Source organism: Hyperolius riggenbachi, chromosome 10, assembly GCF_040937935.1.
Source record: "Hyperolius riggenbachi isolate aHypRig1 chromosome 10, aHypRig1.pri, whole genome shotgun sequence".
NCBI classification, from domain to species: domain Eukaryota; kingdom Metazoa; phylum Chordata; class Amphibia; order Anura; family Hyperoliidae; genus Hyperolius; species Hyperolius riggenbachi.
In genome coordinates this window covers 157934029-158222386 of record NC_090655.1, presented here as the reverse complement: position 1 = coordinate 158222386, position 288358 = coordinate 157934029, and the positions used below count along the sequence as shown (strand labels likewise).

The window sequence follows — 288358 nt, the reverse complement described above, 5'->3', positions numbered from 1 at the left end:
ACGTTCAGGTTGAAGGTGTACCAAGACAATACGCAGAATTTGCTGATGTCTTTTGCCCAAAGTCAGCAGACAAACTCCCCCCCCCCCCATCGTGCCTTTGATTGTCCTATCGATCTGAGATCTGGTTGTATGCTGCCCAGAGGTCATCTTTATAATCTATCTGGGCCAGAGAAACTAGCTATGCAGGAATACATCAGGGAAAACTTGGCAAAAGGGTTCATACGTCCCTCTCGGTCACCAGCAGGAGCAGGGTTGTTTTGTTTTTTTTTTGTGAAGAAAAAAGACTGAGGTCTTCGCCCCTGTATCGATTACAGAGGACTGAATAAGATCACTGTGAAAAATCGCTACCCTTTACCATTGATTGACGATTTATTCACACAGGTGACCAACGCCAAGATTTTTTCTAAGCTAGATCTCAGGGGTGCATACAATCTGGTTCGCATCAGAGATGGAGACGAATGGAAGACGGCCTTTAACACACCCGATGGGCATTACGAATACCTGGTGATGCCCTTCGGGTTGTGTAATGCTCCAGCCGTCTTCCAGGAGTTAATCAATGAAGTTTTCAGGGAAGTGTTGGGGAAGTTTGTTCTGGTTTATTTGGACGATATACTAATCTTTTTGTTCAACCTCGCTGAACATTGCAAACATGTCAGATGGGTATTGGAGAGGTCACAACATAATCAGCTGTATGCCAAACTAGAGAAATGCCTCTTTGAGGTAGAGTCGGTAGCCTTCCTAGGTTACATCATCTCCACACTTGGTCTCTCGATGGACCCAGGTAAGGTTTCTGCTGTCCTGGACTGGCCTCAGCCCGTGGGGCTGAAGACACTCCAGAGGTTCCTGGGGTTTGCCAATTACTACAGAAGATTTATTAAAGGGTACTCTACCATCATCTCTCCTCTCACCAGTCTCACTAAGAAAGGGACTGATACTCATCATTGGTCACCTGAGGATCATACGGCCTTCTCGACTCTAAAGAAGCTGTTCTGTTCTGCCCCAATACTGAGGCATGTTGACGTCGCCTTTCCCTTCATTGTGGAGGTTGATGCCTCAGAGGTGGGGGTAGGAGCGGAGTTTATTTATAGCTTTAGAAGAGGACTATATAGACTGATGCAATCTCAAAAACGGCAGAAATATTCTGAAAAATATTTATTGACACATATAGAAAAATATCAAAAGCACATGATTCTTCAGTATCACAATGATTGGTCTTGGGAATACATGAAAAAGATTTAAATTTGACAAGTGGTTGCAGCTTGGCAGGTATTAAACTTCAAGGCAACGACACATGTTCGTTTCGGGCTTTTATGTAAAATTGTATGTGCCCTTCATCAGGCCGTAATACCAAATTCTAAAAAATAAAAATATATAACAACGTATTAAAAACACAAAATACAATTCATAAAGTGCAACAAGAAAATTGTCGCACAGGAGAGACCACCACCAAGAGAGATAGTTTGTACCCCAGACTTAGTTCCAAACCTACATGCGTAGATCAGACCAGAAATTAATGAAGAAGATAATAAAAAGAAATGTGTGGAGATGAGGATAAGATAGACAAAAAAAATCAGAACCTAGGAATAAAAACCTAGGGAGAAAAGGGGCCGCAGTAAACCCACTTCCTGGGGACTAGTAAATATCAGTCCCCCTGTGGGAAAACTAGAGCCCAGAAACGAAGTAAACCACAGTGAACCAACTTCCTGGGGGCTAGTAAATATCAGTCCCCCTATTTATAAGTCGGTCACCAAAGAAATATAAAGTATATAGTACATCACCAAGGAAATATGAAATACATGATATATAGTGCATAGATAATAGCCAGACCAGGAATTTTAGTATGAACAAGAATTTTAGTATGAACATGGAGAAGATCAACAAACCTGTGTAGCTCAACCAGAGGGGGGACCAATCAGGCAACAAAAGGCCAATTGCTGGGGGGTGTCTGAGCTCACCAGACACACAACATCTAAGAATAAACATATAAAAGAGTATAAAAACTCAACAAGGCTCATCCCAATATGGTGAGATGCCCAAGCACATAACACACAGCCAAGCCTCCTAAATATCAAAAGAAAAGAGGAAAGAGCCCTATAATGTATGGAGTCAGACCTGGGCCGCCTCCATGTGATACTCGCCACGTAAACACATACCAAGGCTCACACAGAGACATGTCCCAAGGTCAAGCAAACCAGAGTCAAACAGCCATAGATATACACAAGCCGACTGTGTCTTGACATAAATGCTTACTTCCACACAGTATATCTCTACACATCCCACCTAAGACAACACAGACATGTTGTGTGTCAAGTACAAGATCCAAAACATAAGCACAAACATAGCTATACACACAGAGTTAAACTAGGATGCATATGAATAATATACACAGGGCTACATGTATCTGCCACCTACAACATAAGGCAGACCGTCAGTGATAAGAATCCATAGCGGGAGGAGCAACTAATCAACAAACTGAATGAAAAATGAAAAGTGTATAAATAAGTTTACCTTCCCAACGGCTGGATACAAGCGCTGTAAGGTGGGAACCCAAGTAAAGACAGCGTAACGTGCCATTTAAATATCCCACCAGGCACCGCTGTCCATTGGGGGTCAGCCAATCCAGGGCTGGAGAAAACGGAACCACCCTGGAGCGCATCTCAGACCCGGATGCAGAATCTGCACGCACGGGGCAGCCAATAGAGAACAGTGGAGAAGAGGCACCGCCCCATTCCGCCGAAGGCGACGTCAGACTCTCCAGGCACCAATGGGAGGAAGGCAAATGGCCATACTAAAACATGCAAAGCAGTAAGTATGTCTGACTCCAATGGGGATACGGCTAATAACCACGCTGAAGCGCAGGAGGAAGTGAGTATAACAAAATCCACAGGCACCAATAGAGAGTCATCTCGTATCCACGCTGGAGCGCAGGAGGAAGTAAGTATGTATTAAAGGTGCCAGTAGGGATATGTTGCACAGTGGACAGGCACGCAGGGGAGATTATATATATATATATATAAAGAAAAAAGCTCCCATGTATCCTCCAATCATAACAGAGTATACCAACAAAATGAGTATATCCCTAATATTATATACATAAGGTGAAAACAAAAAGATTTGAAGAGCATTACTGAGGATATTCTTTTAAAAGGGGCATATCAACTATTTCACTGTCACAATGGGTCACCCCATTATGAATGGAGGTCCCCCCCATATGGAACGTTAGAGAGAGTCAAGAGTGAAGGCTATACAGTGTGTCACATACCCAGGCATTCAAACCACATCAAAGATAGAAAGCCAAGGACCCCAAGCCATTGGATGAGCCCACAGTGGAAATGTTGACCAATAATCCATAGTCCAAGTAGATTCTAAGAGAGAATACAGAGAAGAGAGACACAAGACATATTAACACAGAACGTTCGCATAGGCAGTTTGTTTCAGAAAAATAGATATATAAAACAAAGTTGTATCCTATATTGGTCTATATTCAACATTGAGTCCATCTGGCGTTAGTGTCTGTAGAAATCTAATCCAGCGGGCCTCTTTGTGTAATAGCATTAATTCTCTATTTCCACCCCTTCTAGGGGGGAGGACTATGTCTAAGATGCAAAATCTCAACTGATTCGCCGAATGGCCCATAAGAACAAAATGCTGGGCCACCGGGGAGTCAATCTGGGATGGATCTAGATTGCGTCTCAGAGCCACATTAATTCTGGACCTGTGTTCAATGATGCGCTCCTTAACTGATCGGGTGGTTTCCCCTACATACATCTTGCCACATGGGCATTTGATACCATATACCACATATTTAGTATCACATGTGGCATAATGAGAAAATTTAATTGGAAACCCTTTCATGGGGTGATTAATACTTTTCCCCTTAAGGACCAATTGGCAACACGAGCAATGTAGACACGGAAACGTGCCCTTGCGCGTAGGTGCCAAAGTTCTCTGGGTCCCGACCTTACAGGATCCCATATCCGCCCTAATTAAATGATCCCTTATAGACTGTGCCCTCTTGTAGGCCACCATGGGTTTCTGCTTAAATGCCGGTATTTCAGTGCTAACAGAGCGCAGGATGGGCCAGTGCCGCTTGACTATATCCGCAACCCTCGAGGACAATGTGCTAAATGACGTAACTAAAATCATACGTTCCTGTTTGTCGTTGCCCATGTTCTTCCGGGATTTTTTTAGCAATTCAATTCGTTCACTTTTCATTACATTTCTTTTAATACGTTCAACCAATTTTTTAGGGTAATGTCTATCAATAAATTTAGATGTCATCCCAGACATACGTCTCTCTATTTGGTCTTCATCACTAACAATTCGACGCACCCGCATAAGCTGTGACTTGGGCAATGACTCTCTTAAAGATTTGGGATGGAAACTATGAAAATCTAGGAGGGTATTGCGATCTGTAGGTTTAGAGAATATCGGGGAAGGAGTTGGATCTCTCACCAGTGATCAATATCTCTACTTATCAGTTGTCCCTTGATGAATTGTCTGTATTATCAAAGGGACTCTCGTTCAGTCCAACAGCCACCCCCGACTTTTTTTCTTTGGATATCGAATTTGAAAAATTCTTTAATCAACTTAGATGGAAAAGTTTTTTCTCTAGACAATCCACTGTCCCTAGCACTCCTAACTTAGCTTTATATGATGCAAAGGAACTTAATCTCTTTCTTCCCACAGGTAATAGAGCACCTGAAGGTAATGAACAAGTGGAGGCATATATTAAAGTGGTGAAACGAGATATTGCTAAACTAGAGTTAGATTTTAAAAGAGGGCGTACTCCCTATATGAAACACAACCTTAGTCGAGCAGAGAAGGAGGCGCTGTTCAATCTTAAGAAAAATCGGTCTATTGTTGTAAAACCAGCGGATAAGGGTGGGGCTGTTGTAGTGATGAATAGAGATGACTATGCGTCAGAAATTTTAAGACAGCTCAATGATGAGAATGTATATCGAAAGTTAGACGTGGACCCAACATGTGTGTTTCTGGAGGAGCTTAAAGTTATCTTGTGTGATGCATTGGACAGCAATATTATTGACCAGAAATTATTTGAATATCTTTATAATGACAAACCTGTCACACCGGTCATCTATTGTCTGCCCAAAATCCACAAGAGACTTGATCAACCACCTGGGAGACCCATTGTTGCTGGATGTGACTCAGTGTTCAGTCATACTGCTATCTTTCTAGACAAGGTTCTTAGAAAGTATATGCTCAACCAGAGATCTTACATTAGGGACACGTCAGACTTTATCAATCAAATGAGTGAGCTAGTCCTGCCACATGAGAACTGCTTACTCGTTACGCTTGACATTGAGTCACTCTATACATGTATTCCACACACTGAAGGCAAGGCAGCCATACGACAGTCCCTTTTAGGTGACCTCACAGTTGGCGGACTTCAGGTTGAATTCATTATGTCCCTCCTAGAGTTGGTACTTGAGAGGAATTTTTTCCTCTTTCAAGACACATTCTATCTCCAACAAAGAGGATCCTCGATGGGTTCGAATGTGGCCCCTGTGTATGCCAACCTATTCGTGGAGAGGTTCGAGGAGGACTGGGTATACCGCAATGATCTTTTTATTAAATACGCCTGTACTTGGCGCAGATATATTGATGATATATTTCTGATCTGGGCGGGGCCCCGGTCCTCCTTTGACCTCTTCTACAATGAGCTCCAGGGAGCTTCTTCTGCCCTGAAGTTTACCTTCAGTGTGGATACGTCACAGATTTCGTTTCTTGATGTGAATGTATGTAAACGGGGTCGGCTACTGTCGTTTGACTTATTCTCTAAACCTACAGATCGCAATACCCTCCTAGATTTTCATAGTTTCCATCCCAAATCTTTAAGAGAGTCATTGCCCAAGTCACAGCTTATGCGGGTGCGTCGAATTGTTAGTGATGAAGACCAAATAGAGAGACGTATGTCTGGGATGACATCTAAATTTATTGATAGACATTACCCTAAAAAATTGGTTGAACGTATTAAAAGAAATGTAATGAAAAGTGAACGAATTGAATTGCTAAAAAAATCCCGGAAGAACATGGGCAACGACAAACAGGAACGTATGATTTTAGTTACGTCATTTAGCACATTGTCCTCGAGGGTTGCGGATATAGTCAAGCGGCACTGGCCCATCCTGCGCTCTGTTAGCACTGAAATACCGGCATTTAAGCAGAAACCCATGGTGGCCTACAAGAGGGCACAGTCTATAAGGGATCATTTAATTAGGGCGGATATGGGATCCTGTAAGGTCGGGACCCAGAGAACTTTGGCACCTACGCGCAAGGGCACGTTTCCGTGTCTACATTGCTCGTGTTGCCAATTGGTCCTTAAGGGGAAAAGTATTAATCACCCCATGAAAGGGTTTCCAATTAAATTTTCTCATTATGCCACATGTGATACTAAATATGTGGTATATGGTATCAAATGCCCATGTGGCAAGATGTATGTAGGGGAAACCACCCGATCAGTTAAGGAGCGCATCATTGAACACAGGTCCAGAATTAATGTGGCTCTGAGACGCAATCTAGATCCATCCCAGATTGACTCCCCGGTGGCCCAGCATTTTGTTCTTATGGGCCATTCGGCGAATCAGTTGAGATTTTGCATCTTAGACATAGTCCTCCCCCCTAGAAGGGGTGGAAATAGAGAATTAATGCTATTACACAAAGAGGCCCGCTGGATTAGATTTCTACAGACACTAACGCCAGATGGACTCAATGTTGAATATAGACCAATATAGGATACAACTTTGTTTTATATATCTATTTTTCTGAAACAAACTGCCTATGCGAACGTTCTGTGTTAATATGTCTTGTGTCTCTCTTCTCTGTATTCTCTCTTAGAATCTACTTGGACTATGGATTATTGGTCAACATTTCCACTGTGGGCTCATCCAATGGCTTGGGGTCCTTGGCTTTCTATCTTTGATGTGGTTTGAATGCCTGGGTATGTGACACACTGTATAGCCTTCACTCTTGACTCTCTCTAACGTTCCATATGGGGGGGACCTCCATTCATAATGGGGTGACCCATTGTGACAGTGAAATAGTTGATATGCCCCTTTTAAAAGAATATCCTCAGTAATGCTCTTCAAATCTTTTTGTTTTCACCTTATGTATATAATATTAGGGATATACTCATTTTGTTGGTATACTCTGTTATGATTGGAGGATACATGGGAGCTTTTTTCTTTATATATATATATATAATCTCCCCTGCGTGCCTGTCCACTGTGCAACATATCCCTACTGGCACCTTTAATACATACTTACTTCCTCCTGCGCTCCAGCGTGGATACGAGATGACTCTCTATTGGTGCCTGTGGATTTTGTTATACTCACTTCCTCCTGCGCTTCAGCGTGGTTATTAGCCGTATCCCCATTGGAGTCAGACATACTTACTGCTTTGCATGTTTTAGTATGGCCATTTGCCTTCCTCCCATTGGTGCCTGGAGAGTCTGACGTCGCCTTCGGCGGAATGGGGCGGTGCCTCTTCTCCACTGTTCTCTATTGGCTGCCCCGTGCGTGCAGATTCTGCATCCGGGTCTGAGATGCGCTCCAGGGTGGTTCCGTTTTCTCCAGCCCTGGATTGGCTGACCCCCAATGGACAGCGGTGCCTGGTGGGATATTTAAATGGCACGTTACGCTGTCTTTACTTGGGTTCCCACCTTACAGCGCTTGTATCCAGCCGTTGGGAAGGTAAACTTATTTATACACTTTTCATTTTTCATTCAGTTTGTTGATTAGTTGCTCCTCCCGCTATGGATTCTTATCACTGACGGTCTGCCTTATGTTGTAGGTGGCAGATACATGTAGCCCTGTGTATATTATTCATATGCATCCTAGTTTAACTCTGTGTGTATAGCTATGTTTGTGCTTATGTTTTGGATCTTGTACTTGACACACAACATGTCTATGTAGTCTTAGGTGGGATGTGTAGAGATATACTGTGTGGAAGTAAGCATTTATGTCAAGACACAGTCGGCTTGTGTATATCTATGGCTGTTTGACTCTGGTTTGCTTGACCTTGGGACATGTCTCTGTGTGAGCCTTGGTATGTGTTTACGTGGCGAGTATCACATGGAGGCGGCCCAGGTCTGACTCCATACATTATAGGGCTCTTTCCTCTTTTCTTTTGATATTTAGGAGGCTTGGCTGTGTGTTATGTGCTTGGGCATCTCACCATATTGGGATGAGCCTTGTTGAGTTTTTATACTCTTTTATATGTTTATTCTTAGATGTTGTGTGTCTGGTGAGCTCAGACACCCCCCAGCAATTGGCCTTTTGTTGCCTGATTGGTCCCCCCTCTGGTTGAGCTACACAGGTTTGTTGATCTTCTCCATGTTCATACTAAAATTCTTGTTCATACTAAAATTCCTGGTCTGGCTATTATCTATGCACTATATATCATGTATTTCATATTTCCTTGGTGATGTACTATATACTTTATATTTCTTTGGTGACCGACTTATAAATAGGGGGACTGATATTTACTAGCCCCCAGGAAGTTGGTTCACTGTGGTTTACTTCGTTTCTGGGCTCTAGTTTTCCCACAGGGGGACTGATATTTACTAGTCCCCAGGAAGTGGGTTTACTGCGGCCCCTTTTCTCCCTAGGTTTTTATTCCTAGGTTCTGATTTTTTTTGTCTATCTTATCCTCATCTCCACACATTTCTTTTTATTATCTTCTTCATTTATTTCTGGTCTGATCTACGCATGTAGGTTTGGAACTAAGTCTGGGGTACAAACTATCTCTCTTGGTGGTGGTCTCTCCTGTGCGACAATTTTCTTGTTGCACTTTATGAATTGTATTTTGTGTTTTTAATACGTTGTTATATATTTTTATTTTTTAGAATTTGGTATTACGGCCTGATGAAGGGCACATACAATTTTACATAAAAGCCCGAAACGAACATGTGTCGTTGCCTTGAAGTTTAATACCTGCCAAGCTGCAACCACTTGTCAAATTTAAATCTTTTTCATGTATTCCCAAGACCAATCATTGTGATACTGAAGAATCATGTGCTTTTGATATTTTTCTATATGTGTCAATAAATATTTTTCAGAATATTTCTGCCGTTTTTGAGATTGCATCAGTCTATATAGTCCTCTTCTAAAGCTATAAATAAATGTCGGTGGGTAAGGTGGATTACCCTGAAAAAGGACTGTGTTTTTTATCCTTCACAACATAAAGGATCGTACCTCCAGATTATTCGAAAAAGACGGTAGGAGCGGAGTTGTCACAGAGGTCAGGATTGCAGGGCAAGCTACATCCATGCGCTTACTTTTCTTGCAGATTTTCAACTGCCGAGAAAAATTATGACATCGGCAAAAAGGAGCTCCTAGCCATCAAATTAGCTATTGAGGAATGGCGACACTGGCTGGAGGGTGCAGAACATGTTATCACGGTTTACACAGACCATAAGAATTTGGAGTATATTGAGGGAGCTAAGAAACTTAGCCCCCGTCAGGCCCGGTGGTCCCTGTTTTTTGCTAGATTTAGATTTATAATCACGTATACTTCCGGAAGTAAGAATATCAAGGCCGATGCGCTCTCTAGGTGTTTTGAGCCCGAGTCAGTGCAGTCTGTCGATCCGGAGACTATCCTGCCCCCAAAGGTAGTCCTGGCAGCCACTGAGACTTGGAGAGATTGGTCAACCACTTTGAGTCCCTATCAACAGGATGTTCCAGAGGGGAAGCCAGAGGGGGTCATGTTTGTGCCACTGCCCTTTCGGTTACAAATTCTACAGGTTTTTCATTCTCACAAGAATGGTGGTCATTCTGGAGCCACCAGAACTCAGGATCTCCTGGCTAGATGTGTCTGGTGGCCTAGTTTAGTGTCTGATTGTAAGTAATTTGTAAGGGAGTGCATGATCTGTGCGAGGAGTAAGCCCTCTCGTCAAGCCCCCGTAGGCACGTTACAGTCTTTGCCAGTCCCCAATGAACCTTGGACTCATATTTCCATGGATTTTGTGGGTGAACTCCCTCGGCCTGAAGGGAAGTCGGTCATTTAGGTGGTAGTGGATCGTTTCAGTAAGATGGCGCACTCTGTCCCTCTGAAAGGACTCCCCTCGGCCCAGGAACTGGCTTATCTCTTTATCCAGCACATCTTCCGGCTGCATGGCATTCCGGAGAATGTAGTGTCAGATCGGGGAGTCCAATTTGTTTCGAAATTTTGGAGGTCCTTTTGCCATCAATTAGACATGGAACTCGCATTCTCATCAGGCTACCACCCTCAGACCAACGGCCAGACCGAGAGAGTTAACCAATCCCTGGAACAATTTCAGGTGCTATGTTGCTGATGCGCAAACTGATTGGGTAAAGTTTTTGCTGTTTACAGAGTTTGCGCACAACAATCTGAAAAGCTCTTCTTCTGGGTATTCCCCTTTTCAAGTGGTGTCAGGTAGATCACCTAAGTTTGCTCCTTTGCCAGTCGCATCAACTCCTTTTCCAGCTCTGGAGGACTGGCAGAAGGCCTTGAAAGATTTGGGGAATGGTTAAGAGGAACCTAGGGAAAGCTTTCCAAACCCAGAAGAAGCAGGCAGATAGACATCGGTCTGTAGAGTGGAGATTCTCCCCTAGAGAACTGGTGTGGGTGTCCACTCGTCATTTGGCCTTGAAACAATTGTCACCCAAGCTAGGTCCTAAACTTATAGGACTATTTCCAGTGGCCAAGAAGATTAATAATGTCACATATGCTGTTGATCTCCCACCCAGCATGAAAGGTGTGAGATCGTTCCATGTGTCCCTGATGAAACCAGCTGTACAGGTGGACTCCTCTTCCCCCCCCCCCCCTCTCTGTGTTGGTGGATGACCAACCAGAGTATGAGATTGAAAAGATTCTGGATTCTCGCCTGGTGCAGAATTTCTTGCAGTATCTGGACCACTGGAAAGGATATTGCATAGAGGAGAGATCTTGGGTGCCAGATTGCCGCATGCATGCGGAGGATTTGAAGAAAGAGTTCCATGATTTACATCCTGGAAAACCTGGTGGAAAGTGTCCGGAGTCCACTCCTCGGGGGGGGGGTGTACTGTGATGAATAGCGGAAAAGCCGCCACGTGTTCTGACAGTAAGGCGGCTGATTCCGCGTCTGATGCGGCGGTTTGTCCGCGTCAGCATGCGTCTGGGTTATCTGGAACTAATGGTGCACATGGGAAGAATGGCGTGGGGGCCGCCGCATGTTCTGACGGTGAGGCGGCGGATTCCATGTCCAGTGTGGCGGTTTCCCCGCAGCAACATGTGTCTGGGTTGTCTGGAACTAGTAGTGAACACAGATGGAGAGCTACGCGCGCGCGCTGCAAGACAAGCTCTTTATACCAATAGGAGGAAGATCAGCTGATCTGGGCGGTCAGCTGATTCCTGCTCAGTCAGTGATTGGTTGATGGGAGCTGGGCGGCGCTGTGGGGCGCTTTACTATATATATCTCCTACTGTTCAGTTGCTGGTTGTCTGGCGTTGCGAATGCCTTTGTGTTAGCACTCAGACCTTAGTCAGATCCTTCAGTGTGGTGGAACCAGGAGGACTTGGGAATCCACACTTAGACAGTTACTGTATATCATCTGTGTTATTCTTTAGCATAGTTCCAGGGTGTTGAGATCACGGCCCTCACACCCCAGACTAGGAATATTGTATATCATCTGTGTTATTCTCTAGCATAGTTCCAGGGTGTTGAGATCACGGCCCTCACACCCCAGACTAGGAATACTGTATATCATCTGTGTTATTTTCTAGCATAGTTCCAGGGTGTTGAGATCACGGCCCTCACACCCCAGACTAGGAATACTGTATATCATCTGTGTTATTCTCTACCATAGTTCCAGAGTGTTGAGATCACGGACCTCACACCTCAGACTAGATCTTGTTCTGATACCTGTTATGACCTGTAGTTTTCCTGACTATTCTTCTGTTCTCTGATTTGGTACCTTGCATATCTGAAACACTGTTGCCGACCCGGTCTGTCTGACCTTCTGGCTGTCACCCTCCCTCAGGGTGTTCAGCCTTCCCACAGGGGTCCCCTGCTCTACAGAGGGGACACTGCTCCTTGTCAGTCTGGGACTCCCTCCTAGGTGTCCTTGACTGCAGTAGAGTCTTCTCTACTTATTGGACCACCTGCTACCCCGGTGGTCCAAAGGTTACTGTTGCACCAAAACACTTACTCACTCAGGTGTCTAGAGGTTAGTCATATTTGATTATTGGCGATTCTGCAGATCCCCAATAATCAGGTATATCTGTATTCTTGGGGATACTGCAGATCGCCAAGAATCAGATTCTCTCTCTGGTTTCTGACACCTATCGTTACAATATATATGTACTGTGGGCAGCAAATTGGTCAGAGCAGATTGGTCTTTTTCTCCTAAAGATACCACTTCACTCACTGGCATCAAACGTGTGGGTTGTTATCCTTGCTTATCTTGCAGTGAATGTACCCATCTCATTAAAGGCACCACCTTTGGTGGAGACTATAGGATAAGACACTTTATGACCTGCCAGAGCTCCTATGTTGTGTATCTATTGACTTGCCCATGTGGCCTTTTATATGTGGGTGAAACCACACAGAAGGTGCGAGATCGCATCTCACAACATAGGAGCTCTGTGCGGAGTAAGACCTCTGAGCTGCCAGTAGCCAAACATTGGCGCAATGCAGGCCACAGAGACACTGAGTTAAAATTTATGGTCATTGACCATCAACCCAAACCGAGACGTGGGGGAGACAGAGTTCTCCTCCTACAGAAAAGGGAGGTTATGTGGATTCATAAATTGAGATGTTTACACCCTGAGGGTCTTAATAAAGATTTTGACCTCCATCTGTTTTTGTAAATTTCAGATTGTATGATGCTACTATATTCTTGGATCAGGAACGATGGGATACTGATGCTGGATTGGACTTGATTACTTTTAAGCTAAGTGTGGAATTAAACACTGTTTGCTTAATACTGGGCATGATCCCACATTAACATATGTTACTTCCTTGTTACTGGGCGTTGTCCCACATTAACATGTCATTTCCTGCCTGTCAGGTATATATTGAATTGATTCATTTCATTTTGTGTTGGCATTGAGAAAGGTCGGGGACGACCGAAACTGTTTGCCTGTACTTTGTGCTTTTTGCTCTAAATAAAGAAGAGCTGTGTGCTGCAACCCTACGTCTCTTTTTTCTCTCTCTCTCTCTCTCTCTCTCTCTCTCTCTCTCTCTCTCTCTCTCTCTCTCTCTCTCTCTCTCTCTCTCTCTCTCTCTCTCTCTCTCTCTCTCTCTCTCTCTCTCTCTCTCTCTCTCTCTCTCTCTCTCTCTCTCTCTCTCTCTCTCTATATCTATATATATATATATATCTATATATATCTATATATATATATATATATATATATATATATACAGGAATGGGCTCACGAGTAGAGATGGCCCAAACAGTTCGCCGGTGAATGGTTCCCGGTGAACTTCCGTGGTTCGCGACCAGGGAGAACCGCAAACTTTTCCGGAACTTCGGGTCGCCCCCATAGTGCATCATGAGGGTCAACTTTGACCCTCTACATCACAGTCAGCAGGCACATTGTAGCCAATTAGATTACACTACCTCCTGGAGCCCCCCACCTTATCAAAGACAGGCAGCATCAGGCATTGGACTCACTCGTGTGCCTGCATTAATTAGTGAAAGGAAAGCTGCTGAAGACTCTCATAGGGAAAGCTTAGTTAGGCTCTTGAAGGCTTCTTAGCTTGCTCCTTGCTGATTCTTATTGCTAAAAAAGCACCCCTCAACAGCTCTTTTGAGAGCTAATCTTGTTCTTGTGATCTATTTTTTTTTTTTTTTTTTTTGTGTGTGTGTTCCATTGACACTTGTGTTTCATAGACAGCCTTGGTAATTCCTACGGTGTGTGCCACTGCCCGGCCCAGCACATTCAGTGACTACCTGTTTGTGTGACAGTTGCACATTGTAATACTTATTACTGCATATACCTACCTGTTCACTTCAGTCAGTGCACCCACCTACCTATGTGAGTGAACGCAGTGTCACTGTGCCTGTCCGGTACCTGTGTGTGTGTGTGTGACAGGTGCAAATTGTAATACCCATCACTGCATATACCTACTACCTGTTGTTCACTTCAGTGCACCCACCTACCTACGTGAACACACGCAGTGTCACTGTGCCTGTCCGTTACCTGTCTGTGTGTGACAGGTGCACATTGTAATACCCATCACTGCATATACCTACCTGTTGTTCAATTCAGTAGAGATGGCCCGAACCTCCGATTTTCATGTTCGCGAACTTAAGCAAAAAGTTTAGTTTGCACAAACTTCCGCGAACCGCAATAGACTGCAATGGGGAGGCAAGCTTGGTAAACTAGAAAAAATTATGCTGGCCACAAAAGTGATGGAAAAGATGTTTCAAGGGGTCTAACACCTGGAGGGGAGCATGGCGGAGTGGGATAGATGCCAAAAGTCCAGGGAAAAAATCTGGATTTGACACAAAGCAGCGTTTTAAGGGCCAAAATCACATTGAATGCTAAATTGCAGGCCTAAAGTGCTTTAAAACATCTTGCATGTGTATACATCAATCAGGGAGTGTAATTAGAGTACTGCTTCACACTGACACTCCAAATTCACTGTGTAACACACCGCAAACAACTGTTTGTGTTGTGATGGCCGTGCTGGACTGGTGCGCTCCATGGCCAGAGTGGAGGCGATACCTGGCCTGCTTCAGGACATTCAGGAGCACATGTGCCATGCAGGGTACGTATGTCAGCTTTCCCAAATTCAATGCAGAAAGGAGATTGCTGCCATTGTCACACACCACGTTGCTGATCTCCAGCTGGTGCGGGGTCAGCCACTGGAGAGCTGGTCCAGCGTGACTCTCAGCTTTGAGGCAAGAAATGTCTAAGATGGCGTGACACCGTCGTACCTGGCATGCAGCATAGGCCCTGGGGAGCTGGGGCTGTGTAGCTGGAGAGGAGATCACAGCACCAGTAGAGTTGAACTGCCACTCAGCCAAGGAGGAGGACAACAGCGAAGAGGATGTAGCAGGAGGAGAGGAGGTGGCAGGAGGCCTGCCTGCAAGCCATGGAGGTGTCACAAGTTGGTATGCTGCACAGCCACATACTCCCTGCTTGCCATCGGTCACCAGGTTGACCCAATGGGCTGTGTAAGTTATGTACCTGCCCTGACCGTTCTTGGCAAACCAGGCATCCGTGGTCAGGTGGACCCTTGACCCAACGCTGTGTGCCAGAGATGACACCACTTGCCTCTCAACTTCACTGTACAGTTTGGGTATCGCCTTTTTAGAGAAATAATTGTGGCCTGGTATCTTCCACTGCGGTGTCCCAATGGCCACAAATTTACAGAAGGCCTCAGAGTCCATGAGCTGGTATGGTAACAGCTGGTGAGCTAACAGTTCCGCCATGCAGGGCAAGGGGGTGACTGGCAGAAATTGGCTTCTTCCGCTCAAAGATTTCCTTCACGTACACCTGGCTGCTGTGGGCAGAGGAGCAGGAACCGCTCAAGGGTAGAGGCGGAGTGGAGGAGGGTGGCTGTGAAGGTGCAAGGGAGAAAGCGGCTGAAGATGCTGCACCTGAAGGAGGAAGAGAAGGAAGGTGGCTTTTCTTCTGTGTGCTCTTCCCATTGCAGTTTGTGCCTTTACTCCATGTGCTTTCGTAAGGCACTTGTACCTACGTAAGTGTTGGCCTTTCCACGGCTCAATTTTTGGAGGCAGAGACAACAGATGGCATTGCTCTGATCTGAGGCAGACACATTAAAACATATCCAAACCACTGAGCCCCCCTGGGGTGATGGCACTATGGTGGCATTAGCAGCTGACGTTGAAGGGCATGTTGGCTGGCTGTACATAGGTGGCGATACATGGTGCTGGACACTGCCACCAGCTGTTTCTGACAACGAGCTCCCCCTGCTTCTTTCAGGAACTCATATCCTCCTACTCATCTCTGACTCCCCCTCTGAACTGTCCCCTTGGTCATCTTGTCTCTTAGAAACCCATGTAGGATCCGTATCATCATAATCATCATAATCATCCTGCCCAGCTTCACTTACCTTAGACACCTCCAAAAATGCACCAACAGCAGGTACTTCATCATCCTCCTCCTCACACGTTACATCCATAGTGTTGCCGCCTAACTCAGACATATGAGGTGGTGTAACTTGCTTAGCACCTTCATCTGGTTGTAACAATCAACTCCTGCGAAGTGTCAAATGCAGTAGATGTGGTGCTTGTAGTAGCACTATTGGCTGCAGAAGATGAGGTGTTCTGTGTTAAATAGTCAACCACGTCCTGACAATCTTGGGAGTTGAAGGGACGTGCCTTCTTCTGAGCACTGTACTTTGGCATGAAATCACATCAACACGATCTCGCACAGGCCTGCCGGGTGGCCTTCCTCTGGGTCTGCCTCTGCCTCTACCTGTTTTGTCCGTTGTGTCCTTATCAGGGTGGGATGAAGTGAAAGGTATGCACTGACTTGACTAATACGATGTGCAGTCACACAGGTGCAGTTAACAGGTATGCACGGAGTGCACTCACGTAGGTAGGTGGGAGCACTGAACACAACAGGTAGGTATATGCAGTGATGGGTATTACAATGTGCACCTGTCACACACAGACAGGTAGCGGACAGGCACAGTGGCACTGCGTGCGCTCACTTAGGTAGGTGGGTGCACTGAAGTTAACAACAGGTAGGTATATGCAGTTATGGGTATTACAATGTAATGACCTTAAAGTTAATGATTCAATAGTCATTAAAAGTGCAGATAAGGGAGGAGCAGTAGTCGTTATGAACAAGTCAGATTATGTTCAAGAAACTCAGTGATGCTTCTGTTTACTGCCAACTGGATTATGACCCCACTCATAATTTTTTGAAAGATTTTAAGATTGTGTTAGATGATGCACTTGCTGGTGATATTATTCATTAGAAACTGTATGAATATTTGTACAATGACCATTCTGTAGTGCCTGTAATTTATTGTCTGCCAAAACTGCATAAAAATCCATGTCAACCTCCAGATCGACCCATAGTCGCCGGCATTGACTTTTAGTAGAGTAGCTATTGTCCTTGATCGTGTTTTACGCAAATACATGATTAATCAGAAGTTATACCTCAGGGATAATTCTGAATGTATTATGGTTGCTCAGAGTATTGTATTGCCTCATGAAAATTGTTCTCATTACTTTAGACATTGAGTCCTTATATACCTGCATCCCTCATATTGAAGGGATTCAGGCTATTAAGGATGCGGTATTGGCAGACTCTACAGTGAATTCTTTACAATTGGATTTTATATTGACATTGCTTGAAATGGTTCTTACACGGAACTATTTTCTTTTTCAGGATTCTTTTTACTTACAACTATGTGGTTCGGCCATGGAAAGTAATGTAGCTCCGGTGTATGCAAACATCTTTGTGGAGGATTTTGAAGAAAAGTGGGTATACCATTTGTTGTCATTATATTGACAACATCTTTATGATCTGGTCAGGTCCCATTGATTCATTTAATTAATTTTTCCAACAATTACATGGTGCTTCCCCTTTTTTTAAATTCACAGCTCATGTGGGGGGTAAAGCAGTGCCTTTTCTTGATGTCAATGTGTCAGTTTATGGGCGGTTTCTCAGTTTCTACCTGTATACTAAGCCCACAGATAGGAATACTTTATAGAACTTTCAGAGTTTTCACCCCAAGAGATTATGAAAATCATTACCTAAGTCTCAGTTGATGCCTGTCAAGAGAATTGTGAGTGACCCGGACACCAGCTACTCTAGATTACAATGTCCCAAAAATGTCTTGATAGGGGTTATCCTGGGGGCTTGGTCTACAGGTTGAGGGATGAAGTCTCAGCAATTAGTAGGAATGACCTGTTGACATCGAGAAACAGGAATAGCAGCTCAGATTCTAACAATAGGATGGTCTGTGTGACCACTTAAAACACCTTATCCAACAACATTTCTTCATCTATTAGAATTAACTGGCATGTGCTGGCATCGTTAAGCACAGACATTCCAGCTTTTGCGAATCCTCCCATGATGGCATTTGAACGTGCAAGATCTATTAAGGACCATTTGGTCAGGGACAACCCTAGACGCCTGGCCCCAATACGTTGTGGCACCTTCGCTTGCTTACAGTGCGTGAATTGTAAATATATAATGAAGGGAAGACAATTCAATCACCCATGCGAGGCACTCCGATTAAATTGCGACATTATGCCACTTGTGATTCTAAATACGTGATCTATGGTATTAAATTCCATATTAAGTGGCAAGTTCTATGTTGCAGAGACCATCCGTCCTGTAAAGGAACGGATAGGTGAACATCGTTGCAACATTAACAGAGCCTACAAAAAGAATGGCTCGCCTGAATCTTTGGTGTCTCCTGTTTCCCAACACTTTAGGGAGGCCAAACATGCTGTGAATCAACTTACATTTCTAGTCCTGGAAGTTATTGAGATGTCTCGTAGGGGAGGTGAGAGACGGGCATATCTTTAAAAATGTGAGGCATCCTGGATCAGACGTTTGCATACACTGGTGCCCCACGGCATGAATTTGGACTATAGTCCATAAGGTATTCCGTGTTGGTTCCTTTCAATGTTATTTTTGAATTGTCACCTGTGTTTTTTCTATCTCCATTTTACTATCTTTACTTTCTATTTTTACTTTTGGTATTCTTTATTCATTTGGACAGCATTGGCACAATTTTGGTTCACTTACTTTAGAGTTTTTCATTTCCATATTCTTGCAAGAGACCAGTTGTTTGGATCTTTCAGGCAGGAAATTATGTGAATTCTAGTCAGGAAATGACATATGTATTCCACTATGGGTTCCAGTTTGTTTGGATCTTGCAGTCAGGAAACAATGTGAATTTTAGTCAGGAAATGACATACAGTTGTGTTCAAAATTATTCAACCCCCAATGCTGTAAAGGGTTTTAGGGAATTTAGTGTACATTTGTAATTGTGTTCAAAATGAAATCTTACAAGGACTTTTTAAAGAACCAAATGCAACTAAAATGACAGCGATTGTTTTTGTAATACAGTATTAAATGTTTTTTGTTGTGATTTCTTCATTGACACAATTATTCAACCCCTTAAAGACTACCACTCTTAAGAACAGAGGTTCATTCAAGTGTTTTCGATCAGGTATTGAAAACACTTGTGGATGTTAAGAGCAACAATCAAGCATAATAAGCACCAATTAGGCAGATTTAAAATCACTATGATATTCAGCTCCTTTTAGACATTTACTTGTGTGTTTACAAACATGGTGAAGTCAAGAGAATGGTCCAGGAAGACAAGCGAAGAGGTGATTTCTTTTCACAGGAAGGGCAATGGCTATAAGAAGATTGCAAAGATGTTAAACATACCAAGAGACACCATAGGAAGCATCATTCACAAATTCAAGGCAAAGGGCACTGTTGAAACGCTACCTGGTCGTGGCAGAAAGACTATGCTGACTTTGACTGCTGTGAGCGCAAAGTGGAGAAAAGTCCCCATGTGACTGCTGAGGAACTGAAAAAAGATTTTTCAGATGCAGGTACTGAATTTTCGGCTCAGACAAGGCGCACATTGCGTAATAAAGGCCTCTATGCCAGAACTCCCTGGTGCACCCCCTTGCTGTCTCCAAAGAATAAGAAGAGTCGACTGCACTATGCCAAAAGTCATGTGGACAAACCACTAAAGTTTGGGGATAGTGTTCCGTGGAATGATGAAACAAAATTAGAACTGTTTGGGCCAATGGATCAACGCTATGTTTGGAGGAGGAAGAACAAGGCCTATGAAGAAAAGAACACCTTGCCTACTGTGAAGCATGGCGGGGGGTCAACCATGCTTTGGGGCCAGGGGCATACCTAGAAAGCCCCGGGCCCCCCTGCAAAAAAATTTTTTTGCCCTCCCCCCCCCCCCCCCCCCAGGGCCCGCTCGGGGACTTTTTGGGGGCAGGAGGGGTCGCAGCATAAGAGGAGAGCTGTGGCCGCAGATCGGTGGGGAGAAATCCCCCCTCCCTCACCTCGGGCTCTCCTCTTAGCGCTCCCCTCCTGCAATCAATCATTGGTGGTGCTCATGGCAGCCGCGGCGGCGGAGGCAGGCAAGCTGAGCACAGCACATACCTCCTTCTGGCCGGTCTCCCATCACAGTGCTTTATGGAACTTCCTGTGTAAACAGGAAGTTCTATGAAGCTCTTAGTAATCAGAGGCCAGAAGGAGGTATGTGCTCAGCTTGCCTGCCGCCGCGGCTGCCACTAGCACCACCAATGATTGATTGCAGGAGGGGAGCGCTAAGAGGAGAGCCCGAGGTGAGGGAGGGGGGGGGATTTCCCCCCTCCCCACCGATCTGCGGCCACAGCTCTCCTCTTATGCTGTGACCCCTCCTGCCCCCAAAAAGTCCCCGAGCGGGCCCTAGGGGGACCCGGGCCCCCCGCGATGGCAGGGGTCGCATCCCCTATTGGTACTCCAGTGTTTGGGGCTGTTTTGCTTCTGCAGGTACAGGGAAGCTTCAGTGTGTGCAAGGTACCATGAATTCTCTTCAGTACCAGGAGATATTGGATGAAAATGTGATGCAGTCCATCACAAACCTGAGGCTTGGGAGACGTTGAACCTTTCAACAGGACAATGATCCCAAGCATACCTCAAAGTCCACTAGAGCATGGTTGCAGATTAAAGGCTGGAATATTTTGGAGTGGTCATCGCAGTCACCAGACTTCAATCCAATTTAGAACCTCTGGAGGGACTTAAAGTAAGCAGTTGCAGCACGCAAGCCTAAGAATGTGACTGAATTGGAGGCTTTTGCCCAATGCCCATGAAGAATAGGCTAAGATACCCATAGATCGCTGCAAGACACTTGTGTCAAGCTATACTTCACGTTTAAAAGCTGTTATAACTGGAAAAGGATGTTGTACTAAGTACTAAGAATCAATGTCACTTGGGGGTTGAATAAAACTGATAATGATATTAGCACAGAAAAGACATTTGTGGTTAATTCAGTATAAATGTTATGTTATATTTGTCTGACTTACAAGTGCCTCTTTGATTTAATTGTAAATAAGATGACTGAAATGATCAAAATCAATGTCAAACTGGCCAAAACATTCAATTTCAGTGGGGATTGAATAATTTTAAACACAACTGTATGTGTTCCAGGCCTCTTTCCTGTGATCTTACATGTGTTTTCTATTATTCTGGAGTGAGCTAGGGGTGTGGTTACTCCCTATATATTGTCAGCTCAGTCATCACTTGTTACCACTCTCTCCTGGTGCACCTTGCCTATGTGCTGTGTCCAGAGGTAGTCTGTGAGTATTTCTGGTTGTTCATTAGTTTTATATGTTAACATTCTGATTTTTTGATTGATAAATGGCCATGGACTTTACTATTTTGACTGTTTCCTTGCTTTTAGCTCTTAGTAAATAATCATTAATTTACAAATAATGAACCATACTAACTATTTGGTCGCTGTAATATGGCTATATATTGCTCATGAATACATTATTTTCTAGCTACCTGATTGCTGAAGTATCCTTATGTTGGGGCATTTTTTTTACATTGAATCGCGTATATTATTATCTTTTATATATTATATATAGTGTAATTATTTTAGGTGGTGTTTCCTGGCTTGATTTTGTCCAGATGGTACACGTCACAATTTTTGTCCTGTATATTACAGGTATTTATTCTGGTTTTCACCTGTATCTCCTCCTTTTCCTTCATTCAATGGTGAGGTGAATTTGTTTGCTTTCTATTCCTTCCAATTTTCTATAGGATCTATGATTCCTACACAGTTTGGTTATATATTTTTTTTCAGGTGGCTTACGTTTATTTATTTTTATTTTTTTCTGGTTTATTTTTCTTGGGTCTATTTATTTTTTCTGGTCTGCTCTCATCTTGGTATTTTTGATAATGTTACCATTGTTGTAATTTAATGTTAATATTCATTTTTATGTATTTGGTGCAGTTTGCTTGCTTTATTGTTAATTACTGTAATTTAATGTTGTATTTTCTATATATCACATTTTAGATTACAATTGTTTGTGAAGGCCTGAAGAAGGTTATTCAAAAACAAGTCGACATTGTCGCCATTTTAAACAATTGCATATTTCAATATATGTCTTTTGTACTTGATAATGGGATGATGTTTGCAAAGATTTTTAAAAAATAATTTTTTGATACATTAAAATGTAAGATAATCTTGAAACTTCTTTGTCTCTTCAAAAATATTTTTTTTACTATATATCCTCGTACTTATACTTATATGGTTAACCCTAAGATCCCCCCTGGTGATGCCTAACCCTAAGACCCCCCAGTGGTGCCTAAACTGAAAACCCTCCCTGGTGGTGCCTAACCCTAAGAACCTCCCTGGTGGTGCCTAACCCTAAGGCCCCCTCTGGTGGTGCCTAACCCTAACACTCACCCCCTGATAGTGCCTAACCTGCTGATTACTATGACCTAACTTTACCCTACTCTTACACAGAACCCTCCACTGGTGGTGTCTAACCCTAAGAGCCCCCTTTGGTGGTGTATAACCCTAAGATTAGGCTTGTGGTGCCTTATCCTAACCCCCCCCCCCCCAGTGATTCCTAACCTTAAACCACCGTGGTGGTGCCTAGTCTTTGCCACATATCATGTCAAACATATATGTTATTTTGAACTGAAATAACGGAATTAACTGCTATAACCAAGATAACTTAGTACTTAATTTAGTCACCTACCGATATAACCGATGTTGTAGTCGTATTTATATAGCTTAAAAAAAATCTATGCTATATCCAGCACCCTTTTATAGCTGAAAAAATATTAGCTATAAAATGGCACCCTTTTGTAGCCGAATCAAAAACCTTGTAGCCCAAAAAAAAATGCAGCTATAAAAGGGCACCCTTTTGTAGCCGAATCAAAAACCTTGTAGCCAAACAGGTACCTTTTTTGTAGCTGAATCCAAAATTTTAACTATAAAAGGGCACCCTTTTGTAGCTGAATCAAAAACCTTGTAGCTGAATAAAAAATCTTGGTTATGGAAAGGTACCCTTTTGTAGCCAAATCAAAAATCTTGGCTAGAAAAGGTGCCCTTTTGTAGTCGAATAAAAAATCTCACCTGTAAAAGGGAGCCCTTTTGTAGCCGAATCAAAAACTCGGGCGCCCTTTTCACCATCTTGTAGCCGAGATTTGCAAAAAATAACATTGAAGTCTTTGGAGGCGCCCTTTTTACACAGATGGCTCTGGTGCCCTTTTCAACTGATCCCGGCAGTTTGGTATGAAGGTTTGTAAAGGCAGTGCACAATCTCTCTGTGAATTTACCTGCAGGCTACACTGTAAACCTAAGGAGGCAGGGCAGAGCACACTGAAGGAAAGAAACACTCACAATAGCCACCATAAGGGCATACAATGCAAGCCCCTCATCCTCCCCAGTCTGCAGACAAGTGCTTATGCTGCATTGACTTTAATCAAGCTCCAAATCAGGTGGTGGTGGTGGTTTCGGTTTCTATAATCTCCATAATGTCCAACCCATTTTAGTTTACTTGTACACATTTCCTGTATTTTGACCCTCTGGTAGACAGACGTGCTTCAAATGCTCTAAGAATGATAAGTTGATGCTTTTCAGGAAATTGGAGGGTGCTCTCATTTACTTCAGCTGTGATCTCCGAGCCAACAAACCATTGACAAACATTTCAAGCAATGTTTTCATAACATCCAATCTGCAATCTCACTAATGTCTATCTAAACAAGGGCCAGGTAGAGGCAACAATAGAAAAGGCATAAGCATTGTGTGTAGTGGTGAAGATGGGGCATTGGAGTCAGTGCAGCCCACCCTGCTGTCATCCCCTGCTTTCTGTATGCTGACCAGAACTAGCAGTAGGGTCTGGCCTATCCCTATCTACTATCTTCTATCTGTAACACAAGTGGCACCATCAGAAGGGCTGGTGAGGATGTATGGATAAATATCCCTCTGTATGTTTGATCAGGGAATTAAAGTGGACCCAAATTAAAAATACAAGATTTCAGAAATAAAATCTATTTTCTAAATTATAATAATAAATAGCAGCCTTTTTTCAGCTGCATGATGACACATATACAATATTTTACATTTACTGGAGGAACCCCTCCCTTCCTTTCATATTGTCGGGACAGAATCCGGCAAGCTGGTGGAGTAGGTGGTGCCCGGCAAAGGAGGAATTGCTAATGGCTGCCTCCTGTATAACTCTAGTTATGAAAAGAGAAGGGTGAAAAGTATGCACTGAAATGCTCATAGGCTTGAAGGAGTGTTTATTTATCTTTGTACGTGTCAGAGTGGTGCAACTAAATATTTTGAATTAAAAAAATGTTTGGTTTGGGTCCGCTTTAAGGAAAGTTGTATGAGCAGCACTGGTCTAAGTTACTATGACTGAGGAAGTGAGCAAGCTGCAAGTAGGGACTGAAACCTCTTCAAATATTAGCTTAAAGGAATACTATCGATACCCAAGTGTTCTAAAATGACAATGTACAAATAATGTCTAAGTAGTCGTGTGAACATTTTCCTACTTTTCATGTTAAATATCAGAGGCAAAAGCTGTAATTTATTGAGGGTAGGATTTAGCTATATTGGGACAAATCAATTGCAGAAGGGGTGTCTGCTTCAATGCACAGCCAGAGTTGCATAGCAGACTACAGAAAGAATATATCAAACATATCAAACTCTGAAAGCAAAAACAGTATGAATAAGCTGTGAGAATTTGTTACATTTCCTCTGCTCTCTTCAGACACTTCAGTCAGAAACAGAGCTCTCAACAGCTGCAGCTCCTGTGTCCTGTCTCTCTCTGTCACACACAGTTACACATAGAGTTAACTGATCAAGTGTGAGGGGAATTTCCCCTCTGCTCATGGCTCAGTCAGCCATCAGTTTTGGCGTCAGTAAACTTTGAAAGTATTTTGCTAACAGTAAACAAAGAAGTTGCTACTAAAATGTATACACCAGTACTTAGCAGCACTTCCCAAACAATTCCTGTGTCAATTGAAAAAAATATGTGAATCGATAGTATTCCTTTAAGCAAGGGATTGATGGGAGAAGGGGGGTGCATGACTCCTGAGTAAGCAATCAATATCTGATTAAGTGGCAGAAAAAGGATGTGGAAGCAGCATGAGAAATTCTGAGCTTGCTCTATGCTTGCTCCTTTTCATGCAGATGGAACATTGTTTTGTGTATTTATGATAGCAGAGTGGGTTGAAAATCAGTATTGCACTATAAACTAAATGTGTATTATTAATTTTTCTTCCTGACCTTCCATATAACGATATAACTATATCATTATTGGTATTTAGCATATCTGCACCCTGGAGGCAGGGAATGTTTGATGGAATGTGACATCTTTAAGTGGTTTTATTGTAATATTTCTGGAACTTGTAGTATAACATTATAGACTTTTGGAACCAGCTTCCTTGGTCTGTACATATTGAACGGTGCAGCCATTGCTTAATGTACCTGAATTGGTATGTGACATAATTAGGTGATTTTTGGTAAATATAGAGCCAAACCTGCTTAGAGCTTGCCTGTTTTTCTTTTTTGTGTTTCTTTGATTCTAAGGCCTAGTGCACACCAAAACCCGCTAGCAGATCCGCAAAATGCTAGCAGATTTTGAAACGCTTTTTCTTATTTTTCTGTAGCGTTTCACCTAGCATTTTGCGGTTTTGTGAAGCATTTTTGGTGTAGTAGATTTCATATATTGTTACAGTAAAGCTGTTACTGAACAGCGTCTGTAACAAAAACGCCTGCAAAACCGCTCTGAACTGCCATTTTTCAAAGCAGTTTTTCCTATACTTTACATTGGAGGCAGAAACGCCTTCGCAATCCAAAAAATGCCTCACCCCGGGAGTATGCGTTTCAGCAAAACGCCTCCCGCTCTGGTGAGAACCACCCCTCTGGTGAGAACCACCCCATTGAGATACATTGACCAAGCGTATCCGCAGCCGCAAGCGGTGGCAAAAACGCCCAAAAACCCGCTCGGTGTGCCCCTGCCAAGTGTTAAAAATTCATTGCTTTACGTATACAAAGGAGACAGTCATACCACAGTCACAGCAGTCAAATTCACCTCTCCGAGACTAGTGTACAAGGGACAGTGTGGATGGAGCTAGCAGCATGGAGTACCGGGTTGTTCTGCATAGCGGTAGGCAGGGATGCCTAGCGGTAGGCGGCCATTGTCCTTGCCTACCACTGCTACTGAAGAGAAGCGTGCTGCCAGGACCCATGGGGAGAGGATTGCATAGGATACAAAAAAACCCCACAGCAAGCAGGACCCAGAGCCAGGGAGTGAGGATCGCGGCAGCAAGAACCGGTATAGTATACCGGTAGCTTCCCTGTGCACTCTTCATAGATTTTTATATATCTTTGGAATATAAAACGCAACCCATTTTTCTCCAAAGTTTTTGGGAGAGAAAAGGTGCATCTTATATTCTGAAAATTACAGTATTTACCATAACATGGTCCTAAAGTGGTTTAATTAATGTTGTTCAAATATTAAGTAGCCTTTAATAAACAAATAAAATAGCATGTATTGATCCAGCAAATCAGGTTAAATATGTATCTTTACCTACTTTATTAATGTATAACCTTGATGTATTAAATATTGTGTAGCTGGTGAGAACAGTGGGTAAATCACTTTTCAGCTGTAGAGCATAAAGCAATCCTAATTAACAGTCTACCTGAAAACTGAGCTTGCTGATGTAAAACAGTTAAACAAACTGCAAAGAAGCAATTTGCCCAATCTATATCAGAGAAGATATAATCACAGGTTTCTTGGAAGTTCATTACAGTGTCTGATTTACTTCGCAGCACTTGTCTCCACTGGAAGTCACACTTCAGTATTTAGTATACAAGAGTAATGCTGCCGTTTGCACATTGACTTTTGTTGTTTAAGACAGTAAGAAATTCAAAACCATATATGAACAATGCATAAATCTCTTACTGCTGTTTAACAGCAGGTTCTTTTTCATTCTTTGACTTGAACTAAAAATCTGGCCTCTAACAAGAAATGTAGCCAGTACCATGAATTAGTGTTGGGCGAACAGTGTTCGCCACTGTTCGGGTTCTGCAGAACATCACCCTGTTCGAGTGATGTTCGAGTTCGGCCGAACACCTAATGGTGCTCGGCCAAACCGTTCGGCCACATGGCCGAACTAAGAGCGCATGGCCGAACGTTCCCCGAACGTTCGGCTAGCGCTGTGATTGGCCGAACGGGTCACTTGGTTCGGACCCCGAACGCGCTCTGATTGGCCGAACGGGTCACGTGGTTCGGCCCGAACGCGCTCTGATTGGCCGAACGGTCACGTTGTTCGGGTAAATAAATACCCGATCCACGTCATATCTCCGCCATTTGTCTGTGGGTTTAGCTTTTGGTAGGCAGGCAGGGTAGTTCGCGCTCCAGCCACGCTAGCCAGGGTCCCCCCAGTCATTGTGTGTCGCTGCTGGGAACAGTAGTACACCGCTCGCTCAGCCACACTATATAGCATTGTGTGTACTGCCACTGTGTACCTCGCTCAGCCACGCTATATATAGCATTGTTTACTGCCACTGTGTGTACACGGCTCAGCCAGACTATATAGCATTGTGTGTACTGCCACTCTGTGTACACCGCTCAGCCAGACTATATAGCATTGTGTACACCGCTCAGCCAGACTATATAGCATTGTTTACTGCCACTCTGTGTACACCGCTCAGCCAGACTATATAGCATTGTGTGTACTGCCACTCTGTGTACACGGCTCAGCCAGACTATATAGCATTGTGTGTACTGCCACTCTGTGTACACCGCTCAGCCAGACTATATAGCATTGTTTACTGCCACTCTGTGTACACCGCTCAGCCAGACTATATAGCATTGTGTGTACTGCCACTCTGTGTACACGGCTCAGCCAGACTATATAGCATTGTGTGTACTGCCACTCTGTGTACACCGCTCAGCCAGACTATATAGCATTGTGTGTACTGCCACTGTGTGTACACCGCTCAGCCAGACTATATAGCATTGTGTGTACTGCCACTCTGTGTACATGGCTCAGCCAGACTATATAGCATTGTGTGTACTGCCACTCTGTGTCCACGGCTCAGCCAGACTATATAGCATTGTGTGTACTGCCACTCTGTGTACACCGCTCAGCCAGACTATATAGCATTGTTTACTGCCACTCTGTGTACACCGCTCAGCCAGACTATATAGCATTGTGTGTACTGCCACTCTGTGTACACCGCTCAGCCAGACTATATAGCATTGTGTGTACTGCCACTGTGTGTACACCGCTCAGCCAGACTATATAGCATTGTGTGTACTGTCTGCCACTCTGTGTACACCGCTCAGCCAGACTATATAGCATTGTGTGTACTGCCACTCTGTGTACACCGCTCAGCCAGACTATATAGCATTGTGTGTACTGCCACTGTGTGTACACCGCTCAGCCAGACTATATAGCATTGTGTGTACTGCCACTCTGTGTACACCGCTCAGCCAGACTATATAGCATTGTGTGTACTGCCACTCTGTGTACACCGCTCAGCCAGACTATATAGCATTGTGTACACCGCTCAGCCAGACTATATAGCATTGTTTACTGCCACTCTGTGTACACGGCTCAGCCAGACTATATAGCATTGTGTGTACTGCCACTCTGTGTACACGGCTCAGCCAGACTATATAGCATTGTGTGTACTGCCACTCTGTGTACACCGCTCAGCCAGACTATATAGCATTGTTTACTGCCACTCTGTGTACACCGCTCAGCCAGACTATATAGCATTGTGTGTACTGCCACTCTGTGTACACGGCTCAGCCAGACTATATAGCATTGTGTGTACTGCCACTCTGTGTACACCGCTCAGCCAGGCTATATAGCATTGTGTGTACTGCCACTGTGTGTACACCGCTCAGCCAGACTATATAGCATTGTGTGTACTGCCACTCTGTGTACACGGCTCAGCCAGACTATATAGCATTGTGTGTACTGCCACTCTGTGTACACCGCTCAGCCAGACTATATAGCATTGTTTACTGCCACTCTGTGTACACCACTCAGCCAGACTATATAGCATTGTGTGTACTGCCACTCTGTGTACACGGCTCAGCCAGACTATATAGCATTGTGTGTACTGCCACTCTGTGTACACGGCTCAGCCAGACTATATAGCATTGTGTGTACTGCCACTGTGTGTACACCGCTCAGCCAGACTATATAGCATTGTGTGTACTGCCACTCTGTGTACACGGCTCAGCCAGACTATATAGCATTGTGTGTACTGCCACTCTGTGTCCATGGCTCAGCCAGACTATATAGCATTGTGTGTACTGCCACTCTGTGTACACCGCTCAGCCAGACTATATAGCATTGTGTGTACTGCCACTCTGTGTACACCGCTCAGCCAGACTATATAGCATTGTGTGTACTGCCACTGTGTATACACCGCTCAGCCAGACTATATAGCATTGTGTGTACTGCCACTCTGTGTACACCGCTCAGCCAGACTATATAGCATTGTGTGTACTGCCACTGTGTGTACACCGCTCAGCCAGACTATATAGCATTGTGTGTACTGCCACTCTGTGTACACGGCTCAGCCAGACTATATAGCATTGTGTGTACTGCCACTCTGTGTACACCGCTCAGCCAGACTATATAGCATTGTTTACTGCCACTCTGTGTACACCACTCAGCCAGACTATATAGCATTGTGTGTACTGCCACTCTGTGTACACGGCTCAGCCAGACTATATAGCATTGTGTGTACTGCCACTCTGTGTACACCGCTCAGCCAGGCTATATAGCATTGTGTGTACTGCCACTGTGTGTACACCGCTCAGCCAGACTATATAGTATTGTGTGTACTGCCACTCTGTGTACACGGCTCAGCCAGACTATATAGCATTGTGTGTACTGCCACTCTGTGTACACGGCTCAGCCAGACTATATAGCATTGTTTACTGCCACTCTGTGTACACCACTCAGCCAGACTATATAGCATTGTGTGTACTGCCACTCTGTGTACACCGCTCAGCCAGACTATATAGCATTGTGTGTACTGCCACTGTGTGTACACCGCTCAGCCAGACTATATAGCATTGTGTGTACTGCCACTCTGTGATCACCGCTCAGCCAGACTATATAGCATTGTGTGTACTGCCACTGTGTGTACACCGCTCAGCCAGACTATATAGCATTGTGTGTACTGCCACTCTGTGTACACGGCTCAGCCAGACTATATAGCATTGTGTGTACTGCCACTCTGTGTACACCGCTCAGCCAGACTATATAGCATTGTTTACTGCCACTCTGTGTACACCGCTCAGCCAGACTATATAGCATTGTGTGTACTGCCACTCTGTGTACACCGCTCAGCCAGACTATATAGCATTGTGTGTACTGCCACTCTGTGTACATGGCTCAGCCAGACTATATAGCATTGTGTGTACTGCCACTCTGTGTCCACGGCTCAGCCAGACTATATAGCATTGTGTGTACTGCCACTCTGTGTACACCGCTCAGCCAGACTATATAGCATTGTGTGTACTGCCACTCTGTGTACACCGCTCAGCCAGACTATATAGCATTGTGTGTACTGCCACTGTGTGTACACCGCTCAGCCAGACTATATAGCATTGTGTGTACTGCCACTCTGTGTACACCGCTCAGCCAGACTATATAGCATTGTGTGTACTGCCACTGTGTGTACACCGCTCAGCCAGACTATATAGCATTGTGTGTACTGCCACTCTGTGTACACGGCTCAGCCAGACTATATAGCATTGTGTGTACTGCCACTCTGTGTACACCGCTCAGCCAGACTATATAGCATTGTTTACTGCCACTCTGTGTACACCGCTCAGCCAGACTATATAGCATTGTGTGTACTGCCACTCTGTGTACACGGCTCAGCCAGGCTATATAGCATTGTGTGTACTGCCACTGTGTGTACACCGCTCAGCCAGACTATATAGCATTGTGTGTACTGCCACTCTGTGTACACGGCTCAGCCAGACTATATAGCATTGTGTGTACTGCCACTCTGTGTACACCGCTCAGCCAGACTATATAGCATTGTTTACTGCCACTCTGTGTACACCACTCAGCCAGACTATATAGCATTGTGTGTACTGCCACTGTGTGTACACCGCTCAGCCAGACTATATAGCATTGTGTGTACTGCCACTCTGTGTACACCGCTCAGCCAGGCTATATAGCATTGTGTGTACTGCCACTGTGTGTACACCGCTCAGCCAGACTATATAGCATTGTGTGTACTGCCACTCTGTGTACACGGCTCAGCCAGACTATATAGCATTGTGTGTACTGCCACTCTGTGTACACCGCTCAGCCAGACTATATAGCATTGTTTACTGCCACTCTGTGTACACCACTCAGCCAGACTATATAGCATTGTGTGTACTGCCACTGTGTGTACACCGCTCAGCCAGACTATATAGCATTGTGTGTACTGCCACTCTGTGTACACCGCTCAGCCAGACTATATAGCATTGTGTGTACTGCCACTGTGTGTACACCGCTCAGCCAGACTATATAGCATTGTGTGTACTGCCACTGTGTGTACACCGCTCAGCCAGACTATATAGCATTGTGTGTACTGCCACTCTGTGTACACGGCTCAGCCAGACTATATAGCATTGTGTGTACTGCCACTCTGTGTACACCGCTCAGCCAGACTATATAGCATTGTTTACTGCCACTCTGTGTACACCACTCAGCCAGACTATATAGCATTGTGTGTACTGCCACTCTGTGTACACGGCTCAGCCAGACTATATAGCATTGTGTGTACTGCCACTCTGTGTACACCGCTCAGCCAGACTAAATAGCATTGTGTGTACTGCCACTGTGTGTACACCGCTCAGCCAGACTATATAGCATTGTTTGTACTGCCACTCTGTGTACACCGCTCAGCCAGACTATATAGCATTGTGTGTACTGCCACTGTGTGTACACCGCTCAGCCAGACTATATAGCATTGTGTGTACTGCCACTCTGTGTACACGGCTCAGCCAGACTATATAGCATTGTGTGTACTGCCACTCTGTGTACACGGCTCAGCCAGACTATATAGCATTGTGTGTACTGCCACTCTGTGTACACCGCTCAGCCAGACTATATAGCATTGTTTACTGCCACTCTGTGTACACCGCTCAGCCAGACTATATAGCATTGTTTACTGCCACTCTGTGTACACCGCTCAGCCAGACTATATAGCATTGTGTGTACTGCCACTCTGTGTACACCGCTCAGCCAGACTATATAGCATTGTGTGTACTGCCACTCTGTGTACACCGCTCAGCCACACTGTATAGCATTGCGTACTCTGCCAGTCAGTGTGTATATTGCTGGGATCAGTAATACTCCACTCACCGCCAACCACTATATGAGCTCACCATGAGTTCCTCAGAGACCTCCGCTGTGAGCAGCACTCCCAACAACAGCAACAGCCAACGCCCCACGCAAGCTATAACATCCACCCCAGCAGCCAGTGGTCAGCAGCAGCCCTCCCCGGAGGAGAACGTTGTGTCCATCGGTCCGTCGCCAGAGCGATTAATGAGGGCTGCCATTGAGGAGATGATGGGGCCTGATGTGGAGGAGGAGGTCTGGCTCAGGCCAGCATCCCAAGTTAATGTTGAGGACGATGAGGGGTCTGTGTCTGGGGATGTTGGGGTGGCAGAGGTGGTGGGTGGGTCAGACTCAGGAGAAGAGTTGTATGATGAGGATGATGATCGGGACCATCTGTATGTGCCTCAGAGTCCGACCCCGGAAAACATGTTGTATCGTGTGTTTAGGTACTAAAATCTGCATTCCCACTTCCCAGTACTGCCCGGGTCCACGGATCCATATAATTTTTTGGGCAGCACTATCAAACTGTGGTACTATGAGTGAGTTGCCATGGTCCTTCTGTGCTGTCACACTCACCGTCTGTCTGCAGATGGATTGTTCAACACAGCTACGCCATCTGACATGTAGACCTTGACCATCTTCTCCAGGCGATTGGTGTTGGAGGACGGGGAACTGCCCGATTGCTGTTCTGTGGGCTGCTGCATGGGTATCAGAAAATGTTCCCACTCCAAGGACACTGCCAATACCATTCCCTTTTGGGCACTAGCAGCAGCTTGTGTTCTTTGCTGCCCTCCTGGTCCTCCTGGGTTTGCTGAAGTCAGTCTGTCGGCGTACAACTGGCTAGAGAAGGAGGAGGATGTCAATCTCCTCTCTAAAGTCTCCATCCTCAAGGGCCTGCTGGAATTGTTCCATTTTTGACCTGTCTGACACTTTCTTCAATCAGTTTTTTAACATTGTGTTTGTATAAACTGGATATAAACCCAGTAATTGGTGTTGTCCAGAATAATGAATAATAATGAATAGTGAATAATGCACGGGCCGCGTTCAATGCAGTCTAGCATGAATTGAGCCATGTGTGCCAGAGAATCCTGCCAGACTCCTCTGTCTTCATGTTCTTGTGAGCGTTGTGATTGTTGTGATGCACCATATTCGTCACCAGCATCACTTTCTTCCTCTTCTGCTGTCCATTCCCGATAAATTGTGGAAGTCCAACGTGCACCGCTCTGTCCCTCGGCAGTGGGGGCATCCAATTCCTGCTCCAACTCCAGCTGTTCCTCGTCCTGTTCTTTGTCATAGCTGGGACCAGCGTTTCCTGAGGCAGGTTGCCTGATGTTGGTATCATCACGCTGATCGTTTTCATCTTCAGATTCCCCCACTTGCATCATGCCAGCGGTTTCCATCTTCAACATTGATTTCTTCAGTAAACACAGCAGTGGTATTGTAATGCTGACTGTAGAGTTGTCACTGCTCAGTCACAAGCAACGTGGATTGCTCAAAATTTTGGAGGACTTGGCAGAGATCCAACATGGTGGCCCAATCAGATCCACAGAAGCTTGGTAGCTAGCTGCTGGAATGCGCCTCGGCACTGCGCAAAAGCGTGCTAGCATGTGCAGCGTAGAATTCCAGCGCGTAGGGAGGGACATCACCCAGTGAGCGATGGTGCGCTAGATTGAAGCGCTCCTGCATCTCTTGGTGAGTCCTTCAGAAGCGGTACTGGACTTTTAAAAATGTTTTTTTTTCCCTTCAACAGAAGATCTGCCACGTTGGAGTAAGGAGGACGCCGCCGACCCCGACACCAAGCTGAACCCCGGCGAACTCCAAGCAGAGGATCTTCAGGAACCCTCAAGGCTTTGAGCAAGCTGAGGAGGATCAGCAGTCCCGACGAGACCTCTCCTCATATGTGACTGTGTGCAGTGGAGTAGAGCTCCCCAGAACAACCTCTCACTTGTCACTTTGTCACTTGCCACTTTGTCATTTTGTCACTTGTCACTTTGTCACATGTCACTTTGTCACTGGTCACTTTGTCACTTTGTCACTTTGTCACTTGTCACTTTTCACTTTGTCACTTGTCACTTTGTCACTTGCCACTTTGTCATTTTGTCACTTGTCACTTTGTCACATGTCACTTTGTCACTGGTCACTTTGTCACTTTGTCACTTTGTCACTTGTCACTTGTCACTTTGTCACTTGTCACTTTGTCATTTTGTCACTTTGTCATTTTGTCACTTTGTCAGTCACTTTGTCACTTGGTCACTTGGTCACTTGTCCAGATGATCTCGGTACACCTCCTGCGATTCAAATTCCTGCACACATTGCTCTGGGATTTGGGTGTGATGAATGATGCATCTAACTGGCCACCGGAGGCAATTAAGGCCTTCAAAACATTGAAAGCAGCTTTCTGTTCAGCCCCCATTTTGCGTCATGTTGAGTTGTTGACGTCATGTTCATCCTCGGCCTCGCCTTGCATTTCAGTGCGAGGTGCATTTTCCACAGAAAAAGGTTGTGAATCCGGGCACAACCTTTGTGGCTGTTCCATTGACCTTTCACAGGTAGAAGATTGTGGGGGTGGGAATAGCTCCTCCGAATAGCCCATTGTGTCCTGAAAACTACTCATTGCATTGCTTTGCGCACGCATTTTTTTGTCCTCATGCAAGGCCTGAGTTGCGCCTGAAAGCGTGGCCTTCTCCTCCTGCGCCTCCTCCTGTTCCATCACGTCTGCTGCTGCTGGGTTAGCGTTGCCGCGTGGTCCCTGTTTATTGAACCACTTATCTTTATTACATTTATGACTGCATGGCGGTACAAAGCATGCTATCCGCATGCTTCTTGTCCTCATGCAAGGCCTGGGTTGTTGTGTCTCACAAAGCCTGGCCTTCTCCTCCTGTGCCTCCTCCTCCTGTTCCATCACGTGTGCTGCTGCTGGTGCTGGGTTAGTGTTACCGGTCCCTTTTCCTGGAACCTCTTCTCTGTATTACATTTATGACTGCATGGCGAAAAAAAGCATGTTACCTGTGCAAAGAAACATGACATTTTCCACATTTAAAAGACTTTCTCAAAAACGATAAGCTCTTTTTCAAATATTTTTTTTCCTCTTGTATCCACTCCCAAGGTGCACATACCCTGCTAATTTGGGGTATGTAGCATGTAAGGAAGCTTTACAAAGCACGAAAGTTCGGGTCCCCATTGACTTCTATTATGTTCGGAGTTCGGCGCGAACACCCGAACATCGCGGCGATGTTCGGCGAACGTTCGCAAACCCGAACATCTAGGTGTTCGCCCAACACTACCATGAATAAGCAAAGATGTAGTGACAACAGCAAGGACAAAACCCCTGCAGCAAACAATATGCAACTCCCGACTTCTCAGCAGGTGATATAACCAGATGGGTATGCTTTATACCACAAACATCACTAGTCTATGTATAAATGGAACAGATACAAGGTCTCTGCACATCCTTCAATGGTGCAAAAAATAATAGCATGCAGCACCCTCTGTGCACTTACTGAGAGTCCTGCTAGAGAGTACCACAGAGAGTTATTCAGTGGATTATGCCATAATCTGAGGTCTAGACTGTCACTATTCTAATTATAGTTTAAATGCATTTGCAAGGGTCTTCAGTCCAAAAAACACAGAAATATACCTTGCAAATGGTGAGCCTCTCATCAGTTTACTAATTTTGACTATTTCCTGTTCATAATGGCAAATAATACAAGGTTGGAGAAAGAAGACAGTAGTGGCAGGGTGTCTATGAAGGCTCTAAAGGCCCAGTCCTTGGGTGGTTACTGCCAAGGGGGTGATTGAACTTGGAAAAGGGGTTGCTGAATATGAAAGCACAACCTACAAATTTAAAAGGCAGACTCCAAATGGGGGAGGAGCAGAGATGCTTCTCAGGGGAGCTGTACATGAGAGAGGGGTGGCTTCATGTAGATGTTGGGCACAGAAGAGAGGGCTGCACATGGAATGGGAGGGTCACTGTAGTACATGGATACGGAGCAACAAGAAAGCTGTCCTATGGGTGGAAAAAATATATAAATTGACTCATAGTTTTGTAAATTGCATGGAAATATATTGGCAGATATGGACCACTGCTGCCTGAAAATCACGAGATGCACTTTTGTCAGGGAGTTCTTGGGCTCAGCATGACTCCCAACATTTAGGGATAGAAAATGGGGACACACTTATGTAGGATAGGAAGAGTTCTCAATTTCAACATATGTGTTTTTAGTTGTCTAGGATGATTCACACCAAGGTAAAAACATAATAGAGACACATTATGTTTTTTTTTTTTTTTTTTTTTTTTACAGTCAGTAATAAAATAATTTAGATCATCCACACAAAGCTTTGAGGCCCCTTACTTAGTGTGTTACTGCATACACCAAACTCTGCATCCCATTGCAGAAGCAATGATAGCCCTAAGGGGCTATCCAGTGGCATAACAATATGGGTTGCAAGGGATGCAGCCGTGGGGAGGTCCGGGGCACAACTGGGGGCCACTCAGTGCCATTTTGGTGGCAGGAGGGGTGGCAGCACATGAGGGGCTAGCATTGGCCTCCCACAGCAGCAGGAAGAGGGGCGACTCCCCCCTCCCTCACCTCTGGCTTTCCCCGAGGCTATTCTCTACAAGCGTCTGACGTTACTTCCTGTTTATCAGGAACTAGCGTAAGACGCTTACAGAGACCGGACCTCCAGCGTGTGGAATGCATGGAAGAGATATTTCCACGTTCCTTGTTCCTGCCCACTGCTGCCGCCGATTAATGCTGGAGGGGGGAGCGCTGCGGGGAGAGCTCAAAGTGTGGGAGGAGGTGGTGGCCCCCTCCCCTCTGCTGTGGGTGGCCAATGCTCTCCCTCACATGCCCTGGGGCACCCATGCCATACTGTGGGCATCTATGCCTGGCAATACTAGGGGCACCAAAACCTTGCTATACTGTGGGCACCTATACCTGGTTAAAATGGGGGTGGCTATATTGGGAGCACCTATACCTCACTATACTGGGGGCACCTATACATAGCTATACTGGTGGCACTTATACCTAGCTATACTGAAGGCACCTATTCCTGGCTATACTGGGGGCTCCTATAACCAGGGCAGCTTCTAGGATAATTTCACCCAAGATAAGGGTGTAAAAATCGCCTCCCATGGAGCCAGGCATAGGTGCCTGCAGTATAGGTTAGCTACGTAGGTGCCTTTAGTATAGGGTAGCATATAGTTGCCACCAGTATAGGTTAGATAGGTAGTAGAGATGTCGCGAACAGTTCCCGAACTGTTCGCCGGCGAACATCTCTGCATCACTGGGCCTTGTACTACTTCCGGGTTGCTATGACCCGGTGTAGTATGCCTGCGCTGCCCGGCGGAGCGCGTCCTAGATCGCGCTCCTGTTGCTGGGCACTTTCTGCGCATGTGTGTGCTGTCATAAACGACGTCACGCTCATGCACAGAGAGTGCCCGGCAACAGGAGCGCGATCTAGGACGTGCTCCACCAAGCAGCGCAGGCGTACTACTCCGGGTCATAGCGACCCGGAAGTAGTAGAAGGCTCAGAGATGTTCACCCGGCGACCGGTTCGGGCCATCGCTGATAGGTAGGCGCCACCAGTATAGGTTAGATCGGTAGGTGCCTGCAGTATAGGTTAACTACGTAGGTGCCTCCAGTATAGGGTAGCCCGTATAGTTGCCACCAGTATGGGTTAGATAGGTAGGTGCCCCCAGTATAGGTTAGATAGGTAGGTGTCTGTAGTAAAGGTTAGATAGGTAGGTGCCTGCAGTGTAGGTTAAATAGGTAGGTGCCTGCAGTATAGGTTAGATAGGTATGTGTCTGCAGTATGGGTTAGATAGGTAGGTGCATGCAGTATAGGTTAGATAGGTAAGTTCTCCCAGTATAGGTTAGATAGGTAGGTTCCCGCAGTATAGGTTAGATAGGTAGGTTCCCGCAGTATAGGTTAGATAGATACAGTATGTGCAGCGGAGAGCGGACATAGAAGTTATAACCCACCTTCCGCAGCCGATCTTGTGCAGGTTCAATGTCTTTCCTTTCCCGACATCTGTCTCAATAGTAACAGCGCTCCCTGTGATGACATGCGGTGCATCATCACAGGGGGCGCTGTTACCATGCAATGGATGCCGGGAAAGGAAGGACATTGAAGCTGCGGGGGATTGGCTGAAGAAGGTGAGTTGTAACTATTATGTCCGCTCCCCCCGCTACTGCGCCCCCCTGCTGCCACACAATCCGGCGCCACGGGCGTTTGCATATATCGCACGCCCATAGAAATGGGGCTGCCAATAACTAGCTATACTGAGGGCACCTATACCTGGCTATACTGGGGACGGGCACCTATACCTGACTTTCTGTACTGGTGGCACCCTCTGCTGTAGGTGGCCAATGCTTTCCCCTCATGGACATGTCCTGGGCACCCATGCCTGGCTATACTAGGGGAACCCATGCCTGGAAATACTGTGGGCACACACGCTTGGCAATAATGGGGGCACCAAAACCTAGCTATACTGTGGGCATCTATCCCTGGTTATACTGGGGGTAGCTATATTGAGGATACCTATACCTGGCTATACTGGGGGCACCTATACCTGGCTATACTGGGGGCACTTATACCTAGCTATACTGAGAGCACCTATACCTGGCTATACTGGGGGCACCTATACCTAGCTATACTGAGGGCACCTATACCTGGCTATACTGGGGACAGGCGCCTATACCTGGCTATCTGTACTGGGGGCACGCGGCGGTGAGCTCCATATGCCAAAACCACCTGCTTCAGCACCTATACCTGGGAGGCATCCACATTTTCCCTGGGGGGCCCAGTGATTTCTAGTTCAGCCCCTGGGGCTATCACTAGAGATGGCCCGAACCTGCGATTTTCGGTTCACGAACTGCGTACGCGAACTTCCGCAAAAGTTCGGTTCGCGCGAACTTCCACGAACCGCAATAGACTTCAATGGGGAGGTGAACTTTGAAAACTAGAAACACTTATGCTGGCCACAAAAGGGATGGAAAAGATGTTTCAAGGGGTCTAACATCTGAGTTTTTGCATGGATGTGTGGGATAGATGCCAAAAGTCCCGGGGAAAAATCTGGATTTCATGCAAAACAGTGTTTTAAGGGCAGAAATCACATTGAATGCTAAATTGCAGGCCTGAAGTGCTTTAAAACATCTTGCATGTGTATACGTTATGGCCAGAACCCAAAGTTTGGCCACTTCTAGTTCTGGCCGGCCACTTCGGGTTCTGGCAGGCCAATGTGCGAAGTGGCCGCTGCCCTGCGGCCAATGTGAGAAATGGAATGATTCCTGTAACATTAATGTATCTTCTGGCCGCAGCTCAGTATCCAAATGAATCGCAACTGAGTTAATTTCATGAAATGAAGCCGGCGGCAATGTAACAGATGAAGCCGCCGGCTTTTTCTCTGCCTCTGTCTCCTCCCCCCGCCTCTCTCTCCTTCTCTTATGGGCAGCCGACAGGGACACGCGTGTCCCCTCCAGAGTCGTTTGTTGCGGCAGGGAATCCTGCCGTTCTTGCAGAGTTGGTGCTGGCAGAAGCAATGTCTGCAGCCTCCCCGCTCTGCTTTCCTGGCGCGACAAACGACTCTGGGGGACACGCGTGTCCCCGCCGGCTGCCCATAAGAGAAGGAGAGAGAGGCGGGGGGAGGAGAGAGAGGCAGAGCAAAAGCTGGCAGCTTCATCTGTTACATTGCCGCCGGCTTAATAATATTAGATTAACTAAGTTGCGATACATTTGGATACTGAGCTGCAGCCAGAAGATACATTAATGTTACAGGAATCATTCCATTTCTCACATTAGCCGCAGCGCAGCGGCCACTTCGCACATTGGCCGGCCAGAATCCGAAGTGGCCGGCCAGAACTACAAGTGGCCAAACTTCAGGTTCTGGCCATAACATATACATAAATCAGGGAGTGCAATTAGAGTACTGCTTCACACTGACACACCAAACTCACTTTGTAATGCACCACACACAGCTGTTTGTGTAGTTTTGGCTGTGCTGGACTGGTGCGCACCATGGCGAGAGTGCCGGCCGTGGTGGTTTTTAAACCCATATGGTTGCCGGGCTGCGGTAGCTCAATGATAGAACAACAGTGACTGTCCAGCTGATCAAATTTGGTCTGTCCACAATGAAGCAACAACCTTATTATCTTGGGTGTGCTCCCACCCCCCCCCCCTCCCCGCCGAGACACTCAAATAGCCATCAGTCATTGCTTCATTGTGATTCGCAAGCCCCTTCACCGCGGCAAGGTAATGATCATGAAAGGGGAATGGGCACATATACATGCCTTTTGTTTTGCTGTTGCAGCTGCAGTGCAGGCAGAAACATTAGGCACGCATGTACACGCAACAGAAAGATCATTATAGCGGCCTTAAAAATTCAGGAATCCGCCTGGTGTCCTGGACCCTGTTGGTGGTGGCGGAGAAGGCAGTCAAGCGGCCTGCAGACAGAGATGCTGTGTGGGGAGCAACTTAGTCTTGGGGCAGGCAGTCACACGGCATGCAGGCAGAAATGCAGTGTGTGGGGCCTAACTTATTCATCGGGCTAGCAGTAGCCCTCCGGGATCCATGCCTCATTCATTTTGATAAAGGTGAGGTACTGAACACTTTTGTGACTTAGGCAACTTCTCTTCTCAGTGACAAAGCCTCCAGCTGCGCTGAAGGTCCTTTCTGACAGGACGCTTTAGGCAGGGCAAGACAGAAGTTGGATGGCAAATTGTGACAGCTCTGGCCACAGGTCAAGCCTGCACACCCTGTAGTCCAAGGGTTCATCGCTGCTCACAGTATCTACATCCACATTTAAGGCCAGGTAGTTGGCTACCTGCCGGTCCAGGCATTGGTGGAGGGTAGATCCAGAAGGGCTAAGGCGAGGCATTGGACTAAAGAATGTCCGCATGTCTGACATCACCATGAGCTTGCTGGAGCGTCCTGTCCTTGCCTGCGTGGACATGGGAGAAGGATTACTGGCAGTGGTACCTTTATTGCGTTGTGCTGTGACATCACCCTTAAATGCATTGTAAAGCATAGTTGCCAGCTTGTTTCTACCTTCTAGTTATTTTCCGCCACTTTGTGCCTAAACCGAGGATCTAGTAGCGTGGCCACCCAGTACAGCTCATTCCCCTTGAGTTTTTTTTATATGGGGGTCCCTCAACAGGCTGGACAGCATGAAAGACGCCATCTGCGCAAAGTTGGATGCAAACGTACTATCCATCTCCTCTTGCTCTTACTCAGTGACGTCAGGTAAGTCATCCTCCTACCCCCAGCCACGAACAATACCACGGGAACGTTGAGCAGCACAAGCCCCCTGCGACGCCTGCTGCGGTTGTTCTTCTGCCGCCGCATTCTCCTCCTCCTCCAAAGAAACACCTTCCTCATCATCCGAGTCTGACTCTTCCTCCCCACACGACTCTTCCTCCTCCTCCCCCCTCTGTGCTGCCGCAGGTGTTGAGGAAACATCTGGTTCTGATGAGAATTGATCCCACAACACTTCCTCCTGTAACTGTTCCTGTTCACGCTCCTCTACAGCTTGATTCACTACTCTACGCACAGCACGCTCCAGGAAGTAAGCGTACGGGATCAAGTCGCTGATGGTGCCTTCAGTGCGACTCACCAGGTTGGTCACCTCCTCAAACGGCCGCATGAGCCTGCTTGCATTTTGCAGGAGTGTCCAATTGTTGAGCCAGAACATCCCCATCTGTCACGCTCAGTTCATGGGCAGGCTTGGCAGCTGCTAATCACGGATGTCCGCGGGTCCTGGGGCATGCTGTCGGACTCCTGGAGTTCCGGTTCCGGTGGTGTGCATCTGCGTGTGGTGTGCGCGTCTGGCCTCTGCACCAGAAGATGTGGTGGCGGATGTGTTCGTGCATGCACGCGGAGGTATTTTCGCGTGCACATGAAGTTCCGCTTGAAAGTATGCATGCGCGGGCACATGTGTACGTCATTTCCGCATGACGGTAATTTCGCACCAAACGGCCTATTTAAGCCTGCTGAGATCAGTGCTCGGTGCTGTAGTCTTGCAGCAAGTTCCCTGTGCCTTCTGTGATGTGACTTAGATCTGCCTATCTGATTTGTTCCTGTTTCAATGCTGACTCTGGCCCGTCTGACTACCCGCTTTGTTACCGACCCTGGCTTTGTACGACTACCAGCTCTGTTACCGACCTTGGCTTGTCTGAGAACCCGCTTTGTTGCTGAACTTCCGCCCGTCCGAGAACCTGCCTTGTTGCCAGTATCCTGTTGCCTGTCTAATTACCTGTCTACCGGATTGCTCCAGAACCAAGTTCCTGCTGGTTGGTCAAGTCCCTGCACTACCAGACTTGACCCGTGGGGGCACTCCAGAGCTACTTTGGTCACACGCTTTGGCGTCATGCCAGCGGTCCTGTTAGCGCTTCTGCCCTTTGTCAACTGCTTGTCTCTGTACCCATTTCAGGGCCTCCAGTTGATAACTTGCAAGGGTTGCTGTCCTCATCGCATCGGTCTCCATCGGAAGAGGTATGTTACAAAAGACTACAGCCATAGAATAGAGACCGCTGAGGCAGCAAATATCTTAAGTACCCTGTGCAAGCAGGTCTCAACACTGACCGAAGCAATTAAGGAGCTCCAGTCTAGTCACATTCAGCTGGAAGGCCGGGTCAACACCTTTGTCAATATTATCCCTCAAGCGTCTCCTCCTCCCGCCACAGTTCCCACCAGCACCAGTAATCCGGTTCCTGTCGAGGCAGTTCCTGCTATCCCATTCCTACCTGAGCCTCGTGTTCCAGTACCAGAACGATTTAATGGAGATCGTACAAAGTTTCAAGCATTTAAACATGCCTGTGAACTATTCTTGTTGCAGCCTCGTACCTTTGTTGATGAAGTCACCAAGGTGGGATTTGTGATCTCTCTGCTTCAAGGGGAACCCCAGACCTGGGCTCATCAACTTATGGACCAAAAACATGCGTCTCTAGCCAATCTGGAAGCCCTCTTCAAGGCAATGGCTGTACTTTTCGAAGATCCCCAGCGCAGTACTACCGCAGAGCTCTCTCTTCATTACTTACGCCAAGGACGGCGACCTGTGGAAGAATATACATCAGAATTCCATAGGTGGGCCACAGATACCGATGGGGGACAATTTGCTTTGAAGTTTCAGTATCGTATGGGACTTTCTAATTACATCAAGGATGAGTTGGCCCGTCCTGGAGTTCCTGCTACTTTGGACGAATTAATATTATCAGCCATTCAAATAGATCGTCGTCATAGAGAAAGACAGATGGAAAAAGTAGGAGTTAACACAAGTTGATCTCTATTTCCTACCATTCCTCCTGCTACATTGTCGGCTCAGCAACCTGTAGATGATCAACTCGAACCTATGCAACTTGGAGTTATCCCTTTCGGCATTGACTAGTGAGGAGAGGATTAGACAACGCCAATATAACTTGTGTTTCAACTGTGGAGCTTCTGGTCACTTCATAGGAGTCTGCCCTACCAGTCCACCTGGTAAGAAGGTTTCTGCTGAGGTTCAACTGCTAGATCCCATTGAGATATCCTCTAACCATTTCTTTATTCCTGTTTATTTTCAGCTACCCTGAAGAACCATTAAGACATCTGCCATAATTGATTCTGGAGCCAGTAGTTGCTTTATGGACATTACCTATGCTACCACTCATCAAATCCCAATCCAAAACCGTAAGGAACCTCTCTTAATTCACCTGGCTGGCTGATGGAACTTCGATTAGTTCTGGACCTGTTGCACTGGAAACCCAGCCAATCAACACTTCAGTCTGCAATAATCATCAATAAATCCTCAAGCTGGACTTAGTCTCTTCTCCTCTTTATCCAGCAATATTGGGGTTACCCTGGTTACGTGCCCATAATCCTGCTATTGATTGGTCATTAGGGCTCATCTCCTTTGACTCTGTCTACTGTAATAACTGCTGCAATATATCTAGCTCTGCATCATCTGGACCTCTGCTCTGTTCTTCTGCCTTACAGGAAATTATTCCGGAACAGTACCACACATTTCTGGATGTATTTGATAAAAAGAGAGCTGACTAATTACCACCTCATCGTCCCTACGACTGCCCTATTAATTTACAAATCGGGGCGAAGATTCCCTTTGGGCCTATGTTTCCTTTGTCTGATCCAGAGCAAAAAGTTTTGAAACAATATATTGAAGAAAATCTGAAGAAAGGATTTATTTGTCCTTCTTCCTCCCCTGCAGGTGCAGGCATCTTCTTTGCGGAAAAAAAGGATAAAACTCTAAGACCCTGTATTGATTATCGTGAATTGAACAAAATCACCATCAAAAACAGGTATCCTTTGCCCTTGGTACCAGAACTTTTCCAGAAATTACGTGAAGCGAACATCTTTACTAAACTCAAGCTTAGGGGAGCTTATAATTTGATCCGAATCCGAGAAGGGGAACGAATGGAAGACCGCCTTCAGATCTCGCTATGGCCATTTTGAATACCTTATAATGCCTTTCGGACTTTGTAACGCTCCTGCAACCTTTCAATACTTTATTAATGATGTTCTCAGGGAATTTATTGACCACTTCATCATAGTCTAATTAGATGACATCCTGGTGTTCTCCCCTTCATTGGAAGTTCATCGAAGTCAAGTCTGTCAGGTTCTCTCACAATTAAAAATCCACCAACTCTATGTCAAAGCTGAGAAATGTGAATTTGAGAAACAGTCAATCCAGTTCCTTGATCTTATCATTTCAGCGGATGGATTTACCATGGATCCCCAAAAGATTCTGTCTATTCTTGATTGGCCACCCCCTACTAGAGTGGGGCCGAACCTCCGATTTTCGGTTCACGAACCGGGTTTGCGAACTTCCGCGGAAGGTTCGGTTCGCGTAAAAGTTCGCGAACCGCAATAGACTTCAATGGGGATGCGAACTTTGAAAAAAAAAAATTATGCTGGCCACAAAAGTGATGGAAAAGATGTTTCAAGGGGTCTAACACCTGGACCCCCAGGTGGAGGAGTGGGATACATGCCAAAAGTCCCCGGGAAAAATCTGGATTTGACGCAAAGCAGCGTTTTAAGGGCAGAAATCACATTGAATGCTAAATGACAGGCCTAAAGTGCTTTCAAACATCTTGCATGTGTATACATCAATCAGGTAGTGTAATTAAGGTACTGCTTCACACTGACACACCAAACTCACCGTGTAACGCACCGCAAACAGCTGTTTGTGTAGTGACGGCCGTGCTGGACTGGTGCGCACCATGGCGAGAGTGCAGGTTTTGGTGGCTTTACAGCCCATATGGTCACCTGGCTGATGTAGGTGAATGACAGAACAGTGACTGTCCAGCTGATCAAATTTGGTCTGACCACAATGAGGCAACGACCTTATTATCGTGGGTGTGCCCCCCGAGACACTCATCTAGGCGCCGGTCATTGCTTCATTGTGATACGCAAGCCCCTTCACCACGGCAAGGTAATGATCACAAAGGGGAATGGGCGCATGTACACGCCTTTTCTTTTGTTGTTGCAGCTGCCCGCAGTGCAGCCAGAAAAATAAGGCAGTCATGTACACGCACCAGAAAAATTGTTACAGCGGCCGCTGCTAGCAGCGGCCTAAAAAATTCAGCAATCCGCCTGGAGTCCCGGACCCTGTTGGTGGTGGCGGAGAAGGTAGTCAAGCGGCCTGCAGGCAGACATGCTGTGTGGAGGGACTGGGAGCGACTTAGTCTTCTTGGGGCAGGCCAGGCAGCCAGTCACACGGCGTGCAGGCAGAGATGCTGTGTGTGCGGGGACTGACTTAGTCTTGGGGCGGGCAGCAGCCCTCCGGGATCCATGCCTCATTCATTTTGATAAAGGTGAGGTACTTAACAGTTTTGTGACTTAGGCGACTTCTCTTCTCAGTGACAATGCCTCCAGCTGCGCTGAAGGTCCTTTCTGACAGGACGCTTGCGGCAGGGCAGGAGAGAAGTCGGATGGCAAATTGGGACAGCTCTGGCCACAGGTCAAGCCTGCGCACCCAGTAGTTCAAGGGTTCCTCATCGCTGTTCACAGCAGTGTCTACATCCACACTTAAGGCCAGGTAGTCGGCAGAACATCCCCATCTTCCCAGACTGTTTCATTCTACTGTAGTTGTAGAGGTACTGGGTGACGGCTTTCTTCTGTTCTAGCAGGCGGGAGAACATGAGCAGTGTCGAATTCCAGCGAGTTGGGCTATCGCAAATCAGGCGTCTCACCGGCAAGTTGTTTTCCGCTGAATTTCCGCAAAGCGTGCCATGGCTGTGTAAGACCGCCTCAAATGCCCACAGAACTTCCTGGCCTGCTTCGGGACATCCGCTAAGCCAGGGTACTTTGACACAAATCTTTGAACAACTAGATTCATGACATGTGCCATGCAGGGTATGTGTGTCAGCTTCCCCATATGCAAAGCGGCAAGCAGATTGCTGCCGTTGTCGCACACCACGTTGCCTATCTCCAGGTGGTGCGGGGTCAGCCACTCATTCACCTGTTTCTTAAGAGCAGCCAGGAGAGCTGCTCCAGTGTGACTCTCCGCTTTGAGGCAAGACATGTCTAAGATGGCGTGACACCGTCGTACCTGGCATGCAGCATAGGCCCTGCGGAGCTGGGGCTGTGTAGCTGGAGAGGAGAACTGCCACTCAGCCAAGGAGGAGGAGGACAGCGAAGAGCATGTAGCAGGAGGAGAGGAGGTGGCAGGAGGCCTGCCTGCAAGCCGTGGAGGTGTCACAATTTGGTCTGCTGCGCCCTGCTTGCCATCGTTCACCAGGTTGACCCAATGGGCTGTGTACGTAATGTAGCGGCCCTGCCCGTGCTTGGCAGACCAGGCATCCGTGGTCAGGTGTACCCTTGACCCAACGCTCTTCGCAAGAGATGACACCACTTGCCTCTCAACTTCACGGTGCAGTTGGGGTATGGCCTTTCTAGAAAAATAAGTGCGGCCTGGCATCTTCCACTGCGGTGTCCCGATGGCCACAAATTTACGGAAGGCCTCAGAGACAGTCCACCAGCCGGTATGGTAACAGCTGTCGAGCTAACAGTTCCGCCACGCCAGCTGTCAGATGCCGGGCAAGGGGGTGACTGGCCAAAATTGGCTTCTTCCGCTCAAACATTTCCTTCACGGACACCTGACTGCTGCTGTGGGCAGAGGAGCAGGAAGCGCTCAAGGGCAGAGGCGGAGTGGAGGAGGGTGCCCCATGAAGGTGCAAGGGAGAAAGCGGCAGAAGCAGATGATGCACCTGAAGGAGGAAGAGGAGAAGGAGGGTGACTTTTCTTTTGTGTGCTGCTGCTGCTTTTGCGCAGGTGGCCATCCCATTGCTGTTTGTGCCTTTTCTCCAGGTGCCTTCATAAGGCACTTGTCCCTACGTGAGTGTTGGCCTTTCCACGGCTCAATTTTTGTTGGCAGAGCGAACAGATGGCTTTGCTCCGATCTGAGGCACACACATTAAAAAATTTCCACACCGCTGAGCCACCCTGGGATGTGGGCACTATGGGGACCTCAGCAGCTGATGCTGAAGGGCAAGTTGGCTGGCTGTACATAGGAGGCGATACATGGTGCCGGACACTGCCACCAGCTGTTTCTGATGAAGAGCTGCCCCAGCATCTTTCAGCAACTTCTCTCCTCCTACTACTCTCTGACTCCCCCTCTGAACTGTCCCCCTCTTCATCTCCTCTATTGGGAACATACAGAGGATCCGTATCATCGTCATCATCGTAATCATCCTGCCCAGCTTCGCTAGCCTCAGAAAAATCCAAACATGCACCATCAGTAGGTCCTTCATCCTCCTTACACGTTACATCCATAGTGTTGCTGCGTAACTCAGACATATGAGCTGGTGAAAATTCATCTGGCTGTAACAACAATGGCTGTGCATCAGTGATTTCACCACTAAATAATTCTTGCGAAGTGTCAAATGCAGCGGAAGTGGTGCTAGTAGTAGCGCTGGTGGCTGAGCAAGATGAGGTGTTCTGTGTCGCTAAATACTCAACCACGTCCTGACAATCTTGGGAGGTGATGGGACGTGCCTTCTTCCGAGCACTGTACTGTGGGCCAGGTCCACACGAAATTACATTTACACGACCTCGCACAGACCTGCCGGCTGGCCTTCCTCTGGCTCTGGCACTACCTCTTCCTCTACCTGTTTTGTCCATATCGGGTATGCACGGAGTGGTATATCACACTGCGTGCACTCACGTAGGTAGGTGGGTTCACTTAACTGCACAGGTATGCGCACTGATGCGGTGGGTTCACTGAACAGAACAGGTATGCAGTGGCGGGTTCACTGAACAGAACAGGTATACAGTGGCAGGTTCACTGAACAGAACAGGTATGCAGTGGTGGGTTCACTGAACACAACAGGTATGCAGTGGTGGGTTAACAGAACAGGTATACAGTGGCGGGTTCACTGAACAGAACAGGTATGCAGTGGCGGGTTCACTGAACAGAACAGGTATACAGTGGCAGGTTCACTGAACAGGTATACAGTGGCGGGTTCACTGAACAGAACAGGTATGCAGTGGCAGGTTCACTGAACAGGTATACAGTGGCGGGTTCACTGAACAGAACAGGTATACAGTGGCAGGTTCACTGAACAGTACAGGTATGCAGTGGCGGGTTCACTGAACAGAACAGGTATACAGTGGCGGGTTCACTGAACACAACAGGTATGCAGTGGCGGGTTCACTGAACAGGTATACAGTGGCGGGTTCTCTGAACAGAACAGGTATACAGTGGCAGGTTCACTGAACAGAACAGGTATGCAGTGGCGGGTTCACTGAACAGAACAGGTATACAGTGGCAGGTTCACTGAACAGGTATACAGTGGCGGGTTCACTGAACAGAACAGGTATGCAGTGGCAGGTTCACTGAACAGGTATACAGTGGCGGGTTCACTGAACAGAACAGGTATACAGTGGCAGGTTCACTGAACAGAACAGGTATACAGTGGCGGGTTCACTGAACAGAACAGGTATGCAGTGGCGGGTTCACTGAACAGTACAGGTATGCAGTGGCAGGTTCACTGAACAGGTATGCAGTGGTGGGTTCACTGAACAGGTATGCAGTGGTGGGTTCACAGAACAGGTATGCAGTGGTGGGTTCACAGAACAGGTATGCAGTGGCAGGTTCACTGAACAGGTATGCAGTGGTGGGTTCACTGAACAGGTATGCAGTGGTGGGTTTACTGAACAGGTATGCAGTGGTGGGTTCACTGAACAGGTATACAGTGGCAGGTTCACTGAACACAACAGGTATGCAGTGGCGGGTTCACTGAACAGAACAGGTATACAGTGGCAGGTTCACTGAACAGGTATACAGTGGCGGGTTCACTGAACAGAACAGGTATGCAGTGGCAGGTTCACTGAACAGGTATACAGTGGCGGGTTCACTGAACAGAACAGGTATACAGTGGCAGGTTCACTGAACAGAACAGGTATACAGTGGCGGGTTCACTGAACAGAACAGGTATACAGTGGCGGGTTCACTGAACAGAACAGGTATACAGTGGCAGGTTCACTGAACAGAACAGGTATGCAGTGGTGGGTTCACTGAACCCAACAGGTATGCAGTGGCGGGTTAACTGAACAGGTATACAGTGGCGGGTTCACTGAACAGAACAGGTATGCAGTGGCAGGTTCACTGAACAGTACAGGTATGCAGTGGCGGGTTCACTGAACAGAACAGGTATACAGTTGCGGGTTCACTGAACACAACAGGTATGCAGTGGCGGATTCACTGAACAGAACAGGTATACAGTGGCAGGTTCACTGAACAGAACAGGTATGCAGTGGCGGGTTCACTGAACAGAACAGGTATACAGTGGCAGGTTCACTGAACAGGTATACAGTGGCGGGTTCACTGAACAGAACAGGTATGCAGTGGCATGTTCACTGAACAGGTATACAGTGGCGGGTTCACTGAACAGAACAGGTATACAGTGGCAGGTTCACTGAACAGAACAGGTATACAGTGGCGGGTTCACTGAACAGAACAGGTATGCAGTGGCGGGTTCACTGAACAGTACAGGTATGCAGTGGCAGGTTCACTGAACAGGTATGCAGTGGTGGGTTCACTGAACAGGTATGCAGTGGTGGGTTTACTGAACAGGTATGCAGTGGTGGGTTCACAGTACAGGTATGCACTGGTGGGTTCACTGAACAGGTATGCACTGGTGGGTTCACTGAACAGGTATGCAGTGGTGGGTTCACAGTACAGGTATGCAGTGGTGGGTTCACAGAACAGGTATGCAGCCAGGAACAAGCTAAGCCTAACTAATCTTTCCCTATGAGAGACAGTCTGCAGCAGCTCGCCCTACTCTCACTAACGCAGGCACACGAGTAAGCGTAATGGTCGCCGGTGCCTGCCTTTTATTAGGGGGGGGGAGTGGCTCCAGGGGCTAGTGTAGCCTAATTGGCTACACTGGGCCTGCTGACTGTGATGTAGAGGGTCAAAGTTGACCCTCATGGTGCATCATGGGGCGAACCGAACTTCTGCAAAACTTGGCCTGCGGGACGCGAACGCGAACCACTGAAGTTCGCATGGAACCGTTCGCAGGCGAACCGTTCGGCCCAACTCTACCCCCTACTAACAAAAAGGCAGTTCAAAGATTTATCGGATTTGCGAATTTTTACCGGAGATTTATCAAGAACTTTTCTGCTATAATCCTTCCAATCACTCAACTCACCTGCAAACAGGTTCATTTCTGCTGGTCCCCGGAAGCCCAGGTTGCTTTTTGCCAAATTGAAGAAACGCTTCACTTCTGCTCCAATCTTAACCTTCTTGGCAGTAACCCTGAGCTGAGCTCGAGGTAAGCCGCCGTGGAGGATTTTTCAGACCCTGCTGGGCCGATTTTCATATTTTTTTTAAAACACGCAGCAAGCACTTTGCTTGCTGCATGTTCGGGTCGGTCACCGCCGATGCGCCGCTACCCGCCGCAATACAGCCCTAGCGCCAATCAGTGCCAGGCTGCGCTATGGGGTGGATTGGGACTCTCTGTGACGTCACGACGTCGATGACGGTGGTGACGTCACTCCATTTGTCGCCATGGCGACGGGGGAAGCCCTGAAGCCGGCAGCGATCGGAGGGGTGGGAGGAAGGCCGCAGGGAGGGGGAAATCATGTAGCTAGCGCTAGGCTAGCTACATGATAAAAAAAATTAGGTTCAAAAAACCTCCCACGGCCGTGCAGCCGCAGAACAATAGACCGCCAGGAGGGTTAAAATATCCTGACCCAAAACTACCGTATTTCTTGGAAGTTGATGCATCTGAATCTGCAATTGGAGCAGTTTTATCACAAAGACATGGCTTAAAATCTCTTCTTCATCCAGTAGCTTGTTTCTCAAGGAAACTCTCGGATGCCGAAAGGAACTATGATGTGGGAGATATGGAACTTCTGGCAATCAAAGTGGCGTTGGAGGAGTGGCGATACTTGCTAGAGGGCGCTGCACATGATATTCTCATTTTTACTGACCACAGGAATCTGGAGTATCTCAAATCAGCTAAGAGACTTAACCCTAGGCAAGCTAGATGGGCATTATTTTTTTCGAGATTCTCCTTCCACATCACCTATCGACCAGGATCAAAGAATATAAAGCCTGATGCATTATCTCGTATGTTTCCGGAAGATGAAGATATTCAGTCTCCACCTGATACAATCCTCTCGAGTCATAATTTCCTATTGGTTCAACTGGAATTAGTTAAACAGATTCGTCAGTCAACTGTTACACTTCCTGATAAATTCCGCTCCGAAATGATACAAAAAGATGGTCTCTGGTTTTTCAAAGATAACATTTTTGTTTCTGAAAAATTCCGGCCCATGGTCCTTAAGCTTTGCCATGATGACCCACTTGCTGTTCATTTTGGAAGTTTTAAAACAAGGGATCTTGTTCAAAGAAATTTTTGGTGGTCTGATCTTACAAAGGACTGCAAGAGGTTTGGGAATTCCTGTCAGGTCTGCAATAGCTGTAAGGGATCAAGACTTAAGCCATGGGGTTTGCTGGATCCACTAACTGTTCCATCTAGACCTTGGCTCTCTATATTTATGGATTTTATTGTTGAACTACCTCCTTCTGAGGACTTTAATATGATCTTTGTGGTGGTAGATCGGTTAACAAAGATGGCTCATTTTGTGGCTCTGCAGGGAACACCCTCAGCTAAAACTACTGCATCTGCCTGCCTTCCTTGTGAAGGAAATTGTTAGACTCCATGGAATTCCAGATGATATCATATCTGACAGATGCTCTCAGTTCACATCCAAATTTTGGAAAGCTTTATGTAAGATTCTTAAGATCCAGTTTAATTACTCATCTACATACCATCCTCAATCCAATGGTCAAACGGAACGAACCAATCAGACACTGGAACAATATCTAGGATGCTTTGTTTCCTTTTCTCAAGATGATTGGTACCAACTACTTCCATTAGCAGAATTCTTATACAATAACTCTATCCATGCATCCACTCAACAATCTCCTTTCTTTGCAAACTATGGTTATCACCCATCATTTCTGCCTAATTCAGTGGTTCAGTCTTCAGTTCCTGCTGCACAAGAAATGGTTACATTCTGGTCCACCAACAATAAGTTCCTTCAAGATAATGTCTCGCGCTCAAGATGCTTTCAAGATGTATGCTGATTGTCATAGAAGAGGGGACCTAGAATTTAAGGAAGGTGATCTGGTCTGGCTTTCTACTGATAATCTTAGACTGGCTTGCACTTCTCGGAAATTGGGTCCCAAGTTCATGGGTCCATTCCCTGTCAAAAAAAAATTGGGTGTGTAGCCTATGAACTTGTACTTCCAAGTAATTTTAAAGTGCACCCTGTTTTTCATGTATCTTTTCTTAAACCTGTATCAACTGAACCGTTATCTAATCAATTACAAGATCCGGTACCTCCTGTTATGGTGAATGGAGAAGAGGAATTTGAGGTCGAGGCAATCCTTGACTCTCGAAAAAGAGGCAGGGCTCTTTAATACCTGATTAAATAGAAAGGGGACGGGCCTGAAGAGAATTCCTGGCAATTAGAAAAGGATGTACATGCACCCAGGTTGGTCAGAGACTTTTATCAGAAATTTCCAAGCAAACCAGGTCCCAGAGAGCATCCGGAGGCTGCCCATTGGGGGGCGGGAGGGGGGGGGCATTGTCATGGTCAATTCATGGGTAGGCTTGGCAGCTGCTACTCACGGATGTCCGTGGGTCCTGGGGTATGCTGTCGGCCCCCTGGAGACAGGTTCCAGCGATGTGCGTCTGCGTGTGTTGCGCGCGCGTCTGGCCTCTGCACCGGAACTTGTGTTGTGGTGGCGGATGTGTTCATGCACACACGCCGAGGGATTTCCGTGTGTACATGAAGTTCCGCTTGAAAGTATGCATGCACGGGCATATGCGTACATCATTTCCGCATGATGGTGATTTCGCACCAAACGGACTATTTAAGCCTGCTGAGATCAGTGCTCAGTGCTGTAGTCTTGCAGAAAGTTCCCTGTGTCTCGTGTGATGTGACTTAGGTCTGCCTATCTGATTTGTTCCTGTTTCAAAGCTGACGCAGGCCCGTCTAACTACCCGCTCTTTTACTGACCCTGGCTTTGTACGACTACCAGCTCTGTTACCAATCTTGGCTTGTCTGAGAACCCGCTTTGTTGCTGAACTTCCGCCCGTCCGAGAATCTGCCTTGTTGCCAGTATCCTGTTGCCTGTCTAATTACCTGTCTACTGAATTGCTCCAGAACCAAGTTCCTGCTGGTTGGTCAAGTCCCTGCACTACCAGACTTGACCCGTGGGGGAGCTCCAGAGCTACTTTGGTCACACGCTTCGGTGTCTCGCCAGTGGTCCTGTTAGCGCTCCTGCCCTTTGTCAACTGCTTGTCTCTGTACCCATTTCAGGGCCTCCAGTTGATAACTTGCAAGGGTTGCTGTCCTCATCGCATCGGTCTCCATCGGAAGAGGTACGTTACACCATCTCCCCAGACTGTGTCCTTCTACTGTAGTTGTAGAGGTACTAGGTGACAGTTTTCTCCTGTTCTAGCAGCTGAAAGAACATAAGGAGGGTCGAATTCCAGAGAGTCGGGCTATTGTAAATCAGGCGCCTCACCGGCAACTTGTTTCTCTGCTGAATATCGGCAAAGTGTGCCATGACCGTGTAAGACTGCCTGAAATGCCCACACACCTTCCTGGCCTGCTTCAGGACATCCTCTAAGCCTGGGTACTTTGACACAAATCTTTGAATGACTAGATTCAGCACATGTGCCATGCAGCTTTCCCAAATTCAAAGCGGAAATGAGATTGCTGCCGTTGTCACACACCACGTTGCCGATCTCCAGCTGGTGCAGGGTCAGCCACTGATTCACCTGTTTGTTAAGAGCAGCCAGGAGAGCTGCTCCAGTGTGACTCTCCACTTTGAAGCAAGACATGTTTAAGATGGCGTGACACCATCGTACCTGGCATGCAGAATAGGCCCTGGGGAGCTGGGGCTGTGTGGCTGGAGAGGAGATTGCAGTTGAACTGCCACTCAGCCAAGGAGGAGGAGGAGGATAACGACAGCGAAGTGGATGTAGCAGGAGGAGAGGAGGTAGCAGGAGGCCTGCCTGCAAGCTGTGGAGGTGACACAAGTTGGTCCGCTGCACAGCCACATACTCCCTGCTTGCCATCGGCCACCAGGTTGACCCAATGGGTTGTGTAAGTAATGTACCTGCCCTGACCGTGCTTGGCAGACCAAGCATCCATGGTCAGATGGACCCTTGACCCAAAGCTGTGTGCCAGAGATGACACCACTTGCCTCTCAGCTTCATGGTACAGTTTGGGTATCGCCTTTTTAGAGAAATAATTTGGGCCTGGTATCTTCCACTGCAGTGTCCCAATGGCCACAAATTTACGGAATGCCTCAGAGTCCACCAGCTGGTATGGTAACAGCTGTCGAGCTAACAGTTCCACCAAGCCAGCTGTCAGACGCTGGGCAAGGGGGTGACTGGCAGACATTGGCTTCTTCCGCTCAAAGATTTCCCTCACGGACACCTGACTGCTGCTGTGGGCAGAGGAGCAGGAACCGCACAAGGTCAGAGGCGGAGTGGAGGAGGGTGGCTGTGAAGGTGCAAGGGAGAAAGCGGCTGAAGATGCTGCACCTGAAGGAGGAAGAGGAGAAAGAGGGTGGCTTTTCTTTTGTGTGCTGCTTTTCCTCTGATGCTCCTCCCATTGCAGTTTGTGCCTTTTCTGCATGTGCCTTCGTAAGGCAGTTGTCCCTATGTGGGTGTTGGCCTTTCCACGGCTCAATTTTTGGAGGCAGAGAGAACAGTTGGCATTGCTCTGATCTAAGGCAGACACATAAAAAAATGTCTAAACCGCTGGGCCCCCCTGGGGTGATGGCACTATGGTGGCATCAGTAGCTGACGTTGAAGGGCATGTTGGATGGCTGTCCATAGGTGGCGATACATGGCACTGGACACTGCCACCAGCTGTTTCTGATGACGAGCTCCTCCTGCTTCTTTCAGCAACTCGTCTCCTCCTACTCCTCTCTAAATCCCCCTCTGAACTGTCCCCTTGGTCATCTTGTCTCTTAGGATCCCACGTGGCATCCGTATCATCGTCATCATCATAAACATTCTGCCCAGCTTCGCTTGCCTCAGACACCTCCAAAACTGCACCAACAGCAGGTACTTCATCATCCTGCTCCTCACACGTTACGTCCATAGTGTCGCCTAACTCAGACATATGAGGTGGTGTAACTTGCTTAGCGCCTTCATCTTGTTGTAACAATAATGGCTGTGCATCAGTGATTTCCCCACCAAATAACTCCTGCGAAGTGTCAAATGCAGCGGATGTGGTGCTTGTAGTAGTGCTGGTGGCTGCGGAAGATGAGTTGTTCTGTGTTAAATAGTCAACCACGTCCTGACAATCTTTGGAGGTTATGGGACGTGCCTTCTTCTGAGCACTGTACTTTGGTCCAGGGCCGCATGAAATCACATCAGCATGACCTCGCACAGACCTGCCGGGTGGCCTTCCTCTGGGTCTGCCTCTACCTCTTCCTCTACCTGTTTTGTCCGTTTTTTCCATATCAGGGAGATGAAGTTAAAGGTATGCACTGACTGTTGGTTATGTATTAGAGAAGACACTAGAAGCTTGTGATGAGACAGAACTTGGTTTACTTCGCTAGATTAAGTTGCAAGCATACAGAGCATTTCAGTAAACTGTAACAGCAGACATCTTACTTGTGAAGAGAGAGGTAGAGATAAAGAAAACAAGTTTTTCAGACAGACACACATAACTGTTAACCATAGTATTTGCTACAGTGCCATCTACTGGTCTAGTGGTGTTAATACTCAGTACTATATAAAGTACATGCAGTTGTATCTCCAACACTGACTTCACTAATACAATGTGCAGTCACACAGGTGCAGTTAACAGGTATGCACGGAGTGGTATATCACACTGCGTGCACTCACGCAGGTAGGTGGGTGCACTGAAGTGAACAACAGGTAGGTATATGCAGTGATGGGTATTCAATGTTCAGCTGTCACACACACAAACACACACACATGTACCTTGAACAGGTGCAGTGACTGGTGGTATTAAATATCACACTGCGTGCACTCACGTCAGTAGGTGGGTGCACTGAACAACAGGTAGGTATATGCAGTGATGGGTATTACAAATGTTCACCTGTCACACACACGTACCGTGAACAGGTACAGTGACTGGTGGTATTAAATATCAAACTGCATGCGCTCACGTAGGTAGGTGGGTGCACTATGAACAACAGGTAGGTATATGCAGTGATGGGTATTACAATGTGCACCTGTCACACACAGACAGGTACCGGACAGGCACAGTGACACTGCATGCACTCACGTAGGTAGGTGGGTGCACTGTGAACAATAGGTAGGTATATGCAGTGATAGGTATTACAAATGTGCACTTGTCACACACACGTACCGTGAACTGGTACAGTGACTGGTGGTATTAAATATCACACTGCATGCGCTCATGTAGTTAGGTGGGTGCACTGAAGTGAACAACAGGTAGGTATATGCAGTGATGGGTATTACAATGTGCACCTGTCACACACAGACAGGTACCGGACAGGCACAGTGACACTGCATGCACTCACGTAGGTAGGTGGGTGCACTGTGAACAATAGGTAGGTATATGCAGTGATAGGTATTACAAATGTGCACTTGTCACACACACGTACCGTGAACTGGTACAGTGACTGGTGGTATTAAATATCACACTGCATGCGCTCATGTAGTTAGGTGGGTGCACTGAAGTGAACAACAGGTAGGTATATGCAGTGATGGGTATTACAATGTGCACCTGTCACACACAGACAGGTACCGGACAGGCACAGTGACACTGCATGCACTCACGTAGGTAGGTGGGTGCACTGTGAACAATAGGTAGGTATATGCAGTGATGGGTATTACAAATGTGCACTTGTCACACACACGTACCGTAAACTGGTACAGTGACTGGTGGTATTAAATATCACACTGCATGCGCTCATGTAGTTAGGTGGGTGCACTGAAGTGAACAACAGGTAGGTATATGCAGTGATGGGTATTATAATGTGCACCTGTCAAACACAGACAGGTACCGGAAAGGCACAGTGACACTGCATGCGCTCATGTAGGTAGGTGGGTGCACTGAAGTGAACAACAGGTAGGTATATGCAGTGATGGGTATTACAATGTGCACCTGTCACACACACAGGTAGTCACTGAATGTGCTGGGTCTGGCAGTGGCACACACAGTAGGAATTACCAAGGCTGTCTATGCAACACAAGTGTCAGTGGGACACACACAAAAAAAATCACAAGAACAAGATTCGCTCTCAAAAGAGCTGTTGAGGGGTGCTTTTTTAGCAATAAGAATCAGCAAGGAACAAGCTAAGAAGCCTACAAGAGCCTAACTAAGCTTTCCCTATCAGTGGTGTATTTTGAGGGGTGCAGGCATGGCTAGTGCTATGGGCGCCATAGCACCCATGGGCACCATGCCTGCCCCGTTCTTTGCTGCCCGCTGTCTCCTAATTGCTGCCTCAGATCAGTGCTGCCGCTGTCCCCGCTGCCTTCCTGTAAGACGCATCATTGGCGTGCGTTGGGTGCAGGGGACGCACCACTTTTACCAGCGGGGAGGGGGGAAGTTGCAACAAGCTGCTACTTTGTAAAATTAAATATACTCTTTTAGATCAGGCTGGAACCTGATCTACATTTCCTCCAGCCCGGAATAACAGCTTCAGCTCTGCGCACTGCTGAGCTGTTAACAAAGACAGAGGAACTGGAGGAATGTGAGCCCGTCCAGCTCCAGAGAGAAACAGATGCACGTGCACTGGAGACAGCGTGCTGTGTGAGATGAAGGTGCTTATTTTATGTATGCATAGTGTGTGGAAAAGGCTGCTTGCAGGGGGATACAGTATGGCTGTGCTGATATATGGATCGTGTGTGAATGGCTGCTTGTATGTGTGTGCTGCTGCATGGATCTGTGTGTGGAAATGGCGGCTTGTATGTGTGTGCTGATGCATGGATCCGTGTGCGAATGGCTGCTTGTATGTGTGTTCTGCTGCATGGATCTGTGTGTGGAAATGGCTGCTTGTATGTGCGTGCTGATTTATGGACCCTTGTGCGAATTTGCTGCTTGTATGTGTGTGCTGCTGCATGGATCCGTGTGGGGAAATGGGTGCTTGTATGTGTGTGCTGATGCATGGATCCGTGTGCGAATGGCTGCTTGTATGTGTGTGCTGCTGCATGGATCTGTGTGTGGAAATGGCTGCTTGTATGTGTGTGCTGATGCATAGATCCGTGTGCGAATGGCTGCTTGTATGTGTGTGCTGATGCATGGATCCGTGTGGGGAAATGGCTGCTTGTATGTGTGTGCTGATGCATGGATCCGTGTGCGAATGGCTGCTTGTATGTGTGTGCTGATGCATGGATCCGTGTGCGAATGGCTGCTTGTATGTGTGTGCTGATGCATGGATCTGTGTGTGGAAATGGCTGCTTGTATGTGTGTGCTGATGCATGGATCCTTGTGCGAATGGCTGCTTGTATGTGTGTGCTGATGCATGGATCCATGTACGAATGGCTGCTTGTATGTGTGTGCTGATGCATGGATCCGTGTGCGAATGGCTGCTTGTATGTGTGTGCTGATGTATGGATCCGTGTGGGGCAATGGCTGCTTGTATGTGTGTGGTGATGCATGGATCCGTGTGTGAATGGCTACTTGTATGTGTGTGCTGATGCATGGATCCGTGTGGGGAAATGGCTGCTGGTATGTGTGTGCTGATGCATGGATCCATGTGCGAATGGCTGCTTGTATGTGTGTGCTGATGCATGGATCCGTGTGCGAATGGCTGCTTGTATGTGTGTGGTGATGCATGGATCCGTGTGGGGAAATGGCTACTTGTATGTGTGTGCTGATGCATGGCTCCGTGTGTGAATGGCTGCTTGTATGTGTGTGCTGATGCATGGATCCGTGTGGGGAAACGGCTGCTTGTATGTGTGTGCTGATGTATGGATCCGTGTGGGGAAATGGCTGCTTGTATGTGTGTGCTGATGCATGGATCCGTGTGGGGAAACGGCTGCTTGTATGTGTGTGCTGATGCATGGATCCATGTGGGGAAATGACTGCTTGTATGTGTGTGGTGATGCACGGACCCTTGTGCGAATGGCTGCTTGTATGTGTGTGCTGATGCATGGATCCGTGTGCGAATGGCTGCTTGTATGTGTGTGCTGATGCATGGATCCGTGTGCGAATGGCTGCTTGTATGTGTGTGCTGATGTATGGATCTGTGTGCGAATGGCTGCTTGTATGTGTGTGCTGATGCATGGATCCGTTTGCGAATGGCTGTTTGTATGTGTGTGCTGATGTATGGATCCGTGTAGGGAAATGGCTGCTTGTATGTGTGTGCTGATGCATGGATCCATGTGGGGAAACGGCTGCTTGTATGTGTGTGCTGATGCATGGATCCGTGTGGGGAAACGGCTGCTTGTATGTGTGTGCTGATGCACGGACCCTTGTGCAAAGGGCTGCTTGTATGTCTGTGCTGCTGCATGGATCTGTGTGGGGAAATGGCTGCTTGTATGTGTGTGCTGATGCATGGATCCGTGTGCGAATGGCTGCTTGTATGTGTGTGCTGATGCATGGATCCGTGTGCGAATGGCTGCTTGTATGTGTGTGCTGATGCATGGATCCGTGTGCGAATGGCTTCTTGTATGTGTGTGCTGATGCATGGATCCGTGTGCGAATGGCTGCTTGTATGTGTGTGCTGATGCATGGATCCGTGTGCGAATGGCTGCTTGTATGTGTGTGCTGATGCATGGATCCGTGTGTGAATGGCTGCTTGTATGTGTGTGCTGATGCATGGATCCGTGTGTGAATGGCTGCTTGTATGTGTGTGCTGATGCATGGATCCGTGTGCGAATGGCTGCTTGTATGTGTGTGCTGATGCATGGATCCGTGTGGGGAAACGGCTGCTTGTATGTGTGTGCTGATGCACGGACCCTTGTGCAAAGGGCTGCTTGTATGTCTGTGCTGCTGCATGGATCTGTGTGGGGAAATGGCTGCTTGTATGTGTGTGCTGATGCATGGATCCGTGTGCGAATGGCTGCTTGTATGTGTGTGCTGATGCATGGATCCGTGTGCGAATGGCTGCTTGTATGTGTGTGCTGATGCATGGATCCGTGTGCGAATGGCTTCTTGTATGTGTGTGCTGATGCATGGATCCATGTGCGAATGGCTGCTTGTATGTGTGTGCTGATGCATGGATCCGTGTGCGAATGGCTGCTTGTATGTGTGTGCTGATGCATGGATCCGTGTGCGAATGGCTGCTTGTATGTGTGTGCTGATGCATGGATCCGTGTGTGAATGGCTGCTTGTATGTGTGTGCTGATGCATGGATCCGTGTGCGAATGGCTGCTTGTATGTGTGTGCTGATGCATGGATCCGTGTGCGAATGGCTGCTTGTATGTGTGTGCTGATGCATGGATCCGTGTGCGAATGGCTGCTTGTATGTGTGTGCTGATGCATGGATCCGTGTGCGAATGGCTGCTTGTACGTGTGTGCTGATGCATGGATCCGTGTGCGAATGGCTGCTTGTATGTGTGTGGTGATGCATGGATCCGTGTGGGGAAATGGCTGCTTGTATGTGTGTGCTGATGCATGGATCCGTGTGCGAATGGCTGCTTGTATGTGTGTGCTGATGCATGGATCCGTGTGCGAATGGCCGCTTGTATGTGTGTGCTGATGCATGGATCCGTGTGGGGAAATGGCTGCTGGTATGTGTGTGCTGATGCATGGATCTGTGTGTGGAAATGGCTGCTGGTATGTGTGTGCTGATGCATGGATCTGGCTGCTTGTATGTGTGTGCTGATGCATGGATCCGTGTGCGAATGGCTGCTTGTATGTGTGTGCTGATGCATGGATCCGTGTGCGAATGGCTGCTTGTACGTGTGTGCTGATGCATGGATCCGTGTGCGAATGGCTGCTTGTATGTGTGTGGTGATGCATGGATCCGTGTGGGGAAATGGCTGCTTGTATGTGTGTGCTGATGCATGGATCCGTGTGCGAATGGCTGCTTGTATGTGTGTGCTGATGCATGGATCCGTGTGCGAATGGCCGCTTGTATGTGTGTGCTGATGCATGGATCCGTGTGGGGAAATGGCTGCTGGTATGTGTGTGCTGATGCATGGATCTGTGTGTGGAAATGGCTGCTGGTATGTGTGTGCTGATGCATGGATCTGGCTGCTTGTATGTGTGTGCTGATGCATGGATCCGTGTGTGGAAATGGCTGCTTGTATGTGTGTGGTGATGCATGGATCCGTGTGTGGAAATGGCTGCGTGTATGTGTGTGCTTCAGCATGGATCTGTGTATGCATATGTATGGATCAGTGTGGAAATGGCTTGTTGTATGATTGTATTTGTATGTGTGGTATATCTGACTATGCGTAGTATAAATGTATGGTGTGTGCGTAAATGTATGTGTATATATTATATTATACATGCACATCACAAAGACATATATAGAGATGTTTTCCCCCTCTATGGGGCCCCTCCCTCGTGTCCAGTTTTGCACCCCTCCTTTACCCTCATATATCATTGCCAATAAACCCCTATCCTCCCCTTCATTAGCAAAGTGTGCTTAATATAATCACGGAAGTGGGCTCCCATCTACCTGCACTGTACTGATAGCAAGCTGGCTATAGTGTGTGCTGATCTCTGCTACCTCCAGTATGTACAGTATAAGCTGCTATTCTGTGCCTGTACTGATAGTAAACCAGTTGCAGTGTATACCTATCTCTGCAACCCCCAGTATGTACTGTATAAGCTGTTACTCTGTGCCTGTATTGATTGTAAACCAGCTGCAGTGTGTGCTGATCTCTGCTACCCCCAGTGTATAAAGTATAAGCAATAAACTTAACCAGACAGCCATGAATGTGAGAAAGAAATGTGTGTGTGTGTGTGTGTGTGGGGGGGGGGGGGGGGCGCAATTTCAGTGTTTGCCATAGGCGCTATTTTGTCCAGATACGCCTCTGTTCCCTATAGGTCTCTGCACAGCAGCTCTCCCTTCTCTAATTACTGCAGGCACACGAGTGAGTGAAAAGCTTGACACTACCTGCCTTTTATAAGGTGGGGTGGGGCTCCAGGAGGGAGTGTAGCCTGATTGGCTACTATGTTCCTGCTGACTGTGATGTAAAGGGTTCAAAATTGACCCTAATGATGCAAATTAAACTTCCAGAAAAGTTTGCGCTTCTCTGCGAATGTGAACCACCGAAGTTTGCCGGCAACCGTTCGCTGGCGAACCGTGCGGGCCATCTCTACAACTAATATGGGTCTGTCTCTCCTCTCTCCAACACCAGACTGAAACCCACAAGCTTTCGTGACTGTCACACCTCTCTTATATACAAAATGGGTGGGATAGCTGATGATAGGTAGCTAGGAGCTGGCTGCTAATGTAGGATTGGTTGTTTTTTGTTAAGACTCTAATTGGTGCAGCAATTCTGTTTTTAATGCAGAAATCATCATGTTTTAAGCTTCTGTGATGGGTCTATCCCCTTCCAATCCTTCTGATTAGCTAATGCAGCTTTTACACACTTCTGTTTTAAATTCCGATGGAATTCTGCATAGAAATTCTGCTATTTCCGATTAGCGCTATAGCTTTTCCATTCCGGATTGCCAATTTCCGACCGGAATCGCGGAAATCTCCATTCCGTGGAATCCGATGAGCATCCCTAGTGTGCATAACCGTAGTCCAGCACAAGCCATCATTTATATAATAAGTGCCATTCTTTCAGTATTTTTATTGTGTAATATCACAGCTCTCTGCATCCAGTGCAGTGTATTTTGAGCTGTAAGTCACAGTAATTTGTGAATTCACTGCGTGTGCAGAAGCGCAGTCCAGCACAAGTCATCATTCATATCATAAGTGCCATTCTTGCTGTATTTTGATTGTGTTATATCACAGACCTTTGCAAAGTGCTCCAGTTCTTCCTCACTGGCAGGGTTTTTTCTTTGTATTGGAAAAAAGAAAATTACACCACAGGGGTCATGCTGGTATGATTTCCTGTGGTCCTAGTCCTAAAATGATGCCCAGTGTTCAGGGGCCACGTACCATTTCCTGTGGTCCTGGAATAATGCCCAGTGTTCAGGGTCCATGTACCCTGAACTCCCAAAATGCTAAGGAAGTAGTTGACAGGCTTACACAGCAAACCCTATCTTCCGCTTTCTCTTGGAACCTTGACGCACCATCCTGCTCTTGCTCTGATTCGGGCACCTCAGCAGTCAGAGGAGTTATTCACACATCAGTTTGAGAAAATTAGTGATGCACAAGCATTATTGCCAGAAGATGAAGGAGATAAGGATGTTACACCACCTGATATGTCTCAGTCAGGCGTCAGTACACACATGGTCATAAGGTGTCATGATTATGATGTAGTACCCACTGCTGGTGCCTTTTTAAAGGTGTCAGAAACAAGTGAAGCAGCTGATGATGATGACAGTGTATCCATGGACGTGATGTGGGTGCCTGCAAGAAGAGATTTAGAAGAGGGGGAGAGTTCAGATGGGGAGACAGGGAGGAGGAGCAGACAAGATGTTGTAACTCGCAGGGGGAGATCATCAAAAGGAGCTAGTGGCACTGCCACACAGCATGCATCAGCACCTGGGGTGAGCCAGCCAACATGCTGCACAACTTCTGCTGTTACTAACATCGCCACCATCAAAATGCCGTCAACCCAAAGCTTACCAGTGTGGCAATTTTTTTGTGTGTCTGCCTCTGACAACAACAAAGCCATTTGCAACCTGTGCCACAACACTCTGAGTCATGGGAAGTCCAACACCTACCTAGCTACAACTGTTTTAATAAGGCACCTGGGGCTTGATTCACAAAGCCGTGCTAACTGTTTAGCACGGGTGTGCTAAACAGTTAGCACGTGAAGTGCCGTTCACGGACTTTTGCGCGTGCAAAGTGCCGCGATTCGCGCGATCGCAGACATTTGCACGCGCAAAAGTCCGCGATCGCGCAAATGGCGGCACTTTCCGCGCGCAAAAGTCTGCGAACGGCACTTCATGTGCTAACTGTTTAGCACGGCTTTGTGAATCAAGCCCCTGAGCTCCAAACAACAACGCCAATGGGAGCAACACATGAGGAGAATCAGCACCTGAAGTCTAAGCCACCTTCCTCCTGGTCTAGCTTCTTCAGCCAAGTCACCATCCCTGTCCTTGTCCCTTTGCAGGCACCCTCCACTCCCACCTCTCACCTTGAGCAGTTTCTGCCCATCTGCCCACAGTCAGGTTTCTGTCAAGGAAATTTGGGAGCGTAAGAAGCCGTTGTCTCTGAGTCAACCCCTTGGGCGGATCCTGGAGCTTGGTGATAGGATGGCATGAGGGGAGCTGTGCGCACGCCAGCCCTGATCAGCTAGACAGGTCGCCTGGTTGGGATCCTGCTAAGCAAGCCGTGGCCACCAAGACGAGTGAGAGCCCACATAAAATTCTCTATGCCTGGATTATTCTGTGATGCAATATGTTTTATATATATTAAAGTTTTACCAGTTATGCTGTGGGAGGTTCTTTATTTGAAGTTATATACTGTATAGAGGAAGAAGTGATATCTAACAGTGAGTGGTTGTATGATATGGGATATCTGAAAAGAAGCATTATGAAGAGGATAATTGCTATTTGAAAGATATTTGGTCATGAGAGATCGGCATGTGAAGATCCTGGTAGTCTCATATATTTGGTAAGTGTCATCATATCTGGTGTAGTGGAAGTGATTACAACTTTTTATCAAGACAATGCAACGTGAGAGTGCCGCTTGGACTGAGAGGAACATGGAGTCACCCCCTTGCCCGGTGTTTGACAGCTGGCTTGTCGGAACTGTTAGCCCGCCAGCTGTTACTATACAAACTGGTGGAATCTGAGATCTTTTTAAAAATGTGTTGCGATTGGGACACTGCAGTGGAAGGCAGAACTTATTTTTCCAGAAAGGCAATCTCCAACTCCAACCTGTACCGTAATGTGGAAAGCCAAGTCAAGGCATGTCTGGCACATAGTGTTGCGGCAAGGGTACATCTAACCTCTGATACCTGGTCTGCAAAGCAAAAATTTGGGGCGGTAACATTTTTTCTTATTAAATTTGTATGTAAACCTGCACCATCATGTGCAGAACCAAGTCAACACCTCTCTTGTCAGGACCCTTTTCCACCAGCGCAAGCTGGCTGAATCGCAAAACCGCAAACCGCTAGCGATTTTACAATCGCTACGGTTTGCTTTTTAACATAGGAATCGCGGTAGGTCATTTCCACTACCGCGATTCGCTTTTGTCGGGAACGCGAACGTGCGGCGGAGCGATAATTGCCGCGATTTTGCTATGCATTGCATAGCATAGCAAAATCGCGGCCGCAAACGTCGGGGGAATCGCCGGTTTTGCGATTCAGCAATCGCTAGCGTTCAGCATGAACGCTAGCGATTGCAGGTGGAAAAGGGCCCTCAGTGTCACTCACCAGGAATGCAAGATACATTGATTTTCTTTAAAAAAAAAAAAATGAGGGGTAAAATGTGTAGGCCATGACATTGTGTGGCCTCTGCTACACTGACTTAAATTAAATTTGTATGTGTAAACCTGCACCATCATGCGCAGAGCCAAGTCACCGCATCTCTGGCACACAGTGTTGGGGCAAGGGTCCATCTGACATTGATACCTGGTCTGCAAAGCACAGTCAGGGCAGGTATAGTACCTATGCCACACATAAACTTGCTGACAGTTGGCAAGCCTCCACTGCATGGCTCTACATTGGAGTTGGTGACACTGCCACGAATGGCAGGCATACCTGCTGCCACCTCCTCTTCTTCTCCTCCTACTCCTCCTCCATCATTCTCTTCACTATCACTATTGGCTGAGTCCTCCTCTGCTGCTGCTGCGCCCTCCTCTACTACAAGAGCACTCCCACAGCTCCTCAGGGCCTATTCCACATCCCGGTGGAGCTACAGTGCTGCAACAATAGCATTTTTTTCTAAAAAAATTGGCATTTTTTTTCTAAATAACAGTTTTTTTCTCATATTAAATTTGTATGTATAAACCTGCATATACATGAGCAAAGCCAAGTCACCGCCTCTCTTGTTAGTGACACTCACCAGGGATGCAAAACTTAAAATTTTTTTGTGTAAAATATGTACGACATAACATAGTCTGGCCTCTGCTACAGCATTTCCAAAACATTTTTTCATTGTTTTTGTCAAATTACAAAACATGTGCAGAGCTAAATCACAGCATCTCCTGTCTAGACGTGTTAGCGCTCAATTGCACATGACTGTATGGTCGCATAACTAGTTAGCATGGTGGAGTTCACAAATAGGCTAAACAAAAAAATAAATAAAATAGGCTGTACAATGAGCCAGTCTACTTGGTACCATCATAAAGTTCCATCAATAGCTTCCCATCCTGGCCTCTGCTACACGCTGGTCCATTTAGTTGAGTGCACATGCAACACCACACACATCTAAGGGCCTTACAGACCAGTTAGCACTCAATCTCGGTAAACACGACGTTTGGTTTGTCAGTGTGAAGTGGGCATAACCCTTACACTACCTGATCCACGTGTACACACTCTGCACAAATTAAAGCAGCACTTTATTCCACAAATGTAGGAATATAATGTGATTTCTGCTCTTTAGCAATTAAAACACGACTCTACGCGCCAACTACGTAATTTTTTGTCAGACTTTGGCATGGATCCCCCCCCCCCGGCATGCCACAGTCCAGAGGTTAGGCCCCTTGAAACAACTTTTCTATCACTTTTGAGGCCAGAAACAGTCCCTGTAGGTTTTAGAATTTGCCTGCCCATTGAAGTCTACAGAGGCTTGCACTGTTCGCCAGTTCACAAGCTTTTGCGGAGATTCGGATTTGAAATTCGAACCCAAAATTTGATATTCGGACCATCTCTAATGACAGTCAGATAAAATCCCTGGATTAACTCTGCCAGGAATTAACAAATAATTGTAGCCATGGATTTCCTTCCATGCAAGAAAAGCATCCACGCCATCTTTAAATGCAGATATAGAATTTGCCAAAACTACTTCCAGTGGTACGATTTTCATATTTTAACCATTCTTAGGCCTCATTCACACCTAAAATCGAAAACACAAACGCTAACGTTTTGCATTTTTGTGCACTTTTTCCCCCTTTTGGCGTTCCACTGCACGCTGCGTTTCTGGTAAAAGCGCTTTTCTTTCCAGAGCAATTTTGTAATTCACTCCCTGATGCAAGTCAGGAAGTGAACTCTTTGACCCGGAAAATAATAAATACAATATGTTCATTCTAAAAAAATGCAAACGCAATTGTCGCATGAAGCGGTTTTGTGAGCCTTTAGCGCTTTTTTTTTATAAATGCATTTTAACATGAATATTAAGAAAAAAATGGAAAAAATGTATTATTTCTCAGTTTTTGGCTATTATTTTTTTTAAATATTACATGCTACCATAATTAAAACCCATGGGTGTGGGAGGTAAAGAGTTAATTTTAATTGTAATTTATTGTGTCTTTTTGTAATATAAGTGCATATGCATGTAGTTATACTATTTGGCTACAAGATGGCCACAGTGATTTTTTTGTTTTTCTATCCTGTGAGAGAGCACACTCGCTTACAGGAACTACAAGAAGGACATGATTTTATGTTACTTTTTTTCAGACAGACCACCGCCTCTGAAAAGAAACAATGTTCCCATTCATTGATCTCCGGGCACCCGGGGTGGGTAGCGGCACCTGAAAGCCACATCCAAAAAGCTAAAATGGTTAATGTGTCCCTGTGCAGTAAGCAATGCGCATGATAGCAGATCTCAACAATGGCCTCAAATAAATTATTTGTGCAAGGAGACAGAAAGGGAGCAACGTTCAGCACCTGAGGAATTATCTTGTTTGAGAAGTGTGTATCTTATTTGGTATCTTAACCACTTGCCGACCACCCCCAGCCGATGGGCGGCGGCAAAGACTGGGCCTAAACGACCGCAAGGCGGCAGGCGTGGTTATGCAGCGATCGCGTCATTCGTGACGCGATCAGCCGCCGGCGACTGGCTCCGCCCCCCTCGCACTGTAACCCGCCGGCCGTTCGGAAGCGCCGGCGGGTTACTAGCACCCAGATCGCCGCATGGATTAGGTATAATAGGCTTTGTAATGTATACAAAGCCTATTATACAGGCTGCCTCCTACCCTGGTGGTCCCAGTGTCCGAGGGACCACCAGGGCAAGCTGCAGCCACCCTAGTCTGCACCCAAGCACACTGATTTCCCCCCCGCCCACTGATCACCCACAGCACCCCTCAGACCCCCACCCCTGCCCACCCCCCAGACCACTGTTAGCACCCAATCACCCTCCTAATCACCCATCAATCACTCCCTGTCACTTTCTGTCAACACTATTTTTTTTTTAACTATAAACTGCCCCCTGATCCCTCCTGATCACCCCTCACCCCTCAGATTCCCCCCAGACCCCTCCCCCCCATGTACTGTATGCCACTATCCCCCCTGTAATAACCCACTGATCACCTGTCAATCACCTGTCAATCACCTGTCAATCACCCATCAATCAGCCCCTGTCACTGCCACCCATCAATCAGCCCCTAACCTGCCCCTTGCGGGCAATCTGATCACCCACCCACACCAATAGATCGCCCGCAGATACAACATCAGATCACCTCCCAAGTGCAGTGTTTACATCTGTTCTCTACTCTAAACACCCACTAATTACCCATCAATCACCCATCAATCACCCCCTATCACCACCTGTCACTGTTACCCATCAGATTAGACCCTAATCTGCCCCTTGCGGGCCGCCAATCACCCGCTCACATGCTCAGATTGCCCTCAGATCCCCCCTTATCAATTAGCCAGTGCATTATTTACATTACATCTGTTCTCTCCTGTAATAACCCACTGATCACCTGTCAATCACCCCCTGTCACTGCCACCCATCAATCACCCCCTGTCACTGCCACCCATCAAACAGCCCCTAACCTGCCCCTTGCGGGCAGTCTGATCACACACCCACACCAATAGATCGCCCGCAGATCCGACGTCAGATCACCTCCCAAGTGCAGTGTTTACATCTGTTCTCTACCCTAAACACCCACTAATTACCCATCAATCACCCCCTATCACCACCTGTCACTGTTACCCATCAGACTAGACCCTAATCTGCCCCGTGCGGGCACCCAATCACCCGCCCACACGCTCAGATTGCCCTCAGACCCCCCCTTATCAATTCGACAGTGCATTATTTACATCTGTTCTTCCCTGTAATAACCCACTGATCACCTGTCAATCACCTGTCAATCACCCCCTGTCACTGCCACCCATCAATCACCCCGTCACTGCCAGCCATCAATCAGCCCCTAACCTGCCCCTTGCGGGCAATCTGATCACCCACCCACACCAATAGATCGCTCGCAGATCTGACGTCAGATCACCTCCCAAGTGCAGTGTTTACATCTGTTCTCTACCCTAAACACCCACTAATTACCCATCAATCACCCCCTATCACCACCTGTCACTGTTACCCATCAGATTAGACCCTAATCTGCCCCTTGCGGGCACCCAATCACCCACCCCACACGCTCAGATTGCCCTCAGACCCCCCCCCCCCTTATCAATTCGCCAGTGCATTATTTACATCTGTTCTTCCCTGTAATAACCCACTGATCACCTGTCAATCACCTATCAATCACCCATCAATCACCCCCTGTCACTGCCACCCATCAATCACCTCCTGTCACTGCCACCCATCAATCAGCCCCTAACCTGCCCCTTGCGGGCAATCTGATCACCCACCCACACCATCAGATTGCCCCAGACCTACCCTCAGATCACCTCCAAAGTGCATTGTTTACATCTGTTCTGCCATCTAATCACCCACTGATCACCCATCAATCAGCCCCTGTCACTGATACCCATCAGATTAGACCCCTATCTGCCCCTAGGGCACCCAATCACCCGCCCACACCCTCAGAACGCTCTCAGAGCCCAGCCCTGATCACCTCACCAGTGCATTGCTTGCATCTATTTCCCCCCTCTAATCACACTTTGAGACACCCATCAATCACCTCCTGTCACCACCTGTCACCCCCTAGCACACCTACCCATCAGATCAGGCCCTAATTTGCCCCGTGTGGGCTCTTGATCACTCAGCCAAACCCTCAGACCCCCCTCAGACCCCCTTCCAATCACCTCCCCAGTGCATTGATTGCATCTATTTTCCCCTCTAACCACCCCCTGAGACACCCATCAATCACCTCCTGTCACCCCCTAGCACTCCTATCCATCAGATCAGGCCCAATACAACCTGTCATCTAAGAGGCCACCCTGCTTATGACTGGTTCCACAAAATTTGCCCCCTCATAGACCACCTGTCATCAAAATTTGCAGATGCTTATACCCCTGAACAGTCATTTTGAGAAATTTGGTTTCCAGACTACTCACGGTTTTGGGCCCGTAAAATGCCAGGGCAGTATAGGAACCCCACAAGTGACCCCATTTTAGAAAAAAGACACCCCAAGGTATTCTGTTAGGTGTATGATGAGTTCATAGAAGATTTTATTTTTTGTCAACAGTTAGCGGAAATTGATTTTTATTGTTTTTTTCACAAAGTGTCATTTTTCACTAACTTGTGACAGAAAATAAAATCTTCTATGAACTCACCATACACCTAACGGAATACCTTGGGGTGTCTTCTTTCTAAAATGGGGTCACTTGTGGGGTTCCTATGCTGCCCTGTCATTTTAGGGGCCCTAAACCGTGAGGAGTAGTCTAGAAAATAAATGCCTCAAAATGACCTGTGAATAGGACGTTGGGCCCCTTAGCGCACCTAGGCTGCAAAAAAGTGTCACACATGTGGTATTGCCGTACTCAGGAGAAGTAGTATAATGTGTTTTGGGGTGTATTTTTACACATACCCATGCTGGGTGGGAGAAATCTCTCTGTAAATGGACAATTGTGTGTAAAAAAAAAATCAAAAATGTGTCATTTACAGAGATATTTCACCCACCCAGCATGGTTTTATGTAAAAATACACCACAAAACACATTATAGTACTTCTCCTGAGTATGGCGATACCACATGTGTGACACTTTTTTGCACCCTAACTGCGCTAAGGGGCCCAAAGTCCTTTAGGATTTCAAGGGTCATTTTGCGGCATTTGGTTTCCAGACTACTCCTCACGGTTTAGGGCCCCTAAAATGCCAGGGCAGTATAGGTACCCCACAAGTGACCCCATTTTAGAAAGAAGACACCCCAAGGTATTCTGTTAGGTGTATGATGAGTTCATAGAAGAATTTATTTTTTGTCACACATTAGCGGAAATTGATTTATATTGTTTTTTTTTTCACAAAGTGTCATTTTACGCGAACTTTTGACAAAAAAAAATCTTCTATGAACTCACCATACTCCTAACAGAATACCTTGGGGTGTCCTCTTTCTAAAATGGAGTCACTTGTAGCGTTCCTATACTGCCCTGTCATTTTAGGGGCCCTAAACCGTGAGGAGTAGTCTAGAATCCAAATGCCTCAAAATGACCTGTGAATAGGACGTTAGGCCCCTTAGCGCACCTAGGTTGCAAAAAAGTGTCACACATGTGGTATCGCCGAAGTAGTATAATGTGTTTTGGGGTGTATTTTTATACATACCCATGCTGGGTGGGAGAAATCTCTCTGTAAATGACAATTGTGTGTAAAAAAAATCAAACAATTGTCATTTACAGAGATATTTCTCCCACCCAGCATCTGTATGTGTAAAAATACACCACAAAATATATATATATATATATATATATATATATATATATATATATATATATATATATATATATTTATATATATAGATTGACTAGGAGTGTGTCAGGGGGTGTGGTTGGGGGTGTGTCGGGGGTGTGGCTTAAGTGTCCCGCTGTCTCATCTCAAAAAGTTGGGAGGTATGAGTAACCCTCATCCACAATCTTCATTTGTATCTTAATTTTGGCACTGATGTTACTCTAACTTGTTTATATTACCGTAATTTGCTGATCTGCTTTATATATATAACCAGCGAGTTTGGTTATGGATGAGTGGGCTGTTGAGTGATGGTGCCGCTGTCCAATGACATAGTTTGCCCCTTCGATTTAGGCCCCATTCACATTGGCGTGTTGCGTTGGACTATTTTGCTGCAGGCCAATGCTATGCCATTGCAAGTCTATGAGGCATTTAACACCTCAATTTGTCATCTGGGTAAAGCTGGCGCAACAGCGCATTGTAGGCCGGCTTGTGTGGCGATGTGTGGTGAACCAGAAGTTATTTAAGTCTATGGCGCTGCACATATTTTAAAACTGTTCATCGCATATATTTGCATCGCTTATGCGCGGAAGCGTATGTTGACAAAACACTTCCGCGCAGTTCTACTGCCGGCCACAGGAAGTAAGTGCTTGAGAGCCTCACTTCCTGCTTGGATTGCAGCTAGATGGGAAACTACTGTGCATTGCCGCGGTAATCCCTGAAGCTATTTTTAGCATGGTGTGATGCGATCATTGCACCGCAACGCTGGTTAGCAGTGTGAAACCGGCCTTACCATTTGGAACCTCCCATCTACTCTTGTATACAGCCATGATTATATGGATTGATTACACTTGACGACACTTCAATGTCTTATTATTCCCACTCTTTTTTTCATCTTACCTTTAAAGGAAACAGTAGGGAAAATAATGTAAACCAGATTTACTTGCCTGGGACTTCCTCCAGCCCCTGAAAGCTTATGTGTCCCTCGCAGCAGCTCCACTCTCAGTGGGTCGCCTGGGGACCCCAGCAAGGTCGGCGGCTACTGCATGAGCAAGCCACTCACGTCCACGCTCACATCACCAGGAGCATTCTGCACCTTCACAGAATGCTTCCATAGACAGGAGCGCGACTGTGAGCGGCATAGCCGCAAGTTAGCACATGCGCAGTAGACACCGACTTGGTGAGGTGCTATGGAGGAGACCCTGCTATAGAGGGGACCCCGGGCGACCCGCTGAGAGTGGAGCTGCGGTGGGAGACACATAAGCTTCCAGGGGCTGGAGGAAGCCCTACGTAAGTAAACTTGGTTTACATTATTTTCCCTGATATTTCCTTTAAGGCAAGTCTTGCAAACTGCACTATTTTCAATCTGCCTGTTTTCATATGTGTCCTTTTGCTTTGTTTAGTTGATGTGTGGGGACAAAAAAGCCTTCATGGAAGGTGGCTGGGTGGGAATATGATAACCACAGGGTGTATGAGCAGTGCAATATAGATGCCAAGATCGTGTCACTCAACAATTGTTTCACCTCATAAAAAGAGGCGTCGTCAGGAGTTTGTGATAACACAACATTCATATGTACAATATATTACAATATATACAGCCCTCCACCCGACCAACAAAGATTCCCCCAGCACCACGCTCAAGTCAGAGCTGAGTGTGTGTTTAGGCAGAGCTCTTAAATACCGATGTATCCCACACACACCCCTAGATTGACTCCTCCCCCATGTATACACCTATGCTAGCTCACCTGCCGCTCTGCAGGGCGCTGATGTCGGCGCCCTGTATATCTCAAGATACCCCTCCGTATTGTATCCATCACTCTCATGTCGGTCCGGCGTGTGACGTTATTTCCTGTGACGTCACATCCGCCGGCTGCATCGTGCATACTGATTGGCCAGGTCTGCTTGGCTGTTCGCGTTGTCCTGGTAACCATACGCTGTGTACGGAAACTTACTATTGCAGCCAACTCGTGTGTGCTGATAGGCTGTGCCGGCTGGCTGATTTCTTGTTGTCATGGTGACCATCTACAACATCTAGAGATTGTTTGTCTCTAGTGCGTACACTCTATTGCGCCAATCTAATGTTAGCTCTCCACTGTACGCTATGCCTGTCGTATGTGCCCAAATGTTGCGATCCTAGTCTTCATGCCATCCACCGCACTGTGTATGGATCTGGCCCTCGAGGCCTGGAGTTCAACACCTGTGGACTATGTGGACACAGTATAAAAATATACTATGATTTATAATATTTTTTATGCAATGTTCACAGTGGGGCTGATGCGTTGCAGTGTAACAGCATGCTAACATACTGCATGGAACAGTAAAAGTGAAGCATACTTTTAATTGGCTGTATGCTTTACTGTGTCCGACACAATACATGGGTAATGTGCGGCACCCGGTTCCTACAATGTGAACATAAGCCTAATGCCAGTTCTCTAATTACTTTTCAAAAGTAAAAATACATCTTTAGTCACATATTCAATTTTGCAAATCCAGCATAATACCCTCCCCCAATAAAATGCAGGCAACACTGTGCAATGACATTAAAGGGACTCTGGGGAGTGCCCGAATTTAAAAGAATACACTTACCTGGGGCTTCTTCCAGCTCACTGTAGGCGGCGAGGTCCCGTGGCGTCCTCCTGGCTCTTTTTGTTCAGCCTCCGCCGGCCCCCCGTTATCGGCATCACCAGGCGACACCCGGGCCTGGTGTCGGCCGGCTCTTCCTGGTTATTGACGCAATGCGTCATCACGCCGGCCGCTTCGCGTCATCACAGTGGCCGGCGTGACAGGTCTGCGCATGCGCGGGTTTTCGATGACTGTGAAACAATTGTACTTGCGACTTTCAATTACACCACAAACATGTGGGATCATAAACACTAGGGATGTTCACCGCGCTCTGTGGAATTCATTTTTCCACGATTCCAGACGGAAATTGGTGATTCCGTTCCGTCGCATCGGAACACAATTGACTTAGCGCTATAGCGGAAATTCCGCGGAACGATGCGTAATTCTGGCGGAATGTGGAATTTTGTTAGCCAATCACAAGGAAGCCCCTAGAAGTTTAAAGTGAAAACAACAGGATCTTCATGAACATCAACATTAACATCTTCATGAAAATCGGAATTTCTGCACCAATCAGAGGCTGACAAAAACCACCCAAATGGATTTCTGCATGAAAATCGGAATTATTTCAGCACCAATTACAGTGTTAACAAAAAACAATCAATCCTATGTGAGCAACCAGCTCCCTAGCTATCTCACATATCCCAAACATTTTGTATAGGTCCCAAAGCTTACACAACACCTCCTGCGGTGCAAAAACCACCGCCATGGAACCACCGCCAGGTCCCAAAGCTTACGCGACACCTCCTGTGGCGCTAAAGCCACCACCATGGGACCACCGCCAGGTCCCATAGCTTACGCGACACCTCCTGCGGCGCCAAAATGACCGCCATGGAACCACCGCCAGGTCCCATAGCTTACGCGACATCTCCTGTGGTGCCAAAACAACCGCCATGGGACCACCGCTAGGTCCCATGGCTTAAGCAACACCTCCTGCGGTGCCAAAATGACTGCCATGGGACCACTGCTAGGTCCCCTGGCTTAAGCGACACCTCCTCCTGCAAAAAAAATTAATAACATTTTTTTTTTAAATTACCGGGGGAACAGCCACTAGGTCCCATGGGCTACCATTTGGCATAAACAAGGTTTCATTTGCGAATACTTTTAATCTTTCTGGCGGAATTCCGCGGAATTCTGCGGATATTCGCAAAATTCTGCGGAAATGTAATGGCGACGGAATTTAGCGCTGGCAGAATTCCGCAATTGCGGCGGAACGGAAGGTCATTCCGATCATCCCTACCAACACACACATTCGCTTCTTCCTTTAAAGGGGTGCTTTTGCGAAAAAAGTAGGCAGTTAAAAAATGTGACAGATGACAGATTTTGGGCCAGTCCATCTTTTTAAGGGGGATTCTCAGGGCCTTCTTTGTTTTCAACAGCATTTCCTGAACAACAGTTGCAAAATCTAACTGACATAATAGTGTGCAAGTGATTAGGGAGGCCGGCTGGTATCTTGCTATTTTGGCAGTTAAACTGTTGTTCAGGAAATGCTGTTGAAAACAAAGAAAGCCCTGAGAATCCCCCTTAAAAAGATAGACTGGCCCAAAACCTGTCATCTGTCACATTTTTTAACTGCCTACTTTTTTCGCGAAAGAACCCCTTTAAGGTAACACAGAATCCTTTGTGATTCAAAACTTGGTGCATACTTAGAGTGACCAGACGTCCCGGATTGCCCGGGACACGTCCCGGATTCGGGGTCCGCTGTCCCAGGCTTAATGAGGTCCCGGGAAACGTCCCGCTTTCAGCAGCGGGACGTCCCGGCCTCGGGACTCTGGCCACTCTCTCCTCAATGAACTGGCAGCGGCGTCTATAGACGCCGTGCCAGTTCATTGCCCGCAGCCCCGCTCCAGCCTCCTCTTCCGGTGTCTGTTTCCGACACCGGCAGGCGAGCAGGGCTACGGCAAGATGGCTGCCGAAGCCCTGTACTGGAGACCTATTTGTGTCACTAGTACAGGGCTTCGGGCGCCATCTTGCCGTAGCCCTGTCAGCGCGGGAGAGAAGAGCAGGAGGAGGAAGACGGTCCCGGGACGGAGCAGCGCGCCAGAGGCCGGACACTTCTGCCAGGTGAGTAAATGCTTTCTTTTCCAGGTGAAATGTTTGCCCGCATTGTTTCTTTTCCAGGTGAAATGTTTGCCCGCATTGTTTCTTTTCCAGGTGAAATGTTTGCCCGCATTGTTTCTTTTCCAGGTGAAATGTTTGCCCGCATTGTTTCTTTTCCAGGTGAAATGTTTGCCCGCATTGTTTCTTTTCCAGGTGAAATGTTTGCCCGCATTGTTTCTTTTCCAGGTGAAATGTTTGCCCGCATTGTTTCTTTTCCAGGTGAAATGTTTGCCCGCATTGTTTCTTTTCTGGTGAAATGTTTGCCCGCATTGTTTCTTTTCCAGGTGAAATGTTTGCCCGCATTGTTTCTTTTCTGGTGAAATGTTTGCCCGCATTGTTTCTTTTCCAGGTGAAATGTTTGCCCGCATTGTTTCTTTTCTGGTGAAATGTTTGCCCGCATTGTTTCTTTTCCAGGTGAAATGTTTGCCCGCATTGTTTCTTTTCTGGTGAAATGTTTGCCCGCATTGTTTCTTTTCTGGTGAAATGTTTGCCCGCATTGTTTCTTTTCTAGTGAAATGTTATTGTTTGCCCGCATTGTTTCTTTTCTGGCGAAATGTTTGCCTGCAGTGCGTTTCTTTTCTGGCGAAATGTTTGCCCGCAGTGCGTTTCTTTTCTGGCGAAATGTTTGCCGCATTGCGTTTCTTTTCTGGTGAAATGTTTGGCCGCAGTGCGTTTCTTTTCTGGTGAAATGTTTGCCCGCAGTGCGTTTCTTTTCTGGCGAAATGTTTGCCCGCATTGCGTTTCTTTTCTGGCGAAATGTTTGCCCGCAGTGCGTTTCTTTTCTGGTGAAATGTTTGCCCGCATTGCGTTTCTTTTCTGGTGAAATGTTTGGCCGCAGTGCGTTTCTTTTCTGGTGAAATGTTTGCCCGCAGTGCGTTTCTTTTCTGGTGAAATGTTTGGCCGCAGTGCGTTTCTTTTCTGGTGAAATGTTTGCCCGCAGTGCGTTTATTTTGTACTGACATGTTGCCCGCATTGCGTTTATTTTGTACTGACATGTTTGCCCGCATTGCATTTATTTTATACTGACATGTTGCCTATTGCGTTTATTTTCTGGTGTCCGGGGTAACTGTTACTGCATTTATTATTTAATGGTCATAGATGGCTATGTTTGCTGCTTTGTGGTTACGGTATACTATTAGCATCACACAGTTTCTGCACACCCATGATACAAAGTCTCGTTTGTCCACATCATGGCGTAAACACTGCTTTCTTATGCCTCGCTGTTACATCATTACGTTAGCTCCGCCCATACAATGTCATGGCCACGCCCATTTTTTTGGCGCGGCGCAGCCCCCTCCCCCAGTCTTCGCCGCTGCGTGCTCCTCACTCCTTCCCACTTTTTGCCGCGGCGCCCCCCCCCCGTCCCAGGTTGGACCCACAAAAATATGGTCACTCTATGCATACTTCATATGCATAAACAAATCAGGGATAGAATCAAAGCAAGCTCCATCTCAAACAATGGTTAAGCAAGCCAAGTGTTAATGCAGTGTGTGAGGGTAGTCACTGTCAGCATATGAGGGAATTTAAATTGCATTTACATTGGTAGCATCAGGGAGAAAAGCCCAGTTGGAACAAATAGAGTTTAGCTGAGCTGTTTGCTCAAGGTTTAGCTCAGAGACTCTCACCACACACTCTGCAACTTGTCACTTCTGCAATGTCCACTGCAAAGGTCCCTGAACTCTCTTCACTCTCCCTCCCTATAGAGTTGCGAGACTAAAGCAGGCCCTGCGTCAGCTGGCTGAATAAAGACAAGAAAAATAGCATTTATTTATATTGTGCTTTTCTCCTGGCAATCTCAATGCACTTGAGCTACAGCCATTCAGTAGTCAGTAGCAGTGTTAGGGAATCTAGCCCAAGGAGTGGACTCCTTACTGATTAGGTGCTGGCTTACTGAACAGTAGAGTTGGGCCGAACCTCCGATTTTAGGTTCGCGAACCTGGTTCGCGAACTTCCGCGGAAGGTTCGGTTCGCGTTAAAGTTCGCGAACCGCAATAGACTTCAATGGGGATGCGAACTTTGAAAAAAAAATAATTATGCTGGCCACAAAAGTGATGGAAAAGATGTTTCAAGGGGTCTAACACCTGGAGGGGGGCATGGCGGAGTGGGATACATGCCAAAAGTCCCCGGGAAAAATCTGGATTTGACGCAAAGCAGCGTTTTAACGGCAGAAATCACATTGAATGCTAAATGACAGGCCTAAAGTGATTTCAAACATCTTGCATGTGTATACATCAATCAGGTAGTGTAATTAAGGTACTGCTTCACACTGACACACCAAACTCACCGTGTAACGCAGCGCAAACAGCTGTTTGTGTAGTGACGGCCGTGCTGGACTGGTGCGCACCATGGCGAGAGTGCAGGTTTTGGTGGCTTTACAGCCCATATGGTCGCCTGGCTAATGTAGCTGAATGACAGAACAGTGACTGTCCAGCTGATCAAATTTGGTCTGACCACAATGAGGCAACGACCTTATTATCGTGGGTGTGCCCCCCGAGACACTCATCTAGGCGCCGGTCATTGCTTCATTGTGATACGCAAGCCCCTTCACCACGGCAAGGTAATGATCACAAAGGGGAATGGGCGCATGTACATGCCTTTTCTTTTGTTGTTGCAGCTGCCCGCAGTGCAGCCAGAAAAATTAGGCAGTCATGTACACACACCAGAAAAATTATTACAGCGGCCGCTGCTAGCAGCGGCCTAAAAAATTCAGCAATCCGCCTGGAGTCCCGGACCCTGTTGGTGGTGGCGGAGAAGGTAGTCAAGCGGCCTGCAGGCAGACATGCTGTGTGGAGGGACTGGGAGCGACTTAGTCTTCTTGGGGCAGGCCAGGCAGCCAGTCACACGGCGTGCAGGCAGAGATGCTGTGTGTGCGGGGACTGACTTAGTCTTGGGGCGGGCAGCAGCCCTCCGGGATCCATGCCTCATTCATTTTGATAAAGGTGAGGTACTTAACACTTTTGTGACTTAGGTGACTTCTCTTCTCTGTGACAATGCCTCCAGCTGCGCTGAAGGTCCTTTCTGACAGGACGCTTGCGGCAGGGCAGGAGAGAAGTTGGATGGCAAATTGGGACAGCTCTGGCCACAGGTCAAGCCTGCGCACCCAGTAGTTCAAGGGTTCCTCATCGCTGTTCACAGCAGTGTCTACATCCACACTTAAGGCCAGGTAGTCGGCTACCTGCCGTTCCAGGCGTTGGTGGAGGGTGGATCCGGAAGGGCTACGGCGAGGCGTTGGACTAAAGAACGTCCGCATGTCCGACATCACCATGAGATCGCTGGAGCGTCCTGTCTTTGACTGCGTGGACACGGGAGGAGGATTAGTGGCAGTGGTACCTTGCTGGCGTTGTGCCGTCACATCACCCTTAAAGGCATTGTAAAGCATAGTTGACAGCTGGTTCTGCATGTGCTGCATCCTTTCCACCTTCCGGTGAGTTGGTAACAGGTCCGCCACTTTGTGCCTGTACCGAGGGTCTAGTAGTGTGGCCACCCAGTACAGCTCATTCCCCTTGAGGTTTTTTATACGGGGGTCCCTCAACAGGCAGGACAGCATAAAAGACGACATCTGCACAAAGTCGGATCCAGTACCCTCCATCTCCTCTTGCTCTTCCTCAGTGACGTCAGGTAAGTCAACCTCCTCCCCCCAGCCGCGAACAATACCACGGGAAGGTTGAGCAGCACAAGCCCCTTGCGATGCCTGCTGAGGTTGTTCTCCTGCCGCTGTCCCCTCCTCCTCCTCCCCCAAAGAAACACCTTGCTCATCATCCTCTGAGTCTGACTCGTCTTCTGCACACGACTTCTCTTCTTCCTCCTCCTCCCCCCTCTGTGCTGCCGCAGGTGTTGAGGAAACAGCTGGGTCTGATGAAAATTGGTCCCATGCCTGTTCCTGCCGTAACGGTTCCTGGTCACGCTCATTCACAGCTTCATCCGCCACTCTACGCACAGCACGCTCCAAGAAGTAAGCGTAGGGAATTAAGTCGCTGATGGTGCCCTCACTGCGGCTCACCAGGTTGGTCACCTCCTCAAACGGCCGTATGAGCCTGCATGCATTTTCCATCAGTGTCCAGTTGTCGGGCCAGAACATCCCCATCTTCCCAGACTGTTTCATTCTACTGTAGTTGTAGAGGTAGTGGGCCACGGCTTTCTTCTGTTCTAGCAGGCGGGAGAACATGAGCAGGGTCGAGTTCCAGCGAGTCGGGCTATCGCAAATGAGGCGTCTCACCGGCATGTTGTTTTTGCGCTGAATTTCCGCAAAGCGTGCCATGGCTGTGTAAGACCGCCTCAAATGCCCACAGAACTTCCTGGCCTGCTTCAGGACATTCGCTAAGCCAGGGTACTTTGCCACAAATCTTTGAACCACTAGATTCATGACATGTGCCATGCAGGGTATGTGTGTCAGCTTCCCCATATGCAAAGCGGCAAGCAGATTGCTGCCGTTGTCGCACACCACGTTGCCTATCTCCAGGTGGTGCGGGGTCAGCCACTCATCCACCTGTTTCTTAAGAGCAGCCAGGAGAGCTGCTCCAGTGTGACTCTCCGCTTTGAGACAAGACATGTCTAAGATGGCGTGACAGCGTCGTACCTGGCATGCAGCATAGGCCCTGCGGAGCTGGGGCTGTGTAGCTGGAGAGGAGAACTGCCACTCAGCCAAGGAGGAGGAGGACAGCGAAGAGCATGTAGCAGGAGGAGAGGAGGTGGCAGGAGGCCTGCCTGCAAGCCGTGGAGGTGTCACAATTTGGTCCGCTGCGCCCTGCTTGCCATCGTTCACCACCAGGTTCACCCAATGGGCTGTGTAGGTAATGTAGCGGCCCTGCCCGTGCTTGGCAGACCAGGCATCCGTGGTCAGGTGTACCCTTGACCCAACGCTCTTCGCAAGAGATGACACCACTTGCCTCTCAACTTCACGGTGCAGTTGGAGTATGGCCTTTCTCGAAAAATAAGTGCGGCCTGGCATCTTCCACTGCGGTGTTCCGATGGCCACAAATTTACGGAAGGCCTCAGAGTCCACCAGCCAGTATGGTAACAGCTGCCGAGCTAACAGTTCCGCCACGCCAGCTGTCAGACGCCGGGCAAGGGGGTGACTGGCCGAAATTGGCTTCTTCCGCTCAAACATTTCCTTCACGGACACCTGACTGCTGCTGTGGGCAGAGGAGCAGGAACCGCTCAAGGGCAGAGGCGGAGTGGAGGAGGGTGCCTGTGAAGGTGGAAGGGAGAAAGCGGCAGAAGCAGATAATGCACCTGATGGAGGAGGAAGAGGAGAAGGAGGGTGGCTTTGCTTTTGTGTGCTGCTGCTGCTTTTGCTCAGGTGGCCATCCCATTGCTGTTTGTGCCTTTTCTCCAGGTGCCTTCGTAAGGCACTTGTCCCTACGTGAGTGTTGGCCTTTCCACGGCTCAATTTTTGTTGGCAGAGCGAACAGATGGCTTTGGTCCGATCTGAGGCACACACATTAAAAAATTTCCACACCGCTGAGCCACCCTGGGATGTGGGCACTATGGGGACCTCAGCAGCTGATGCTGAAGGGCAAGTTGGCTGGCTGTACATAGGTGGCGATACATGGTGCCGAACTCTGCCACCAGCTGTTTCTGACGAAGAGCTGCCCCAGCTTCTTTCAGCAACTTCTCTTCTCCTACTACTCTCTGACTCCCCCTCTGAACTGTCCCCCTCTTCATCTCCTCTATTGGGAACATACAGAGGATCCCTATTACCGTCATCATCGTAGTCATCCTGCCCAGCTTCGCTTGCCTCAGACAAATCCAAACTTGCACCATCAGTAGGTCCTTCATCCTCCTGACACGTTACATCCATAGTTTTGCCGCGTAACTCAGACATATTAGCTGGTGAAAATTCATCTGGCTGTAACAACAATGGCTGTGCATCAGTGATTTCAACACTAAATAATTCTTGCGAAGTGTCAAATGCAGCGGAAGTGGTGCTAGTAGTAGTGCTGGTGGCTGAGCAAGATGAGGTGTTCTGTGTCGCTAAATACTCAACCACGTCCTGACAATCTTGGGAGGTGATGGGACGTGCCTTCTTCCGAGCACTGTACTGTGGGCCAGGTCCACACGAAATTACATTTACATGACCTCGCGCAGACCTGCCGGGTGGCCTTCCTCTGGCTCTGGCACTACCTCTTCCTCTACCTGTTTTGTCCATATCGGGTATGCACGGAGTGGTATATCACACTGCGTGCACTCACGTAGGTAGGTGGGCTCACTTAACTGCACAGGTATGCGCACTAATGCGGTGGGTTCACTAAACAGAACAGGTATACAGTGGCGGGTTCACAGAACAGGTATGCAGTGGCAGGTTCACTGAACACAACAGGTATGCAGTGGCGGGTTCACTGAACAGGTATACAGTGGCGGGTCCACTGAACAGAACAGGTATGCAGTGGCGGGTTCACTAAACAGAACAGGTATACAGTGGCGGGTTCACTAAACAGAACAGGTATACAGTGGCGGGTTCACAGAACAGGTATGCAGTGGCAGGTTCACTGAACACAACAGGTATACAGTGGCGGGTTCACTGAACAGGTATACAGTGGCGGGTCCACTGAACAGAACAGGTATGCAGTGGCGGGTTCACTAAACAGAACAGGTATACAGTGGCGGGTTCACTGAACAGGTATACAGTGGCGGGTCCACTGAACAGAACAGGTATGCAGTGGCGGGTTCACTAAACAGAACAGGTATACAGTGGCGGGTTCACTGAACAGGTATACAGTGGCGGGTCCACTGAACAGAACAGGTATGCAGTGGCGGGTTCACTAAACAGAACAGGTATACAGTGGCGGGTTCACTAAACAGAACAGGTATGCAGTGGCGGGTTCACTGAACAGGTATACAGTGGCGGGTCCACTGAACAGAACAGGTATGCAGTGGCGGGTTCACTAAACAGAACAGGTATACAGTGGCGGGTTCACTAAACAGAACAGGTATACAGTGGCGGGTTCACAGAACAGGTATGCAGTGGCAGGTTCACTGAACACAACAGGTATGCAGTGGCGGGTTCACTGAACAGGTATACAGTGGCGGGTCCACTGAACAGAACAGGTATGCAGTGGCGGGTTCACTAAACAGAACAGGTATACAGTGGCGGGTTCACTAAACAGAACAGGTATGCAGTGGCAGGTTCACTGAACACAACAGGTATGCAGTGGCGGGTTCACTGAACAGGTATACAGTGGCGGGTCCACTGAACAGAACAGGTATGCAGTGGCGGGTTCACTAAACAGAACAGGTATACAGTGGCGGGTTCACTAAACAGAACAGGTATACAGTGGCGGGTTCACTAAACAGAACAGGTATACAGTGGCGGGTTCACAGAACAGGTATGCAGTGGCAGGTTCACTGAACACAACAGGTATGCAGTGGCGGGTTCACTGAACAGGTATACAGTGGCGGGTCCACTGAACAGAACAGGTATGCAGTGGCGGGTTCACTAAACAGAACAGGTATACAGTGGCGGGTTCACTAAACAGAACAGGTATACAGTGGCGGGTTCACAGAACAGGTATGCAGTGGCAGGTTCACTGAACACAACAGGTATGCAGTGGCGGGTTCACTGAACAGGTATACAGTGGCGGGTCCACTGAACAGAACAGGTATGCAGTGGCAGGTTCACTGAACAGGTATACAGTGGCGGGTCCACTGAACAGAACAGGTATGTAGTGGCGGGTTCACTGAACAGGTATGCAGTGGTGGGTTCACAGAACAGGTATGCAGTGGTGGGTTCACAGCACAGGTATGCAGTGGTGGGTTCAATGAACAGGTATACAGTGGCGGGTCCACTGAACAGAACAGGTATGCAGTGGCAGGTTCACTGAACAGGTATGCAGTGGTGGGTTCACAGCACAGGTATGCAGTGGTGGGTTCACAGCACAGGTATGCAGTGGTGGGTTCACAGCACAGGTATGCAGTGGTGGGTTCACAGCACATGTATGCAGTGGTGGGTTCACAGCACAGGTATGCAGTGGTGGGTTCACAGAACAGGTATGCAGCCAGACAGGAACAAGTTAAGCCTAACTAATCTTTCCCTGAGAGACAGTCTGCAGCAGCTCGCCCTACTCTCACTAACGCAGGCAGCACACGAGTGACCGTAATGGCCGCCGCTGCCTGCCTTATATAAGGGGGGGTGGGGCTCCAGGGGCTAGTGTAGCCTAATTGGCTACACTGGGCCTGCTGACTGTGATGTAGAGGGTCAAAGTTAACCCTCCATGTGCATTATGGGGCGAACCGAACTTCTGCAAAGGTTCGCCTGCGGGACGCGAACGCGAACCACTGAAGTTCGCATGGAACCGTTCGCAGGCGAACCGTTCGGCCCAACTCTACTGAACAGGAAGAGCTGATATTTGAATCCAGGTTGCCTTTGTCAGAGGAGCTGAGTGGCACTTTTTTCGCATCTCTGACCACAGCAGCACCAGCATTGGCCAAGGGAAGCTGGTGCTGCTACTATTGGCCAGATTCTCCTCTCAATGCTGCTTGTGACCACCAGTTGTGATTATCAGTACATTCATGTAGTGCCCTGTGACGCTGGGACAGATCCCCCACATCAGGACTGTCCTGGGGAAAGTGGGACAATTGGGGGACATAGTATTACTTTCAATCACACATTCACTTTTGTATATATTGCACGTTTACTTTAGTAGTTTCTTTAGACTTTTGTATTTTATCTTTGGTATTGTAATGATCGCTGCTGCAGCAGCTATTACTGGAAGTAGTAGTGCTGCAGCTCAGGCAGTTCTGATCTATTTCCATGCAAGCTGCATAGCTTTGTCTGTCTTTCCCTGCTGTCAGCTTGTGACTGATTATCATTCACCTGTGTGGGAATCTGCATGTCTGCTCCCATTGGATGACCTCAGTATAAAGATCTGCTTCCTGCAGGGTTTCCTTGGGTTTTCATAGCTTCAGCCTAAACCTGCCTTGCTGTCGCTTTAGCCCCCGATCGTGTTTCTTGTTATAAGATACTTTGCTGGTCTTTGCATCATATATTGGTTCATTGCCAATATATATGCATACCAGCACGTTTATTATTTTCCTTGTATTTGTGTTACGTTGATACACCAGTGTCGCTGATGTATACGTACACGAACTGTTTATATCCTGTGTGCAGTTAGTCAGCTTTCCAGCACGTTTTGGTAGGTTGCGCGTACCGTGACCACCCGTGCTGAGGTAGTTACCCTGCTCCTGGTACTGTTTGTGGATTGCGTTCATCAGGGCCGTGCCGACACAGAGGCTCACGAGGCTGGAGCCTCGGGGCGGAGCTAAATGCAGTGTGGGTGGGCGCAAGGAGCAGGGCTGTGTTATGCCTGGCTTGCCGTCCACCACCTCCACTGTGTTCATGCTGGGCTTACTTTGCTTTGGTGGAGACAGGAGAGCTAGGGAGGGTGTCGCACGCTAGCTGCAGACCAGCTGTTGTTGGGTAATCAGCTGTCTGCTGCTGCGCTGTCCCTAGTCTCCCCTGCGTATGTGCATGATATAGACTTACAGCAGAGTGCCCCTCCCCTCCTCCTTCTCTCCTCTGTAATACTGAGGGGCGGGGCTGAGCACTAGAGACGAGAGGACCCGGGAACTGGAAGCTTAATCTCCACAGGACAGGTAGCTGTGCTGGGAAAAGGGGGTGAGGAAGGGAGAGAAGTCAGAGCAGATCATGCGGTGATTCTGCTGGATCAGTTTCCCTAATGCTGCTGCAGCTACTACATGTGTGTGCAGGATACTCTCACAAGTTCTGGAATGAGTGTGCAGCTGGGAGCTCTCTCTCTCCTTCCTGAAAACATGAAGCTGCTGCATGATTTTGTGGGGGTTGTTAGATAACTGCAGCCTTTTATGTCAGAACTGGGCTTCCTGGGTGAGAGGAGAGCACACAGGGAAAGTGACTATGAGCTGTGTGTCAGGCTTCTGTTCTGTCACCCATACCCATGCCGCTCTCCATTCCTCCCTTCTCATGCTGTATCTCCCCCCCTCCTGTCTCTGAATTTTGTACCCCTCTGCCTTTCTACCTTATCTTTCCTTCCCTCAAATATCTCTCTCTTTAAAAGCATCCCATCAATGTTTCGCTTTTAAAGTGGACCTGAACTCTTGCACAGGTCGAAAAGAAAACAGAAAAAATACACCCTGTATGTATTTAGAGAGTTTAGCCTGTCTAATTCCCCCTCATCTGTGTTAAATCTACGGTGACCAGACGTCCCGCTTTAGCCGGGACATGTCCCTGGTTCAGGGTCCCAGGTTGCAAAATGTCCCAGGAATTGTCTCGCTTTTACCCGCGGGACGTCCCGGCCGCAGGTCTCTGGCCACCATGGCCGCATCACCCTCAGCCCTAGCTTGCCTCCCTGCCCACCCACCAATAGAGTGGGCGCTTTAGTTCCGCCCCCCCACCAGTTCTGCCCACCCTCCCTGAAGCTACTTTTACCCCCCTCCCTGCATCCTGGCTACCTATATCCCATTCCCTCCCTGTCTGCCTGGCTACTTATACGCCTGGCTACCTATATCTACTATAATGGCCTGGGAAACACCTACTTATGCATAGTTACCTACAGGGGCACCTACCTACTATGCGTAGCTTCCTATACTGGGACACTTACCTATGCCTAGCTATCTAATGGGGCACCTACTTATGCCTAGCTACCTACTGGGGCACCTACCTATGCCTAGCTACCTACTGGGGCACCTACCTATGCCTAGCTACTTACTGGGGCACCTACCTATGCTATGTCTAGCTACCTTTACTGGGCCACCTACCTATGCCTAGCTACCTACTGGGGCACCTACCTATGCAATGCCTAGCTAGTAGCTACCTATGCTGGGACACCTACCTATACCTAGCTAGCTACCTACTGGGGCATCTACCTATGCTATGCCTAGCTACCTTTACTTGGGCACCTACCTATCACTAGCTATCTACTGGGGCACCTACCTATGCTATGCGTAGCTTCCTATACTGGGACACTTACCTATGCCTAGCTATCTAATGGGGCACCTACTTATGCCTAGCTACCTACTGGGGCACCTACCTATGCCTAGCTACCTACTGGGGCACCTACCTATGCCTAGCTACTTACTGGGGCACCTACCTATGCTATGTCTAGCTACCTTTACTGGGCCACCTACCTATGCCTAGCTACCTACTGGGGCACCTACCTATGCAATGCCTAGCTAGTAGCTACCTATGCTGGGACACCTACCTATACCTAGCTAGCTACCTACTGGGGCATCTACCTATGCTATGCCTAGCTACCTTTACTTGGGCACCTACCTATCACTAGCTATCTACTGGGGCACCTACCTATGCTATGCCTAGCTAGTAGCTACCTATACTGCGACACCTACCTATGCCTAGCTACCTATTGGGACATCTACCTATGCGGCTACCTATACTGGGACACCTACCTATGCATAGCTACCTATACTAGGACACAGGGCCGGGCCGAGGCATAGGCTGGAGAGGCTCCAGCCTCAGGGCGCAGTGCAGGAGGGGGCGCAGAATTCATTCAGCTGTCATTCCTAATTGTGTTTGAAGCAGAAATAAATAAGAAAAGGGGATACATGGCAGTGACTGCAAGCCATATAACTAGATATTAAGGTGTTGGGGAGGTTGTGGGCCCTGTGGCCCCACTTAGTCTAATAGCAATCAGTGTGTGATGATGGCTGGGGGGGGGGGGGGGAGGAGGGATGGAGGGGCGCACTTTGGTGTCTCAGCCTTGGGTGCTGGAGGACCTTGTTCCGGCTCTGCTAGGACACCTACCTATGCTATGCCTAGCTACCTTTACTGGGACGCCTACCTATTACCCTCCTCCCCACTTACTGTCACCCTCCTTTACACCCCATTAGTGTCGTCCACCTCCCGACCCAGTCAGTGTCACCCTCTCCCCACCTAGTGTCATCCTCCTCCCCATCCAGTGTCAACCTCCTCCCATTCCAGTCAATGTCACCCTCCTTCCGTCCAGTGTTACCCTTTCAGCCGCATCCAGTGTCACTCTCCCACCCTACTCTGCAGCTCCATCCTGCCAGCACCCAGTGGGCCGCACATTTAATTAAATTATGTCTAAGGTAACATTTCATGCATTTTTATATGTGTATGCATTTTTCATGTGTGGGGGGTAATGTTTACTACATTTTAACATGTGTGGGAGGTAATATTTGACTAATTTCCCATTTGCTGCATTTCATATGTCAAAAGTAACGTTTGCCTCATTCCATGTGTTGGGGAAATAATTTGCTGGACTTCATTTGTCGGAAATAGGGGTTGTTGCATATCATGTGTCAGAGGTATGGTTCTTGCATTTCATGTATTGGAGGTAATACAGTAGTTCTTGCATATCATGTGTCGGAAGTAGGGGTTGTTGCATATAATGTGTCGGAAATAGAGGTTGTTGCTTATCATGTGTCGGAAGTAGGGGTTTTTGAATATAATGTGTGAGAAGTAGGGGTTGTTGCATATCATGTGTCAGAGGTAACGGTCGTTGCAGTTTATGTGTCAGAGGTAACGGTTGCTGCATTTATTACTTGATGGTCATAGTTGGCTACATTTGCTGCTTTGGGATTATTGTTGCCGCATTTGACATTTTGTCGTTTCATGATTACTAAATGGTTTGCTAATAAATCGCATCAGTTTCTGCTGATTTATCACCTGCACATCCATGATGCAAATCTTCTGTCTCACCACATCATGGCAGAAACCAGGGCTGTGAAGTCGGAGTTGGTGTCGGAGTCGAGGCAATTTTGGGAACTTGGAGTCGGAGTCGTTGATTTCATAAACTGAGGAGTCGGATGATTTTTTTACAAAATCCACAACCCTGTTAAGTATTAGACTAAGAAGTCGGAGTCGAGGAGTCGGAACCATTTTGGGTACCGGAGTCGGAGCTTCATAAACCGAGGAGTTGGGAGTCGGAGTTGGAGTCGGAAGATTTTTGTACCGACTCCACAGCCCTGGCAGAAACACTGCTTCCTTATGTGTTTGTGGAATGTCTAATTACCCTTAGGCTCCCTGCACACTGCATGCGATTCCGATTGTTAATCGTTTTTTACATGCGATTCTGATTTTTAGTCGTTACTGCATGCTGCATTTCTTTCTGCGTTTTTCTGTTGATAGCATTCAGGGAAAATCGGAATCACAAATTGGATTTGCAGTGTGCAGGGAGCCTTAGAGTCACTTTGCCTAACTGTTGTGGAAACTCTGACCTGCCGCCTCACTGTTATGCGTTACATTACCGCCCACATGATGCCATGACCACGCCCATTTTTTTGTCACCGCGGGGGGGGGGGGGGCGGCGCATTTGGGCAACTCAGCCTCTGTTGATTGTGGACCTTGTCCCGGCTCTGGCGTTCATCTCTGCGAAGAGATAACGAATCCTTCTGAATCCTGTTCTGTTACCGTTTGTGGATTGCGTTCATCTCTGCGAAGAGATAGCGAATCCTTCTGAGTCCTGTTCCCTGTGTTACTCCATTCCTAGTCAGCGTTCCTGCTTATGTCATATATCGGTTCATTGCCGATATATACATATGTTAGTCAGACGTTACAAATAGTTTCATTGATAGCTGTAATTGTAATACGCTAGGAAAACATACTTATTGTATATTTATCTGTGTTACGTTCATCTATTTTAATCCTGCTATTTTCTGACTATCCTGTCCTGTCTTTGTGAGGCACGCCATCGCCGCATCGCATTGGCTGCCTCATTCCAGTCTGTCTGGTTTTGGACGCTTGCTGTCGCTAAGTAGCCGCTAGCTAGCAAGCGTTCATTCTGTCTACCTGTCCTGATCTCCTCAGTTCTGGTTTGTGCGCTCAGCGCTACTTTGCGCTGAGACGTTATAACGAAAGCATTGTTTGTGGCTGTCAGATCTGCACCGGCTCTGTGCGCCACAATCTCCTATTGGAGTCAGTCCTCCCCTCCACTATACTAGGGATAGCCTGTTTCCTGGTGCTAGTGTGTGTACCTCCTCCACGCCAGCTCATGCGTTGCATGCTGACTGTGGAGAATACACCACCAAGCCTTACAGGTATATGCTGCATAAAGTGATCATCAGCTATTGTGCTGTGATGCTCATAACAGTGACAAATGTGTTTTAAGCCAGTTGTATGTGGTGCAACAAAAGTTGCTTAGGTAATTTATTTAATAAGTAAGTGTAGAAGATTTCTTTGTAAGCTTTTAAAACGTTAAGTTCTGCATAATACCTGAATAAGAAACTTAAAGTTGTGAAAACTTGCAAAAAAAAAATCTTGTACAGTAAGTGATTAAAGGTACCTGTATTACCTAATCAACTTTTAGGGCCTGAGCCCACTGATGCAGTCGTGCCCACTTTTCAGTTACACATCAATGTTACAGATGCTGAAAAAAAGCGGACAGATGTGGACTCAACTGCATTAGTGGGCCCAGGCCATTATTATTATGTCTTTGACATATGTTTTAAGACCATGTCCAGTAAAATTTAAAGGTTCTGCCATGCTTCATACCTGCCATTTATTTGAACTGCCATGTACCTTACATCTCATGTACCTTACATAACATGCAATTTATCTGTCATGCACCTTACCTGCCAAGCATCTAACTGGTACCTCCTTGTGCAAATCATGAGCTGCATCTAAAATGTTTGCTTTTAATTGGACGGTCCTGCATGCTTCAGTGTGTCTGCACTGCTCCTTCAGCCCCTGCCATACATCTATCTATACCACATAACCTTTATTTCAAAGTACCTCTCTCAGCTAACTACTAGAGCAGTGGTCCTCAAACTAAGGCCCGAGGGCCGAATCTGGCACCCTAAGGCTTTTTTACCGCCCCCCCCCCCCCCCACAGTCAAAATGTATTAATTTTAAATATTGGTGGTCCACATACAGTATAGAGTAGCAGTGCTGGCACCACCCATCCACATGGAACTCAGAAAGCAGTAATTCGCTGGTGAGGTCAGGTGACACTGCTGTCCAATTGGACTGCAGCTTGTCACCTGGGTATGCTACACTGTCTGGCCCACATAAGACCTCTACATTTTATGTATACACCGGCCCCCCAGCAGTTTGAAGTATGTTGACCCGGCCCTCGACCCAAAATGTTTGGGGACCCCTGTACTAGAGACTTGATTGTTGCTGCTTGTCACAGCCCCTACAATGCTAAGTGGCTTCTAGTAATGTTAACCATGACAGCAACTAGTTACTGCTACTCTGTTGTGTAATATTTCTGAGCAACAGCTTAGGACATCAGCAGTATCTGCAAAGCATCTTAGAAGCTTCAACTAACAACAGCAACTAGTTTTTTGTGGGCCATGGCCCCTAGTTCACACACTAACAAAAATGCAAGAAAGTATGCAATTACCTACAAACTATTTACAATCCAATTTAATCGGCAGTGATCACTGTAAAATGTATTAAAGTAGAAAAAACTGAGTGCTGTAATTAAAAAACCCCTAGACTCTATTTTCTTGTATGGTTTTTTTGGTACTATCCATTAGAGTGTGTCTCATTAACTGAATCGGTGATATATTTACTACTTCTAGTTTAGCAATGCACTGCAAGACTCTGTACCTGAAAAAGCATCACATCCCTCAGAGAGTTTTTGCTCATCTTATTTCTTAACTTCTGCATGACATGATTAACTGTGTAAAGGCTGCTGTCAGCACTTTGAAAAATTGCTCTGCCCTGCATCTGAAATACAATTCTCTCACGCTTACCTTCACCATATCCAGCCCACAGTAAAACTGATTAACAATTTCATCATACTTTGCCAATCAAATTTTGGCTGGTCATGTTGATAATGTAATCAGCTGCATATGATTCTCTACTCTGGATAAATTAAGTCAGCCCTCTCTTTTCTATTACTGGCACTATTTTCTTACCCAAAATATTTAACTTCCACTAACCCATTTCTTCACCGGAATTCCATTTACAGTGGATCCCAGTGAACTAACATGATAAATGGAAAATCTAGCTGCACATCTAATAACAATAATCCTTCCTTTTCCTTGTTCAAGAGAACCCTGCTGTCACAATGATTAGTTAGGGGTGATTTGCCACTAAGGGTCTTTTCACAGAAAAATTATTTTCTGCTGTGTTCATAAATGTGAAAAGTGCAGCGCAGCGAAGGCCACTTCCAATTATACTGCCTGTATTTGATGCCTGAAGAAAATCGGCCAGAAGAAGCTTGACGTGGCTTCTTCTTATGTTCCTCTATCTATCTATCTATCTATCTATCTATCTATCTATCTATCTATCTATCTATCTATCTATCTATCTATCTATCTATCTGTCTAAATGGCGCCAGTTATCGTAGTTAAAAAACGGCGCTCCATAGAGAACCACTATCGCTAATTATTTTTCGTTTTTGACAGCTAAAAAATGGCGCCGGCTTTAAAAACGAAATTTATCGTTTATATTTATATTTGTATTGCTCCCAACGATATTTTTCGTTTTAACCCTTGCTTTGCTGCCGTTTGGAAAATATCTGCCCGCCGGCTTTAATGTTTAATAGCAAAGCCCCCTTAAAAGCTAAAAACACCAAATTTGCAGGGAATGTTAAGAAGAAAATTGTGAACAAGAGGAAAACATTTTTTTCAAAAAGGCCTTATAGTTTTTGAGAAAATCGATTTTGAATATTCTTCTTCTGACCGTGGGAAAATTAAACGCCCGCCGACTTTAGCGGTTAATAGCAAAGCCCCTTTAAATGCCAGAAACACCAAATGTGTAGGGAATGTTAAGAAGAAAAATGTGAACAAGAGGAAAACATTTTTTTTTTCAAAAAATCAGAAAATCGATTTTAAATCTTCAAAGAGGAACATGTATCTATTTACATCGCGTACTGACATTTCCGCAGCGGAAACAATTCCCACCGACTTTAGCAGTTAATAGCAAAGTCCCCTTAAATCCTAGCAACACCAAATTTGCAGGATATGTTAAAAAGTTACTGAGAAACAATATTTAAAAAAAACTTGAAAAATTGTATTTATTTTTTTTTTAAATTCAAATTTTTGGGTTATGTTCAGAGTGTGGGAAATTTTTTTTAAAAAATGACGTGGGGTCCCCCCTCCCGAGCCTCTGTAACCCCTTGTCCCCCATGCAGGCTGGGATAGCCAGAATGCGGAGCCCCGGCCGACTGGGGCTTTGCACCCTGAGCTATACCAGCCCGCATGGTCCATGGTATGGGGGGGCTTTGGGGGGGAGGGGCGGCCAAGCCTTCCCCTCCTCCCCGGAACCCTTGTTCAATCCATGGACAAGGGGCTCTTCCCCACCTCCGGTGCCCCAGGAGGAGGTGGGGGCGACGACTCCCTGGGGGGGGGGGCGGGGGATTCATGGTGGCATCTGGGAGTCCCCTTTAAGAAGAGGAAACCTGATGCCTGCCCCCCTCCCAGGAGAAATGAGTATAGGGGTGCACCCCTTACCCATTTCCATAAAGGGTTAAATGAAATAAAAACACAACAACGAGAAAAGTCCTTTAATGTTTTAAATTAACCAGAAATACTTACCTGTACCTTTAAGAAAAAAATCCCAAGCCAATTAGGTCCCACGACAGTATCCTCTATCTTGCGATCTTCAGAAATACTTACCTGTACCTTTAAGAAAAAATTCCCACGCCATTATCCTCGGAAAAGGTCCCGCGCTATAATCTGTTATGTCCCACGACGACAGTATCCTCTGTCTTGCGATCTTCAGAAATACTTACCTGTACCTTTAAGAAAAAAATCCCACGCCAATTAGGTCCCACGACAGTATCCTCTATCTTGCGACCTTCTGATACATGTTGATTGAAGATCTCCGCCGCCCCGACGCCACACACGCCGCCTCCGCAGAACTGCTCTCAGCTATACTTAGTATAGCTTAGAGCAAAAAGCATCTTTAAATTTTAGCTCCAATGGTCCCCATTGGTTCCATGTATCAGAAGATCGCAAGCCCCCCCGGAGCCCCCAATACCATGGACCATGCGGGCTGGTATAGCTCAGGGTGCGAAGCCCCAGTCGGCCGGGGCTCCGCATTCTGGCTATCCCAGCCTGCATGGGGGACAAGCGGTTACAGAGGCTCGGGAGGGGGGACCCCACGTCGTTTTTTTTTTTAAACTTGTTTCCCACACTCAGAACATTAAAAAAATAAAAATTGATACCAAATTTAAAAAAAAAAAACGACGTGGGGTCCCCCCTCCCGAGTCTCTGTAACCCCTTGTCCCCCATGCAGGCTGGGATAGCCAGAATGCGGAGCCCCGGCCGACTGGGGCTTCGCACCCTGAGCTATACCAGCCCGCATGGTCCATGGTATGGGGGGGCTCCGGGGGGGAGGGGCGGCCAAGCCTCCCCCTCCCCCCGGAGCCCCTTGTCCAATCCATGGACAAGGGGCTCTTCCCCGCCTCCCTTGCCCCAGGTGGAGGCGGGGGCGACAACTCCTTGGGGGGGGTTCATGGTGGCATCTGGGAGTCCGCTTTAAGAAGGGGACCCCCAGATGCCCACCCCCCCTCCCAGGAGAAATGAGTATAGGGGTACAAAGTATCCCTTACCCATTTCCACAAAGGGTTAAATGAAATAAAAACACAACCACGAGAAAAGTCCTTTAATGTTCTAAATTAACCACAAATACTTACCTGTACCTTTAAGAAAAACATCCCACGCCAATCAGGTCCCAAGGCAGTATCCTCTATCTTGCGATCTTCTGATACATCTTGATTGAAGATCTCCGCCGCCCCGACGCCACACACGACGCCTCCGCCGCACTGCTCTCAGCTATACTAAGTATAGCTGAGAGTGCGTCTATTACAGATGCATTACCGCTAGCTGCCGCTGCCCTCCCTGCCTCCCCCCACCTGTCACCCTCACCCATGCTGGCACCCAATGCACCCATGGGTGCCAGCATGGGTGAGGGTGACAGGTGTGAGAGAGGCAGGGAGGGCAGCGGCAGCCAGCAGTAATGCGTCTGTAGAGATGCACTCTCAGCTATACTTAGTATAGCTGAGAACAAAAAGCATCTTTCAATTTTGGCTCCAAGGCTTCCCATTGGTTCCTTATCGACCAATGGGGATCCTCCTGATCCTCATTGGTCTGTTAAGGAACCAATGGGGACCATTGGAGCTAAAATTTAAAGATTCTTTTTGCTCTAAGCTATACTAAGTATAGCTGAGAGCAGTTCGGCGGAGGTGGCGTGTGTGGCGTCGGGGCGGCGGAGATCTTCAATCAACATGTATCAGAAGGTCGCAAGATAGAGGATACTGTCGTGGGACCTAATTGGCGTGGGATTTTTTTCTTAAAGGTACAGGTAAGCATTTCTGAAGATCGCAAGACAGAGGATACTGTCGTCGTGGGACATAACAGATTATAGCGCGGGACCTTTTCCGAGGATAATGGAGTGGGAATTTTTTCTTAAAGGTACAGGTTAGTATTTCTGAAGATCGCAAGATAGAGGATACTGTCGTGGGACCTAATTGGCTTGGGATTTTTTTCTTAAAGGTACAGGTAAATATTTCTGGTTAATTTAGAACATTAAGGGACTTTTCTCGTTGTTGCATTTTTATTTCATTTAACCCTTTATGGAAATGGGTATGGGGTGCACCCCTATACTCATTTCTCCTGGGAGGGGGGCAGGCATCTGGGTTCCCCTTCTTAAAGGGGACTCCCAGATGCCACCATGAACCCCCCCAGGGAGTCGTCGCCCCCACCTCCTCCTGGGGCACCGTAGGTGGGGAAGAGCCCCTTGTCCATGGATTGGACAAGGGCTCCGGGGGGAGGGGAAGGCTTGGCCGCTCCTCCCCCCCGAAGCCCCCCCATACCATGGACCATGCAGGCTGGTATAGCTCAGGGTACGAAGCCCCAGTCGGCCGGGGCTCCGCATTCTGGCTATCCCAGCCTGCATGGGGGACAAGGGGTTACAGAGGCTCGGGAGGGGGGACCCCACGTCATTTTTTTTCAAAAAATTTCCCACACTCTGAACATAACCCAAAAATTTTAATTTAAAAAAAAAATTCAATTTTTTTTAAATATTGTTTCTCAGTAACTTTTTAACATATCCTGCAAATTTGGTGTTGCTAGGATTTAAGGGGACTTTGCTATTAACTGCTAAAGTCGGCGGGAATTGTTTCCGCCGCGGAAATGTCAGTACGCGATTTAAATAGATACATTTTCCTCTTTGAAGATTTAAAATCGATTTTCTCAAAAACTATAAGGTCTTTTTGAAAAAAAATGTTTTCCTCTTGTTCACAATTTTCTTCTTAACATTCCCTACACATTTGGTGTTTCTGGCATTTAAAGGGGCTTTGCTATTAACCGCTAAAGTCGGCGGGCGTTTAATTTTCCCACGGTCAGAAGAAGAATATTCAAAATCGATTTTCTCAAAAACTATAAGGTCTTTTTGAAAAAAATGTTTTCCTCTTGTTCACAATTTCCTTCTTAACATTCCTTGCAAATTTGGTGTTTTTAGCTTTTAAGGGGGCTTTGCTATTAAACATTAAAGCCGGCGGGCAGATATTTTCCAAGCGGCAGCAAAGCAGGGGTTATCGTTCAGGCAGGACAAAAAAAAAGTTTTAAAACGATACATTTCGTTCAAAAGGTCTGCACTATTTTAACTTTTAAAACGATAAATATCATTTTAAACATATATCGGGCAGAAGGGGGCGCCATTATTTTGCCGGCGTCATTTTTCACTAGACACGTCTGTCTGTCTGTCTGTCTGTCTGTCTGTCTGTCTCTCTCTCTCTCTCTCTATCTATTTATCTATCTATCTATCTATCTATCTATCTATCTCTCTATCTATCTGAAGGTTTTGCAGCTACATGGGAACAAATAGAAAACTGACAGTTTACAGCGCACTGGCTGTAAAAACTAACAGTTTTTACCTGATCCTGATGGCCAGATCCATATGGCTGGCTCCGAAAAATCCCAGTTGTGAACCGGGCATTAGTGTGTTATCTTTATGCACTATATGCAAAGAAAAATGTTTTTAAATCTGTCTTTTTTTTTTAGTTTAAAAACCACTTTTTCTTTGAATTTTTAAAATCGATTTTCTCAAAAACTACAAGGTCTTTTTGAAAAATAATTTTTTTGACTTGTACCCACTATTCTCCTTAACCTATGTAGCAATTTTGGTGTCACTATCATGTATGGGGGCTTCACTATTCACTGCCAATTCGGCACAAAATTACGTGAAAATTAAGTGAAATTTTAGGCAAAATTACAAATTACGATACGAAATCAATTGGATTTACAAACCATATGTCAGGACGGGAAATGTTACCTCTGTGGTGGAAAGCAGAGCAGCTGCTTTCGCACCTGATGTCACCTCCGCGGCCACGCCATCCCGGGTGTCGCTTCCCGACTCAGGTGGGACAGGTGTCTCTGTTGCACAGCAGCTTAGGTCCACACGCCTGCGCATGGAGCAAAAGGACCTTTATGGGCGTAGGAGACAGGTCAGCTGACATTGTGGTCAGCTGACTTCCACTTGTCAATCTACTTTGCTGGTTGGTTCAGCCTCTTGGGCGAGGCTGCTTGAATCTGCCTTCAGTATTTAAACCTGGAGTTGTTACTCCAGCCTTGTCTGCTGTCGTGAATACTAGTGTGTTAGCGCTCAGACCTTAGACTAGTTCCGGTGTGTTTTGATCTGGGAGGAAACCAGGGATTTCACACAAGACTAGGACTATTGTTATATTGTATATTGTAGTGAGGTTCCTGTTGATGATAGATGTATATGCAGTGTTTGCGATATACATCTATCTATAGTTAGTTCATTATTGTATCATTCTGTTATTGATTACCTGTGTATGACTCTGGTTAAACTCTGACTCTGATCTCACTTACTGATTATGTACTTCTGCCTATCTGCCTTAAAGTTGCTGAACCTCAACCTGATTACCGATTACTCTTCTGCCTTACAATTTCTGTACTGTTGCTGACCTCTTTGTTGTCGAACCTTGCTTGTCTGACCATTCTGATCACCAGTGGGCCCTCGCCACTGGTGAGGTGTGCTATATACCCACCAGCTCCTCTGGTGTGGTATCGCTACTCTTCCTTAAAGTGACTAATAGTACCTTACCAGCTCCACTGGTAAGGTCTAGCTAAACTATACAGTCACGAGCTCTGTTAATTAGATTGTCACTTAAACTGATAGTACCTTACCAAACTATACAGTTGCCGTTTAGGACAAGAACCAGAGGCGCCAAAAAGAGTAAAAACAATAGTAGGTTAAAAACTTGGGGGGAGACGTGCTCACCACCCTTTCAACGGACCAAGAGCCAATGGAGACCACAATACTTGGTCGAAAAACAACAATTTATTAGTACTCCCAGGTGCTACGCGTTTCACGGGATTATCCCGCTTCCTCAGGCAATCAAACAGGAGTACAAGCTACAAGAGATACAGAACAATAACATACATAAATAAAGGCCCCAAATGCTTGTAATAATTTAAATAATTAAACTCAAGAGTCAATGCTCCAAAGAAATAAAGTGCAAATATATAGCTTAGATACATGATCAATAAGAATTATTTAAATACAGACAAATGTTCCAATACTGTACCCTAAACACATATGTGTATACTGTGTGTCCTATAGGCTATTGTTAGTGGCTATTTTTGCCTACTATCAAGCGGTTTATAATAGCTAAGGCTAATGGTGATAGTCTAATGCCTGATACAGGTAACCAGGGGAAGAAAACAGAAAACAGTAATCCCCAGGTATATACTAAAATACAGTGCTATGTATCCCTCTTAAGGATTATGTCTAGTGTGGATAAAGAGAGAAGGCTTACCAATTGGGGGTCCGGAACAAGCTACAGCGCCTCAGTGGGAGAGCGCGGCATACTAGGTGCTATAAATAGCACCAATGCACGGAGAACGCCGTCTCCGCAATGTCCTGTTCAACTTCCGCTACGCTGAGCGGAAGTGATGTATGTCGCGCATGCGCCAGAAGGTGTCGTGTCATTTATATATTTATTTGTTTATGTATCTCTATACTTTTGTAATTTTGTGTTTTATGCCTTTTTGTTCATCTGTAGATTTGTGTCTCTCCATCTTTTGTGATGAATGCGAGAAACAGGTTCTGAATGTCAAATTTCAGCAAATAGAATGTCTCTGGCTTTACATTATATTACATTAAACTACATGATACTACATCTAGACTAGGATCCAGGCACCTGCCTATATCCCTTTGGTGAGAGCCCCCACGATCTGGCCAATCCGCATGATTACATATATATAAAAACGTTGTGGCAGTCGTTTAGGCGCATGCAGCGCCGAGATTTTGTATATGTACGCGTCACTTTGGACGCCTATGAGCGCTGTATGGCCGCATACGAGCGGCGTACATGATGCCCACAGCTTCCCTATTCCAAAATGGCGCCGACACCTTCTGGCGCATGCGCGACATACATCACTTCCGCTCAGTGTAGCGGAAGTTGAACAGGACATTGCGGAGACGGCGTTCTCCGTGCATTGGTGCTATTTATAGCACCTAGTATGCCGCGCTCTCCCACTGAGGCGCTGTAGCTTGTTCCGGACCCCCAATTGGTAAGCCTTCTCTCTTTATCCACGCTAGACATAATCCTTAAGAGGGATACATAGCACTGTATTTTAGTATATACCTGGGGATTACTGTTTTCTGTTTTCTTCCCCTGGTTACCTGTATCAGGCATTAGACTATCACCATTAGCCTTAGCTATTATAAACCGCTTGATAGTAGGCAAAAATAGCCACTAACAATAGCCTATAGGACACACAGTATACACATATGTGTTTAGGGTACAGTATTGGAACATTTGTCTGTATTTAAATAATTCTTATTGATCATGTATCTAAGCTATATATTTGCACTGTGATTTGCACTTTATTTCTTTGGAGTATTGACTCTTGAGTTTAATTATTTAAATTATTACAAGCATTTGGGGCCTTTATTTATGTATGTTATTGTTCTGTATCTCTTGTAGCTTGTACTCCTGTTTGATTGCCTGAGGAAGCGGGATAATCCCGTGAAACGCGTAGCACCTGGGAGTACTAATAAATTGTTGTTTTTCGACCAAGTATTGTGGTCTCCATTGGCTCTTGGTCCGTTGAAAGGGTGGTGAGCATGTCTCCCCCTAAGTTTTTAACCTACTATTGTTTTTACTCTTTTTGGCGCCTCTGGTTCTTGTCCTAAACACAATGCAGTCCACCTGGGGTGGCAAGGATTTTTCCTAACTTCTTCTACAGAGAGCGACATCTTATACCTGAGTGGGGTCAGGTCCTAATTCTCCCCACCTGCATATGGAGTGGTTGCCTAGGGGCAACCCATGTTTGTGAGTATAAATCTGTTTTTATTAACTATATCCATAATTCCTAGATATACTACACCATTTGGGCTCTCGGTCTTTTTTGTCTTTTAAGTGTATACAGTTGCCGTGACTGACGGTACCTTACCAGCTCCTCTGGTAAGGTCTGACCTATTTATATGGTTTCTGTAACTGATAGTACCATGCCAGTTCTACTGGTCTAGCCAAACTATACAGTTACCGTATCTGTTAGTATGTTCCCAGAACCCCCGGAGGTCTGGCCGTATTTAGCAGTGCCTTGTAGCTAGTGCCAGCCAGCACCTCTGAAGGGGCCTAGCCTTTATTAGTTTCAGCTAGTGCCAGCCAGCACCACTGAAGGGGCCTAGCCTTATTGGTTTCTGAGGCTCATCAGCTCCACTGATGAGCACTCATTAATTACTCTTTATTCCCACCAGCTCCACTGGTGAGGTGTTCACTAGGCTGCAGTACATTCTGAATCACCCGCTCCTCGGGAGATTCTATCTCCTCAGTATCAGTATCTCCAGCTTGCTGGGGCTTGTACGCTATTATACAGTCAGTGTACTGATTACACCTCACCAGCCCCTCTGGTGAAGTCTCACAAAACTATTAAAGTTACGGTTGCACCGAGCACTACACTCATAGCATCCTTGTGGCTATACTAGTATTATTGGTGATTCTGCAGATCACCACATAATCGCGTATAGCGTCTGCATTATTGGTGATTCTGCAGATCACCATATAATCAGAAATCTGAGTTGCGGCACCCCACCGTTACACCATAATTCCGTATAAGGATAAATGTGAAAATGTATGTGAAATTTCACTTAATCATAATTAGCTGATTATGATCATCAATGGTTACCCCAGAGTCTGTGTAACTCAGTGGACCACATGTGGTCTTCCTCCAGTTGCTGCATTAGCTGTCTTCTAGTTATACAGTAGCAATGATCACCTCTCTATATGTGTTTTGACTACTGGCGACCATCTTTTCCCTCTACTTATACCTCTCTTACATAGTTGATGACACCTTTCTTAAAGAGTTGATGTCACCTCTCTCCCACAGTTGATGTCCTTGAAAACCTTGGTTTGAGTGGTTTGTGTCTCAGAATCATTACACAGCTATGGGCAGGGGCATAGCAATAGCAGATGTCACCTCTCTCCCACAGTTGATGTCCTTGAAAACCTTGGTTTGAGTGGTTTGTGTCTCAGAATTATTACACAGCTATGGGCAGGGGCATAGCAATAGCAGTTGCAGAGGTTGCAACCACATCAGGGCCCTTGGGCCAGAGGGGCCCTGAGGGGGCCCTCCCTCAACTTCAGTATTAGCTCTCTATTGGTCCTGTGCTCATAATAATTACTTCTATAGATACTTTGAATAGTGGTAATCATTAACAAATTGCTTGCCATTCCCTTCTTCCACCTCTGACACTGTAGTTGCCATTGGCAGGATTTGGTGTGCCATATCAATTGTTACGTATAGAGTGTTTGGGGGTCCCCAATGTAAAACTTGCATCGGGGCCCCCAGCTCCTTAGCTACACCACTGTCTTTGGGACAGGGGAAAGGAGATGACCATGTAAGATATGGTCTAGGTCCCATGGCTCTGTTGCAATGCTACTGGTTGCATGATGCCTACATGTATGATGCCTACATACCTCTTGGTAGGCATCAGGCATCTAGATGATATTAACTTGTTCCTCAGTTCTGCTGCTTGGAGTCTGCTCCAGCACGATAGCAATGTCATGTCGTTTTCATTCCTCAAGGCTTCTAAAGAGAAATACCTTCTGATGTGATACCTCTGCCCTCTTTTAGCTCTGTACTGTTTTTCTTTTTTTCAATGGTCTGCAGCAAGAGCATAACTAGAATGTATGGGGGTCCTCTTGCATGTATGAGGGTCCCCTCAACAGGGTCCAGGTTTCTGGGAGGGCCACAAAGGTCATGGCCTTGGGCGATAAAAAGCAGAAAGTTGCAGGACTTGAAGAGATAAGTTCATACATGTGATGATTTGCTCAGCTGCCTGTGCAGACAGGCAGCCCTTTGACCATTGTGTAAGTTTGCATGCTGCAGGACTCTGGAAAGAAGAGTTTCTGTCAGTTTTGCAGCTTGTGCTTGCAGAGGAATTTGCATACGTTGTCATGCAAATTGCCTGGCCACATTCATTGGAGGCGTGTACTATAAGTACTATGTCTTTCCCACAATGCTTGGCTGGTCATTTCCCTTCCTTGCTCAGTTCCTGATGGACACTGCTGGAGTGTCAGCCATTGCTATCTAGTATAGTTAATTCCTGGGGGTTGCTTTTGGCTCCCTTTCTAGCCCAGTCAGGTTGTATTATCTGTATTGCCTGTTCTGTCTTGTCTTGCCTGTTTGCCATTGTCCTGTCCCTATGGTGGTTGACAGGAAATGGTTCTGATCTATGTTCTTGGAGTATAGCTGGTGCAGCGGTTGCTACCAGCTATCTCTTCTGTTCTGTTTCCTGGGATCGCGCTAGCTACTTTGTGCTAGCGCTGGGGATCCTTCTGTTCTGTTTCCTGGGATCGCGCTAGCTAATTGGTGCGAGCGCTGGGGATCCTTCTGTTCTGTCTTGTCGGTCGCGATTGCGCTGTCACCAACGGCGGTTGATAGCGAATCGTTCTGTCTTGCTGAGATCGCACTAGCCGCTAGCGTTAGCGGCTGTGGATCTTTCTGATCTATGTTCCTGCTTGGATCACACTTGCTCTGGCGGAAGAGCGGTGGATCCTTCCTGCCTAGTTCTTGTTTTTCGTATGTCTGTCTTGTCCGCTGCGCTTGCTACAGGCTCGGTGAGGTAACCGTTAAGCAAGCGCTCGCGTCCCCTGTTTCATGTTTGTCTGTTTATGGTTAGTTAGGCGTGCTTGTCTCTATTGTGCTTATCACGTGGAGATCGCGCATAACCGCGTGCACTGTTGCGAATGAGTGCGGTGTTCGCGGTTAGCTAGCGGTTTTTATTTTCCGTATCTCCTTATTGTATTTGCTGTGCCTTTGCTACCCTTGTATTCTATTCTGTTCTGCCTTGTGTCACGTCTCGCGATCGCACCTCTCGCGATCGCGTTCCTATTTCGTATCTGCTGTTGTGTGTGCGCGGTCGCGGAGTGGCGACTGGATTGGCGCACACACATACAACCTATCCCTTTTGCTCAATCTCATTCACAATCGCCTCTCTTGCGATTGCATTCTGCGCTTCGTACAATTCCTGTCTGGCACTTGTGGAGGTACAGAGGATTGGTTCCTCTGCACTCCCCAGCGCCATCTGCCGACAGGAATTTCCCTCTACAGGTGCGTAGCACCTTTTGCTGGGTTCCTGCAAATTATACGCTTGTGGAGGATCTCCGCCGTGTCAGCGCACGCGTTGTGCGCTGATCACGGGGAAAGTTCCACAATCGTGACAGAATGACCAGCCCAACCCAAAACCCCAGTGTAGGCGGAATTTCCGATTTGTACGATTTTGTCGAATATGGCTCTTGTACCTTTAAGAGATTTAAAAAACTTGAACCTGAATCAGCAGACGAATTTTTGTCTGAGTGTACGAAACTGTTAGCGAACCCTGAATTCCAATGCACCCCAGTGTCTACCTGGGCCCCCCAAATGGTCTACATTCTGTTGGGGGGCGAAATGTCAATGTGGGGTTATGATGTGTTAGATCATACCACCCTGAGTCAAAGACCCCTGGAATTCTTGGCCTTTTTAATTCACAATTGGCTGAGATTACCTCAATTACCATACCCCCTTAATGAGTTGTTGTCAGCAGCTCAATCAGCTGTTCCATCTACTCTTTCATCCATAAAGCAGCCATCCAAAGCCTCTAAGTCTACACGTAAAAGATCTAGGAAGGCTTCCCAGCGGAAAGATCCGTTGCCCATGGCAACCACAGATAGAGAGGTTATTTCGGTCAAGTCTGAAATGGGCAAAACCATGCAGTATGATAATGATGTTTATAATGCATCTGCTGATCAGTTTCCAGGTTTTCTGCCCCAATCCAAAGCTTATGTGGATCCTGCTATAGGTAGGATCGCACACTACATTAAAGCAGTTAAAAAATCTGTTCTTGTTCCTGAACTCCACCCCTATGGAGATTATTTGGATACTGGCCTGTTTGAACCCCCATTTGCTTCCTGGGATGTTGGGGCCTTGCTGGAGGAATTCGATTTTGATTGGAAAGCCTTTTGCGATTTTTACATCGCAAAAAGCGAAGATGTCTTGAATGTTTGTCTTGACTCTATGTACCTTCTGATTGATTCCGATGAATGTGACAAGGATGTTGTGGATCTGGTGATCTATGTATGGCAAACGATTTTGGATGAGTTGCACACACACCAACCAATTGATTCCAATAAAGAGACATCGTTGTCGGATGATTGTTCCTGCCTTTCTGGGGTAAAGCATGTGAGTCTTGACTTTGTGCAATCTGAAATGAATGAGTGTGCCGCTGTGGTTGATTCCTGTGCGAATCCTGAAGGATTCGCTCCTGACAGTGTGCAGTTTGAATCTGTGCGATCTGATGCCTGTTTCTCGGATGTTCCTGCAGATTGTGATCGGCATGAGTCTGCCGGTTTCCTCAAGGATGTGTGGGATCCTTTGTCATTTAGAAACAGATCTTTGAGATCTTCCGTCTGTGACCCTGGTATGGGGAAAGTTTCTCGACTGTGCAGCGTCAAAAGTAAAATTAATATGCCTAATAAAGCTTGTCCTGTTGATGTCACTATTTCTTCTGCAGATGAGTCTCTGTCTCACCCTGTTCACACCTGTAAGGGCCCGTTGCCTGGGGACAGTTGCTCCAGCGTTTCGGTCCTAGATGCCTTGCAGTCTGCTCCGCAGATCGCGGAGGTTTGCGCTATAGAAGCGTCAGTTTCACAACCTAAAGTGAATTTTGATTCGCAGGTTTTGCGTTCTGATTCCTCGGATTCGACATTGTTAGCCGAATCTAAGAGTGAGACAGCGCTTCGGTTTTGCGAATCTGATGCTGAACCCTCTTTGCCTTATTCAGAGACGCTTTCTCTGAACCTGCCCTGTACCATGAATAACAATATGATGTCCAATCACACTGACATTTGTGAGTCCCTTTCTTGCTCTGAGGGAAGTTTGGACTCTCCACCCTGTACTCTGGATGAGTCAACATTGCCTTGTACAATATCTCCTGCCCTGCCCCTAGAGGCTCGTCTAGGTATTGCTGCTATTTTTACTTGTTTTTCTGCGGTTTTGGAGTTCCAAGCTAGTTTGACTGCCACACAGAATTCTGGGTACAGTGAGAATGAAGTTAGGGAGTCAGTGTGTGTTCCAGTAAATATACCTGTACATTCCCCTCATGATGATGAGATCCAGTCTCAGGTTATGGTGGAACCATTCCTGGGACATCTGCCCTGTCCACAAAATAAAGTTCCAGTTTTGCCCTGTAACATGGATAGTTCAGAATCCTTTTTAGAAAACTTGAAAAATGATGCTCCTGAGGTCTTGTTGGATGTTCTGGAGGTCTCCGAGTTCCTCCCAAAGGGTGCAGAACTTGTAGGAGATGTCTCCTGCCCCCCAAGTTCTTCTGAGGGGTTACCCTCTTCCGTAGGCATTGCTGCCTTGCTGGCTACCTTTTCAGCTCTGATGGAGCTTCACTCATATGTAGTCAAAGATGATATTATTGTCACAGAAATTTCTGAATTTGTATCCGAGTCTTCTTTTGGAAGTCCAGTGCCTGTGACCTCCACTCATGATGATTCTCTGTCCGGTACTGGTTTTGGTCTTGTCGTGCTGGACTCTGAGGTTGGCAGTTCCCCGACATGTCCTGAGGGTTCTCCTGTGCTGGTGTACCCCAGTGTGCTCTGTGACCCAGAAAGCCCAAGTGTGTCTCGGTTACCAGCGTACTCAGATGCTTCCTCGGTGGAGACATGCTCTGATATGGCCTGCCTGCTTGCATGCCCAGAAGTGGTCCCTGAAAGTCTTGATCTTGATGGGTGTCCTAGTAATTCTGAATCCGGAATTGTCATTGGCTCCATGGGGGTTCTTGGTAATTCTCCATGTGAGCCTGGTGATTGTTCTGCCCTCTTGGGATCTCTGTGGAGCTTCAAAAGGTTCTGGGAGATTCCGGGAGAAATTTTGCTTGGTACACTGGATAAGATCAACGGTGGCTTTTGTGTTGTAAGGGACACTTCGAACAGGTATTGTGGCAGGTTTGGTATTTTCGGACGCTCCGTGGAAGGTGGTGGGTATTGTCTGGAGGGTGTCGATGGCTTCTTCTCTGGCGTTCACAGTCCTGATGGGTGTTATACTGAGACTGGTAGTACTGATGGGCATGTTTCGGTGGCTTCTGTTTCCGATGAGGTCGGTTTAGGGTGGACTGACTCTGGAATTGGACCTTGTCGGGCTGCCCCGACCTTCATGAGTCTTCAGTTTGAGTCTGTTGCTAATAGCAGTTTTGGGGGTCGTCTGGAATTCGACCCTGGAGGGGGGGGGGTACTGTGATGATTTGCTCAGCTGCCTGTGCAGACAGGCAGCCCTTTGACCATTGTGTAAGTTTGCATGCTGCAGGACTCTGGAAAGAAGAGTTTCTGTCAGTTTTGCAGCTTGTGCTTGCAGAGGAATTTGCATACGTTGTCATGCAAATTGCCTGGCCACATTCATTGGAGGCGTGTACTATAAGTACTATGTCTTTCCCACAATGCTTGGCTGGTCATTTCCCTTCCTTGCTCAGTTCCTGATGGACACTGCTGGAGTGTCAGCCATTGCTATCTAGTATAGTTAATTCCTGGGGGTTGCTTTTGGCTCCCTTTCTAGCCCAGTCAGGTTGTATTATCTGTATTGCCTGTTCTGTCTTGTCTTGCCTGTTTGCCATTGTCCTGTCCCTATGGTGGTTGACAGGAAATGGTTCTGATCTATGTTCTTGGAGTATAGCTGGTGCAGCGGTTGCTACCAGCTATCTCTTCTGTTCTGTTTCCTGGGATCGCGCTAGCTACTTTGTGCTAGCGCTGGGGATCCTTCTGTTCTGTTTCCTGGGATCGCGCTAGCTACTTTGTGCGAGCGCTGGGGATCCTTCTGTTCTGTCTTGTCGGTCGCGATTGCGCTGTCACCAACGGCGGTTGATAGCGAATCGTTCTGTCTTGCTGAGATTGCACTAGCCGCTAGCGTTAGCGGCTGTGGATCTTTCTGATCTATGTTCCTGCTTGGATCACACTTGCTCTGGCGGAAGAGTGGTGGATCCTTCCTGCCTAGTTCTTGTTTTTCGTATGTCTGTCTTGTCCGCTGCGCTTGCTACAGGCTCGGTGAGGTAACCGTTAAGCAAGCGCTCGCGTCCCCTGTTTCATGTTTGTCTGTTTATGGTTAGTTAGGCGTGCTTGTCTCTATTGTGCTTATCACGTGGAGATCGCGCATAACCGCGTGCACTGTTGCGAATGAGTGCGGTGTTCGCGGTTAGCTAGCGGTTTTTATTTTCCGTATCTCCTTATTGTATTTGCTGTGCCTTTGCTACCCTTGTATTCTATTCTGTTCTGCCTTGTGTCACGTCTCGCGATCGCACCTCTCGCGATCGCGTTCCTATTTCGTATCTGCTGTTGTGTGTGCGCGGTCGCGGAGTGGCGACTGGATTGGCGCACACACATACAACCTATCCCTTTTGCTCAATCTCATTCACAATCGCCTCTCTTGCGATTGCATTCTGCGCTTCGTACAATTCCTGTCTGGCACTTGTGGAGGTACAGAGGATTGGTTCCTCTGCACTCCCCAGCGCCATCTGCCGACAGGAATTTCCCTCTACAGGTGCGTAGCACCTTTTGCTGGGTTCCTGCAAATTATACGCTTGTGGAGGATCTCCGCCGTGTCAGCGCACGCGTTGTGCGCTGATCAAGGGGAAAGTTCCACAATCGTGACAATACATAAGCGTAATTTACAAAGTATGCATTTCCAGAACGCTATCCACTGCTGTGCATCCAGACAGGAGCGCAAAATTAAATGGAGTGCACAGAGCATGCACTGCTTCTTTGTCGAATGGGCAGAGCAGCAAAATAGAAGGGAGCCCATTCAAACCAGTGATCTCTAATCAGGATGTTAGAGGGGAGGAAGGGGGGTGACAGAGGGCCTTTGGTGCTGGAAAGTACAACTCTAGCCCTGACCCTTAAACCCCCACCCTGGAAGTGCAGCCAGCCAATATAGAGGAATATGTATATATATATGTACATACACACAAACACAAACTATCCCCTGCCACCTCCCACCAAGCAGAAGGAATGGATGGGTCGGCACCACCAAATAGTATAAATAGCTCTTTATTTGGTCACATAACAGCAGTGACAGACGCTGTTTCGGGCTAACCAGCCCTTTATCAAACTGCTCACAAAGTGAATCACACCCCAAACACCATATTTATACACCCACATAATGGGAGGGGACACCGACGGACACGATGGGGGACTCAGGTCAAAAATAACAAAGACATAACTCACTCACAGCGGAAAACCGCCGAACGCCAAGCCTCTGCCTCCCTCAGCGCTGTCTCATGGTGTCAGGCCAATCAGAGCGGTACTAAGCCGCCGGCCAATCCAGTGCGAGACCAGGCGCCGCCCCTACTGACGTCACGGCTATACGCCGTGCATATCAATAGAGGGCCGTCATTGGCCACGCTTGGCAACAGGGGGAGTGTACGGCGTCATAACAACGCCGCACCAGCCTAACTCCTAGGCATGTGCCATAATAGAAAAATTATAAACACAAAAACGAATAGATAAAAAGACACATGTTAAGGAAAACATTTTTATATAACAAAAGACTTACGAATTCCCCATCAGATCAGTCCAGTGCACCATATAAAAACATGATAAGAGCATCTAGAAAAACAGAAAATAAATGAACAAGATATATGAGACCCTCAGCAACAGACACCTCCCATCACTAAAGACAAAACCTGAGATCATATTCCTTGTTTAGTCCCCCTGATCCCATGGTGCCCAGTCTCCTTATCCAATATGCCTCTTTGCGAAGCAAAGCCTTATCACGATTCCCTCCCCTATAGTTAGCAAGAATCCCATCAATAACCGTAACCCTTAACTGAGAAACCGTGTGGCGACAACTATGAAAATGCTCAGCCACAGTCAGGTTGCATAGAGGGTTACGTATATTCGATTTATGCGATGCAATGCGGTCCTTAAGTCGTTGAGTCGTTTTACCGACATAGGATAGACCGCAAGGACATTTAAGCATATACACCACATAAGTGGAATCACAATTGTACAGACCATTAATGCGCATAGGAGCACAAAGGGAGGGATGCGAAAAAGTCTTGCCTCTAATCACATTGTTGCACATGTGGCAACACAAACAGGGATACATACCACGACGACCCTCACCAGGACGCGTCGTAGTAACCGCCGTGATCTTATCGCGTACTGTCGGGGCACGTTTAAACGACATGAGAGGAGGGTACCTAAATTCAGGAATTGCAGGCAACCCATCTCTCAAAATGTGCCAATGTCTGCGGATACTGCGAGTCACAGCCTCACTGCACACATTGAATGTAGAGACAAAAGGCAGTCTGGCACCAGCACCCTCTGTGCGCCTCCTTACTCTGGAATTAAAACATCGGTCCGGATAGCCACGAGATCTAAATTTATCCACCATCTCCTGTCCACGTGCAACACGTGTAACACGTGTATCTCCATCACTGACAATCCTAGCCACTCTTGAGAGCTGGCTCTGGGGAATACTCACCTTGGTGCTCATGGGGTGAAAACTATCAAAATGCAGAACCGAATTACGGTCCGTACTCTTTACATACAAATCCGTCTTCACCCCAGTGTCACCAAGGGAGACCAACACATCCAGAAACGGGACGCTGTTGGATGCGAAGATTGATCTGTTGACCACTCAGGTGAAAAACAACATGACGTCAGGTGAATTTATACAGCATGAGGAACTGTTGAATAAAAAAATGGAGGAATTCATCAAATCAGTGCAGAATGAAAAGAGAGGTAAATTTGCACGTGATTCAACTGACTACGCCTCCGGCTATGTCTACGCCTGGCAGAAACAACTGGCACCCAGGCGCCCAGGGCCTAAGGGAGGTAAGCCTCCACAAGGACGTAAACCTAGGATTCCTGGCTCATGCTCAGGTGCAGATCCTGTATCTGATGCCTCTAGCGCTGGCTCAAGAGACCCATCCCCAAACGTGGGAGCCGGGGGAGGGTCAGGAGGGGCGGACGGAGACGCAGGAGGCGCCGGGAGAGGCAAACATCCAGTGAGCCCTCGAATACTGAGGCCCAGGAAATAGGGACATCCCTGGTCGTGAACATTTCCTCTTACTCCCTTACTGTGGAAGAAACTGAGGTTCTGGAATTGGGTTTGTCATATTGCCCCACGTATTTTCCAAATTTCTTTGATCTCGATCAGGAGTTATATCGTTTTTTCAGCTCTCTGAAACTTAAACAATTTTTTTCTACAATACCGCAGTTTGCTGATAGAGCTGCGCCAGTTGATGGACGGTTTGAATTAAGGACTATAGGTCTGAGGAATCGAAGTGACTTTGTACCACCTAGTCATCCAATTATCGATACCTACATTAATAGGGTACAGGAAGATCTTCGTAAGCTTGAGACGGATTTCCAACATGGTTCTTTTAAGGTCCAATGCAATTTGACCCCAGTTCAACGTAAAGCCTTGGGGACATTGCAAAAGAACACTGCCATTACGGTCTGTCCAGCAGATAAGGGCGGGGCCGTGGTGGTGATGGACACCACTATGTATGAGGCCGAAGTGTTACGCCAATTGGTGGACACCGAGGTTTATGAACCTATTAGCTTTGATCCTGTTCTGACTATACATTCTAAAATTGATGAGTTATTAAATTCGGCATTACAATCTGGTGTTATTGATGCAGGCTTATTTAGGTACCTGAGAGCAGAGTCCCCTAGGACTCCTCATTTATATATATTGCCTAAGATTCATAAGCGACCACCGGGGAGGCCTATTGTGGTGGGGGTTGGTTCTATTTTTGTCCCCTTGGCCAAATTCCTCGATGATCTTCTCCAACCGCTGGTGCAGGCTTTGCCCTCGTATCCGCGGGATACATCCATGTTTTTAGATAAACTCAAGGGTTTGCACATTGATGGTGATGCATTCTTGGTTACCATGGATGTTGAAAGCCTCTACACCTCCATCCCACATGATGGAGGTGTGGAGGCTGTAGATTGGTATCTCATGACATGCACTGATCTTACTTTAGAACAGCGAAAGTTTGCTATCATGTTGTTAGAGATCGTTTTGAAATTTAACTATTTTTCTTTTGCAGGGGCGTTTTATATTCAGAAATGGGGCACTGCTATGGGCTCGAATGTGGCCCCCTCCTATGCAAATTTATACTGTTATAATTTAAGTAGGCCTCAGTTACTTGGCCTGAGTTTTATGTAAAAGGCTTGTCCACAGTGTATGCCTTTAAAATAAATAGAGGTTTTGTGATGCAGGCAGAGGCATCTCAGGGTCTGCGTGTAGCAGAGGATACACGCAGATACTGAGAACATGTTCCTAAAAGAAGGCCATCGGACTACTCTGACCTCAACCACAGGAACAGAAAACATTGGCCATATTTAATAAACATCCACGGTCCTGCATATAGGCCAAATGCCTCATTGATTATTAATCAAGTAGGTGTGTATGATGACACCACAAGTGGGTCCACCAATAGACTAATCTAGGGGGTGGCGAAGATGATGTCATATTTAACTCTTTCCTAGTCGGTATTAAAGGCTGAGGGAGCTATGAGAGCTCACTTCTGCTTCTTCCTTCCGCACTAGCTCGCAAGGCCGACTGGGACCTCTAAGCATGTTCTTCCTTTCTGTAATCTGATATAATGTATGTTGTACATAGGTAGTTTAGTGTAACGTAGTTAGGAAGAAGGTACCTGATAGACTTCAGCAGGGAGTCTCATCACGAGCTTGTAACGCAACATGAAGATTGGCATAGCTAGGATATGATGACTGTATCTATCTGTCTTTCTGTGACTTGAATAAATAACGTAAACATTGAAGAAGCCTGAGAAAGTCTATCTCCTGTTTGCTGTGTGGAGAGTCAAGTGATCTCACAGTCTGTGAGACGATGGTGTCGAAGCAAGGTGATAAGAACAGTTTATAACAGTGGTACTGAAACCCTTCCCTGCCTAGAAAAACAGGCAGACAGGGGCCGGGGCCGAAGAAGGTGTTTTCAAGATATTCCACAGCAAAACAAGCGGGATAGACGGACGCGGACGGTAAAGCTTATCAAGCTGATACTGATAAGCTGGTGTGGGGAGTGTGCATTGCGGGAGCCAAGCAAGCACACGGGCTGCAATTCGAGGATCAGCGGCGAAACTCTTGGACGTTACACTGTAACTGCATGTGCACACAGTTACAAGCCTAAAAACCTGGGTCAGAAGGAACTCTCCGAGGCTACGGCTGCTCGCAACTGCCGCTGGAGATTGATCCGCTGTGGGGGAAGGTGGATGCCCCCACTGACGTTCCGGAGTCCACAGAAGTTTCGTGGGAGGAAAAGTTGCGGAATGCTGATGAATTGCGAAGAATCTGCAGCTCAGGCAAGTTTGATTTACGTTGTTAGATGGCGTTATCTGTGTTGTATTTTATAACAAGGAGAGGATAATGTGTTAATGTGTACATTCTGTGTTAATTGCAGCGTGGTGGCTGCAGGCTTCTCATCTCTCCCGTGCGTGGTGGGAGGGGTGAGGCTGTTTTCAGAGTTTATGTGCTTGGTTTTTTTTCTTCGGATTCAAGCTTCCTGTGTTGTATATTTAGGTAGTGGTTATCTCTGCATTTGTCTCAGGCATGTTTTTGCTGGAAAGAAGTCGATTGGTTTTTTTTTTTCCTCTCTCTTCTCTTCTCTCCCCGTCTCTACAGAGGTTGGGAAAAATGTCCAGATAGAGCAGGGGGGGGGGGGTCCCCCGCAGCAGGAGATAAGCCGGTAGTAATGGATGAGGGGAGAGAAGAAAGGAAGGAGAGTGAGTGACAGGGGTAAGCTGGGTTTTTTTTTCCTCTTCTTCTTTTCCTTTTTTTTTCCCGGTGAGCTGGTTAGACAGGAAGGCACAACCCTTGTCTCTGGGTAGCTGTGTGAGTAAGATTATAGTTACAGCTGAGATAATGGGTGAGGTGCGACTGTACTCGGGCGTGTTTTTTTCGGGCAGCATGTTTGGTTCCCTGTCCGTAGTGGATAGCGTAGTGAGAGGTGCAAGCTTATCTAGTTCCAGTCAGGGCCGCTAAAATTTCTAAATGTATATATAGGTTTAATGTTGTTTAGTCACGTCAGAGTGATAAATGTGCGTCTCAAAAGTACTAGCTGTTAATGTGGTTTAGAGTTACGCTGAGCGCTTGAGTAGTTTTGAGGTATGGCGGAGATAAGCTGCAGATGATTTGTGGAAAGAGGGAGTTTTCCACGTCCCAAGGATTTCTCCTTAGGTTTTTACGGACATCCAGGAATGTATGTGGCGCAATGCTTTTTTTTTTACTCTGCATTGTGGATAGATGCTGAGTAACTATACATAAAAAATGTTTGTTCTGTTTGTATTTTGTTTTCTCTCCTAAGATATAGGAACGAGAGGCTGCTATGGGAGCAGCCATCTTAGCTGGCAGTCCAGGACTCAAAATGGCGGCAGTGGAGAGAGCCCGCCCCCGAGAGTCATGGCCCCCACACGTCATGGCGGGGGGAGGAGGGGCTGGGGGATCCACGGCACGTCAGGCTGTGCTCGCGGCTCCGGGCAGAGCAGCTGAAAGGGAGGGGGGTAGAAATACAGAGACATGCTACTGTGTGTCTCGGGTCTCAAAGTATTTCCCCAGAGTTTTTCCCTGAGTCCATGGAAAGGAATGCCAGGATACGTGCACCAAGCTATTACTGTCAGATTAGCAGGAGCACAGATAGGAAGTGTGTCCCAGCTAGGTGCAGGGACACACGTAGCAGTGCAGGTCAGGAAAGTGTCTGTACTGAGTTGCTTACGGGATTATTCCTGTAAGTGGGGCACCTTAATGGGTGGTGCAGCATGAATTCCCAATAGAGTATAGGGGGGGGGGGGGACAGTGCATCAGGGGGGTGCCGGAGGTGGAAAAAAGGGAGTTGACCAATCCGGGTTTCCGTCGCCGCTGCTGCAGAGCGGTAACGTTTTTTCCGGTTTTTGTCGTGGACAGGGCCAGAGCCTGACTGAGAGATCTATGCTGGGCTGGGGCTGTTTTTTTGTGCGTTTTTTTCGGCCACTGATTGGTCAAATATGTTTTTTCCAGCTCCTATCAATTGTAGCACTAAGAACAAGAACTGACAGCAGTTCAGGGGGCAATTATACAGATGATAGAATTGCCGTTTACAGAGTGACAGTGTATCAGTACGGTGTTTGCCATGTGACTGCCTACCAAGTGGGCATTCAGGGATCTGCATACAGGCATGTGACGCTGGTATGCTTAGCCCTGCACCCTGTGTAGTTTAAGTGTAAAGTGCTCCTTCCTACAGGGAGGCAGCCATTTTTTTTTGGTAGTCTAGGTAGTGGCACGGCAAACATTGATCAGAGGACACAACACACAGAACTTCTAGCAGAGCTGGTATCGCGATGAAGTTCTAGATAAGTAAATGCGATAATGAGTAAGAGCATTGCAGGCTCACCTGCAAAGCAGCATCAGGTGTGGCATCCGTAATCTGTGCATGCGACGGCCGCGCATGGACAGATGAGGGGGGATGTGGAGTGAGCTGCAATGGGGTGAGAGCTTCCAAAGGTGAAGCGAGCTTCCAAAGGTGAAGTCCGCGGGAGCATATTTTAAACAGGTAAGTACTGAGGATAGTACTGAGGTAGGGGGGTGAAGTTTAACTCCAATCTACCAAAAAGAGTAAACAGAGTTCATGAGAACCATAAAACAACGAGATCAATTACGGTATATATTGATCATTTTAAAGGGTAAAGAGTACAAGCCGCAGGGCGAATCCCAAATCATTAATAAGAATTGATTTGTTTGTATTTCGATTTCAGGTGTTTGGCAATATGGAATTGAGACAGCTGCAGTGCTGGCAGCAAAGCTGGAGATGTCAGTCGGATAAGCGAAAGGTTCCAGATGCCAATCTAAGCTTGGAGAAACACGAGATTCCTGAAATGGGAAAGAGACTAAAACACGAGATTCCTGAAATTGGAAAGAGACTAAAACACGAGATTCCTGAGATCGGAAAACGTCTAAAAAAACTGTCTGAGCAAAGCATAGTGCAAATTGCTAATGTTTTTCTTTCCCAAGGTGGTGCTTTTATAATGAAGAGTACCGTGCTGATGGTGAACCTAGGTTGCCATTCCGTCCTAGGAGAACGAAGAGAGGACATTCTCATGTATAATAAGGGGTTAATGAGAATGCAAGGCCCAAGCATGTTAATGTTTGGTGACAAAGGTACTGATCCTTTCACACCTCCCTCTGATTGGCACAGATGGACCAAGCAGGGATGGAGGAAAAGAGCACTTGTGCCAGGAGAAAACAAATTTCATGGCACAATGTGGGTGAAAGGTCTGAAAGGTCAGGTGTGCTGGCAGGGTGACTGGAAAGGCAGTGGAAATCTGCTATTGAAGGTCACACTCCCAGAATCGATGCACCGATCCAAAGGTTTGTTAAAAGGTACATTGCAGTACAATGGGTACATGCAAAAGGTGGAGTGTGTGATTCAGGGGTACCTTGTCTTGGTTATGCAGAGTGAGATGGTTCCAGATTGGAGAGGAACGAGCAGGAGGTGTCAATTCTCTTACCAGAGAGACGCAGGGGACAACATCACACTCTGGAGCTACCAACAGAGAGTGCCTCTGAAACAACTATACACACGTAAAGGCTGGAAAGCCGAGGGTTGGTGGTTCTCGAAACAAGAAGTAAAAATCGAGATCAAGCCACATTTCCAGGTGACAAAGAGGGTGGGGAGAGCGGTCCCGGGGGAGGGAACGCCAACACAGGGAACCCCATTCACACTACACGGGTCACAACAGGGGACGATATTACACAGTCCATATGCAGCAGCTTATCCTCATGATAGTTGGGTAAGTGAAGAGGTACTCTTAATCGAACGATTGCAGAGAGTACAGTCTTCCCGACCTCACAGCTGGGGACATATTTTGTCAGCGAGAGATTGGACAAGGGGAGGTATATTAATTTTTCTGGAGAAGGATCTTTAGCATGGCAGCTTCGAGATGCTTGGGTGAACAAATGGAAACGGTGCAACATTCCTTTAGGCACCGCTACTTCCTTAGTTCCCACCTCAACCCGTGTCTTACACCAGGACCTGAGAGGTCAACCTTTTTTGGTGCTAGACGGGGAGGTGAAGCAAGTAGAGTTGTCCTCATGTGGGCAATTCTTGCAGAAGTACCTGCGTTGGCCGGGGCAAGTCAAATTTAGTGAAGAAGCCTGCAGGCTCAATAACGCAGAATGCGAGGCTACCATTCAAAAGATCCACCCTGAAGCCCAACCGATAGTTCCGGTGGCTGAAGGAAAGGTTTGGTTTTTTAACATAAGTTCTAATGATACATTCAAGGTATATTCTCATAATTGTTCCGATAAGGGGGAGATTCCAAGGGGAACATATTGGGTGAGTGGAGATCCCATATGGATCCTGTCATCCAGGTTGGATGACGTTGTTTCTCAAATTGTTAAGAAAAATCTAAAGTTCAAAGTTTCACTGGTAGTTCCCATCCTGAAAGAGAACATGACATGGGACGAAGGGAAACAGGTTTTGATCCAAGACGACCACATTTTGTTACAAAGGTTAAACAAACAATACACTAAGTTAGAGGTAAGATTTCACCATGATACAGGTGATCTTCACGAGGTAGAACACAAAAATGAGCAGGTGAGTTCCAGTCTGACCTGGTGGACAAAGGTTCCGGTGATGTTCCAGGGACACTCGGACTGGGCCTCTGCAGTTCCAAAGTTCTTTCTACACCCACTGGTCGTCTGGATGGGGATGACAACTTTAGGCATCATTATCCAGGTGAGGTTGCGTGTTAAAATTACGTAAAACAAATTAACCTGGTCCAGAGATTGGTGCCTCATAAACAATCTCCTGAACCAATAGTTTAAATTAAGGGATATACAGGGTTACGGGTATAGGTTTAGTAGTACCTGTGATGGAGCTGATTGTATAAAGGCGCTCTTTTAGAAGGCACCTGGCACTGCTCCATCGAGTAACAAACAAACGAGTTTCACTTTTCTGTGGTCATGCAAGTTTGTGAGTGATACGTGAGTGACGCAAATGCTGAGCATGTGGTATAGAGGGACTTAGAAGTAGGGCCTCCCCAGAGAGCCTGGTTACAGGAAGACGAAGAGGTCTTGCTCTCTCTCTTCCAGGGGTAATCGCCTAGAGCAGAGAAGTTGTGTGAGCACGAACATCGAAAAGTGAAACATAAAAGAAAAGAAACCAGGTACTGGGAGGTTCAGACGCTGGGATCTGCGGGTCAAGCCGTTTTAGGGGGGACTGTTATAATTTAAGTAGGCCTCAGTTACTTGGCCTGAGTTTTATGTAAAAGGCTTGTCCGCAGTGTATGCCTTTAAAATAAATAGAGGTTTTGTGATGCAGGCAGAGGCATCTCAGGGTCTGCGTGTAGCAGAGGATACACGCAGATACTGAGAACATGTTCCTAAAAGAAGGCCATCGGACTACTCTGACCTCAACCACAGGAACAGAAAACATTGGCCATATTTAATAAACATCCACGGTCCTGCATATAGGCCAAATGCCTCATTGATTATTAATCAAGTAGGTGTGTATGATGACACCACAAGTGGGTCCACCAATAGACTAATCTAGGGGGTGGCGAAGATGATGTCATATTTAACTCTTTCCTAGTCGGTATTAAAGGCTGAGGGAGCTATGAGAGCTCACTTCTGCTTCTTCCTTCCGCACTAGCTCGCAAGGCCGACTGGGACCTCTAAGCATGTTCTTCCTTTCTGTAATCTGATATAATGTATGTTGTACATAGGTAGTTTAGTGTAACGTAGTTAGGAAGAAGGTACCTGATAGACTTCAGCAGGGAGTCTCATCACGAGCTTGTAACGCAACATGAAGATTGGCATAGCTAGGATATGATGACTGTATCTATCTGTCTTTCTGTGACTTGAATAAATAACGTAAACTTTGAAGAAGCCTGAGAAAGTCTATCTCCTGTTTGCTGTGTGGAGAGTCAAGTGATCTCACAGTCTGTGAGACGATGGTGTCGAAGCAAGGTGATAAGAACAGTTTATAACATATACATGGGGCTTTATGAAGAAGCCTTTGTGTATACTAATTCTTTGTTCCACCAGCACGCTTTGTGCTGGTGGCGTATTATAGATGACATCTTTTGCATTTTGAGGGGGCCACAGAGCAGCTTGCGGGACTTCGTATCACAGCTCCACAGCTCCTGTCCTTATGTGCGACTCACGGTCCATGCTGACACTACCAGCGTCCCGTTTCTGGATGTGTTGGTCTCCATTGGTGACACTGGGGTGAAGACGGATTTGTATGTGAAGAGTAGTAGAGACCGTAATTCGGTTCTGCATTTTGATAGTTTTCACCCCATGAGCACCAAGGTGAGTATTCCCCAGAGCCAGCTCTCAAGAGTGACTAGGATTGTCAGTGATGGAGATACACGTGTTGCACGTGGACAGGAGATGGTGGATAAATTTAGATCTCGTGGTTATCCGGACCAATGTTTTAATTCCAGAGTAAGGAGGCGCACAGAGGGTGCTGGTGCCAGATTGCCTTTTGTCTCTACATTCAATGTGTGCAGTGAGGCTGTGACTCGCAGTATCCGCAGACATTGGCACATTTTGAGAGATGGGTTGCCTGCAATTCCTGAATTTAGGTACCCTCCTCTCATGTCGTTTAAACGTGCCCCGACAGTACGCGATAAGATCACGGCGGTTACTACGACGCGTCCTGGTGAGGGTCGTCGTGGTATGTATCCCTGTTTGTGTTGCCACATGTGCAACAATGTGATTAGAGGCAAGACTTTTTCGCATCCCTCCCTTTGTGCTCCTATGCGCATTAATGGTCTGTACAATTGTGATTCCACTTATGTGGTGTATATGCTTAAATGTCCTTGCGGTCTATCCTATGTCGGTAAAACGACTCAACGACTTAAGGACCGCATTGCATCGCATAAATCGAATATACGTAACCCTCTATGCAACCTGACTGTGGCTGAGCATTTTCATAGTTGTCGCCACACGGTTTCTCAGTTAAGGGTTACGGTTATTGATGGAATTCTTGCTAACTATAGGGGAGGGAATCGTGATAAGGCTTTGCTTCGCAAAGAGGCATAATGGATAAGGAGACTGGGCACCATGGGATCAGGGGGACTAAACAAGGAATATGATCTCAGGTTTTGTCTTTAGTGATGGGAGGTGTCTGTTGCTGAGGGTCTCATATATCTTGTTCATTTATTTTCTGTTTTTCTAGATGCTCTTATCATGTTTTTATATGGTGCACTGGACTGATCTGATGGGGAATTCGTAAGTCTTTTTTTATATAAAAATGTTTTTCTTAACATGTGTCTTTTTATCTATTCGTTTTTGTGTTTACAATTTTTCTATTATGGCACATGCCTAGGAGTTAGGCTGGTGCGGTGTTGTTATGACGCCGCACATGCCTTTGATATTTTTACACAGCGGTGCGGCGTTGCTATGACGCCGTACACTCCCCCTGTTGCCAAGCGTGGCCAATGACGGCCCTCTATTGATATGCACGGCGTATAGCCGTGACGTCAGTAGGGGCGGCGCCTGGTCTCGCACTGGATTGGCCGGCGGCTTAGTACAGCTCTGATTGGCCTGACACCATGAGACAGCGCTGAGGGAGGCAGAGGCTTGGCGTTCGGCGGTTTTCCGCTGTGGATGAGTTATGTGAGGATGGGAACTCAATGGTGGATGACTAAGGTAAGCCAGAGTTATTAAATGCTTTCTTTGCTTCTGTCTTCACAAAAGAAACAGCACTTTCTGCAAACTACAGAGGCAGAAGAGTCTCAATCTTCTAACTGTAATATTAAATACTTAACGCAGGAAGAAGTGAAGGCAAGACTAAATAAATTAAAAATAGACAAGGCACCTGGCCCGGATGGCATGCATCCTCGGGTTCTAAGGGAATTAAGTTCAGTTATAGATAAACCCCTTTATCTTATCTTTTGTGACTCTCTTGCAACTGGCAGAGTCCCAGTGGATTGGCATACAGCCCACGTTTTCCCATTATTTAAGAAGGGCAAAAAATCTGATCCAGGAAATTATAGACCTGTAAGTTTAACATCAGTTGTATGCAAACTATTTGAGGGGTTACTAAGAGATACTATACATGACTTCATAGTAGAAAATAATCTTATTTCTCAGCATCAACATGGGTTTACTAAAGACAGGTCCTGTTTGACTAACATGCTCAGTTTTTATGAGGTAGTGAATGCTAATATGGATATTGGGAATGCTGTAGATGTGATATACTTGAACTTTGCAAAGGCCTTCGACACTGTTCCCCACAAAAGTCTGGTGCAAAAGTTGAGGATGCAAGGACTGGGGAAGAGTCTGTGTTCATGGATAGGGAACTGGCTAATGGACAGAAAACAAAGAGTTGTGGTCAATGGATCGTACTCAAAATGGGAGACTGTTAGCAGTGGGGTCCCGCAGGGGTCTGTTCTGGGTCCAGTGCTCTTCAATTTATTTATTAATGACCTAGTAGATGCAGTAGTGAGCAATGTTGCTATTTTTGCAGATGATACAAAATTGTGCAGAATCATCAACTCTCAGGAAGATAGTGTCATATTGCAACAGGATCTGGATAGGATGGCTATATGGGCACATACATGGCAGATGAAATTCAATGTTGACAAATGTAAGGTCATGCATTTTGGACGTACTAATGGTCTAGCACCATACAAAATAAATGGGATACAGTTGGGGACATCAAACTTGGAGAAGGACTTAGGAGTACTCATTGACAACAAGTTAAATAATCGTACTCAATGCCAAGCAGCTGCAGCTAAAGCTAACAAAATTTTGGGATGCATTAAAAGGGAAATAAAAACTCGAGATGCTAGCATAATATTGCCCCTGTTTAACTCTCTAGTAAGGCCACATCTGGAATATGGAATTCAGTTCTGGGCACCACATTACAAAAAAGATATTGCAGTTTTAGAGCAGGTGCAGAGACGAGCAACAAAATTGATGCGTGGGATGGAAGGTCTCACTTATCGAGAAAGGTTAGATAAACTGGGTTTATTTAGTCTAGAGAAAAGACGCCTTAGAGGGGATCTAATTAACATGTATAAATACATCAGAGGGCAATATAATACCTTGGCGGATGAGCTTTTTGTCCCTAGGCCTTCTCAAAGGACTAGAGGACATGATCTACGCATGGAGGAAAAACGTTTTAACCATTTATTTAGGAAAGGGTTCTTTACAGTAAGAGTGATTAAGATGTGGAATGCATTGCCACAGGAAGTCGTTATGGCAAACTCTATACCTGCATTTAAAGGGGGCTTAGATGCTTTCCTTGCGTTGAAAGACATCCATGGCTACAATTACTAGGTAATGCCTAATGATGTTGATCCAGGGATTTTATCTGATTGCCATCTGGAGTCGGGAAGGAATTTTTCCCTTTAGGGGCTAATTGGACCATGCCTTGTAAGGGTTTTTTCGCCTTCCTCTGGATCAACAGGGATATGTGAGGGAGCAGGCTGGTGTTGTACTTTATACTGGTTGAACTCGATGGACGTATGTCTTTTTTCAACCAAAATAACTATGTAACTATGTAACTATGTAACTATGTCTGTGTTATTTTTGACCTGAGTCCCCCATCGGGTCCGTCGGTGTCCCCTCCCATTATGTGGGTGTATAAATATGGTGTTTGGGGTGTGATTCACTTTGTGAGCAGTTTGATAAAGGGCTGGTTAGCCCGAAACAGCGTCTGTCACTGCTGTTATGTGACCAAATAAAGAGCTATTTATACTATTTGGTGGTGCCGACCCGTCCATTCCTTCTACTGCACTTGTCCCAAGAGGCACTGGGACGGGGTCGAGGCACACCCGCTTTCGCTTAGGTGCTCCTCACTTCACCTACTTACCTCCCACCAAGCAGCGTAGGGCAGGGAGCAGTGCAATACTTACATACTCCAGTGCTGCAGGTCTCCTCCGTGCATCACAGTGACACACTCTCTGCTGCTCTGGCTCCAAATCATGTCACTCGCATCAGTCATGTGTTTGCAAAAGGTGAATGGCAGAAGAGTGTGTACAGCTGTAAAGCATGAAGAAGACCCACAGTGCTGGAGTAGGTAAATATTACAACACTACTTAGGGATGAGCTTCCAGAGTTTGAATCTGCACTTTTCTGATTTAAAATCTGCTTTCCGAAGTGGAAAACGGTATTCGAAAATCAGTATGTGGAAATCAGAATTTTGTGGAATTTCCGAGAGTAGAATTCTGAGTATCAAGACTCAACATTTTTAGGCCAATCACAAGACTCAGAATTATAAGGCCAATCGGAAAATTCAGAAATGCACCATGGTTGGCATTTGGCATTGTGGATACCGCGCAACAGGGACGGATTTACCATTAGGCACTTCATACCCCAGTGGCTGGATAGTGTAATGGTTAAGGGCTCTGCCTCTGACACAGGTGACCTGGGTTTGAATCTTGGCTCTGCCTGTTCAGTATGCCAGCACCTATTCAGTAGGAGACCCTGGGCAAGACTCCCTGACACTGCTACTGCCTATAGAGCGTGTCCTAGTGGCTGCAGCTCTGGTGCTTTGAGTCTGTCAGGAGAAAAGCACAATATAAATGTTCTATCTCTGTCTATCTATACCAGGCATGGGCAAACTTGGCCCTCCAGCTGTTAAGGATCTACAAGTCCCACAATGCGTTTGCCTTTATGAGTCATGACTGTGGCTGTAAGACTCCTGCAATGCATTGTGGGACTTGTAGTTCCTTAACAGCTGGAGGGCCAAGTTTGCCCATGCCTGATCTATACTCATTTCTCCTGGGAGGGGAGCGGGCATCTGGGGTTCCCTTCTTAAAGGGGACTCCCAGATGCCACCATGAACTCCCCCCCCCCCCCGGGAGTCACCCCTACCTCCTCCTGGAGCCCCGGAGGTGGGGAAGAGCACCCCCATACCATGGACTATGCGAGCTGGTATAGCTCAGGGTGCAAAGCCCCAGTCAGCCGGGGCTCCGCATTCTGGCTATCCCAGCCTGCATAGGGACAAGGGGTTACAGAGGCTCGGGAGGGGGACCCCACGTCATTTAAAAAAAAATTCCCAGAATCAGCACAAAATTTTTTTTTTTTTTAATATTGTTTCCCACTATCTTCTTAACATATCCTGCAAATTTGGTGTTTTTATGATGTAAGGGGGCTTTGCTATTAACTGCTAAAGTCGGCTGGTTTTGTTTCATTTACAAACTGTCATTTACCGCATTTGAATGTATACTTTTTTCCTTTGAAATTTGAAAATTGATTTTCTCAAAAAGTGTAACGTCTTTTTGAAAAAAAAAAATCCTCTTGTTCCCACTATTCTTCTTAAGGTATCTGTCAAATTGTGTGTTTATTATACCATGTAAGGGGTATATTAACCCCTAAAGTCGCTAAAGTCAGTGGGTTTTGGTGGTTTAATCACTGGGTGAACCCGTGATCACGGCCAAATCACCGATCCGAATTTGAGTACCCGAATTTGGGAAAATTGACTCGCTATGAGCATCCCAGTGCCTGATGCCTGACATACACAGGCACAGTTTTTTTCGACATGCCCAAAAGATTGTTCCCTCTCTGATCGACCCCTGATCAGAGAGGGATCTATCATTGCCACACATTTCACATCGATTTTTAATAGATTTCAACATGAAATCTATTAAAGATCAATTACTGTCACTCCTCCAGGTGTCCACCTGCTATACTGCTCTCCCTGAGGCCCTGCAGAGTATTAGCACAGCGGAGCGCTCTGCCCAGCTCTCCAACCTGTGTGCTCCTTTCTCTGCGCTGCTGTCTTTTCCCGCTGCTTGTAATGACCCGGCAACATGTATGCACTCACATACACCGCCAGTTCATTGGGTCACTCCAGGCACCAGGAGATGACAGCAGCACAGAGAAAAGAGCATGCCAGCTGGAAAGGTAAATGAGAGCAAGCCACTTCGGTAATACTCTGCATATGGGGGGTGTTTGTCTTGAAGGGGTGTGGCTTGTGTTAAGGGGCGGAGCTTAGGGTGCCAGTCCTTATGTGCCCATAGGCTCCTTAGTTGTAAATCCGGCCCTGACACGTAATGTATCATACATTTGCAAAATATAACAGATCGCACGAAATTTGGAAATCAACATAACAAACTTTATTAAAAATAAGTCCCTGGAAGTCAGAAAATTAGCAATGCGGAATGTTACATGTCGGAATGCAGCATTCATTGAAATATAAAATTGGCATTTCTGACTATCCCTAGCGCTACCATGTATGTGGATGTGGAGAAGGAGGGAGAGCAAACCCAAGGCCTCTAACTACCCCCCCCCCCCCCTTCCCCTCCTCCTCTAGTCAGCAGTTGGTAGGGTCAGAGAAAATAATAACTGAAGTTGTTGCTAAGAACTGAGGGTTTTTTGTTTTTTGTTTTCTTCCTAAGCAAGATGGGTTTTCTTTATTTCCTGATCAAGTAAATGAGAGAGTTCTTATGATAATTTGCTGTTGAGAAAACAAGATTAGTTTTTTCCCGTGCTGTGATCAATCAAATACAACTGCAGAAGCTCACTTCTGGGGAAGAATTCTGATCACAAACCTACCGATATGTGATGGAAGAATTCTGTTCACAAACGTATGTTTGTTATGAAAAAATTATGTTACCAAACCTACGGTTGTGATGAACCACCTGCTCCTGCCCTGGACATCTTGAATAGTGTTCACCATTTGTAGATAGACACACAGACAGAACATCAATACTGCCACAAACTCTTGTTAGCAATGAACTACAAATTAGAAACAAGTAAAGATTTTACAAAGATATTTGACTGCTCTCATGTTATACATTCACCCATCTGTGCTGGAAGTGACCCTGTAAGTTAGTTTCTATGTTAGTGAGTTAGTGAGCGGATCAGTGAATAATGGCGCACAGCGCCTATGCATAAAAATGGCGCCACATTAAAAAGATGCGCTTATCGCTATTTATCGTTAGTACTGCATAATAATGGCGCACAGGGGGAAAAGAAGAAAAACGGCACACACTAACGTTATTTATCAATAGTGCCATTCATTTGCCAAACAGCAGACGTTATTGCCCACAGTAATGTTATTTATCAATAGCGCCCTACATAAGCCAAACTGCAGACGTTATTTAACTGCAAAATGGTGAATGGATTTAATGTAACACTGTCAAGGTTAGGGTTAGCACCACTGGGGGGGTCTTAGGGTTAGGCACCACCAGGGGGTCTTAGGATTAGACACCACTGGGGGGGAGTCTTAGGGTTAGGCACCACCAGGGGGGTCTTAGAGTTAGGCATCACCAGGGGGTGGTTAGGGTTAGGCACCACCAGGGTGGTGGTTAGGGTTAGGCACCATCAGGGGGTTGATTAGGGTTAGGAACCACCAGGGGGTCTTAGGGTTAGGCACCACCAGGGGGGTCTTAGGGTTAAGCACCACCAGGGGGTTCTTAGGGTTAAGCACCACCAGGGGGTGGTTAGGCACCACCAGGGAGGGTTTAGGGGTTAGGGATAGGTACAGAGAGGGTTCTGTGTGTTAATGGTAAATAACAATAAGGCTTTAACGCTAAATAACAATAAGGCTTTAATGTTAAATAACAATAAGGCTTTAACGTTAAATAGCGATAAGCGGCAAACAGATTAGCGGCAACACCGTGCGCCATTATTCGCAGGCGCCATTTTCAGATGGATCCGTTAGTGAGAGTTCCATTTTGAGCTTTAGTGTTGCAGTAAATCAGGGGCCCAAATTCAGTTTTCTTTTTCTGCTAAGTTTTCTCCTGATGTAGTCTTATAAGGTGTGATATGTTCACACCTTTTCAATAACATGCCTTTTATGCCACCAACACACATGGAAATAATCAGAATAATTTTGATAGAACTTTGCTGCCTACTTTGTGGTACTTTTTAAATTGCAGAGTGCTTAAAAGTTATTTTAAACAGTAGATGTAACATTATCTCTTAGGAGAAATGAGAACTGAAGTTAGTGGGATATGGAGGCTGTCTGTAATACTTATTTTCTTTTACACAATACCAGTTGCCTGCCATCCTGCTGATCTTTTATGCATCCTAGAAACAAGCATGTAGCAAATCCAATCAAACTTCAGTCAAACATCTGATCTGCATGCTTGTTCAGGGTGTTTGGCTAAAAGCATTAGTTGCAGATGATTAGCAGGGCAACCAGGCAAAGTGCATTGTTTAAAATGAAAAATATGTCAGCATCCATATCCCTATCACTTCAGTTGTCCTTTAAGTGAAAGAGGGAATTGAAGGGCCATGGAGAGCAATAAAGTAGCCATTTTAGCTGTTCCCAAAAACACACACACAAACACAGACACGTATTTATTATTATTATTATTATTATTATTATTATTATTATTAATAATTATTATTATTATTATTATTATTATGCCTTTGTTTTTCATTTCACTATGACTAAAAAAAAAAAGACAGCAAGGGCAGAGACAGCAATAACAACATGGCTTTTATTCTCCCTCTGCCTGTCCAAAACTGGCAAAACAGTTTAATTTTATCACATAGGAGCATTCTTAAAGGATACCCGAAGTGACATGTGACATGATGAGATAGACATGGGTATGTACAGTGCCTAGCACACAAATAACTAGGCTGTGTTCCTTTTTTTCTTTCTTTGCCTGAAAGAGTTAAATATCAGGTATGTAAGTGGCTGACTCAGTCCTGACTCAGACAGGAAGTGACTACAGTGTGACCCTCACTGATAAGAATTTCCCCTTTTTATCTCTTTCTTGCTCTCAGAATCCATTTTCTGCTAGGAAAGTGTTTTATGATTGGAATTTCTTATCAGTAAGGGTCACACTTTAGTCACTTCCTGTCTGAGTCAGGACTGCGTCAGCCACTTACATACCTGATATTTAACTCTTTCAGGCAGAGAAAGAAAAAAAGGAACACAGCATATTTATTTGTTAGCTAGGCACTGTACATACCCATGTCTATCTCATCATGTCACATGTCACTTTGGGTATCCTTTAAATGCATCATGCAAATGGAATATGTATTAGAGCAATGTAAAATACATTGATTTATAAGTTACTGCAGTTTATTAGTTAGGTAAATTTATTTCCATCGGGATATCTTTAATTGTTAATTTGAATGTGAACTTAATATTGTAATGCTTGTTTTAAACATTTCAAATGTAGCAGTGTGATAAATGCCTTTTTATGTGCCTAATGCCAGTCTGTGCCAGGCTTGTAACGTAGTGTGGAATTTATCTGCTCATTTTCAACATGGGAAAAGAGAGAGATGTTTGTTTGTTTTTTTTTCCTTTTGCTGCACTTGTTGAACATGGTTATTGTGTTAAATATCGATGCTTTTGATATACTTATCCAACATTAGATATCCTGCTACTGTTACATGGATTATATCCAAGTCTATATACACAACATTTAGCCTGAGCTAAGATGTCATTTGCAAATTTTTAATTTACAGCTGGATAAATGGATAATTCTAGAAGAGGCTTTCTGTCCTGTTCTCCCATATATTGTGGAGATCCATATATTGCGGTCACCACATAGGCCTGAAGGTGGCCACTAATGATCCAATCTTTTTCATCCAATCTTACCATTTCTATGTAATATAAGGTAACTGCCTGAAGTATCCATTCAGTATATTCACTCAATTTACCCTTATACTACATAGATTTGGTAAGATTGGATGAATAAGATTGGATCATTAGTGGCCACCTTAAGAACTGAGATATGACTCCTCTGTGTTTTATAAATAGTGTTACACCATTATTTCAGTTCTTGGCAGAAAGATTAGCCACCATTCACAACATTAAAATGAACTGCCTGAAATTCTACCCATCCCTTGAGCAAAGTACAAGCAGACAAACGGATGACTTTTACTCTACAGCTGTCTTCTTCCTCCAGAGGCATAAACACCAATGCTCAGCTGTCTATTATTGTAAAAATATGAATCAGATGAGAGACATAGCTGAAGGCACTAGTCTCAAGTCTGCATATACTATAATTTACTAATGTCCAAGCCAGCTTTAGTTTGATCTGTTGCAGTACATTATAACTATGTAGTCTACAGATGCTACATTCAATAATGTATTTTTTACACAAACGGTATTCTCAAATAGGTTACAGTAGCAGTAGGAGGCGCCCTTTTGTGTTGTATATCTTATTACTTTTGTAAAATGATAAGAATAGTAGTGTTTGCCTACCTTATTTGAAGGAGACTTCCAGATTTGTTAAAAGATTATATAAATACTTTATTACGATCAAGCACTTCCGACAACGCGTTTCGCGGTACAAACCGCTTCCTCAGGTCAAATAGTGTGCCCTTAAATGTAAATAGGAATGGCATTCAGAATCTCGTCGAACATAAAACATGATAAATTATATGCATATTTGTATAAGAGAGTACAGATACAATATAATAGTAAAAATTATATATAAAAAACGTAAGGGCTGGGTTAAAACATTATTATAAATCAAAAGTGTAATAAATAACATAAGCATGATAAAACCACAATTATAAAATACTGTACAAAGCATAGTAGTAAGGCTGATGCAAAACCGTTGGGTAAGTATTATATGAAAGCACAGTTGGGATCATATCAAAGTGATGAGTGACTGTCTTATGACAGTGGTTAGATGAAAGCTGCTATGGATTGCGTGGTATACTGATGAGAAAGTATATAGAGTAAGGGATTATAGTTAAGTAGAAATGAGGAGTAATGTACGGGGAGAAGTGTGGTTAGGATTACCTAATAGGCACAAATGCTGGCGTGGGTGCGTCACCTGGACAGTGGCAGGGCTGTATTTAGGGTTTGGGCTCCCCTAGGCACCCTAAACCTACGGCGCCCCCCCCCCCAGGAGAATGTTCGCGCGCCGCGGCGAAAAATGGGTGTGGCCACAGAATGCAGTGGGCGTGTCCATAACACAGTGGGTGTGGCCAATTAAAATATCCTAGTAAGAGTGCAGCCCAAAGTCAGTGGGACCATGGTTTCTCCCTGGGTATGAGTAAAGTGACCTTAAAAAAGCAAGTAGGAAATGCCCCCCCCCCCAAAAAAAAAAACCCACACATTAGCCAGTGTCCTCTCGCACAAAATAGTGGTAGGTATTAAGGTGCATACACACATCAGACTATAGTCTTTGGAAAATGAAAGATCACAGACCAATCTTACCACCCTTCATGTAGTATGAGAGCCATACTCTACACAGTCTTTTCTATGGAGCTGAACTCCACATCAGAAAAAAATCTTTGCAAGATGCTGCACACACAGATGCTGTACAGACACAAAAGATCAGTATCTGCAAAAGATCTGTTCCTGCCAAAAATCCATTCCTGCAAATTGCAATGATAGTCTATGAGATCTGCAGATCAGCATACACACATGATTTAACTGACATTCATCTGCAGATCAGATCCACCAGGATGGATTTTTAGATCTGCAGATGATTGCTTGATCTGCAGATGAATGTCAGTTAAATCATGTGTGTATGATGATCTGCAGATCTCATAGACTATCATTGCAATTTGCAGGAATGGATTTTTGGCAGGAAGAGATCTTTTGCAGCTACAGATCTTTTGTGTCTGTACATCATCTGTGTGTGCAGCATCTTGCAAAGATTTCTGTCTGATGTGGAGTTCAGCTCCATAGAATAGACTGTGTAGAGTATGGGCTCTCATACTACATAAAGGGTGGTAAGATTGGTCTGTGGTCTTTCCAAAGACTATAGTCTGATGTGTGTATGTGGCCATAGAGTGTGAGCTCCCCTGAGAAAAGTCAGTAACATGACTGTTCTCTGCAAAGTGCTGCAGAAGATGCCAGTGCTATATAAATACATAATAATATGGTAGGACATTAGACTATGGGAGAATTAGATTGTAAGCTCCTCAGAGGATAGTCAGTGACATGACTACGTACTCCGTGAAGTACTGCTGAAGATGTAAGTACAATATAGTACAGTGGTATGGCAGCATGATGGCGTAGTGGTTAGCACTCTCGCCTTGCAGCGCTGGGTTCCTGGTTCGAATCCTAGCCAGGTCAACATCTGCATGGAGTTTGTATGTTCTCCCTTTGTCTGTGTGGGTTTCCTTAAGACACTTTGGTTTCCTCCCACATCCCAACAACATACGATACAGATAAGTATAATGTTAATTGGCTTCCCCTAAAAATTGGCCCTAGACTACGATACATACATAGACATATGACTATGGTAGGTATTAGATTGTGAGCCCCTCTGTGGGACAGTTATGTGACAAACCAATACATACTCTGTACAGCGCTGCGTAATATGTTGGCGCTATATAAATAATTAGTATAAGTACAGTAGCCAGGTCTATAGGTGTCCAAATGTAGACATACTATAGGTGTCCCCAGTATAGATATCCAGGTCTATAGGTATCCCCAATTTAGGTAGTAGTCAGGGGCATAACTAGAAATCACCGGGCCCCCTTGCGAGAATTTGGATTGCCCCCCCCCCCCATAGGTGCCAAATAATCATAATGGGGCAGCGTTTCACCATAAAATAATCGCAATATGTGCAGCATTTCAGCAGAGAATAATCACGAGTGCAACATTTCAGCAAAGAATAATCGCATTGTGGGCAACATTTCACCAGAAAATAATCGCAATGTGGGCAACATTTCACCAGAAAATAATCGCAATGAGTGCAACATTTTAGCAGGGAATAATCACGAGTGCAACATTTCAGCAAAGAATAATCGCATTGTGGGCAACATTTCACCAGAAAATAATCGCAATGTGGGCAACATTTCACCAGAAAATAATCGCAATGAGTGCAACATTTCAGCAAAGAATAATCGCAATGTGGGCAACATTTCACTAGAAAATAATCGCAATGAGTGCAACATTTCAGCAGAGAATAATTGCAATGTGGGCAATATTTCACCAGAAAATAATCACAATGTGGGCAGCATTTCAGCAGTAAATCACACAGTGGGCAGCATAACACCAGTGGGCTGGCTGAGTACCTGGCTGGGGGAGCGGGTAGTGGGCTGGCTGGGTAGCTGGGTGAGCAAGCAGTGGGCTGGCTGAGTAACTAATTGCAGTATTTGTATAGCGCCTTTCTACTGTCGGACTCAAAGCAATTGCGAGGCAGCCACTAGAGTGCACTCAGTAGGCGGTAGCAGTGTTAAGGAGACTTGCCCAAGAAACTCCTTACTGAATAGGTGCTGGCTTACTGAACAGGCAGAGCTGAGATTTGAACCCAGGTCTTCTGTGTCAGAGGCAGAGCCCTTAACCATTACACTTTCCAGCCACCGCCTGGCTAAGCGAGCGGGCAGTGGGCTGGGTACCTGGCTGGGCAGCGGGCTGGCTGGGTACCTGGCTGGGCATGCGGGCTGGCTGGGTACCTGGCTGGGCATGCGGGCTGGCTGGGTACCTGGCTGGGCATGTGGGCTGGCTGGGTACCTGGCTGGGCAGCGGGCTGGCTGGGTACCTGGCTGGGCATGCGGGCTGGCTGGCTGGGTACCTGGCTGGGCATGCGGGCTGACTGGGTACCTGGCTGGGCAGCAGGCTGGTTGGGTACCTGGCTGGTCATGCGGGCTGGCTGGGTACCTGGCTGTGTGTGCAGGCTGGCTGGGTACCTGGCTGGGCATGTGGGCTGGCTGGGTACCTGGCTGGGCATGCGGGCTGGCTGGATACCTGGCTGGGCATGCGGGCTGGCTGGGTACCTGGTTGGGCATCTGGCTGGGCATGCGGGCTGGCTGGGCACGTGGCTGGGCGGGCTGGCTGGGCACCTGGCTGGCTGGGTACCTGGCTGGGCAGCGGGCTGGCTGGGTACCTGGCTGGGCATGCGGGCTGGCTGGGTACCTGGCTGCGCATGCAGGCTGGCTGGGCATGTGGGCTGGCTGGCTACCTGGCTGGGCATGCGGGCTGGCTTGGGTACCTGGCTGGACATGCGGGCTGGCTGGGTACCTGACTGGGCATGTGGGCTGGCTGGGCAGCGGGCTGGCTGAGTACCTGGCTGGGCAGCGGGCTGGCTGAGTACCTGGCAGGGCATGCGGGCTGGCTGGGTACCTGGCTGGGCATGCGGGCTGGCTGGGCATGCGGGCTGGCTGGGTACCTGGCTGGGCAGTGGGCTGGCTGGGTACCTGGCAGGGCATGCGGGCTGGCTGGGTACCTGGCTGGGCAGCGGGCTGGCTGGGTCCCTGGCTGGGCATGCGGGCTGGCTGGGTACCTGGCTGGGCATGCGGGCTGGCTGGGCACCTGGCTGGGCATGCGGGCTGGCTGGGTACCTGGCTGGGCATGTGGGCTGGCTGGGTACCTGGCTGGGCATGCGGGCTGGCTGGGTACCTGGCTGGGCATGCGGGCTGGCTGGGTCCCTGGCTGGGCATGCGGGCTGGCTGGGTACCTGGCTGGGCATGCTGCTGGCTGGGTACCTGGCTGGGCATGCGGGCTGGCTAGGTACCTGACTGGGCATGCGGGCTGGCTGGGTACCTGGCTGGGCATGCGGGCTGGCTGGGTACCTGGCTGGGCATGCGGGCTGGCTGGGTCCCTGGCTGGGCAGTGGGCTGGCTGGGTACCTACCTGGCTGGGCGAGCTGGCTCCTGGCTGGGTAGCTGGGCTGCAGTTGCCAGCGGCTCCTTCGCGTGTCTCCCGGGCTTTTCCCGACTCGCTCCCGCCCTCCAGCAGAGTGGCAGCTGTTGGCCAGGCCCAGGACGTGATCCTTAACTCTGTATGCTGCCGCCTGGTCTAGTGACGTCACTAGACCAGGCGGCGGCATGCAGAGTTCAGGATCATGTCCTGGCCGGCCACTCTGCTGGAGGGCGGGGGTGAGCAAGCTCCCCTCATCTGTAAGTGCACTCTCCGCCTCTCCCCCCATGCCCTCCCCCCCTCCCCCCTCGGCCCAACAAAAAAATGTTTTTTTGTTTTTTATGAATGAATAAAAAAAAAAAAAAAATGAACTATAGGTGGCCGCCCCCCCGAGGACCCGCCCATGGCACCGGCCCGCGGGTGCCTCTTAATAGATACGGCCCTGGACAGTGGTAAGGCTGAAGTAAGATCACACAATGTTTGTTAGGTGATCTCTGAGGTGTCTGGGTGGTCTGCAGGGGAACTGGCTGGTGACAGCGGAACGCTGTCACCAAGCGAAGGATGGGCTACGAGGTGGGACCACACATCAGATGGTACTGGTAATGATGAGGTGGTGTCGGACAGAAGAAGGGAGTAATGTGGACCGGAGGCTGGGGTAAAGAAAGTAGCTGGTCGGCTTACCTTGCCGTAAGGGACAGAGATTCCGGGCGCCAAAAATGTAGGATGGTGTTGTGAGCGTGCATAAATACTCATGCACGCTCATAGAGGTTGCGTGATGACGCACGGGGAGGGGGCGGCGCCTATGTGTAGATGGATATGAGTCCGGGACATGTTAGCGCTCGCGTGAGGGGGCGTGGTTAGCCGGGATCTCCATGGGTTAGAAGAGACGGCCTCTAGGGGGGGGCGTGGGTGTATGTAAATATAAACCCTGTGGCGTCCCGCTATTGGACAGGAAATTATAAGTATGCACGTAGGAAGAACCGAGTGGCGTCGATCCCTAGATGGGTAGTCAAGGCAACCAGGACGCTGGGAGGGATGAGTGGGGAACAAAAAACAATGCTCCATGGTATGACTGAGAACTCGTGGAGCGGTGTGTATGTTAACAGGAACCAGTGTGTCAGAGGTGGAAGTAATATGCAGTAGGGATAAGAGTGGCATGTGCGCCCTGGTATAGCTGCACAGGGGGTAGATAGATAGTAATATAGGGCATGCTTTAAGGAGAAATGTACATCTATACATAAGTATATATATATATACATACATACATACACACATGCAAAGGTAATAAAAAACAATTCACAGCAGCATGTAGTAGTAAATAGAGGTATCAATGAGAAAATAGTCAGTCGGGGCCAGAGCTGCAACAATATTGTGTATGTATAGATAGGGCATACTCAAGGAGAAATATACATCTATATATAAGTATATATATATATATATATACACACACACATGCAAAGGTAACAAAAATAATTCACAAAAGCATATAGTAGTAAATAGAGATATCAATGAGCATCTAGCTAATCGCAGTCAGAGTTGCAAGAATATTGTATATGTATTAATCAATAATTGTGATCCCTGGATAGATCAAATATATTTGGGATGGTATGGATTTAATATAAAGTTAGCATCGTGGGATATATACAAGTAGTTTAAGAAAGTTCGGTAGAATCCTGGCAGTAGAGGGGTACGTGTATTGGTAGTGGAGAACAGTAGGAAGGTACATATTTATGTGCACATCCCTGGGGGCTAAGTAATAGAATCTAGATTGAAATATATAAGTCAATGTAGAATGGTGTGTGTTGCTCGCTTTAGAAGGACATGTGGGTACGTGTGCCCCAGTTTGTTGTTGATGTACAACAAGCCAGGAAACTGCGGTGACGTATATATTGATCCATATGTGGGACCAGGGTGTAGGATTAGGGGAGGTAAAGGCGGGGGGAGGGAGGGACAGAGGAGGAACAGGTGGGGTAGGAGGAATCGGAGAGTAGGGGAAGGGTATGTGGGAAACTGGGAGAAAGGGGGGGGGGGTTATTATGGGTAAAAGGGTGGGGCTGTAATATGGATGTGGCTATATAAATGGTTAGGACGGTTATGATGGTTATTAAGGTAAGGGAGCTTTACAGTGTTGTCGTCTTCGAGGAGATAGTGTTATAGGTTATGTTCTAGGCAAATGTTCAGACCTTCTGGTTAAAGGGTTCTTAGTTTGAAGACCCAAAACATTTCTCTTGCTTTTAGTATTTCTTTTCTGTTGTGAGCATCTGATGTTATATGTTCTATAGGGCAAACTTTGATCCCAGAGTGGTCCTGGTTGTGTTTCTCATTGCAATGTCTTGATAGGCCGTGTTTGTTGAAGCCTTTACTGATATTCCGCCTGTGTTGTCCCCATCTCTCTCTTAGTTGTTGTGTTGTCCGGCCTATGTACTGGAGACCACATACACATGTTAGCAGATAAATAATGAAGGTAGAGGAGCAATCCAAGTGTTGAAGTATGTGGTAAGAGTCTCCTGTCGTGGTAGATTTAAAGGACATCTGACCGTCTGAAATCTTCTCGCAGCAGAGGCATTTTTTCTGATTGCATCTCTTGACTCCTGTTTTCTCTTGTTGTAGCTTGGATCTAGGCTTTACTGACTTCTTTAGTTTAGTGGGGGCGAGTTCATTTTTGAGTGATTTTGCTCTCCTGAAGGTACAATGTGGCTGTTCCTCGATAGTGCTTCTTAGGTAGGGGTCACTCTGTAGTATGGACCAATGTTTTGATAATATTTTTCTTATGGAGGTGTGGTTACTGGAAAAACGGGTAATAAATTTCGTCTGGTTCTGGCATTCGTCTGGTTCTTTGGGTCTTGGTTTTGTGGTCAGTAGTGTAGATCTCAAATGGTGAGGTTTGCAACAGACCCATGGTGAGCTCTGTTTGAGCTACTAAAAATCAAACAAAACAATTCCTTCACCACCAAAATCGTCTACTACCGTCGATACATAGACAATCTCATCCTGATCTGGGATGGAGACACCACGTCAATATCCGATTTCGTACATCATATGAATAACAATAATTGGGGCCTTACATTCACCTCAAACTACAATGAAAAAGAAATAGAGTACCTAGATGTATTCCTATTCACCAACGGAGAAGAAATCAAATCGAAAAACTATTTTAAGCCGGTGGACTCCAATGCCTACATAGACTATAAAAGCTGCCATCACAGACCTTGGAAGAACAATATCCCATACGGCCAATTCCTAAGGATTCGGAAAAATTGCTCAGGTATCAACACCTTTGACTTACAAGCAAAAACACTCACCAAGAAATTCAAGGAAAGGAATTTTCCCACCAAGCTTATAACCGCAGCACGGAAGAAAGCAAGAAAAACGGACAGATCTACACTACTGACCACAAAACCAAGACCCAAAGAACCAGACGAATGCCAGAACCAGACGAAATGTATTACCCGTTTTTCCAGTAACCACACCTCCATAAGAAAAATATTATCAAAACATTGGTCCATACTACAGAGTGACCCCTACCTAAGAAGCACTATCGAGGAACAGCCACATTGTACCTTCAGGAGAGCAAAATCACTCAAAAATGAACTCGCCCCCACTAAACTAAAGAAGTCGGTAAAGCCTAGATCCAAGCTACAACAAGAGAAAACAGGAGTCAAGAGATGCAATCAGAAAAAATGCCTCTGCTGCGAGAAGATTTCAGACGGTCAGATGTCCTTTAAATCTACCACAACAGGAGACTCTTACCACATACTTCAACACTTGGATTGCTCCTCTACCTTCATTATTTATCTGCTAACATGTGTATGTGGTCTCCAGTACATAGGCCGGACAACACAACAACTAAGAGAGAGATGGGGACAACACAGGCGGAATATCAGTAAAGGCTTCAACAAACACGGCCTATCAAGACATTGCAATGAGAAACACAACCAGGACCACTCTGGGATCAAAGTTTGCCCTATAGAACATATAACATCAGATGCTCACAACAGAAAATAAATACTAAAAGCAAGAGAAATGTTTTGGGTCTTCAAACTAAGAACCCTTCAACCAGAAGGTCTGAACATTTGCCTAGAACATAACCTATAACACTATCTCCTCGAAGACGACAACACTGTAAAGCTCCCTTACCTTAATAACCATCATAACCGTCCTAACCATTTATATAGCCACATCCATATTACAGCCCCACCCTTTTACCCATAATAACCCACCCCCCCCCTTCCCCCAGTTTCCCACATACCCTTCCCCTACTCTCCGATTCCTCCTACCCCACCCGTTCCTCCTCTGTCCCTCCACACCCCCCCTTCTCCCCTCTCCCCCCCCCCCCTGCCTTTACCTCCCCTAATCCTACACCCTGGTCCCACATATGGATCAATTTATACGTCACCGCAGTTTCCTGGCTTGTTGTACATCAACAACAAACTGGGGCACACGTACCCACATGTCCTTCTAAAGCGAGCAACACACACCATTCTACATTGACTTATATATTTCAATCTAGATTCTATTACTTAGCCCCCAGGGATGTGCACATAAATATATACCTTCCTACTGTTCTCCACTACCAATACACGTACCCCTCTACTGCCAGGATTCTACCGAACTTTCTTAAACTACTTGTATATATCCCACGATGCTAACTTTATACTAAATCCATACCATCCCACATATATTTGATCTATCCAGGGATCACAATTATTGATTAATACATATACAATATTCTTGCAACTCTGACCGCGATTAGCTAGATGCTCATTGATATCTCTATTTACTACTATATGCTTTTGTGAATTATTTTTGTTACCTTTGCGTGTGTGTGTGTATATATATATATATATATACTTATGTATAGATGTATATTTCTCCTTGAGTATGCCCTATCTGTACATACACAATATTGTTGCAGCTCTGGCCCCGACTGACTATTTTCTCATTGATACCTCTATTTACTACTACATGCTGCTGTGAATTGTTTTTTATTACCTTTGCATGTGTGTATGTATGTATGTATATATATATATACTTATGTATAGATGTACATTTCTCCTTAAAGCATGCCCTATATTACTATCTATCTACCCCCTGTGCAGCTACACCAGGGCGCACATGCCACTCTTATCCCTACTGCACATTACTTCCACCTCTGACACACTGGTTCCTGTTAACATACACACCGCTCCACGAGTTCTCAGTCATACCATGGAGCATCGTTTTTTGTTCCCCACTCATCCCTCCCAGCGTCCTGGTTGCCTTGACTACCCATCTAGGGATCGACGCCACTCGGTTTTTCCTACGTGCATACTTATAATTTCCTGTCCAATAGGGGGACGCCACAGGGTTTATATTTACATACACCCACGCCCCCCCCTAGAGGCAGTCTCTTCTAACCCATGGAGATCCCGGCTAACCACGCCCCCTCACGCGAGCGCTAACATGTCCCGGACTCATATCCACCTACATATAGGCGCCGCCCCCTCCCCGTGCGTCATCACGCGACCTCTATGAGTGTGCATGAGTATTTATGCACGCTCACAACACCATCCTACATTTTTGGCGCCCGGAATCTCTGTCCCTTACGGCAAGGTAAGCCGACCAGCTACTTTCTTTACCCCAGCCTCCGGTCCACATTACTCCCTTCTTCTGTCCGACACCACCTCATCATTACCAGTACCGTCTGATGTGTGGTCCCACCTCGTAGCCCATCCTTCACTTGGACAGCGTTCCGCTGTCACCAGCCAGTTCCCCTGCAGACCACCCAGACACCTCAGAGATCACCTAACAAACATTGTGTGATCTTACTTCAGCCTTACCACTGTCCAGGTGACCCACCCACGCCAGCATTTGTGCCTATTAGGTAATCCTAACCACACTTCTCCCCGTACATTACTCCTCATTTCTACTTAACTATAATCCCTTACTCCATATACTTTCTCATCAGTATACCACGCAGTCCATAGCAGCTTTCATCTAACCACTGTCATAAGACAGTCACTCATCACTTTGATATGATCCCAACTGTGCTTTCATATAATACTTACCCAACGGTTTTGCATCAGCCGTACTACTATGCTTTGTACAGTATTTTATAATTGTGGTTTTATCATGCTTATGTTATTTATTACACTTTTGATTTATAATAATGTTTTAACCCAGCCCTTACGTTTTTTATATATAATTTTTACTATTATATTGTATCTGTACTCTCTTATACAAATATGCATATAATTTATCATGTTTTATGTTCGACGAGATTCTGAATGCCATTCCTATTTACATTTAAGGGCACACTATTTGACCTGAGGAAGCGGTTTGTACCGCGAAACGCGTTGTCGGAAGTGCTTGATCGTAATAAAGTATTTATATAATCTTTTAACAAATCTGGAAGTCTCCTTCAAATAAGGTAGGCAAACACTACTATTCTTATCATTTTACAAGAGTAATAAGATATACAACACAAAAGGGCGCCTCCTACTGCTACTGTAACCTGTTTGTTCACCCCACGGCGTGGGGCTCTCACGACCTTCGGAAGTGAGGAATTTTGTCTAAAGGAGCAGCGACCGACCCTAACAAAGACCGAGTGGGGACGGGATTTCCCCACATGCGCAGTCGAGTGGTTGCCTCATAAAGCAACCTACGTTTGTGAGTAGTAATATTCTTATTATTTTTATCTCTTTAACCTGAGATAATACACTATAAGGGCTCCCGGTGTCCCTGTGGTTTTTTTCTTTCTTTACGCCTACACAGCTACCTGGTATTCTCAAATATTCAGTTTCATGTGAGCAAGACGTTTCTTTCCTAAAGTGTGACTTCAGCTCATTGAGTGAGCATGTGATTACGTCACTGGAAAGCCAGTAATACCTCCAGAACTACTGGACTGGTGTCGCTCATATTTATAGCCTGCTCTTGGCTGTTTAGGCTCTTAACAGTGCAGGATATGGGATTGATAACTGTATATAAAATTGTTCTATGGATTATATGTTTCCATTTAAGTGGGCATGGAGTATAAGAATGAAGAATGAAGCACACAGCCTTTATACCCTCCGTTTTTCTAACTGCTAGTGAATGCTACAAAGAAATGTAACCCTAAGTTGTGTTTCTCATCTTCTACCTTTAACTTCACTCTTGTATTTTTAATCTACTTTCCTCATCTGGAGTTCAGGCTTTGGCAGCAAACAGTCTTTACTCTTTGGTTCACTTTAACTTTGCAAATTTTTGAAATACCTAAACGATTAAAGGAGGTCACCATAAATCGTAATAATCATTTGTCAGCGAGAGTTTTACTTAATGGCTCCTTGTCTCCGAAGATTACTAAGAAAAACAAACTAATGAAGTTAGGAAATTGAAATTGTGGATGGAACTGTGGACAAAACAGATTAAAAAAAAAAGAGAACACACAAGAGGGAACATTTCAACAAAGAAAAGAAGAAATAAACTTACATAAAAAAACATTGAGGGACTTGAATAAAGATGACTGATGCTCAACCTGCTTCACTCCTTGCCACTGAAGAGCACCATAGTCACCATAATGAATAAAGTCTCATATATACACTAAACTGGGTCATGGTCTCTACCATGTGGTTTGTGTGCTTCAATAAGTGTTCAAAATATCCATAATGTCTGATCATCTTGTGTAAGTTTACACGGTACAATACCCTACTGCTACTACCTTGTGTAAGTGTGTGGTTCCTCTACTTACCCACTCACTAGAACCCTCTTCATCATGCGCCATGCTGTGGTTTGCGTTCACCAGCAGAAGTTCGATTTGCCCCCATAATGCTCCATTAAGAAAAACTTTGACCCTCTACATCATAGTCAGGAGGCACATTGTCAGCTTCAGCATGTAGCATTGTAGTGTGTTGTGTTGGTGGTATAATGGTTAGGATAGCAGCCTACCACGCGGTAGGCCTGGGTTCAATTTCTGGCCAATGCATGTGAGTTGGCTTTTGAAATCCTTCAAATCCCTAAGCAAGCTCATTTTTCTCTAGGATATATCATAATGGTACATGCTAGGCTGGCTTCAGCATGTAGCATTGTAGTGTGTTGTGTTGGTGGTATACTGGTTAGGATAGCAGCCTACCACGCGGTAGGCCTGGGTTCACATCCTGGCCAATGCATGTGAGTTGGCTTTTGAAATCCTACAAATCCCTAAGCAAGCTCATTTTTCTCTTGGATATATCATAATGGTACATGTTAGGCTGGCTTCAGCATGTAGTGTTGGTGGTGGTATAGTGGTGAAGACAGTTGCCTACCAAGCACTAAGACCTGGGTTCAATTCCAGGCCAATGTATGTAAGCTGGCTTTTAAAATCCTACAATTCCCTGGAAGACAAGACCATCCTCCTCCGGAGCAGGGTGAGGGAGGATTACACTTCCTGATGTTGTAAAGTAGTGTAGGCCTGAAATTGAACATCGAATGAGATTTCTGACCTTAAAACACTGCTTTGTGTCAAATCTAGATTTTTTTCCTGGCACTTTTAATATCTATTCCACTCAACCATGTCTTCCTCCAGGTATTAGACCCCTTGAAACATCTTTTCCATCACTTTTCTGGCCAGCATGAGTGTTTCCAGTTTTCAAAGTTCGCCTACCCATTGAAGTCTATTGCGGTCCGCGAAAGTTCGTGAACGGGGTTCGCGAACCGAAAATCGGAGGTTCGCGGCATCTCTAGCTGTTATCCCTTCTTCCACTGCTATAAAGACAGTACACATCCCTCTGGCATACCAGAGTGACATATCTGCACAGCACTCATTCCCCACAGGGTCATTCACTGACTCAAGCTTAATTTTGATAGGTGACACTAACTGGGGGTGTATAATGCATCTTAAAGAGAATCTGTATTGTTAAAATCGCACAAAAGTAAACATACCAGTGCGTTAGGGGACATCTCCTATTACCCTCTGTCACAATTTTGCCGCTCCTCGCCGCATTAAAAGTGGTTAAAAACAGTTTTAAAAAGTTTGTTTATAAACAAACAAAATGGCCACCAAAACAGGAAGTAGGTTGATGTACAGTATGTCCACACATAGAAAATACATCCATACACAAGCAGGCTGTATACACCCTTTCTTTTGAATCTCAAGAGATCATTTGTGTGTTTCTTTCCCCCTGTTCTCATGCACTGACATTTCAGGCTGCTCTTTTCTTCCTGCAAACAGCTTTGCCCTTGTCTGTAACTCCTCAGTATGTGAAAGCCCAGCCAGCTCAGAGGATGATTTATCCAGCTTGTAAAAGATAAGAGAGAAGAGAGAAGCTGCCCTAATCTAAATAGCACACAGGCAGTGTGCATAGAGGGGCCTGGAAGGGGGAGTTCATAGCAGAACCACAACACTGAAGAACTTGGCAGCCTTCCAGACACAGGCCGACAAGTCTGACAGGGGAAAGATACATTGATTTATTACAGAGCCTGTGATAGTACAAAGTGCTGCAGTAAGCCAGAACACATTAGAATAGCTTTTGGAACTTGTAGGATGATAAAAAACAGGATGCAATTTTTGTTACGGAGTCTCTTTAAGACAGAAGATTATAGACAAAGATAAAAAAGAGTAGAACTGAAGAAGAATAAACATTTTATAATCAGAAGACATTCAGGGACATATATAAACTTTAATAGCAAGTGTCAGCTTTTTTTCTTATGGTGTGTAATTTTTCTTTTAACAGAAAAACACAAGAGGCCACCAAAATGCTTGTACATGCCTTAATCATCTCCCGCCTAGTCTACTGCAACACCCTGCTCTGTGGTCTACCAAAAAAACAGGCTAGAACCTCTTCAATCCCTTCTAAATTCAGCTGCCCGCCTCATTCACCTCTCCACACGTTCCTCTGATGCAGCCCCACTGTGCCGTTCCCTCCACTGGTCTATTACCCAGAGGATCCAGTTCAAACTCCTGACTCTAATATACAAAGCCCTTCACCAGTTGTCCGCTCCATACATCTCCTAAACTAATCTCTAGATATTGTCCCTCCCGCAAACCTTCGCTCCTCCCAGAAATTCTCCTGGCTTCTAAGCTGATCAACTCTTCGCATGCTCACATCCAGGACTTTACACGAGCATCACCGATCATCTGGAACTCTCTTCCACAGCCTGTACGTCATGCTCCAAACCTGGACATTTTCAAACGCACTCTTAAAACACACCTTTCAGACAAGCTTATAACATTTTTTAGCCCCTGTTTACTTACCTGTTCGCAATCTAATGAGAGGCAAAGGCTCACTGCCTCATCCATCCCCCCCCCCATGTCTCCTTACCTAGTGTGTCTCCCATTACACTTTAGATTGTAAGCTCGCAAGGGCAGGGTCATCCTCCTAATGTTTACTGGTTTTGTTGCAATATTTGTGCTGCTTGAGACTCTGCTGTACATTTTTTGGTTGTACCTATGTTCCCAGTGTTGACTTACTGTGCTTTGTAAAGTGCTGTGGAATATGTTGGTGCTATATAAATTATTAATAATAATAATAATAATCAGCAAAATGTTTCTGTACACATTAATCTAGGATGCAGATAGAGGTTATCCATGAACTGTATGCATAACCCCATTCCCTTCAATTACTGTTGCTGGGTATCTTACTGTGTCAAGGAGATACTCAAAGGGCCCATTGCCCATCAGCATTAGGCAGTGAGAGTAGGAGAGGATTCGCCGCCGGGAGACTTGGGTGCAGGATACAGCCGGTATGGTTTATCCTGCTGCTGCACAAGTTCCCGGCAACGTTAATTACTACTCCCCCTCTAGGTCGACGTGGATGGTGGGGAATTATGTAATTCAGCTTCCAGCTATTGCTGGAGGCCGAATTACAGTGTTTTAAAAGCAACTTCAGCTCTGTCTTCTGACGGCGCTGAAATTACTCACTGTGCGCTGCTATAACCATAATTCCTATTACGCTCTATGGTGGCACTGGCTGCACCCAAATATCCTGCACTGGATTGCGAGTGTTCAGTGGTTTTTTTTTCCTGAGGGTAGAAGTATATCACATGCACTGTAATTTATTTTAATAACTCATGTATCTCTAAGATTTGACACAATAATTTTCTAATTTCAAGGCACTTCCATGAATGTTGCTCAGCATGGCAGGAGTAGGCAGCCTTGCCATAGCGGTGCCACCTTAAAACTTTTACTAGTGGTGCTTCTAATGGATGATTTCCACTTCAGGTAACTTCATTGAAATGTTCCATAATTACGATTATGATCATGGTGGTGGTACGACAGCAATAACAAAAAAATAAAAAAAAATCTGACAGCAGATGATTCCAGGCAGCAGTCATGGAGCCGCAGTTGGGACCTCACCACAATTCGTACAGCACTGTTTTCAACACAGACAGCCCCAGAATTAAAGCAATACATTTATAATAGCAGAAGCAGCATGTGGAGGAAGCAAAGTAGGCTGTGGAATCTGGCGGTGGTACCACAGCAATAATTACATAAGATTATAACAGGAGGAGGATGAATTGGTGGCAGCAGAGTGTGCTGTGGAACCTGGTGGTGGTACCACAGCAATAACAAAAAAAAATTCTGACAGCAGGAGATTCCAGGGTTGGGATCTCGCCACAACTCGGACAGCACAGGTTTCAATCTGGACACCCCCAGAATTATGAAAATGAATTTATGACAGCAGCAGAGTGTGTTGTGGAACCTGTCCATGGTACCAAAGCAATAATTAAAAAAAATTACAGATGGAGGTTCCAGGCAGCGGTTAGGAAGCCCCAGTTGGGCCCTCACCACAACTTAGAAAACACAGTTTTCAAACTTGCCACTCCAAGAATGAATGCAATAAATGTATGAAAACAGTAGCAGCAGTTGGAGGAAGCATAGTAAGCAGTGGTATCACGGCAAACAGTAGCAGGAGAAGGAATTGGTGGAAGCAAAGTATGCTATGGAACCTGGAGGTGGTATCACAGAAATAATAAAAAAAATAATGACAGATGGAGTTTCCCTGCAGGGGTCCTGAGCCCACAGTTGGGCCCTCGCCACAACTCGGGCAACACAGTTTTAAAACCAGACACCCCAGCATGACAGCAGGTTAGCAGTTGTTTAGTGACAAGTCAGAGTACAGACAATTGTAATAAATCCCACAAAACATATGTTATCTATTGTTAGTTGTGACTCGTGCATGGCTTGAATAAGGTAGAGGCACGGATCCCAGCCAGTTCAGGTTCTCCTCTCACCAACAGAGGGTTTTGTAAATCACTTGCAACCCAAGCCTGGTTCACTTTTATGAGTATCAGTCTATCAACTGACTACTTGGTGGACAGACGAGAGCGCTTCTCGGTGACCACGCCACCCTCCGCACTGAAGCACCCCTCTGACAACATGCTGGAAGGGAGGCAAGAGAAGACTTCTAGGACATACTGGGCAAGCTCCCCCCAGGTGCTCAGTCTCTTGAACCAGTACTCCTTGGTGCTCATGTTGTCAAAGGCACTGATAGGCCTCATGTAATAAGCCACCATGCGGGTCAGTCACTGGAGGTGACTAGAGGAGGAGCCTGCTGCTGGCAACTCCTCTGTGGGATGCTCCACCTTGTAAAGTTCCCGTGTCAGCCCCAGGAGCCTGGGCCAGACCCAGCAGATCTCCTGGGCGTCTGGTGCTGCAGGCACCTGCTAGGAGGGCTGGACTGGGACATGGGGGTGCGGAAGGCTGGGGGAAGGCCTCTTCCAGTCTGCAAACAAGGCCCTCCTGAAATTGGCTTGTTTGCTCCTCCCGCTGTCTCCTTGACACAAAGTCCCCCAGCTTCCCCTGCACTGTCGGGTCTAGAATCATAGTGAGCCACATGTCCTCCCTCACCTTCATCTGAACCACCTGGAGGTCTCTGCAGAGGCATCACAGCATGTTAGTGTCGGGAAAAAATTGTGTCCGTTGAACCACACCTTCTTGCTGCTGACTCATCTCCCCAACCCTGGACAACTGAAGCTTCCCCTCTACCTAGATGGATGTGTTCTCCCTGCTCCCCAGGTTGGTTGCCTGCTGGAAGGTAGCTAACACCAGGTAAACCTGCTGCATCTGCACCCATTCCGCAGTTGTCAACACACGCAGGGTCATGACACTTGTGATGTTCTCCTCAAGGAGGTACTGGGACACGGCCCTTCTGTGCTGACTGAAACACCCAGAGCAAACTTCTGTTTTCCATAGCATTTTAGTAAGGTTTTTTTTACTTAGTCTTTATTAGCTGTGTCCAGACTCTAAGGAGTTCTAGTTCACCATGAGCGTGCTGTGCAATTTGTAGCTCTGGGCGTTTCAAGTCCTACCACATAGAGCCACATTAATCCATGTCATGCCCATGCACTGATGAGGACCAACCAGTCTGAAACAGTCTGTATGCATGCTGGATAATTGCAGCTTTGTGCAATTAACAAGCTGACACGTCATTGCATTTAAGCAGTTCTGGAGGTGTGTTTAGCTTACAGGGACAACAAAGGGATGATTTGCATATTCAACAGTTAGATATTGTGGGGGACATCATATGCTGATTCCAACCTGAATAATCACAAATACATTCTATTTTAAGAAGGCAAACTTCTGTTTTGCACAACATAACATCCAGAACTGTCAATGTCTGAGTGACTGCAACTGAGGAGTAGCCTTTAATGGTGAGGAGTTCCACAAACTACCTTCCAGGGTCAAAGTAGATAGACTACTTGAGATAATTGATAGACTTGTCCATGACTACCCACTATGGCAACATGCACAAAAAGATTAATAAAGCTGCTGTGCGCAGAGAGAAAAAAGCAATTTTACAGATACAGGTAGTCCTTGGTTAGGGCCTGAGCCCACTGATGCAGTTGTGTCCGCTTTTCAGTTAAACATCAATGTTAGAGATGCTGAAAAGCGGACAGAGGTGGATACAACTGCATCAGTGGGCTCAGGCCCTTAACGAACGAGATAGGGACTGTAGGCTTGTTCTTAACCTGAATCCATTCTTAAGTTGGAACGCTGTGCTATCTCCATCCCTTTTGCCTCCTATGTGCCTCCCTTTGGCTCCAGTGTCCCCCTATGTGCCTCTCTGTCTTCCCCTGTGCCTGATTGTCCCCTTCAGTGCCTTTGTTCTCCCTCTGTGCTCGTTTGGCCCTCCTCTGTGCACCTCTATATCTCCACCTCAGTTTGAACCCCCTCTATTTGTACCCAGGTGCCTCCATCTGTACCCTCTGTGTCTCTGTACCCCCCCCCCCCCCCCGTGCCTCCATTTGTACCCCCCTGTGCCATTTTGTACCATCTCTGCTTCTGTACCTCCACTGTGCCATTTTGTACCGTCTGTGCCTCTGTACCCCCCTTGTGCCAATTTTGAACCATCTGTGCCTCTGTACCCCCCTGTGCCTCCGTTTTTACCCCCCTGTGCCTCCGTTTGTACCCCCCAGTGCCTCTGTTTTTATCCCCCTGTGTCACAGGGCCCCTAGTGGCCGGACCGCACAATGCCTTCCAATCGGTTTCAGCACACGGACCATGCAATCTGTGGTCGAAATCGGTGCGCAGAAACCGCAGGAATTTTGGCAGCAGACCAACTAGAAGGGAGCCTGTGAGTTACGGTAATACAAATTACACACTATTTCAGGATATAGCTGCCACCACCTCTGTTACCATGGGACAGAGGAGCCCACTGACCGACTGACTCTAGACCTGCAAATAAAACGGTTAAACACACGCTATTTTATCTAGCTATCAACAATCTTAGCGACTCTTCAGAAATCAGGGTTCAGTTTGTGCGGCTGAATAATAGGGTAGCTGAACAAATAAAGGATGTTAGCTTAATTTATTAAATATGCAATATAAATAATTGATATATACAGAAAATCATTAAAATTAACAATTATAGAGACATTAAAGTGGATCCGAGATGAAAAACTAACTATAACAAGTAACTTGTCTATATATTATATCTAAAGTTTAGATAGTTTACACAGCAAATATAGCTGCAAACAGCTTTAATAGAAAATTAGTATTTCTTCCTGTGATACAATGACAGCAGCCATGTTGTTTGTAAACATTGCACAGAGACAGGCTTATCTGTATCTTGATCACTAAGCCTGTGAAAAAAAACCTAATCCCCCCTCCTCCCTCCTATCCTGTGCCTCTGAAATCAATGGCTATTAACACCTCCTCCTCCTCCTACCCAGACTGAGCTCCCATGAGCCCTTGCTACTGCCAAGACTCTCTGAAAACCTGTGGGCGTGGTTAATTTAGTTTATAGGGAATTAGAGTATTAAAACACAAAAACAAAAAAGTATTTGGCTTGAGGAATGCCCTATAAATGTAACGATTGGGGAATTATTTCCGTGGTCAGCGCACAAGATGTGTGCTGACACTGGGGAAATCCTCCACAAGCAACACAAACCCAGCTATGGTGCTATGCACCTGTAGAGGGAAATTCCCACTGGCAGATGGAGCTGTGGAGTGCAGAGGAATAAACCCTCTGCACTGCCACAGATACACAGATACCAGATGGGAATTGTACGAGGTGAAGCAATATAGGGCAAGATAGCCCTTGGAGAGAGATAGAGAGCACAGAGACAGAATGTATGTGTGTCCACCAATCTAGTCGCCACCCGGCGACGGTGAACACACAACGACGAAAACCAAGTGGGAACGCAAACGCAAGAATGGCGATTGCTAATAGCGACACCAGACTGAGTAATACAGAGCAAAGGAACAGAACTTATAACAAACAGTAATCCAACACACAGGAGCAGACAGGACTAACTACACGTGGTCACCACACGTTAAGCGCAATAGCGACAAAGCGCGTGCGCAACACGGTCGCCACATGAGAAGCGTAATAGCGACAAAGCGTACCAACCCTGACTAACCAAAGAAGCACGAAAACAAAAGAGAACGCGAACACTTGCTAAATGGTTACCTCACCGAGACGACAGCAAGCGTTCGTTCCACACAGACAGACAGATGGAGCAGCCAGTAGCAACCGCTGCTCTGGCTACACTCCTAAGGCAGAATACAGAAGGAACCACCGCCTCTACCGCTAGGGCGAATGCGATCCCAAAACACAGAATGATCTCCTGTCGACCCCCGCAGGCGACAAGACAATCGCAACAGATAGACAGTACAAAGCAATACAGGTAACAAACAACCTGACTATGCTAACAGGAATGCTAGGGCACTCCCAAGGAACTACTCTAAGATAGCAATATTAGCAAACAGTAAGCAAAGGGCTAAGACTCCAGGTAAGTTAGCAGGAACAAACCATCATGACCATCAAGGAATTCTGGGAGGAAATGGTATTTATACTGCAAGCCATCAGAGGAAGCAGCTAAGCAATTTGCATGACAAGTGGATGCAAATTCCTCACAAGAACAGTAACTCTGCAGCTTGCAGAGTGGAGACAGGTCTCTTTTCCAGGGACCTGCAGAACTCAGACCTAACAAATGGTCAAAAAGCTGTCTGCCTGTGCAGACAGCAGAGCAGATCATTACAGTACCCCCCCTAGGGACGGCTTCCAGACGTCCCTCAAAACTGATATTTTCAACAAAACAGACTGACTGAACACTCATGAAGGTCGGGTCAGCCCGACAAGGCGCAATTCCAGAGTCAATCCTCCCGAAACCGAATTCATCGGAAGCAGAAGCCACCGAAACATGCCCATCAGTACTACAAGCCTCAGCGTAACACCCATCAGAACTGCGAGTGCCAGAGAAGAACCCATCGAAACTCTCCGAGCAATACCCACCACCTTCCAGGGACCGTCCAAAAATACCAAACCTCCCACAATACCTATTCGAAGTGTCCCTATCAACACAGAAGCTTCTGTTGATCCCATCCAGGGTACCAAAACAAATTTCTCCCAGAATCTCCCAGAACACTTCGAAGCTCCGTAGAGATCCCAAAAGGCCAGAATGCTCATTAGGTTCACATGGAGGACTATCAAGAACCCCTATGGAACCCATGACAATTCCGGATTCAGGATTACCAGGACAAGCATCAAGATCAGGGCTTTTAGGGACCACTTCTGGGCAGGCAGGCAATATCAGAACATGTCTCCACCAAGGAAGCATCTGAGCATGCTGGTAACCAAGGCACACTTGGGCATTCTGGCTCACAGAGAGCATCGGGGTACACTAGCACAAGAGAAACCTCAGGACACGTCGAGGAACTGAAAACGTCAGAGTCCGTCACGACAAGACCAAAACCAGGACCGGGCAGAAGATCATCCCGAGTAGTGGTCACAAGTACTGGTCTTTCAAAAGAAGACTTGGACTCAGACTCAGAAGTCTCTGTGACTGTAATTGTATCTACCAAAAACTCATCATTGACTACGCATGACTGAAGCACCACAAGTGCTGCAAAAGTAGTCAGTATAACAGCAATGCCTACTGAAGTGGGCAATACCTCAGACGGCCCTGCGGGGCAGGAGGCACCTCCTAAAAGTTCTGCACCTTTTGGGAGGAACTCGGAGACCTCGATAACATTAACAAAACTTCAGAAGCATCATTTCCCAAGTTTTCTGATAAAGCAATCAAGGATTCTGAACTATCCATGTTACAGGGACGAACATCAAATACATTCTGTGGACAGGGAAGATGTCCCAGGGATGTTTTTTTTTTTTCAAACATTTTATTGGTTTTTCAAGAGAAACAAGTACATGTACAAAGATATACATTTACAAAAATGATGAAGTTATATTATTCCAAAGGTGTACTGTTCCTTGTCCTCATTTTAAACCTCCCCCTCCCCCCACCTCTCTCTACCCCTTTGTTCTGCCGATCTCTGTACTATTCTAGTGGGAAAACCAATTAACTAAATACGTAAAGGGCCTAATTTGCCCAAAAGGTCCATTGTGGCATACCATTCAGTGTATTTAAATGGTGTCATTTTTTGTATTTCAGATGCTGAGAAGTATGATCCAATGAAAAGTTTCCACTTTTTAAAAAAGGCGTTAGACTTTAGGTCTTTGTGCATTAAGGCGTCCGTTTTGTCTATATTGAATAGATGGAGCAGTTCTTGTTTGAGGTCCCATATAGTTGGTGATGCTGGATAGATCCATTTATTGTATATGACTTTTCGAGCTGCAACCAGAATCAAGTGGCAGAATGGATTTGGTTTTCCTTTAGGGTCTGTGTCAGTCTGTGGAGCTGAAGTGTCAATTTCTGACGAGTTGAACAAATATAGTTGTGGAGTAATTGGCAATTCTTTTTTGCTTATATGCTTTATGAATTGATGCACTTCCTTCCAGTATTTCTGAATGATGTGGCAGTCCCAGATACAATGAAAAAGGTTAGCAGAGGGAGCTCGGCATTTAGGACACTGGGGTTGATAATGCTGCGGTGGCTGTTTATATTTTATATCGAATGCAAACTTTGCCCTATGAATGAGCTTAAAGTGTGATTCACGCCAGTTTTCATTTTTGATTATTTGTCTAAAGGTGTTGTTTCCATCTATTATATATTTAGGTATATTTTGATCGTCCAGATCAGTGATCCAAGCTTTGAAACTGTTAGTTGCTAGATGATCTGTCTGCTTGTTGCTTATCCATTTTTGTATTTCAGATAGTGGAATTTTGTGTATTCCTGGATTCATGAGTCTATCAAAGACATTCAGACAGAACTCTTCAAAACTCTTCAGTTTGGACCTTCAGAGATTTAGTCACAAATGATTTTACTTGTGCGTAGAAAAGAAAATGGTGCCCAGGGAGGTTATATTCCTGCCTTAATTGCATGAACGATTTCCATTTGATTCTAGTGAGATCAAATAATTGGCCTAATTTAGTCAGACCAACATCTTCCCATATCCCAAACCCTGCATGTGATATACTGGCAGGAAACCCGGGATGTCCCCATAATCAGGGCCGGAGCTACCATAGGAAAAAATAGGCTAATCTTGCCCTAGGGCCCCATTGTTACTTGAACCGGCCCTGCCCATAATGGCATATACTTCGATATGTGCATGGGTAGTTTATATTTTTTGCGTATTTCTTTCCAGGAGACCCAAGTATCCATAATGATCTTACGTTGTTTTATTTTTGTAGGTAATAATGAATATCTAGTATGAAGAATTGCCGGGAGGGACCACGGTTCAGAAAATGCAGTTTCCAATATTGTGTTAGAAAATATATTTGTGTTACATACCCAATCTCTGGCATGTCTAAAAGACACGCCAGATTATAATTTCACCCCCAATCCGGCCTGATCTTTTGAGTACTTTAGTTTAGCTAGGGCGATCCTGGGCTTCGTGTCAGCCCTCAGAAATTTAGTCATGGCCTTTTCTAGCTCTTTGACGTCCTGATGTTTTATTAAAAGTGGGATTGTTTGAAGTGGGTATAACAATCTGCCAAAAGTGACTGATTTTAGCAATGCTACCCTGCCTATAACATTGATCGGGAGAGATTCCCAATTTTTTAATTGCTGTCTAAGGGACTGCAATAGTGGATTATAGTTTAGTGAATATGTTTGGGAGGGGTCTCTAGACAAATAGATTCCCAGAAATCGTATAGTTTTGGCTATTTTGATTCCTATGTCTTCAGATGATAATTGCATTGGTGCTTGGGGGGACAACCATAACAGTTTGCTTTTGTTTTTGTTGATTTTGAAACCACTCATTTTGCCAATATCTGTTAGTAGCTGAAAGACTGTGTTCAGTTGAGTTTGTGGGTGTGATAGAAATAGCAAAACATCATCAGCAAACATAGTTTGCACTAGTGTTTCAGATCCTATTTTGATGCCATGAATCTTCAGGGTAAGTGATTTCTGTAAGGCGTTTATGAGTGACATAAAGGGGCCAGAAAATTTCATGTGCCTGAGTACCTCTCGCAACCAGTTCCAACTTACGTTGTCAAAGGCCTTTTCAGCATCTTGTAGCAGCAGGGCATAGTTCTTTGTAGCCTTAAGGTATAATTTGGCGTAGTCAAGTGCTAATAGCACCTTTCTAACATTTGCAACTGCTGCTCTGTTTTTCAGAAAGCCTGTCTGGTGAGGGCCTATTAATGATGGAAGGATTATGGATAGTCGGTCGGCCATAATTTTTGTTAATAACTTCAAATCTTGATTTAAAAGTGAGATGGGGCGGTAGGATTCTGGTAATGATGGATCTTTTTGTAACCATCGGTGTAACACAGAGAGGATCTGATTACCAGTGATCTGCAGTATCACCGAGAATGCAGATATATACCCGATTATTGATGATCTGCAGTATAACCGATAATCAAATATATCTCTAACCTCTGGACACCTGAGTGATGAGAGTGTTTTGGTGCAACAGTAATACTTTGAGGACCGCACCTGAATATCAGGTGCTAGAGCAATAAGGAGTATTGCTCTGCAGCAAGTTCCTTCCGTTGGTCTGAACTCTCCGCAGGGAGGAGTCAGGCCGAGAGTGGGAAGGACAGAATATGAGTGACACCAATGGAGGAGTGTCACTGACAGATCTGTGAACTATCTCTCAACAGGAGAGATAGTTCTCGAGGTCGGGCAGGCCAGGTCGTTAACACACGGACAGATAAAGTACAGAAACAGGAGACAGATGCAGAATCTTGAGACTAGCCGAGTTCAGCAACAGAGTATCAGAATGACAAAGGTACAAAATCAGAGATCAGAGGAATGGTCAGGAAAGCAGAAGGTCATAACAAATAATCAACAATTCCTAGACTAAGGTGTGAGTTTCTTGGTCATCAACACCTTGGAAACTGGTCTAGATAATAACATCGATGATAACAGAAATTCCTAGACTAAGGTGTGAGTTTCTTGGTCATCAACACCTTGGAAACTGGTCTAGATAATAACACCGATGATAACAGAAATTCCTAGACTAAGGTGTGAGCTCCTTGCAGTGGCGTAGCTAAGGAGCTATAGGCCCCGGTGCAAGTTTTACATGGGCCCCCCCCCCAAGCACTCTATACATAACAATTGATACGGCGCACCAAAACCTGCCAATGGCAACTACAGTGTCAGAGGTGCAAGAAGGGGATGGGGAACAGCTTGTTAATGATTACAATTATTTATAGCATCTATAGAAGTTATTATTAACAGCACAGGACCGATAGAGAACTAATACTGTGTTTGAGGGAGGGCCCCATGGGGCCCCTCTGGCCCAAGGGCCCCGATGCGGTCGCTACCTCTGCAACCCCTATTGCTACGCCACTGGCTCCTTGATCATCAACACCTAGGAAACTGGTCTAATGTAACGCAGATACTGACAGGGTCTGAGTGCTACCACGTAGTGATCGCAACGCCAAACACCAGAGGAATGACCAGCACCCAGTATATATACACCAGCGCTCTCCTGCGCCTCCCCTAAGTGCTGGACCAATGAGAACTTAAAGAATTGTCAGCTGACCGGCCTGGTCAGCTGACACCCCTCTCGCTGTCATAAATGCTCTGCCTCTCCGCGCGCGCACGCTTCCTTCTGAACCAGTGTGGACTATCAGTCCCAGCCACACCAGACATGTGTTGTAATGCCTCTGCTGTTTTGGATGCGGAATCCGCCGCACCGCTGTCCGAGCGTGCGGCGTTTTCTCCGCATTCAGCAGTACTGACAGAGGTAGGCCTATGCGTGCAAACCGCCGCGTTGGACGTGGAATCCGCCGCCCTGTTCTCTGGGCATGCGGCGGTTTCTCCGCGTTCCATCAGGCCAGTGAATGCAGGTCCCTGCGCGCAAGCTGCCATGTTGAACGCGGAATCAGCCGCCTTACTCTGAGTACTTGCGGCGTCTTTTCCGCGTTTTCTCACAGTACCCCCCCCCCCCCCCCCCCTCCGGACAGCTCCTACCCGGTTTCTCAGGATATCGAGCGTGGAATTCCCTTCTTAATTTGTCCACATGCATGCGACACTCAGCTACCCATGTTCTCTCCTCAATACCATACCCCTTCCAGTGCACTAGATACTGTACTGAGTTCTGCACTACCGGTGAGTCTAAAATCTTTTCTACTTCGTACTCAGGTTGGTCGTCTACCATCACAGGAGGAGGAGGAGTGGCACCCACATGGACTGCTGGTTTAAGCAGGGACACATGAAAAGATCTTACACCACGCATGCTGGCAGGAAGATCAATGGCATAAGTAACATTGTTGATCTTCCTGGTTACAGAAAAAGGGCCCACAAACCTGGGACCTAACTTGGGCGAGGGTTGTTTCAGGGTCAAATGACGTGTGGAGACCCAGACCAGGTCTCCTGGTTGGAATTTCCACTCCAAGGATTGTTTCTTGTCAGCTTGATCTTTCTGACTTTGAAAAGCCTTCTCCAAATAGTTTTTCACGATTCCCCAAATGGCTTTAAATGATTTTTGCCAAGCCTCCAGAGCTGGAAACGGAGTGGAAGCTACTGGCAATGGGGAGAACTTGCGCAACTTTCCGGTTACCACCTGAAATCGAGAAAATCCAGAGGAAGAGCTTTTCAAATTATTGTGCGCAAATTCTGCATATGGCAAGAACTTGACCCAATCATTTTGCGCATCCGCAACATAACACCTTAAAAACTGTTCCAAAGACTGATTAACCCTCTCCGTCTGACCATTTGTCTGTGGGTGGTAGCCCGACGAAAATGACAGTTCCATGCCCATTTGATGACAAAATGCCCTCCAAAATCTAGAAACAAATTGGATTCCCCGATCTGACACTATGTTTTCCGGAATGCCATGCAGTCGGAAAACGTGGATGATAAAAAGATCGGCCAACTCCTGGGCCGAGGGGAGTCCTTTCAAGGGCACAAAATGGGCCATTTTACTGAAACGGTTGACTACCACCCAAATGCAGGGATGCTCGGATGTGCCTCATCCACGAATTCGGAAATCCGCGTGGTTGCAAAAAAAAATCCGCATTCGGCCCCGCCGCATGCAGATTTTCGTCCGCGTCCACGCAACCATGCGGATTTTTTCCCGTGAATGGCGTAATCACGCGCGGATTCACGCCCGGAGGCGGATTTTCCTTTAACGTTAATAACAAAGCCCCCATACATGCTACAGTCCCGCAAATAGCATGGATTATCGAGGTGATAAGGGGCAACATAACTTCAACATAAAAAATTCCCCCCAAAAATTTTTTTCTAGAGAAAATGGATGTTAAAGTGAAATCAACACTTTAAATGGGGCTATTAATTGGTAATAAGTGGTTTTAAAAAGGGATATACGCGTTTAGCAGTCAAAGAGGTGAAGGCGAGTTCCAATGGCACTTGGCGGCGAAGGTACCGCTGGAGGAGGATGAGTGGCTGACGGCAAAAAGGCTCCAGAGAGGTTTTTGTAATTTTTTTTTTGGTTTTTTTGCAGCAATTAGCAATGACATCGCAGCAGAGTTGTCAGTGGACACGGGCAGTGTGAACGCAGAGTGCAGTGGTGGTAGCGACTGAGTCAGGAGAAGGACTATGCGGGCGGTCAGTTCAGCAGCACAGAAGGACCACGGCAACATACTGGTGGTAGTTGTAGCAGCACAGCGTCATAGTGCTGGCCAAAAAAATTAAATGCACCCGGCGACCCGGGCAGTGTGAACGCAGAGTGTAGTAGCGACTGAGTCAGGAGGACAAAGCGGGCGGTCATTTCAGCAGCAGCAGCACAGTAGTAGTAGCACAGCGTCATAGTGCTGGCCAAAAAATTAAATGCACCCGGCGACCCGGGCAGTGTGAACGCAGAGTGTAGTAGCGACTGAGCCAGGAGGACAAAGCGGGCGGTCAGTTCAGCAGCAGCAGCACAGTAGTAGTAGCACAGCGTCATAGTGCTGGCCAAAAAATTAAATGCACCCGGCGACCCGGGCAGTGTGAACGCAGAGTGTAGTAGCGACTGAGTCAGGAGGACAAAGCGGGCGGTCAGTTCAGCAGCAGCAGCACAGTAGTAGTAGCACAGCGTCATAGTGCTGGCCAAAAAATTAAATGCACCCGGCGACCCGGGCAGTGTGAACGCAGAGTGTAGTAGCGACTGAGTCAGGAGGACAAAGCGGGCGGTCAGTTCAGCAGCAGCAGCACAGTAGTAGTAGCACAGTGTCATAGTGCTGGCCAAAAAATTAAATGCACCCGGCGACCCGGGCAGTGTGAACGCAGAGTGTAGTAGCGACTGAGTCAGGAGGACAAAGCGTGCGGTCAGTTCAGCAGCAGCAGCACAGTAGTAGTAGCACAGCGTCATAGTGCTGGCCAAAAAATTAAATGCACCCGGCGACTTAGGGCAGTGTGAACGCAGAGTGTAGTAGCGACTGAGTCAGGAGGACAAAGTGGGCGGTCAGTTCAGCAGCAGCAGCACAGTAGTAGTAGCACAGCGTCATAGTGCTGGCCAAAAAATGAAATGCACCCGGCGACCCGGGCAGTGTGAACGCAGAGTGTAGTAGCGACTGAGTCAGGAGGACAAAGCGGGCGGACAGTTCAGCAGCTCAGAAGGAGGACCATGGCAACTTACTGGTAGTAGTACCATAACACCAAAAAAATTAACCAAGGTAGGCACTAGGCAGGTAGTAAATGTCTTTATAAAGGCAGGCATAGTTAACAACAGCACATGCAGCAGCCACTTCATGTCCCCCTGTGTCCGACAATAGGGGCCAGGAACTCACCTTCCACCCAAGCCTGGTTGATTTTCAGGAAGGTGAGTTTGTCCACAGAGGCGTGGGAGAGCCGAGAGCGCTTCTCTGTGACCACGCCACCGGCCGCACTAAAGCATCTCTCTGAGAGGACACTGGAAGGAGGGCAGGATAGGAGTTCCAGGGCGTACTGGGAAAGCTCGCTCCAGATGTCCAGTCTCTTGACCCAGTACTCCAAGGGGTCCACGGGGCTGTCGGTGTCATTGAGCCCGCTGGATGACCCCATATAGTCAGACACCATGGTGGTCAGTCGTTGCTTGTGCTGGTTGGTGGTGGATGCTGTGGCGGGCACCTCTGTTCTGGGCTGCTGCACTGCATACAGGCTCTTGCTTAGGCTCTTTAGGTCTCTGGGGCGCCAGTTGCTGCTGCTGGTGGTTGTTGTTGTGCTGCTAGTGGCAATGGCAGGCACCTCTTGCTGGCTTGGCAGAGCAGTTACAGTGGGGGTGGAAGGCTGGGGGAATGCTTCCAGTAGTCTGCACACAAGGGCCTCCTTCAACTCCCTTGTGCGTTGCTCGGTGGTGGATGGCGTCATTAAGTCTCCCAGCTTCCCCTTCAGACGGGGATCAAGCATCAAGGTAATCCAGATGTCCTCCCTTGAACGCATCTGGATCACCCGGGGGTCCCTGCGAAGGCAGCGCAACATGTGCACAGCCATGGGAAACAAGTGGGCCCTGCCAGCAAGATCTTCCTCGTCCCCGCCATTGTCCCATAACGCATGCCTGTCCTCTTCCTGTGCCATGTCGTTGTCCTCCTCAAACCGCCATCCACGTACAACGCCTGCTGCACTCTGCTCCTCCTCCTCCTCCTCATTCAGGTTAGGGACCTCCAACTCTTCCACTACCTGCTGTGAGCCCTCCTCTGAGCTGGACTGTGCTGCCATCTGCTCCTGTTCTTCCAACTGCCTCAGGGCTTCATCCCCACGCTCAATTAAATTGTCCATTGCCTGCTCCAGTAGACAAACCAAGGGCACCCACTGGCACACAGAGGCCCGCTCCTCACTGACCATCTTGGTTGCCTCCAGGAAGGGACTCAGCACCAGGCATACTTGCTGCATCAGTGTCCACTGAGTGGCAGTAATCATGGGGACTTGCTGGTTGCTGGGGACACTTGGGTCTAGCATGTAGGCCCTAAGAGCCAGCCTGTGCTGACACAGCCGCTCCAACATGGCCAGAGTCGAATTCCAGCGAACTGGCATGTCGATGATCAGCCGGTGTTGTGGCCTTCCATACTGCTGCTGTAAGGTGGACAAGAGTGCAGAGGCAGTGGCTGACAGGCGGAAAAAGCGTACCACCGCCTGGGCATCCTGCAGCAGCTCGCTCATCCCCTGGTAGGTGCGCAAGAAGCGCTGCACCACAAGATTGAGCCCGTGGGCCAAGCAGGGGATGTGCTGGAGGTTTCCCTGCTGCACTGCTGCCACCAGGTTGGCCCCGTTATCGGCTGCCACATACCCCACTTCCAGGCCTCTGGGGGTCAGCCACCTCCGCTCCTGCTTCCTGAGGGCGGCCAGGACGTTGGTGGCCGTAAGCCTCTCCTTCCCCAGGGTCACCAATGTTAAAAGGGCTTGGCAGTGCCGGGGCTTGGCGCTGCTGCTGCCGAGGCGGGCTTGCTTTCCGGGTGCTGAGGGAGTGTCGTGACAGGACCCTTCTGCATCCCCCCTGATCCCGCGTGGTGGCACCACTAGCTGGGCTGATGCGCTCTTGTCCTCCCTCCCTTCCATCAGTGTCACCCAGTGGGCCGTAAAGGACAGGTAGCGACCTGTCCCTAATCTGCTACTCCACGAGTCCATGGTCACGTGGACCCGCTTGCCCACAGAGTAGTCCAGGGAACGGGCCACGTTTTCCACCGCAAACTTGTGGAGTGCTGAGATCGCGCTCCTGCTGAAATAGTGGTGACTGGGGACTTGCCACTCGGGGATGCCAAATTGGAGCAGCGTCCGCATGGCGCTCCCCTCCTGCACCAGGGAGTAGGGAAGCAGCTGTGATGCCATGGCCCAGGCCAGCAAGCCATTTAGTTTGCGGATCCGCCTGTGGCTTGGAGGCAGAGGCTTGGTCAGACCCTGAAAGGTGTCGCTCAGCAGGGTCTGACGACGCTGGGATGCAGGGGAGACAGAGGAGAGAGACGAACACTGGCTGCCAGCCTCAATGTCTGTGTCCTGAGCAGCCGAGGTGGAAGAGCGCTTGCGTGCTACTACTGCTGCTGCTGTGGGGAATTCACGACCCTGAGGGAGGGAGGATGCTGCTGCGCTGGTGGGCCTTCTGCTCTCAGGAACCCCTGCCAGCAGTGCCTGCTTCCTCTTAAAGTCCGCATACTCGCGGCAGTGGCGGCTTCTCAGGTGGCCCTGGAGGGATGAGGTACCCATCTTGCTCAGACTTTTCCCACGGCTCAATCTTTTGCTGCATAACCTGCACACCGCATACCTTTTGTCATCAGTACATTCCTCAAAGCAATCCCACACTGGTGACTTTAATTTACTGCGGCCCCCACTAGCAGAGGGTGCAGCGGAGCAATGTGTGGTAGTAGTTGCCGGGGGTTGCATGGTGGTGGTGCCGGCTGAAGCAGTGTTCTGTCTACTTCCTCCACGCCCACTGCTGCCGATGCCCCTGCCCCTGCCTGACATATGGCGATATCCTTGCCTAGGCCGAGGTGACTCGTCATCCTGCTCTGACCATTCTTCCACGGACTCAGCAGGCTGCACATAGTTAGGGTCCACAACGTCGTCATCATCAGCAGCATCATCATAATCCAGCTCTTCCTCTGACTCCCCCGCCTCCTCTTCTGTCCCTACATCCCCAGACACAGACCCCTCTTCTTCATCACCAGAACTCAACAACGCTTGTGATTGTGGCCCAATCTCAATCTCTGCCACATCAGTCCCCAGTAAGTCTGAGCTTCTTGCATCAGCAGGTTCCCAGATGCCGGACTGAGGGACAGAACGCTGTCATCCTGGGAGGGCTGCTGACCAGTGGGTGCTGGGGTGGATGTCACAACAAGCGTGGGATGTTGGCTGCTGCTGCTACTGCTTGGAGTGGTGCTCACAGTAGAGGTCTGTGAGGAAGTCATGATGTCCATGAGTACGTCAGGTTCCATTTGCTCAACCACCACACGGGGACCAGAAACTTTAAAATTTTTGGACAATGGCGTCCGCTGACTCGGCCCAGGCTTTGCTGCCCCCTTTTCTGCTGCATCACGACCACGTACAGCTGGGCGTCCTCTCCCTGGACGTGGAGCAGTCCCAGAAGTGGCTGAGGCAATTGAACTCCCTTTCCTCTCACCCCACGAAACCCTGCCAGACATGTTGCTAGTAATGAATCACTGGATGCAGTGGGCACAGTACAAGGTCACTGAAGGATGCAGTGGCCACAGTACAAGGTCACTGAAGGATGCAGTGGCCACAGTACAAGGTCACTGAAGGATGCAGTGGGCACTGGATATACAACTAGGTCACTGAAGGATGCAGTGGCCACAGTACAAGGTCACTTAAGGATGCAGTGGGCACAGCAGTGGGCACTGGATATACAACTAGGTCACTGAAGGATGCAGTGGGCACAGTACAAGGTCACTGAAGGATGCAGTGGGCAAAGTACAAGGTCACTGACGGATGCAGTGGGCACAGTACAAGGTCACTGAAGGATGCAGTGGGCACAGCAGTGGGCACTGGACATACAACTAGGTCACTGAAGGATGCAGTGGGCACAGTACAAGGTCACTGAAGGATGCAGTGGGCACAGTACAAGGTCACTGAAGGATGCAGTGGGCACAGCAGTGGGCACTGGATATACAACTAGGTCACTGAAGGATGCAGTGGGCACAGTACAAGGTCACTGAAGGATGCAGTGGCCACAGTACAAGGTCACTGAAGGATGCAGTGGGCACAGCAGTGGGCACTGGATATACAACTAGGTCACTGAAGGATGCAGTGGGCACAGTACAAGGTCACTGAAGGATGCAGTGGGGACAGTACAAGGTCACTGAAGGATGCAGTGGGCACAGCAGTGGGCACTGGATATACAACTAGGTCACTGAAGGATGCAGTGGCCACAGTACAAGGTCACTGAAGGATGCAGTGGGCACAGCAGTGGCCACTGGATATACAACTAGGTCACTGAAGGATGCAGTGGCCACAGTACAAGGTCACTGAAGGATGCAGTGGGCACAGCAGTGGGCACTGGATATACAACTAGGTCACTGAAGGATGCAGTGGGCACACAAGGATGTCACACTGTGTAATGAGATGCTCATATGCCAGCGAGCGAGCGAGCAGTGGGCACTGGGCACGGCACAAGGTCACTGACAGAATGAATGAACAGCGCTGGCAGAGAGTGGCGGCGCCGGCGGTGTGACTGGCTGCCTGCAAATAGTACAAGTGTATAACTGTCACTGGAATATACAAGTGAACACTGCAGCTGCACTAACCTGCCTGCCTGCACTCTACACACAGATAATCCCCACTCCCACTACACTGCAGCACTGAACCTGCCTGCACAGCACTACACACAGTTAAATAATCACTAGACTCCCACACTCCCACTACACTACACTGACTACAACTAACTACAGCAATCACTCACTGACTAGCTAACTGTGTACAGTATAAGAGCAGTGTTAGCAATAAAAACGCTTTGTTTTTAACACAATAAATGCACTTGCTCAAACAACAATGGCCTGGAGATAATCCTCTCAGCACCACAGTCTAACAAGGACAGAGCTTTTCCATCATGGCCGCCGCTTTATATTCAGGAGGGGAGGGCATAGCTCCCCTCCTGTGATTGGTTGCTAGGGCCTGGCTGGGGCACTCTGATTGGCCTGCAATGTGTCACTTCCGCATAGTTTGACGCATTTCCGCAAACCACGACTTTAGCACCGGGTTTCACGATTTCTGTCCGCATTCACGCGAAGCCGAAGTAGATTTTCGTGGTTGAAAATCTATTCACGGATTTTCGTGTCCGAGGCGGAATGCGTCAAAATGGTCGTGAATCCACGCGTAAGCGTGATCACGACCTGGCGGTGAGCACCACTGCCCAAATGACCGACATGCCTTCAGACCTCGGAAGCTCACCCACAAAATCCATGGACAAATGGGTCCACGGTTCACTCGGGGTGGGCAAAGGCTGCAACGTTTCCACAGGTGCCAGACGGGAGGGTTTGCTTTTAGCACACACTGCACACTCTCTGACATACTCCTTGCAGTCTGTTGCCAGAGAAGGCCACCAAGCACACCTAGCAACCAAGTCTTGTGTTCTGGAAGCCCCCGGATGCCCAGCATTCTTGTGCGAGTGGTATAATTGCAAAATCTGGAGGCGAAATGGCAGTGGTATAAACATAACCCCTTCAGGCTTACCCTCAGGGACATCCTGCTGGAATGGACTTAAAGTCTCCCTCCAGTCTTTCCAGGTTTCTGTGACTCCCAGCACTACTCTCTGTGGGACAATGGTCTCTGGGTCTGAGGGCTGTGCTGTCTCCGGCTCAAAACATCTGGACAAGGCATCCGCCTTAATGTTTTTACTCCCTGGAGTATACGTAATTACAAATCTAAATCTCGAGAAAAACAGTGACCACCGAGCCTGTCGAGGACTCAATCTCTTAGCCCCCTCAATGTATTCCAAATTTTTGTGATCAGTGTAAACTGTAATCGTATGTTCTGCTCCTTCTAGCCAATGACGCCATTCCTCAAAGGCCAATTTAATGGCCAGGAGCTCCCTGTTGCCTATATCGTAGTTTTTCTCTGCCGGTGAAAACCTCAGAGAAAAATAGGCACACGGGTGTAACCTTCCCTGCAGCCCCGAGCGTTGAGACAGCACAGCCCCTACCCCGACTTCAGAGGCGTCAACCTCTACAATAAATGGATAGGAGGTGTCTACGTGTCTCAAAATGGGTGCAGAGCAAAACAATTCTTTCAAAGTGGAGAAAGCAGCCAGGGCTTCGGGGGACCAGTGGTTGGTATCTGCCCCTTTCTTTGTGAGACTGGTGAGGGGTGCTACAACTGTGGAGTATCCCTTTATGAACCTTCTGTAGTAATTAGCAAATCCTAAAAATCTCTGGAGGGATTTGAGTCCTACTGGCTGAGGCCATTCCAGGACAGCAGAGACTTTGGCGGGATCCATAGAAAGGCCCAAGGTGGAAATTATGTATCCCAGAAAAGCGACAGATGTCACCTCAAAAATGCATTTCTCCAATTTGGCATAAAGTCTGTTTTGTCTAAGCTTGTGCAGCACGAATTTGACATGAGACCTGTGCTCAGAGAGGTTGTCTGAAAAGATTAGTATATCATCCAGGTATATTAAGACAAATCTACCCAACACGTCCCTGAAAACTTCATTGATGAGTTCCTGAAAGACGGCCGGGGCGTTACACAACCCGAAGGGCATCACCAGGTACTCGTAATGCCCGTCGGGTGTGTTAAAGGCAATCTTCCATTCATCACCCTCTCTGATTCGCACCAGGTTATATGCACCCCTCAAATCCAATTTTGAAAAAATCTTAGCATTGGTGACTTGGGTGAATAAATCGTCTATCAAAGGTAACGGATAACGATTTTTAACTGTGATCTTATTCAGTCCCCGGTAATCAATGCATGGCCGAAGGCCTCCGTCTTTCTTTTTTACAAACAAGAAACCTGCTCCGGCAGGCGACCGGGAAGGGCGAATGAATCCCTTAGCTAAGTTTTCACGGATGTATTCTTGCATGGCCACCTTTTCTGGCCCAGACAAATTGTAGAGATGACCTCTAGGGGGCATACAACCCGATCGGAGATCAATGGGGCAATCGAAAGGGCGATGTGGAGGTAGTTTATCTGCAGCTTTGGGACAAAACACATCCGAAAACTCAGCATATTGTTCCGGAACTCCCTCCCCATGAATTCTGGTCTGGCCTAAGGTCACCTTCACTAAACAATGACGAAAACAGTGGGCTGACCAGCTCGTTAGCTGACCAGTGGCCCAATTTATTTGAGGGGAGTGAAGGTGTAACCACGGCATGTCAAGGATGACAAAAAACTGCAATTTCTCTCTATGCAGCACCCCTATAGTGACTTCCACCTCTGGTGTCTGGGACAGAGGATGGTTACGCTGCAGGGGTGAATCATCCACTGCCGTAACCTGGAGGGGTGGTTTTACCGGGGTGAGCGGAATACCCAATTTCTTTGCAAATTCGTAATCCATAAAATTAGCCGCTGAGCCTGAATCAATGAAGGCCTCAGAGACTTCAGATTTATCCTCCCATGTAATCATACAAGGAAGAAGTAACCGCTTATCCTCTAGGGGTAAAAACTGTACGCCTAGGATATTACCCCCAACTACTCCTAGGCAGTAGTGTTTCCCGACTTCTTAGGGCAATTTCGTACTCTATGACCCCCCTCTGCACAATAAAGACACAATTGCTCAGAAATCCTGCGTCTCCGCTCCACCTGAGACAGTCCAGACCGACCAATCTGCATTGGCTCGGGTGGAGGTAAAATGGGAGGAGATGGAGTCACAGGAGGCGCAGCGTAGGACACCATTTTAACACTGTTTCTACCCCGGATCTGCCTTTGATAGCATAATCTGCGATCAATCCTGATGGCCGATGAAATGGCCTCATCGACGGTTTTTGGTTCAGGCTGACTTAACATAAGGTCTGAGACCTCATCTGATAATCCTGATAAGAAACAGTCTAAAAGGGCATAGGTGCCCCACCTGGCTGAAACTGACCTCCTCCTAAATTCGGCAGCATACTCCTCGACCGGACTCTTGCCTTGACGCAATAACTTGAGCTTCCGCTCAGAAGTCGAGGCAATGTCTGGATCGTCGTAAATTACTGCCATAGCCTTAAAAAATTCATCTACGGAGGTTAAAGCTAAATCTCCGGTGGGCAGACTGTATGCCCAGGTCTGAGAATCGCCTGACAACAAAGTCTTAATAAATGTGACCCTTTGGGTCATGGTTCCTGAAGATCTAGGTCTCAACTCAAAGTATGACAACACTCTACTCCTAAAATTTCGAAAGTCAGATCTGTGACCAGAAAACTTTTCAGGTACAGGCATACGTATGTCTGTGCTAGGAGGGGATCGCACCTCATCCACAGCCGTCTGAAGGGTTCGTAAAGAACCAGACAAAGCGTCAATCATCGCCTTGTGGTTACCCAGCACTTGGTTGATGGTATCCACTGAAGTGGTAAGTGCGCCCAGACGGTCAGTGTGTGCGTCCATTTGTATTTTTGGGTCTGGCGTTCTGTAACAATCGGTGTAACACAGAGAGGATCTGATTACTGGTGATCTGCAGTATCACCGAGAATGCAGATATATACCCGATTATTGATGATCTGCAGTATCACCGATAATCAGATATATCTCTAACCTCTGGACACCTGAGTGATGAGGTGCAACAGTAATACTTTGAGGACCGCACCTGAATATCAGGTGCTAGAGCAATAAGGAGTATTGCTCTGCATCAAGTTCCTTCCGTTGGTCTGAACTCTCCGCAGGGAGGAGTCAGGCCGAGAGTGGGAAGGACAGAACGTGAGTGACACCAATGGAGGAGTGTCACTGACAGATCTGTGAACTATCTCTCAACAGGAGAGATAGTTCTTGAGGTCGGGCAGGCCAGGTCGTTAACACACGGACAGATAAAGTACAGAAACAGGAGACAGATGCAGAATCTTATGACTAGCCGAGTTCAGCAACAGAGTATCAGAATGACAAAGGTACAAAATCAGAGATCAGAGGAATGGTCAGGAAAGCAGAAGGTCATAACAAATAATCAACAATTCCTAGACTAAGGTGTGAGTTCCTTGGTCATCAACACCTTGGAAACTGGTCTAGATAATAACATCGATGATAACAGAAATTCCTAGACTAAGGTGTGAGTTCCTTGGTCATCAACACCTAGGAAACTGGTCTAATGTAACACAGATACTGGCAGGGTCTGAGTGCTACCACGTAGTGATCGCAACGCCAGACACCAGAGGAATGACCAGCACCCAGTATATATACACCAGCGCTCTCCTGCGCCTCCCCTAAGTGCTGGACCAATGAGAACTGAAAGAATTGTCAGCTGACCGGCCTGGTCAGCTGACACCCCTCTGGCTGTCATAAATGCTCTGCCTCTCCGCGCGCGCACGCGTCCTTCTGAACCAGTGTGGACTATCAGTCCCAGCCACACCAGACATGTGTTGTAATGCCTCTGCTGTTTTGGATGTGGAATCCGCCGCACCGCTGTCCGAGCGTGCAGCGTTTTCTCCGCATTCAGCAGTACTGACAGAGGTAGGCCTATGCGTGCAAACCGCCGTGTCGGACGCGGAATCCGCTGCCCTGTTCTCTGGGCATGCGGCGGTTTCTCCGCGTTCCGTCAGGCCAGTGAATGCAGGTCCCTGCGCGCAAGCTGCCATGTTGAACGCGGAATCAGCCGCCTTACTCTGAGTACTTGCGACGGCTTTTCCGCGTTTTCTCACACTTTTCCTGCTTTATGTAATACCTTAATGTGTGCATTATTGGATGACTCTGGGAGGGTGCCTGATTGTAGAATGCAGTTAAATAATTTTTGCAGTGTTGGGGTGACCTCCGGGCAAAGAAGTTTATAATATTCAGCACTTAGTCCATCTGGACCTGGTGCTTTCCCATTTGCCAGTCCTTTAATGATGCGGGTAATCTCTTCTTCAGTAATATCGGAGCTTAATAAAGTTAAATCTGCTTCCGAAAGTGTGGGGAGAGCAGCCTCTTGTAAGAGTGTTTGTATTTTAGCAATGTCTACAGGGGGGGGAGTTATCCTGATAGAGTTGGGAGTAAAATGTTTTAAAGATTGTGTTTATTTGACTTGGGTTGTGGGTCAGGGTGCGAATGTCCGCCATTTGCCCGGGGCCCCTGGCCAATCTACCAAGCATCTTGCCCATCTTATTCCCAAACTTATGATATTTCAGCGTAAGAAAGGAAGAATTTAATTTTTCTTTAGCTGTTAGCCAACTCTCTAGTTCTGACTTGGCCGATTGCCAAAGTTTTCGATTGCTCTCCGATGGATCTAACAGAAATTGAGTATTGGTATTTCTTAGCTTAGTGACTGCTTCTAAATAATGTGTCTGTGCTTGTTTTTTTTTCCCAGCTAAATGCGAGATGATATTCCCTCTCATTACTGATTTAGACGCCTCCCAAAACAGAAAATGTTGTTTTGAGTGCGCTTTATTGTCTGAAGAGTAGTCCATTCACCACTGTTTAATTAGTATCTTAAATTCGTCGTCATCATACAATTGAATTGGGAATCTCCATAGTATGTCATTACCTTTTGGAGTAGTTTCAAGTAGGTCTAACGATATCGGGGAATGGTCGGAGATGATCATATCATGTATTTCTGTGTCCACAACTTTATTGAATAAAGTCTTGGATAGTAAGAAAAAGTCTATTCTTGACCAAATATCGTGTGGGGGCGAATAGTACGTAAATTGGCGTTCACATGGATGGATCACCCTCCAGACATCTTGCAGCTGCAAATTGTCTTTGAATGATTGGCATTGATTTGCCTTCTTCTTGTACAATGAGTGGAGTATTTTACCTTTTTTATGGGTTCTATCTTCTGCTAGATTCAGAACTGAATTATAGTCCCCTCCTATTACATAGTTCCTAGTGGCGCTTGTGATTATTGTATCGTTTAAAGATTGAAGGAAGTCTATATTGTCTTTGTTAGGAGCGTAAACATTAAATATATCAATGGCATCAGAAGATTGTTGTAATCTAACCCTGACCCACCTGCCTTCCGAATTATGACCAGAACTGATTGCTTTCTGCGTGAGGCGTTTATGAATTAGAGTGATTACTCCCGCTTTTTTGTTTTGTACTGGCGAGCAGTTAACCGCCCCTACCCACCATTTCTTTAAATAATTGGCTTGTTGCGTGTTCAGGTGCGTCTCCTGTAGGAGAGCTATATCTGCTTTTAGTTTCTTTAAGTGCCTCAGGACCATAGATCTTTTATTCGGTGTGTGTAGTCCCTTTATGTTCCAAGAGATAATACGGATAGTCATGGTTCAAAGTTAGGAAGGATCAGAGTGAAGATAACCATATTAAAGAAACTAATTGTATAGGCATAAGTACAGATCGGCAGAACATTCTGGAATCCCTCCCCCCTCCCTTTAACCTTAACATCCCCAACATTTCTAAGCGATATACAAAGAAATAAACATATAAAGCTGAAAAACAGCCAAGAACTTATCATGTTTTGGGACTTCTCTTCTTCTCTGTGTTTACATTCAGTGAACATAAATTCAACTTCGCTCAAACCCAGCTCTTATACCAGACTGCTAGATATCCTGCATTTAGCAGGGTTGTGAATACTATGAGTGTCAGCGCCTACCACTTTGATTAAAAGACTCTGAGTTATGATGTTTCTTCAGCTCCCTCTACTGGTTCTTCAACCCTGTGTTTTGACAAGAATTTTTCTGCATCTTTTGCCTCTTTAAATATATGTTGTTTTCCTTGTGGATCTGTGATCCTTAAAATTGCAGGGTAAGCCAGGGTAAACTGCCATTTCTTCTCTATGCAGGAGGCGCATGCTTTATTGAAGGTTTGACGTTGGCGAGAGACTTCTAGCGAGTAGTCATTAAAAAGTTTGATGGACGATCCTTGATATTCCAATGGGTGCTTTAGCTGGCGATATGCTTTTATGATTTGCTCTTTTTCGTAATAGTCCAGATATTTTATCATGACCACTCTAGGGGGCTTATTTGACTCTCCGTTTGGTGGTGGGCCCACTCTGTGTGCTCGCTCTACTTTGCAAGGGGGTTCCAGGCCTAGCAGCTGCGGCAGATCTGTGGAGCTGAAGTGGTGTAAGGAGGAGGCTATATGTGACTCTGGGAGGCCTACAACTCTAAGATTGCTCCTGCGTGATCTGTTTTCCAAGTCCTGTAACTTGTTATACATCGAGGTGTTATCCATCTCCAATCTGCCTATTTTAAGTTAACATTGAGAGTGTTCATCTTCAATGTTGGAGATTTGTTTCTCCGCTTGTTGTATGCGGCGAGTATGGGCTTGGACATCTTTTTGGATTTGCTTAAGGGTCTGCGTCATGGCCGCTTGTATCATTGATTGTAGCTGGGGTGTCAATTTTTACACTACCGCTGTGGCTAGGTCATTAAGACTGGTGGAATCTAAAGCAGCATTACACTCACTGTGTGTGTCGGCTTGTTCATCTCCGTCCGCATCCCAGTCCTGCGCCTGGTGTTCAGTAGATTTCCAGGACTGTGATGAGCCGTCTGTGTCTTCTCTGCTGCGTGAAGTCGCGGCCATCTTGGAATTCCCCCGCTGCTCGTGAGTGCCTTTTTTCTTTTCAGAGCGGGTAAGGTATCTATCCATGCCGCCACGAAATCTCACTGCTGTGTCCCCTTCCTGCTCAGAAGTATCCCGGCGTGTGGTAGACGCTTGTAGGGGGGATGGCAGTCCGAGAGCTGGAGCACTTCAGCGGAGCGCGGAGCTTACCAACCGTTCATCCAGGCGCCGGAACCGGAAGTCCTCCCAGGGATGGTTTTACCATATGCTGGGACTGCATTTCATCTTCATGAACAGGATGCAAGGAATATCTAGTGAAACCTGAGTCTAGTTTCACTGCAGGCAGAATCCTTCATAGGAGTCAAACCAGACTGCAATTCTAAAATGGCAGAGAAACAGATGAAATTAGCTGCAATACCTGGACGAGCCTCTGGGCTCCCTGCAGGGGATTTATTGCAAGGTAATATTGTCTCATCCAGAGTACAGGGTGGAAAGTCAGTATTTTCCTCAGAGCAAGAAAGGGACTCATAAATGTCAGTGTGAGTGGACATCATAGTTTCATTCATGGTACAGGGCAGGCTCACAGGAACACCTGAGAAACAGACATTAGATCGCGCAGATTCAAACTCCACTCAAGCAGAAGAAAATCTTTCAGAATTCACACAGGTGTCAACAACAGTGGTACACCCATTCATTTCAGATCGCACAGTATCTAAACTCACTTGCTTTACCCCAGAAAGGCAGGAACAATCATCCGATAACGGTGTCTCTTTATTGGAGTCAATTGGTTGGTGTGTGTGCAATTCATCCAAAATCATCTGCCACACACAAATCACCAGATCCACAACACACTCGTCACACTCATCAGATTCAATCAAAGTGTACACAGAATCGATACAAGCATTAAGAATCTCTTCGCTTTCTGCGACGTAAAAATCGCAAAACGCCTTCCAATCAAACTCGAACTCCTCAATCAAAGCCCCAATCTCCCACGGAGCGAATGGAGGCTCAAACAACCCTCTATCAAGGAAACACTCATACGGGTTGGGATCAGGAACATGCATAGATTTTATTACTGCTTTAATATAGTGTATAATTCTGCCTATCATAGAATCCACATATGCTTTTTCTTGGGGTAATGAAACCTGAGAAAAATCGTACAAATCGGAAATTCCCTCTTCACTGGGAATTTCGGTTTGGCTGGTCATACTGTAACGATTGGGGAATTATTTCCGTGGTCAGTGCACAAGATTGCGCTGACACTGTGGAAATCCTCCACAAGCGTATAAAACAACAGAACCTAGCTATGGTGCTATGCACCTGTAGAGGGAAATTCCCACCGGCAGATGGAGCTGTGGAGTGCAGAGGAATAAACCCTCTGCACTGCCACAAATGCCAGATGGGAATTGTACGAGGTGAAGCAATATAGGGCAAGATAGCCCTTGGAGAGAGAGAGAGAGCACTGAGACAGAATTTATGTGTGTCCACCAATCTAATCGCCACCCGGCGACGGTGAACACACAACGCCGAAAACCAAGTGGGAACGCTTGCTAAACGGTTACCTCACCGAGACGACAGCAAGCGTTCATTCCACGCAGACAGACAGATGGAGCAGCCAGTAGCAACCGCTGCTCTGGCTACACTCCTAAGGCAGAATACAGAAGGAACCACCGCCTCTACCGCTAGGGCGAATGCGATCCCAACAGACAGAACGATTTCCTGTCAACTGCCGCTGGGAACGAGACAATCGCAACAGATAGACAGTACAAAGCAATACAGGTAACAAACAACCTGACTATGCTAACAGGAATGCTAGGGCACTCCCAAGGAACTACTCTAAGATAGCAATATTAGCAAACAGTAAGCAAAGGGCTGAGACTCCAGGCAAATTAGCAGGAACAAACCATCATGACCAGCAAGGAATTCTGGGAGGAAATGGTATTTATACTGCAAGCCATCAGAGGAAGCAGCTAATTAATTTGCATGACAAGTGGATGCAAATTCCTCACCAGAACAGCAACTCTGCAGCTTGCAGAGTGGAGACAGGTCTCTTTTCCAGGGACCTGCAGCACTCAGACCTAACAAATGGTCAAAAAGCTGTCTGCCTGTGCAGACAGCAGAGCAGATCATTACAATAAATAATAGGAAAGGAACACAATTATGCAATGAGTAAAAATTCACCTCAAATCCACTTTAATAGCCAGTATCAAAATAAAAGGGAGAAAATACTTAGGTTCGTGGAAATATGTCCTTTCTGGGAAAACTTGTAAAGTTCCTTTGTTTCAGTTCAGGAGCAAAGTTCAGACAAGATGGCCGCTAACCACATGGTCCTCTGGCTAGCAGCAGCATGCTCTCGTGAAGATGGGATTTGGTCTGGATCTGGTCCGCCTGCTGGCAATGTGCTTTTGATGAAGCTGGTTTGGGGGCGTAGCAACACCTGCCCCCACTGAATTACCCACCAATGACAGTTCATTCCCTCTGAGAGAGATTTTAGGTTTAAACTTATAAAATGCTGTAACTCATAAACAATACATGTCATATTTAGGTGGATAGCAGATTCATTATTAGGGATGATCGGAAAGAGCGAATTCCGTTCCGCCGGAATTTGCGGATTCCGTCAGCGCTTAATTCCGTCGCTATGAAAATTCCGCCGGATTTTTGCGAAATTCCGCGGAATTCCGGATTCCGGTGGAAAAATTTAAATAATCGCAAATGGAACCTTGTTTATGCTAAATGGTAGCCCATAGAACCTATTGACTGTTCCATTAGTCCTTTTTCTCCCTTCTCCCTCCTTTCTCCTCCCTTCGTCCGGAAGGAGGAGGAGGGTCTTGTCTTCCAGGGAATTGTAGGATTTCAAAAGCCAGCTTACATACATTGGCCGGGAATCGAACCCAGGTCTAATGCTTGGTAGGCAGCTCTCCTCACCACTATACCACCACCAACACTACATGCTGAAGCCAGCCTAGCATGTACCATTATGATATATCCATGAGAAAAATGAGCTTGCCTAGGGATTTGTAGGATGTCAAAAGCCAACTCACATACATTGGCCAGGAATCAAACCCAGGCCTACCGCTCTGTAGGCTGCTATCCTAACCATTATACCACCAACACAACAATGCTACATGCCGAAGCCAGCCTAGCATGTACCATTGTGATATATCCAAGAAAAAAAATGAGCTTGCTTAGGGATTTGTAGGATGTCAAAAGCCAACTCACATACATTGGCCAGGAATTGAACCCAGGCCTACCACTTGGTAAGCTGCTATCCTAACCATTATACCACCAACACAGCACACTACAATATTACATGCTGAAGCCAGCCTAGCATGTACCATTGTGATATACCCAAGAGAAAAATGAGCTCTCTCTCTAGGACTTTCACAGGCAATTTCGGAATTCCGCCGGATTGAAAAAGCAATTCCGTTCTGACCAAACGGAACGGAATGACCAATTTCTGCTCAAAATTGTGGAAAATACAATTCCACAGAAAGCGGTGGCCATGAGAGAGAGAGAGAGAGAGAGAGAGAGAGAGAGATGAATCTACATGGCCATCTGGGGTTCTCTTTGGACAACTGTTGAACACAAAAGGCAAGGCCATGCCTGGGTGGACTTCAACCACCAACCCTTCAGTTAACAGCCAAACGCACTAACCAATTGTGCCACAGAGACTGTATACCACAAAGGCTGTGCACGCAGTTGCTGTTGGATGATTTTATGGGGATGTATGTGTGTCTTTTGGAGGTAGGAAGTAAGTCGGCTCCAAAAAGTTTCAGCTTGTAGTGGTAAAATAGTGTGGACAGCAGCCTACCAAGTAGTAGGCCTGGGTTTGATTCCTGGCCAATGTATGTGAGTTGGCTTTTTACATCCTACAAATCCCTAAGCAAGCTCATTTTTCTCTTAGATATATCATAATGGTACATGCTAGGCTGGCTTCACCATGTAGTGTTGGTGGTGGTATAGTGGTGAGGAGAGCTGCCTACCAAGCACTAAACCTGGGTTTGATTCCCAGCCAATGTATGTAAGCTGGCTTTTGAAATCCTACAATTCCCTGGAAGACAAGACCCTCCTCCTCCCTCCGGAAGGAAGGAGGAGGAGGGAGGAAGGGAGGAGGAAATAAGGAAGTCTGTCGAGCAGAAATTCTTCTTATTAGGCAGAAATCAGTTCGGTGGGGGAAAAAAAATTGTGCTCTGTAAAATTTCGCGGAATTTCATTTTTTTCTGCGGAAATTCCGCCATAGTGATATATCAATTTCGTTCCGTCACAACGGAACGGAATCACCAAATTCCGACCGGAATCACAGAATTTTTAATTCCGCAGAATCCAGCGACCATCCCTATTCATAATTGTCAGAAAATACCGATTAATTTGACATCAGACGTGATTAGGGCAGCAGATCCAGTTCCTGAGAATGGTCATACACCAATAACCAGACGGGTTATTGCGATGAATTTTATATCAGCACATTGGGCAGATTTTAACGAATAAGACTATATGAATTTCATAGCTGTGTTATACACAGTCTCCATATAACAGAGAGAAATCATACACATGCATTGAAATCTGCCCCCATCGGTGCCGCACTGGCTAGCTCTTCCAGGACCACCTGGGAAGCTAGCTTCCTGGCTTCCTTTCAGGCAGCCATACGGCTGAAGCAATTGACACCTCTGCTAAGGCCCAGATTTCAGTCACATGCTAATTACAAATCACAGGCATCCTGTATCTTAGGTTACTGAACTATTTCTCTGCTGAGGCAGGGAGAGACCCCAGGTTTGACTGCCTGGTATCCACAGACAGACAATCCATATTTGGCAACGCAATGACAATCGAGGCAGGAAACCGTTTGCGATTGCGTTTTCTGGTCTCACGGCTCGTCCGTCACACCTCCCTCCAAGGAAAAAGGCTGCAGCCATGCATCCACAAGATGTGTGGCGTTGCCACTGATCTGGCTGACGGGTCTCGAGCTGCTGGTACGGCGGGATAACCCATTGAAGCCTGCGGCTTGGTTCACCTGGACAAGTCGCTGTCCGCTACCCTCAGGTTCGACCCGACATGGACCTTTCTGGACAGGGCGCTTGCGCCACCGCATTCGGATGGGGCGTCTGCCAGGACTGCTGACAACGGGCAGTAGGTTGGATAGGTCAACAGCCAGCCCACACAGGGCTTCCTTGCTAAGTGGCTGTGGACCTAAGGGAACCCCGCGGGAATCCCTGGACCTTCCTAGCTCCTGACAGACGGTACATGCCTTGCAGTATTTTGCTACATCCATGTTCATCCTGGGCCAATAAAACTGATTTCGAATACAGGCAAGAGTCTTGTGGACCCCCAAGTGTCTGGTCAGAGGGCTGTCATGTGCGGTGTGCAGCACATGGCCCCTGAATGCACTCGGTACCACAAGCCACTTGGTATTCGCCTGTGGCTTACCTGTAGTGGGCTGCACAGCTTTGCTGTACAGTCTACCACCTTCCCAGTACACCTTGAAAGCGGCCCCGTCTGCGAGGGGCTCAGAGGTTTGCTGCCTGAGCGCCTCCAGGCTTGGGTCACTTTGTAGCGCTGCTGTGAATGCAGCATTGTCAGTTCCAGCCAGCTGGCTCATATCACATGAAGTCAGCGGCTGAAGGTTCTCACTTCTGGGGTCAGTACTGAACAAGGAGTTCAGCACTGAGCCCACAACCCTTGCAGCACCCTGGGTGACTGCTAGTACAGGCAAATCATTAGCATTACAATAATTGACATTCTTCACATCATTGACACATGCATTAATGACAGTGACAGGTACAGAAACATTTTCATTACAGACAGTTTGTACATCAAACGCAGATGGAACAGAGGCGCCAAAAAGAGTAAAAACACTATTATTTAAAAACAGTAAAAAGAGGGAAGGTAAGGTGGACTTACCTCCCTCTAGCAGTGGAAAACAAAACTCTGAGGTAGAGTAGAATGCATTTATTAAACAGTGTAACTCCTAAAGATGCAACGCGTTTCGCGGGCCACAGCACCACTTCCTCAGGCTATACAGGAGTTCAAAAAAGCTGTATCCAATCCAAGTATTGAATGAGCACCACAGAGGTGCTCATTCAATACTTAAATTGGATACAGCTTTTTTGAACTCCTGTATAGCCTGAGGAAGCGGTGCTGTGGCCCGCGAAACGCGTTGCATCTTTAGGAGTTACACTGTTTAATAAATGCATTCTACTCTACCTCAGAGTTTTGTTTTCCACTGCTAGAGGGAGGTAAGTCCACCTTACCTTCCCTCTTTTTAAATAATAGTGTTTTTACTCTTTTTGGCGCCTCTGTTCCATCTGCGTTTGATACATATTACTTATCCACCCTTGGTGGAGGGGTACGCCCCCTTTTTTCTCCTGTCTACAGAGAGCGACTTTTATACCCGAGTGGGGTCGGGTACCAATTCTCCCCACCTGCCTTTCAAGTGGTTGCCTGCTGGTGACCCTTTTTTGTGAGTATATTTCTGCACGAACTATCTAGACAGATTTTCTCTGTTAAAACTATATTGCACTATTGGGCTCTCGGTGCCCTGTTTTTTCTTTTGTTTTACAAGTTTGTACATCAAACACAGGTACTATTGAATCCGGTACCCTTGAACTGGGCACATTCAACCCACCTCCCCCTGGTGCTCCTCCAAGTGTGTAAAGTACCTGCTGGTGGGCGGAGAGTCCGTCTCCTTACGCGAGTGACAAGGCGGCTGTGGCAGGTTCGTAATAGGACACAAGCTTGCCCAAATCAGTCCCCAGCAACACAGGGACCGGGAGATCATCCACAACCCCAACAACCCTTTCTTGAACCCCCACCCCCCAGTCGAGCTTCACTCTCGCTTGGGCTGTGGGTAAAAGGGTGCCCTTTACTCCAGTAAGGGCAAGGGATCGGCTGGAGGTGATGCTGTCCTTTAGAACAAGGTGTGAGTGAACTAATGTGACGTAGGCTCCAGTGTCTTAGAATCCGGTGACAAACTTGTCGTTCACTCTAACAGGCTGCTGCTGGTCGGTTCAGTCGTGGATTTCCTTTCCGCGGGCAAACAGAACAAAATCTGATGATCCAGGCTGTGGTTCGTTGGCTAGTTGCACCTGCCGTGGGCGAGGTACAGGTGGTACAGGTGATCCAGGTGCTGGTGGTTAGTGGTGCTCAAATACCCCTTTTTAAAATTCGAGTTTGGTCGAATTCGAATAGTAAATTATTCGAGGTCAGTCGAATATTCGAGTCGAATAATTTTTACTATTCGATTCGACCTCGGACTTCGAGCTCACTATTCCAGTCGGTATTCGAGCTCATTATTCGAGCTGACTATTCGAATTGGCCTTAAATAGCTTCCAACACTTGTTTTGAGGGTGAATGATGCAAGAAACATCTTTTTTTCCAAGTAACAACAGCAAGTGATTATGTGGGGATGTTCCTTTAAAAAAAAAAAGGTGAAAAGAGAAGTTGTGTCCAGAATTTTGTTCAGTACTGTATATACTTCTTCTTCTTCTTCTTCTTCTTTATCTTCTATCTTCTTCTTCTTCTATATCTTCTTCTTCTATATCTTCTTCTTCTATATCTTCTTCTATATCTTCTTCTTCTTCTATATTGTCTTCTTCTTCTTCTTCTTCTTCTTCTTCTTCTTCTTCTTCTTCTTCTTCTTCTTCTTCTTCATCTTCTTCTTCTTCATCTTCTTCATCTTCTTCATCATCATCTTCTTCATCTTCTTCATCATCATCTTCTTCTTCTTCTTCTTCATCTTCTTCTTCTTCATCTTCTTCATCTTCTTCATCTTCTTCTTCTTCATCTTCTTCTTCTTCATCTTCTTCTGCATCTTCTTCATCTTCTTCATCTTCTTCTTCTTCATCTTCTTCATCTTCTTCTTCATCTTCTTCATCTTCTTCATCTTCTTCTTCTTCTTCTTCTTCATCTTCTTCTTCTTCTCCTTCTTCTTCTTCTTCTTCTTCTTCATCTTCTTCTTCTTCATCTTCTTCATCTTCTTCTTCATTTTCTTCTTCTTCATCTTCTTCTTCTTCTCCTTCTTCTTCTTCTTCTTCTTCATCTTCTTCTTCTTCATCTTCTTCTTCTTCATCTTCTTCATCTTCTTCTATATCGTCTTCTTCTTCACTTATTTCTCTTTTCAATTTTTTTTTTACAGAAATGCAGCTATTTTTGAGCGTAACAAATAGCTGGTGGCGCACCCATGTTGGAAGCGCCATTGTATGTGCTCCCTGGCAGTGGAAACACACAGACAGCAGGAGGTAAATTCAGCAGCAGGAGGAGGAGGATGAGTGTGTGGCAGCAGGCAGTCAATGAGGCAGGCAGCATGACATAATAGCCCTGGTACCTAGCGGTGATACCAGGGCTGTAAATAAACACAACAGGAGGTCCCAGACAGCGGTCGTGCAGCCCACATCGTGTCCAATACACAACTGGGACAACACAGTTTTCAACCCGGGCACCTCAGAAAAATTAAACCTTTTTTTTTTTTTTTAAATGGTTTTTTGGTTTTGTTTGTACAACCAATTACACAGATAGATAGCTATTGTTTGACGTAATAGCTGGTGGCAGAGTGGCAGCAGAATGTAATTCTGTGTACCCTGGCAGTGGGAAACACAGACCGACAGCAGCAGCAGCAGGAGGAATGGAGAAGTAGTGTGAGTGTGGCAGCAGGCAGGCAGCGTGACATAATAGCCCTGGTACCTAGCGGTGATACCAGGGCTGTAAATAAACACAACAGGAGGTCCCAGACAGCGGTCGTGCAGCCCACATCGTGTCCAATACACAACTGGGACAACACAGTTTTCAACCCGGGCACCTCAGAAAAATTAAACCTTTTTTTTTTTTTAATGGTTTTTTGGCTTTGTTTGTACAACCAATTACACAGATATATAGCTATTGTTTGACGTAATAGCTGGTGGCAGAGTGGCAGCAGAATGGAATTCTGTGTACCCTGGCAGTGGGAAACACAGACCGACAGCAGCAGCAGCAGGAGGAATGGAGGAGTAATGTGAGCAGCTATTGTTTGACGTAATAGCTGGCTGCAGTGTGGCAGCAGAAGGTAATTCTGTGTACCCTGGCAGTGGGAAACACAGACAGACAGCAGCAGCAGGAGGAATGGAGGAGTAGTGTGAGTGTGGCAGCAGGCAGGCAGCGTGACATAATAGCCCTGGTACCTAGCGGTGATACCAGGGCTGTAAATAAACACAACAGGAGGTCCCAGACAGCGGTCGTGCAGCCCACATCGTGTCCAATACACAACTGGGACATTTTTTTTAATGGTTTTTTGGTTTTGTTTGTACAACCAATTACACAGATATATAGCTATTGTTTGACGTAATAGCTGGTGGCAGAGTGGCAGCAGAATGTAATTCTGTGTACCCTGGCAGTGGGAAACACAGACAGACAGCAGAAGGGCAGTACACAGCAGCCCACTGTAGGTGTAAAATGTGTGGCTGCAGGCGACGTAATAGTCAAACTGAACCAGGCTGGCTTAGTGAGCAGGAGCCAGGAGGTGGTAAAGGGTGGTAAGGCACATTAACGATGGTTCTTAGCCAGTTCATGTCCCCCTCTCGCCGACAACAGGGGCCAGGAACTTGCCTTCCACCCACGCCTGGTTCATCTTGAGAAACGTCAGTCTGTCCACAGACTTGTGAGACAGACGTGAGCGTTTCTCGGTGACCACGCCACCAGCTGCACTGAAGCAGCGCTCGGACAGCACGCTGGAAGGGGGGCAGGACAGCACTTCCAGGGCGTACTGGGCCAGCTCGCTCCAGATCTCCAGGCGCTTGACCCAATACTCCATGGGATCAACAGGGGCATCGCTGTCAAGCCCGCTGTAGGACCCCATGTAGTCAGCCACCATGCGGGTCAGGCACTGGCTGTGACCGGAGGAGGATGCTGCTGCATCATGCACCTCCTCTCTAGTCACTGCTGCCGGAGCCTCTACAGTCCTGTAGAGCTCGTGGCTGAGAGACAGCAGGTCTGTGGGGCGCTTGCTGCTGGATGCAGGCACCTGCTGCTGCCTCTGTGCTGGCTGCTGGACAGTGGGGGTGGAAGGCTGGGGGAAGGCTTCCTCCAAGCGCTCAACAAGGGCCTGCTGCAAGCTCCTTATTTGTTGCGCTGGGTCTCCTCCTGCAGGCGGCAGGAACTGGCTCAACTTCCCCTTGAGGCGTGAGTCCAACATCATGCTGATCCAGATGTCCTCCTTCTGCTTCATCTGGATCACCCTGGGGTCCTTGCGCAGGCACGCCAGCATGTGCGCTGCCATTGGGAAGAGGCGGGCCACGTGTGCTGGCACATCGACGGCAGTGCTGTCCTCCTCATCCTCCTCCTCTGCCGCCTCATCCTCTCTCCACCCCCGCACCAACTCAGCTGCGCTGTGCTGATCCCCCTCATTAGCAGCAAGGTCAGGGACCTCCACCAAGTCCTCCTCCTCCTCCCCCTCAGAGGTGGACTGTGCAGCTGCTTGCCGCTCCTGCTGGCCCAAGGCTGCCGCTCCCTGTTCCAGCAAACCATCGAGGGCCCTGTTCAGCAGACAAACCAGGGGCACCCACTCGCACACCATAGCATGGTCCCTGCTCACCATGTTAGTGGCCTGCAGAAAGGGAGCCAGCACTAAGCACACCTGCTGCATGTGCCTCCAGTCATCATCGGGGACGATGGACGGGATGTTGCTGGTCTTGTCCCTTCTCCGAGCGGCGGAAACAGTGGCCAGGGCAAGGTACTGGTTGACAGCGTGCTTCTGTTCAACCAGACGCTCCAACATCGCCAGGGTGGAGTTCCAGCGAGTCGGAACGTCAAGGATCAGCCGATGGCGTGGCAGCTCCAGCTCCTTTTGCACGTCTTCCAGGCTCGCACAGGCTGCAGCCGAGCGCCGGAAGTGACGCACAACGTTCCTTGCCGTTTCCAGCAGTTCGCCCATCCCCTGGTAGGTGCGCAAGAACTTTTGCACCACCAGGTTCAGCACGTGGGCAAGACAGGGGATGTGGGTCAGGTTTCCCCTGTCTATTGCGGCAACCAGATTGGCCCCATTGTCGGCCACCACCTCTCCGACTCTGAGGCCTCTGGGGGTCAGCCAAATCCTCTCCTGCTCCTGGAGTTTGGCCAACACATGGGTTGCCATCAGCTTGGTCTTCCCAAGGCTGACCAAGTGCAGCAGCGCTTGGCAGTGGCGGGCCTTCACGCTGCTGCTGAGGCGGGGGGTTTGGCCAGGTGTGCCGGAGGATGGCAGAGGATCGGAGGAACCTGCTGCAGTTCCCCTGACCCTGCGGGGGGGCACCACCCACTGTGTTGCTGCTGCTGTGCCCGCTGCTGCTCTCCCATCCTCACCCCCTTCCACCAAGCTGACCCAGTGGACAGTGAAAGACAGGTAGCGGCCTGTCCCAAAGCGGCTGCTCCAGGAGTCCATGGTGACGTGGACCCTTTCACCAACCGCGTGCTCCAGCCCTCGCTCCACATTGGCCATCACAAAGCGGTGCAGTGCAGGAATGGCCTTGCGGGCGAAGAAGTGTCTGCTGGGGAGCTGCCAGTCTGGGGCTGCACAAGCAAGCAGCGCACGCATGTCGCTCCCCTCCTGCACAAGCGTGTACGGCAGGAGTTGGGAGCACATGGCCCGTGCCAGCAAGCCGTTCAGCTGCCGCACGCGACGGCTGCTGGGAGGCAGAGCCCTAACCAACCCCTGGAAGGACTCGCTCAAAAGGCTCTGGTGTGGCCTTTTGCTGGCACGGGAATCAGCAGACACAGCAGAGGAGGCCACTGAGGACTGGCTGCCCGAACAGGCCTCAGTGTCGGCGGCAGGAGTTGCAGTGGGGGGAGGAGCAGTGCGTTTCCGCACTCCTGCTGGTGCTGCTGGAGGAGCAGGAGGGCGGGTGGCTGCTGTTGCTGCTGCTGCTGAAGGCTGTGCAGTGATGGGTGTGGTGCCACTGCCAGCACCAGATGCCTTCAGCCTCTGGAACTCCTCATGCTGGTGGAAATGTTTCGCAGCAAGGTGGTTGATGAGCGAGCTGGTGCTGAACTTTAAGGGGTCTGCACCTCTGCTCAACTTCCGCTGACAGTGGTTGCAAGTGGCGTACTTGCTGTACACTGTGGGTATGGTGAAAAAACGCCAGATTGGTGACAAAAACGACCCCCTACGGCATGGAACCGCTGCTGCCTGTCTCCCTGTGGTGGTTGGGGGGGGGGGGGGGGGCTTGGGTGCGGCTGGTGGTGGTACTGGCAGATGCTGCTGCTGCTGCTGCTGCTGCTGAGCCTGAGACACCAGCAGGCTGTGGGACCTGCCTACTGCTGCCAATGCTTGCAATGATGCGCCTCCTTGCAAGGCCCACAAGCGCATCCTCCTCCTCCTCCTCAGAGCTGCTGAGGACGACATCCCCTGGAGGTGGTGACACCCAGTCTCTGTCTGTCACCGTGTCATCATCAGCCTCCCCCTCCTGAAACATGTCCTGCTGGGATGATGACCCCCCAAACTCCTCTCCTGATGCATGGATGGGCTGCTTGACTGTCGCCACAGTCTTGCTGTCCAATCCCTCATCCCCCAAAGTGCCCATCAGCATCTCCTCCTCCAAATCGCCAACAACAGCAGACAATTGACGCATCATGCCTGGGCTCAAAAGAGTGCTGAGTGACAGGTCGGCGACTGACGGTGAACTGGCCTCCTCCCCAGGCCCTGCTGGGCGGCTGCTGTGAACAGGGGTGGTGGTGGTGGTGGTGAGGGTGGAGGCCTCGGATGCAGAGCTGATGGCGGGCTGCTCATCCTCCGTCATCAGTTGCACCACAGTGTCTGCATCCTTTGCCTCAATGGGACGTTTCCGACCCGGCTGGAGGAAAATCGGAGCAGGTGCTACACGCTGCTGCTGCTGCTGTGTCTCTGCAGCGTGAGTTGCAGATGCTCCTGCTGGGCGGCGCCCAAGGCGTCCACGGCCAGTGGCTATGGGAGGAATGTTAGCCACTGACGCTGCTGCTGCGGAACTGTGCATGGTGGCGTGGCCGCGCCCGCGGCTTGCCACAATGCTGCTCCCTCTCCTCCTGATTCCCTTGCTGCCCTTCCCCTTGCCCAAACCGCGCTGGCTGCCACTTCCAGACATCTTCGATGTTTTGGGCGTAAACACAAAAGTTTTTGAAAAGGGCGGGTGAAAAGTGGGGTACTTTAATGGAGTGGGTTGGTGGGTGAGGTGACTGAGTGAGTGTCCCGACTCCCTAGTACAGTAAGTAAGTAGTAACAGTCAGGAAGTACAACTAGCAGTTACAATAATCAGTAGTAATCACAAGGAAATAAAGTGTGTGTACACTACAGACAGTGAGTGCACGCACGCGCACACACGTGCAGGAGCTAGCCTATGAACAGTGACTGAGTGAGTGTCCCTACTACAGTAAGTAAGTAGTAACTGTCAGGAAGTAGAATTTACAATAATCAATCAGTAATCAGAAGGAAATAGAGTGTGTGTACAGTACACAGACAGTGAGTGCACACACACACGCAGGAGCTAGTAGCCTATGAACAGTGACAGTGAGTGTCCTAGTACAGTTACAGTATATAACTATTCAGAAGGAAATAGAGTGTGTGTACACAGACAGTGAGTGCAAGCACACGCAGGAGCTAGCCTATGAACAGTGACAGTCAGTGAGTGTCCTAGTACAGTTACAGTATATAACTATTCAGAAGGAAATAGAGTGTGTGTACAGTACACAGACAGTGAGTGCACACACACACGCAGGAGCTAGTAGCCTATGAACAGTGACAGTGAGTGTCCTAGTACAGTTACAGTATATAACTATTCAGAAGGAAATAGAGTGTGTGTACACAGACAGTGAGTGCAAGCACACGCAGGAGCTAGCCTATGAACAGTGACAGTCAGTGAGTGTCCTAGTACAGTTACAGTATATAACTATTCAGAAGGAAATAGAGTGTGTGTACACAGACAGTGAGTGCAAGCACACGCAGGAGCTAGCCTATGAACAGTGACAGTCAGTGAGTGTCCTAGTACAGTTACAGTATATAACTACAATACAAAATACAATCACTAAGTAGTAAAGGACAGCAGAAATACTGTCTAATACTATCTAATACTGTCTAATACTGTCTAAATACTAATGAGAAATAAACTAACAGAGGACAGGAGGACAGCTTCCCACACAGGCAAGGCCCTGAGGCCTAAAGCTGTAAGCCTGCAGCAGCTGTCTGAGTCTCTCTCTATGTAACACAAAAGCTACTAACTAAAATACAATGTCTATCTAACTAACAACAATATAGGTGTGTATAGGAGGTGTATGTGAGCAAAAACGCTAGGTAAATGACCACAATAGAGCTCTTGCTAAGCCAAAGCACAAAGGAGCAACTCTCTCTCTATGCAAGTCTCAGGCAAGGACGGAGAAACGGAACATGGCGGCCGCTATTTATAGGGTAGGGGCTGGCCAGGGTCCCCCTCTGTGATTGGCTGCCGTCAGAGGGCCTGGGAGCCCTTTGATTGGCTCTAAGGACATCAATCTGGGCTATGACGCTATTCGAGCTCTGTATTCGAGCTCGAATAGCGCCGTTTGCTCAAATAGCTCGAATAGTGAATGGGCTATTCGCGTTTACTTGAATAGCCCATTCGAATAGCTGCAGCTATTCGGAGCTCGAATACCGAGCTCGAATAGCTGGAAAAGAGCTCGAATATTCGAGCTACTCGAATATTCGAGCTCTGCTGAGCACCACTACTGGTGGTGTCTGCTTCCGCTCTGGACAGTCGAATTTCATGTGTCCGGGCTGGTGGCCGTAGTGACAGGTGACCCCCTCAAGTGTTGCAGACCTGGGCGCAGTAGCTGCGCTGGGTGGCCTCTGTGGCGGACGGCTCACATGGGCAGGAGAGTCTGCCAGGGTATTGGGCTGACCTCCTCTCCAGCTGGATGGTGCTGTCCTGCGTGTGTCAGGCACCCGGGTAGTTGCAAAGGTTTCAGCGAGGTCTGCAGCGACAGTCGCTGATGCAGGCTTGCACTCCAGCACAAACTGTCGTACATCAGCAGGGCAAATGTTCAGAAACTGTTCGAGGACTATCGAGTCCTCCAGGACATCATAAGACCCTTTGGTGAGGCCTAGAGTCCACTGGCAGAGTGTGGTGAGTAAACTGCTGACCACATCTCGATAAGAGTCAGTAGATTTTTTCTGCCAGGACCTGAACTTTTTGCGATAGGCTTCTGGCATCAGCTGGTATTTAATAATGATAGCGTCTTTTATAGCTGCATAATCATTATCTTTTTCCAAAGGAAACTCTGCTAAAGCATCAATTGCTTTGTAGCGCAGAAAAGGTGTCAGATGTCTGGCCCACTGGTCTTGGGAAAGACGATACTGACGGCATGCTTTCTCAAAAGATTGCAAAAACAAGTCAATGTCAGTGTCTTTTTCAATAGTAGCAAATTTAAATTTTGCACTTACAGGTGATGCGGCTCCTGCAGCAGGGAGGCTGGGCGACGAACTCCGGCTGGCCTGTTGCATTTTGGCCATGTTCAGTTCATGCTGTCGTTGGTGCTCCCGTTCTGTAGCCTGGCGCTCCTCTCGCACTTGTGCAGCAGCGGGAGCAGCCTGGCGTTCCTCTTGCCCGCACTCCGCCATGTACTGCAGGTACTTTTCCAGGTCAGTGTCCATCAGCTTTTGTAATGCCTGCTGCATTAGCGGATCAGCAAAAATGGACAGTCCAGTACTGGCCAGTTCCAGGCGAGTACTCGGAAAAGCTCTGAGATTGGGGTCCATACTTACAGCCTCCTGCGTAACTGTTGCAGCACTGCCCGCAGGGTGCTCATCCTCTGTACGCTCAGGATCTTCAGTCTCTGGTTCCCCCCAACTTGAGTTAGATGGGCCGGTGTCCTCCTCAGTGAACACATCCAGCACCCGCAGTTGCTGGCTATCCCATCTGTACAAGTCTGTTACCATGTCCTGTTTTTTCTTGCGGAGGATGTCAATGCCCCTTCACAAAGACTATCCAGGTCTGCTTGGCACATGAGCTTGTAGTTCCCGGACATTTCCATGCCAAATAAAATAAAACTTTTGGGGAGGGGTACTGGCTACACAGTCTCTCTGAATATATAAAAAATATATTGCATTCAGCTACAACCAACGAATTAGTTCGTTTCTCAATAGGGCTAATTTGATAGTGCTATCTTAGATACTTTCAGCACAACACAGATCCCAAACGCTGCCAAACACTGTCACAGGGTCCCTAGTGGCCGGACCGCACAATGCCTTCCAATCGGTTTCAGCACACAGACCATGCAATCTGTGGTCGCAATCGGTGCGCAGAAACCGAGGGAATTTTGGCAGCAGACCGACTAGAAGGGAGCCTGTGAGTTACGGTAATACAAATTACACACTATTTCAGGGTATAACTGCCACCACCTCTGTTTCCATGGGACAGAGGAGCCCACTGACCAACTGACTCTAGACCCGCAAATAAAACGGTTAAACGCACACTATTTTATCTAGCTATCAACAATAGTAGTGACTCTTCAGAAACCAGGATTCAGTTTGTGCGGCTGAATAATAGGGTAGCTGAACAAATAAAGGACATTAGTGTTGTTTATTAAATATGCAATATAAATAATTAATATATACAGAAAATCGTTAAAATCAACAATTATAGAGACATTAATAGCCAGTATGAAAATAAAAGGGAGAAAATCATGGAAATATGTCCTTTCTGGTAAAACTTGTAAAGTTCCTTTGTTTCAGTTCACGAGCAAAGTTCAGACAAGATGGCTGCTAACCACATGGTCCTCTGGCTAGCAGCAGCATGCTCTGGGTCCCCCTGCTGGCAATGTGCTTTTGATGAAGCTGGTTTGGGGGCGTAGCAACGCCTGCTCCCACTGAATTACCCACCAATGACAGTTAATTCCCTCTGAGAGAGATTTTAGGTTTAAACTTATAAAATGCTGTAACTCATAAACGATACATGTCATTTTTAGGTGGATAGCAGATTCATAATTGTCAGAAAATACCGATTAATATGACATCAGACGTGATTAGGGCAGCGGGTTAAGTTCCTGAGAAGGGTCATACGCCAATAACTGTACCTTAAGTTACTGAACTATTTCTCTGCTGAGGGAGGGAGAGACCCCAGGTTTGACTGCCTGGTATCCACAGGCAGACAATCCAGATTTGGCAATGCAAACGACAATCGAGGCATTGGTCTCACGGCTCGTCCGTCACACCCTGTGCTTCCACTTGTACCCCCCAGTGCCTCCATTTTTACCCCCCAGTGCCTCTTTCCCCTCGCTCTCCCCATGGACTCACCTTCCAGCACGAGTCCAATGCTCTCTGTCCTCCGCTCTCCGCCTTCCAATAGCTGCGTACAGCACCGCTAGATGTAGCATCCATTCGCTTCCTGTATGTCATGTGACATACAGGAACCTGTACGTCACTTGACATACAGGAAGCGAATGGATGCTGCATCTAGCGGTGGCTGTACGTGGCTATTGGGAGCAGGAGGCAAAGAGCGGACAACAGACAGCATTGGACTCGGTTCGGAGGTGAGTCCAACACTGCTGGTGCTGGTGCGGGGACATGCACTGGCACTTGGGGGAAGTTTGAAACCATTTCTTCAAACTTCCCCATGCGGAAATGGCGTCATCACGACGGGATTGGGCCGTTCGTATCGGCAGGTCATTCATATGTCGGGCATTCGTAACCCGAAGACTACCTGCACTTACTCTGGTAAGGTAGCATACATTGCACTATTAGCAGGGCCAGTTCTCTCATGAAGCAAAGTGAAACATTTGCATCGGGCACAAAGATTTAAGGAGCAGCATTTGTGTACTGTGTGTACCTTTCTGAGGAGGATTGGAGTAGCTGTGGGTGAGTAGTTTGTTTGTAACAGACTCACAGCCAGCCAGTTTACTATTGTGTTGAGCTGCAGAATGTCATGTGAGAACATTAAATGAAGCAGAGTAAATTTTCGGGTGCTGTGCGATCATTCCAAATCGATGGGTGGGGGTGCATTCTCACAACTTTGCCTCAGGCAGCAAAAAGTCTAGAACCTGCCCTGACTATTAGCCTGACATATGTTACCTAGATTATAGGTGCATTGCTAGGGTAAAATGTTACGCTTCTTGCATAGCACGTGTTACTCTAACAACGTTCACATTATCTACTGTAGTTAAAACAGGTTGTGGTAATTGTGCAATGCATGCTCCCTTGTCAGAGCAAGTAATGTTACATTTAGTGTGCACTCTCTGCATACAGCAACTTAACTGAACTTTTCTGCACATGTCCACGTTTCAAACTTCAAAAGCCATCAGAGTATGTCTCAGTACTGAAATTCCTGGGCCTAAACATAACAACTTTTATTTTGTATGTACCAGCATTTTTTTTTATTGTTATCTACTTTTAGTATATATTTTTATTGTTGTTTTTTTTCAAAAAAATACCACCAAATATTAACAGGCTTCATGACACCCTTGAAATTGTTTGTGTGAGATATGATAGATCTCCTGTCACTTTAAATTATTTCTCTGAAAACTGAAATGTGATAAATAGTCAGTATAATACATATATAATAGTGTCTTTTTTTTCAAAGCCATTGTGAAAGGTCATTCATTCACAACCTTTGTGGCTATTGCTATCAAATGATGACAGTAGTCAGGCTGTACAGATGGTAATCTGTTGAGATTGACAGGGCGAATGAAGCTGTAAATAACCCAGCCATTTGACATGGGTGGTGAATGGCTTGTTCTCATATCATTCCACTGCTTACTTGTGTGATGCTTTGTACCACAGTCCCTCTTAGAGGTCTATCTTGGCTTAAGCAAATATTTTCTATAGCCACTGCCTGTTTATAAGTTGGAAGTGGAACTTTACATAATATAATATAAAATACAGATTGCTTTTTACAACATTTAAATTATTTTGTATGTGGAAAGGTGATTAATATGTTTATCTTGTAAATGAGGTGGGAGGAGGTGTCTGAGGTACAATAAAACGTCTAAAAGTAGTTTAACCCTTTCCCTGCCAAGCATGTACTAGATAAGTTTTGGCAGGCAAAGGTTCCAACTGCCAACAATGTACCTAGTAATTTATTTGGCAATTTGTCTCCCAGGAAGCAGTGGTGAGGGGACCAACATCATTCCTCCCTCCCAGAGCCGGATTAAGGCCAAATGGCGCCCTAAGCAAAGTAGCAGATTTGGGCCCCCTCCCTCACACCCCCCCCCCCCTCCCATGGAAGGTGGGCACAGGGGGGACACATGGAAGGTGGGCACAGGGGGGATGCATGGAAGGTGGGCATAGGGGAAGCATGGAAGGTGGGCATGGGGAAGCATGGAAAATGGGCGCAGGGGGACGCAAGGAAGGTGGGCACAGGGAGACGCATGGATGGTGGGCGCAGGGGGGGGGGATGCAAGGAAGGTGGGCACAGGGGGAACGCAAGGAAGGTGGGCACGGGGGCACGCAAGGAAGGTGGGCACAGGGGCACGCAAGGAAGGTGGGCACAGGGGGAACGCAAGGAAGGTGGGCAAAGGGGGAACGCAAGGAAGGTGGGCACAGGGGGAACGCAAGGAAGGTGGGCACAGGGGGAACGCAAGGAAGGTGGGCACAGGGGCACGCAAGGAAGGTGGGCACAGGGGCACGCAAGGAAGGTAGGCACAGGGGGAACGCAAGGAAGGTGGGCACAGAGGCACGCAAGGAATGTGGGCACAGGGGGAATGCAAGGAAGGTGGGCAAAGGGGCACGCAAGGAAGGTAGGCACAGGGGGAACACAAGGAAGGTGGGCGCAGGGGCACGCATGGAAGGTGGGCGGAGGGGCACGCAAGGAAGGTGGGTGCAGGGGCACGCAAGGAAGGTGGGCGCAGGGGCACGCAAGGAAGGTGGGCGCAGGGGCACGCAAGGAAGGTGGGCACAGGGGCACGCAAGGAAGGTGGGCGCAGGGGCACGCAAGGAAGGTGGGCATAGGGGGGGCGCATGGAAGGTGGGCACAGAGGGGGAAGCATGGAAGGTGGGCACAGGGGGGACATAAGGAAGGTAAGAAGGTGAGCACAGCGCAGGATGCAAGGAGAGAAGTCACAGAGAGAGAGAGAGAAAGAGAGAGAGAGAGAGATGCACAGGGAGAGAGGGTGGGCACAGAGATGGAGACAGAATAGTAAAGAATAGAGGTCAAATGGCAAAAATAAGGAGCCAGAGTATATCACCCCTTCCCTCTCTGGCTTCGTCTCCCACCTCCAAGTACATCTTGCAGCAGGCTATGTAGCTGTTATCTCTGTCTCCGATCTCCTTCCATGTACAGCTGCCGGCTGGGTCTGGCTGTGTCTCTGATCTTCCTCTCCGACCTCCATGTGCAGCTCCCAGTGCTCGGCTCGCTCCACTGCTCCTCACTCCTCTAGTACAAATTTCGCGCCACAGACAGTAGCTGCGGAATGCTGACACGCAGCTGATCAACATCAAGGGGGGAGGAAGCAAGAGGAGGAGGGGTTGGTGGAACCTGGCTCATCTACTCAGAAGATCAGCATCTTCTGATAAGCAGCTCAGCATTGTCAAACACTTGTGCGGGCAGCTGGGGCAGCACTGTGCGGGGACCACCAGATATGTAGAGGCGGGCCCCCCTGGGAAAAATACTGGTACCCCGGCGGGTCAGTATGAGCCGGCTCACATTAGTGTGCACACTGATGTGAGGAACGCAGTGGAGGGCACACACTGATTCTCTGCGGGCTGGAGAGCGTCTGTTTCCATAGAAACCAGGACGCTCAGCCAGCGTGTTTTCGGAAACCGTAGTAGAGCGGGCAGGCAGGCAGGTTGAAAAGCCAGATCAGATGATTATTACATGCTGATAGGGCCACTTAACCGCAGCGGCAGCTACAGGCATGTAAAAGATAATGTATTACATGCTGAGGGGCTCAGAGGGGGGCCCTTAGACCCCAAACCGGGCCCCAATCAGGTGCTTGAGGTGCCTGGTTGATGATCCGGCTCTGCTCCCTCCCTCCACATTGGCCCCCCTCCTTTGCCTCCCTGCAGAGCTGGGGCAGCGGTCGGTGTTTACTCACTGGATCACTCAGTCAAAGCCATGTGTCCCCCCCTCCCCCCCCCATCAGAAGCCATCTCCTCTCTTCTTTCTGTTTCCTGCATGACGTATAATTAAACGTCATATAGAGATTGGGTGGCCAGAGAGGAGCCTGCTGCCGACAGTGACACATCGCATGGAGCGAGCAAGCAGTTAAGTTAATTACACCCCGCACTGCTGCACTCCAGCTCTGCAGGGGGCCACAGGAGGGGGGGGGGGCATGTGGGGGGAGGAAGGATGATGTTGGCCTCCTTTCCACAGTGGCCCCTATACCTGCTACCTATACTTGGGGAACCTATATCCAAAACCTATACTGGGGGCACCTATATCTGGCTACCTGTACTGGTGGGACCTATACCTGGCTACCTATATTGGCTGGACCTATACCTGGCTAGCTGTATTGGCAGCACCTATACCTGGCTACCTGTACTGGCTGCACCTATACCTGGATACCTGCACTAGGGGAATCTTTTCCTGGCTACCTATACTGGCTGCACCTATATCTGGCTACCTGTACTGGGGGCACCTATTCCTGGCTACCAATACTGGCTGCACCTATATCTGACTATCTGTACTGGCAGCATCTATTCCAGGCTACCTATACTGGCTGTACCTATAAGCAGTTTAACCCTTTCCCTGCCAAGCATGTACTAGATAAGTTTTGGCAGGCAAAGGCTCCAACTGCCAACAATGTACCTAGTACATTATTTGGCAATTTGTCTCCCAGAAAGCAGTGGGGAGGGGCCAACATCATTCCTCCCTCCATCCACATTGGCCCCCTCCTTTGCCTCCCTGCAGAACTGGAGCAGCGGTCGGTGTTTAATTACTCACTGGATCACTCAGTCGAAGCCATGCCGGAAGCCATCTCCTCTCTTCTTTCTGTTTCCTGCATGACGTATAATTACACATCATTTAGAGATAGGGTGGCCAGAGAGGAGCCTGCTGCCGGCCTGCTGCCGGCGGTGACACATCGCATGGAGTGAGCAAGCAGTTAAGTTAATTACACCCCGCACTGCTGCACTCCAGCTCTGCAGGGGTCCACGGGAGGGGGGGGGGGGGCCCATGTGGGGGGAGGGAGGATGATGTTGGCCACCTTTCCACAGTGGCACCTATACCTACTACCTACTTGGGGCACCTATACCCACAACCTATACTGGGGCAGCTATACTTTTCCTGGCTACCTATACTGCAGAGCTGGAGCAGCGGTCGGTGTTTAACCACTTAAGCCCTTGGTTGTTTTCACTTTATGTATCCGAGCAATGTTCACCTCCCATTCATTAGCCTATAACTTTATCACTACTTATCACAATGAACTGATGCATGTCTTGTTTTTCCGCCACCAATTAGGCTTTCTTTGGGTGGTACATTTTGCTAAGAGCTACCTTACTGTAAATGCATTTTAACAGTAAGAATAAGAAAAAAAGCTGAAAAATTTTGTTATTTCTCAGTTTTCGCCCATTATAGTTTTAAAATAATACATGCCTCCATAATTAAAACCCACATACTGTATTTGCCCATTTGTCCCGGTTATTTCACCACTTAGATTATGTCCCTATCACAATGTATGGCGACAATATTTTATTTGGAAATAAAAGAGCATTCTTTCCGTTTTGCATCCATGACTATTTACAAGCATATATATATATATATATATATATATATATATATATATATATATATATATATAATAGAAATATTTCATCTTTACATAGATATTTAAAAAGATTAGACTCCTTAGGTACAATAATTATGTGTTCTTTTTTTTATTGTAATGTTTTTTTTTTTATTATTATTAAACATTTTATGTGGGTATTTTTGGGAGGGTGGGGTGTAAATAGTATTTGATTTGGGTAAATATGTGTGTATTTTTGTGAGGAAACGCGGAAAAGCCGCCGCTTCTCAGGGTGAGGAGGCTGTTTCCGCGTCCAGCATGGCGTCACAACGTGGAAAAACCGCCGCATGCCGCATAGGCAGAGCGGCGGAATCCGCATTGGGAGCGGCGGAATCCGCATTGGCAGCAGCGGAATCCGCATTGGAGGCGGCGGACTTGCCGCATGGCAGTGTCCCTGACAAGGGGGCTGAGCGTGGGGAAGCCGCCGCTGGTGTAGTGAGCGGTGCAGCGGCTCCCACGCCCGGTCCAATGGATACATTGCAAGACAGTACTGGTGTGGCTGGGACTGATAGTCCACCAAGATTCAGAGTGACAAGCGCGCGCGCACAGAGGCAGAGCTTATATAACAGCCAGAAGTGAGTCAGCTGACCAGGCCGGTCAGCTGACAGTTGTTACACCTCTCATTGGTCCAGCAATTAGGGAGGGGCCTGTAGAGTGTTCTGGTATATATACTGCTGGCTGTTCAGTTGCTGGTTGTCTGGCGTTGTGATCACTACGTGGTAGCACGCAGACCTGAGTCAGATCCGAAAGTGTGCCGGGACCAGCTGGAGCTGTAATCCTACACTTAGCTAGATTTGTTGATAGTTTAAAGTACTAGTTTGATTGTGATTATCTGTTATGACCTTCTGCCTGCCTGACCATTCTCCTGAACTCTGATCCTGTACTTTGTCATTCTGATTCTCTGTTGCCGAACCCCGGCTCGTCCTTAGACTCTGCATCTGCCTTCTGATTTTGTACCTCGATATTTCTGATACCCTGTTGCCGAACCCTGCCTGTACTTTAGACTTCACCTCTGCCTTCTGAATCTATACTTTATCTGTCCGTGTGTTTACGACCTGGCTTGTCCGACCTCGAGAACCGACCTTACTGTTAGAGGCGGTTCCCAGTCCTGATAGTGACACTCCCTCTTGAGTGTCACTCTCGTTCTGTCGTTCCTTCTCTCAGCCTGACTCCTCCCTCCGGGAGAGTCCAGAAGGAATTGGGCAGTACTCCTTACTGCTCTGAGGCCCAGTCCTCTAAATATTACTGTTTGCACCAAACACCCTCACGCTACTCAGGTGTCCAGAGGTTAGCTGGTATAACGGATTATCGGTGATACTGCAGATCATCTATAATCTGGTATATATCTGTATTCCCAGTGATACTGCAGATCACCGGTAATCAGATCCTCTCTGTGTTACACCGATCGTTACAGAACGCCAGACCATAACCAAAATGGACGCATGCACTTGTCCTCTGGGGGAACTTGCCACTTCAGTGGATAACGTTAATCGAGCATTAATTGAGGCTTTGTCAGGCTCTGTACAAACCCTCCAGAGTTCAGTGGATGAGGTGCGATCCCCTCCTAGCGTTGATATACGGATGCCCGTACCCGAGAGGTTTTCAGGCCACAGATCTGACTTCCGCAATTTTAGGAGTAGAGTGTTATCCTATTTTGAATTGAGACCCCGATCCTCTGGTACTGAGACCCAGAGAATCACGTTTATTAAAACTTTATTATCTGGCGATTCCCAGACCTGGGCGTATAGCCTACCTCTTGGAGATACAGCTGTCTTGGAATGGCCACAGCCAGTGGGGTTGAAGGCTTTGCAGAGATTTTTGGGTTTTGCGAACTATTATAGGAGGTTCATAAAGGGGTATTCCACAATAATTGCCCCCCTTACCAGTCTCACAATAAAGGGGGCAGATACCAGCCACTGGTCCTCTGAGGCTGTTGCAGCCTTTTCCCATCTGAAAAAATTATTTCACGTGGACACGTCTTACCCCTTTATTGTAGAGGTTGATGCCTTGGAGGTTGGGGTGGGGGCAGTGCTGTCTCAACGGTCAGGATTGCAGGGCAGATTACACCCATGCGCTTATTTCTCCCGTAGGTTTTCACCGGCAGAGAAAAACTACGATATAGGCAATCGGGAATTGCTGGCCATTAAATTGGCATTTGAAGAATGGCGCCATTGGTTAGAAGGGGCGGAAACATACTATCACGGTTTACACTGACCACAAAAACTTAGAATACATTGAGGGGGCAAAGAGACTGAGTCCCCGTCAGGCCCATTGGTCTTTATTTTTTACTAGGTTCAGATTTATAATCACGTACACTCCAGGCAGCAAAAACATCAAGGCAGATGCCCTGTCCAGATGTTTCGAACCAGAGACAGCACAGCCCCCCGCTCCTGAGTCCATCATCCCGCAGAGGTTAGTGTTAGCAGCCACAGAGACCTGGGAGGATTGGTCAGAGGTTTTGGGTCCCTTTCAGCAGGATGTCCCTGAGGGAAAACCTGAGGGGGTTATGTTTATCCCATTGCCATTTCGTCTGCAGGTTCTACAGATGTTTCACGCCCATAAGAATGCTGGTCACCCTGGAGCTGCCAGAACGCAGGATCTGGTTGCCAGGTGTGCTTGGTGGCCTTCTATGGCAACAGACTGCAAAGAATATGTCAGAGAATGTGCGGTATGTGCTAAAAGTAAACCCTCCCGGCTGGCACCTGTGGGAAGGTTGCAGCCTTTGCCCTCCCCGAGTGAGCCATGGACCCACCTGTCCATGGATTTTGTAGGGGAACTGCCCAGGTCTGAAGGCATGTCGGTCATTTGGGTGGTAGTGGACCGTTTTAGCAAAATGGCCCATTTTGTGCCCCTGAAAGGACTCCCCTCAGCTCAGGAACTGGCCGAATTGTTCATCATTCACGTTTTCCGGCTGCACGGCATCCCAGAGAACATTGTGTCAGATAGGGGAGTCCAATTTGTGTCAGGATTTTGGAGGGCATTTTGTAATCAAATGGGCATCAAATGGGCATGGAGCTGTCATTCTCGTCGGGCTACCACCCAGAGACCACCCACAGACCAATGGGTAGATGGAGAGGGTCAATCAATCACTGGAGCAGTTTTTGAGATGCTATGTTGCTGAGGCGCAGAACGATTGGGTTAGGTTTTTAGAATTTGCGCACAACAATTTGAGAAGTTCCTCCTCTGGATTCTCTCCGTTCCAGGTAGTGACCGGGAGGTTGCCTAAGTTTTCCCCATTGCCAGTGGCCTCCACTCCGTTTCCAGCACTGGAGGCTTCTCAGAAGTCACTCAGAGACAATAGGGGAATTGTTAAGAGTAATTTGGAGAAGGCGTTTTTAAGTCAAAAGGGTCAAGCTGACAGGAAACGTTCTCTGGAATGGAAGTTTCAACCAGGGGACTTAGTCTGGGTTTCCACACGTCATTTAGTGTTGGGCGAACATCCAGATGTTCGGGTTCGAGAACATTCGGCCGAACGGTGCCCCAATGTTCGGTACGTTCGTGCCGAACACCGAACATAATGGAAGTCAATGGGGACCCGAACTTTCCTGCTTTGCAAAGCCTCCTTACATGTAACGTAGACCAAATTTTCAGGGTATGTGGACAGGGGGGAGGGGGGGGGGTATAAGAGGAAACTATTTTTTTCTGAAAGGACCGTATCGTTTTTGAGAAAAACGATTTTTAAGTTTCAAAGGGAAATTGTCTTTTAAATGCGGAAAATGTCAGTTTTTTTTGGCACAGGTAACAACAATCTTGTATTATTTTCAAAGCAAAGCAATGAGTTTTGTCGCCATGCAGTGATTAATAAATAGAAATGGGATATTACGGAAAGTGGCAACGCTAAGCCATCACAGATGTTCATGGTCCTTGGTCGGGGTCGGACTCGGGGAGTGTTGCATAGTCGTTTCCAATCCACGATTGATTCATTTTAATTTGTGTCAGCCGGTCTGCATTTGCTGTGGAGAGGCGGATACGCCGATCTGTAATGATGCCTCCGTCAGCACTGAAACAGCGTTCGGACATAACGCTGGCTGCAGGACAAGCCAGCACCTCTATTACGTACATTGCCAGTTTGTGCCAGATGTGTAGCTTAGAGACCCAATAATTGAAGGGTGCAGATGGATTGTTCAACATGGCTACGCCATCTGACATGTAGTACTTGACCATCTTCTGCAGGCGATCGGTGTTGGAGGTGGAACTGGGCGATTGCTGTTCTGTGGGCTGCTGCATGGGTGTCAGAAAATTTTGCCACTCCAAGGACACTGCCGATACCATTCCCTTGTGGGCACTAGCTGCAGCTTGCGTTCTTTGTTCCCCTCCTCGTCCTGGGTTTGCGGAAGTCAGTCTGTCGGTGTGGAACTGGCTAGAGGAGGAGGAGGATGTCAATCTCCTCTCTAATGTCTCCACAAGGGCCTGCTGGTATTCTTCAATTTTGACCTGTCTGACACTTTCTCCAATGAGTTTTGGAACATTGTCTTTGTACCGTGGATCCAGAAGGGTATAAACACAGTAATCCACGTCGTCCAGAATTCGAACAACGCGCGGGTCGCATTCAATGCAGTCTAGCATGAATTGAGCCATGTCTGCCACAGTCCTAACAGAATCCTCATCATGTTCTTCTGAGCTTGACGCACCCTCATCATCATCATCACCAGCATCACGCCGTCGCCCACCTTCTTCCTCGTCTTCTTCTGCTGTCCATTCCCGCTGAATCGTGGAAGTCCAACGTGCACCGCTCTGTCCCTCGGCAGTGGGGGCATCCAAGTCCTGCTCCAACTCCAGCTGTTCCTCGTCCTCTTCTTCAGCATAGCTGGGAGGACCAGCGTTTCCTGAGGCAGATTGTCTGATGTTGGTATCATCATCACGCTGATCGTTGTCCTCTTGAGATTCCCCCACTTGCATCCTGACTGCGGCTTCCTTGATCTGCAACATTGATCTCTTCAGTAAACACAGCAGTGGTATCGTAATGCTGACTGAAGAGTTGTCACCGCTCACAAGCAACATGGATTGCTCAAAATTTTGGAGGACTTGGCAGAGGTCCAACATGGTGGCCCAATCAGATCCACAGAAGCTTGGTAGCTGCCCGGATGTGCCTCGGTACTGCGCCGTCATGTACTGGACCACTGCACTCTTCTGCTCGCAAAAGCGTGCTAGCATGTGCAGCGTCGAATTCCAGCACGTGGGTACGTCACACACCAAGCGATGGTTCGGTAGATTGAACCGCTCCTGCATCTTGGTGAGTCCCTCCAAAGTGGTACTGGACTTTCGGAAATATTTGGCCACTCGTCGCACCTTCAGCAGAAGATCTGCCACGCCTGGGTATGTCCTCAGGAACCGTTGAACAACTAGGTTAATAATGTGTGCCAGGCAATGGATGTGTCTCAGCTTAGCCAACTTTAAAGCGCGAATGAGATTGCTCCCATTGTCACACACAACCATGCCTGGTTTCAGGTCCATCGGTGCCAGCCACAAATCGGTCTGTTCCTTGATTCCCTTCCAAATTTCTTCACCTGTGTGCTGCTTATCTCCAAGGCAGATCAGCTTCAGTAAGGCTTGCTGACGCATGGCAACAGCTGTGCTGCACTGCTTCCACGACGACCCTATTGCTTAGTTACCGATGCCGGATGAGGTACAGCTTTGAGAGGCGTTGGAGGAGAAGGAGTCAGAGTCGAGATTGGTGCCTCTGAGGGACGCCGGTCCAGCAGTTTGCAGCGTGGGCAACACCCGCGCCGTAGCCGGTGAGGAGGAATCACTGCCAGGCTCCACAAGGTTCACCCAGTGCGCCGTCAGGGAGATGTATTGACCCTGGCCAAAGGTACTCGTCCAGGTGTCTGTGGTGAGGTGAACCTTGCAGGCAATGGCATTTTTCAAGCTTCTGGTTATTTTGCTAACCACGTGCTCATGTAACGCTGGCACTGCAGACCTGGCAAAATAGTATCGGCTGGGAACCACGTAACGTGGGATGGCAAGCGCCATCATGCGCTTGAAGCTGTTTGTCTCCACCACCTGATATGGCAGCATTTCGCAGGCCACAAACTTGGCTATGCTGGCTGTTAGTGCCACGGCCCGGGGGTCATTTGCTGGCAATTTTCTCTTGCGCTCAAACATCTCCGGGACAGACAACTGAACCGTAGGATCGCACACTGAAGGACAGTTGGTTGTTGTTGTCGTGGTTGTTGAAGACTGGGAAACGTCAAGAGGACTGTTGCGGAAACTGACATCATCGTCTACTACGGATGTTTGTGCACCACGTAATGGCTGGGCTGCTGCTGAGGAGGGTCTGGTGACAACGGACTGAACGGAGGCAGTGTTGCTGGGGGCTGGAAGCGAGCCGCTACCCTGGCCTTGCGTGTTTGACCACAGAGTGCTATGTTTGGCTACAATGTGGCGGCGCATGCTGGTGGTGGAGAGGTTGCTGACATTTTTCCCCCTGCTCAGTCGGGTCCTGCACACCTTGCAAATCACCATGGTAACATCCACCCTGCAGTCTTCAAAGAAAGCCCAGACTTTTGAGCTCCTGCTTTGCTGGCGAGTTTGCTTCGTGCCTCTTTGGCGTCTCACTTCTACGGCTACGCCTGTTGTGTCCGAAATACCGAACTCTTGCAGCAGTGGGTTCTGCAGCAGACTCATCTGTACTGCTGCTATCCCGACGGCGAGCTTGTACTCAATAATCCGGGTCTGTGTCCACATCGTCCAAAACCTCCTCTTCCATCTCCTCATCTGTGACTGTGTCTGTGTGCAGTGGACTAGAGCTCCCCAGAACACCCTCTGCGCACTTCACTCCCATGTTTTCAAGATGTTCCTGGTGGACCTCCTGCAATTCCAATTCCTGCGCACATTGCTCAGGGATTTGGGTGTCTTCGTCCTCGCCTTGCATTTCAATGAGTGGTGCAGTTTCCTGCACAATGGTTGTGAATCCAGGCACAACATTTCTGGCTGTTCCATTGTTTGTGGGGGTAGGAGTGGGAATAGCTCCTCCGAAGAGCCCATTGTGTCCGGAAATAATTGTTCGGACTGGTTATTTGGCCATTGTGTGCATGGTGTAGCTGCTGGTTGTGTCATCTTTGTGCCCACTGGCTCCTTGTAACTGGCAGAGGATCTCGTGCGTGACAAGGATGTGCTGGTGCTGCTGCTGCTTAACCCGCTGCTGGACGCTTGAGACGTCAACCAATTCATTATCCGGTCCTGCTCTTGTGGATTAGTGAGGGTTGTTTGTCTGGCACACATGGGTGGTATTGAGTAGGTTTTCTTAGGTGCTCCACTGCGGCCTCTACGTGAACCGTCAGGGAAAACACCTCTTCCCTTGCCCCTCCCTCTTTCACTGGATTTCTTCATTATGGTTGTACTGATCCCAGCAGTACACGCACACTGACTGGCAGTACAGTGGCAATAAGACAATTCTATATAGTATGTTATACACTGGTGACGGACGGAAGTACTACTGATCCCAGCAGTACACGCTGACTGTGGCAGTACAGTGGCAATAAGACAATGCTATATAGTATATACTGGTGACGGACGGAAGTACTACTGATCCCAGCAGTACACGCTGACTGTGGCAATACAGTGGCAATAAGACAATGCTATATAGTATGCTATATACTGGTGACGGACGGAAGTACTACTGATCCCAGCAGTACACGCTGACTGTGGCAGTACAGTGGCAATAAGACAATGCTATATAGTATGCTATACACTGGGGACGGACGGAAGTACTACTGATCCCAGCAGTACACGCTGACTGTGGCAGTACAGTGGCAATAAGACAATGCTATATAGTATGCTATATACTGGTGACGGATGGAAGTACTACTGATCCCAGCAGTACACGCTGACTGTGGCAGTACAGTGGCAATAAGACAATGCTATATAGTATGTTATACACTGGAGACGGACGGAAGTACTACTGATCCCAGCAGTACACGCTGACTGGCAGTACAGTGGCAATAGACAATGCTATATACTGGTGGCGGAAGTACTACTGATCCCAGAAGTACACGCTGACTGGCAGTACAGTGGCAAATAGACAATGCTATATACTGGTGGCGGAAGTACTACTGATCCCAGCAGTACAAGCACGCTGACTGGCACTACAGTAGTATGACTAGGAGGCTGGGGGGGCCCTGGCTAGCCTAGCTGGTGAGAGAGTCTAACCTGCCTGCCTACCCAAAGCTAAACCCAACTTCAAGTGGCGGAGAAATGACGCGGTTCGGGTATTTATTTACCCGAACCACGTGACCCGCTCGGCCAATCGCAGTGCGAGCCGCGTGTTCGAGCCCGGACCATGTGACCCGCTCTGCCAATCACAGCGCGAGCCGAACGTTCGGGGAACGTTCGGCCAAGCGCTGTCAGGCCGAACATACGTTCGACCGCATGGCCGAACGCATGGTCGAACACCACGAGGTGTCCGGCGGAGCCTGAACCGAACACAAACAGCCCAAAATCCGGGCGAACCCGAACAGTGGCGAACACTGTTCGCCCAACACTAGTCATTCGACCCTGAAACAGTCCTCAGCCAAATTAGGTCCCAGGTTTGTGGGTCCATTTTCAGTGACCAAGAAAATCAACGACGTCACTTATGCCATAGATCTTCCGGCCAGCATGCGGGGCGTAAGATCTTTCCATGTGTCCCTGCTGAAACCTGCAGTCCATGTGGGCCCGCTCCTCCTCCTCCTGTGATGGTGGATGAGAGACCTGAGTATGAGGTAGAGAAAATATTAGACTCACGCATGGTCCAGAATTCGGTGCAATATCTGGTGCATTGGAGAGGGTATGGCATTGAGGAGAGACAATGGGTACCGGGGACTCGCATGCATGCGGATGAGTTAAGGAAGGAGTTTCATGCCTTGCATCCCGAGAAGCCTGGGAGGAGTTGTCCGGAGTCCACTCCTCGGGGGGGGGGTACTGTGAGGAAACGTGGAAAAGCCGCCGCTTCTCAGGGTGAGGTGGCTGTTTCCGCGTCCAGCATGGCGTCACAACGCGGAAAAACCGCCGCATAGGCAGAGCGGCGGAATCCGCATTGGGAGCGTCGGAATCCGCATTGGCAGCGGCGGAATCCGCATTGGAGGCGGTGGACTTGCCGCATGGCAGTGTCCCTGACAAGGGGGCTGAGCGTGGGGAAGCCGCCGCTGGTGTAGTGAGCGGTGCGGCGGCTCCCACGCCCGGTCCAATGGATACATTGCAAGACAGTACTGGTGTGGCTGGGACTGATAGTCCACCAAGATTCAGAGTGACACGCGCGCACAGAGGCAGAGCTTATATAACAGCCAGAAGTGAGTCAGCTGACCAGGCCGGTCAGCTGACAGTTGTTACACCTCTCATTGGTCCAGCAATTAGGGAGGGGCCTGGAAAGTGTTCTGGTATATATACTGCTGGCTGTTCAGTTGCTGGTTGTCTGGCGTTGTGATCACTACGTGGTAGCACGCAGACCTGAGTCAGATCCGAAAGTGTGCCGGTACCAGCTGGAGCTGTAATCCTACACTTAGCTAGATTTGTTGATAGTTTAAAGTACTAGTTTGATTGTGATTATCTGTTATGACCTTCTGCCTGCCTGACCATTCTCCTGAACTCTGATCCTGTACTTTGTCATTCTGATTCTCTGTTGCCGAACCCCGGCTCGTCCTTAGACTCTGCATCTGCCTTCTGATTTTGTACCTCGATATTTCTGATACCCTGTTGCCGAACCCTGCCTGTACTTTAGACTTCGCCTCTGCCTTCTGAATCTATACTTTATCTGTCCGTGTGTTTACGACCTGGCTTGTCCAACCTCGAGAACCGACCTTACTGTTAGAGGCGGTTCCCAGTCCTGATAGTGACACTCCCTCTTGAGTGTCACTCTCGTTCTGTCGTTCCTTCTCTCAGCCTGACTCCTCCCTCCGGGAGAGTCCAGAAGGAATTGGGCAGTACTCCTTACTGCTCTGAGGCCCAGTCCTCTAAATATTACTGTTTGCACCAAACACCCTCACTCTATTCAGGTGTCCAGAGGTTAGCTGGTATATCGGATTATCGGTGATACTGCAGATCATCTATAATCTGGTATATATCTGTATTCCCAGTGATACTGCAGATCACCGGTAATCAGATCCTCTCTGTGTTACACAGATCGTTACAATTTTAATTTTTTTTAACTTTTAGATGTAGTTTTACTTTTTGGCCACAGGATTTACATGACATCACTCTAAGCGTAGCATGTACGCTTAGAGGGACATAGGAGTCAGAAAAAGCGAAGCTTCCCGAAAGAAGCTGTCGCTTTTTCTGCGGGGGAGAGGAATCAGTGATCGGGCACCATGGGCCGATTCATTGATTCCTGGGCTAACGAATCTGCGGCTGGGAGCGCACGTGCATGCACGCAATCGGCCACGGGAGCACGTGGGAGCGCACATGTCCTCCTTGACGTAGAACTACGTTAAGGAGGACAAAGTGGTTAATTACTCACTGGATCACTCAGTCGAAGCCATGTGTCCCCCGCTGGAAGCCATCTCCTCTCTTCTTCCGGTTTCCTGCATGATGTATAATTACACGTCATACAGAGATCGGTGGCCAGAGAGGAACCTGGCTGTACCTATATCTGGCTATCTGTACTGGCGCACCTATTCCACGACAGGAAAAGTGGGATACCAATACATATATATCTAGTAACGTTGGATTCAGCAGAATCTTGGCCTTTACAAACAGTAACATTTTTGTCAGTAATTTAATTATTCTTTGAAAAAAAAAAAAAAAACTACGAAAATATTTTATTTTTATTTCACTTTTTTAAACATATTTCACTCAAAAAATGTGCTATATCTCCAGAAAAACTACAAGATTTTGTTTCAGGGTTCAAGCCCAATTCATTAAGAAAAAAAAAATATATATATATAATTTGTTTTATTTCATGTAGGTTTTTTTGTAAAGTAAATCTAATGAGTGCAAAATGTCTAGAAACTGCTTTGCAGTAGATGTTCACATTTAGGACAATTCGGCTGGCAGGGAAAGGGTTAAAAGGAAACAGGTGGCTTACCTCAAAGAAGTCACCAACAACAATTGGCTGAAGTAAATAATATTTATTTGTTAGGAACAATACAGACAACACATTTCATGGGCTAGATCCCACTTACTCAGTTCAACAGAGAGTGTTTCATTGTGGTAAGCAGAAAGATCAGAGCACCTACAGATAGGTGTTCCGAACAATTTGCTTGCCACAATAAGACACTCTTTGTTGACCTGAGAAAGCCTGTCCTAATATATATTTTTTTACTTTAGCCATAGGTTGTTGGTGACTTCTTTGAGGTAAGCCTTTTAAACTCATTATAGATGTTTTATTGTATCTAGGGCACATCCTCCCACCCCTGTTAAGTCCTTACCCCTATGGGGTATAGTGTCAATGGTAACTAGTTTATAGTATCTATTAGATCACTTAATTATTTCCCTGGAGAGTGACCACCTGAATCCTAGGATCACTGTTGTCCCACATTGAGATGGGCTTCAAAACCAGACAACCTCAATGTGCACTCCTCCACTATATGCCCTAATGGCTGTACAGTTGTTCCGCTTATTTTTCCTGGGTCGCTCCTGTTTTTTAAGTGTGTGTGTCACTTTAAGTATATTTAAGTATAAAATATGGGGAGTAATAACAGGGCGCTCTACAGATACAGAGGAATCATAAAACAATGTCCCTTAATACTTAAACATTCCCACAGTCCATATAACAGAACAGAATAACAGAACAAATAACAAGAATGATGAACTCCTTAGTATGGATGTCGTGACTAACCTCCGATTTTCGGTTCGTGAACCCCGTTTACGAACCTTCGCGGAAGGTTCGGGTCGCGGAAAAGTTTGTGAACCGCAATAGACTTCAATGGGGAGGCGAACTTTGAAAAATAGAAAACATTATGCTGCTGGAAAACATGTTTCAAGGGTTCTAACACCTGGAGGGGGGCATGGCGGAGTGGGATACATGCCCAAAGTCCCGGGGAAAAATATGGATTTGACGCAAAGCAGCATTTTAAAGGCAGAAATCACATTGAATGCTAAATTGCAGGCCTAAAGTGCTTTCAAACATCTTGAATGTGTATACATCAATCAGGTAGTGTAATTAGTGTACTGATTCACACTGACACACCAAACTCACTGTGTAACACACCACAAACAGCTGTTTGCGTAGTGACGGCCGTGCTGGACTGGTGCGCACCGTGGCGAGTGTGTAGGCCATGGCGGTTTTCAAGCCCATATGGTCGCCGGGCTGTGGTAGCTCAATAATAGAACAACAGTGACTGTCCAGGTGATTAAATTTGGTCTGACCACAATGAAGCAACAACCTTATTATCTTTTGTGTGCCACTCCCACCCGAGACACTCAAATAGCCGGTGGTCATTGCTTCATTGTGATACGCAAGCCCCTTCACCGCGGCAAGGTAATGATCACGAAGGGGGATGGGCACATCTACATGCTTTTTGATTTTTTGTTGCAGCCGTCTGCAGTACAGCCAGAAAAATTAGGCAGGCATGTACACGCACCTTAAAAATTAGTGTAGCGGCCGCTGCTAGCACCGGCCTTAAAAATTCTGGAATCGGCCAAGAGTCCTGGACCCTGTTGGTGGTGGCGGAGAAGGCAAGTGGCCTGCAGGCAGAGATGCTGTGTGTGGGGACTGACTTAGTCTTCGGTCGTGCAGTAGCCCTCCGTGATCCATGCCTCATTCATTTTGATAAAGGTCAGGTACTGAACACTGTCGTGACTTAGGCGACTTCTCTTCTCAGTGACAATGCCTCCAGCTGCACTGAAGGTCCTTTCTGACAGGACGCTTGCGGCAGGGCAAGAGAAAAATTGGATGGCAAATTGGGACAGCTCTGGCGACAGGTCAAGCCTGCGCAACCAGTAGTCCAATGGTTCTTGTCGCTGCTCGCAGTGTCTACATCCACACTCAAAGCCAGGTAGTCGGCTACCTGCCGGTCCAGGTGTTGGTGGAGGGTGGATTCGGAAGGACTATGGCGAGGCGTAGGACTAAAGAATGTCTGCATGTTCGACATCACCCTGAGATCGCTGGAGCGTCCTGTCCTTGCCTGCGTGGACTTGGGAGGAGGAGGATTACTGCCAGTGGTACCTTGATTGCGTTGTGCAGCCCCATCACCAGAAAAATTAGTGTAGCGGCCGCTGCTAGCAGTGGCCTTAAAAAAATCAGGAATCCGCCCAGAGTCCTGGACCCTGTTGGTGGTGGCGGAGAAGGCAAGTGGCCTGCAGGCAGAGATGCTGTGTGTGGGGACTGACTTAGTCTTCGGTCATGCAGTAGCCCTCCGTGATCCATGCCTCATTCATTTTGATAAAGGTCAGGCATAGGCGGACTGGCCTGGGGGGACAGGGGGCGATTGCCCCCCAGGCTGCCTCCTGCACCTTTCATCAGGGCCGCCAGGATTTTTTTCCTACTTGTCATATAAGCGGCTCCCTGTCCCGGCCCGAATGCAGTGAGTGTTGGTGAATGGTTCGAGGTGCTGCTAGGCAACAGAGGTCCTGCCCCCTGCCTGAAGTAGCAGCCAGCCAGTGAGGAGAGAGCAGAGATGGCTCGAGCGCGTCATTTGAAGTGGCCAGGCTGCCAGAGGATTCCAGTGCTACCAGGTGAAGTGAACGCTGAAGTTTCTCCCTCAATTCCAGATTCCCAGCCTCCTGCCCCTTAAAGCTGGAAGGGACAGGACACAGATCACTGCAGCCAAACATCAGGGACCAGACAATGTTCTTTGTAAGCCGACACCTCCTCTCTTCTTCATTTGTTTGCTCTGTTTTGAACTGGCCAGCTCTGTGTACATGTAACCCTTTCACTGCTGCCTGCTCGTTTTAGCTTTTTGCAGCACTGGCTCTTTGTATGCATATTTATATATTCTTCTGGTTTGACTGCACACTGATATACTGTACTATATCACTAACACTTACTACTTTACTTAAAGGGAAGGTCCAAGCAAAAAAAAAAAATGAGTTTCACTTACCTGGGGCTTCTACCAGCCCCATGCAGCCATCCTGTGCCCTCGTAGTCACTCACTGCTGCTCCAGTCCCCCGCTGGCAGCTTTCTGACCTCGGAGGTCAGGGCCAAATTGCGTACATTTTTACACATTCCTGCTAGTGCAGGAACATTAACACATACATTTTTACGCGTTAGTGGTGCAACACGTAAATTTTTGTTCCTGCACTAGCTGGAATGCGTAAAAATGTATGCAATGTGGCCCTGACCTCCGAGGTCAGAAAGCTGCCAGCGGGGGACTGGAGCAGCAGTGAGTGACTACGAGGGCACAGGATGGCTACATGGGGCTGGTAGAAGCCCCAGGTAAGTGAAACTCATTTTTTTTTTTTGCTTGGACCTTCCCTTTAAAGGACTTCCGATGCACAATAAAAAAAAAATCTCTTTTTTAATCACGCTTCTCCCGGCCCCGAGCAGCAGTCACAGTCCCTTGCCGCAGCCCTGGTCCTCTTCAGTGTCCCTGCTGGGCGTCCGCAATGATGTCTACCTGCTGGCAGGGTCGACTCTTCTGCGCCTGAGTCCACGTCATCTGGCGCATACTGCGCCTGAGCATTAGTTTTGCACACGCCCAGTATGCGCCAGATGTGGACGTGCAGGCACAGAAGACCCAACCACCTGGCGGGTAGCCATCATTGTGGACGGCCAGCAGGGACATTGAAGAGGACCAGGGCTGCGGCAAGGAACTGTGACTACTGTTAAGGGCCAAAAGAAGCCCTAGGTGATTAAAAAATAGATTCTTTACTTTGCATTGGAAGTCCTTTAAAGGAAACCTTAAAGTGTACCTGAGTTGTGTACTGGTGTATTTATACTTACCTGGGGCATCCTCCAGCCCCATGAGGTGCTCCCTCGCTGGCCGCTTTGTTGTCTTGTAATATTACACAACCCCCTCCTGGTAATCTAGCCAGTCGCAGCCAGTCATGCGCTTCTGCACATGCCTGTTTCCCTCACCATTCCCTCTCCCTGCTGTCCTTCTTGGCCCTCTCTGATATCCATTCTGCAGCTGTTCCCTCTGAAAGTTGCATGTGCCTCCTGAATTGTGCTCCCACAGCCGGGAGCATTCTGCGTTTGCGAAGTTGCTAAAAATTGGTACTGCGCACGCTGCGAACATTTCCAACTATGGAAGTGTGATCGGGGAGGCGTGTGGCCATTCCTGGTCCCTCACCCTCTGCAGGGGCCTCAGGCTGAGCTGTCCCTGTGCTCCACAGCCCCCCTTAAGAGTAGTACTCACATGTCCTCGATCCAATGGCAAATCTCTCTGCTCTCCTCAAGCTGAGAGTAACTATGGTGACTTTCCTGTCACTTAGCCTCCAGGTACCATGGTTACTCCCAGCGCGGCCGGTTCCATGATAAGCGTTCTCCTATCTTCCTCACTGGTACCCCCTACTGCTGGATTATTTTGGTCACATCATGACGCGACACCGGCATTAGGAGGAAGCAGGGAGAGGAGGATGCTTATCATGCAGGCACCCAGGAGTAGGTGAGATGACTGCTGCTCTTCCCGCTGCGGGGAGTGGGGAACCAAAGGAGCCACAGTGGGGGGAACACAGGAGCCATGGGGGTGGGGCACAGGGGGTACAAAAGTGACACAGGGAAAAAAGGAACAAGGGACATGAGGTGACACAGAGGGAGATAATAGACAGAGGGGGAAAAAAAGGCACAGGGGGAATAGGTGACATAGAGGGGGACAGAAGAGGCACAGAAATGAGTGTTCTGACTTAAGAACATATTTAGATTAAGAACAAACCTACATTCCCTATTTCCTCCATTAACCAAGGACTACCTGTATTTCACAAGCCACTTTATTAGGTACAGTATGTCTTGCTAGTATTGAATATATTCTGTTTTTGCCATCAGAACTGCCTAAATTTTAATTATTTACGGCATTCCTCTGAGATTTTTGTTTGGTCCATACTGACATGTCATGCAGTTGACTCCACCCACAGCATGCCATGGTCACGCCCATTTTTGTCATCTGTCGTTACCCCCCCCCCCCCCCTTCCTTCCCCCTCAAGGGCCTCTGGGTTGCATTTTCCCCCCAGGCCAAATGGTCCCATTCCTCCCCTGAGGTCAGGTACTGAACACTGTCGTGACTTAGGCACTTCTCTTCTCAGTGACAATGCCTCCAGCTGCACTGAAGGTCCTTTCTGACAGGATGCTTGCGGCAGGGCAAGAGAAAAATTGGATGGCAAATTGGGACAGCTCTGGCCACAGGTCAAGCCAGTGCAAGCAGTAGTCCAATGGTTCTTGTCACTGCTCGCAGTGTCTACATCCACACTCAAGGCCAGGTAGTCGGCTACCTGCCGGTCCAGGTGTTGGTGGAGGGTGGATCCGGAAGGACTATGGCGAGGCGTTGGACTAAAGAATGTCCGCATGTTCGACATCACCCTGAGATCGCTGGAGCATCCTGTCCTTGCCTGCGTGGACTTGGGAGGAGGAGGATTACTGCCAGTGGTACCTTGATTGTGTTGTGCAGCCACATCACCCTTAAAAGCATTGTAAAGCATCATCGACAGCTTGTTCTGCAAGTGCTGCATCCTTTACGCCTTCTGTTGAGTTGGTAACAGGTCCACCACTTTGTGCCTGTACCGAGGGTCTAGTAGCGTGGCCACCCTGTACAGGTCATTCGCCTTGAGTTTTTTGATACGAGGGTCCCTCAACAGGCTGGACAACATGAAAGAGGCCATCTGCACAAAGCTGGATGCAGACATACTTTCCATCTCCTCTTGCTCTTCCTCAGTGACGGCACGCAACTCCTCTTCCTCCCCCCAGCCACGAACAATACCACGTGACCGCTGCCGCGGTTGTTCTTCTTCCGTCACCTCTTCCTCCTCCACAGAAACACCTTCCTCATCACCATCATCAGAGTCTGACTCCTCTCCTTCCTCACACGACTTCTCTTCTTCCTCCTCCTCCCCCCTCTGTGCTGCCGCAGGTGTTGAGGAAACCTCTGGTTCGGATGAAAATCGCTCCCACGACTCCTCCTGCTGTAACTGTTCTCGTTCACGTTCCTCCACAGCTTTATGCACAGCTTTATCCACCACTCTACGCACGGCACGCTCCAGGAAGTAAGCGTAGGGGATCAAGTCGCTGATGGTGCCCTCAGCGCGACTCACCAGTTTAGTCACCTCCTCAAAGGGCTCCATGACCCTGCATGCATTTTACATCAGTGTCCAGTTGTTGGGCCACAACATCCCCATCTTCCCAGATTGTGTCCTTGTACTGTAATTATACAGGTACTGGGTGACGGCTTTCTCCTGGTCTAGCAGGCGAGAGAACATGAGCAGGATGGAATTCCAATGAGTCGGGCTATCGCAAATCAGGCCAAATCACCAGTGTGGCATGTTTTTTGTTTGTTTGTGTGCCTCTGATACCAGCAATGTCATCTGCCAAAAGAAACTGAGTCATGGGAGGTCCAACACCCACCTAGGGACAACTGTTTTGTGGAGGCACCTTATCGTAAAACACAAACACCAGTGGTATGCACACATTATTAAAAGCAGCACACAAACGCAAAGCCACCCTCCTCCTCCTGGTCCAGCATCTTCAGCCACGTCAACCTCTGCTGTCCTTGCCCCCTCTCAACCACCCCTCAGCTATGTAGCATCATATAAACAGTCAATCTGCATTCTGCACAAAAACAATGAACATTGAGAAATACCTAACTATTGTTCCCAAAACATCCTACCCTTCTTTTGTGGGTAAAATTATGAGCAATGCCAGACTTATTCTTGGGAACCTACCAAAATCAACACATATTAAAGGAACAATATTACATCAAAGATAACCCAGCAACCCACCCTCCTCTTGCAGAGCAGAACTTAGCGGGATATTTCAATAATGCAAATATATCATTGTTTTTTTTTAATTTAATGGGTTCAAACCAGCAATTTGTGGTCAAATTACTTTTCTGAAGTCAAACCAGGCCTTTCATAAAAAAAATAAAATAAATAAAAAGAAAAAGAAAACTGGGTTTTTAAAATTCCTGGCTGATGCAGTAAAAGAAAATCATGGATTTATTAAGTTGTAACAGTTTGCAAAATTTAAATTAAATTAAATTCTTTGTAAATGACATTGACTTTTTTTTGCTAAAAAAGGAAAAATTTTTTTTAGAAATAACAATGCCCAAGCTGGTCTGTTCACTTGAGCAGCACGCACTAAATTAATAAAAAAAAAATCAAATGACAATGACAATTTTTTTCTAAAAAACAAATACTTTTTTTTAAATAAATAACACCCAAGCTGGTCTGTTCACTTAAGCAGCACGAATGAAATTTGTGCGTCATCAGTCTCCCAGCGGCGATCACCACCATCTATTTACACTGTACAGCACCGCGATCTACGTCAGGGCTGTACTGGGGACAGCCGTGTCACTGGGGAGGCACAAAAATGATCGTCTCTCATAGGCTAATGCCTATGACAGCCGATCGTGGTGATTGGCTGGCGGGTGGAGGGAGGGAACACAGCCGTGTCACTGGGGAGGCACAAAAGTGATCGTCTCTCATAGGCTAATGCCTATGACAGCCGATCGTGGTGATTGGCTGGCGGGTGGAGGGAGGGAACAAATTATACAAAAATAGTAAATTTTATATAAAAAAGGATATACATATATTAAAAAACAAACAAAAAAAAAACAATAACCTGCAGCAGCGATCAGAGCCCACCAACAGCAAGCTCTGTTGGTGGGCACTAAAGGGCGGGGGGGATTCATTAGTGTGCATGGATGAATTTGAAAAAAAAATAGCCTGGTTACTAGGGGGAGCGGGGTAAAGCCTGTGGTCCTTAACCCATTCGCGTTCCGTCGTTTTCACTTGAGCAATGTTCACCTCCCATTCATTAGCCTATAACTTTATCACTACTTATCACAATGAACTGATCTATATCTTGTTTTTTCCGTCACCAATTAGGCTTTCTTTGGGGGGTACATTTTGCTAAGAGCCACTTTACTGTAAATGCATTTTAATAAGAAGAATAAGAAAAAACTGAAAAAATTCATTATTTCTCAGTTTTCAGCCATTATAGTTTTAAAATAATACATGCCTCCATAATTAAAACTCATGTATTGTATTTGCCCATATGTCCCGGTTATTACACCGTTAAAATTATGTCCCTATCACAATGTATGGTGACAATATTTTATTTGGAAATAAAGGTGCATTTTTTCCGTTTTGCATCTATCACTATTTACAAGTTTAAAATAAAAAAAATATAGAAATATTTCATCTTTACATTGATATTTAAAAAGTTTAGACCCCTAGGTAAATATTTACATGTTTTTTTTTTTATATTGTAATGTTTTTCTTTTATATTAAACATTTTATTTGGGTATTTTTGGGAGGGTGGGATTTTTTTAATGTAATTGTGTGTTGATTTAAATTTTTTCACTTTTTGTTGTAGTTTTACTTTTTGGCCACAAGATGGCAGCCATGAGTTTGTTTACATGATGTCACTCTAAGCGTAACACACGCTTAGAGTGACGCATTGGGGAGGGAACAGCCAGAAAAGGCACAGCTTCCGAGAGAAGCTGTTGCTTTTTCAGCAGGGGAGAGGAATCAGTGATCGGGCATCATAGCCCGATTCACTGATTGCCTGGCTAACGAACCGTGGGCCAGGAGAGCGCGTGCACGCACGCGATCGGCCGCGGGAGCGCGTGGCAGCGCGCATGGTTCCTGGACGTAGTTTCTATGTCCAGGAACCAAAATAGGTTAAGCAATTAATTAAAAAAAATTGTAAATGACTTTTTTTTCTAAAAAACAAATATTTTTTTTTTTTTATAAATAACAACATCCAAGCTGGTCCATTCAGTTGAGCCCACATGCAGCACCCACACACCTATGGGCCTTTCAGACCTGTTAGTGCTCAATCTCGGTAAACACAGTGTTTGGTCTGTCAGTGTGAAGCGGGCATAAGCTTTACATTACCACTATGGACATTTAAAAGCAGCACGGTCAGAGCAGGTCACCCTCAGCTCCCCAGGGCCTATTCCACATCCCAGTGCACTAATAGCAATTTTTTCAAAAAAACAATTACATTTTCTTCATAAATAACACTGACATTTTTTTCCCTCAAATTATATTTGTATGCGTAAACTTGCGCCATCATATGCAGAACCAAGTCACCGCATTTCTGGCACACAGTGTTGGGGCAAGGGTCCATCTAACCACTGACAACTGGCCTGCAAAGCATGGTCAGGGCACAAGTATTACCTATGCCGCACATTGGGTAAACCTGCTGACCACTGAGGCTCTGCATTGGAGTTGGTGACACCACCACCACCACGAATGGCTGGCCTGCTGTAATTTGTTGTTCTTGTTGTTGTAATTTTTTTTTATTGTTTTTAAATTTAAATAACATTGAAATTCAGTTTTTTTATGTTCTTCATTTTTTGGGCTTTTTTTTGTAATAACTTTGTATTTGTGTTGTTTTTATTATTTTTTTCATAAAAAAAACCTTTAAAATTAGTATTTTTAAAATAAATTTGATACATATATGCTTTAAGAAAATGGGTTGTAGGCTGAGCCTGTCTGGTGTCTGTTTCAGTTGAGCGCACATGTAGCACCACACTCACACACCTAAGGGCCTTATAGACCTGTTAGTGCTCAATCTCGGTAAATGCAGCGTTAAGAGTGGCAGTTCGAACATAGGCACTAGATACAAGGACACCATGGTGTTGTCTCAGGTAGTCTGCATTTTATTGCCACTGTGCTGTAATTCTGTTATTGTAATTTAAAATAAAATGAAATTGAAATAACGTATTTTTTTTTCAAAAATAACTTTGCATTTGTGTTGTTTTTATTATTTTTTTCATTAAAAAAAACTTTATATATATATATATATATATATATATATATATATATATATAAATATATATATATATATAAATATATATATATATATATATGAAATACATTTGACACATATGCTTTAATAAAATAGGTTGTAGACTGAGCCTGTCTGGTGTCTGCTTCAGTTGAGCGCGCAGGCAGCACGCACACATCTAAGGGCCTTATAGACCGGTTACATGCAATCTCGCATGGCTGCTTGCTTGCGTAACTAGTTGTCATGGAGGAGTTCACAAATAGGCTTAAAATAAATTTAGGCTGTACACTGAGCCTGTCAGTTTGTTTTCATCATATAGCTCTATCATTACATTATCATCCTGGTCTCTGCTATACGCAACATTGGTCAATTCAGTTGAGCGCACATGCAGCACCACACACGCACACCTAAGGGCCTTACAGACCTGTTAATGCTCAACCTCGGTAAATGCAGCATTTGGTCAGGCATAACCCTTACATTACCACCCTAGACATTTAAAAGCAGCCCTTTATTCCTCAAATGTAGGAATGTAAGGGGATTACAGACCTGTTAATGCTCAACCTCAGTAAATGCAGCATTTGGTCAGGCATAACCCTTACATTACCACCCTAGACATTTAAAAGCAGCCCTTTATTCCTCAAATGTAGGAATGTACTGTGATTTCTGCCCCTTAGGGATTAAAACCTGACTCTGCGTTAACTCCGTAATTTTTGGTGGGACTTTTGGCATTCCCCTCCGGCATTCCCCTATCCAGGTGTTAGACCCTTTGAAAAAAGTTTCCCATCGCTTTTGGGGCCAGAAAGAGTTCCTATATGTTTCTAAATTTGCCTGTCCATTGAAGTCTATGGAGATTTACCCAGTTCGCGCAAATCCAAACTTTTTCCGGAAGTGCGGATTCGATGTTCACAAACGGAAATTTGATGTTCGCGGCATCACACCCATTATTTTAAGTGAGAAACATATCTATTTACTTTTAAGCAATACCAGTTGCCTGGTTGCCTGGCAGTGCTGGTCTTTTTGGCTGCAATAACAGCTGAATCACACACCTGAAACAAGCATCCATCTACTCCAGTCAGACTTCAGTTGGAGCACCTGATCTGCATGCTTGTTCAGGGTCTATGGCTAAAATTATCAGACGCAGAAGATCAGCAGGACAGCCAGGTAATTTACATTTTTACAAGAAAATACATGTCAGCATCCTTATTCCTCTCACTTCAGGTGTACTTTAATGCTTCTGAACAAACATTTACTGACGTTCTGCAGTCACGTCACAAGTAGTGTTGGGCGAACACCTAGATGTTCGGGTTCGCGAACGTTCGCCGAACATCGCCGCGATGTTCGGGTGTTCGCGCCGAACTCCGAACATAATGGAAGTCAATGGGGACCCGAACTTCCGTGCTTTGTAAAGCTTCCTTACATGCTACATACCCCAAATTTGCAGGGTATGTGCACCTTGGGAGTGGGTACAAGAGGAAAAAAAATATTTGAAAAAGAGCTTATAGTTTTTGAGAAAATTGATTGTAAAGTTTCAAAGGAAAAACTGTCTTTTAAATGTGGAAAATGTCATGTTTCTTTGCACAGGTAACATGCTTTTTGTCGCCATGCAGTCATAAATGTAATACAGAGAAGAGGTTCCAGGAAAAGGGACCGGTAACGCTAACCCAGCACAAGCAGCAGAACACGTGATGGAACAGGAGGAGGCGCAGGAGGAGAAGGCCACGCTTTTTGAGACACAACATCCCAGGCCTTTCATGAGGACAAATAGCGTGCGGATATAGCAATGCTTTTTGCCGCCATGCAGTCATAAATGTAATACAGATGAGAGGTTCAATAAACAGGGACCGGAAACACTAACCCAGGCCAGCAGCAGCAGCAGCACACGTGATGGAACAGGAGGAGGCGCAGGAGGAGAAGGCCACGCTTTTTGAGACACAACATCCCAGGCCTTGCATGAGGACATATAGCGTGCGGATATAGCAATGCTTTTTGCCGCCATGCAGTCATAAATGTAATACAGATGAGAGGTTCAATAAACAGGGACCGGAAACGCTAACCTAGGCCAGCAGCAGCAGCAGCAGCACACGTGATGGAACAGGAGGAGGCGCAGGAGGAGAAGGCCACGCTTTTTGAGACACAACATCCCAGGCCTTGCATGAGGACAAATAGCGTGCGGATATAGCAATGCTTTTTGCCGCCATGCAGTCATAAATGTAATACAGATGAGAGGTTCAATAAACAGGGACCGGAAACGCTAACCCAGGCCAGCAGCAGCAGCAGCACACGTGATGGAACAGGAGGAGGCGCAGGAGGAGAAGGCCACGCTTTCAGACACAACAACCCAGGCCTTGCATGAGGACAAGAAGTGTGCGGATAGCATGCATTTTGCCGCCATGCAGTCATAAATGTAATAAAGATAAGAGGTTCCATAAACAGGGACCGGCAACGCTAACCCAGCAGCAGCACACGTGATGGAACAGGAGGAGGCGCAGGAGGAGAAGGCCACGCTTTCAGACACAACAACCCAGGCCTTGCATGAGGACAAGAAGCGTGCGGATATAGCAATGCTTTTTGCCGCCATGCAGTCATAAATGTAATACAGATGAGAGGTTCAATAAACAGGGACCGGAAACGCTAACCCAGGCCAGCAGCAGCAGCAGCACACGTGATGGAACAGGAGGAGGCGCAGGAGGAGAAGGCCACGCTTTTTGAGACACAACATCCCAGGCCTTGCATGAGGACAAATAGCGTGCGGATATAGCAATGCTTTTTGCCGCCATGTAGTCATAAATGTAATACAGATGAGAGGTTCAATAAACAGGGACCGGAAACGCTAACCCAGGCCAGCAGCAGCAGCAGCACACGTGATGGAACAGGAGGAGGCGCAGGAGGAGAAGGCCACGCTTTTTGAGACACAACATCCCAGGCCTTGCATGAGGACAAATAGCGTGCGGATATAGCAATGCTTTTTGCCGCCATGCAGTCATAAATGTAATACAGACGAGAGGTTCAATAAACAGGGACCGGAAACGCTAACCCAGGCCAGCAGCAGCAGCAGCACACGTGATGGAACAGGAGGAGGCGCAGGAGGAGAAGGACACGCTTTTTGAGACACAACATCCCAGGCCTTGCATGAGGACAAATAGCGTGCGGATATAGCAATGCTTTTTGCCGCCATGCAGTCATAAATGTAATACAGATGAGAGGTTCAATAAACAGGGACCGGAAACGCTAACCCAGGCCAGCAGCAGCAGCAGCACACGTGATGGAACAGGAGGAGGCGCAGGAGGAGAAGGCCACGCTTTCAGACACAACAACCCAGGCCTTGCATGAGGACAAGAAGTGTGCGGATAGCATGCATTTTGCCGCCATGCAGTCATAAATGTAATAAAGATAAGAGGTTCCATAAACAGGGACCGGCAACGCTAACCCAGCAGCAGCACACGTGATGGAACAGGAGGAGGCGCAGGAGGAGAAGGCCACGCTTTCAGACACAACAACCCAGGCCTTGCATGAGGACAAGAAGCGTGCGGATAGCATGCTTTTTACCGCCATGCAGTCATAAATGTAATAAAGATAAGAGGTTCCATAAACAGGGACCGGCAACGCTAACCCAGCAGCAGCACACGTGATGGAACAGGAGGAGGCGCAGGAGGAGAAGGTCACGCTTTCAGACACAACAACCCAGGCCTTGCATGAGGACAAGAAGCGTGTGGATAGCATGTTTTTTGCCGCCATGTAGTCATAAATGTAATATAATAATGATAAGAGGTTCAATAAACAGGGACCGGAAACGCTAACCCATCACAGATGGTCATTGTTCATGTTACTTGGTTGGGGTCCAGGAGTGTTGCATAGTTGTTTCCAATCAAGGATTGATTCATTTTAATTTGAGTCAGATGGTCTGCATTTTCTGTGGAGAGGCGGATACGCCGATCTGTGACGATGCCGCCGGCAGCACTGAAACAGCGTTCCGACATAACGCTGGCTGCCGGGCAAGCCAGCACCTCTATTGCGTACATTGCCAGTTCGTGCCAGGTGTCTAGCTTCGATACCCAATAGTTGAAGGGTGCAGATGGATTGTTCAACACAGCTACGCCATCTGACATGTAGTCCTTGACTATCTTCTCCAGGCGATCGGTGTTGGAGGTGGATCTGCACGCTTGCTGTTCTGTGGGCTGCTGCTGCATAGGTGTCATAAAATTTTCCCACTCCAAGGACACTGCCGATACCATTCCCTTTTGGGCACTAGCTGTGGCTTGTGTTGTTTGCTGCCCTCCTGGTCGTCCTGGGTTTGCGGAAGTCAGTTTGTCGGCGTACAACTGGCTAGAGGAGGGGGAGGATGTCAATCTCCTCTCTAAAGTCTCCACAAGGGCCTGCTGGTATTCTTCCATTTTGACCTGTCTGACTCTTTCTTCAAGCAGTTTTGGAACGTTGTGTTTGTACCGTGGATCCAGAAGGGTATAAACCCAGTAATTGGTGTTGTCCAGAATGCGCACAATGCGTGGGTCGCGTTCAATGCAGTCTAGCATGAATTGAGCCATGTGTGCCAGAGTCCTACCAGAATCCTCATCATCCTCTTGTGAGCGTTTGATAGTTGTTGTGATGCATCATAGTTGTCACCTTCTTCCTGGTCTGCTTCTGCTGACCATTCGCGCTGAATTGTGGAAGTCCAACGTGCACCGCTCTGGCCCTCGTCAGTGGTGGCAGGAAATTCCTGCTCCAACTCCAGCTGTTCCTCCTCCTCTTCTTCGTCATAGCTGCTGGGGCCAGCGTTTCCTGAGGCAGATGGCCTGATGTTGGTACCATCACGCTGATCGTTTTCTCCTTCAGATTCCCCCAGTTGCATCATGACAGCTGTTTCCTTGATTTTCAACATTGACCTCTTCAGTAAACACAGCAGTGGTATGGTAATGCTGACTGAAGAGTTTTCACTGCTCACAAGCAACGTGGATTGCTCAAAATTTTGGAGGACTTGGCAGCTGTCTGGATGTGCCTCGGTACTGCGCCATCATGTACTGGACCACTGCACTCTTCTGCTCGCAAAAGCGGGCTAGCATGTGCAGCGTAGAATTCCAGCGCGTAGGGACATCACACAGCAAGCGATGGTGGGGGAGATTGAAGCGCTCCTGCATCTTGGCGAGTGCCCCCGAAGCAGTACTGGAATTTCTACAATGTTTGGCCACTCGTCGCACCTTCAACAGAAGATCGGCCACGCCTGGGTATGTCCTCAGGAACCGCTGAACTACTAGATTCATCACGTGCGCCAGGCAAGGGATGTGTGTCAGCTTAGCCAACCTTAAAGCGCGAATGAGATTACTCCTATTATCACACACAACCATGCCCGGTTTTAGGTCCAGCGGAGCCAGCCACAAATCCGTCTGTTCCTTTATTCCCCTCCAAATTTCCTCCCCTGTGTGCTGCTTATCCCCAAGGCAGATCAGCTTCAGCAACGCTTGCTGACACATGCCAACAGCTGTGCTGCACTGCTTCCACGATCCTACTGCTGCTGGGTTAGCGTTTCCGGATGAGGTACAGCTTTGAGATGCGTTGGAGGAGAAGGAGTCAGAGAGGTAGGTGCTGCTGTTGTTATCCAGTGGGAGGGACGGCGGTGCAGCTGTTTGCGGCGTGGGCAACACCCGCGCCGTAGCAGGTGAGGAATCGCTGCCAGGCTCCACAAGGTTCACCCAGTGCGCGGTAAGGGAGATGTATCGACCCTGGCCGAACGCACTCGTCCAGGTGTCAGTGGTGAGGTGAACCTTGCAGGCAACGGCATTCTTCAAACTTCGGATTATTTTGCTGACCACGTGCTCATGCAACTCAGGCACTGCAGAGCGCGCAAAGTGGTAGCGGCTGGGAACCACGTAATGTGGGATGGCCACTGACATCATGCCCTTGAAGCTGTTTGTCTCCACCACGCGATATGGCAGCATTTCGCAGGCCAGAAGCTTGGCTATGCTGGCTGTTACTGCCACGGCCCGGGGGTCATTTGCTGGCAATTTCCTCTTGCGCTCAAACATCTCCGAGACAGACAACTGAACCGTAGCGCTGCACACGGAAGGGCTGTTGGTTGTTGTGTTTGATGAACACTGGGAGACCTCAAGAGCACTACTCCGGAAAGTGACAGTGTCAGCGTCGTCTGATGTTTGTGAATGTTGTGAACCACGCAATGGCTGGGCTACTGCTGCTGCTGAGGCGGGTCTGGTGGTGAGTCTGGTGACCCCAAGGGAGGCAGTGTTGCTGGTACCCTGTCCTGCCGCGTTTGCCCACAGAGTGGGATGTTTGGATAGCATGTGGCGGCTCATGCTGGTGGTGGAGAGGTTGTTAATACTTTTCCCCCTGCTCAGGCGGGTCTTGCACACCTTGCAAATCGCCATAGTACCATCCTCAGTGTAGTCTTCAAAGAAAGCCCAGACTTTGGAGCACCTGCCTTGCTGGCGATTTCTGTTTGCGCCTCTTTTGCCTCTCACTTGAACTTCCACGCTTGTGGTGCCTGAAATTTCGCGCCGCCTACCTTGTGGCACAAGGCGAACTCGTGCAGCAGTGGGTTCTTCAACAGACTCATCTGTGCTGCTGCTACGACGGCGAACAAAATCTGGGTCTATGTCCACATTGTCCATACCCTCCTCTTCCATCTCCTGAAACTCGTCATATGTCATTGTGGGGGGCCGCTGCCGTGGAGTAGAGCTCCCCAGAACAACCTCTGCGCAGCTCACTCCAACGTCGTCTTCCAGATCTTGTCGGCCGACCTCCTGCAATTGCAACCCCTCCTGCCCAACTTGCTCTGGGATTTGGGTTTCCGAGTCCTCCTCGGACTCGCCTTGTATTTCAGTGCGCGGTGCATTTCCCACAGTTAATGGTTGTGAATCCGGGCACAACATTTCTGGCTGTTCCTCCATTGACCTTTGAAAGGTGGAAGTTTGTTGGGCTGGGAATAGCTCCTGCGAATACCCCATTGTGTCCTGAGGTAATTCATTGGACTGGTTATCTGGCAGTTGTGTGCGTGGTGTCGCTGCCGGTTGTGTCAGCTTTGTGCCCACTGGCTCCTTGTAACTGGCTGAGGACTCGGACCTCGTGCGTGATGTGCTGGTGCTGCTTAACCCACTGCTGGACGCTTGAGAGGTCATCCAAGTAATTATCTGGTCCTGTTCTTTTGGATTTGTGAGGGTTGTTGTCCTGGACAACATGGGCGGTATTGAGTGGGTTTTCTTGGGTGCTCCCCTGTGGCCTGTACGTGAACCGTCAGAGGAAACACCTCTTCCCTTGCCCCTCCCTCTTTCACCGGATTTCTTCCTCATTTCACTTATCCTTAAAGTACACGCTGACTGGCAGCAGTACAGTGGCAGTACAGAAATGCTATACAGTGGTGGGTGAGCGGTGTACCACTATTCCCAGCAGCGACACAGAGCACAATGCTATACAGTGGTGGGTGAGCGGTGTACCACTATTCCCAGCAGCGACACAGAGCGCAATGCTATACAGTGGCGGGTGAGCGGTGTACTACTGTTCCCAGCAGACACAGAGTGGCAGTAAACACAATAATGCTATATAGTGCTTGGTGAGCGGTGTACACAGAGTGGCAGTAAACACAATGCTATATAGTGTGGCTGAGCGAGCGGTGTACTACTGTTCCCAGCAGACACAGAGTGGCAGTAAACACAATGCTATATAGTGTGGCTGAGCGAGGTACACAGAGTGGCAGTAAACACAATGCTATATAGTGTGGCTGAGCGAGCAGTGTACCACTGTTCCCAGCAGACACAGAGTGGCAGTAAACACAATGCTATATAGTGTGGCTGAGCGAGGTACACAGAGTGGCAGTAAACACAATGCTATATAGTGTGGCTGAGCGAGCAGTGTACTACTGTTCCCAGCAGACACAGAGTGGCAGTAAACACAATAATGCTATATAGTGCTGGGTGAGCGGTGTACACAGAGTGGCAGTAAACACAATGCTATATAGTGTGGCTGAGCGAGCGGTGTACTACTGTTCCCAGCAGACACAGAGTGGCAGTAAACACAATGCTATATAGTGTGGCTGAGCGAGGTACACAGAGTGGCAGTAAACACAATGCTATATAGTGTGGCTGAGCGAGCAGTGTACTACTGTTCCCAGCAGACACAGAGTGGCAGTAAACACAATGCTATATAGTGTGGCTGAGCGAAGTACACAGAGTGGAAGTAAACACAATGCTATATAGTGTGGCTGAGCGAGCAGTGTACTACTGTTCCCAGCAGACACAGAGTGGCAGTAAACACAATGCTATATAGTGTGGCTGAGCGAGGTACACAGAGTGGCAGTAAACACAATGCTATATAGTGTGGCTGAGCGAGGTACACAGAGTGGCAGTAAACACAATGCTATATAGTGTGGCTGAGCGAGCAGTGTACTACTGTTCCCAGCAGACACAGAGTGGCAGTAAACACAATGCTATATAGTGTGGCTGAGCGAGGTACACAGAGTGGCAGTAAACACAATGCTATATAGTGTGGCTGAGCGAGGTACACAGAGTGGCAGTAAACACAATGCTATATAGTGTGGCTGAGCGAGCAGTGTACTACTGTTCCCAGCAGACACAGAGTGGCAGTAAACACAATGCTATATAGTGTGGCTGAGCGAGGTACACAGAGTGGCAGTAAACACAATGCTATATAGTGTGGCTGAGCGAGCAGTGTACTACTGTTCCCAGCAGACACAGAGTGGCAGTAAACACAATGCTATATAGTGTGGCTGAGCGAGGTACACAGAGTGGCAGTAAACACAATGCTATATAGTGTGGCTGAGCGAGCAGTGTACTACTGTTCCCAGCAGACACAGAGTGGCAGTAAACACAATAATGCTATATAGTGCTGGGTGAGCGGTGTACACAGAGTGGCAGTAAACACAATGCTATATAGTGTGGCTGAGCGAGCGGTGTACTACTGTTCCCAGCAGACACAGAGTGGCAGTAAACACAATGCTATATAGTGTGGCTGAGCGAGGTACACAGAGTGGCAGTAAACACAATGCTATATAGTGTGGCTGAGCGAGCAGTGTACTACTGTTCCCAGCAGACACAGAGTGGCAGTAAACACAATGCTATATAGTGTGGCTGAGCGAAGTACACAGAGTGGAAGTAAACACAATGCTATATAGTGTGGCTGAGCGAGCAGTGTACTACTGTTCCCAGCAGACACAGAGTGGCAGTAAACACAATGCTATATAGTGTGGCTGAGCGAGGTACACAGAGTGGCAGTAAACACAATGCTATATAGTGTGGCTGAGCGAGGTACACAGAGTGGCAGTAAACACAATGCTATATAGTGTGGCTGAGCGAGCAGTGTACTACTGTTCCCAGCAGACACAGAGTGGCAGTAAACACAATGCTATATAGTGTGGCTGAGCGAGGTACACAGAGTGGCAGTAAACACAATGCTATATAGTGTGGCTGAGCGAGGTACACAGAGTGGCAGTAAACACAATGCTATATAGTGTGGCTGAGCGAGCAGTGTACTACTGTTCCCAGCAGACACAGAGTGGCAGTAAACACAATGCTATATAGTGTGGCTGAGCGAGGTACACAGAGTGGCAGTAAACACAATGCTATATAGTGTGGCTGAGCGAGCAGTGTACTACTGTTCCCAGCAGACACAGAGTGGCAGTAAACACAATGCTATATAGTGTGGCTGAGCGAGGTACACAGAGTGGCAGTAAACACAATGCTATATAGTGTGGCTGAGCGAGCGGTGTACTACTGTTCCCAGCAGCGACACACAATGACTGGGGGGACCCTGGCTAGCGTGGCTGGAGCGCGAACTACCCTGCCTGCCTACCCAAAGCTAAACCCACAGACAAATGGCGGAGATATGACGTGGTTCGGGTATTTATTTACCCGAACCACGTGACAGTTCGGCGAATCAGAGCGCGTTCGGGTCCGAACCACGTGACCTGTTCGGCCAATCACAGCGCTAGCCGAACGTTCGGCCATGTGCTCTTAGTTCGGCCGAACACCATCAGGTGTTCGGCCGAACTCGAACATCACCCGAACAGGGTGATGTTCTGCAGAACCCGAACAGTGGTGAACACTGTTCGCCCAACACTAGTCACAAGTGGTGCAAGGAGAGAAGAGGTTACCCTAACAGATGCAAGTTAAATTACACTGCAAAAAATACATTTTGTGGCAGATAAAAGCAAATAGCTGCTTCTTTCTGGAAGGCCCTCATATAGTATCACTTAATTGTAATACAAATGTTTTTTATATTATAACCTCAAATAAACTTTAAAAATCCATTTACTTCACGCAACTATACAAACAGTGAATTCTGAGCTCCCAACTGTTTTGTTTCATAGAAAATAATAAATATACACAAACATTGAATTCTTTGTTCGATTTGTTTGCCACAATATTTGGTTTAAAATACAACAAATATATCCATTTGTATCTCACTCTACAATAGTGTCTTGTAATTACTAGATTTTCTAAGTAAGTTTTTTCAGTGAGCACTATAAATAATACTGGTAGCTTGAATTGAATAGCAACATACCGTATTTAAAAAAAAAAAATCCATTAGCTGCTGTGTTCATTAAAAAAACAGAAAAGACAAAATCTATTAAGGATTAAAAAAAGAGTCCTATATTCAGGAATAATATAATATATTCATTAATATGAGCAGCCCATATTGGAGTTTCCTAGTTATCACATATGCAGTTAGTAGTTACTGGTCAGGTTTGTTAGGATGGCTCTTTGCCATTGCCAGTTGTTAATAGAGTACCACATGTAGTTAGTAGCACTTTTTAGTGGCACTTTACCATTTTATATAAATTAGTTATTAACAGAGAATGAAATGCAGTCTAGGCATTGAAGTATGGCATGCTTCGTTTTTACCCTAATGGGTATTAAATTTAGGCAGGCGCTTCATATTTTTTATGGGCCGTTTACCAATTGAAAGCATAAACAACTCTTTGTGATTGGTGATGGTAGTTCAGGAGTCACATAGCATTGCAGTAAAACACTAATAGTTACAGCCATTCTTCAGCATAACTCAAACAACTCATTCATAGAGATGACTCGAACCTCCGATTTTGGATGCGTGAACCTCGAATGCGAACTTCTGCAAGAGTTTGGTTTGTGTGAACTTTTGCGAACCGCAATAGACTTCAATGGGGAGGAGAACTTTAAAAACTAGAAACATTTATGCTGGCCAGAAAAGTGATGGAAAAGATGTGTCAAGGGGTCTAACACCTGGAGGGGGCATGGCGGAGTGGGATACACACCAAAAGTCCCAGGGAAAAATAAGGATTTGCCGCACAGCAGCGTTTCAAGGGCAGAAATCACAATGCATGCTAAATTGGAGGCCTAAAGTGCTTTAAAACATCTTGTATGTGTATACATCAATTAGGTAGTGTAATCAGTGTACTGCTTCACACTAATAGACCAAACTCACTGTGTAACACACCGTAAACAGCTGTTTGTTTAGTGACGGCTGTGCTGGACTGGTGCGCATCATGGCGAGATTGCTCTTCCTCAGTGATGTCAGGTAATGTCTGACTGCCTTATCAACTTTCGATGGTTCTTTCTCTACCATTGTTAAAGCTTACATCTATTTTTTTAAATTACTTCTTCTGCTGGCTGTTCAATACCTTCAACGAGAATCTTATGGAGGACAAGTCTGCCATTCATTCAACTGTGTGAAACTTTCAATGGTACCATGGTGACCACGGGTAATGGCCAGGGAATCAGGGTTCGATTCCGGTCTGGAATGGGAGCCTGAGAAACGGCTACCACCACGCATTCAAGGAAGGACCCAAATGTGCTTTATAAGTAATGTACCTGCCCTGACCGTGCTTTGCAGACCAGGCATCTGTGGTCAGATTGACCCTTAACCCAACGCTGTGTGCCAGAGAATGACACCACTTGCCTTGCAACATCATGTACAGTTTGGGTATCGCCTTTTTAGAAAAATAAGGCGATACTACTGCGGTGTCCCAATCGCCAAAAATTTTCGAAAGGCCTCAGAGTCCACCAGCTGGTATGGTAACAGCTGACGAGCTAACAGTTCCGCCAAGCCAGCTGTCAGACACCGGGCCAGGGGGTGACTGGCAGACATTGGCTTCTTCCGCTCAAAGATTTCCTTCATGGACACCTGGCTGCTGCTGTGGGCAAAGGAGCAGGAATGGCTACCACCACACATCCAAGGAAGGCAGCAGGCATGGCACGCAATTCCCAACTCAGGGAGGTAATGACGAAAAAATAACAATACAGGAGGAGTCTTTCGAGGCCCTGCTGTATATGAGACAAATAAACTTTAAATGCTTTAATGACAGTCTGTTATGGAGGGCAAGTCTGCCATCCATTCAAGTGAAAGGTATGCACTGACTGCCAGGTATAATACAATGTGCAGTCACAGATGCAGTGAAAGGTATGCAGTGACTGCAAACAGCTGTTTGTGTAGTGATGGCCGTGATTGACTGGTGCGCACGATGGCGAGAGTGCAGGTGATGGTGGCTTTCCAGCCCATATGGTCGGGCTGAGGTAGCTCAATGACAGAACAACAGTGACTGTCCAGCTGATTGAATTTGGTCTGTCCACAATGAAGCAACGACCTTATTATCTTCATTGCAGCAAGGTAACGATCACGAAGGAGAATTGACATGTGGATGCTTTTTGTTTTGTTGTTGCAGCTGCAGTGCAGCCAGAAAAATTAGGCAGGCATGTACACACACCAGAAAAAATTGTTATTGGTTTTGCTAGCAGCGGCCTTAAAAATTCAGGAATCCGCCTGGAGTCCTGGACCCTGTTGGTGGTGGCGGAGAAGGCAGTTAAGCGGCCTGCAGGTAGAAATGCTGTGTGTGGGGACTGACTTAGTCTTCGGGCAGGCCAGACCGTGCTTTGCAGACCAGGCATCCGTGCTCAGATGGACTCTTGACCTAACGCTGTGTGCCAGCCAGGGATGACACCACTTGCCTTTCAACATCACGGTCAGTGATGCTCGAATGTACCCAAATTCGATTCGAGTACATTCGAATGGGGTCTGGGTCAAATTCGGATCGCCCGGTTCGAACGGACTCGAATTCGATTTGGGTGCATTCATTCGGCTCCGGGTCGGGAAAATTCGTCCGTGATCAAAACCCGCCAAATTTAAGGGTAAATTGAAAAGCCCCCTTGAATGCCAGAATCACCAAATTTGCAGGTTATGGTAAGAAGAAAAGTGGGAGCAAAGGGAATTTTTTTTTTTCAAAAAGACCTTATACTTTTCGAGAAAATGGATTTTAAATGTTCAAAGAAAAAAAACGATACATTTAAATGCTGGTCAATGACAGATCGTGGGAAATATTTCCCAGCAGTTAATAGCAAAGGCCCCTTACATCCTAGCAATACCACATTTTCAGGATATGTTAAAAAGATAGTGGGAAACAATATTTAAAAAAAAATAATAATAAATTGGGGGGGGGGATGTTTGAGTGTGGGAAATCTGAAAAAAATGGCGTGGGGTCCCCCTTCCTGAGCCTCTGTAACCCCTTGTCCCCCATGCAGGCTGGGATAGCCAGAATGTGGAGCCCCAGCCAACTGGGGCTTTGCACCCTGAGCTATACCAGCCTGCATGGTCCATGGTATGGGGGGCTCTCGGGGGAGGGGCAGCCAAGCCTCCCCCTCCTCCCCGGAGCCCTTGTCCAATCTGGTGCCCCAGTAGGAGGTGGGGGCAATGACTCCCTGGGGGGTTCATGGTGGCATCTGGGAGTCTCCTTTAACCACTTCAGCACCACAGGTTTTTTTGCTTAAAAACCAGAGCAATTTTCACATTTCAGCGCTCCTCCCATTCATTCACCAATAACTTTATTGCTACTCATCAGATGTAAATGATCTATATCTTGTTTTTTTTGCCACAAATTATACTTTGTGAGGGTGATATTTGCTTTTAGTAATTATGTTATTATCTGTGCATTTTAAAGGGAAAAATGAGAAAAAAAAGAAAAAATACACTATTTCTCCATTTCCATCCACTATAGTTTTCAAATAAACAATGTTACCATAGGTAAAACACACACATTGTATTTGCTAATTTGTCCTGGTTATCTCAACATTTAAATAATGTTCCTAGTACAATGTATGGCGATAATATATTAGTTTCTGGTTTGTGTTTTTTGTTTTCTCATTGTACTCTATCAGTAATTAAAAGCCCTTTTCTTCATGATTAACAGTAATACACTCTCATGGCATACATATTTTAAAAGCTAAGTCCCTAGGGTAACTATGTATTCTCTTTTCAATGCTGTCACTTTTGTTGTTTTTACAAGTATTTATTTGGGGGTATAGAGTACATGAAAATAACAGTTTTATTGCTTTTCATTCAGTTTTCCGGTAAAAAAAAAATCACATGACTTATCCCTCAGTTGTCAAACACCACAAAATCTATTCTCTCACTTGTCACGGTTAAAATGATACCCTATATACATAATCAGATAGCTTATTGGGCATACAGCACACTGTTTACCACAAGTACGCCTATCTACTCCCCTGAGCCCCAGGTAAAGTTCTGTGGGGAGTAGATAAGCGTAGCAAGGGTTTCAAAGTGGTTAAGAAGGGGACCCCAGATGCCCACCCCCCTCCAAGGAGAAATGAGTATAGGGGTACAAAGTACCCCTTACCCATTTGCACAAAGAGTTAAATGAAATAAATACACAACCACGAGAAAAGTATTTTAATAATCTTAATTAACCCGAAATACTTCCCAGGGCAACATCCTCAGTACTATACCTTAGAATGCGTCCTGCCGACGCATAGTACCGGCTCCCGCTGTCCTCCCCGCCTCCTCACCTGTCACCCTCACCTAGGTTGGCACCCGGTGCACCTATGCACTAGGTGCCAGCCTAGGTGAGGGTGACAGGTGCAGGCAGGTGGGGAGAGACCGTGGGAGCTGGCAGCTACACGTCCGAACAGGACGCATTCTAAGATATAGTAACCGGCTCATCAGTAAGCGAGTTCTTTTTGTATTGAATCAAATGAATCCGTTCAGAGCCAATTCATTTGATTCAATACAAAAAGAACCGGCTCATTGATGAGGCGGTTACTATACCTTAGAATGCGTCCTGTGCAGGACGTATAGCGCCGGTTTCCGCTGTCTCTCCCCACCTGCCTGCACCGGTCACCCTCACCTAGGCTGGCACCCATGGGTGCACCGGGTGCCAGCCTAGGTGAGGGTGACAGGTAAGTAGGCGGGGAGGAGAGCGGGAGCCAGCGCTATACGTCGGCAGGATGCATTGTAAGGTATACTATAGGTAATTGCCATGGGAGATCTTCAATCAACTTAATTGAAGATCCCAAGATAAGAGAATACTGTATACGTTGGATCATTACCGAGGATATATTGCCATGGGAACATTTTTTTTAAAGGTACAGGTAAGTATTTCTGGTTAATTAAGATTATTAAAGGACTTTTTTCGTTGTTGTGTTTTTATTTCATTCAACCCTTTGTGGAAATGGGTAAGGGGTACTTTGTACCCCTATACTCATTTCTCCGGGGAGAGGGGTGGGCATCTGGGGTCCCCTTCTTAAAGGGGACTCCCAGATGCCACCATGAACCCCCCATTGAGTCGTCGCCCCCCTCCTACTGGGGCACCGGAGGAGGGGGAAGAACCCCCTGTCCATGGATTGGACAAGGGCTCCGGGGGGGAGGGGGGCTTGGCAGCTTCTCCCGCCGGAGCCCCCCATTCCATGGACCATGCGGGCTGGTATAGCTCAGGGTGTGAAGACCCAGTCGACCGGGGCTCCGCATTCTGGGTATCCCAGCCTGCATGGGGGACAAGGGGTTACAGAGGCTCGGGAGGGGGGACCCCAACACCATTTTTTTTAGATTTCCCACACTCAGAACATTCCCCAAAATTAAAAATGTTTGATTTTTTTTTAACCAGTTCACCCCCAAGGGTTTTTATCCTAACGGACCAGAGCAATTTTCAGTTGTCAGCGCTCCTCCCTTTTATTCCCTAATAACTTTATTACTACTTATCACAAGAAAATGATCTATACCTCGTTTTTTTCGCCACCAATTAGGCTTTCTGTGGATAGTACATTTTGCTAAGAATTTTTTTATTCTAAATGCATTTTAATGAGAAAAACAGAAAAAAAAAGAAAAAAAAATCATTATTTCTCAGTGTTCAGCCTTTATAGTTTTAAAATTAAACATTCTCCTGTGGATAAAACAAACACGTTTTATTTGCCCAGTGGTCCCGATAATTAAACCGTTTAGATTATGTCCCTACCACAATGTATGGCGACAGTATATTATTTTGAAATATAAGTGGTTATTTTTCTGTTTGTTCTGGCCATAATTACAAGCCCCTATGTAATAAATTAAAATTAATTTTCCCCCATAAAATATAGAATAAAAAAAGCTGAGTCCCTAAGGCAACTATTTATTTATTTTTTTTAAGCTGATTTTTTTTTTTTACAAGTGTTTTTTTTGGGGGGGAGGGTTGGAAGTGTAATTTTATTAATGATGTGTATATACTTGAAAATGTATGTATTTTGTAAGTGTAATATACTTTTTGGCCACAAGATGGCGCTGGTGAACACTCATAGGACGTGTTCACTTTTTTTTTTTTTTTTTTTACACACTTTATTAAACTGTTACATTTCCTGTTTATGTGAATGGACGCAGCCGCTGTTCGCGGTCACGTCCATTCACTCCAGGCACTGCGATTGGGTAGAGGACTGTTCAGTCCTCTTCCCCAATCGCCCAGCACGGGATCCCGACGGTAATGGCGGCGGTAGCGGCGGACACACGGCGGTAGCAGCGGCGGGAATGCGCGACGTATTAAAACGTCATGTTGCTGTTAATAGCGGTAAGCATGACGTTTTAATACGTTAGGATGGCGGTAAATGGTTAAAATATTGATTCCCACTATCTTTTTAACATATCCTGCAAATTTGGTGTTGCTAGGATGTAAAGGGCCTTTTCTATTAACTGCTAAAGTCGATGGGTGATAAATCAACCAGAGTTATGGGGGTGCAAACGTGCTGAATTTTTGCCATTGGCTTTCATTGGGCTTCCTATTTCACTTTCCAAAATCTCACATTTTTTCAAAGGACGATGGCTCAGCAGTGGCAAATTTTCTAGCTTTGTAGGGACTCTTAGGGGGCTCATAACTGGTGAGTTTCGGGCCCCTAACCCAAAGAGATCGTAGCCTAGGATCACAAAAACCTGTTTATTTTTGCAATGGTACTGTGGTGACGAACATAAAACGCAGCCATGGCCGTTAGCAAAGTCTCAATCTCACGACATGTCGCATGCAGGTAGAAGGCATATTGTTGTACTTGCACTCCAATTTTGGGTTTCCCACATCTCTGCAAACCAGAGTTACTGGGGTGCAAAAGTGCTAAAATCCCCCAAAGGCTTTCATTGGGGCCTAGGTTTTGAGGGTACAAAAGCACAGGTTTCTGCTGAACGGTAAGTTAAGGGCCCGAAACTCACCAGCCCTGAGCCCACTTAAACTCCCTACAAAGCCTGAAAATTTGGGACTGCTCAGCCATACCGTTCGGCAGAAACCTGCGCTTTTGTACCCTCAAAACCTAGGCCCCAATGAAAGCCTATGGAGGATTTTAGCATTTTTGGAACTGGGAGTGGTGATGAACATAAATCGCAATCACGGCCGTTAGCAAAGTCTGAATCTCACGACATGTCTCATGCAGGTAGAAGGCATATTTTTGTACTTGCACTCCAATGTTGGGTTCCGTACATCTCTGAAAAACAGAGTTACGGGGGTGCAAAAGTGCTAAAATCCCCCATAGGCTTTCATTGGGCCTCCTACTTCACTTTCCAAAACCTCACATTTTTCCAAAGGGCGATGGCTCAGCAGTGGCACATTTTCTAGCATTGTAGGGACTCTTAGGGGATCATGACTGGTGAGTTTCGGGCCCCTAGGCCAAAGAGGTCATAGTCTAGGGTCACAAAAACCTGTTTATTTTGGCAATGTTAATGGTGGCGATACTGACGAGCATAAATCACAGCCATCGCGGTTAGCAAAGTCTGAATCTCACGACATGTCTCATGCAAGTAGAAGGCATATTATTGTACTTGCACTCCAATGTTGGGTTCCCTACATCTCTGCAAACCAGAGTTACGGGGGTGCAAAAGTGCTAAAATCCCCCATAGGCTTTCATTGGGCCTCCTACTTCACTTTCCAAAATCTCACATTTTGACAAAGGGTGATGGCTCAGCAGTGGCACATTTTCTAGCATTGTAGGGACTCTTAAATGATCATGACTGGTGAGTTGCGGGCCCCTAGGCCAAAGAGGTCATAGCCTAGGGTCACAAAAATGTTAATAGTGGCGATACTGACGAGCATAAATCGCAGCCATGGCTGTTAGCAAAGTCTGAATCTCACGACATGTCTCACACAGGTAGAAGGCATATTGTTGTACTTGCACTCCAATTTTGGGTTCCCTACATCTCTGCAAACCAGAGTTACTGGGGTGCAAAAGTGCTAAAATCCCCTAAAGGCTTTCATTGGGGCCTAGGTTTTGAGGGTACAAAAGCACAGGTTTCTGCTGAACGGTAAGTTAAGGGCCAGAAACTCACCAGCCCTGAGCCCACTTAAACTCCCTACAAAGCCTGAAAATTTGGGACTGCTCAGCCATTCCGTTCGGCAGAAACCTGCGCTTTTGTACCCTCAAAACCTAGGCCCCAATGAAAGCCTATGGAGGATTTTAGCATTTTTGGAACTGGGAGTGGTGATGAACATAAATCGCAACCACAGCCATTAGCAAAGTCTGAATCTCACGACATGTCTCATGCAGGTAGAAGGCATATTTTTGTATCTGCACTCCAATGTTGGGTTCCGTACATCTCTGCAAACTAGAGTTACGGGGGTGCAAAAGTGCTAAAATCCCCCATAGGCTTTCATTGGGCCTCCTACTTCACTTTCCAAAATCTCACATTTTTCCAAAGGGCGATGGCTCAGTAGTGGCACATTTTCTAGCATTGTAGGGACTCTTAGGGGGATCATGACTGGTGAGTTTCGGGCCCCTATGCAAAAGAGGTCATAGTCTAGGGTCACAAAAACCTGTTTATTTTGGGAATGTTAATGGTGGCGATTCTGACGAACATAAATCACAGCCATGGCCGTTAGCAAAGTCTGAATCTCACGACATGTCTCACGCAGGTAGAAGGCATATTGTTGTACTTGCACTCCAATTTTGGGTTCCCTACATCTCTGCAAACCAGAGTTACAGTTTTCAGGGTACAAAAGCGCAGGTTTCTTCCGAACGGTAAGGTAAGGGCCCGAAACTCTCCAGTGATGATCCCCCTAAGAGTCCCTACAATGCTAAAAATGTGCCACTGCTGAGCCATCAGCCTTTGAAAAATTGTGAGATTTTAGAAAATTATATTGGAGGCCCAATGAAAGCCTATGGGGGATTTTAGCACTTTTGCACCCCAGCTACTCTGGTTTCCAGAGATGTAGGGAAATAAAAATTGGAGTGCAAGTACAACAATATGCCTTCTACCTGCATGAGACATGTCGTGAGATTCAGACTTTGCTAATGGCCATGGCTGCGATTTAGGTTCGTCAGAATCTCCACCATTAACATTGCCAAAATAAACAAGTTTTTGTGACCCTAGGCTATGACCTCTTTGGCCTAGGGGCCCGAAACCCACCAGTCATGATCCCCCTAAGAGTCCCTACAATGCTAGAAAATGTGCCACTGCTGAGTAAAGATGGCACGTACCTCCAATTTTCAGTTTGCGAACCAGGTTTGCGAACTTCTGCAAAAGTTCAGTTTGCGTGAACTTTGGCAAACCGCAAAAGACTTCAATGGGCAGGCGAATCTGGAAAACTAGAAACACTTATGCTGGCCAAAAAAGTGATGGAAAATATGTTTCAAGGGGTCTAACACCTGGAGCGGGGCATGGTGGAGTGGGATAGACGCCAAAAGTCCAAGGGAAAAATCTGGATTTGACGCAAAGCAGTGTTTTAAGGGCAGAAATCACATTGAATGCTAAATTGCAGGCCTAAAGTGCTTTAAAACATCTTACATGTGTATACATCAATCAGGTAGTGTAATTAGTGTACTGCTTCACACTGACACACCAAACACACTGTGCAACGCACCGCAAAAAGTTGTTTGTGTAGTGACGGCCGTGCTGGACTACTGCGCACCATGGCGAGATTGCTCTTCCTCACTCAGTGATTTGAGGTTAGGTAATGTCTGACTGCCTTATCAACTTTCAATGGTTCTTTCTCTACCATTGTTAAAGCTTACATGTATTTTTTTTTTACATTACATTTTCTGCTTGTGGTTCATCAGTACCTGCAACGAGAATCTATTATGGTGGGCAAGTCTGCCATTGGGACCACGGGTAATGGCCGGGGAATCCTGGTTCTATTCCGGTCCGGAGTTGGAGCCTAAGAAACGGCTACCACCACACATCTAAGGAAAGCAGCAGGCAGGCATGCACATCCCGAGGGACCAAAAATAACAATACAGGAGAGGACTTTCGAGGCCCTGCTGTTTTTGAAATGAATTAACTTTAAATCCTTTAACGAGAATCTGTTATGGCGGACAATGATGACACCACTTGCCTTTCACGAGAATCTTTTCTGGAGGGCAAGTCTGCCATTGTGACCAGTGGGTAATGGCCGGGGAATCAGGGTTCGATTGCGATCCGAAGTGGGAGCCTGAGACCCATGCTGTATAAGTAATGTACCTTCCCTGACTGTGCTTTACAGACCAGGCATCTGTGGTCAGATGGACCCTTGAACCAGCACAAAATGAACCAAATCGAAAGCATTTGCCAAGAATGTGTTATGGAGGGCAAGTCTGCCATTCATTCAACTGTGTGAAACTTTTGAAGGTACTTTCTCAGTACCATGGTGACTGACCAGGGGTAATGGCCGGGGATCCTGGTTCGATTCTGGTCTGGAGTGGGAGCCTAAGAAACGGCTACCACCACCACCACACATCCGAGGAAGGCAGCAGGCACGCTGTGGGCAAAGGAGCAGGAACGGCTACCACCACACATTCAAGGAAGGCAGCAGGCATGGCATGCATGTCCCGAGGTAGTGACGAAAAATAACAATACAGGAGGACTTTCGAGGGCTTGCTGTATTTGAAATGAATTAACTTTAAATCCTTTAACGAGAATCTGTTATAGCGGATATTGATGACACCACTTGCCACAACAGCTAGGTATATGCAGTGATAAGGTGGGTTCACTGAACACAAAAGGTAGGTAAGAATATGTAGTGATGAGGTGGGTTCACTCGACACAACAGCTAGGTAAATGCAGTGATGAGGTGGGTTCACTGAACAAAAAAGCTAGGTATATGCAGTGATGAGGTGGGTTCACTTAACACAAAAGCTAGGTATCAGCAGTGATGAGGTGGGTTCACTCAACACAAAAGATAGGTAAGTATATGCAGTGATGAGGTGAGTTCAATCGACACAACAGCTAGGTATATGCAGTAATGAGGTGAGTTCACTGAACAAAACAGTTAGGTATATGCAGTTAGGTATATGCAGTGATGAGGTGGGTTCACTCAACACAAAAGCTAGGTATATGCAGTGATCAGGTGGGTTCACTTAACACAAAAGCTAGGTATAAGCAGTGATGAGGTGGGTTCACTCAACACAAAAGGTAGGTAAGTATATGCAGTGATGAGGTGAGTTCAGTCGACACAACAGCTAGGTATATGCAGTAATGAGGTGAGTTCACTGAACAAAACAGTTAGGTATATGCAGTTAGGTATATGCAGTGATGAGGTGGGTTCACTCAACACAAAAGGTAGGTAAGTATATGCAGTGATGAGGTGGGTTCACTCGAAACAACAGCTAGGTATATGCAGTGATGAGGTGGGTTCTCTGAACAAAACAGCTAGGTATATGCAGTGATGAGGTGGGTTCACTGAACAAAACAGCTAGGTATATGCAGTGATGAGGTGGGTTCACTCAACACAAAAGGTAGGTATATGCAGTGATGAGGTGGGTTCACTCAACACAAAAGGTAGGTAAGTATATGCAGTGATGAGTAGACAAGAATAATAGAGGCGCCAAACAGGATAAAACATTTTTTTTACAACTGTATTTATTTCAAAAGCAATCTCCAAAATATGAAGCAACGCGTTTCACGGGCCAACATCCCGCTTCATCAGGCAATCGAGAAAGGAGAACACAATAGTAGGTCAATGTAAAGCCAGAGCGCCTTTGAAATAAATACAGTTGTAAATTAACGGCTGACATTTGGCCTGGTCATTTTATGTACTTGAGGGAGGTGAATCCACCCATGTCCCTCCTTTTAGACAGATTTTTTTAAAAAATGTATCCTGTTTGGCGCCTCTATTATTCTTGTCTACTCATATACTTAGTCCACCCTTGGTGGAGGGGTGTATCCCCATTTTTTCCTGTCTATAGAGAGCGACTTTTTAAACCTGAGTGGGGTCAGGTGATAATTCTCCCCACTTGCCGTTTTAGTGGTCGCCTGTGTGGTGACCCGTGTTTGTGAGTATAATCTTAATTGCATACATTCTTCAGATTCTGTGAACATACTACACTAGATTGGGCTCTCGGTTTTTTCTTGTTTTCAAAGCATATGCAGTGATGAGGTGGGTTCACTCAACACAAAAGGTAAGTATATGCAGTGATGAGGTGGGTTCACTGAACACAACAGCATTATGCAGTGATGAGGTGGGTTTATTCAACACAACAGCTTAGCATATGCAGTAATGGGTATTACAATGTGCAGCTGCCTATCACACACACAGGTAGTCACTGAATGTGCTGGGCCTGGCAGTGGCACACACACAGTATGAATTACAAAAGCTGTCTATGCAACACAAGTGTCAGTTAGAGCAGTGGGACACACAGAAAAAAACATAGATCATAAGAACAAGATTAGCTCTCAAAACAGCTGTTGTGGGGTGCTATTATAGCAATAAGAATCAGCCAGGAGCAAGCTAATAAGCCAAGAGCCTAACTAATATTTCCCTAGGAGAAACAGTCTGCAGCCGCTTGCCCTTCTCTCACTATAGCAGGCACACAAGTGAGTGTAATGGCCGGTGCTCCCTGCCTTATATAAGAGGGGGAGTGGCTCCAGGAGTGAGTGTAGCCTCATTGGCTACAATGTGCCTGCTGATTGTGATGTAGAGGGTCAAAGTTGACCCTAATGGAGCATTATGGGGGTGAACTGAACTTCTGGGAAAGTTCGCGATCGCATGCAAATGCGAACCACCCAAAGTTGTGAGAATGTGAGATTTTGGAAAGTGAAATAGGAGGCCCAATGAAAGCCTATGGGGGAATTTAGCACTTTTGCACCTCCGTAACTCTGGTTTGCAGAGATGTAGGGAACCCAACATTGGAGTGCAAGTACAACAATATGCCTTCTACCTGCATGAGACATGTCGTGAGATTCAGACTTTGCTAACGGCCATGGCTGCGTTTTATATTCGTCAGAATCTCCACTATTAACATTGCCAAAATAAACAGGTTGTTGTGACCCTAGGCTATGACCTCTTTGGCCTAGGGGCCAGGAACTCACCAGTCATGATCCCCCTAAGAGTCCCTACAATCAGAGCCGCCATCAGGGGGGGGCAGCCATCACAACAGTGAGGGGCCCTGGGCCCCTAGGTGCCCCTGCCCCCCCTTCTAAAATGCACTGGCATCTGTCCCTCGTCCCGCCCGCTCTGTGTTTAAACCAAACTTTCCTTTCTGCATCATAACGGCACCTGTGTCTCCCCACAGACTGTATCTGCCCTCTTGTTGAATCTACTCGGTTTACAGAGCTCCGAGCAGGAAGACACTGCTCCGCCCCCCTCTCGTCCCTTCTCTGTTTCCGGCTGGCGGAGCTGAGTGATCTGCAGACGCAGAATTTGAATGGGACAGCGGCTCAGTGTCTCACATGTCTGCTGCCAGGAGAGGAGATAGCAGGCTCCCTGCTGTGAAGATCATCACGGACGCCCTGTTCAAACAGTCATGCAACAGGTCTCATTTCACAAGACCTTTCTTCCTGGCCTCCACGGCTCAGTGACTGCTTTACCAGTATAAATTGGTGTAAATACAAAATTGCCTCTCACTGAATAGCCAGCAAGACCCTGCAGGCAGATCTGTCAGCTTATAAATGATAGAACGAGTCATCCTTACTCTCAGGTATTGACACAGGCACACAGCTCCCAGTCTCTTGTTTGGATTGATAGTCCCTCTTTGGGAACCCTGTCCCTCTGTCTTCCTCATGTGTCCCTCTTTCTGGACAATGTACAAATCTCTGTAAATATATTTATTTTTCTATTGAAAAATATGTTTGACTCTAAACTTTATTCCCATCCTTTAACTCAATATATTTCTTTTTTTCAAATGTTAAAATGCAGTGATGGGCTTCCGAGTAACTATGAGTTCATAGTTCCTCGGATTGAAAATGCTAATTAATCTTAATTAATGCAGGTGTGATAGCGGGAGACAGGGGTTAACTTACCCAGAAGTGCATGGGATCCTATGGTTATCACTCCCCTCACATGCAGTGTATGTGACATGTTCCTTGACTCACTATCCCACTTCCGCCTTCAAGCCAAAAGGAGGATGTGTGGTAGTGAGTGGTGGAATGCGCCACATAACCAAAGGATCCCACGGTCTTCTCGGTAAGTTAACCCCTGTCTCCCGCGGTCACACCTGCATTCATTAAGATTTTGAATCTGAGTAGCTATGAACTCGTAGCTAGACAGAGCCCCATCCCTGCTAAAATGAAGGAAAATGAACTAGGGTAGAAAGGACCAGTGTGGATTGAATTGTAAAATAACATATTATTCTTATGAAATCCTTATGGTATGCGTGACTAGGGTGTGGCATGGACATGGCTTAAATGTCTCTCTTTCTTATCTCAAAGAGTTGGGAGGTATGTTAAAGGATACCTTAGTGGAAAATAAAATTAAAAACGGGACATGCATGTTCAGTGGGCTTTCCTCATGCCCACCACTCCTCCGACCCTCTTAGTTAGTCAGTAGCAACCCCCCCGAACTTACTTCTGGGTCAGGGTGGTCGCAGTTTACTGCGCAGGTGCTGCATACACTTGTAGTAGACACCGGGGCCGAGAAGCAGCGCTCTGCGCAGGCGAACTACCTAGTTGTGAAATCATAACTATGTAGTCCTGTGGGCCTCTGCAGAGTGCTCCTGGCCGTGTGAATGCTTACAAGGATACACTTCAGCAGGCAGCACCTGCGCAGTAAGCCGCATCCCGGAAGTAAGTTAGAAGGGTCGCTATTGACTAATGGAGAGGGATGGAGAAGAACGGGGGGAAAGGTGGGCATGAGGAAAGCCCACTAAACATGCCTGCTCCCCTGGTTTTCATTTTGTTTTCCATTAAGGTATCTTTAATCCTATACTATGAAATTACTACTGATGGGCACAGGGTGGGGTGTCTAGTGGGCGGGCACATCAGCCAGTGGGTGGACCCGGGGGGCCCAGGCCTGATGATGTGTGAGGGGTCCCAAAATTTCTGATGGCGGTCCTGCCTACAATGCTAGAAAATTTGGCACTGCTGAGCCATCGCCCTTGTGAGATTTTGGAAAGTGATATAGGAGGCCCAATGAAAGCCTATGGGGAATTTTTTGCACTTTTGCACCTCCATAACTCTGGTTTGCAGAGATGTAGGGAACCCAAAATTGGAGTGCAAGTACAACAATATGCCTTCTACCTGCGTGAGACATGTAGTGAGATTCAGACTATGGCTGCAATTTATGTTCGTCAGAATCTCCACCATTAACATTGTCAAAATAAACAGGTTTTTGTTACCCTAGGCTATGACCTCTTTGGCCTAGGGGCCCGAAACTCACCAGTCATGATCCTCCTAAGAGTCCCTACAATGCTAGAAAATGTGCCACTGCTGAGCCATCGCCCTTTGAAAAAATAAGAGATTTTTGAAAGTGAAAAAGGAGCCCAATAAAAGCCAATGGCAAAATTCAGCTCCTTTGCACCCCTATAACTCTGGTTGGTTATCACCCGCTGATTTTACCAGTTAATAGCAAAGGCCCCTTACATCCTAGCAACCCCAAATTTGCAGGACATGTTAAAAAGATAGCAGGAAACAATATTTAAATGACTTCTGAGGCCACAAATGTGAAAAAAATTAAATACCTTTTCATAATCCAGATCCATGGAGGACGCCATTCGCGCCCTCCCGTTCATTCCACCATGGCTCCTGCAGTAATACCGGTCCTGGTCGGGTCCTGACCCCTCCGAATGGGTCGGGTTCTCATTCCCACCTCAATATGGCTGCCAGATATGCGACTGCGCATTCCGCATAGACGTGATTGAGGCTGTGCAGCTCTAGGGCCTCCTCCCGATGCATCCTTTGTATGCACGCATATTGATGATGCGGCGGGAGGATGCCCTAGAGCTGCGCAGCCGCAATCGCGTCTATGCAGACTGCGCAGCCGTGGCAATCTGTGGTGGCCATATTGAGGGAGGAATGATAACCTGACCCATTTGGAGGGGTCGGGAACCGACCGGGGCCGGTATTACTGCGGGTGCCATGGCGGAATGAACGGGAGGGCGCAGATGGCGTCCTCCATGGATCTGGATTATGAAATAGTATTTAACTTTTTTCATACTTGTGGCCTCGGAAGTCCTTTAAAAAAAAAATTATATTTTTTATTATTTTTATGTGCGGAGTGTGGGGAAAAAAAATGACGTGGGGTCCCCCTTCCCGAGCCTCTGTAACCCCTTGTCCCCCATGCAGGCTGGGATAGCCAGAATGCAGAGCCCCGACTGACTGGGGCTTCGCACTCTGAGCTATACCAGCCCGCATGGTCCATGGTATGGGGGGGCTCTGGAAGGGATGGGCGGCCAAGCCTCCCCCTCCCCCCCACCCCAGAGCCCTTGTCCAATCCATGGACAAGGGGCTCTTCCCTACCTCCGGTTCCCCAGGAGGAGGTTGGGTCGACGACTCACTGGGGGGGGGGGGGGGTTCATGGTGGCATCTGGAAGTCCCCTTTAAGAAGGGGACCCCAGATGCCCACCCCCCTCCCAGGAGAAATGAGTATTGGGGTACAAAGTACCCCTTACTTATTTCCACAAAGGGTTAAATAAAACAAAAACACAACCACAAGAAAAGTATTTTATTATTCTACATTAACAAGAAATACTTACATGTACCTTTAAAAAAATGTTCCCACGCCCATATCCTCGGTAAACGGTAAACGATCCAACGTATACAGTATCCTCCAATCTTGCGTTTTTCAATTAAGTTGATTGAAGATCTCTCACGGCAATTAACTATACTATACCTTAGAATGCATCCTTCCAACGCATAGTGCCGGCTCCCGCTGTCCTCCCCGCATCCTCACCTGTCACCCTCACCTAGCCTGTCACCTGGTGCACCCATGGGTGCACCGGGTGCCAGCCTAGGTGAGGGGTGACAGGTGCAGGCAGCTGGGGAGACAGCGGGAGCCGGCGCTATATGTCCTGCACACAGGGCCGTGCAGAGGATCATCAAGGGGGGGTGCTCAAATTTTAAAAAGGGGCCCTAATCGATCAATTGTGCTAAATTGTGTATATAATACCCCCTCTCCAGAAAGCATTAGACAGTCTTAACCCCTCCCCCCCTCACACACACCTTTATAGAAGTATCAGACAGACTTTGTGTCTTCTTCCAACCAACTCCTTTGGCGCCACCACCCTCAAACCAGCAGTCATAGGTGCCCACTGTTAGAGTGGGCACAGTGGAGTCCACGGTGGAAGCACAGACTCACCTTTCATTACTGGGACCTCTGTCCCTCTAGATCAGCACCCAAGCTTATTTTCAGGAAAGTAAGCAGTGGTTGTGAATATGCAGTGGTTGCTAAGCATTAGTAGATGCAAAAGTGCCAAGGTGCAGTGGATGCCCAGATGCACTTTGTGCTAAGTTGCAGTGGGTGCTGAGATGCCAAAGTACAGTCTGTGTCAAGCTGCTGTGGGTACCAAGGTCCAGTTTGTATTGGGTGTTTATTTGCAGTGGGTGCTATGCTGTATTGGGTGCTGAATGGTGATAAACAATAGTGGGTGCCATGTGAGTGCTAATTGGTACAGGGAGCCATGTGAGTGTTGGACATGAGTGAGTAGGGAGTGTCACGTGTGGTCTGGATGTGTGCCATGGGAGAGTACTGAGTCTCATATGGGTTCAGACGAAGGGTGGGTACTGGGTACTATTTGTGTGCTGGCCATGGACAGGTACTACTACTAGGTGCATATAATGGCTTTGGAACTTGGTGCTGTGTGAGTACTGTGCCATGTGGGTGTTGATTATGGGGGTTGTAGGGTGTCATGTGGGTCTTAGGTGCAAATACTGACTGCCAAGTGAGTACTGGGAGTGAGTACATGGTAACATGTGGTTATTGGGTGCTGGCTAGTGGGTATTTGTTGTCATGTAAGTGCTAAATGCAGAAGCTGGGTGCCATGTGGGTTCTGGGTGCTGGCACAGGATTTCATGTGGATTCTGGCTGTACAGGTGGGTATTAAGCATTATGTAGGTGTTGATTGCAGGTACTCAGTCCCTTGTGAGTTCTGGGTGCAAGTACTGGATGTCATATGGGATTGCGTTTTGTTTGGAGTGGAGGCTTAGTGCAACTGGAACTACTGCAGATGAAACATGTAGGTGTTGGGTGCAGGTACTGGATTTCACATTGGTGTGAATACTTAGTGCCATGCCTGCACTGGGTGCTAGCTATGGGTGGGCATTGTGTGTCATGTGGATTCTGAGTGCAGGTACTTTGGGTGCTAGTACTGGTTTATGTGAGTGCAGATAGTGGGTGCCATGTGGAGGCTGGTTGCAAGTACTGTGCCATGTGGGTGTGAGTACTGGGTGCCAGCTATGGGGTGAAAGGGTGCAGTTATTGGGTGTCATGTGGCTTTTTGATGCAAGTACTAAGCGCCATATGGAGGCTGGATGTGAGTATTGGGTGCAGGGTGCTTCTTGCAAGTACAGGGTGCTTGCTATAGTGGGGGTTACTGGTTGAGTGTAATGAGGGTGCTGAATATTGGTGGGATTGCAGTGGGTGTAGGGAGTGGGAGGTCACTGTGGTTAGTGCTATGAATGGCATAGTTGCTACTAGAGGAGGTAGAGGTCAGTGTGGGTACTGGAGGAAGGGCAGGTCAATGTGGGTTCGGGGTGGGGGAAGTAACTGTGGGTGCCGTGGAAGGTAGAGGTCAGTATGAGTGCTGGATGAAAGGGAGGTCACTATGGGTTCTTTGGGGGGGGGTCACTGTGGGTGTTGGGGGAGGTAGAGGTCATTGTGGGTGCTGGAGGAAGGGAAGGTCACTTTGGGTGCTGCTATGAATGGCATAGTTGCTGCTAGGGGAGGTAGAGGTCAGTGAGGTTGCTGGAGGAGGTAGAGGTCAGTGTGGGTGGCGAGGGAAGGGTAGGTCACTGTGGGTTCTGTGGAAGGAAGAGGTCAGTATGGGTGCTGGAGAAAGGGGAGGTCACTGTGGGTGCTGGGAGAGGTCATTGTAGTTACTGGAGGAGGGAGTAGTCGTGGATGCTGTGTGTTGGGAGAGGTCACTGTGGGCGCTCTCACTGTAGGTGCTGCTTTTGGGATGGAAGGTCCTTGTGAGTGCTGCAGGGGACAGGAGGGTAGCCTCTGGGGGAGGGAAAGATCACTGTGGGTGCTGGGGGAGGGATTGATCAGTGTGGGTGCTGGGGTAGGCAGGATCACTACTAGAGCTGGGGAGGGAGAGGTGATTGTGGGTGCTAGGTGAAGACAGAGGTCACTGTGGGTGCTGGGGGAGGGAGAAGTCACTGTGGCTGCTAGGTGGAGGGAGAGGTCATTGTGGGTGCCGGGGGAGGGAGAGGTCACTGTGGGTGCTGGTGGAGGGAGAGGTCACTGTGGGTGCTAGGTGGAGGGAGAGGTCACTGTGGGTGCTAGGTGGAGGGAGAGGACACTGTGGGTGCTAGATGGAGGGAGAGGTCACTGTGGGTGCTGGGGAAGGGAGAGGTCACTGTGGGTGCTAGGTGGAGGGAAAGTTTACTGTGGGTGCTGGGGAAGGGGAGGTAGAGGTCAATATGGGTCTTAGGTGGAGGGTAAGGTCAGTATGCCACACTAGGATTCCTGTCTGGGGCTCTTAACTTGAAAGTGTTCCAGGCGGGGTGAAGCTTCCTGTAGGTGGGCGGGGCTTATCGCAATCGGTGGTGGGGCTTATTTTGCGCAACCAGAGGGGCCCTGGGCACCCAGAGCACCCCCCTCTGCACGTGCCTGCCTGCACAGGACGCATTCTAAGGTATAGTAACCGGCTCATCAATGAGCCGGTTATTTTTGTATTGAATCAAATGAATCGGCCCTGAACCGATTCATTTGATTCAATACAAAAATAACTGTTATATTTAAAGGGGGGGGGACAGGTCTGCCTACCTATGAATTACTGGGGGGAGGGGGGAGAGGTCTGGCTACCAATGAGTTACTGGGGGGGGAGGGGTGAGACGTCGGGCTACCCATGAATTACTGGGGGGAAGAAGGAAAGGTCTGGCTACCTATGAACTACTGGGGGGGGGGGGGATTAGGTCTGGCTACCTATATTTAACTGGAGGGAGAGGTCTGGCTACCTGTATTTATATGTATATCAGATATACATGCATACAGATATATTATCAGATGTAGATGTATATATATATTTATATATACTGATATATATATGTTAAGTCCCCAATATCCACCACCAGCAGGGATCACCTGATGCCGTATTCATGTGCTTGTCTGTTGCTTGAACCAGGGGCGTAGCAATAGGGGTTGCAGAGGTAGCGACCGCATCGGGGCCCTTGGGCCAGAGGGGCCCCGAGGGGCCCTCCCTCAACTACAGTTTTAACTCTTTATTGATCCTGTGCTCATAATAATCACTTCTATAGATACTTTGAATAGTACTAATCATTAACAAACTGTTCCCCATCCCCTTCTTGCACCTCTGACACTGTAGTTGCCATTGGCAGGGTTTGCTGCCCCATATCAATTGTTATGTATAGAGTGCTTGGGGGGCCCCATTGTAAAACGTGCATCAGGGCCCACAGCTCCTTAGCTACGCCACTGGCTTGAATCACCAGCAGATAGAGCACAAACCTGCTCCAAAATACTCACTAAACCTCCAGCAACCTTCTTGCAGCCCTCCTGAAACTCCTAGCGGCTTTCTGCCATCCTCCTTGCATGGAAACCGGCGTGTTACCTGACCTGCCTAGAGTCAAGTGATACGCCTGACCTGCCTTGCAGAGAGGACGTCAGAAAGCCACTGGGAGCATGCTAGGAGCTTCAGGAAGGCTACAAAACATCACTGGAGGCTCGGTAAGTATTTTAAAGCCTGAAAACCAGTCCAAACTACCTCCCCCCCACCCCCCCCCCCCAAAAAAAAAAAAAAAAGCAAAAAAACCTGAAAGGGACACTGAGCAGGGGCAATGGGTATGCTTTTAAGTATACCCAAGTGTATATGAAGAGTATACACTTACACTCCCTCTCTTAATCCCTCTCCATCCCGGTATGCCCGCTCTCAATGCTATTGAAACCATGGCTCTTACAGAAAGTAGAGCTGTAACCTGAAAAATGATGTCTGCGGGTGCCAGATGGGCCGGTCTGAGTATTTCACAATCTGCTCAGTTACTGGGATTTTTACGCACAATCATTTCTAGGGTTTACAAAGAATGGTGTGAAAAGGGAAAAACATCCAGTATGCGGCAGTCCTGTGGGCGCGAAAATGCCTTGTTGATGCTAGAGGTCAGAGGAGAATGGGCCAACTTATTCAAGCTGATAGAAGAGCAACGTTGACAGAAATAAACACTCGGTACAACAGAGGTATACAGCAAAGCATTTATTATGCCACAACACCAATAAAAGATAACTATTTACAAAAAAAATGTTAGGCATCCCATCTGCCGCCGGTGCCCTTAAGTTGGGCGATTTCTTCCTCCTGCCGCGCAGATCTCTCCCTCAACTCCAAAACCTGCTGTTGCAGGATCTGGAAGTCCCGCACTGGCACTCCCCGTTTCTGCCTCCTCAGCCTTTGCCTCAGCCTCCTAACTTCTCTTCTCACTTGTAAGTGAGAAGATAGAGAAACTGTGGAAAGAATGGGGAAAATAGGTTAACCTGATTGATACAATGATTATACATTTTACATGTAAAAAAAAAAAAAAAAAAAAAAAAACCTGTAATATGTAAAGCTTATACAATAACATTTTTGGCCCTGTTCCGCTATAGAAGTGATGCGAAGATAGCCAACTTTGCCGCATTGCCTCACTTCTGCTGGCCTTCACATCACTTCCGCATCTCCCGATGCATAAGTAAATGGAGGAGATAGGACGCGGATGCGGCCCTGCAAGAATCTGCAGCATGCTGCAGACTCTTGGATCATTCTACACCGCTCCGCATAACCTGCATACAATTGAAACTATTCCATTGCCGTGCAATGGTTTCAGGACACCCGCGGTGTGCCGCATCGTAGCGTATGTAATGGAAATGGACCATGACTTGAGTTAACTTAATATGAGATATTAATTATACAGTGCAAGATTTTTACCATATTGCAGGCTTCCGGTGCGCCTCCTGGCTACCCGTTGGCTGTGGTGGGAAGGCCCCGGAGAGGATGACCGGAAGTTGGGTCTGGCAGCGTGGCATGGCTGTTGGTCCCGGGGTTGAGGTGGAGCATTTCCAGCTGTAATAAAGAAAAATAAATAATGTAATCTGAACTAAATATGTCATATAAAATGGGTAAAAAAGTATTAAGTTTTTACTCAAACTACAATTATTTTGATTTGTATTTGAAAATAATGTTTCAAAAACCCTTATTTAAAGTGAACCTTAAAATAATTAACTTACCTGGGGCTTTTACCAGCCTCCTGAAAACGACCTGTGCCTGCGCAGGACAGTGACGGGTGCGAGGACGCGCAGTGGCTCGAAAACACCACTCAGACGTGGCAGGGGACTAAAGGATTGTCAAGTACTGGGCTGGCACCATTACATCTTCAAGAGGTCGGTAGAAGCTCCAGTTAAGTGAATATTTTTTAATGGCGTCACAGTAAAAATTCACTTTAAAGGGAAACCAGAGATTAAATAAACTAAAAGATTTACACACACATGGGGCTTCCTCCAGCCCCATGGGGACAGATCACTTCCACGAGACACCATCCTCAGTCTTCTGCACCTGGTCCAGTTACTTGGGCCCGTCACGGAAAGTCTGACGTAGGACAAGTGCACTCTTGGCGTATCTCTGGGAAGATACGTAGTGGGCGCAGTTGACTTGCACAGATTTACTGCGACTGTCCGAAGTAATGGGACCCGGTGCAGAAGATGGAGAAGACTGAGGACAGTGGCGTGGGAGCGATCCGTGCCCATGGGGCTGTGGGAAGCCACCAGTGTGTCTAAATCACACAGCAAAGATATCAAATGAGTGGCTTTGAGACAACTCTGTGTATGCCCTTGAGTGGCCCAGCAAGAGCATAAGCATCAATAAAATTTAATAACTGGCGAGATCTTAAAATGGCTGTGCACCAGAGCCGAATCATCCACAAGGCAAACCTAGGCAGTTGCATAGGGCCTGGAGAAGATCTAGGGTCCTGATTGATAATAGCACCTATTAAATCTTTCTAAAAAAAAGCCTGGTGATCGATCATCAGTGGTTATCAAAAACTAACAATTAGCAAATACTGCACAAATATCATCACTATGCCCACACAGGAGCATAAAAAATATTTTCTTTAACCCTTTTTGGAATAAGCCCCTAACAAAGCAAAATGTGGGAAAAGTGCTGCACTGTGAATAGCTTATGGATATATATACTTTAACTGTACATACTGCACAACTCTATAGTATTCAGCCCATGGAAATTTTTTAGAATAAATACATACAGCATATAAAACCCAAGATAGACATACATAAACTAATAGTTTGCTGACTTACATCCCATTTCCGCCACCACCCGCTTCAGCAGGTCCTGGTCCCTCTGTTTCAGGTCACTCCAAATGACCTGGACCTGCTTGATGGTTAGGACCCTCCGAAACTCGGTCCGCAGGATCCCCTGCACCCTCCCGACCACCACTTTCTTTGATGCAGGGGTGGAGAGGTCATAGCTATTAGCGGCCTCTGGTAAATTGCTGTAAAATAAATATTACAGTATTAATGACCAATGTATTATACATTAATTAACCACTTGCCGACCGCCCACAGCCGATGGGTGGCGGCAAAGTGGACGCCGAAAGGACAGCAATACGCCCAAGGGCGTTGCGTCCTTTCGGCATGCCGGGGGAGCGATCGCGTCACTGGTGACCCGTGCTCCCCCTGGCAACTGGCTCCGCCCACCCGCAACGACAACCTGTCGGCCGTTCGGAAGCGCCGGCAGGTTGTTAACTCCACGATCGCGCATACAAAGTGTATAATACACTTTGTAATGTATACAAAGTGTATTATACAGGCTGCCTCCTGCCCTGGTCGTCCCAGTGTTCGAGGGACCACCAGGGCAGGCTGCAGCCACCCTAGTCTGCACCCAAGCACACTGATCTCCCCCCCTTCCCTTTGATTGTCCACAGCACCCCTCAGAACCCCCCTGCCCACCCCCCAGACCACTGTTTGCACCCAATCACTCCCCTAATCACCCATCAATCACTCCCTGTCACTATCTGTCAACGCTATTTTTTTTAATTCCCTAAACTGCCCCCTGGGGACTCCTGATCACCCCCCAACACCTCAGATTCTCCCCAGACCCCCCCCCCTGTGTACTGTATGCATCTATCCCCCCTGATCACCTGTCAATCACCTGTCAATCACCCATCAATCACCCGTCAATCACCCCCTGTCACTGCCACCCATCAATTAGCCTCTAACCTGCCCCTTGCAGGCAATCTGATCACCCACCCACACCATCAGATCGCCTGCAAACCTGCCGTCAGATCACCTCTCAAGTGCATTGTTTACATCTGTTCTCTCCTCTAAACACCCACTAATTACCCATCAATCACCCATCAATCACCCCCTATCACCACCTGTCACTGTTACCCATCAGCTTAGACCCTATTCTGCCCCTTTCGGGCACCCAATCAACCGCCCACACGCTCAGATTGCCCCCAGACCCCCCCTTATCAATTCGCCAGTGCATTATTTACATCTGTTCTTCCCTGTAATAACCCACTGATCACCTGTCAATCACCCATCAATCACCCCCTGTCACCCCCTGTCACTGCCACCCATCAATCAGTCCCTAACCTGCCCCTTGCGGGCAATCTGATCACCCACCCACACTATCAGATCGCCCGCAGATCCGACGTCAGATCACCTCCCAAGTGCATTGTTTACATCTGTTCTCTCCTCTAAACACCCACTAATTACCCATCAATCACCCATCAATCACTCCCTGTCACCACCTGTCACTGCTACCCATCAGATCAGACCCCTATCTGCCCCTAGCGCCCCCAATCACCCGCCCACACCCTCAGAACGCCCGCAAACCCGCCGTCAGATCACCTCCCAAGTGCATTGTTTACATCTGTTCTCTCCTTTAAACACCCATTAATTACCCATCAATCACCCATCAATCACCCCCTATCACCACCTGTTACTGTTACCCATCAGATTAGACCCTAATCTGCCCATTGCGGGCACCCAATCAACCACCCACACGCTCAGATTGCCCTCAGACCCCCCTTATCAATTTGCCAGTGCATTATTTACATCTGTTCTTCCCTGTAATTACCCACTGATCACCTGTCAATCACCTCTCAATCACTCCCTGTTACCCCCTGTCACTGCCACCCATCAATCAGCCCCTAACCTGCCCCTTGCGGGCAATCTGATCACTCACCCACACCATCAGATCGCCCGCAGATCCGACGTCAGATCACCTCCCAAGTGCATTGTTTACATCTGTTCTTTCCTCTAAAAACCCACTAATTACCCATCAATCACCCATCAATCACCCCCTATCACCACCTGTCACTGTTACCCATCAGATTAGACCCTAATCTGCCCCTTGCGGGCACCCAATCAACCGCCCACACACTCAGATTGCCCTCAGACCCCCCCCCCCCCTTATCAATTTGCCAGTGCATTATTTACATCTGTTCTTCCCTGTAATAACCCACTGATCACCTGTCAATCACCCATCAATCACCCCCTGTCACCACCTGTCACTGCTACCCATCAGATCAGACCCCTATCTGCCCCTAGGGCACCCAATCACCCGCCCACACCCTCAGAATGCCCTCAGACCCCAGTCCTGATCACCTCGCCAGTGCATTGCTTGCATCTATTCCCCCCTCTAATCACACCTTGAGACACCCATCAATCACCTGTCACCACCTGTCACCCCCTAGCACACCTACTCATCAGATCAGGCCCTAATTTGCCCCGTGTGGGCTCCTGATCACTCGGCCAAACCCTCAGATCCCCCTCAGACCCCCTTCCTATCACCTCCCCAGTGCATTGATTGCATCTATTTTCCCCTCTAATCACCCCCTAAGACACCCATCAATCACCTCCTGTCACCCCCCTAGCACTCCTATCCATCAGATCAGGCCCAATACAACCTGTCATCTAAGAGGCCACCCTGCTTATGACCGGTTCCACTAAATTCGCCCCCTCATAGACCACCTGTCATCAAAATTTGCAGATGCTTATACCCCTGAACAGTCGTTTTGAGGCATTTGGTTTCCAGACCACTCCTCACGGTTTTGGGCCCCTAAAATGCCAGGGCAGTATAGGAACCCCATAAGTGACCCCATTTTAGAAAAAAAAGACACCCCAAGGTATTCCGTTAGGTGTATGACGAGTTCATAGAAGATTTTATTTTTTGTCAAAAGTTAGTGGAAATTGATTTTTATTGTTTTTTTCACAAAGTGTCATTTTCCACTAACTTGTGACAAAAAATAAAATCTTCTATGAACTCACCATACACCTAATGAGTTCATTGAAGTTTTTAGTTTTTTGTCACAAGTTAGTGGAAAATGACACTTTGTGAAAAAAAATCAATTTCCGCTAACTTGTGACAAAAAATAAAATTTTCTATAAACTCACCATACTGCTAAAGGAATACCTTGGGGTGTCTTCTTTCTAAAATGGGGTCACTTGTGGGGTTCCTATACTGCCCTGGCATTTTAGGGGCCATAAACCGTGAGGCGTAGTCTTGAAACCAAATGTCTCAAAACGACCTGTGAAATCCTAAAGGTACTCATTGGACTTTGGGCCCTTTAGGGCAGTTAGGGTGCAAAAAAGTGCCACACATGTGGTATCGCCGTACTCAGGAGAAGTAGTATAATGTGTTTTGCGGTGTATTTTTACACATACCCATGCTAGGTGGGAGAAATATCTCTGCAAATAGACAATTGTGTGTAAAAAAAAAATGTCATTTACAGAGATATTTCTCCCACCTAGCATGGGTATATGTAAAAATACACCCCAAAACACATTATACTACTTCTCCTGAGTTCGGCGGTACCACATGTGCGGCACTTTTTTGCACCCTAACTGCGCTAAGGGGCCCAAAGTCCAATGAGTACCTTTAGGATTTCACAGGTCATTTTGAGAAATTTGGTTTCAAGACTACTCCTCACGGTTTAGGGCCCCTAAAATGCCAGGGCAGTATAGGAACCCCACAAGTGACCCCATTTTAGAAGGAAGACACCCCAAGGTATTCCGTTAGGGGTATGGTGAGTTCATAGAAGATTTTATTTTTTGTCACAAGTTAGCGGAAATTGATTTTATTGTTTTTTTTTTCACAAAATGTCAATTTCCACTAACTTGTGACAAAAAAAAAAAATCTTCAATGAACTCACCATACTCCTAACGGAAAACCGTGTGGTGTTGTCTTTCTAAAATGCGGTCACTTGTGGGGTTCCTAAACTGCCCTGGCATTTTAGGGGCCATAAACCGTGAGGCGTAGTCTTGAAACCAAATGTCTCACCTGTGAAATCCTAAAGGTACTCATTGGACTTTGGGCCCTTTAGGGCAGTTAGGGTGCAAAAAAGTGCCACACATGTGGTATCGCTGTACTCAGGAGAAGTAGTATAATGTGTTTTGGGGTGTATTTTTATACATACCCATGCTGGGTGGGAGAAATCTCTCTGTAAATGAGCAATTGTGTGTTAAAAAAAAATCAAAAGATTGTCATTTACAGAGATATTTCTCCCACCCAGCATGGGTATGTGTAAAAATACACCTCAAAACACATTATACTATTTCTCCTGAGTACGGCAATACCACATGTGTGGCACTTTTTTGCAGCCTAACTGCGCTAAGGGGCCCAAAGTCCAATGAGCACCTTTAGGCTTTACAGGGGTGCTTACAATTTAGCACCCCCAAAATGCCAGGACAGTAAACACACCCCACAAATGACCCCATTTTGGAAAGTAGACACTTCAATGTATTCAGAGAGGGGCATGGTGAGTCCATGGCAGATTTCATTTTTTTTTTTTTGTCACAAGTTAGCAGAAATGGAAACTTTTTTTTTTTTGTCTCAAAGTGTCATTTTCCGCTAACTTGTGACAAAAAAAAAAAAATCTTCTATGAACTCACCATGCCTCTCAGTGAATACTTTGGGATGTCTTCTTTCCAAAATGGGGTCATTTGGGGGGTATTTATACTATCCTGGAATTTTAGCACCTCATGAAACATGACAGGGGTCAGAAAAGTCAGAGATGCTTCAAAATGGAAAATTTCACTTTTTGCACTATAGTTTGTAAACACTATAACTTTTACCCAAACCAATAAATATACACTGTATGTTTTTTTTTTTTTTTTTTTTTATCAAAGACATGTAGCACAATACATTTGGACAAAAATGTATACAGAAATTTTACTTTATTTGACAAATTTTATCACAGAAAGTTAAAAAAAATAATTTTTTTGACAAAATTCATGTCTTTTTTGATGAATATAACAAAAAGCAAAACTCGCAGCAGCAATCAAATAGCACCAAAATAAGGGCTGGTGCACACCGAGCGGCTTTTTGGGCGTTTTCAGATCCGCTTGCGGCTGCGGATCCGCTTGGTCAATGTATCTCAATGGGGTGGTGCACACCAGAGCGGGAGGCGTTTTGCAGAAACGAAACCTCCCGGGGTGAGGCATTTTTTGGATTTCGGATGCGTTTCTGCCTCCAATGTTAAGTATAGGAAAACCGCAAAACGCCTGTAAAACCACTTGATCTAGCGGATTTTGATGCGGATGCGGTTTTTAGAAGAATGCGCACTTCCAGGTCAAAGTGTACTTCCTGTGTGGCAGATTTGCATGAGGGATAGTAGACTGCGCATGAGGAAGATGGCAGCAAGGTGGTTTACCACAGAAAACTTAATCATTAAGATAAAAAAAAAACAGAACTGTATGATAAGTCATTGCCTGGATATAAAGACCACCAAAGGGGTCATGAAATCTGGAACAACATTGTCAAAGATTTTCTAGGTGAAAAATTGAATACTTTGAGCCAAAAGGGCAAGGGTTCTAAGAGTAAGTATATTTGTACAGTATGTGTTTTAGTTTCTGCACTTTGCCGACAAGATATCATCACCCCTCCTCTAAATGACTAATTCTCCAATTAGAACTTTCATTATCACAGGTCTCTGGCAAAGCTGTTCTCTCTATAGCCATCTCTAATTTTAAACAGCAGGTACATGTGTGTGTATGTACTCACATGTATTATGAGATAGGGTGCAATTTGACACTTTAGAGTGTAATGAATTAGACTGACCATACGTCCCGGATTGCCTGGGACAGGTCCCGGATTCGGGGTCCCCTGTCCCAGGCTGGTTCGGGTCCCGGGAAACGTCCCACATTTAGATGCAGGACGTCCCGGCTGCGGGAGTATGTGACGTCAATGTCCCGCCCCCCGCCGCCCTGCTGCTACTGCTCCCCTCCCTCCGTCTTCTGCCTGCATTGGCTAAGGACTCCCAGCGCTGTCTGGACCCGCCCCCCGCCCTGATGCTACTGCTCCCTCCCTGTCTTCTGCCTCCATTGGCTAAGGATTCTGTCGAGCAGGGCTACGGCAAGATGGCTGCCGAAGCCCTGTACTGGGGACTGTGTCTCCAGTACAGGGCTTCGGGGCGCCATCTTGCCGTAGCCCTTTCAGCGCGGGAGACGAGCAGGAGGAAGGTGGTCCCGGGAGCAGCGCGCCAGAGGCCGGAGACTTCTGCCAGGTGAGTAAATGCTTTCTTTTCCAGGTGAAATGTTTGCCCGCATTGCGTTTCTTTTCCGGTGAAATGTTTTCCCGCATTGCGTTTCTTTTCCGGTGAAATGTTTGCCCGCGTTGCGTTTATTTTCCGGTGTAATGTTTGCCCGCGTTGCGTTTATTTTCCGGTGAAATGTTTGCCCGCGTTGCTTTTTTTTTCTGGTGAAATGTTTGCCCGCGTTGCGTTAATTTTCTGGTGAAATGTTTGCCCGCGTTGCGTTAATTTTCTGGTGAAATGTTTGCCCGCATTGCGTTTATTTTCTGGTGAAATGTTTGCCCGCATTGCGTTTATTTTCTGGTGAAATGTTTGCCTGCATTGCGTTAATTTTCTGGTGAAATGTTTGCCCGCATTGCGTTAATTTTCTGGTGAAATGTTTGCCCGCGTTGCGTTTATTTTCCGGTGAAATGTTTGCCCGCGTTGCGTTTATTTTCTGGTGAAATGTTTGCCTGCGTTGCGTTTATTTTCTGGTGAAATGTTTGCCCGCGTTGCGTTAATTTTCTGGTGAAATGTTTGCCAGTGTTGCGTTAATTTTCTGGTGAAATGTTTGCCCGCATTGCGTTTATTTTCTGATGAAATGTTTGCCCGCATTGCGTTTATTTTCTGGTGAAATGTTTGCCCGCATTGCGTTTAGTTTGTACTGACATGTTTGCCCGCATTGCGTTTAGTTTGTACTGACTTGTTTGCCCGCATTGCGTTTATTTTCTGGTGAAATGTTTGCCCGCATTGTGTTTATTTTCTGGTGAAATGTTTGCCCGCATTGCGTTAATTTTCTGGTGAAATGTTTGCCCGCGTTGCATTTATTTTCTGGTGAAATGTTTGCCCGCGTTGCGTTTATTTTCTGGTGAAATGTTTGTCCGCATTGCGTTAATTTTCTGGTGAAATGTTTGCCTGTGTTGCGTTAATTTTCTGGTGAAATGTTTGCCCGCAATGCGTTTATTTTCTGGTGAAATGTTTGCCTGCATTGCGTTTATTTTCTGCTGAAATGTTTGCCCGCATTGCGTTTAGTTTGTACTGACATGTTTGCCCGCATTGCGTTTAGTTTGTACTGACATGTTTGCCCGCATTGCATTTAGTTTGTACTGACATGTTTGCCCGCGTTGCGTTTATTTTGTACTGACATGTTTGCCCGCATTGCATTTATTTTATACTGACATGTTGCCCGCATTGCGTTTATTTTGTGCTGAATTGTTGTCCATTGCTTTTATTTTCTGGTGTCCGGGGTAACTGTTACTGCATTTATTATTTAATGGTCATAGATGGCTACGTTTGCTGCTTTGTGGTTACGGTATACTATTAGCATCACACAGTTTCTGCACACCCATGATGCAAAGTCTCGTTTGTCCACATCATGGTGTAAACACTGCTTTCTTATGCCTCGCTGTTACATCATTATGTTAACTCCGCCCATACAATGTCATGGCCACGCCCATTTCTCACCGCGGCGCGCCACAGCCCCCCCCCCCCCGGTCTTCATCGCTGCGCGCTCCTCAGTCCTCCCCGCTTTTCGCCACGCCGCTCTGCGCCCCCCCCCCCCCCCCGCGACCCCTCCCCGTCCCAGGTTGGACCCACAAAAATCTGGTCACTCTAAATGAATAATATAGACATACAACACGGTTTAACAATTGTTTATTTGCACAATAATGATCATCAGGTAATGTAAGTAACTAGCACCCTGCAGGTTTTTAATTTCTTAAAGTTATGGCACAAAATAATCTGCTAATTTGTCTCTGTTTTGAATGGCAGAAATCGGACCACGTAAAGTAGCTGGTGGTAAATTTACAAGAGCACTGTTTGTAATATCCCCCTCTTCCTCCTCCATGTCCATGGTCATGCTATCTAGTGTTCTCACATAATTATGCAAAATACATGTTGCTTTCACAACTGTTATAGCATACTGTGGTTGCATTTTTAGTGCAGTGTGATAAATGCGCCATTTGTTTGCAAGAATTCCAAAAGCACATTCTACTACTTGTCTGGCTTTGGTCAGGCGGTTATTAAATACAAGTTTTTTCTGAGTCATATCTCTTTTTGCATACGGTCTCATAACATGTTCAGACAGTGAAAAAGCCTCATCAGCCACAAACACACAGGGTGGTTCTAGGGTGTCAGGCCAGGGGCGAGGTGGTGGTAAAGTCATCTGGCCCGTGCAAAGCTTCAAGCCAAATCGACTGTGCTGGAATACTGACGAATCATGAGAACTACCGTAAGTGCCAACATCCACATATATAAATTTCAAGTTAGCATCCACCACAGCCATGAGCACAAGTGAGAAGAATTTCTTATAATTGTAATGCAGACTGCCAGTGAATGCAGGCATAACCACTCTGACATGTTTCCCATCCACCGCTCCAAGGCAGTTAGGGAAATCAAGTTTTTGCCAAAAAAGCTGCATGTTAGCCTCCCATATAGGTCTGTCAGGAGTTGGCATAATTTCAGGTTGCAGTACTTTCCAGATCAATTTACAGGTGTCCAAAACTATGTATCGGATTGTACTTCTTCCCATGAGGAATTGGTAATGAAGTGCTGCATATGAATGCCCTGTTGCCAGAAATCTGCAAAAGAAAAGAAATAACATGTATGTTTATTTTTATTCCTAGTTGACCTCCTGCGGACAAGATGGAAGTCGGTCAGAGATAGTTACAAAAAGGAGATCGAAAAGCAATATCATGAATCCAAGAGTGGGTCGGGAAGTTCACAGCGAACCAAATACAAATATTGTGGCATATTAGAATTCCTACAAAAACATCATGAACCGGCTGAGTAAGTATGGCGTAAATGTTAACCTATTGCAATGTTGTACAAATTGGCCACTAGTACAGTGAAGGAAGTAGTAGCCCCAGAATGCTATTAATTAGTGTTTAACGCATAATCTGCCATCAGTCTACCAAATCTATTGGCGGACGTAGCTTAATGTAACCATGGAATAGGTCCTGTTTAAAGTGAAACTTACATGACAGGAATATGGACTGTTCATTACCCAACATACCAGTTGCCTGACAGTCCTGTTGATATGTTTGGCTGCAGTAGTGTCTGCATCACACATCTGTAAGTAACACACATCTACCTAAAACATTGCAAGTTTACTCAGTGCAGCTATGCTTGATCAGGGGCTGTGCCTAAAAGCTATGTACACAAATTATATCATAAATAAACAGGCAACTGCTATTGTTTGGCAATGAAAGATGCATAGCATTGTGAGAATATATTTGCTTTGACATCCATGGCCACTATTACAAAAACTAATTTTGTGCTTTTTCCTTACCAAAGAACTGAAGATAGCCTACCACCTGATCCTGAGGAGGACGAATTAGAGGTGACCCGCACACCAACAGTGATTTGGAAGGGGAAGAAAACACTCCACAGGATGGTGACACCGCTACAGTGGAAGACAGTGACTTTACTACACCAGATCACACACCACACAGCCCACCGAGTATTCGGACACGCACAACTCTCAGGTGTAGTAGAGGTGTGAGGCTATCTACACAAGGCAGGAGAATAGGAAGAGGTATGAGCAGGGCTGAATACGACCAGAAGCTGATTAGTTCAATAGAAAAGGCTGTTGATCATATGGAGAAACGAGAGGATGAAATGAAACAACTTAAAGAGCCATGCACACAGTATCTTTTAAGTTTGGTGCCATTATTACAAAAAGTGCCACCTGATAAACAATGGGCAGCCAGACATGCCATCTCTGAGACACTGGGGAGATTCTTAGTACCTGAGAGCCGTGCAGAAGACAATGTGCACAACTACTTGCAGCAACCACACCTGCCTGCTTCCAGTCAACAATATAATGCATACCCATAACTCTCTTACCATACGCAACGTAGTTATGACCCACCGCATTACCCACCAATGCATATGCCAAACATGCCATATGGTCAATAGCCTCATTACTCTATGCCTCCACCTCTGCACCCTGATCAAGGTAGTAGGTTTCATACATCATCTATACATAGTGACTCTTCAGTGTACACGGATTTAACATCTCACAGCCAGCCACAAACAACTGCTGATTCAGCTACACCTGCTTACAATCATGGCCCTGGTAGTATGTGTGATTTGCTATCACAACATGACTTATGCTCTGATTTTGTTCTTCTTTTACATTACCTCAATGTTATGAGGAGTCGTTCAGTTGGTGTGATCGATAGGCGAAAGTTAGTGTCTTGGCGTTGAAGGGCATCCTTCAGTTTGGCCAAAAAAATAGCATGCTTATGTTCTGATATACTGCTGTTTGTTATATAAACATTTTTCATTTGTGGCATATTGCTTTTGTGGATGAAAACCAAGTATGGGCAGCACATGTCCAATATCATATTTGGCCAGAAGAACAAAACATTAAAGCTAAAGATTTGGTTCAAACATTGCTTCATTACTGTGTCCCAGATGCTGATTGTTGCCTGACAGTCATATACAGTACTTAATTAAGTATGCTCCAGGAGTATGTAAGGTCATAATATGCTCCAAATCTTATGCGTAAACTATGGATATATACTATAGTAGTTACTGGTTTCAGAAAATGAGCTGGAGGCCTTATGCATTGAATGCATAACACATCAGGAACAAGTATAACAGTAATTTGGTTAGCTCATGTATACACCTTATTGATTAATGTGTTGTATTTCTGCTTTCAGTCAAACACAGTTAACTAACGGGCAAAAAGTGCTTCTAATAGCATTCCTCCCCAAAATACTTAGCCCCATGATAAAGATAACTGGAAACTATTTTTACCTGGACACAGACATTCGGGTGTAGCCAAAAAACTTGTCTGGATGCTGCCTCAAATCTCTATACAGGGTCCTAAATTGACCATTTTGGCGCCGCTGTTGTAGCATGGGATGCACCCAGTATCTCCGTGTCCTTGGCCTACGTCTCATATATGCTGCTACACAGAGCAATAACAGCACATCAGGAAACATTTTCAAAAACAAGTAACTCTTCTCTCAAAACCACAGTGTCACCTCTCCTGAACTAACCCACAATGTTGGTAAGGACCCCACCCTTTTTATATTGGTTTTTTGACTTCAATTGCTCAATGTGCTTCACATGTGTCATCAATATATCGCACTTTAACCCTTTGTTTAAGGTCTTTCAACCTCTTTACAGGAAAAACGCTAAACGCAAAACGCTACAAAAAACGCTATCAAAAACGCATGCAAAAACGCAAAATGCTTGCAAAATGCGACCAAAACGCCTCATCAACATAACAAAAAGTGTTTCAAAAAACGCTAGCGTTTTGCGGATCTGCTAGCGGTTTTTGGTGTGCACCAGGCCTGAAGCTGTATTAGTGACAAGAAAAGGAGGGAAAATTCACTTAGATAGTAGGTTGTATAACCGAGCAATAAACCGTGAAAGCTGCAGTGGTCTGAATGGAAAAAAAGGCTCTGGTCCTTAAGGGGTAGAAAGACTGTGGTCCTCAAGTGGTTAAGAATCTTCTTATTTACAGCATAATGTAAAAGATTATAATATTATTCATAATGACTGTGTTCAAAAATTGTGGGAACCAACCAACTATGACTGCGGACAGATACTAGGGATCAACGATGACTACAAGAGGATATAAGTGCCACCTATAACTGCTGACAGATATTGCTAACCATAATAACTACATAATTTCATTTCATGTGTGATTTGACTGACAGAGAAGATCCTGTGACAGCAGGCCTCAAATATATAATTGAATGGAAATGTGAAGGGTGAGCAGGACCACAAGGATCTGACTGAATTACCACCCCACTAGAATTATCTGAGGAAAAGCTGCACCATTTATGTGAATTGTCTGTGGAAACGTACGATGACGCATTATATGTATTTTCCAGTGAAAAGCTGCCGCATTACATGTCTTCCTGACTGAAGGGGTCTGCCTGCTGTCCCTGTCCCTTGTTTGTGGGTTGGGGGGCACATTGAGTAAATACCTTTAGGGTCTCTTGTCTGTGTTTTGGGAGAAAACTAAGGCCCACTGCCTCTTGAAAAGGAGGGGGGGGGGGCACAATGCAGGAAGTTGCCCCTTTCCACGCTCCTCCCTCCAGAATTGCAGCCAGCCAGCAAGCAGCAGCAGCAGGGAACGGCTTGCTGCAGAGAGAGCGATAGCTCTGCTTGCCGCTGGTCTGGTCTTCTGCACTGCACTGTCCAATCACGCTCTCACAGTACAGTCACGCACGCAGAGCTATCTGGCTGCAATTTTGGAGGGGGAAGCGTGGAAGGGGGGCCCCAGGTGAGGTAGGGGGGGAGGCTTTCCCCCTCCTCGCTGCTCTGTGCCACTTTCCCCCCTTTCTGTGCTGTACCCCCTACCTTTCAGCACAGGGGCCCCCAGGGATTGCATTTTGTGTGGAAATCGGCCGACAATCTAATTGCATTTTGTGTGGAAATCGGCCGGCAATCTGATTGCATTTTGCGTGGAAATCAGCCAACAATCTGATTGCATTTTGTGTGGAAATCGGCCGACAACCTGATTGCATTTTGTGTGGAAATCGGCCGACAATCCGATTGCATTTTGTGTGGAAATCGGCCGACAATCTGATTACATTTTGTGTGGAAATCGGCCGGCAATCTGATTTCATTTTGTGTGGAAATTGGCCAACAATTTGATTGCATTTTGTGTGGAAATCGGCCGACAATCTGATTGCATTTTGTGTGGAAATCGGCCGACAATCTGATTGCATTTTGTGTGGAAATCAACCAACGATCTGATTGCATTTTGTGTGGAAATCGGCCAACAATCTGATTGCATTTTGTGGGGCTTAGGTCAGCTAGTTACAACAATATAATTGCATCATATTACTAACACTCTGCATAAAACAGTGTGAATGTGTCTTACTCTCGACTATTAACAGTACTGGTACAAGCAAAGTTAAAGAGATAAACTAAAGACAATTCTCTACAACACCTGTGATATCCTTTTAGATGGGACATATAAAGATTAAAGAAATGCAGTCAGAAAAAGTACCCCAAAAAATATGCATTTTGTTAAAATAGAAGATTGCTTACCTCAATGAGCATTCTTTTAATCCCATGTGGCATTTTTGGAGGCATTGTTGCAGGCGGTCAGACTCGGCAGTGTTTTCCAATGCGTACAGTCTGCACGTGCATGCCGGGTTTGGACAACTTCCTGTTGTTTTTGTACGCATCAGCCAATCAGAAACGTGTTTGTGACGTATGTGTGGTTTTACGTGTATGGATGAAAACTACGCAAGCGCATGCGTACTGACAAAATTCCCGTACCCGTCACATGCGGACCTATTTCCGCATGACAACTAGACATTACGCATAGAAACGGGTAACGCATGCACAGTACTACTTGTGTTGATGCGGAAAGGATTCTGCATGGTAGCATGGTCTTATGACTATGTTTACTACGTGTTATTGCGTAGTTCAAAGCGTACTTGCGTAGGTGCTTTCGCAGCATAGTTCATGTACCATAGACGTATTTGTACTACGCGTAGTTGCGGAAACCTACGTGTAGTTCCAGCACAGCGAAGTTGGCTGACTACGACCATCCCTGGCTAAAATCCCCCATAGGCTTTCATTGGGCCTCCTATTTCACTTTCCAAAATCTCACATTTTTCCAAAGGGCGGTAGCTCAGCAGTGGCACATTTTTTATCATTGTAGAGACTCTTAGTGGGATCATGACTGGTGAGTTTCGGGCCCCTAGGCCAAAGAGGTCATAGCCTAGGGTCACAAAAACCTTTTTATTTTGGCAATGTTAATGGTGGCGATTCTGACGAACATAAATCGCAGCCATGGCCGTTAGCAAAGTCTGAATCTCACGATATGTCTCATTCAGGTAGAAGGCATATTGTTGTACTTGCACTCCAATGTTGGGTTCCCTACATCTCTGCAAACCAGAGTTACGGGGGTGCAAAAGGTGCTAAAATCCCCCATAGGCCTTCATTGGGCCTCCTATTTCACTTTCCAAAATCTCAAATTTTTTCAAAGGGCGATGACTCGGCTCAGTAGTGGCACATTTTCAAGCATTGTAGGGACTCTTAGGGGGATCATGACTGGTGAGTTTCGGGCCCCTAGGCCAAAGAGGTCATAGCCTACGGTCAAACAAACTTGTTTTTGTGACATGGACAAGGGGCTCTTCCCCACCTCCGGTGGACCAGGAGGAGGTGGGGGCGGCGACTCCCTGGGGGGGGGGGGGGTTTCATGGTGGCATCTGGGAGACCCCTTTAAGAAGGGGACCCCAGATGTCCACCCCCTCCCAGGAGAAATGAGTATAGGGGTACAAAATGCCCCTTACCCATTTCCACAAGGGGTTAAATGACGTAAAAATACAACCACGAAAAAAGTTCTTTAATAATCTTAATTAACCAGAAATACTTACCTTTACCAATAAAAAAATGTTCCCACGGCAATATCCTCAGTAATGATCCAACGTATACAGTATCCTGTTATCTTGCGATCTTCAATTAAGTTGATTGAAGATCTCCCATAGCAATTACCTATATTATACCTTACAATGCGTCCTGCCAACGTATAGCGCCGGCCCCTTTTATCCTCCCCGCCTCCTCACCTGTCACCCTCACCTAGGCTGGCACCCGGTGCACCCATGGGTGCCAGCCTAGGTGAGGGTGACAGGTGCAGGCAGGTGGGGAGAGACAGCAGGAGCCGGCGCTATACGTCCTGCACAGGACACAATCTAATGTATAGTAACCGGCTCATCAATGAGACGGTTCTTTTTGTATTGAATCAAATGAATCGGATCTGAACTGATTCATTTGATTCAATACAAAAAGAACTGGCTCATTGATGAGACGGTTACTATACCTTAGAATGCGTCCTGTGCAGAACGTCTAGCGCCAGCTCCTGCTGTCTCTCCCCACCTGACAGCACCTGTCACCCTCACCTAGGCAAGCACCCGGTGCACCCATGGGATTTTTTTTATTTAACCCTTTGTGGAAATGGGTAAGGAGTAATTTGTACCCCTATACTCATTTCTCCTGGGAGGGGGTGGATCTGGGGTCCCCTTTTTAAAAGGGACTCCCAGATGCCACCATGACCCCCCCAGGGAGTCTTCACCCCTACCTCCTCATGAGGCACCAGAAGTGGGGAAGAGCCCCTTGTCCATGGATTGGACAAGGGCTCTGGGGGGGAGGGGGAGGCTTTGCCGCCTCTCCTCCCCAGAGCCCCCCCATACCATGGACCATCTGGACTGGTATAGCTCAGGGTGCAAAGCCCCAGTCAGCCAGGGCTCCGCATTCTGGCTGTCCCAGCCTGCATGTGGGACAAGGGGTTACAGAGGCTCGGGAGGGGGGGGGGCACGTAATTTTTTTTTCAAATTTCCCACACTCAGAACATTCCCCAAAAATAAACATTTTTAATTTAAAAAAAATATATATTGTTTCCCACTATATTTTTTAACATAACCTGCATATTTGGTGTTCCTAGGATGTAAGGAGCGTATGCTATTAACTGCTGGGAAATATTTCTCACGATCTGTCATTGACCGGCATTTAAATGTATTGTTTTTTCTTTGAACTATACTTTTCTCAAAAAGTATAAGGTCTTTTTGAAAAAAAAAATCTTCCTTGCTCCCACTTTTCTTCTTAACATAACCTGCAAATTTGGTGATTCTGGCATTTAAGGGGGCTTTGTTATTAACCCTTAAATTCGGCGGGTTTTGGGCGACGGTAGCCGATTTCAAATTTGTGATCACGGGTTAAAACCGAATTCGAGAGGCACTATTCGGAAAAATGTGACTTCGAATTTGGGAGCAGGATCACGATTCGAATTCAGCAAGCATGAAAATCTACCCGTGATCATGGGCTGAATTCAAATTCGCGAATTTTCAGAGCAACCCTGATCACGGTACAGTTTGGGTAGTGCCTTTTTTGAGAAATAATTGCATGATGGTATCTTACACTGTGGTGTGTGGCTTTGCTTTTGTGTGCTGCTTTTCTTCAGGTGGTTATCCCATTGCAGTTTGTGCTTTGTAATCATGTGCCTACGCGGGTCTTTCCACGGCTCAATTTTCAGTGGCAGAGAGTACAGATGGTATTGCTCTCATCTGAGGCAGACACACAAAAAAATTTCCACACCGTTGAGCCCTGGGATGATGGCACTTTGGTGATGGCTGCCAACGGAGTGTTAAGTGGGGTGCCAGAATAAGAGCAGGAAAAGGAAAATACGTCACACTTCCGTGCGGAAGCTGAGGAACATGAGGTGTTCTGTGTTAAATAGTCAACTATGTCCTCCTGACAATATTGGGGGTTGATGGCACATGCCTTCTTATCAGTGATGAGCGAAAATGCAAAAATTATTTTCGCCACATTTTTGGCTAATTTCGTTTCGAAACGGCGAATTGTCGATCGAATATTTTCGCATTAATTTTCGCCTAATGCCAGTCATTTTCACGTTACATTCGTAGTTCATCACGTACGTATTTCTGCGTAGTCGTAGTACCGCTATGCGAAACTTCGCCACGCATGTATTAGCGGATTATTGCGTACATTTTTCTGCATAAGGGCATAAGCCTCCGCATACGTCAAAGTTTCTTGCGGATTATTGCGGACATTTTTCTGCATAAGGGCATAAGCGTTTGCGTACTGCGAAGTTTCTTCAATTTCCGATGCTGGTCAAAAACGAGAATATTTCTGAAGATTTTTGCAAAAATTTGCCGAATTTGAAAACGGGATTTTCTATGCGAAAATGACTTGGGCGAAAATTTGCAAGCAACACTACTTCTTATGAACACTGTACTTTGGTCGAGGGCTGCACGAAATCACGACAGCACGACCTCGAACAGACCTTCCAGGTGGCTTGCCTCTGGCTCTGCATCTTGTTTTGTCCATATTGGGGGGAATGAAGTGAAAGGTATGCACTGACTTGACTAATACAATGAGCGTTACACAGGTGCAGTGAAAAGGTGACTTCTGGTACAACAATGTGCAGTGAAAAGGTTGCAGTGACTGCTGGTAAACAATGTGCGGTTACACAGGTGCAGTGGAACAGTTATGCAGCAACTGGTATATAATATAACAATGCGTGCTGTCACACAGGTGCACTGAACAGGTATGCAGTGACTGGTATTAATACAATGTGGAGCTGTCACACACACACACAGGTACCGTGAACAGGGGCAGTGACTGGTATATAACACTGTTTGCGGTCACATAGGTAGGTGCACTGAACAGGTATGCAGGGATTGGTATTACAAATGTGCAACTGTCACACACACAGGTATTGTGAAAAGGTAGTCACTAAATGTGCTGGGCCTGGGTGCTGGCACAGTAGGAATTAGCAAGGGGCCAAGGGCCAACTGCGACTGACTGAGAGGGCTGTATATGCAACAAGTGTCTGTGGGACACACAACAACAACAAAAAGATCACAAGAACAACATTAGCTCTCAAAAGAGCTGTTGAGGGGTGCTTTCTAGCAATAAGCATCAGCAAGGAGCAAGCTAAAAAGCCCAACACGAGCCTAACTAAGCTTTCCCTAATGTCTCTGCAGCAAGCTCTTCCTTCTCTAATTACTGCAGCCACACGAGTGAGTGAAATGGCCAACGCTGCCTGCCTTTTATAAGGGAGGGGGGGGGGCTCCAGGAGGGAGTGTAGCCTGATTGACTACCATGTGTCTGCTAACTGTGAGGTAGAGGGTCAAAGTTAAGCCTAATGATGTAGTATGGGGGCGGGTCAAACTCGCATATAGTTTGCGGCTCACTGCGAACGCTAACCAGTGAGGTTTGCGTGAATCAGTTTGCCAGCGAACCGTTTGGGCCACCTCTATTCCCTACTGTCGATTTGAAGCGTGACTGCTTATTATGTCCTCACACCTTCCCCATGGTCCACACATTTGGAAAAGTACACCACCCCCACTGTTCCCTATCCACAGACTAATTCCAATCCTCCTACCCTGCAAAAGAGCAGTGGCTGGATAGTGGTAAAATCAGCCATTTTATGAGATAGGCGACCAGGGTTATAGCTTGGTTTGAGCAAGTACCTGTTTAGGAATGCTTGGGCAAGACTTCACAATCAACATATCTTTAATTTGGAGAAAACACACACGCGCACACATGCCAATCACATTGCATAAATAGTCATGGCTGATATTTTAATTTAATGTCTCACACGTATGATGCCATATCTCACAAAATGCTCTATCACACCAACATACAAATGCTCAGGCTATATCAACTTAACAGACACACTTTTCTACACTTTAAATGATGTATGTTCTAGGAAATGTATAGTGGATAGTGTACTGGTTAATGTAAACCTGAAACTTTATTAAAATAAAAATAAAAAGAATCATGCTTGCTGCCAATCAGATGCTTCCCTAAGGTCCACAACCCCTCTGCTGCTGGCTGAGACCCCTGTGTGTGCCTGGCCTGCGCAGTGCTGCTGCACTCCTGCAGGGAGGGGAGCACAGCTGTGAGCAATCTTTGACTCTAATGTCAAACATTGCAAGAGTGGTCCCAGTGCAGGACTTCAGCCTATTGGTGAAGCAATTGTCCCCTGTTAGGGCTTCTCCTATTATTTTGCCAATAACTTTATCACTACTGATCTTAAGTGATGTATATATATTTTTTTTTTCGCCACAAATTAGGCTTTTTGGGGGTGATACTTGTTTTCAGTCATTTCTTTATTTTTCCATTAATTTTATAGGGAAATACAACAAAAACTACACAATTTCACCAATTCCATCCACTATAGTTTTAAAATAAGCAATGCTATTATAAAGCCCACACATTTTATTTGCTTGTTAAGCAAATGATGCTCCTAGTAGTAGTACAATCTATGGCAACAATATATTATTTCAAAATAAAGGTGTCTTTTTTCTGTTTTTTTTTTTTTGGTCAATAAATACAAGCCCTTATTTGCCAACATTATAGTAATATGCCTTCATGACATACAGTAGATATTAAAAAATCTGTTCCGTTTTTTTTTTTCACTGTGTCTGATAAATGAGGAAGGAAGGGAGGTTTAGCAGATATTAATTTTATACATTTTTAAATAAAATTTACCCTGATTCTTATTACTAGAGATGGCTCGAACCTCCGATTTTCAGTTCGCAAACCTCGAACTCGAACTTCCGAAAAAATGTGCGAATCTGCAAACTTTTTGAACCGCAATAGACTTCAATGGGCAGATGAACTTGAAAAACTACAAACACTGTTTCAGGGTTGCCAACTCATCCCTTTAATTACTGACACATATGAATTATACAGGGTTTGTGGCTATGTAGATGCAGTTAATGCACTGGTTATGTGCAAATAGCCCCAGAACCTGTATAACTTAGATGTGTCAGTAATTAAAGGGATGAGTTGGCAACACTGCACTGTTTTTGGCCACAAAAGTGATGGAAAAGATGTTTCGAGGGGTCTAACACCTGGAGGGGGCATGGTGGGGTAGGATACATGCCAAAAGTCCCGGGGAAAATTACAGATTTGATGCACAGCATGGTTATAATCCCTAAAAGGCAGAAATCACATTGCATTGCTAAATTGAAGGCCTAAAGTTCTTTAAAACATCTTGCATGTCTATACATGGATCAGCAGTTAGTGTAAGTAGTGTACTGCTTCACACTGACAGACCAAACTCACTGGGTAACGCACCGCAAACAGCTGTTTGTGTAGTGATGGCCATGCTGGACTGGTGCGCACCACGGCGAGTTTAGGCAATGGCAGTTTTCAAGCCCATATGGTCGGGCTGAGGTAGCTCAATGACAGAACAACAGTGACTTTTCAGCTGATCGAATTTGGTCTGTCTACAATGACGCAACAACCTTATTATCTTGGGTGTGCCCCCCCCCCCCCCAACCCACTCATATAGGTCACTGCTTCTTTGTGATATGCAAGCCCCTTCACCGTGGCAAGGTAACGATCATGAAGGGGAAATGACACATGTACATGCCTTTTGTTTTGTTGCTGCAGCCGCAGTGCAGCCAGAAAAATTAGGCATGTACACGCACCAGAAAAATTAGTATTATGTTTGGTAGCAGCCGCTGCTAGCAGCAGCGGCCATAAAAATTCAGGAATCCACCTGGAGTCCTGGACCTTGTTGGTGGTGGCGGAGAAGGCAGCCAAGTGGCCTGCAGGCCGAGATGCTGTGTGGGGACTCACTTAGCCTTGGGACAGGCAGTCACACAGCGTACAGGCAGAGATGCTGTGTGTGGGGACTGACTTAGTCTTCGGGCAGGCAGTAGCCCTCCGGGATCCATGTCTCATTCATTTTGATAAAGGTGAGGTACTGAACACTTTTTTTGACCTTACTGCTGGTGGTATAATACAATGTGAAGTTACACAGGTGCAGTGAAAAGGTATGCACTGACTGCTGCTATAATACAATTGTGCAGTCACACAGGTGCAGTGAAAAGGTATGCAGTGACTGCTGGTATACAGTGTGCAGTCACACTGGTCCAGTGAAAAGGTATGCAGTGACTGCTGGTGGTATAATACAATGTGCAGTTACACAGGTGCAGTGAAAATGAATGCACCGACTGATGCTATAATACAATTGTGCAGTCACACAGGTGCAGGGAAAAATTATGCAGTGACTGCTGCTATAATACAATTGTGCAGTCACACAGGTGCAGGGAAAAGGCATTCAGTGACTGCTGCTATAATACAATTGTGCAGTCACACAGGTGCACGGAAAAGGTATGTAGTGACCGCTGCTATAATACAATTGTGCAGTCACACAGGTGCAGGGAAAAAGTATGCACTCACTGGTGGTTGTATTGTATAATACAAAGTGCAGTCACACAGAGGTAGTGAAAAGAATGCACTGAATGTGCTGGGCCTAGCACAGTACAGCAATTAGCAAGGACCAGCTGTGACAGACAGGGCTGTATGTGCAGTGTCAGTGGCACACACACACACACACACACACACACACACACACACACACACACACACACACACAAACACATCAGAAGAACATTTGTTCTCAAAAGAGCTGTTTTTGGGTGCTTTCCATCAACAAATATCAGCAAGGAGCAAGTTAACAGACCTCCTGACTATCGCTTTCCCTATCTCTCCAATGTCTCTCCCTTCTTTCTCTAATACAGTAGCACACAGAGTGAGAACATGGCCGACGCTGCTGCCTTTTATAAAGGGGGGGGGACTCCAGGAGGGAGTGTAGCCTGATTGGCTGCCATGTGTCTGCTGACTGTGATGTAGAGGGTCAAAGTTTAGCCCAATGATGTAGTATAGGGGGCGGGTTGAACTCGCTAATTGTTCGCGGTTTACCGCAAACTCGAACCAGCTAACTCGCGCAAACAAGTTCTCCGCCGAACCGTTCGGGCCATCTCTAGTGTTTACCTTTTTGTCATTAGATGGTGCTACAATCACTATCCTGGGTTACCAGGAAGTGTTTGGTTTTGTTGTTTTTTTCTTTGTCATTTTACTTTCACTATTATGATTGGACATGGCCCCTGATCGGGGTTATGTCCGTTCATTCCAGGCACTGCGATTGGTTTGGGGAACATCAGTTCCCCTTCCCCAATCGCCACTGTGTAAATGCCACTGGGGACGAGCGGCGTGTGTGCACCTGCTGCAGAAACAATGGGTGTGTATACACATCCAGATAGACCTGAAAAAGCTCCTATCTGTACGACTATAGTCATCCAGATAGGATTAAGTGGTTAAGGAAACCACCTTTGATATAGAAGACTAGGGTTTAAATCCTGGCTGGAACTAGTACCTATTTGATAAGTACAGTGCAGTTTCTAGGTTAAAATGCACCCAGGGCGAGGGTGTAAAAATTGCCCCCCCCCCCCCCCCCCCGAGCAAGGTATGGGTGCCCGCAGTATAGGCTAGCCAGGTCTAGTTGCACTTAGTATAGGTCCCCCAGTATAGGTAGCCAAGAATAGGAACCCCAGTATAGGTAGCCAGGCATAGGTGAGCCAGTATAGTTGCCCCCGCTATAGGTTAGCCAGGTAGGTGCCTCCAGTATAGATAGCCAGTATAGTTGCCCCCAGTATAGGTTAGATAGGCAGGCGCCCCCGGTATAAGTTAGATAGGTAGGTGCCCCAGTACAGGTTAGCTAGGTGGGTGCCTCTAATATAGGTAGCCAGAATAGTTGCCCCCAGCATAGGTTAGATAGGCAGGCGCCCCCGGTATAAGTTAGATAGGTAGGTGCCCCCAGTATAGGTTATTTAGGTAGGTGCCTGCAATATAGGTTGCCAGTATAGTTGCCACCTGTATAGGCTAGCTAGGTAGGTGCCCCAAATACAGGTTAGATAAGTGCTCCCAGTATAGGTTAGATAGGTAGCTGCCCCCCAGTGTAGGTTAGATTAGGTAGCTGCCCCCCAGTGTAGGCTAGATAGGTAGCTGCCCCCCAGTGTAGGTTAGTTGGTAGCTGCCCACCAGTGTAGGTTAGATTAGGTAGGTGCCCCCCAGTGTAGGTTAGATAGGTAGCTGCCCCCCAGCGTAGGTTAGATTAGGTAGCTGCCCCCCAGTATAGGTTAGATAGGTAGCTGCCCCCCAGTGTAGGTTAGATAGGTAGCTGCCCCCCAGTCTAGGTTAGATTAAGTAGGTGCCCCCCAGTATAGGTTAGATAGGTAGCTGCCCCCCAGTGTAGGTTAGAGTAGGTAGCTGCCCCCCAGTGTAGGTTAGATAGGTAGCTGCCCCCCAGTGTAGGTTAGATAGGTAGCTGCCCCCCAGTGTAGGTTAGATTAAGTAGGTGAGCCCCAGTATAGGTTAGATAGGTAGCTGCCCCCCAGTGTAGGTTAGAGTAGGTAGCTGCCCCCCAGTGTAGGTTAGATAGGTAGCTGCCCCCCAGTGTAGGTTAGATAGGTAGCTGCCCCCCACTGTAGGTTAGATTAGGTAGGTGCCCCCCAGCGTAGGTTAGATTAGGTAGGTGCCCCCCAGTATAGGTTAGATAGGTAGCTGCCCCCCAGTGTAGGATAGAGTAGGTAGCTGCCCCCCAGTGTAGGTTAGATAGGTAGCTGCCCCGCAGTGTAGGTTAGATAGGTAGCTGCCCCCCAGTGTAGGTTAGATAGGTAGCTGCCCCCCAGTGTAGGTTAGATTAGGTAGGTGCCCCCCAGCGTAGGTTAGATTAGGTAGGTGCCCCCCAGTATAGGTTAGATAGGTAGTTGCCCCCCAGTGTAGGTTAGAGTAGGTAGCTGCCCCCCAGTATAGGTTAGATAGGTAGCTGCCCCCAGCATAGGTTAGATTAGGTAGGTGCCCCCCAGTATAGGTTAGATAGGTAGCTGCCCCCCTCCGGAAGCAGCGTGTGTATTATCGTATAGGCAGAGAGGAAGAGACCGGCGGCGAGAGAGCAGCGCTTGGAACGCAGGGAGGTATGTTGTATACAGCGCTCCCTGCGCATTACTCTGCATCTGAGGGGGGAGCAGGAGGGCGGCCCGGGAGAGGAGAGGGAGGGAGAGGTCGGGCTGCCCTCCCCGCGGCTCCGGCTCCCCCCTCCATTACAGCGCCCTCTTCCCAACAGCGCCCCGGGCGGCGTCACGCCCCGCACGGCCCAAGAAACGGGCCTGGATAAGTAGTGTTTAGACAAGATTCCATAAAGTGAACCCAAGGTGAAAATAATCTAATCAGATAGAATTGGATCTGTCCCCTAGCTCCTAAAATTGACTTTTTTCGGTATCCCGTGGTTTTATTTTCTATTCAAATGTTTACAAAGTAGATTAAACATTTTGTTTTTATAACAACGCTCTGGAACAGTGCAAGTTATTTCCCCTTTCTTGCTCATAGCGTGCTAGGGTGTTGTTATTAATTAATCAACCCCTATAAGTTTGGTATTCTAAATGCCAGTAATTTTACTGGTACATACCCCAGCAGAATACCACATGTAGTACTGCTGTAATGTATACTTATGGCCACTTGTCACTAGGGGGCAGTGTGAGACAATAAAAGAGGACTTCTGCTTTCAGTTTCTAAGTTTTCTGCTTGGAGAGAGAGAGAGTTAAAAGCAAGCCAAGAATTTAAAGCACAAGTTCTGCTGGCTGAAAAATGTGCTATTTCAAATACATATTTATAAGAAGTATATTTCTCCCAGATTAAAATGCAGCAAAGCAACTGAAATTCAGTAGGTGCTTTTGAAAATAAAGCAAACATTTAGTATCCCCCATGAGAGGATAATCCAGCCCAATCAGGGCCGGTTCTAGACAGGCATATATGAGGGGGGAGTCAGAAATGTGAAGTGGGCATCATGTTTGAGCCCATTATTGTCCAGAATTGGTAAATGGGCGTGGTCATGATGTCATGTGGGTGAGGTTAACTGTAATGTAGTTATACCAACTAATTGGGCAGCACGGTGGCGTAGTGGTTAGCTCTGTCGCCTTGCAGCGCTGGGTCCCTGGTTCGAATCCCAGCCAGGGCACTATCTGCAAAGAGTTTGTATGTTCTCTCCGTGTCTGCGTGGGTTTCCTCCGGGCACTCCGGTTTCCTCCCACATTCCAAAAACATACAGGTAAGTTAATTGGCTACCCCTAAAAATTGGCCCTAGACTACAGTACTTACACTACATAATATAGACATATGGCAATGGTAGGGATTAGATTGTGAGCTCCTTTGAGGGACAGTTAGTGACAAGACAATATATATACACTGTACAGTGCTGCGTAATATGTTGGCGCTATATAAATACTACTACTAATAATAATAATAATAATAATGTAGTTACATAGAAAAAAGTGAAGTAAATGCACATAATGACAGACAGCGTTTTACCAGTAAATGCACATAATGACAGCCAGCGATTCACCAGTAAATGCACATAACGACAGACAGCGTTTTACCAGTAAATGCACATAAGAGACAGTGTTTGACCAGTAAATGCATGTAATGAGAGACAGCGTATCACCAATAAATGCACAGAAGAGACAGCGTTTCACCAATAAATGCACATAATGACAGACAGCGTTTCACCAGTAAATGCACATAAGAGACAGCGTTTCACCAATAAATGCACATAATGACAGACTGTGTTTCACCAGTAAATGCACGTAATGACAGACAGCGTTTCACTAGTAAATTCACAAAAGAGACAGTGTTTCACCAGTGAATGCATGTAATGAGAGATAGCGTTTCACCGGTAAATGTACATAATGACAGACAGATAGTGGTAGTAGTAGGTATTTGGCTGTAAAGGTGCAGATAGGTGCTGTGAAATATACCTTTGTGAATGTCTGCTCCCCCAATATACACCAGGTTTCCTTCCTGAAATATGTTGCAAAAAAGTCCAGGGATTTTCTGAGGGCATCCTGGTGTATGGAAGGGATCTGAACATTATTGGTAATCCTAAGCAGGACTCCTCCTCCGGTACTTCCTACCTCCCCCAGAAATCATTGAGGGAATTTTCTCAATTGTTCAAACGTAGCCATTTGATAGATTGCTGGAGGTATTAACACCCCCTGGATAAGGATTATACCTATTTCTCGCTGGTAAATGGGCTTTGTACTCAAATGTATTCTTCATGGGTAGACCAATACTATTTGCATGAGGTCACAAAGGCAAGGATTGAAAATATTACTGATCATGCTGCAATGTAGATAGATCTGGAGGTGGGTCAATCTGGTTTCTGGGGTAGACGCTAGAGGCTGAATGATACTTTATTTGATGACCTTGAGGTGATAAAAACGGTGGAAAAAGCAATCCTGAACAATTTCCAGGAAAATACTTCTAAATCTCTAAGTATATTATATGGGAGGCCCATAAGGCAGAAGTGAGAAATAATTTCTCAGGGGGTCCAAAATAAAAGGGAAAAACAGGAATGATTAGTGAATACTTTGGATATAATAAATGAATTAGAACAATCACACAAAACAGCCCCTTCTCTGGAACTGGAGAAAGTCCTAAAGGAGGAAAGAGGATTCCTGCTTAAGCTATTAGATAATAAGACTAGGCATAGGCAAAGGGTGTGGTTTGCCAACATCTATGAATATACTGTAATTACAAATGTGGAAGGATGGTGGCCCACAGTATCAGGATAAAAAAGGGAACTGAACTACATCCAATTGTTAAAATAATGTGGATAAATAGATAAATTAAACATGAAGTATTTTTATACAGTGGCACTGTTCATTTTCAAACTGTAATTTGTGAAACAGAGAAGTACTGGAGTTCTTTTCTTTTTCCATTTTTTATTCTTCTATTTCCCTTTAAAATGCATAGGAAAAAAAGCACCCAAGTATAGTTTAGTTTGTTGCAAAAATAATATGAAAAATATTTTGCTGAATAAATATCAAAGCTTCTCTTGACCATAGGGGGGGGCATCAGGTCTAAGTGCAAAGTGCTTAAAACACATTCACTGATTGTGCCCCTTTAACCACTTGCCGACCGCACGCTTATACCGTGCGTCGCCAGCTGCAGGCTGATTAATCAGGAAGCAGCCGCTCGTGCGAGCGGCTGCTTCCTGTCAATTCACGGCGGGGGGCTCCGTGAATAGCCTGCGGGCCGCCGATGGCGGCTCGCAGGCTAAATGTAAACACAAGCGGAAATAATCCGCTTTGTTTACATTGTACGGCGCTGCGCAGCAGCAGCGCCGTAAGGCAGATCGGCGATCCCCGGCCAATCAGCGGCCGGGGATCGCCGCCATGTGACAGGGGATGTCCTGTCACTGGCTGCACAGGACGGATAGCGTCCTGTGCAACCCCGATCACCGGGGATGAGCAGGTAGGAGAGGGAGGGGGGAATTTCGCCGCAGAGGGGGGCTTTGAGGTGCCCCCCCGCAACTAGCCTGCCCACCAGAGCGATCAGACCCCCCCTGCACACCATCCCCATAGGGGGGAAAAAAGGGGGGCGATCTGATCGCTCTGCATGAAACCTGATCTGTGCTGGGGGATGCAGAGCCCACCCAGCACAGATCACAAAAAATAACGCTGGTCCTTAAGGGGGGGTAAAGGGTGGGTCCTCAAGTGGTTAAAAATATAGCACCATGTCCATGGGAACTCACAGATAAGATGGCATTTTAGTGACTGCTGTTTTAAGCCCCTGGGCCAGTGCATGGTTCCAATCTTATCTGCAGTGTTTCTACACTGAATACATTATTAAACAGACAAGGGGCCATATGCAATTCATCTTTTTCACCTGAGTTTTCTCCTAGGAGATAATTTTTCATCTTCTATTTAAAATAACTTTTTAGCACATTTCAACTATAAAAAGTACCAACAGTAAATGAAAAAGTACTATCAAAATTATTTTGAGTATTTTCTTGCTTTCTGGTGGCTTAAAAGGAATTGTATTGACACATTTAAAAATATCACCTAGGAGAAAACTCAGGTGAAAAAGTGAATTGCATATGGGCCAAGGTCTCTTAAACTTTCATAGAATGCCTTAAAATGACTAAGCTTTTGTTTAGAAACTTCTGATTGGAACGTGGCATTTGAACCTGAGTTATGTTTATCAAGTAGAACATTAAGCAGAATGACACCTTCTTGTGTATATTTTGTTTTCCATTATTATATTACATCAGCAATAAAAAAGAAGAAGTTTTCTTTGCCACATAAAGCCTGCAGGAAATCAGCGACAGATGGCATGCAAATCTTGGCAAAATGGCCATGTGGGGTTATTGGGTTAAACTTTACAAAATATCCACAAGGCATCCAGCATAAAGATGAAGAAGAAATGGAATAATTATAGAACGCTGAGCTTACGGACATGACAAAATGCATCTGTCTTTACAAACCGCAAAGTGGTGGGATCATTATGACAGCATACACTCAGTTTAGAAAACAGAGATGTCTTCAAGAGGTTTCAGTCAATAAATAAACGTCATGCACAATGCCGGCATTAAGGTGACTCCTCCTGGATATCAGTAAGTCAAGGAGGAGTGAAGGGATTTGCATGCAATGTATACAAATCATTTTTTAGAACTTCGGAGCCGCTTCTCTGTCAAGGTCACTGGCGGCCTCTGCTGCTGCTGTTGCTGGTACTCAAATTATTTAAAACTGTAACAATTCAGTAATTATTTTAATAATAACTCTGTAAGCCACAGGGTGCACAAACACAGAGCCATGATGATTAATGCTCATTCAACAAAGAACAATGCCTCTGCCTTGCTTTATTTGAGCAATTAGCCTTTTAAATTGTTATGTAATATGTTAAATGAAAGGCAATGTTGTGTGTGCCTTATATTTATTACAAAAAATAATAAGCTAGTAGTAGTCTGCTGTGTACAAAGATGCATAGTTATTGGGCTCTAAACAGAAACCACCATCAACATATATTTAAATGTCATCAAAGAAAAAAAAATAATACTAATAGAATGTTATAATTTGCTTACAAATGTATAGTGCTAATGAAATGCCTTTTACTAAACAAAAGACACAACTGTATCATGCTGGCAACTGTTAGTCTGGCTGAATAAGGGCAGACCTTTCACTGGATTGCAAATAGGGGTATGAATAGAAAGGAATAAATGAGGCTAGATTTACTGCGCTGTAGGTATACACGTCTGATGGATTTTTGTGACCAGCTAAATCAGTGTAATTTTTGTTGTTGCTTATTTAGTTATTTTTTTAAGACTTGTGAATTGTTTTTTTAAGAAATCTGAGTCTTGTTCACAGTTTAATCTCATAACATGTTTAATAATAATAATAATAATAATAATAATAATAATAATAATAATAAAAAGATATTTATAGACATCTATTGCAGTGACCTAATTCTGTATGTGCTTCAGCTTTATGAAATGTCTGTCACACTCTACTCTGGCACTAGGAGGGGGGGCATACTGTGAGCTAAGCTGCTTAGATTACAGAGTGCCAACATCCTAACATTGGCCATATTTGAAGCAATCTAATTGATCAATCTATCTAAACAAGTTGATTGAGTTGGCTCAAATCAAATGAATAGCATTATTACCACAGATTCAGTATAATATTTCTGGTAAACGTATTGATTGAACAATTATTTTAATGCTGCCAAGTATGTCTTTTAGTATGTAATGTACATGAGGACTATTAAAGTCAAACCTCAGACAAAATGTCCTCTGTGCTACAATATATTAGCCACACAGTTCTAATGCTGAACAGAAACTCTTGCTGTTAGTGTCTGAAAAGGTTAATAGTTTTAGTTTCATCTTCTAATACAGTCTTAACAGTCACTGAGCTGTGCAATTCCAAGTCACTGCACCGAGCACTCCAGATGTTAGGATGCACTGATATGCTGTTGTTGACACTGACACCAGTGGTTGGGCTCTCCCAGTTTTCAGAGTCTCAGTAGCCACTAACAGAGCATTCCGCAAGAGTTGCTGGACTACTACTCCTCATGGGCAGGGGACTATTTTGCAGGTAGTTACAACGAGGACACGGGTCCTAGGGTTGTCTACTGGAGAAAGGACAATTTAGCAGTGGAGATGGATCTGGAAAACTGAATTGTAGTCAAAATATATGTGAGACAAAGGTGCACCACTTACTAGATCGGCTGCTATATTGGGGTAGGGTTTCCATACTGAAGTAGGTGACTTTGGTGCATGGTGCTCATTAGTAGAGATGTCGCGAACCTCCCATTTTCGGTTCGCGAACCGGGTTCGCGAACTTCCGCAGAAGGTTCGGTTCGCGGAAAAATTCGCGAACCGCAATAGACTTCAATGGGGAGGCGAACTTTGAAAAATAGAAAAAATTATGCTGGCCACAAAAGTGATGGAAAAGATGTTTCAAGGGGTCTAACACCTGGAGGGGGGCATGGCGGAGTGGGATACATGCCAAAAGTCCCGGTGAAAAATCTGGATGTGACGCAAAGCAGCGTTTTAAGGGCAGAAATCACATTGAATGCTAAATTGCAGGCCTAACGTGCTTTCAAACATCTTGCATGTGTATACATCAAACAGGGAGTGTAATTAGAGTACTGCTTCACACTGACACACCAAACTCACTGTGTAACGCACCGCAAACAGCTGTTTGTGTAGTGACGGCCATGCTGGACTACTGCGCAACATGGCGTGATTGCTCTTCCTCACTCAGTGATGTCAGGTAATGTGTGACTTCCTTCTCAACTTTCCATGGCATTGTTAAAAAGCTTACGTTTTGTTTTTAATTTACATTTTCTACTTGCTGTGTACTTGTTCAGTACCGCTACAATGAGAATCCTGTGGAGGCGGGCAAGTCTGCCATTGTGACCCCGGGTAATGGCCGGGGAATGAGAGGTTTGAATCCGGTGTGGAGCCTGAGCAACGGCTACCACTACACATCCAAGGAGGGCAGCGGGCAGGCATGCATGCCCGCCCGCCCCGAGTTAGTGACCAAAAATAACAATACAGGAGGAGGACTTTCGAGGCCCTGCTGTGTATTTGAAATGAATGTACTTTAAATCCTTTAACGAGAACCAGTTATGGCGGGCAAAGATGACACCACATTCCTTTCACGAGAATCATATGGAGGCGGGCAAGTCTGTCATTTGTGACCCCGGGTAATGACCGGGGAATGAGGGATGGAATCCGGTGTGGAGCCTGAGAAACGGCTACCACCACACATCCAAGGAGGGCAGCAGGTAGGCATGCATGCCCGCCCCGAGGTAGTGACCAAAAATAACAATACAGGAGGCGGACTTTCGAGGCCCTGCTGTGTATTTGAAATGAATGTACTTTAAATCCTTTAACGAGAACCAGTTATGGCGGGCAAAGATGACACCACATTCCTTTCACGAGAATCATATGGAGGCGGGCAAGTCTGTCATTTGTGACCCCGGGTAATGGCCGGGAAATGAGGGATGGAATCCGGTGTGGAGCCTGAGAAACGGCTACCACTACACATCCAAGGAGGGCAGCAGGTAGGCATGCACGCCCGCCCCGAGGTAGTGATCAAAAATAACAATACAGGAGGCGGACTTTCGAGGCCCTGCTGTGTATTTGAAATGAATTAACTTTAAATCCTTTAACAGGAATCCGTTATGGAGGGCAAGTCTGCCATTGTCACCGCGGGGAATGAAGGTTGGATTGCGGCCCGAAGTGGGAGCCTGCTGAGACCCATGCTGTAGCTGCCCTGACCGTGCTTTGCAGACCAGGCATCTGTGGTCAGATGGACCCTTGAGCCAGCGGAAGACAAACCAAGTCGAAAGCATTTGCCAAGAATGTTTTACGGAGGGCAAGTTTTTTTGCCCTTTTTTTTTAATTTTTTGAAAATGATAGATGGTTGTATTTTTAAATTGTTTGAAAGTTTAGATGGTTGTATAATTGTTTGAACGTTTAGATGGTTGTATTTTTAAATTGTTTAAAAGTGTATCCATTCTTCCTCCCCCCCAGCCACGAACAATACCATGGGAACGTGGAGCAGCAGAAGCCCCCTGTGACGGCTGCCACGGTTGTTCTCCGCTGCTTGTCTTTTGAGGGGTGCTTCTTTTCCTCAGGTGTTCTTGCCATAGCTGTTTGTGCCTTCTCTCCAGGTGCCTTCGTAAAGCACTTGTCCCTACGTGACAGTTGGCCTTTCCACGGCTCAATTTTTGCTGGCAGAGACAACAGATGGCTTTGCTCCGATCTGAGACACACACGTGAAAAAATTTCCAAACCGCTGAGGCCCCCTGGGGTGATGGCGCTACGGTGGCATCAGCAGCAGCTGACGTTGAAGGGCATGTGTGCTCCCTGGCCATAGCTGGCGATACATGGCACCGGACACTGCTCCCAGCTGTTTCTGAGGACGAGCTCCCTCTGCTCCTATCATGGAGTCGTCTCCTCCTACTCCTCTCTGACTCCTCCTCTGAACTGTCCCCCTGGTCATCTCCTCTACCGGGAACATATGTGGTATCCGTATAATCATTATCATAATCCTCCTGGCCAGCTGCGCTTTCCTCAGACACCTCCTCAAGTGCACCAACTTCAGGTGGTCCACCATCATCCCCATCCACACACGTTACGTCCATACTATCGCCACCTAACTCAGACGTATGAGGTGGTGTACCTGCGCCTTCTTGTTGTTGTTGCAGTAGTGGCTGGGAATCAGTGATTTCACCACCACCACCAAATAACTCCTGCGAAGTGTCAAATGCAGCGGATGTGGTGCTTGTTGTAGCGCTGGTGGCTGCGGGAGATGAGGTGTTCTGTGTTAAATACTCAATCACCTCCTCACGATTTTGGGAAGTGATGGCACGTGCCTTCTTCTGAGCACTGTATTTTGGGGCAGGTCCGCATGAAATCACAGCAACACCACCTCGCACAGCCACAGACCTGCCGGTGCCTGGTGGCCTTCCTCTGGGTCTGCCTCTACCTCTTCCTCTACCTGGTTTGTCCATTTTGTCCATCTCGGGGGTATGCTAGCTATATGCAGTGAGGTGGGTTCTCACTCAACACAACAGGTAGTTAGATGCAGTGAGCTGGGTTCACTCAACAGTAAAGGTACTTAAGATGCAGTGAGGTGGGTTCTCACTCAACACAATAGGTAGTTAGATGCAGTGAGGTGGCCAGGTAGGTTCACACTCAACACAACAGGTAATTAGATGCAGTGAGCTGGGTTCACTCAACACAAGGCTAGGTATATGCAGTAATGAGGTGGGTTAAGTAAACACAACAGGTACTGGGTAGTTAGATGCAGTGAGCTGGGTTCACTCAACAGTAAAGGTACTTAAGATGCAGTGAGGTGGGTTCTCACTCAACACAACAGGTAGTTAGATGCAGTGAGGTGGCCAGGTGGGTTCACACTCAACACAACAGGTAGTTAGATGCAGTGAGCTGGGTTCACTCAACAGTAAAGGTACTTAAGATGCAGTGAGGTGGGTTCTCACTCAACACAACAGGTAGTTAGATGCAGTGAGGTGGCCAGGTAGGTTCACACTCAACACAACAGGTAATTAGATGCAGTGAGCTGGGTTCACTCAACACAAGGCTAGGTATATGCAGTGATGAGGTGGGTTAAGTAAACACAACAGGTACTGGGTAGTTAGATGCAGTGAGCTGGGTTCACTCAACAGTAAAGGTACTTAAGATGCAGTGAGGTGGGTTCTCACTCAACACAACAGGTAGTTAGATGCAGTGAGGTGGCCAGGTGGGTTCTCACTCAACACAACAGGTAGTTAGATGCAGTGAGCTGGGTTCACTCAACAGTAAAGGTACTTAAGATGCAGTGAGGTGGGTTCTCACTCAACACAACAGGTAGTTAGATGCAGTGAGGTGGCCAGGTGGGTTCACACTCAACACAACAGGTAGTTAGATGCAGTGAGCTGGGTTCACTCAACAGTAAAGGTACTTAAGATGCAGTGAGGTGGGTTCTCACTCAACACAACAGGTAGTTAGATGCAGTGAGGTGGCCAGGTGGGTTCACACTCAACACAACAGGTAGTTAGATGCAGTGAGCTGGATTCACTCAACACCACGCTAGGTATATGCAGTGATGATGTGGGTTAAGTAAACACAACAGGTACTGGGTAGTTAGATGCAGTGAGCTGGGTTCACTGAACAGTGTACAGTAAAGGTACTTAAGATGCAGTGAGGTGGGTTCTCACTCAACACAACAGGTAGTTAGACTTAGATGCAGTGAGCTGGGTTCACTCAACACAACGCTAGGTATATGCAGTGATGAGGTGGGTTAAGTAAACACAACAGGTACTGGGTAGTTAGATGCAGTGAGCTGGGTTCACTCAACACAAAGCTAGGTATATGCAGTGATGAGGTGGGTTAAGTAAACACAACAGGTACTGGGGTATATGCAGTACTGGGTAGTACAATGTGCAGCTCCCTGTCACACACACAGGCAGTCAGTCACTGAATGTGCTGGGCTGCTGGCAGTGGCACACACACTATCAATTAGCAAGGCTGTGCATGCAACAAAAGTGTCAGAAAAAAAAATGTACAGGTTGAGCTCTGAAAAGAGCTGTTGCTGGGTGTAGTGGTGCTCAAATACCCCTTTTCAAAATTCGAGTTAGGTCGAATTCGAATAGTAAATTATTTGAGATCAGTCGAATATTCGAGTCGAATAATTTTTACTATTCGATTCGACCTCGGAATTCGAGCTCACTATTCGAGTCGGTATTCGAGCTCATTATTCGAGCTGACTATTCGAAATGGCCTTAAATAGCTTCCAACACTTGTTTTGAGGGTGAATGATGCAAGAAACCTCTTTTTTTCCAAGTAACAACAGCAAGTGATTATGTGGGGATGTTCCTTTAAAAAAAAAAAGTTGAAAAGAGAAGTTGTGTCCAGAAATTTGTTCAGTACTGTATATACTTCTTCTTCTTCTTCTTTATCTTCTATATCTTCTTCTTCTTCTTCTTCTATATCTTCTTCTTCTATATCTTCTTCTTCTATATCTTCTTCTATATCTTCTTCTTCTTTTATATTGTCTTCTTCTTCTTCTTCTTCATCTTCTTCATCATCATCTTCTTCTTCTTCATGTTCTTTTTCTTCATCTTCTTCATCTTCTTCTTCATCTTCTTCTTCATCTTCTTCATCTTCTTCTTCATCTTCTTCATCTTCTTCATCTTCTTCTTCTTCTTCTTCTTCTTCTTCATCTTCTTCATCTTCATCTTCTTCATCTTCTTCTTCTTCTTCATCTTCTTCATCTTCTTCATCTTCTTCTTCATCTTCTTCTTCTTCTTCATCATCTTCTTCTTCTTCATCTTCTTCATCTTCTTCATCTTCATCTTCTTCATCTTCTTCATCTTCTTCTTCTTCATCATCTTCATCTTCTTCTTCATCTTCTTCTTCTTCATCATCTTCATCTTCTTCTTCTTCATCTTCTTCATCTTCATCTTCTTCATCTTCTTCTTCTTCTTCTTCATCTTCTTCATCTTCTTCATCTTCTTCTTCATCTTCTTCTTCTTCATCATCAGCTTCTTCTTCTTCATCTTCTTCATCTTCATCTTCTTCATCTTCTTCATCTTCTTCTTCTTCATCATCTTCATCTTCTTCTTCATCTTCTTCTTCTTCTTCTTCATCTTCTTCTTCTTCATCTTCTTCATCTTCTTCTATATCGTCTTCTTCTTCACTTATTTCTCTTTTCAAATTTTTTTTTTTAAAGAAATGCAGCTATTTTTGAGCGTAACAAATAGCTGGTGGCGCACGCATGTTGGAAGCGCCATTGTATGTGCTCCCTGGCAGTGGAAACACACAGACAGCAGGAGGTAAATTCAGCAGCAGGAGGAGGAGGATGAGTGTGTGGCAGCAGGCAGTCAATGAGGCAGGCAGCGTGACATAATAGCCCTGGTACCTAGCGGTGATACCAGGGCTGTAAATAAACACAGCAGGCAGGAGGTCCCAGACAGCGGTCGTGCAGCCCACATTGTGACCAATACACAACTGGGACAACACAGTTTTCAACCCGGGCACCTCAGAAAAATTAAACCTTTTTTTTTTTTATGGTTTTGTAGTTTTGTTTTTACAACAAATTACACAGACAGATATAGCTATTTTTTTATGTAATAGCTGGTGGCAGAGTGGCAGCAGAAGGTAAATCTGTGTACCCTGGCGTTGGGAAACACAGACAGACAGACAGCAGCAGCAGCAGCAGGAGGAATGGAGGAGTAATGTGAGCAGCTATTGTTTGACGTAATAGCTGGTGGCAGAGTGGCAGCAGAAGCTAATTCTGTGTACCCTGGCAGTGGGAAACACAGACAGACAGCAGCATCAGCAGGAGGAATGGAGGAGTAGTGTGAGTGTGGCAGCAGGCAGGCAGCGTGACATAATAGCCCTGGTACCTAGCGGTGATACCAGGGCTGTAAATAAACACAGCAGGCAGGAGGTCCCAGACAGCGGTCGTGTAGCCCACATTGTGTCCAATACACAACTGGGACAACACAGTTTTCAACCCGGGCACCTCAGAAAAATTAAACCTTTTTTTTTTTATGGTTTTGTAGTTTTGGTTTTACAACCAATTACACAAATATAGCTATTTTTTGACGTAATAGCTGGTGGCAGAGTGGCAGCAGAAGGTAAATCTGTGTACCCTGGCGTTGGGAAACACAGACAGACAGCAGCATCAGCAGGAGGAATGGAGGAGTAGTGTGAGTGTGGCAGCAGGCAGGCAGCGTGACATAATAGCCCTGGTACCTAGCGGTGATACCAGGCCGTAAATGAACACAACAGGAGGTCCCAGACAGCGGTCGTGCAGCCCACATCATGTCCAATACACAACTGGGACAACACAGTTTTCAACCCGGGCACCTCAGAAAAATTAAACCTTTTTTTTTTTTTTATGGTTTTGTAGTTTTGGTTTTACAACCAATTACACAGATATAGCTATTTTTTGACGTAATAGCTGGTGGCAGAGTGGCAGCAGAAGGTAAATCTGTGTACCCTGGCGTTGGGAAACACAGACAGACAGCAGCATCAGCAGGAGGAATGGAGGAGTAGTGTGAGTGTGGCAGCAGGCAGGCAGCGTGACATAATAGCCCTGGTACCTAGCAGTGATACCAGGCCGTAAATGAACACAACAGGAGGTCCCAGACAGCGGTCGTGCAGCCCACATCGTGTCCAATACACAACTGGGACAACACAGTTTTCAACCCGGGCACCTCAGAAAAATTAAACCTTTTTTTTTTTATGGTTTTGTAGTTTTGGTTTTACAACCAATTACACAAATATAGCTATTTTTTGACGTAATAGCTGGTGGCAGAGTGGCAGCAGAAGGTAAATCTGTGTACCCTGGCGTTGGGAAACACAGACAGACAGCAGCATCAGCAGGAGGAATGGAGGAGTAGTGTGAGTGTGGCAGCAGGCAGGCAGCGTGACATAATAGCCCTGGTACCTAGCGGTGATACCAGGCCGTAAATGAACACAACAGGAGGTCCCAGACAGCGGTCGTGCAGCCCACATCATGTCCAATACACAACTGGGACAACACAGTTTTCAACCCGGGCACCTCAGAAAAATTAAACCTTTTTTTTTTTTTTATGGTTTTGTAGTTTTGGTTTTACAACCAATTACACAGATATAGCTATTTTTTGACGTAATAGCTGGTGGCAGAGTGGCAGCAGAAGGTAAATCTGTGTACCCTGGCGTTGGGAAACACAGACAGACAGCAGCATCAGCAGGAGGAATGGAGGAGTAGTGTGAGTGTGGCAGCAGGCAGGCAGCGTGACATAATAGCCCTGGTACCTAGCAGTGATACCAGGCCGTAAATGAACACAACAGGAGGTCCCAGACAGCGGTCGTGCAGCCCACATCGTGTCCAATACACAACTGGGACAACACAGTTTTCAACCCGGGCACCTCAGAAAAATTAAACCTTTTTTTTTTTTATGGTTTTTTGGTTTTGTTTGTAAAACAAATTACACAGATATATAGCTATTGTTTGACGTAATAGCTGGTGGCAGAGTGGCAGCAGAAGGTAAATCTGTGTACCCTGGCAGTGGGAAACACAGACAGACAGCAGAAGGGCAGTACACAGCAGCCCACTGTAGGTGTAAAATGTGTGGCTGCAGGCGACGTAATAGTCAAAGTGAACCAGGCTGGCTTAGTGAGCAGGAGCCAGGAGGTGGTAAAGGGTGGTAAGGCACATTAACGATGGTTCTTAGCCAGTTCATGTCCCCCTCTCGCCGACAACAGGGGCCAGGAACTCGCCTTCCACCCACGCCTGGTTCATCTTGAGAAACGTCAGTCTGTCCACAGACTTGTGAGACAGACGTGAGCGTTTCTCGGTGACCACACCACCAGCTGCACTGAAGCAGCGCTCGGACAGCACGCTGGAAGGGGGGCAGGACAGCACTTCCAGGGCGTACTGCGCCAGCTCGCTCCAGATCTCCAGGCGCTTGACCCAATACTCCATGGGATCAACAGGGGCATCGCTGTCAAGCCCGCTGTAGGACCCCATGTAGTCAGCCACCATGCGGGTCAGGCGCTGGCTGTGACCGGTGGAGGATGCTGCTGCATGCACCTCCTCTCTAGTCACTGCTGCCGGAGCCTCTACAGTCCTGTAGAGCTCGTGGCTGAGAGACAGCAGGTCTGTGGGGCGCTTGCTGCTGGATGCAGGCACCTGCTGCTGCCTCTGTGCTGGCTGCTGGACAGTGGGGGTGGAAGGCTGGGGGAAGGCTTCCTCCAAGCGCTCAACAAGGGCCTGCTGCAAGCTCCTTATTTGTTGCGCTGGGTCTCCTCCTGCAGGCGGCAGGAACTGGCTCAACTTCCCCTTGAGGCGTGGGTCCAACATCATGCTGATCCAGATGTCCTCCCTCTGCTTCATCTGGATCACCCTGGGGTCTCTGCGCAGGCACGTCAGCATGTGCGCTGCCATTGGGAAGAGGCGGGCCACGTCTGCTGGCACATCGACGGCAGTGCTGCTGTCCTCATCCTCCTCCTCTGCCTCGTCAGCCTCATCCTCTCTCCACCCCCGCACCAACTCAGCTGCACTGTGCTGCTCCCCCTCATCAGCAGCAAGGTCAAGGACCTCCACCAAGTCCTCCTCCTCCTCCCCCTCAGAGGTGGACTGTGCAGCTGCTTGCCGCTCCTGCTGGTCCAAGGCTGCCGCTCCCTGTTCCAGCAAAGCATCGAGGGCCCTGTTCAGCAGACAAACCAGGGGCACCCACTCGCAGACCATAGCATGGTCCCTGCTCACCATGTTAGTGGCCTGCAGAAAGGGAGCCAGCACTAAGCACACCTGCTGCATGTGCCTCCAGTCATCATCGGGGACGATGGACGGGATGTTGCTGGTCTTGTCCCTTCTCTGAGCGGCGGAAACAGTGGCCAGGGCAAGGTACTGGTTGACAGCGTGCTTCTGTTCAACCAGACGCTCCAACATCGCCAGGGTGGAGTTCCAGCGAGTCGGAGCGTCAAGGATCAGCCGATGGCGTGGCAGATCCAGCTCCTTTTGCACGTCTTCCAGGCTCGCACAGGCTGCAGCCGAGCGCCGGAAGTGACGCACAACGTTCCTTGCCGTTTCCAGCAGTTCGCCCATCCCCTGGTAGGTGCGCAAGAACTTCTGCACTACCAGGTTCAGCACGTGGGCAAGACAGGGGATGTGGGTCAGGTTTCCCCTGTCTATTGCGGCAACCAGATTGGCCCCATTGTCGGCCACCACCTCTCCGACTCTGAGGCCTCTGGGGGTCAGCCAAATCCTCTCCTGCTCCTGGAGTTTGGCCAACACATGGGTTGCCGTCAGCTTGGTCTTCCCAAGGCTGACCAAGTGCAGCAGCGCTTGGCAGTGGCGGGCCTTCACGCTGCTGCTGAGGCGGGGGGTTTGGCCAGGTGTGCCGGAGGATGGCAGAGGATCGGAGGAACCTGCTGCAGTTCCCCTAACCCTGCGGGGTGGCACCACCCACTGTGTTGCTTCTGCTGCTGTGCCCGCTGCTGCTCTCCCATCCTCACCCCCTTCCACCAAGCTGACCCAGTGGACAGTGAAGGACAGGTAGCGGCCTGTCCCAAAGCGGCTGCTCCAGGAGTCCATGGTGACGTGGACCCTTTCACCAACCGCGTGCTCCAGCCCTCGCTCCACATTGGCCATCACAAAGCGGTGCAGTGCAGGAATGGCCTTGCGGGAGAAAAAGTGTCTGCTGGGGAGCTGCCAGTCTGGGGCTGCGCAAGCAAGCAGCGCACGAATGTCGCTCCCCTCCTGCACGAGCGTGTACGGCAGGAGTTGGGAGCACATGGCCCGTGCCAGCAAGCCGTTCAGCTGCCGCACGCGACGGCTGCTGGGAGGCAGAGCCCTAACCACCCCCTGGAAGGACTCGCTCAAAAGGCTCTGGCGTGGCCTTTTGCTGGCACGGGAATCAGCAGACACAGCGGAGGAGGCCACTGAGGACTGGCTGCCAGAACAGGCCTCAGTGTCGGCGGCAGGAGTTGCAGAGGGGGGAGGAGCAGTGCGTTTCCGCACTCCTGCTGGTGCTGCTGGAGAAGCAGGAGGGCGGGTGGCTGCTGTTGCTGCTGCTGCTGAAGGCTGTGCAGTGATGGGTGTGGTGCCACTGCCAGCACCAGATGCCTTCAGCCTCTGGAACTCCTGATGCTGGTGGAAATGTTTCGCAGCAAGGTGGTTGATGAGCGAGCTGGTGCAGAACTTTAAGGGGTCTGCACCTCTGCTCAACTTCCGCTGACAGTGGTTGCAAGTGGCGTACTTGCTGTACACAGTGGGTATGGTGAAATATCGCCAGATTGGTGACAGAAACATCCCCC

At 47.0% G+C, this 288358-nt stretch overlaps 1 long non-coding RNA gene across 2 annotated transcripts; it reads left to right on the top strand.

The window, feature by feature from the left end:
• The first annotated feature begins 86791 nt into the window (after positions 1-86791).
• On the top strand, positions 86792-258722 carry LOC137533796 (uncharacterized). Of its 2 annotated transcripts, XR_011024216.1 has the most exons (4): positions 86812-86851; positions 120866-120918; positions 257022-257184; positions 257692-258722. It is a non-coding gene; the product is annotated as an uncharacterized lncRNA (long non-coding RNA). The 2 variants fall into 2 exon arrangements; XR_011024217.1 differs by lacking the exon at positions 120866-120918 and having other exon boundaries at positions 86792-86851.
• Positions 258723-288358: the final 29636 nt, after the last annotated feature.